The sequence below is a fragment of the Rhinatrema bivittatum genome, chromosome 11 (assembly GCF_901001135.1).
Source record: "Rhinatrema bivittatum chromosome 11, aRhiBiv1.1, whole genome shotgun sequence".
NCBI lineage: Eukaryota > Metazoa > Chordata > Amphibia > Gymnophiona > Rhinatrematidae > Rhinatrema > Rhinatrema bivittatum.
In genome coordinates, this window is record NC_042625.1 from 16,409,694 (window position 1) to 16,698,051 (window position 288,358).

Below are 288,358 nucleotides of genomic sequence, written 5' to 3' on the forward strand. Positions count from 1 at the left end.
CACTGTAACCGATTCCCCCTCTAACACTTAGATTTCTGCCCTCTAAGAAGAGCCATATAGAGAGGATCCTATTGTATAAAGAATGCAGGTCATAAACATGGTGCATTTCTAAGGATCAATATTCAAATGTTTTGATAAACCCCAGGCTTCAAGTTATGCAGCTAAGTAGTTAGCTGGGTAAAATGGATTAGGATATCTTGGAGGCAGTCTGGGGGCATTCCAGAATGAAGTTAGGTTATCCAGCTAACTCTGATCTTGAGCCTGGTTGTGCTGGAGTGCAGAGCTGAATATCCAGACAAGTTATTTGGCAAACTGTAGCTGGTTAGCTTTTTTTCTTCCTGTGCTGTCGAATATCAGGCTTCTTATTTTCAATCCTAATACATGCATACATGATATAGCGATATCTGAAAAAGGTACAAGACATTTTAGAGTTTGGGAGGATATTCCGGGGGTAAATTTGTAACAGCACGTAAGTTAGCTAGCAAACGTGCCTAAGTTCCACCAATTTTCAAGGCAGATTTCAACTCATAAGTCTGCTTTGAAAAATTTCCCCATCAGATTTGCCTGCGCAAGTTATACCTGCTAAAATGTCCAAATGTCAAAATGTATGTGCTTTTTTTAATTAAATCAGAAAGCATGCGCATACATGTTCAAACTCCTTCCCTGGGAACGCTTCCCATCAGTCTGGATAAACTTAAGTATGAACAGGACATATGTGCGTAAGTTTACTTGCAGATCAGGTTGGCGATTTTATAAAAGGCCATTTCTATGGAAAAACACCATTTTTTATCCATGGGAATGCCTTTGAAAATTGTCCTCCTGGGGAGGGGGTGTCATTTTTCCAAACATTTTACTTGCATAAAACCTGGTTTTCTGCATGTAAATGGCTGTTCTAAACTTGCTCAAGGCCCTGTGCGTACAGAGGTATGTGAGTAACATAGTTTTGCATGCACTTTTGCACCCACAGCAGAGGGATGTTCTGTGGAGTGCATGCACTTACCCTCCTAGTTTTTGATTTTTTTTTAAAAACTGCACATAAATGACTACGCACGAGTTATGCCATGCGACTGTGCGAAGGAGTGACTTTGTCCATGGCAACTTGTGTGCCTACTCCACCAGTTATCCAAGGGCTTCTCAAGGTGAATTTATGCACGCAAATTCACTTTGAAAATCTCTGTAATGCTTGTGTGGACAGATTGAAAATTACCCTCATAACGTTCAGAAATATTCAGTGCTAAGAGATTTAGCATTACCTTTCTAAAAATGGACAAACGCATGGAAATAAAACACTTGGTGCTTTTGGCACTAATTTTTTTTTCCTTTTACCTTACAAATTACAAATACACATTCATTTTTTGTTCCAAAAGGAAGGGAAAAAATTCAAACCTTCCGATCAAAATGGTTTTTGAGATGCACATTCTTTTGTCTAAAGTAAAAGAAAAGAAGTGTCCAATTGCCCTAGCGCAGTGGCAGAAGATAATGAGCGCCAGTTCTCCCTTGTATTTACACTGAAAGCAGACCCTAGGGCCCATCCAATCCAGCTGTCTTCCAGGGGGTAAATGAGCAGCCTTCGCCTTGCCACAGGCTTGGAAGGAAACACAGGCCCGTTCTTTTAGTTTCCTGTGCTAGGGTGCACCGTGAGCTTGCTTTTGGGGTTGAATGAATTCATCTTCAGGATCAAATCACTCTTTTGGGTGGTGGTGGTGCTGAAGCATCAACTGTCAGAAGGTTAGACTCTCCTTCCTTCCATATCAACTAGGAGTCTAGAGAAACCGAACACGTGTGTCCGTGCTCAGCTGCTCTGTGGTACATGGAGAGCACAGAAGATAATTTGAAAAAGAAAGCATTGTTAAAGTAAATTTCCAAACATTCCTCCTCCCTCTTTTTTATTTTTAGAAGTTTCATTCCTCTGCCTTCTGCCTACTATTTAACTTCCTTCTGGTTCAAATAACAAGGCCAAAGAACCTCCGAGGAACGCATAAGCCATCAACAAATTCTTATAACTAGATTCTCCTTCAAACTGTGTATAATGCTCCTTAATACTATTCTGTTCAAAGCACTTTAACACAACCACATTTTTTTCAACTAAATAGAGCTGCGACTTTCTTATTATTTATTTTTTGACCCAGTAGTTTCTTTCTGCTTTATTATACTTCCAGCTTCCATGAACTTTCATTTGCAACTACCTGGGAATTTTTCTCCTATTTTACAGCACCCTCCCTCTGAATACCTAGTGTGGTTATTGTAGGGACAGTTCTGGGGAAGCGGGGGTCATGCACCCATGACTCCCTCACCACAGGGGCCTCTACAGCAGCCACAGCCAATCTGGAGAGCGGAAAATTCAATTTGGGGATCAAGCCAGGGACCTTCCGCATGGTCGTACACAGCACTGCCACTGGACCGGCCTCTGAGCTGCATCTTAAAAGTGCTTTTAATTTTAATAGATTATCCAATTGGGTGCGCCTTAGCTTATCAGTATCAGTTCTGGCTCATTCTTTTTGTCTGTTCTTTTCATCATGTTTCTTTTATGAACATTAAAACTGGTCTCATCCCAATTATTATTCTTTTCCTGAAAGGTCTTCTCTCCTGATGTTACCCTATCTGATGCTAAATGGCTCAGTAGCAGCCTGGCTCAGTTAGATCTAGGAAACTGAAAAATCTTCCAACCGTTGATACACTTTTGCCTTGAAATAGATACAGAAAATCATGAAGGGGAGAGCTTAAACTGTGGCCTGCATTCAATCTCCTGCCTTAAGTTATAAATAAGAATATTCTGTATGAAGCAAGGCCACTCAGTAGTCCTGGGCACACGTAAGGATTCCACATGGAGACAACCATTGGCATTGAGGATTACAGACTCTGCCACATCAAAATTCCACTTCAGTAACACCAATGCAAGCAGCCTTTGTCCACGCACTTGCTTACGCTTCTATTGGCATGGTGTTTTTGAAGCAATACTACTGTTTTGAATGATTTGAGTTGTTGTACCACTGCTTTCGTGCCTGGTCTTTTGCTCAGCAGTGCCTTCCAGATACAGGATACTCCGAGCTGTCTCCCTACCTCTGACATGTTTCCCACAGCTATTTTAAATGTTATAATAAATGTACTAAATACAGTGAAGGAAAGGTAAATCTTCAACAGAGAGCCAAAAGGAAAAACAACAAAAAGTCTAAAGGGTTGAATTCAACTCCACTCAGTCTCTGGTTTAATTTCTGAGGGCGTCCCCATATGTTCTGAGCCCACATCTTGGTACAAGGAGCCTTTGGCTATTTTTAAATTGAGACTTCATATTCTCTTGTCTCCTGTAATAAGAAAGGAGAAAAAATGTCATGAATAAGTAAGCTTCATGTTCCTGATGTGCCTCCTCCCCAGCTGTTCCTTGCTAATTAGTCTCATGGCATCAGAGCCAGTGGAAGCACTAGGCCTGGGCCTAGGGTGCTGACCATTAGGGGCCCGAGCTACGTGGGGCCGCAAATGGCACCAGTGGAGATTCGACAATCTCCACCCCAATGGGAGGTGGCAGCATGACCATGGGGGGGGGGGGGGGGGCGCAAGGCAGAAGGTGCCTAGGGCACCTAATCCCCTTGCACCGGTCCTGCGATGGCATCATAGGGCCATTTCTCTGTAGACTCAATCAAGGAATGTGAAAACCATACAGGACGTAAATAAGAGAGTTGTTAAAAAAATGTCTTTCTGGTCACTGAATAGGGCCTGGTAGAGGGGGACATTTAATTGAGGGGTGTCCAACTCTGACCTCAAGGGCTGCAAACTTGTCTGAATGGTAGGATATCTGCAATGAATAATCAGTGTCTGCTTTGCAATTTTCCAGCAAAGGTCTGGAAAATCACCCACATGAGTGTAAAAGCCCTTGGATATTATGCGCTATATTAGAGGTTAGCAAGATTTTATGGCAGTGTGGTGAAAAAACATCATCTCCACCGAGTGCTGCAGGAAATCCTTCCTCCATCTGCCACACAGGTCCCTGACTGATGGAGATTCTGGCTCAGCAAGCTTTTGGAAAATTTGCCAGCTGACTGTACTTGAGCTTGTGCAGCCTGAGATTAGCACAGCCGGTTTGTTTCAAAGACTGTGCGAGTTATTGAATACGTATAAATCTGATTATTCTCATCCAAATACATAACATCAAGTCCAGCTGAGAATGACTCAGATTTTTTATCTGAAGCAGTTTGGATTTTGTCCTGGTTTGATTCTGATTATTCTATACTACTGCCTGACAGTCCCGGGCCCCATGTCTACCAGCCAGTAACAGCTATTTCATGCTGGCCAGTAACATCCAGGAGGTACAGCTGGTAAGTGGATGATCCCTTTGGTCACATTTTGATGTCTTGCCACTGCAACCTCTATCATTCCTTTCCAGGCCCCAATTCATGTTTGCATCCTCTCTGTTCTCAACTTGGCCAAGCCCTGCAAATGGTTTAGATAGTATGCAGCTTTTAACCAAACTAGTTCCTTCATCCCTGGTTGTGTTATACCATAGGGGTAGGGCTGAGGAAGGAGAGGTGAGCAGAAACTTACCCCTGTCTCATAAATTGGGTTGTCAAACTCTGTTTCTACAGTAATCTGGCTGTAGGGATGAGAGTACATCAGGGGCAGTCGTAAACTGGAATAGTACCTACATCTGGAGAAAAAGTGAGAGACAATAAGAAAATTACTTTAATTTAACTTGCCTGATTTGGCAAGTTGTATGTCAGTAATAGAGATCTTAACCTCACCCTCAAAATGCTATGCCTTGTGCCATAATATCCTGTGCATTTTTAACACCAACACCTCTCTTCTCCTTATAATCCATCATAAATAAATGAGTTCCTGGGCTCATCATGAGGTAAAATGATAACAGACATTTATGGCTGATGGATTCCAAGAGTAGAAGTCAGCAATGATAAAATTAGGTGTGGGGCAGCTGTCATAAGCATGGATCAGTCGCTCTGTGCTGACTTTGGGCCTGGGGAATTGACTATTCCCTAGCGATGAGAATAATGAAGTACCTTGTGATGTAGATGTATGCTCCTCCAAGCAGCAATGAGATAATAAGGACTGGGATGAATATGACCAATGCCATGTTCCCTCCTTCGAGGGTTGTCTCTGCTGCAGCTTCTGCTACTAGAGAGAAGATTGATAACGCTTATAATATTCTCATCATAGAAACATGTTCACAATTAATCTACATTAGGTTTTATTCACTAAGGGCTCTATTTTCAAGAAGGTTTTGCTATAGGCCGACTGGGAAAAATAACTCTGGAAAATAGAAGCCTAAGGAATTCCTTACTAAATAAAGACTTGTGATAATTATAGGTCTTATTCTGATGGATGATGCATATTTCTAATATGGGTGTGGGGGGTGGGGGAATAAGTGCTGGAAAATCAGATTCTCTAAGAACAAGCAGGAGAGCAGTCCTCACACATGGGTGACTTCATCCGATGGAGCCCTTCATTGAACTTTGATCTCGCGCATGTGTAAATGTAGTCATCTTCCTGCCCCCTAGACAGAGACCTTCAGTCTTTCTGTGTAGCCTTGTGGTCGCAGTATCAGCTTGCGTTCTCCCTCGTCTCAATTCTGGAGCTGCAGTAGCTGTTTTTCTAACATAGCCTTATGTTTTTTTTTTCTTTCCTTCCCTTATGGTATTTATTTTGTTTCTTTCTCTCTTTTCACTTTTTCAAGCCAATCTGCCGGCCGCATGGCAGGCCTAGTACTCTGTGCAGCCCGGCAGAATTTGTTTTCTTCTCCTTAATAAATGTTGCACCTGCAGCTTATTTATGTTGTGCTCTCCTTTAATTTGTCTGCTTTTGTGCCTTTGTCAGGTGCACAGCCCACCCACTTTGCACTCAGGCCCACCCAATCAGCGTTGCCCAGCACCGAGAAGAGGAGGCCCGTTGCAGGGCCATTGCAGAGCTCATCCCATATAGCCCAAGAAGAGGAGGCCTGTCACAGGGCCGTCATGGAGCTCATCCCACATGGCCCGAGAAAAGAAGGGCCGTTGTGGAGCTCAACCTGCGTGGCCCAAGAAGAGGGCCATCGCGGAGCTCATACCGCGCAGCCTGATAAGAAGAGGCCAGACGCAGAGCCATCGCAGAGGTCATACTACATGGCCTGAGAAGAAGATGCCGGACGCAGTGCCGTTGCAGACCTCATCCCGCTCAGCCTGAGAAGAGGAGGCCTGACACAAGGCCATCGTGGAGCTCATCTCTCCCAGCCCGAGGGGAGGAGGCCTGATGCAGGACCGTCGTGGAGCTCATCCCTCCGGCCCAAGAAGAGGAGGCCTGACGCAGGTTCATCACGGAATTCATCCTGCTTAGCCTGAGAAGAAGGCCTGTCACAGCAAGGAGGCCCAGGAGAGAGGGAGAACCCTGATAGAGAGATTGGGAGTGAGAAACCTGTGTGTATATGTGTGTATTTTTATGTATGCATGGGAGAGAGAATGGAGTGAGAAGCCTGTGTGTATGCGTATCTGAGAGAGAGCATGGTTGAGAGTGAGAAGCCTGTGTGTGTATGTGTGGGAGGCAGCATGGGAGTGAGAAGCCTGTGTGTGTATTGTAAGAGAGATTAGAAGCCTGTGTGTCATGTGTGTGTGTGAGAGTGAGCCTGTATGTGTTTTTGAGAGAGCATGTGGAGGGGAGAGCCTTGTTTGTGTGAAAGAGAAAAAGCAGGTGGGTGTGAGATCCTGTGGCTGTGAGAGTACAAGCATGTAGGAGTGGGAGCCTGCATGTGAGAGAGAGTATGTAAGAGTGAGAACCTGTGTGTGGGGGGGGGAGTGGGAACCTGCGTGTGTGAAAGAGTAAATGAGAGTGAGAGCCTGCATGTGAGAATGGGAGCCTGGGCAAGAGAGAGCGTGTGGGAGGGAGCTTCTATGAGTGAGAAAGGAAAGAAGACGAGAAAAGAGAAAAAGAGACCTTGAAAAAGGAATTAGGAAAAGACAGACAAGGGTAAAAAAGAGACTGTGACCAACTGATTAGAAAAATAAGATCAGACAACGAAAGTAAAAAAAAAATATTTTGACTTTAGTGATTGAAATATGCCATCTTTGGGAATGTGCATTTCTTATATATTTTTCTTTTTCTTCAGTTTTCCACTGTTCAGAGGGAGTCTTGTTTCTTGGGTTTTCCATTTCAATCATGTCTGCGTGTTTCTAATTTATAATTTCTTATTCTGTCTGTGTTACACATGTGTGACGGAGGTGCAGTATTTTGGCTAGCAAGTAGTTTCTGTGTAGGAATTTGAGGCAGTCTGGTTTGTTTGTCCAGTAGGTGGTGTATTAGTGTTCTAGGGCCTGGTGTAATGTTTGCCTTGCTTAAATAGATAAGGTTGCTGCCGTTTGAGTACTGACAGTTACTGCTGTTATGGTATGGTATGGCAAGGTTCTAGAAGGTTTTTAATTATATTTTTGTAGGGGTTTGTATTACTTCACAAAGTGCTTGGCAGTGGAGGGAGTTTGTTTTGCTGTTACTGAGGTGACACCAGAATTAATATATATTTTTTTCATGTTGGGTTATAATATGAACAGTCCTAGTTCTGCTCTGCACCCACTGCAAGTCTTAAGTTCTTATAGAAACATAGAAATAACGGCAGAAGAAGACCAAACTGCCTATCCAGTCTGCCCAGCAAGTTTTCACACTTGGCCCTTATTAGTAACTTTTTGGTTCTAGTTACCTTCCACCCCTGCCATTGATGTAGAGAGCAGTGCTGGAGCTGTATCTAAGTGAAGTGTCTAGCTTAATTGGTTAGGGGTAGTAACTGACGCAATAAGCAAGCTACTCCCACGCTTATTTGTTTACCCAGCCTGTGCCTTTCAGTCCTTGTTGGTTGTCTGAATATAAATCCTCTTTTCTTTATTCCCCCTGCCGTTGAAGCAGTGACTTTCACTTCCAAGTGAAGCCAGGGGAATAAAGTATCCGGCTTCACTTGGAAGTGAAGCCTGATACTTCACTTCCAAGTGAAGTATCAGGCTTAATTGATTCGGGGTAGCAACCGCCGTAACAAGCGTATTGCTGTTTTATTGTAGTTATGATATATTCTGCATTTTTGGAAAGAGTATTCATAAAAGAATACGTTGTTTCCTAGCGAGTAGCAGATGGACTCAGGACCAATGGGTATAGTGTGCTCCTGATAGCAGTTGGGAGACTGAGTCAGATTTCATATACCCGTGCAGGAAGCGCAGCTCTTCAGTATTTCTCTGTCTCCTTAGCAGTTCGGGATACCACACACTCTTGAACAGCATTAGAAAATCCAAACCAAAGAAGAAAGAAAATTTTACCTCTTCAAGACGAGCCTCGCTCTCCTGCGGTGATACCTAAGGGTCCCTCCCCCAGTCGAGAATTCCTGAGGTGATTTTCAAGATCCCTCAGAGGTAAGCCTCAGTCCGGTAGCCGGTTTCCGGCGTGGGCTGAGCCTCCAGAGTGGCTGAGAGGCAGCGGGTGCAATACCGAGCGCTGCATGAAGGTATTTTCCCTCTCCCCCCGCAGCCGGAGACCACCCAGCACGAGACCGGGAAGCGCCGAGACAAGGTAAGGTAGAAAACTTTCTTAAAGTCTCCAGTCTCCAAGGCTCGGCTAGCCGCACAGATTGTCCTTCCGGCGTCTGTTAAATCGGGTTGAGCAGCCCCGTCTGGGCTAGACCCCGATCTGGTACGAGGGTCCTCCCTCATGGAGACCCTCAGGGGGGTTGTCGGCGACATTTCCCCTCCTTGATCGCCATATTGTCCACACAACTGTGCCGTGTGCATAGCGACATGCACAATGGTGCCGGGCGCACGGATAGACCTGTGTGCGCACAGCGGCATGCACATCTCCGCTAAACACACAAATAGCGTGACCTGCATGTACATCTTCCGCATCCTGCACGCACATCGTCGGCGCACTCAGAGTGCACATCTAAGTCTCCCGGTGCGCGCACCTATGCACACAAATCATGGCACCACCTGCTAAGAAAGCCAAGGGCAAGCCCTCTGCCAGCCTGCCACCTGAGAGCTGCGCAAACCGAAGTGGCCTCTGCCCTGTGCCTGCTGTGCAAAGAGGCTCTGGGGGAACCAAGGCAAGACCCCCCTCAGCCAGTAGAGGAATCCGGCTCCACCAATGATAGTACCCCAGACCTCACTATCTCCGGCTCGGCCCCTCCTCAGATGGGCCCCTCTGGGAACGCCGCTGGATTCAATATAGATCCAGGGACCTTTTCCTGGGTGGAATTCTTCAAAGGGCTGCAAACATTCGTCCAGGCGCAATCAGTACCGCCTGTGACACAGCCACAGTCTCCACTGGAAGAGCAAAACCTTCCAGGCCCCTCTCGCCCCCCCCCCCCCCCCCCGAGACGTGCCTCCTCTGGGCAAAAGCCTCCCCTTAGGGGACACAGACACCTCGGGGGAAGGAGAAATTCCTCCAGGAATGGAACCATACCGAACCATGATGCGCTGCTTCTCCAAAGACGAGTTACTAGATCTTGTGTCTCTGAGCCTGAAGATGCTGGCTATTCCTGGCACAAGTACCACAGCGGAGCCAATGATGAACCTAATTTTGGTCGGTCTCCGTCAGGCCTCATGCTATTTCCCAATGCTACAGGCCATACAACAACTGATTGACCTGGAATGGAATGACCCAGAGGCCAGCTTCAAAGGAGCAACAAAGCAGGAGGGTAGGCTATCTTAAGAAAGCCGTGAGGGTAACAAAGTAGATTAGACGCCAAGAGATGTCCGATTAGAACTTTTTTATTGGAGAAGTATTCTTATTAAAAGGAGCCCAACTCAGGCCGAGTTTCGCTCCCACATTGGGGCTGCCTCAGGAGCTGTATATGGTAAACCTTTAATGTATATGAGTTCAATCTCATATCAATTACTTCCTGATATTTTTTGGTGCAGAGAAACAGCATGTGTCATCTCCCCTCTAATCGGCCATCTCTTGGCGTCCAATCTACTTTGTTGCCCTCACAGCTTCAAAGGAAGATGGGCTCTAGAAGCCCTATACCCCCTGGAACCCACGGCCAAAGAACTCCTATGGTTCCCGAAAGTGGACGCCATGGTCTGCGCTGTCTCAAAGCGCACTACCATCCCAGTTGAAGGAGGAGCTGCACTCAAGGATGCACAAGACAGACATCAGGAATCCATCCTTAAGCATTTGACGTCACAGCAATGTCCCTGCAGATCGCTTCCTGCTGCACCGTGGTGACATGTGCCTGCTTTCTTCTCTCCAGGGACACAAACACTTCAGCCGAAACATTAGAACTGGCGAAATCTTTCCTCACGGATGCGACCTCTGATCTGGTGTGCACCTTAGCCAGGGGCGTCTCATCCATAGTGGCAGCCAGAAGGCAACTATGGCTCCGAAATCGGTTAGCCGACGCCACCTCCAAGACGAAACACATGAGAATGCCCTGTAAAGGATCCCTCCTGTTTGGAAGCGAACTGGAGAAGTTAGCCAAAAAATGGGGCGAATCCCCAGTACCTCGATTACCGGAGGACAGGAACAAAAGAAACCAACGCCCCTCTCCCCGAAGAAACAAGGGCAGAGGAGTCCAGTGTTTTAGACCATAGAAAAACACATACCAGGCATCTCGCCCTGCTGACAGGGGCCAGTCCTTTCGTAACAAACACAACAAGAGGGGAACCAGCTCAGGTACAGGGCCCCGGCTGCACCCCACAATGAGAATCAACAGACCCATCCACAGGAAGTGTTCTAAATCTCCTCCAGGAGAGGGAGGAGTTAGCAATCTGTTATCAATCTGCTGCTAGGAGTTAGCAATCTGTATAAGTCCGCTAGGGAGTTGGCAACCAGATATGGATCACTCCGCCAAAGGAGAGGAGCTAACAATTGTAATACACCGTAGGCGGAGTTAATGATCTGTAGTGGGTTGGCTTCCCACAGAGTGGCAGTCTGTATAATACCGCTCTAGTAGTGTAAGAAATGAACACTTAATGTAAATTTATTTATTTATTATTTATTTATAATTTTTTATATACCGCCGCTCATCAGAGATATCACGTCGGTGTACAGTGAACAGGAACTTACGCCGGAGCGTTATACATTTAACAAGGGTTAGTATATAAGTATTTGAACATAAAACAAGTAGAAGCTATTAAAAAACAGAACAATCATTTAGGTGTAACTTAACTGAACTGAGTTAAACAGAACTGGAGAATATAGGGATTCTAAGAAATTAGGTATGAGGTTAGGGAAGGGTAAGGAGGAAATGAAATTCTAAATTAGAGGTGGTAAGAGGGGGGCCGATGGCAGATGACAGCGCCCCCAGGAGGATATCCTGAGAGGGACCACCGGCTAGGCTGGAGTATGGAGACAAACACAGATAGTTCTTTATTTAGACAGGAAGTAGAACCACCAGAGGTGGCAGTAATGAGCTGATGTGCCCGGCAGGGCTGAATTCCCTCAGATACTGGAATTGTGGTCTCTGGGTTGCTGAGCTGTAGAGAAGAGACTATAGGTAGTGAGTAGACAGGGTATGCTGGATACATAACCAGTAGTAGATGATACACTCACAATTGTAGATATCTGTAATGGCTTCTATGCAACAGAGAGTCTTCAGTATATTCAGGAACAGGAGCTGTAGGCGAGTATTGGTTCCTATATGCAGTCTGGAATGAGAACTCACAATATCTGTGTATGAGATGGCTTCTGGAATAGAAGAGAGTCTGTGAAGGGCTTTAGGAACATGGGCCCCTGTGGAGCGAGTACCAGTTCCTATCTGCAATCTGAAATAATAGTGCACCAGATATAGGTATGCGATAGCTTCTGAGATAGAAGAGAGTTGAGAAGGGTTTTAGAAACATGGGCCCTCATGGAGAGAGTACCGGTTCCTATCTGCAATCTGGAATAATGACTCACGATCTCCGTACCTGCAATAACGTCTTGGACAGAAGAGAGTCTTCGGAGATTAGAAACATAGGCCCTTGTGGAGCGAGTACCGATTCCTATCTGTAATAGAACTCACAGTGTTCACGTCTGCGATCGCTTCCAAGTAATAAGGAGTTTTCTGAGCATTCAGGGACATAGGCCCTTGAGGAGCAAGTACCAGATCCTGTCTTAGCAATCTGAAATCAAGAAGAGAGAGCGGGGCTCCCGAGGAGCGGGTACCCCTTGGTAAGTTTGTTGAGGCAGAGCAGCGGAGAAAGAATTCCCCTTGCTATCTCGATTCGTATTTGCAAGCAAAGACCTTTTAAGTTGGAAGCGGATTATGTCACTACGGGGGGACACCCCTGAGGTTCGCGCCCTTGCCGGAACAAACTCTGGAGTGCGTGTGCGCGCCTTTACATCATCAGGAACATGGCAGATCCGCAGCGCCAGGCCAGCCCGGGGATTCCAGGAAGAACGGCGAGGAGAAGCCGTGGCAGCATCTGTCCGTCAGACCCGAAGGGAGTCGCCACTAAGGTAGAGAGGGTGGAACGAGGGCGAGAACAGGCACGAACGCAACAGGAAAAAGCCTTAGGGGGCAGACTTACCCTCTTCTACCAAAGATGGGTCGAGATAACGTCGGACAAGTGGGTCCTAATCATCATTCGAGAGGGATACTATCTGGACTTCCACAGCATCCCTCCAGACAAATTTGTGAGATCATCGTGCCACTCCCCCCTCCAAGAGGATGGCAGTGGAAACCACACTGACAAAACTACTCAGCCTAAAGGTGATAACCTCGGTGCTCACGCACCAACAAAATATTGGTCACTATTCCATCTCTTTTATCGTGCCCAAGAATGAGGGAACGTTCTGGCCCATCCTGGACCTCAAGACCGTCAGTCACTACCTGAGGGTACCGCACTTCCGCATGGAAACCCTACGCTCAGTCATAAGGGCAATACAACCGGGAGAATTCCTGATTTTTCTGGATCTGTCAGAAGCCTATCTCTACATCCCGGTCCATCACGACCATCAGCGCTTCCTATGCTTTGCGATACTGAACCATCATTACCCGTTCCGGGCGCTACCCTTCGGACTAGCTGCTGTCCCTCGGACGTTCACCAAAATCATGGTTGCAGTGGCGGTGACACTGAGGAAAGAAGGAATTCTCATACATCCGTATTTATTTATTTATTTAAAATCTTTTCTATACCGTCGCTAAGTTATATACCATCGCAACGGTTTACATGTAGGCACATATTTAATGTAAGTAAAAGTGTACTATAGTACATTCTAACAGGTGCCATCAAAGGTTCGGTTACAATATATCAGACAAAATTATTCTGGATGATTGGCTGATCAAGGCAAAATCTCCAGAGGAAAGTTATCAGGCGACCAGCAGAGTCAAGAATCTATTACAGAATCTCGGGGGGGTCGTCAACACAGCCAAGAGCTGCCTGCTATGCATATGCTATACATATGAATGCATATGAAATAAATTAATACAGATCAATAAGCTATTTTTAATGTTGGTAAATGCTTGAAACAAAATATTTTAAAGCGTCACTCATGATGCATGATGGCTGCTGCAGATTATAACGAAATCCATCGTCAGGTGCATTCTAAGGTATTATTTATTGATAAGAGTACAACTAGTAGGGCTCAACCCTATATACTTATTGCCCAACCATGTTAACCTTGGGCCCCTCTCAAAAAAAATGTAGTTCTTGCTACGCCATTGGTCATGTGCCTTGTGAGACTGGCAGGATACAGTCTGTGTATGGTCCAAGCATGACTCTGGGCCTAGGGACTTGCCTGAATTCCCATTTAGGAAGGATTGGTGGTGGGTGCCCTCTTGTGTTTGGCAAAAGGGCTCCAAGGGCGATCCGGGAAACTACATACCGGTTAGCCTGACTTCAGTGCCAGGAAAAATAGTGGAAAGTGTTCTAAACATCAGAATCACAGAACATATAGAAAGACATGGTTTAATGGAACAAAGTCAGCATGGCTTTACCCAGGGCAAGTCTTGCCTCACAAATCTGCTTCACTTTTTTGAAGGAGTTAATAAACAAGTGGATAAAGGTGAACCGGTAGATGTAGTATACTTGGATTTTCAGAAGGTGTTTGACAAAGTTCCTCATGAGAGGCTTCTAGGAAAAGTAAAAAGGCATGGGATAGGTGGCGATGTCCTTTCGTGGATTGCAAACTGGCTAAAAGACAGGAAACAGAGAGTAGGATTAAATGGGCAATTTTCTCAGTGGAAGGGAGTGGACAGTGGAGTGCCTCAGGGATCTGTATTGGGACCCTTACTGTTCAATATATTTATAAATGATCTGGAAAGAAATACGATGAGTGAGATAATCAAATTTGCATATGACACAAAATTGTTCAGAGTAGTTAAATCACAAGCAGATTGTGATAAATTGCAGGAAGACCTTGTGAGACTGGAAAATTGGGCATCCAAATGGCAGATGAAATTTAATGTGGATAAGTGCAAGGTGATGCATATAGGGAAAAATAACCCATGCTATAATTACACAATGTTGGGTTCCATATTAGGTGCTACAACCCAAGAAAGAGATCTAGGTGTCATAGTGGATAACACATTGAAATCGTCGGTTCAGTGTGCTGCGGCAGACAAAAAAAGCAAATAGAATGTTGGGAATTATTAGAAAGGGAATGGTGAATAAAACGGAAAATGTCATAATGCCTCTGTATCGCTCCATGGTGAGACCGCACCTTGAATACTGTGTACAATTCTGGTCGCCGCATCTCAAAAAAGATACAATTGCGATGGAGAATGTTGTGAGTGAAGTGTTTAGTGGACCCTTAGGCCAACCTGTGAGAGACTGGGGAGATGTGTACTATAGTCTCTTAGTGAGTGACAGGTCGGGAGGTGGATACCAGGCAGGAGCAGAAGGTGAGGTTCACCCTGGAAGCCGGTACTCCCCCGGGAGGAGCCCGTAGGAGTCCAGCCGCTGGGACTTAGGTGATTCACCCTGGAAGCCGGTACTCCCCCGGGAGGACCCTGTAGGAGCCCGGCCGCTGGGACTTAGGCAATCACTGAAGCTGGAGCTGAAGCAGGCAGGCAGGGCTCTGGTGACAGGCAGGAACTGAAGCAGGCTAGGACTGAAGCAAGCAGGAACTGAAGCAGGACTGGCTACTGGAACCAGACGGGAGCTGAAGCAGGACTGGCTACTGGAACCAGACGGGAGCTGAAGCAGGACTGGCTACTGGAACCAGACGGGAACTGAAGCAGGACTGGCTACTGGAACCAGACGGGAACTGAAGCAGGACTGGCTACTGGAACCAGACAGGAACTGAAGCAGAACTGGCTACTGGAACCAGACGGGAGCTGAAGCAGAACTGGCTACTGGAACCAGACAGGAACTGAAGCAGGATTGGCTACTGGAACCAGACAGGAACTGAAGCAGGATTGGCTACTGGAACCAGACAGGAACTGAAGCAGAACTGGCTACTGGAACCAGACAGGAGCTGAAGCAGGACTGGCTACTGGAACCTGAAACCAAGCTGGAACTGAAGCAGAACAGGTTACTGCAAGCAAGCCAGACAAAAGCAAGACTTGAGCACAGAGAGAACACAAGTCTCAGGCAGGAACGGAGTCACTAACGCAATAGCGCACTCCGGGGCATAGAGCAACTGAGAACCGCAAGGAACCCCGTTGCAAGGCAAAGTCCTGGGCTCCGGCAGCCTTACATAGGCCGCGGCGTCTGACGTCATCGGTGGGGCGCACCGCCGGGAGGAGCCCGTAGGAGTCCAGCCGCTGGGACTTAGGTGATTCACCCTGGAAGCCGGTACTCCCCCGGGAGGAGCCTTCCAGTGGCGGGAAATGGCCTTCATAAGTGCGGACTGCGCGCATGCGCGCGCCTAGGGAAAAGACATCCAGGCAGGGCTTCTCGGTGGCATCCCCCCCGCGGGGATGCCGCGAAACAGGCCGCAGACTCTCGGAGACAGACCGGCGCCAAGGAGGTAAGGGCCCAGTCGCGGCTACTGCGACTGGGACCGCAACAGAGAAGATACAGAGAAGGGCTACCAAAATGATAAGGGGAATGGAACAGCTCCCCTATGAGGAAAGACTAAAGAGGTTAGGACTTTTCAGCTTGGAGAAGAGGCGACTGAGGGGGATATGATAGAGATGTTTAAAATTATGAGAGGTCTAGAATGGGTAGATGTGAATCGGTTATTTACTCTTTCGGATAGTAGAAAGACTAGGGGGCACTCCATGAAGTTAGCATGGGGCACATTTAAAACTAATCGGAGAAAGTTCTTTTTTACTCAACGCACAATTAAACTCTGGAATTTGTTGCCAGAGGATGTGGTTAGTGCAGTTAGTGTAGCTGTGTTTAAAAAAGGATTGGATAAGTTCTTGGAGGAGAAGTCCATTACCTGCTATTAAGTTCACTTAGAGAATAGCCACTGCCATTAGCAATGGTAACATGGAATAGACTTTGTTTTTGGGTACTTGCCAGGTTTTTATGGCCTGGATTGGCCACTGTTGGAAACAGGTCGCTGGGCTTGATGGACCCTTGGTCTGACCCAGTATGGCATTTTCTTATGTTATTACGTTCTTATGGCGCCATGAGGTGCTGTGTGGCACCAATGGGAAGGGTGCCTGTTATGGAGTCTCAATTTAGTGGACCCTTGGGCCGACCTGCAGGAGACTGGGAAAGGTGGTCAATGTCTCTAGTATGTGTCAGGCCGGGAGGCAGATGTTCAGGCAGGACGTAGATGCTCTTCACCCTGGAAGCTGGTACTGCCCCGGGAGGAGCCCGTAGGAGCCCAACCGCTGGGACTTAGGCGGCTTCACCCTTGGAAGCCGAAGCCCCCCTGGGAGGAGCCCGTAGGGGTCCGGCCGCTGGGACTTAGGCGGGTTGTTGATCAGGACTGAGAACTGGAACCAGACTAGAACAGTAGACAAGTACTGTAACAGGGCTCAGGTACTGGAACCAGGCAGGAACTGTAGCAGGACTCGGGTAATGGAATCAGGCAGGAACTGTAGCAGGCAAGCAGGAATGGAGCGAGTAGCAAAGCAGCTCACTCCGGGGCATGACGCAACAGGGAACCAGGAGGTAAACCCGTTGCAAGGCAAAGACTGAGTGTCCGCGGCCGGCTTATTAAGGCCGCGGTGTCTGACGTCAGAAACTGGGCGGAGTCACAACTGGCGGGAAACGGCCTAGAAAAGCGTCCAAGTGGCGCACGTGCGCGCCTAGAAGCAGGGCGTCCATGGGAAGCTTCCCAGCGGTGCGGCCCCCGCAGGGTCGCCGTCAAAAAGGGCACAAACCAGGCCTCCAGAAGCGGGAATAGGTCCAGGAGCACGGAGGTAAGGGTCTGGTCGCAGCGCTCGCGGCCAGAACCGCAACAGTACCTCCCCTTTTACACTCCCTCTTAGCCAGTCCGGGTTTACTTGGGTGGTCCAGATGGAACTGCTGTAATAAGTCCTTGTCGAGGATGTTACGGGCCGGTTCCCAAGAATTATCCTTGGGTCCGCAACCCTCCCAGGCAAGCAAGTACTCCCAGCGGCGTTGATGGAACCGGACATCCAAGATCTCACGTACTTGATACGTAACCTTGTCCGGTACTGAAGGGTCCGCTGGTTCAGGAGCCCGGGAGTGGTATCTGGATAAAACAAGAGGCTTCAGCAATGACACATGGAACTGTAGCAGGACTCGGGTACTGGAACCAGGCAGAAGTACTGGAACCAGGCAGGAACTGTAGCAGGACTCGGGTACTGGAACCAGGCAGGAACTGTAGCAGGCAAGCAGGAACGGAGCGAGTAGCAAAGCAGCTCACTCCGGGGCACAACGCAACAGGGAACCAGGAGGTAAACCCGTTGCAAGGCAAAGACTGAGTGTCTGCGGCCGGCTTATTAAGGCCGCGGCGTCTGACGTCAGGAACTGAGCGGAGTCACCACTGGCGGGAAACGGCCCAGAAAAGCGTCCAAGTGGTGCGTGCGCGCCTAGAAGCAGGGCGTCCATGAGAAGCTTCCCGGCGGCGCAGCCCCCGCAGGGACGCCACCAAACAGGGCGCAAACCAGGCCTCCAGAAGCGGGAATAGGTCCAGGAGCACGGAGGTAAGGGTCTGGTTGCGGCGCTCGCGGCCAGAACCGCAACAGATGCAATCATATTTTTTGATGGTTTGCAGCACGCAGCTGCCAGTGCCAGCAGTTTTGTGGCAAGTTCAGTCCATGCTGTGGAGCTTTGCCCATGTCCTCTGCCATGCCAAACCATGATTGGTGCAAGGGAATATTGCTGCATGGGTGCAAGGCACTGCAGTTGCAGGGCGCAAATTAGGCATAGGGGCGAAACTTACTTGGTGCCCCACTAGTGAGTGTTTCCTCTTGGAAGGCATCATATGTTTTTGCACTGCAGTCCCAGTGTGTTGGGATATTTTTGCAGAGAATGTGCTCCTATTCACTCTGCTTTTGGAGTGGATACTGGAGCAGTATCGTTGGGTTTCTTCCCTCCATGGGGAAGGGGTAGGCTTTTACAGGCCCCCCTTCTTTTTGGCTTAGGCTCTGGATCCCCTTCTTGGGGAAGCCTCCAGGGTACAGTTCCTGGCAGGTTAGTTGCTTGGACTGGAGCCCCAGTTCCTATGAATCAGTACAACTCCTTGCAGGTCCCCTTAAGGGAGCTGGGGGGTTGGAGGGGGAAAGACCGTTGGGTTCCAAATGGACTGTTTCACTGATGTCTCTATGCTTGGTTGCTGTGGTGGCCTTACTATCAAACTAAACTATTATATCACCAAAAGAATCTCATAGGTCGGCAACTGTGCCCCATTCTCATGGGGGGGGAGGGGTGTCAGGATCCAGACGACTGGGTTTGTGTTGAGCTCTCTCTCTCTCCTTCAAGGAAAGGTGATATGGCTATTGGCTTTCCATAGGCAACCTTAGTTTGTGCCCTCTCCGGTGCCCTGTTTTCTGCACTGGGAAGGAGTTGTTCTTACTCCCCATTCTCCAGGTGGGCTTTGCTTCTCACTGGTAACCGCTGTCTGTCCCTTGCTGGATCCAAAAAGCCATCAGGCAGGAGCGCTCTGCTGTGGTGCTATGCAGCAGAGCTGTTTCATGGTGGTCAGGGAGCTATTCCATACTCGGATTCCCTGCGGTACTGAGGGATCCTCTTTTGAGAATCTGCTGCCCAGCAACAGATATGGCTTTCTCCCGCATAGAGGGAGCCCTTTTCTGGGTTCAACATGCATGTTTTCACTTTGTGACTGCTCTTGCCACTCTGTGGCAATTTTGGGTGGTACTGTACCTATGGGAAGAGGGTTCTAGGCCCTCTGCATCCCGAATGGCTTATGTACCTTCACACAACTTGCCATATCCATGGCTGCACATATTAGGAGATGGAGGATCTCGCAAAAGAGGTCCGGCACCCTTGTTGCAGTCACTTGAGGGTTGTCATTTCCTCTTTCAAGTGCAATTCTGTCAGTGGAATTGTTCATAGGCTGACAAGGTGTCCTTGTTCCAATTTGTGTGCTGCGAGGTTAAGTGGAAGTGCAAGTTAATTTGGCAATAGGTTTCTGACATCGGTGCCAGGTTGGTGAGCAGTCTGTTCTGCTGATCAGAATTAACTTGATCTGGTACCCTCAGGGTTTCCAGGTTGGTGTAGAAGTCCTGTTTCTACAGGGATTGGCTCTTGCAGCATCCCTGGTTTTCTCTCTCAGTAGAGAGGTTTCGAACTTTTTTCTCAGGCGGTTTGCTTTCAGTTTGTTATGCCTGTCTTCTGAGAGATCAGCCTCGGTGGCAGCTCCCTGCTGGAATCAACAGAGGGTGGTATTGCCCAACATTGATTTCTACAATCTGTCGGCTTCTTCTTTTTCCTGCATCCCCAGAGTCTCCTTCCCTGTATTCTTTGCTTCTTTTGATTTCCAGTCGGAATGTCAAGGAAAAAGCTATGGTGTGAATTGAAATATCTTATTGTATACCTTCAAGAAAAGGTATACCTTCCTTTCCCTGATTTTGGCCAAATTCTAGTTAGTACTGCCTTTGGCTTTTCATGCTTTGCTTGATTGGCCAAGGTGCTTTCCTTTATGCCTGGGCTTATCCTACTGGATATGAGGATATGCCTGACAATGGAAATGCTGAGACTGGGTGAGCTTCAGTTGCAGCTCGTCATCCATGCTCAGGGTCTCTGAGTGGCGATCCCATTGGAAGGGTGGCCCATTCCTTGGCACTCTTGGTTCCATGCCATCTGACCTGAGAGGTCAGATCTTTTCTTGTAGTCGTTTGGCAGATAGGGTCTGCCGTAGACCCTGTTCCTATTTTGCTTCTTCTTCTTCCAAACATTTGCTTGCTTTCTATGCCCATTGGTCCTATCAGCCAATCAATCGGAGCAATTATGCAAATGCATTCTGATCTTCCTCTTTGGATGCTAGTGAACCAGATCTTTCTTTCTGGAGGGCTTTCTAGTCCCAATTTGGTTTTCGGTTATCTTGTGACACCATGTGGTCTTTGTCCAAGAGCTCTTTCTCTTGGTTGGTAATTTCTGCCCTTTCCTGTACTCAGGAGGATCTAGGCCTACTGGTGCCTGTCAGGGTTAGCTGTCAGAAAATCTGCCTGCATTACTTTTTGTGAGGTGAGGTGAAGAGCACTTCTCACCCTGAGTTCACATCACACCCATTCCTTAGGTACCTCTGGTGCACATCAGAAGTTTATCTCTATCTGTCTTATGGGTCTCTTTGAGATGTAGAACCCAACTTTTTTTCCCTCCTAGGGCCCGTTATGGGTCTGCTGCCTCACAAACAAAAGGGAGAAAAGTGCCTTCAGCACTGTGAGATTTCCCCGCTTTGTCTTGTTTCAAGCAACCTCTAGCTTGGGAATCACTCATGTGAGGACTACCATCCTGCTTGTCCTTGGATGTTTACCTGTAACAGGTGTTCTGCGAGGACAGCAGGATCAGTCCTCACGACTTCCTTTCTGCCTCCCCTGGGAGTTGCTTTTCCTATGTATTAGCTATATCACGGAGTGAAGGGCTCACACATGGGTGACTCCATCGGATGATGTCACCCATGTGTGAGGACTGGCACCCTGCTGTCCTTGGAGAATACTGTTACAGGTAAGCAACTCTGCTATCGGTTAGTCTGGCTGATATTGCTTTTCCCTTGCTGTAAGAGTTGTGTGAGCTGCCAGGGTTTGAGTTGAACTAGACCCATACCTGATGTATTTCTCAACTGGAAACATGCCATGTGCACACACATTGTGGAACACCCCTCAGTGGTACATAGCTGTAATGAACCTCCATGTATTATATCTCCCATCTTTTAGCACTCATAGTATTGTGATTGGCACGCTAGTCTACAAATTGTAGCTGATCCCTTTTTATTAGACTAACTCAATACATCTGTGACTAGCTTTCAAGGTCTGTGCTCCTTTCATCATGTGAATAAAGAAAGCCCACTGTTAAACTGGTCACACTGGCATGCCTGATTGACTCTGTACTATTTAACCCCATATAACTTTGCTGTTTGTTCATGATCCTGATGAAATGAGCAGAGCTTTCAAAACCTAGCTACAGATTTACATGTGCTGCCTCCACTGTATGCAAATATAGCTCATGCATATTCATTGTGGATATCTTAAAGCCCCAACTGGCTCAGTGTGGTAGAAAACCATTGAGGTAATCCAATAAAAAGGTATCAACTTGTTTGTTGACCTTTCGACATTTAGCACTCGAAAAAGACCCAAAAAAGGTTCTGTGAAAAAGGCCATTATTGTAGCACTGTCTGCCTGAGACACGTGTCTGTTGGGCAGGAAGATTCCTCTTACAAGTGCAAATGACAGTTTGGGACCTGCTGCTGTTTGCTCACTCCACTGCTTGGTCGGGAATTTGTAACAAGAAGAAGGCTATCTCATGGCATACATATAGTAAGTTTAGAAAGAAAAAGAACGGCAGATGTTTCCTAACTTGCTGACCATTGCTACACTAGATCTTTGAAGCGTGGCATACCTGGTACAGGTAATTTTATTTTTTTTAAGACATGGAAACCAATAGCAAATTTAAATGATACATAAGTGCTTCAGAAACAAAATAAGGTACAAAGTGTAGGCAGTGCGTTGTCACAACCGAAATTAGCATTGCGATGGGAGAGACTACCTCTGAGGACAGGATGGGCTCTGCAGAATTTTCATAGTGGGAACTCTGACCTGCCACTGCTCCAGGGAGGGGAGGGGGAGAGTTTAACGCAGGGGCTAATTTGGCAATTGAAATTTCTAGTCTGCAGAACATGTGGCATCATCATTTTGGATTCTACCAAAAATGGTAATCACTCACCTTCCAAAGCATGCTCAAAACTGTCATGATTAGCTACAAGAGAAATCAGGAACATGTTAATAAGGTTTATCAAGAAAGTTGCACTATTCCAGAATTAAAGAAATCATAGATATAAAAACATAGAATATAATGGCAGATAAGGTCTGCCCAATTGTATTCCTAATGTGGTACTGTGCAGTAGACTCTAGTTCAGTGTTCTTTGCAGTAAGGCCCAGGAGCCAGTGGTGGTTTCATTGAATCAATATGCAGCTCCTGACTCTTTTCTCAATACACACACACACTTCCTCCCTCCAGTTTTGCTGGAGGCTTGCTGATGGCAACAGATGTTCTAGTTTCTACCTGCATCATGTAGTTCTGGATGAGTTTAAGTCATGCGGTGCCTGAACTCCTGTGCTGTTCTCACTGTCGGGCCGATACAGTAAAGTCCGCGGGAGAGCGGGTGAACGCCTGCTCTCCTGGCACGCGCACAGGCCACTCTCCTGTGTGTGCGATTCTGTATTTAAATGAGGCCCGGTGGTAAAAACGGGCAAAAGGAGGCGCTAGGGATACTAGCGTGTCCCTAGCGCCTCTTTTTGGACAGAAGCGGCGGCTGTCAGCGGGTTTGACAGCCGACGCTCAATTTTGCCGGCGTCAGTTCTCGAGCCCACTGACAGCCACGGGCTCGGAAACCGGACGCCAGCACAATTGAGCGGCCGGTTTTCGACCCAACAGCCGCCGGCCGACTTCAAATTTTTTTTTCTTTTTTTTTTTTACTTTTGGAAAGTTTCGGGACTTCCAACTTAATATCGCCATGATATTAAGTCGGAGGTGCACAGAAAAGCAGTTTTTACTGTTTTCTGTGCACTTTTCCGGTGCCCGAAGAAATTAAGGTAGGCGCTAATTTCTGAAAGCAAAATGTGTGGCTTGGCTGCACATTTTGCTTTGTGAATCGCGCAGGAATAACTAATAGGGCCATCAACATGCATTTTCATGTTGCGGGCGCTATTAGGTTCGGCGGATTGGACGCACGTTTTCAGCCCCTTACTGAATAAGGGGTAAGGGAAAACGTACGTCCAGTGGCGGGTTAACAGTGCGCTCCATCGGAGCGCACTGTACTGTATCGGCCTGTTTATGAGGAGTGTGGGAAACCATGTGGCTCAGACTCACAGAGAGCCATGCAGTGCCAGAAGAAGACGGATTGTTCACTGTCAGAGACTAGATGCAGGGCTCGATGGACTTTGGTCTTACCCAGCATGGCAGCTCTTTTATTCTGGAGGCAGCATCAGCAGCAAGTCCCTGGTGGAGGGGGTGGAGTGTTAACAAAGCCAGCTTGGAAGAGACGGGGAGTGGGGACAGGAATGTGGGGTGTGAACTGGTAAGAAAGGTAGGTGGGGATTGACACTGGCTGGGATGGGGGTTGGGGAGAGTATTGAGGAAAGAGGGTATGGGGAAGCAGCTGGGGTGAAAGCTGGGGGAGGAAGAGTTTGTTGGGGGAGATGGACTTGGAGAGAAAATGTGGGGAAGCCGACTTTGTTTACGTTACATGAATTACTATGAGCGCACCTAAGCAGCAGGGCCAAATACATCATCATAGAAGAACCTTAACACCACACACATACACACTGGCCATATCAGTGAAGGGGGATTCTCCTCAGGGCACAGGTCAGACAAAGTGGCCTGAAAAGGGGCAACAGGTCCTTGGCTTTCACACTGGTTATTTTTACCAAAGTGTCCCCCGCTTGAAAAATAGTGAAGATCATTGCCCTGGTTGGTCTCTGATGATCCCTTTTGATACAGTGAAACCCTTGATGATGCCTGCTTTCTTAATTTTTAAAATCTTTATTCTCTGTTCTGTCCTTATTTGTAAATGTAAAGAGCAATTTAAAATTGGATCATAAATGTTACATGCAATTATAAATATGTTGGATCAAAGACCCGCCATGCTGTTTGCACATATTTTGGCCAGTGTAGTGGTTTTATGCACATTTTTGCCTCATGCCTAAAATAGCCATTGTGCTGGTTGGAAACCGTGCAACCTGAATGTGTGTTTGCAAACAGTTTAGAACAATGTCCGGCTGCACCATAGTATGGAGGGATTTATTTTCATGTGTCTTAAATGCAAAAGATTCAATATTTCATGGGATTTGATTTTCCCCTATGCTTGAATTCTTAAATCTGCCCCATTGTGTATGAACATGCATTCTACACTGATTTCTCAAACTGTCTTTCCTGTTAATGGACACCTCCTCCCTCACCCCCATATACTGATCATCTCAGTGGTAAACAGACACAGACAGACATTCAATATGGGAGGTGGTCTGGGCAGGGCGGGATAGCGCCATTAGACGCTGTTCCAAGGAAGTGTGCGCCGGCTGGCTGCTGGCGCGCAGAAGATACTTCTGCTCCAAAGGAGCAGTAAGTAGAAAAATTAAAAAATTGGGGATAGGTAGGGGTAGTTTAGGGAGAGGAAGAGGAAGGAAGGATAAGGGTTAGAGTTAGGGAAGTTCCCTCCCAGTCCGCTCCTTTATTAGATTTCTTTGCGTCCATGTGAGTGCGCACGTTTTTAAAAAATCTACCCCATGTCTGGTAAAAGGAAAGTTCCTAGTTCAGAGGAAGAAGCTTCAGATATAGCTCCGATTTTTCCTTATTTCTACAGGATTCTCAAGATTATATTTCTACTAGAGCTACCCTTACTGTTACATTTGCTTTAGAATCAGACAAGGATCTTGTTTTTCATCCATTCTTCAAGTATAGGGATATTATTATTATTATTATTATTTTATTTATATACAGACAATCGATCTGAGATATCACATCGGTTTACATTCAGGTACTGTAGGTATTTCCCTATCCCCAGAGGGCTTACAATCTAAGTTTTGTATCTGAGGCAATATGATCTTTTGTGGGCAAAAGATCCAGATCTTTCCTGATGTAGCCCAAGAAACATAGGCACATAGGAAATGTTTCCTTAATTTAAAGAAACATAGAAATGATGGCAGAAAAGGACCAAAAGGTCCATCCAGTCTGCCCAGCAGGCTTATGGAAGTAACTACTGGCCATACAAGCCACCTTTATAATTATCAGTTTCTCAGATTGTCAAAGTCAGGTCCCTTGTTGGTTGCTGTTTGAGTCCAAATCCCCATTACCTCTTGCCATTGAAGCAGAGAGCAATGTTGGAGCTGCATCAACCACTTGTCTATATCTCAAATGAGTGGAGGAGTAGCCTAGTGGTTAGCGCAGTGGGCTATGAACCAAGAGACCAGGGTCCCACTGTCGCTCCTTGTGACCTTGAGCAAGTCACTTTACCCTCCATTGCCTCAGGTACAAACTTAGATTGTAAGCCCTCAGTACCTGAATGTAATCCACTTTGAAGTGCTGAGAAAAGTGGAATATAAAAATTATATATGTGATACTCAAAAGATTTTTTTGAATGGATAGTGGTAGTTTCGAATATTATTGCACGACCACCATCCAGGTTGCCTCGCAATACTCCTTTTTATAATCATAACTGACCACCTCCACCCTATTTTTTGATTTTTTTATATATCTATATTGTGGTGCCAACTCTGACAATAAAATTCATTCTTTTATATTATGTCTGTATCATGTTGTTTATCTTGTGCCAAATTGCATCTTAAACGCTGCCAGAGTAAAAATACTTAGCTTGAAGATGTTTCTTTTGTATTGCTTGATGCGATAGATCTGAAATAGGGTGGAGGTAGTCAGTTTATGATTATAAAAAGTATTGCGAGGCAACCTGGATGGTGCCCATACAATAATATATGAAACTACCACTATCCATTCAAAAAATTCTGTAGAGTATCACATATATAATTTTTAGTAAACAAGGGTGCACACAGCAATATTATCTGAGATATAGACTAGACACACTGGGGAGTTTATTAGTGTGTGTGATTTTGTTTCAATCCAGTATAGTGATCTTTATTAGTAGATTTTGTCACGGAGTTGCATCAGCAGCATTAAGGTTTATTGGTTAAGTGTAGTAACCACTGTATCAGCAAGTCACCCCCATGCACTCTTTTCTTCATTCCCATCCTTTAGCCTTAAGGGATCCACAGTGTTTATCCATGCCCCTTTGAAATCTTTTACTGTTTTTGTCTTCATCACCTCTTCTGGGAGGGCATTCCAGGCATCCACCACCTTTTCTGTGAAGAAATATTTTCTGACATTGCTTCTGTGCCATCCTCCCTGTAGTTTCATTTCATGAACCGTAGTTCTACTGATTTTTTTCCAGCAGAAAACATTTGTCGATGATTGTGCATCATTCAGACCTTTCAGTATCTGAAGGTTTGTATCATATCTCCCCTGCACCTCCTCTCCTCTAGGGTAATCATATTTAGGCCCTTCAATTTCTTCTCATAAGTCATTTGTTGGAGACCCACCACCATTTTGGTTGCCCTTCTCTGGACTGCCTCCATCTTGTCTCTGTTCCTGTTGAGATACAGTCTCCAGAACGGAACATAGTATTCTAGGTGATGCCTCACCGAAGACCTGTACAAGGGGATTATCACCTCCTTTTTCTTACTGGTTATTCCTCTCTCAATGCAGCCCAGTATTCTTCTGGCTTTTCTGTTGCCTCGTCACATTGCTTCGCCATCTTCAGATCGCTAGACACTATCACCCCAAGTTCTCTCTCTTGTTCTTTGCACAACACCTCCCATCACAGACAGCTCTTTTGGATACCACACCCCAGATGCATGACTCTGCACTTCTGGGCATTGAATCCCAGCTGCCATTTCTTCATTCATCGTTCAAGCTTCTTTAAATCATGTCTCATTCTCTTTACTCCTTCCGGCGTGTCCACTCTGTTGCAGATCTTACTAGTATTATCCAAAATTGACAAACTACCTTCTATCCCTTCCGCAATGTCGCTCATGAAGATACACCGATCCCTGAGGTACTCCACTTAACACCATTTTCTCTTCAGAGCAGGTTCCATTTACCATCACACGCTGTCTTCTGTCAATCAGTTTGTAATCCACGCCACCACCTTGGCGCTCACTCCCAAGCTTCTCATTTTATATATGAGTCTTCTATGTGGGGTCATATCAAAAGCTTTACTTAAAATCCAAGTAAATCACATCAAGCGCTCTTCCCTGATTCAGTTCTCTAGTCACCCAAGCAAAAAATGAATCAGATTCATCTGACAGGACCTTCCCCTGGTGAATCCATGTTATCTCGATCGAGCAACCCACTATCCGTTCCTTCAGCAGAGTCTCCATTAATTTCCCCTCCATCGAGGTGAGGCTAACTGGCCTGTACTTTCCAGCCTTCTCTCTGCTCCCACTCTTGCAAAGTGGGACCACCATTGCTCTTCTCCAATCACTCGGCACCCTCCTGTTTCCAAGGATCTATTGAACAGGTCACACAGCGGACTCACCAGCATATCTCTGAGCTCCCTCAGTATCCTGGGATGAACCTCATCAGGCCCCATGACTTTGTCCAATTTCAGATTTCCTATCTCTTTCCATACATATCGTCTACTCCACCCTCTTCCACAGTCTTGTTAACTACTTTAGTGAACACCAACCTGAATTATTTGTTTAATATTTCCACCATTTCTTCGTGTCCACACATTGATCCTTTTCCCCTTTCAATTTCACTATACCACTTTGTACCTTTCTCCTTTCTCTGATGTATCTGAAGAATGTTTTATCACCTTGCTTTATCTCTTTGGTAGTCCTTTTTTCTGCCAGATGTTTTGCTTTCTTGATTACTTTTTTCATCCCCCTAAGTTTTACCAGATATTCTTCCCTGTGTTCTTTTTGGGATCCTTTATAATTCTTGAATGCTGTTTTTTTGCTTTTATTATGTCAGCCATCTCCTTTGAGAACCAGATCAGTTTCTTATTTCTCTTACTTTTGTTTACTTTTCTAACATATAGATTTGTTGCTTTTGTAATTGCTCTTTTTAGTTTGGCCCACTGTTGTTCCACCTCTCCCAGTCTTCTAGTTCTACCTCCAGGTACATCCCCATTTCGACAAATTCCGTATTTTTGAAATACAAGATCTGGGTCTTCGTGTGACTTCTCTGTGTCTTATTTGTGATGTCAACCATTCTGTTTGATGATCACTGGTGCTGAGGTGGGCACCCACCCGGACATTAGAGACAATCTCCTTGTTAGTGAGCACTTGGTCAAGTATAACACCCTCCCTCGTGGATTCCATTACCATTTGTTAGAAGAGCACCCCTTGCAGTGCAGCCACTATTCTCTACTTCTGGTAGGTTCCGCAGAAGGGATTCTCCAGTTTACGTCTGGCATATTAAAATCTCCAACAATCAGCACTTCTCTTTTTCTTTCCCACCTTTTAAATGTCTTCGACCAGATTTCTGTCTACTTCTTCCATTTGAGTCAGAGGCCTGTAAACCACACCATTAAAATGGATGAATCATCATTTTTTTTTTTTAGGTTGGCTCATAATACTTCTTCTCTACCCCACTTTCCTTACAGTTCAGTTGCTTGGATATTGCTCTTGACATAAGAGCTACTCCTCCTGATTTTCTGTCCTCTCTGTCTTTCCTTATAGCCTGGTATGGCCGTATCCCAATCATGAGAATCCGTGGACCATGTCTCCATGACAGCAACAATGTCCAAGACCACCTCCACCATTAGGACCAGCAGGTCTGGGATTGTATTGCCCAAATTACGAGCATTGGTTGTCATAGCTTTCCAATTATTTTCACTTGATTTGTTGTACTTCGTATGCACTTTTTTCTGATTTTTTTGTGCTGATTGAATGTGTTGTTTACTCCTCCCACGTCCTGTATTATTTGGGGGTGACATCCATTTCAATGGCCATCTCCTGCCACCCCCATTCTGTAGTTTAAATGTCTGATAATATATGCGCTGAATTTCTCACTTATATTATCAGACATTTAAACTAAAGAATGGGAGTGGCAGGAGTGTTCTTGCCTTGGGGGCCTCATTTTTCTTATAATTCCCCTGTAAATGTGATGTGATTCACCAGGGGAATAAATGTATTTTTGTAGATTCTCTCCATTTAGAAACTTTCCTTATAGCTAAGACAACAGTAGTATTTTGGGCGTTGTGACTTGTGTATGGCCAGGAACACTTGCATTTGTTTTGGATTTCATCTTTTTTTGATCTTTTCATGATGTCAGGCCTTCTAGAATTTTATGTGAATTTAATGTTATATTTTCTTTTTTATGTATACGTTGATATTCTTGCTTTTCCTTGGTTTTATCTTATGTATGTGATTTAAAATCCAATAAAAAGAAAGTTTAAAAAGAAAAGAACTGGCTCCTTCTGAGGCTATGGTACATAAGCTTTCCTGCATAGCTACCTTGGATCTTTTTTATTCTTTTTCAGTCGTCTCCCATCTGGCTCACTTCTGGCTAGAGTCCTGTAGCCAGAAGGCATTGACTGCTCTTAGCCTGCCTGTAGGTGTCACTGTAGCCTGAGACTTTTTCCTGCAGTCTCAGGCACTTTTTCCTGCAGTCTCAGGCACTGAAACTGGAATTAGGATCTTCTGAATGGCACTGCTGCTGAGCCCCTAGACCTGTTCTATAAAAGTGTGTTTTGTGTTTTTTTTAAATCAGGTTTTATATCTGTAGGCATGAAACAGAATGACATTGGCTAATTAATTCCAGAATCAGGCTTTTCCATAGAGGATACTTTTCTACCAAGAACAAACTAAAGCATTTGGTTTCTTTACTATTCCCAGTTTACAAGTTACTCCATACTTGATGTAGTTTTTCATTTTGGAGTTGCCCATAAAATAGCCATGCTTTTTACCTTTGCAGATTGGAAGGGATCCGCTCCAGTGAGAAGGCTGCCCTAGGATGCACTTAATTGTCACTTCTCCTATGATGTCAAATCCTTCATAGCACATAAAAGTCAGCGATTCACCAGGCAAGTACAGCCGCTTGTAAAGTATCTGATATCCGTTTTCTGGTAATCCTGGATTATCGCACGCCAGGGACTCCTCGGCTGCAACAAACCCACACTTTAAATGTTAATGTTTTGTATTTAATGTTGCTGCATTAGCTAACAAGTGTTACATTCCACATCGCTCGTAGGCATAAGGCTGGCCGAGTCTGCGTTCTCCCTATGCTGTTAGGTAATCGCTGATCACATTTACCTTCACTAATGCTGAATACTTCAAGTGTATTGCTGGGAATGCAATGTCTAATATTAGAACACCTTTCCTTGCTAATAACAAATCAGTCCGATTCAAACCAGGTTAAAGTCGCCTGCAGTTTATCCAGGTTAACTGGAATGAAATATTTACAGATCTGAAGCAGAATCTGATTGTGGTTAGCAGAAGTTTGCTGGGCGCTGCTGCTCATGTGTTTACCTCAACCAGGGCAGTCCTTGGGGTGGGTCAGGCAGTGACTGCCCTTGGCCCTGCGCTTCACATACAGTGATCCTCTCTCTCCTACCAGCGCTTCTTACTTGTGTGTGCCTTCTCTTCTGTGTATTCAGAATTCAGATTGAAGCTGGCAGAGAATCAGGCAGATGCAGGTAAGAAGTGCTGCTCTCCTCCTAGGGAAGGAAAGGAAGGACAGGGAGCTGATTGCACCCAACTGAAGGGGGGGGGAGAGCAAGGGTATGTGTTGGAGAGGATCATGATAGGAGGTGGGAGACGTGCTCATTTCTCTTGGGCTCTACACTCCCCCCTAGGGCCAGCCCTGTCCTCAGCACAGCTACTTAGTTGTTACATTTCTGCTTTGGTTTTCATGATAGTTGTGCATGTGGTAAGACACACAAGCTCTAGCATGTTTTAACTCAAAAAGAACAACCATTAAATAGAAGTAGATGAGATGTTCTGTCTCAGGCTTTTATGAACCCGAGTTACTCAGACAGGTCTTGGATAGGAGTTGGTTGCAGTAGAAATGGGAGTTTTCACAGATTGGAGCCCAATAGTCATGCTGGGTTCGGATTTAGGGCCTGATTCGTTAATGCTTTTTAACCTTTCTGTGTATATGGGAAAAGACTTTGCTGAATCAGGTCCTTAGTGAATGACCATACGATCGTTCTCACTGTGGCCCTTCTTGAACCCTTCGGTGCCTGCTTAATTCGTACACAAGCCTCAGCATTGTTTGCTCCTTATAGAAATGCATGTGTGAAACAAAACATGGGGATGGTAACTTTCAAACAGCCACGCAGGCATACATGTACACGCATATACGGGCTCGCGCCCAGAGACGCGATTATTTTATAACATATGCGTGTATGATATTAAATCGTCTATACATGCGCGTACATGTACGCACAATTTTATATGGACGCACACAAATGCAGACTCTACTGGGTAAGCGGGGAGGATTTTATTAGATACGTACGCCGATGCAATAGCCCTTTTTCCCAGTTCACTCCCATTTTGCCCAGTTAACAGATCGGATTTTCTAAACCCCCCCTTTTACCCTTTTAGCCCCAGCCCTTAAAACCCCACTGACTTGCCTAGTGGTTTTTATTTTAATTCTTACACGCCGTCCATAGCAGAAGTAGAGTTAGGCGGCAGGGGACCCCGGCGCGTGCTTGTGTAACTTCCCGTGTCTTGCCCATGCTCCACCCAGACCCCGGCCCCTTTTTAAAAAGTTTTTGATTTGTGCGCATACTGGGAGAGAGACGATGTCCTGAGACACGCGCTTATCTCCCAGCTTTGGCACACGTAGGGCTTTTAAAATCGACCTTAAAGAATGTATCTTTAAAGCATGCACTAGGCATGCGGGTTGCAGCCGAAGAAGCTGGAAGGCTGAGAAGCCCTTATTGCGAGAAACTGTGGTTCTGGATTGGGCAGGAAAGGGTGAGAAGCACCACAGGGCCACCAAACAATGGTTTAAAAAAATATGTTGAAACTTAAAAAACACAAACCCCATGGATTAAAGCATTTAGAAGGAGACGAAAAAACAAATACAGAGGAAAAACTTTTTTTAAGAGGAAGCAAATGGGCCTAAAAGAGAAACCCTCTTCACTGAGCCAAATATGTTCAGGGTTTCCCATTTTGTACCAATGTGGGGAAATACTTAGTACGTCTGGCCCAGAATACAATCCAGTAACCCGTTTTGGAAAAATAATGGCCAAGGAGAGTTTATTTCCAATTTGTGTTACTCACTTTATCACAAAAAATGTGTGTGCAAAGCAAGGTATAACGGGTCACTATAGTTGCATAACAAATTAAAAATAACATAAAGTCATAATAAAAAAATAGAAAAGGAAATATATACATTACTACTGAACTGCCACGGCTGATTTCTTAAATAACATAGTGCATATAGCTTAGTTGCTATAGCACTGTGCAGTGAGCCATGTGGAAAAAATCACCTCCAAAGAATACACAACTGGCTTAACACTGCACTGTGCGTACATGTCCCGCAAAGAAACCTGAGATCTGCTAATAATGCTCTACTAACTGTCCCCTCTGTCAAAACAGCACATCTCACGCAAGTAAGGGAAAGAGCACTATCACTGGCTGGCCCCGTGCTATGGAACACCATGCCACTCGAAATAAGGCTGCAGAGAAATTTGAAAATATTCAAAACCAATCTGAAAACCTGGCTCTTTAAACAAGCTTTTTATAAAGATAAATAGAAGGAGAAAAACAGTTGATTGATAAGGACGCACCAAACTAGAAGTTGTTACTTGTAACCTACAAATGCCATTAATGTTAAATTCAAACCGCCTAATATGTTCCCAACAGACAAGCTTAACTTACACACATAGTCTATCTTGTAATGAATTGTTACTGTACTATGATGGCACATGATTAATTTGTAATCTATATCACTCATATTTCCATTATCGTGCCTTGCTGTAAACCGTTGTGATGGTTATCTAACTTAACAACGGTATAGAAGAGTTTTAAAATAAAGTTTATTTACATTTTATTGATTTATTTAAGTGTATTTTCTAAACACGATAGTTTTGCTCATGTATGGCAAGCAATGTACATCATTGTTGTGGAAAGCATTGGCTGTTAGGGTACAGTTAGAACAAGGCCTGCCTCCATATATAAACAGTATTAGGAAGCTGTTCCAAAATTGAGACTGGGGCATCTCTATTATCACTCAATTGGAGGGGGAGGTGTCAGTGTAGATGAGAAACTGAAAATGTAGGAGCTAGCAGTCAGTCTGCAGTATAGAATATTGCTTTTTTTTTTTGTATTTTTTATTAATGACAGCTTGGAGCAGTTGGCCGACTGCAATACTGGAAGGCAGCCAACAAAGATGAGTTTAATTTTCAAGCAGGCTCCTAGATAATAAATTACCTCTACTTGATTAATAAAATTCTGAAGGAGATGGAAATTGGGGCCTCTGTGAGCACAACATACAATGTCTAGAAGGAAACAAACTTGCTGATGGTACAATTCATATACAGGATTTTTATCCTTGAGAGTGCATTCTGCTTCATTAAAATACACAAAAGCATAAAACCACTTGTATACCTACTGTATATAACATAAAATATTAAACTATGACCTTGGTTTTCTTAGTAATATTGTAAATCACAGCAGAAAAAGACCAAATCGGCCTATCCAGTCTGTCCATTTGTGATTCTTCCACTTTGGGTAGATGAGTGCATAAATAATTAACTGGCTTCCATTCTATCTAATATTCATCCACCAAAAATACAGAGGGACTTGCAAACCTTCAGTCTCTTCTCCACAGTGAATCATAATATCAGAATTTCTTTCCATGATGATCTCAAGAACTCTCCTAGACCAAGATTAAAAGCTATAAAGCCTCTTTGGACTTGAAGTAATATTTTGGAAGCATTCAATAGTGACAATCAGTGGTATGCAATTTGGAACAGTTCAACCATTCTAAATAAGCACCTCCTTACTGACCCTACTCAAGACCTGCTAGGCTTTGACATGCAATGGAAAGATTGGTGTGTATTCAGTTGCATAAGAACAGTGCATAGATATGTCCAGAAACAGAAAATGAGAAGCAGCCTAGGTTGTGATGCCAGACCAGTGCCTCAAAGCATGGATCATTTTATAAATGTCTTGCCCTAAGTTCTTGTTTAAGGAGAGTCTCACTGACATTCAACGACTCACTTCTGATTAAATGAACTGGATCTCTGACTTGGACATGGATCTATGAACTGTAGGGGTGTGCATTCATTTCCTACGTATTTGTAATCCGCAACGTAAAGGGCCATATTCATTGTATTCGTGGGGAAGCGAAATGTATCGCGATTCCCCACGAATACAACGAATCTTCGTCGAATTATTCATCCGTCTAAAGGAGCCAATTTAAACACCCCCCCCCACCCTCCTGACCCCCCCAAGACTTACCAAAACTCCCTGGTGGTCCAGCGGAGGGTTCGGGAGCCATCTCCTGCACTCACACTCTCGGCTGCCAGTATTCAAAATGGCACCGATAGCTTTGACCTACTATGTCACAGGGGCTACCGGTGCCATTGGTCAGCCCCTGTCACATGGTAGGAGCAATGGATGGCCGGCACCATCTTGTGTGGGAGTCAGGAGAGTCTCCCAAGACTTGCCAAAAGTCCCTGGTGGTCCAGCAGGGGACCAGGAGTGATCTCCTGCACTCGGGCTGTCGGCTGCCAGTAATCAAAATGGTGCTGATAACCTTTGCCCTTACTATGTCACAGGGGCTACCGGTGATATCCAAATATAAAGAAGGAGCAATACTGCACTCCACAATTCGTAAACAAAATCCACTAAGGAGTGCAAGAAGACTCAAGGTCCAATAATTTCATTTTCAACATTGTTTATTTATAGTTTTAAATGTTCTGAGGAGCCACTCCTATTTTAAAGTAATGCACAAATAAATGACTGCTTCAGGGTCCCCCGACACGGACCCCGTGTTTCGCCCGAAGGCTGCGTCGGGAGGGACAGTCTGTAATTTCAACAAAAGCTTAAAGTCAGCTGAGGAGTTCACACAGCTCAAAATGGCAAGGGCGAAACACGGGGTCCGTGTCGGGGGACCCTGAAGCAGTCATTTATTTGTGCATTACTTTAAAATAGGAGTGGCTCCTCGGAACATTTAAAACTATAAATAAACAATGTTGAAAATGAAATTATTGGACCTTGAGTCTTCTTGCACTCCTTACAGGGGCTACCGGTGCCATTGGTCAGCCCCTGTCACATGGTAGGAGCACAAGATGGGGCCGACCATCCATTGCTCCTACCATGTGACAGGGGATGACCAATGGCACCGGTAGCCCATGTGACATAGAAGGTCAAAGGCTATCGGCACCATTTTGAATACCGGCAGCCGAGGGTGTGAGTGCAGGAGATGGCTCCCGGACCCCCCGCTGGACCACCAGGGAGTTTTGGTAAGTCTTGGGGGGGTCAGGAGGGTGGGGGGTTGAACTTAATTCAATTTTAGCCGGGAAACAAATAAGAATTAACACATGTACATATTGGAGGGCCCCTTGCCGAATGCAACGTATCTACCCCCCGACGAATACGAATCCCGAATGCAACGTATGGCGTCCCTCTGCACATCCCTAATGAACTGATTGCTATAGATTAAACCAACGCTGTAGGAAGAAGGATATAATTTCCCATTCTCCATCCAACACCAGCTCCCCACTCCCTATACCTTCTACCTGTCCTTTTAACCCCTTTCCTATCACTGCTGTTTGTATCAATTCCCAGCATGCCTAGACTTGTTAAAATGCTAGCCTCTACTACCTCCACTGATAGGCCATTTCAGGCCTTGTCATCTTTGTCTAATATTATTACAAGACCAACCCTAAATCCAACACTTAGTCCCTCTTCATGATTGTGTAGGGAACCTTTGATTTCCCTAACTAAAAGGAGTGTATCCATTTACTGGGGAGGTTCTGTATAGAAATAAGTAAGAGAAGTTTGGGTTTGCTCTCCCATGTGGTGAGCTTCAACAAAAGCTGAACTAAAAATCCACATCTATTCTTGTGGATTTTTAGTTCAGCTTTTGTTGAAGCAGGAGCTCTTTGCCTCCTATCTTACCATTTTCTCCTAATTTATGGGAAAGGAGTAAAGGGGTCTTCCCTTTTAGGGGGTCAGCTCCATGTTGACTTGTCTGTCCAACCCTTAAGTTTGTTTTATTTATTTATTTTTGTATACCAATGTTCCTGGAAAATCATACCGGTTCACATGGAAATTAAATTCATAAAACATAGCAATAATAAAAGACTCTTTTAAGCCAATTCTGAGAATTCCCTATGTGAGAGCCTTGGTAGCCCTTCGCACTGGATTGGGGCATCCATGGTGTAAGGTTGGATCATGTGAAAGGGAAAATTCTGGCAAACTTTTCTCTCTCCTCCAGAGGATAAAGCTGTCTGATGAATACTACAGAGGAAGTATATTTTTGAATTATCTGTCTTTTTGCACTATCTCTTCTGTTTGGAGGCATGGAACTTTTATTCCACCCTTCCTGCTTCTGGATTTTTATTCCACCCTTCGCCTTTTTGGATTTAAATAATATTTTTGTTCCACTTGTAGCTGATGGCCCTGTACCCAGGACTCAGTAAACTAAACCAATTAGAAAGTGGAGTCTTCCATTCTGAAAGAAACAGAAGTTTGGAGAGATTCATCTAAAGGAGGGGATACCAGTGAAGTGCACTACAGGAAGGAAAGTAAAAGATACAAAGTAAAGATGGACATGTATGAAGTATTACATAAGGGGAGAGTGAGGTGCCCACTAGGTACTGCCTAAGGAGTTATAGTGAGGAAAGAGGATTAAATCAGGGGCAAAGTTCTAATAACATATTGGGACAATATACTAACCACTTCCAGTGGGAAGAGCTGAGAATTAAATTGGGGATTGAAGGACTGAACCAATTTTGGAGTTGCTGGAATTGGGAAAAAAGAAGGAATTCACTGTAAATATAGGGCTTCTAGTAGAAATAGAGATTTTGCCAAGAAGTGGAATCACAAATTTATTATATCTTCCTGATGTCTTATTTATTTACTTGAATTAAGAAGTGAATTGAATTGTAAATATCATTAAGTCATCAAATCAACTATCAGTAAGGAAATTGGAAACCACCATTCTTCACATTTGTTTAATGGATGTGGACACAGTTTAATTAAGCACTGCATATACAAAGGATGGAAAAGGGGTGTTATTGCAAAAAAGCAGGGTATAAGCACTATGTTCATCCCCACAATTGGAATCCTGGGACTCAATAGTGACGCTATCTAGTGGGGAGATACCCGTTCCGGAGAAAGTTTTCAAGGGTAATGATTCATATGGACTAAACCAAATCACGGTAAACTTAGAAGATGTGGTAGGCCAGATTGACAAACTGAAGAATAGTAAATCACCTGGACCAGATGGTATACACCCCAGGGTTCTGAAGGAACTAAAAAAATGAAATTTCAGATCTATTAGTAAAAATTTGTAACTTATCATTAAAATCATCCATTGTACCTGAAAACTGGAGGGTGGCTAATGTAACCCCAATATTTAAAAAGGGCTTCAGGGGCAATCCGGGAAATTACAGACCAGTTAGCCTGACTTCAGTATCAGGAAAATAGTGGAACATATAAAAAGGCATAGTTTAATGGAACAAAGTCAGCATGGCTTTACCCAAGGCAAGTCTTGCCTCACAAATCTGCTTCATGTTTTTGAAGGGGTTAATGAATATGTAGATAAAGGTGAACTGGCAGATGTAGTGTATTTGGATTTTCAGAAGGCATTTGACAAAGTTCCTCATGAGAGGCTTCTAGGAAAAGTAAAAAGTCATGGGATAGGTGGTGATATCCTTTCATGGATTACAAACTGGCTAAAAGACAGGAAACAGAGAGTAGGATTAAATGGACAATTTTCTCAGTGGAGGGGGAGTGGGCATTGGAGTGCCTCAGGGTATTGGGATCTGTACTTTTCTATATATTTATAAATGATCTGGAACAAAATATGACAAGTGAGGTAATCAAATTTGCAGATGATACAACATTATTCAGAGTACTTAAATCACAAGCGGATTGTGATAAATTACAGGAGACAGGAAAATTGGGCATCCAAATGGCAGATGAAATTTAATGTGGATAAGTGCAAGGTGATGCATATAGGGAAAACTAACCCATGCTATAGTTACACGATGTTAGGTTCCATATTAGGAGTTACCACCCAGGAAAGAGATATAGGCGTCATAGTGGATAACATAATGAAATCATCGTCTCAGTGTGCTGCAGCAGACAAAAAAAGCAGAATGTTAGGAATTATTAGGAAGGGAATGGTGAATAAAACGGAAAATGTCATAATGCCTCTGTATCGCTCCATGGTGAGACCGCACCTTGCATACTGTGTACAATTCTGATCGCTGCATCTCAAAAAAGATATAGTTGCGATGGAGAAGGTACAGAGAAGGGCTACCAAAATGATAAAGGGTATGGAACAGCTCCCCTATGAGGAAAGACTAAAGAGGTTAGGGCTGTTCAGCTTGGAGAAGAGACGACTGAGGGGGGATATGATAGAAGTGTTTAAATTCATGAGAGGTCTAGAAGGGGTAAATGTGAATCAGTTATTTACGCTTTTGAATAATAGAAGGTCTAGGGGGCACTGCATGAAGTTAGCATGGGGCACATTTAAAACTAATCGGAGAAAGTTCTTTTTCACTCAACGCACAATTAAACTCTGGAATTTATTACCAGGGGATGGTGTTAGTGCAGTTAGTGTAGCTGGGTTTAAAAAAGGTTTGGATAAGTTCTTGGAGGAAAAGTCCATTACCTGCTATTAATGAAGTTCAGTTAGAAAATAGTCACTGCAATTACTAGCATGAGTAGCTTGGGATAGACTTAGTTTTTGGGTACTTGCCAGGTTCTTATGGCCTGGATTGGCCACTGTTGGAGATAGGATGCTGGGCTTGATGGACCCTTCGTCTGACCCAGTATGGCATGTTCTTAGAGGCAGTGAAAGAGTGGTGTGCAGAAAGGGTCTCTCTCTTTTCTTTCTTCTGTGTGCCCCAGGGTGCAGGTTAAAGGATCTGTCCCTCCCATGGGGTTACAATTATTACCAAGGTTTCCAATAATGCATACACAAGTCGATGCAATACCGTGCACGGCTCAACCTCCAATGCAAAATATGGGTTTGTGTGTCCAGTCACTCACGTAGGTAATAGCGCTCATCACATGCCCCTTTAACGCGTGCCAACACTGCATCGGCCTGATTGTTGGCCTGATTGCTACCGAAAATAGTGAAGCCTTTGTCTAAAACAACCAGCCTTCCCCTGCTTATTGAAGTTTGTTTTTTTAATCATGGTCACTTCATGCAGGTACCTCAGTGCCTTCTGCTGCTATGTGCTGGGTGTGTCAAGTCGTAGTACATACCAAGTATTTCTGGAGCCCTATTAGTGCACTGCCCTTCTCAAAGTGTATAGTTGTAAGATGCTTATCAATTTAGTTATGAGCAGGGAGCTCAAGATATTTACTGTAACTCGTATTGTGAGTAGCCAGGACAGGATTTGCATTTGGTATTCCTAGTTCTGTAACCTAACCACTTTATTGCAGTATTAAACATGGATTAACCCTTTATTATTTTATGTATTTATTTATTTAGCTCAGCAGTTTCTTTCTGCTCGTTTTGGACTTCCTTCTCAATCGGACCTGGCCTCTTCTGGGCTATGGCACCTTCATTCATAACTAGCCAGGGATTTCTCCTTATGTTTTAAACCCCCCCCACCCCTAATCTCGTCCATCCATTGCATCAACGATGAATGGCCGGTAACCATAAGCCGCAGCTCCCTCTGGGACCCAGTAGTCTCTGGATGCAGCGAATACTCCCTGCCCCTTCAAAGGTCGTGAATGCTGCCTCTGTATTATCTCTGGCCTGGGCTGACTGAGGAGCAGAAACCAGTTTGGGAATTAAACCTGACGTGCACCACTGCCATTGAGCCACCAGGCCAGCCCACCTCATGAATATTTGAGTTAGCTAAGTAGGACGTGTTCGTGAGGAGGAGGGAAAAGAGGAAGGCATCAGCCTTTATGTGACACAAAGGAAGTGATTATGCTGCGCTCTGCTAAAATTCCTGATCTTTCTCTGGTATTCTTTTCCAGAATCCTTTTTTATTATCAACCAAGATCCAATCTGAGCTCCTTTAATAATCTGTGAATGTGCTACTATATTAATCGAATTGCTTTTGCTTATGAAGGCCATCCAGAAATGGGTTTTGCTGGATTGTTTTGCAGAAGCTCCGATCCCACCCTGGTGCTCTGCAGTAGTATATATGAGGGCTAAACTCCTTAGATTTTATTTTAACATTGAAAGAGAAATTGAACTAGGTGAATAGGGAACCTATATTTAGTACAGGAAGTAAAGTGACAGAGCACTGAATAATAGCTCATACCCTCTTGATTTTAAATATAAGAAATTGAGAGATTACCCATTATCCTGTGCATTCCAGACCATGAAAATGTGAGCATAAAATCCATTCTGCTTCATCTTCTGATGAAAAATATGCTCTATTTCCAGATCAAAATAGAGCAAATGTAGGCTGCTTGTCAGAGGCAGGGGCACCTGAACTGTAGTGTTAAAGATTCATGGATATAGAGGAGAATATAATAGTTTATTTTTGGTGGCCAGTAGAGGGTAAGAAGCATGCAAGCAGATAACATTTTGTAAGTATTCTTCTGTCCTTAAGTGGCAACTTCTGGATGTGAATAAGGACTCAAACTGAGTGTGAATATATTGCAACCTGCGATGCAGAGTAGTATAAGTATTGTGGAGTTTGTCTAACAGAATCTCTCCTCTCTCTGAGTGAATTTTTGGAAGAAAAATTTGATTAAACCTTGCAGTGCTTGAAATGAGCAGCAGGTGGAGGTAGTTATTCATAGTTGACCATGCTAATGAAACCCAATCTGCCAAAAGTCAGGCCAGCAACATTTGGAAAATGGGAAAGGAGTTGCTGAATGAAAGTTAGAAAGACCATATGATAAAGCTGGTGAGATTCTGACAAGATGATTGTAAGTAATCATCAACCTATTTCTCTAGAAAGATTTCTCTACTATCTTTGCAGTACAGCAAGGGCAGAGTGTCCGCTGTAATCAGTGCATCAGAAAAGACAGTGCTGTGACAGCGAGCCAGGATGAGTCACTTCTGAAGCATTGTCTTGTTGAAAGGGGCACCTCAGCCTAGCTGTTACAAAGTCTAGAATCTAAAATATCCATGAGGGTAACAAATACCATTTGAAGGGAAAAAAAACAACTGTCAATAAACAAGTTATTTGATCTGTCATGTTCTTCCAATTGGAAGAACAAAGTCTGGCAGAGTGTTGATGAGTCTCACATCAAGGGTTTGCTGACACAATCATAAATCAAAGCAAGCAAAAGTTCCCTGGTTCCAAACCAGTTCCTGTTTAATCAGTCGACTTTCTCCTGCCAGTGACACCGAGGCTGAAACTCTGCTTTTGCTGGAGGTGTCTGAAAGGGAAGGGGAAAGAAGCAGAGCAGCATCTCCATCATTGTGCCTTCCTTTTCTTCCCCATCCTCACTCACCCCATGTCTCCTCTTCCTAACTTCCTCCTTCTTAGTGCCTCTGCCAGGGGCTGGAGGGATGCACTCTTCTCGCTGTCTATATCTGTCTCTCTTTCATGCAGGAGAACAGGAGCGTAAAACTGGGGAGCCTCCCATGAGATGTGGGAGACTTTGCAGCCATGTCTTGCTTTATAATCCTGTGATTTGTCTAAGGCAGTGCTGTGCCTGCTGAAAGCACTATCTAGGTAATTAGTGTTAGAGTCGTTATCTGGTGCCAGGCTGATTTCTGATTATATGCATTAGTCAGGCCACAGGAGGGTGGAGGGAGAATGGGAGCTGCTTCCGGCAGTTGCCAGCAGCCATTGCTGCTCTTTAGTTGCCATCACGAGCCATCTGCTGCTTCCTCTGGGAAGAACGGCCTGGCTTGTGCCACATTGGCTGAACCCGAGTTTGACTGCACTGACTGGCTTAATATAAACAGCTGGAGAACTGAAAGCAAGTTCCAGTTAGAGACAGAAAAATATTGTGATCATATTTATTTTAATTTCTTATTTTATCAAGAGAGATTTTGGACTGCTGGCACTGAGAAACAAAGTCCTCCAGTTATCCACAGAACAAGTACAGGGCGGGCAGCAGAAGAGGAAACTTCCTTGCATTGCACTGCCAGTGTGCATTAACTTGCTTCTGAAGGGATAACCTCCTAAATATGAGAGGGCGGTTTAGTTTTCACGCCTGTTTAGAGTCACCACTGAGATGGCCAACGATAGTGCCAAATTGTAATGATAGATTTCCTCTCCCCTGGGAAATGGTCTGAGATCAGCAACTTATTTCACACAGGGCTGCCTTGTTAAGTCATTACTGCCCTAAGCTGGGTTTCCCTTGGTGACCTAGAGGTGACAGGTTCTGGAATCCCATCGCCCATTCCTCTGAGCCATCCAGGCCCCTTTGTCATGATCTTTCTTTATGGCATTCTGTGGTTATAACAAACCAAAGTGTATAGCCTTCATTACAAAAGTCAGCATTGGATAGAACAAATGGCCCATCTATAAAATACATTTTGTTAACTTCCAGCCAGATAATGCTGCTGTGTGCTTATCCTGTACTTCACAACTGGTAAGAATTAGGCAGAAAGAAACTAGAAAAAGAGGAGATTGTCTTACAGACACAGTGGGGAATCCTCGAGGTCCAGATTGGGGTTCCTGTCTCCCGGCTGTAACAGGTCAGAAGGGAGCTTCCTTCCAGTACAAACCCAGCACTGCATGTGTACTGAATAGTGGTTCCAACCAGCAGCACCGGGTCCGAAATTAAGCGGGTTGAGTGATCCACTTCACCAGGATCTGTGCAGTACATAACTAGAAAAGAAAAGGTGTTTTATCTTATACCGCCTTTTATGATCAGGCAATGTAATAAATACTCAATAATTAAACTTACTTGCTGTAAGGTTCTGTATACAATATTGTATAAATATTCTTCAGATTTAAAGATCACATTTCATTTGTTTTATGTGAAAACCAGCTTTTGGTCTTCAGCTGACCACCAAATAAGAATCAAAGCTTTCAGACAGATTAATTTCTAAATTTTTATTTAGTGACTTTGAAAATGAGATTTCTATTAGCTATTTTGGCTATGGAAAAACCTGGATTCTTTATAGGCTGTGATATCTTTTTATTGCACCAACATGAGAGTCATTGAAAGATGAACCATTGAGCTTCAGAGGTCATTGGAAGCAGAGTCTTCTGTGTTCTCAGAAGCTCATGTATATAATCAACACTGGGTAATTTTTATATTCATCCAATAAAAATGTTCACCAGCAGAGCCAGTTTGGTGCCTTTGTAGCAATGCTATGCACGGCCATATGGAATGATCTGGTTTCAGGTCCTGACTTGGGTTTTCTGCTCCCTGGGTTGTCTGGACCTTACAGTTCTGTGGAGATACTGTTCACAGCCCCTACAACAGAAGGTTTCCCAGTCATTGTGCAATGGTGACACCCAGTGGAGAGATTTAGGGCAGTGATTACAGGATCCTGGAAGGAGCCCAAGCCCCTGTCACTGTGATGACTTGACTAGATGAGTTGGGAGGGTATGTAAAATATGGGAAAATCCCCCTGGGTAGTTGTGAAAGAAGGCTCATAGCACAAGATCCCAGCCCTGATTCTGACTGATCTGGAAGACCAAAGAAGCAGGAGGAAATTGCTGTCCCACCCCCCCAAAAAACAAGATTAATAGCTGCAAAGAATCTAATTGAATTCTAAGACAACTTTAAGTTCTGTGCATAATATAGATAGCTCTACTTTACCTTACAGATTAATTCTATAGTACTTAAATCAAAATTTGCATAACAAGTCCAGGTAAAGCCAAAAACTCCAACAAACTTACTTTTCTCACAAAATGGTGGATCACTGCTCCAGCTGAGATCCCATTGGCAAGTTAGTGTATCACTTCCTACAATGTCATATCCTGGGTCACACTGATAGGTTAACTTTGCTCCTCTAACCAGCTCTGTATGAGAAGTTGTTTTCCAACCATTCTGAATCTCAGGCAGGTCTGAGCAGGAATCGTTCCTGGACACCTCTTAGAGGAAGAAAGATATGATATTTAGAGACATTAGGAGATCGACATTCAAAAGCCATTTAGATGGATAACTGAAAAGTTATCCGCCTAAATGACTAAACCAGCATATTTAAAGATTTATCTGACTAAATTTTAGCAGGATAATGAGTTATCTGGCATAAGTCGGGGTGTTCTGAGGGAGGAAAGTAAGTTAGTTAACTGGTCAGCAGCATGACCCAGAGTTAGTCGTATATGTTAACTGGCTAAGACAGCCAGTTAACATATACGACTAACTCTGGGTCATGCTGCTGACCTGTCCTAAAGTTAGCTGGATAAACATATCTGGTTAACTTTAAGATAGCCATGTATATTCAGTGGCATGCCACCACGCTGCTGAATAAACTACATTTAGCTGGATATGTTTACCTGGCTAATTAGCTGAGCCACTCAGCAGCTGAATATTTCCCCCAGTCAGGTTTACTGTCTCCTCTCTGGTTAAGAAAAACAGCTATCATTTGGGTGGTGAATGCTTGGAATACAATGAAGATGGTGCCAGATTTGACAAACCTGATATTGGCACTGGGCAAGCAGAAAAGTTCTTCCGTGGTAGGGAATCGAGGTTCAGCTTGAGCTAAAATAGCCACCTGTAGAGACTGATCCAGATCTGGTTTTGCTTTTTGCATCCATGGACTTGTAGTTGCATGTTTTCTAGGGCATGCAGGACTATAAGTCCATGGAGGCAATGGGGCAAAGCCAGAACTGGATCAGTCTCTTAGACTTGACAACCTTATCTAGAGCTTTAATAGGATCTGTAGCATTACTTGAGGTAAACGGGCCTGGTACATGAGAACAGAAGAAGTGCTATGCTGTGTCAGACCAAAGGTCCATCGAGCCCAGCATTCTGTCTTCAACAGTAGCCACTGCTCACTACCTGTGTCAAGTGGTGGGTTTCTTTAAGTCACCCATTTAATAATTATTTAATGGACTCTTCTTCCATTAACGTGTTCAAACCCTTTAAAACCCATCTGTGCTAACTGCCTTGACTACATCCTCTGACAATGAATTCCACAGCTTGATTGTTCATTGAGAAAAAACACTTTCTTCAGTTGGATTTAAATTTGCTCCTTGTTGGCTTAAAGAATTGTCCCCTAGTGTTATTTGAAAGGATAAATAACTTCCCGAAGTACCTATTGTACGTCGTTCATGTAGTAGACCTTAATCATATCCCCCTGTGATCATCCAGGAATGGCCATGGGTTGGGAAACAACCAGGAGTACAAAAGTGAGGCCAAACTCCAGCTGGATCCACATAAACAAAGACTTTATTTTCAGGCAAAACAAAACACAGCATATAGGCCGCTTAGCTCAGCAGTCTTTCAACAATCAAATATATGCAGTCCTTGCTTAGGCTGGTTTCCTGCCTTCTCTCTGGGGCCTCCCCAGCCCTCTGGGCCGTGCCTTCTTATCCAAGACTGCAGGGATCCTCCCTGGCCCAGAATCCCTTGCCGGGTTGGCTCTTAAGGATGACTGATCTAAATAGTTGTGGCGAGTTCTTTAAGGTGTTTTATATAAGAACATAAGATATATCATACTGGGTCAGACTAAGGGTCCATCAAGCCCAGCATCCTGTGTCCAGTAGTGGCCAATCCAAGTCACAAGTACTTAGCAAATACCCAAACATTAAACAGATCCCAAGCTACTATTCCTTATTGATTAATAGCAGTTTCAGATACATCAGTTTCAGATACATCAGTGAAAAGAGAAAAGTTCAAAGTGGTATAGTGAAATTGAAAGGTGGAAAGGATCAATGTGTGCAGAAAGACAAGGAAATGGCAGAAATATTAAACGATTACTCTTATCCAAGACTGCAGGGATCCTCCCTGGCCCAGAATCCCTTGCTGGGTTGGCTCTTAAGGATGACTGATCTAAATAGTTGTGGCGAGTTCTTTAAGGTGTTTTATATAAGAACATAAGATATATCATACTGGGTCAGACTAAGGGTCCATCAAGCCCAGCATCCTGTGTCCAGTAGTGGCCAATCCAAGTCACAAGTACCTAGCAAATACCCAAACATTAAACAGATCCCAAGCTACTATTCTTTATTGATTAATAGCAGTTTCAGATACATCAGTGAAAAGAGAAAAGTTCAAAGTGGTATAGTGAAATTGAAAGGTGGAAAGGATCAATGTGTGGAGAAAGACAAGGAAATGGCAGAAATATTAAACGATTACTTCAGTTCTGTGTTCACTAAAGAAGACCCTGGAGAAGGACCATCTCTACTTAACAAGAAACTGGAGGGGAGAGGAGTAAATGAAACTCCATTTACAGTAGAAAAGGTATGGGAAGAGCTGAAGAATCTGAAAGTGGACAAAGCCATGGGGCCTGATGAGGTTCATCCCAGGATACTGAGGGAACTCAGAGATGTGCTGGCGGGTCCGCTGTGTGACCTGTTCAATAGATCCCTAGAAACGGGAGTGGTGCCGAGTGATTGGAGAAGAGCAGTGGTGGTCCCGTTTCACAAGAGTGGGAACAGAGAAGAGGCTGGTAACTACAGACCGGTTAGCCTCACTTCGGTGGTGGGAAAAGTAATGGAGTCACTGTTGAAAGAGAGAATAGTGAACTATCTACAGTCGGGAGAATTGATGGACCAGAGGCAGCATGGATTCACCAGGGGAAGATCCTGTCAGACAAATCTGATTGGCTTTTTTGACTGGGTAACCAAGGAATTGGATCAAGGAAGAGAGCTTGATGTCATCTATTTGGATTTCAGCAAAGCTTTTGATACAGTTCCACACAGGAGATTGGTGAATAAAATGAGAAGCTTAGGAGTGAGTGCCGAGGTGGTGGCCTGGATTGCAAACTGGTTGACGGACAGAAGACAATGTGTGATGGTAAATGGAACTCTCTCTGAAGAGAGAGCGGTTTTAAGCGGTGTACCGCAAGGATCAGTGTTGGGACCGATCCTGTTCAATATCTTTGTGAGCGACATTGCGGATGAGATAGAAGGTAAAATTTGTCTTTTTGCGGACAACACTAAGATCTGCAATAGCGTGACACGCCGGAAGGAGTGGAGAGAATGAGATGGTATTTAAGGAAGCTGGAAGAGTGGTTGAAGATATGGCAGCTGAGATTCAATGCCAAGAAGTGCAAAGTCATGCATATGGGAAGAGGAAATCCAAATGAACTGTATTCGATTAGGGGGGGGGGGGGGGGGGGGGGGGGAGAAGGCTGATGTGCACGGAGCAGGAGAGAGACCTTGGGGTGATGGTGTCTAATGATCTGAAGTCAGTGAAACAATGTTACAAGGCGATAGCAAAAGCCAGAAGAATGCTGGGCTGCATTGAGAGAGGAATATCGAGTAAGAAAAGGGAAGTGATTATCCCCTTGTACAGGTCCTTGGTGAGGCCTCACCTGGAGTACTGTGTTCAGTTCTGGAGATCTTATCTCCAAAAAGACAGAGACAAGAAGGAAGCGGTCCAGAGAAGGGTGACCAGAAAGGTGGAGGGTCTTCATCGAATGACATGAGGAGAGATTGAAGAATCTAAATATGTACACCCTGGAAAAAAGGAGGAGCAGGGGTGATATGATTCAAACTTTCAGATACTTGAAAGGTTTTAACGATCCAAAGACAACGATAAATATTTTCTGTCGGAAAAAATCAGCAGAACCAGGGGTCACGAGTTGAAGCTCCAAGGAGGAAGACTCAGAACCAATGTCAGGAAGTATTTCTTCACGGAGAGGGTGGTGGATGCCTGGAATGCCCTTCCGGAGGAAGTGGTGAAGACCACAACTGTGAAGGACTTCAAAGGGGCATGGGATAAACACTGTGGATCCATCAAGTCTAGAGGATGTGAATGAAGAGTGGGTGGCTCACGGGAATGACGGCTACTGCCTAGAGATTATACCCTTATTCAATAAACATACATACAGTTAATGCGACTTCAACATTGCTCTAAGCTTCAACGGCAAGAGGAAGTGTGGAAAAAAAGGATTTGCATTCACAAAAAGCGGGGAGTAGCTTGCTTGTTACGGCGGTTACTACCCCAAACTAAATAAGCCAGATACTTTACTTTCAATGCATATCCAGCATAGCTCTCTGCTTCTAAGGCAGGGGAGAAAGTCTGATACTTCACTTTCAATGCATATCCAACACAGCTCTCTGCTTCTACGGCAGGGGAGGAAGTCTGATACTTCACGCATATCCAACATACAGCTCGATCCAGTATCGTCCGCTCGAGGATTGCCCGTCTGTAACGTGCTCGTAGCGCACAATTCGGGCGCGCAAGGCAGTTCAGCGATACAGTCTCCAGTTTCACGCGTCCGTATCGCTTCTGAAAACAGACGCATAACCCTTTCCGCACCCGGCATGTAAATGAACGAAAAAGCTGTATAATGAAGGAATTATCTATTCCCCTGCGATACTGTAACGGGCGCTGATATTATCTCCTCCCTAACCCGCTGTTCTGCCGCGGCCTTAACCTGCTTGTTTACCGCCTCCCCCTAGTAGGAGTTAGTGTAGTGTAGGGTAAAAACATTGCTTACCGGCCCTGGTCCCGTCCGGTCTCCTGCAGCCCCGTCCGGACCGGACGGGGCTGCAGGAGACCGGACGGGACCAGGGCAAAAAAAAACAAACGAAAAAGTAGCAAGGCTCGGGCCTGCTATGGTAAGTGTAAAAAGTGTAAAAAACAAAAAACCTGTGTGTTATATAAAAAAATAAAACAATTTTAAATACCTGTCGGAGGGCCGTGGGTCCAGGCGGCCGGTGGGCGGCGGGCAGCCATCAGCGGCATCCGGTAGTCCCTTCTCCCTTCCTCCCTCCCTCCCCTGCCTGGATGAGCGCCAAAATCGCACGGGCGGGTCGGCAGCGGGGGGGGGGGGGGGGGGGGGGGGGCGGCAGCAGGATCCGGGAGCGGCGGGTAGGCAGCAGCGGGGTCCGGGGGGGCAGCGGCAGCGGGGGGGGCGGCAGCAGGATCTGGGAGCGGCGGGTAGGCAGCAGCGGGGTCCGGGGGTGGCAGCGAGATCCGGGGAGCCAGCAGCGGCAGCATGATCGATCGCGCAGGCAGGTAGGTGGCAAAGTAAAGATGGCCGCCTGCACGGGAAAATCGTGCAATTGGCCGCTGAAGACGTGACGTCACGACGTTTGGCGTCACGGGGTGTGACGTCACGTCTTCAGCGGCCAATTGCACGATTTTCCCGTGCAGGCGGCCATCTTTACTTTGCCACCTACCTGCCTGCGCGATCGATCATGCTGCCGCTGCTGGCTCCCCGGATCTCGCTGCCACCCCCGGACCCCGCTGCCGCCTACCCTACCCAATTGCACGACTGTATCGCTGGAGACTGTATCGCTGAACGCTGAACAGGCGCACATTCATTCATTCACTGCCGGTGGGGGCTGCCGGAGAGGCAACCCCCACCGGCAGTGAATGAATTCATTCATCCAGGCGGAGGAGCCGGCTGCTTTCGCCACCGGCTCCTCCGCCTGGATGAATGAATGCGCGCCTGTGCGACCCCTGCGTTTCGGCGCCGAAACGCAGGGGTCGCACAGGCGCGCATTCATTCATCCAGGCGGAGGAGCCGGTGGCGAAAGCAGCCGGCTCCTCCGCCTGGATGAATGAATTCATTCACTGCCGGTGGGGGTTGCCTCTCCGGCAGCCCCCACCGGCAGTGAATGAATGAATGTGCGCCTGTGCGGACCCGGCCTAGATTTAACACGCGACCACCCGCCGCCCGCCGGCCGTCTCGAACTAACGCGTGTCCCCCCGCCGCCGCTGCCGCCGCGCCCACCCGCCCGCGGCCTAGATTTAACACGCGACCACCGGCCCCCCGGATCCCGCCGGCCGCCTGGACCCACGCGGCCCTCCGACAGGTATTTACAAATTTTGATTTTTACACTTCCTGGTACCTGTCATTTCAAATGTCATTTGAAATGACAGGTACCAGTGCACCCAGGTTACTGTATAGGCGCTGTATTAAGCGCCTATACAGTAAAATGGGTTACGCGGCCATAACCCTTCCCTACCGCTTTAAAGCCGCGGCATGCATTTGCATGCGATTAGAGGAGAGTATCGGGGAGTTAGTGAAGAGAACTGTGCGTGCGGGGAGGAAGGGTGCGCCTGACACTACCGCACTGTTTTTACCGCGGCCTTACTGGATCGAGCCAATAGCTCTCTGCTTCTACAGCAGGGGAGAAAGTCTGATACTTCACTTTCAACACACATTCAGCATAGCTCTCTGCTTTAACGGCAGGGGGAACGTAGAAAGGTGGATCTATATACAGACAATAACCAACAAGGACTGAGTTACATAGTCTGGGTAAACAAAGGCATGGGTGTAGCTTGCTTATTGCGGCAGTTACTACCCCTAACTATGGTAGATATTCATTTGGATGCAGTTCCAACACTGCTCTCTACATTAATGGTGTGGGTGGAAGGGAAATAGAATCAAAAGGCTACTAAGAGCCAAGAGTAACAGAAAATGAGAGAGAAAAAAAAAAAGTGCATAGCTTGCTGGGCAGACTGGATGGGCCGTTTGGTCTTCTTCTGCCGTCATTTCTATGTTTCTATGTTTCTAAGTTTACGGATTTTTCCTCTAGGAACTTATCCAAACTTTTTAAAACCTAGTTACACTAACTACTTTAACCACATCCTCTGGCAATGAATTCCAGAGCTTAACAATGCATTGAGTGAAAAAGAATTTCCTTCGATTTGTTTTAAATGAGCTACTTGCTGACTTCATGGAATGCCCTCTATTCCTTCTATTATCTGAGAGAGTAAATAACCGATGTAATAACCGAGAGTAAATAACCGAGTAAATAACCGAGTAAATAACCGATGTAATAACCGAGAGTAAATAACCTCATCCCATACTCAAGTCTTCTCACCCCCCTGAATCCCTCACTCCGCTACTTCCTCCCACCCCACCTTCCCCCCTCCCTTCCCTCATCCCCCCCACCTCTATTCCTAAATTACCTAACCAACAAGTCCCTAATCCTAAATTTATTTTATCAACTACACATTCATGTACATATGTTATTTTCTATAACCTTTTGTTATATCCTATAACCTTTTGTTCCATGTACCACTGTTATAATATGTTATAATTGTTTTTTTTTTTTTTGGTTACCATGTTATAATGTAAAATAGGGCGGACTACGCCCTATTCTCTTGGTTATCTGGAAACCGATGTGATATCTCGATTGAATGTCGGTATATAAAATAAATAAATAAATAAATAAATGTACATTAATCTGTTCAAGTCCTTTCATGATTTTGTAGACTTCTATCATATCCCCCCTCAGCTGTCTCATCTCCAAGCTGAACAGCCCTAACCTCTTTATCTTCTTCTCACAGGGGAGCTATTCCATGCCCTTTATCATTTTGGCCACCCTTCTCTGTACTTTCTCTAGTGCAACTATATCTTTTTTGAGATGCAGTGACCAGAATTGTGCACAGTATTCAAAGTGAAGTCTCACCATGGAGTAATACAGAGGCATTATGACATCCACCATTTTATTTGCCATTCCTTCCCTAATAATTCCTAACATTATTTGCATTTTTGACCACCACAGCACACTGAGCCAACGATTTCAATGTATTATCCACTATAACAGGGGTCAGGAACCTTTTTGGCTGAGAGAGCCATAAACGCCACATATTTTAAAATGTAATTCCATGAGAGCCATACAATATGTTTAAAACTAAATACAAGTAAATGTGTGCATTTTATGTAAGATCACACTTTTAAAGTACAATAAGTCTCTGAAAATATTACACCAGGCCTTAAGACACCAATACATCTCCTATTAGGAAAACGGACCAAGTCAGGCTGCTATAGAGTCCTACACAGAAACTACACGCCAGCAGAAAACCTCACCTGAATCACGTGCTGTCCCTCACCTAACATAGAATAAAGAGACCAAAACGCATAACAAGAAGCATGCAGACAAAAACTGAATTGGAAACTGCAACAAGCCAGAGTCTCTGTATGCAGTGTAACAAAGGAAAAAAGAAACATCACACATCCTTATAAAACAAATCAAGAAATATAAAATCATCAGCAGTAAAACTGTACTAACAAAAAGAACATATTTCGAAACAGCTGATGAGTGGAATATCCAATAATTAAAAACTCATATAAAACATTTCCAGATACCAACAAAATATTTCAAAATAGCAGACACAAAGATCCAGTAATGAAAAATAATAAGGATACAAAAATTTTTTTGCTCTGCATACCTGGGAACGTTTGATATCCAGGTGTCCTGAGATTGTTCTGAATTAGCAGGAGGTGGGGTGGTTTGCTTGGAACTTTCTCCTCTCTCAGTCACATACCAGCGCTCTCTCTCACACTGGCTCTCAATGACACACCTATACACACATGCTCTCAGTCACTCACATATACAAATGTTTTTTCTCTCTCACTTATATAGGCTCTTAATTACACATTTACACACATGCTGTCTATCTTTTCACGCTTACACACACACAGGCTTTCAATCACATAAATACATGCTGTCTTTTTCTCTCACACACAGACTCTCATTCACATGCTTACAAACATGTCCTCTCTTTCTCTCATTTACACACAGGCTCTCAATCACATACTCACATGCTCCCTCACCTAAATCAGCTCTCAATCACACACAGACACACATGCTCTCTCTCTCTCATTTAAACACAGGCTCTCAATCACATACTCACATGCTCCATCACCTAAACCAGCTGTCAATCAGACACAGACACACATGATCTCTCTCTTACTTATACACACAGGCTCTTAATCATACATACACATGATCTCTCTCACACACAAAGGATCTCAATCATACACACATACTCTTTCAAACAAACAGGTTTTCAATTACAAACTTACACATACAGGTTCCCAATGGTAAACTTACATTCATGCTCTCTCTCTCACAGGCAGGATCTCAATCACAGACATACTCTCTTTCACATATACAGGCTCTCAATCAATCATTCACATACATGCAATCTCTCACTCACACACACAGGATCTCAAACACACATGCTTGCTCGCTCATTCCCTCTCCCCCCCCCCCCCCCGGGAACTCGCGGCAGCAGCAGCCACCTCCCAACGCTAACCTCCTTCATTTTCAGCCCTCGCGGAGGCGAAGGCGGAGTCCCATCGGCCGCGGTTGAAGATTTTCATTTTCCTCCGAGCCGCGCTGCAGTCTTCTTCCCGCGCAGGCACCCGATGCTCTCCACTTCCTCTTCCGGGCCGCGGGAAGAAGAGAGCACCGGCGTGCTCTCCTCTTCCCGCGGCCCGGAAGAGGAAGTGGAGAGCATCGGGTGCCTGCGCGATGACTCCAGCGCTGGCACCCGGCTGACACCCGATGACTCCCGCGCAGGCACCCGGATGACTCCAGTCGGCGTGCTCTCTTCTCCTCCCCCCCCCCCCCCGCGGCCCGGAAGAGGAAGTGGTGAGCATCGGGTGCCTGCGCGGAAGAAGAGACCACGCTAGTGTGGTCTCTTCTTCCCGCGCAGGCACCCGATGCTCTCCACTTCCTCTTCCGGGCCGCGGGGGGGGGAGGAGAAGAGAGCACGCCGGTGCCGCTGACTCCAGCTGTCCTGCCGCGTTCCGCCCGGGCTGACAGCATTTTAAGCCCGGGCGGCGGAGGACCGGGGAGCAGCTGGGTCAGCGGGGAACCGCGAAGTATGGCGACACTTGTCTGCGAGCCAGATGCAGCCCTCAAAAGAGCCATATCTGGCTCGCGAGCCATGGGTTCCCGACCCCTGCACTATAAGAACATAAGAAGAGGACCGGAAGGCTCATCTGCAGACTGCTCCCAGCATCCCCCGGGAGAGGAGTCCAAAGGTCACCGCAAGCGATCCAGTGATTGAATTCCACAGCCGTAGCTTCCAGAGGCCCTACACCCTTTGCAGTAGAAGAGGACCGGAAGGCTCATCTGCATACTGCTCCCAGCATCCCCCGAGAGAGGTCACTGCAAGCGATCCAGGGATTGAATTCTACAGCCCCAGCTTCTAGAGGCCCCGCACCCTTTGCAGTAGAAGAGGACCGGAAGGATCATCTGCATACTGCTCCCAGCATCCCCTGGGAGAGGAGTCCAGAGGTCACCGCAAGCGATCCAGGGATTGAATTCCACAACCCGAGCTTCCAGAGGCCCCCACACCCTTTGCAGTAGAAGAGGACCGGAAGGCTCATCTGCATACTGCTCCCAGCATCTCCTGAGAGAGGAGTCCAGAGGTCACCGCAAGTGATCCAGGGATTGAATTCCACAGCCCCAGCTTCTAGAGGCCCCGCACCCTTTGCAGTAGAAGAGGACCGGAAGGCTCATCTGCATACTGCTCCCAGCATCCCCCGAGAGAGGTCACCTCAAGCGATCCAGGGATTGAATTCCACAACCCGAGCTTCCAGAGGCCCCGCATTTTTTGCAGTAGAAGAGAACTAGAAGGGCACGCTTAACGGTGCGCAAATCTCAAACCCTTCAATTCTTTGAGTGAAGATCAATTTAATGGTGGTTAAAGAGGATTGGTAAGTATAGCTTTGGGAAATCTTTGGACTTATAAAAGTTTGGAGAAAGGTGAAATAGTGGGATATATTCTTTAGAGTTTGTGTGTATCTGAGGTAGTAAGTAAGCCAGAGATAGTTAATTTTTTTTTTTAATTCTTTATTTTCATGATTTTCCAAAATTCTTAGCCAAAAACTTGACATAAATGAAATGTTGAACAAAATTATAGGAATACAATATCAATTTGTTAAACAACTTATAGGCAATTAGTTCTAATGAGACCTCAAAATGGGGACTATTAATATACAAGAAACATCAATAAGCAATGACAACATTTCAATTATATCCACTAATTTTTTTCGTTTATGAACACTTTCAGCAATAATTAAGAGGAAATAGTTAAGGGGCTCTATTTTGCAAAAACCCTTCCAGTTGGTCTGGATCAAAAAACAAATATTTAAGAGAACCTAATTTTACTAAACATTTACATGGATACGGCAAAAGAAATGTGGCTCCTATTTCTAACACACGCTGTTTCTTTTGTAAAAAAAAAACTTTCCGTCTCATCTGGGTGGCTTTTGCAAGATCTGGAAATATTGCAAGCTGTTGGCCATAAAATCTCTTTTCTAGGGCATGGAAAAACATTTTCAGTCCAAAATGTGTCTGGTTCCAGAGCAAACACCACCAATAGAGTGGCGCATCCCTCAATATCTACTTGGGAGTCCTGAAGTAAATCAGTTCAATTCTCTAATACATTAGATTGTACAGGAGGGTTACTCAGATGTTCACTAAATCTAGCGGCAATATAAAAAGCCTTAGTAATAGGCGGGTGGATTTTAAAAGCCCTGCTCGCGTAAATCCGAGCAGGGCCTTGCGCGCCGGCGCACCTATTTTCCATAGGCCGCCGGCACGCGCAGAGCCCCGGGACGCGCATAGGTCCCGGGGTTTGTCGAAAGGGGCGTGTCGGGGGCGTGGTGGGGGGCGGGACCTGATGACGCTGCGTTTCGGGGGCGGGATGCGGCATTTCGGGGGCAGGACCGGGGGTGTGGCGCCGGCCCAGGGGCGTGGTCCAGGCCTCCGGACCAGCCCCTGGGTCGGAGGACAGCGCGCCAGCAGTCTGCTGGCGCGCGTAGATTTACGCCTGCTTCTCGCAGGCGTAAATCTAGAAACAAAGGTAAGGGGGGGGGGGTTTAGATAGGGCCGGGGGGGGGTGGGTTAGGTAGGGGAAGGTGAGGGAAGGGCGAAAGGAAGTTCCCTCCCAGGCCGCTCCGATTTCGGAGCGGCCTGGGAGGAAACGGAGGCAGGCTGCGTGGCTTGGCGCGCGCTGGCTGCCCAAAATCGGCAGCCTTGCGCGCACCGATCCAGGATTTTAGAGGATACGCGCGGCTATGCGCGTATCTTATAAAATCCAGTGTACTTTTGTTTGCTCCTGCTGCGCAAACAAAAGTACGCGATCGCACTGTTTTTAAAAATCTACTCCAGGGGGAATAGCTTCCTGTGATACCTTAAGTACCTCCACATAGAATTTCATAGCATTTCAATAGGTGAAATATTTAATGATTTAGGAAAATTTAGAATTCTTAAATTCAGTCTTTTAAAATTATTTTCTAAAGATTCAAATCTACGCTGATTAAATTCATGCCCTTTAATCAAAGCCATGTCACTTTTTCCTAAAGTTTCACAGTTTTTCCACCTTACATATACGTTCTGTATAAGCAAGTTTGCTTACCGTAAACGGTGTTTCCATAGATAGCAGGATGAATTAGCCATGCAGTCATGGGAACTGTCCATCAGGCCTGGGAGGCGGAGCTTCACTAGTGATGTCAGAGCTTTGCTCTGAGGCTGCGTGTGGTTTCCCGCGCTGGAAAACGACTCTCCTCAGTCTGTAATAAAGCAAGTGAGGTCGTGAAGATGTAAGGTCGACTGGACAGGGAGGTGGGCGGGTCAGCATGGCTAATTCATCCTGCTATCTACGGAAACACCGTTTATGGTAAGCAAACTTGCTTTTTCCCGTCGATAGCAGGGTGAATTAGCCATGCTATCATGGGAATCCTAAGCTCCCCATCACGCTGGAGTAGTAAGTATGTCTCTGGAGTGAATGAAGCGTGATGACCTTAACTGCCAGTCGACTTAGAAGCATCTGTAGCGAATGCCTGTAAAAGGGAACGTCCCAATTTGGCATTGTTTGTTGTTTGCTGATCTAAGCAATAATGGGCTGTAAATGTATGAAGGGGAGGCCCAGGTGGCTGCTTTACAAATGTCCAATGGTGGAACCTGCCGGAGGTGAGCTAGAGAGGCAGCCACCACTCGTGTTTGATGCGCCGTGGGGCGTGTAGGCAACTTTTCTTGTTGCTTTTCGTAGCAAAATTGTATGCATTGAGTGATCCAACTAGATATAGTCCGTTTCGCCATTGGAAGACCCGGAGCATTCGGGTTGAAGGAAGCAAAGAGTTGAGATGGTCTTGTAGGCGACTGGGTTCGCTGCTTGTAATACGCTAATGCTCGTCTGCAGTCCAACATGTGAAGGAGTTTTTCTCTTTCCGTGGCATGAGGTTTTGGGCAGAACGTCGGTAATTCGATGGATTGATTCAGGTGGAATGGAGAGATCACCTTTGGAAGAAAGGAAGGATGTGTTCGCAACAGCACTTTGTGGTGGTAAAATTGGAGGTACGGGCTGTAGTGTACCAGCGCCTGTAGTTCACTGACTCGACGAGCTGACATGATGGCAGTCAGGAAGACTACCTTCCAAGTAAGGTACTTAGCGTGAGACAAATCTAGTGGTTCAAACGGTGACTTCATCAGTTGCTCCAAAACCAAATTTAGGTTCCAAGGAACCGGAGGTTTAGAAATCGGAGGGCGAAGATGCGAGAGGCCCCGGAAGAAACAGGAAACCATCGGGTGGAGGGAAATGGACTGTCCATCCTGTAGCCTGTGGAAGGCAGAAATAGCACTCAGATGGATGCGAACAGAAGCCGTGGCCAGCCCTGCCTGGTATAAGGTATGAAGATAATCAAGGGGATGTGTCGGGGGACACGACAATGGGTCAACACCTGCGGATGCACACTAGGACGTGTAGCGTTTCCATTTGAATTGATAGTTACGGCGTGTAGATGGTTTCCGTGAGGGAGAGTCCCTTCTCTGAGAGAAGGAGCCGTTCAACCTCCAAGCTGTTAGGTGTAGGGAGGAGTGCAGTGGATGAAGTAGGGTGCTGTGTTCTTGTGAGAGAAGATCTGCATGAGGCGGCAATCGAAACAGCGGTTCTGTGGACAACTGGAGGAGATATGTGTACCATGGTTGACGGGGCCATGCTGGTGCTATCAGTATAAGCTGCATTGCGTCCAGCATGCATTTTTGGAATGGGAGGGAAGGCGTACATTAACGGCTCCATCCATGGTATGAGGAACGCATCCTGGGCTTGGCGCAGTGGGCTGGGCCACACTGAGCAAAAATGAGTCACCTTCCTGTTGTATTCGGTGGCGAAAAAGTCGATTGTCGGTCGCTCCCATTTGAGGAATATGGTTTCCGCCACTTCTGGCTGAAGATCCCACTTGTGTGGATGAAACACACGACTCAACCTGTCTGCTCGAGTGTTGGCAATCCCTGGAATGTATGTGGCTTGCAAGTGAATGGAGTGACTGCATACCCACGTCCAGATAGTGAGGGCTTCTCGGCACAGGGCCCAGGATCCCGACCCCCCTTGTTTGTTGATGTAAAACATGGCCACTTGGTTGTCAGTGTAAACCATGACCCTGTGACCTTGAAGATGGGGTAGAAAGGTGCGTAGCATATAACGTATCGTCCGTAACTCTAGGAGATTGATTTGGAAGGATTGCTCTTGTTGAATCCATAGACCTTGGGTCTGAAAGTGATCAAGGTGAGCGCCCCATCCTTTGTGGGAGGCATCCATGGTGAGGACTGCATTGTGTGGTAGGAGTGTGAAAGGTGCCCCTCTTGTCAGGGTGCGTCCTCTTAACCACGTCGAGTTCTGAGGTCATGGCTTTTGTTAGCGAGACCTTCCAGGTGAGTGGTTGCGTATGTTGTTTCCACTGGCATTTCAGGTTCCACTGCAGGGTCCGCATGTGTAGGCACGTGTGTGAGACTGCATGGATGGAGGCCGCCATGTGACCCAGAGCCATCAAGACTTGGCAGGCGGAGGGAGCCCGGGCCGCCTGTAAGCAGTGGAATATTTGGCGCATGGTTTGTCTTCTGTCCTGTGGAAGGAAGATTCTGTGTTTTGTAGTGTCCAGTAAGGCCCCTATGAATTGAATTACTTGCGTGGGTTGCAGTTGGGATTTTTGGTAGTTGACTATCAGACCCAAGTGATTGAGACAATTGATTGTGTCATGGAGATGTTGTCGTAGGGTCGTGGGATTGGACGTTACCAGTAGCCAATCATCCAGGTAGGGAAATATGATGATCCCCTGTTGACGGAGGAATGCCACACCACCACTGCCATGCACTTGGTGAACACTCTGGGTGCTGTTGAGAGTCCAAAGGGAAGTACTTTGTATTGAAAGTGCCGGCCGTTGACTTGAAAAGAGAGGTATTGCCAGGAGGAAGGATGCATTGGAATGAGTGTATGCATCCTTGAGATCTATGGAACACATTCAGGCTTTGTGTTGGATTAGAGGCAATATGGATTTGAGGGATACCATCTTGAACTTTTCTTTGATTATAAATTTGTTGAGGTCCCGGAGGTCCAAGATTGGGCGGAGGGCCCCGGATTTCTTGGGAATTAGGAAATATGGGGAGTAAAAGCCTGTGTTCTGAGAGGACGAGGGGAGGTGGCAGACTGCTTGTTATTGTAATAAGGCAGTCACTTCCTCGTCCAGTCGGGCAGGGTTGGATCGGGTTCCCCTGATTGGTAAGAAAGTGAGGGAGGGGTGGGGGGCTCCGGAACGGAATTCGGTGGACCCCTGCGTACCACGTCCAGGACCCATTGGTCTGATGTGATGGACTCCCATTGTTGGAGGTGGGATGTGATCCCCCCCCGCAAATACCTGAGGCGATGGTGGCATAGGCATCCCTAAAAAGACTGACTCTTTTTGTTAGAGGATTGCAGTTGTTAGTTCTGAGGACGCTGTGGGCATGGCCGGCCACGCCTGTTTTGGTTTTGCATTGTTTTTGGCATGGTGGAGGTTGGTACGGTGGCGGATGGTAGGACACATAAGGATGGAATGACCTATGTTGGAAAGGTTGTCATTTATACGGAGCATAGAACCTACGCGAAGAAGCATAAGAGTGTCGTGTGGTGGGTGACTACACCGCCACCGATTGCTCCTTGAGCTGAGCCATCATTTCCTGTAACTTGGAGCTGAACAAATTGTCTCCCCGGCAGGGTAGGTTGGCCAATTTATCATGGACATCATCCCTTATGGAACTAGCTCTGAGCCATGCTAGTCTGCGTGCCGCAATTATGTTCACTGGAAGATGTTTCAAATCCTTCGTAGATGGTACGTAGTAAGTGTCTGATGGCCTCTTCGATGACTTGTAGTGGATGGGAGTTGTGAAGAGACTGTGGATTGTCCTTGAGGCGTTGCACGCACTCGAACATGTATTGCACCAAATAGAACTGATGGTGGTTAATCCGGGCGCCAAGCATGGACGCCTGATAGGCTCGCTTAGCAAACTCATCCAGAGCGCGAAGGTCTTTCCCCGGGGGTGAAGTGGAATGTAGTTTAGCTTTCTTCGCTTTCCCCATTGCGGACTCCACAACCAAGGATGCATGTGGCAGTTGAGGGGGTTGTGTAGTATGGAGATTTTTGCATTTTATATTTTAAATCAATATTCTGGGACACTGCTGGGAGTGTGAAGGGGGTGTACCAAGATTTTTCGAGGACCGAATCCAAGACGGCGTGCAATGGCAGAGCAGTGGGTTCGGCTGGGAGGTCGAAGATTTTTAAAAAATCTAGGATGTCGGATCTGGGGTCCGGAACCTTTTGAATGGGAAGGTTTAGGACTTTTCCAATCTTTTCCAAAAATTTTGGATATGTGAGGTCCTCTGGCGGGGAATAAGGCTCTGCTGGTTCCTCCGCCAGGTCGGATGGATACCCCGTGGAGGAGTCCGGAGAGATATCGTGAAACTCTGGAGAAACCAGTCGAGGCGGGGCCTCCTTTGGTTGCAACACCGGGATGGGGTCTGGCAGCAGAGCCGGAGGTGAAGGAGATCAGTGTCGTATCGGTGATGAGTGTACCAATGGCTGAGGGGATGCCGCCCCACTGGGAGGGTTGGAGGCGGGCAATTGGAAGGACGCCTGCATAACCTCAAAAAAGCCAGACAGCGCCAGGGAAAGGTTAACAAATGCATCCTTCGTCTGCGGAGGCATAGCGGGTTTCTGACCTGTGGGTGGAGATTTGACAGGAATCGCCACTAAGAGGATGTCTGCATCTGGGCTCCTACCGGGAGAACAAGGAGTTCAGGTGTAGTCTGGTAACCGCCGTTTTTTGGATAGCGGTTCCTGCAAGGGACTGGCTTCTGAGTGGCAATGAGAGGCCAAGGATAAGTCAGAATACACTCTGTCTGAAGAGGAAGAGGATGATGGAGAGTGGGAGGAGAGTGTTGGAATCCCTCTCCTTCCGAAGCTGAGAATGCAGGTGTAAACAGTGGCCCTAAAGCTCCAGAGGCGTGTCTCCGCTTCTGTGGACGGGATTGTGTTCGTTCAGCAGTCCGCTTCTCCGGTGGCTGAGGAGGCCGCGAGTGCGGCACTAGGAGGCCCGAGGTCGGCTCCATCGTTGATCAATGGGATGTATGCGTCGAAGACTTTTGGGAGGAAAGACCCTTATGTAGCCGGTCTTCTCCTTTGTTCGACTGTGTCGAGTGCGCCATCGACACTTGCGCCGCCGTCGACACATGCATCGAGTGATGCTTCCAGGCTGGCTCGCCCGGCGCTTTCTTCTTCTTCGGCGCCGAATCTTGCGTCGACCGTGAGTGCGTTGAGACTGGCACTGTCCGCATCGACTCGCCTTGTGGTGGCGCTTCACCTCGATGAAGTGGGGCACCGGGTGCCATGGCGACGCTGCCCTCCATTCCTCTCGGCACTTTCAGGCGCGGATGGGATCGGGACTCCAACGCTTCTGACGCAGTGTGGGCTCGATGCCTGAAATGGACTGGATTGCAGCCTTGAAGCAAGTCGGCCTTAATTTTCTTCTTCTTCTCCAGGCTCTACCTCGCAGTCGTGGGTTCGACCGACGACGCTCGACGCTTCAGTGGAGGTAGAGGAGTGGCAGGACCTGGGCAAGAGCGGACCTCAGAGGGGGGTGCGTACGAACCTCCTCGGGCTGCTTTTAGAGCCTCCATCTTCTCGGCGCGTTGCCTCCGGGCTCTCGGGGACATCTGTCCACAATGGTGACAGGACTGCATCGGGTGGTCTGGGCCCAGACACCGATAGCAGCAGTCGTGCCCGTCAGTAATCGACATCACCTTTCCATATTTGCAGGGCTTGAAGCCTGATGGTCGGGGACCTTCCTTCCTGCCGCGGTCCGACATTAGGGACGAAATCTCAGTTTTTTTCTTCTTTTTAAACTGTGATGCTGAGGAGGTCTGAAGCTCTGCGTGCAATCCCACGCACGGAAAAACAGACTGAAGAGAGTCGTTTTCCAGCGCGGGAAACCACGCGCAGCCTCAGAGCAAAGTTCTGACATCACTAGTGAAGCTCCGCCTCCTGGGCCTGATGGACAGTTTCCATGACAACATGGCTAATTCAGCCCTGCTATCATCAGGAAATATTCTTAATAACTGTATCATGCCTCAGAACCTGAGGTTGAATAGAGCCAACAGCCTTAGAAATATTTTCAATTTTAATTCCAAGAGAAACTTCTAGACCTTTAATATCTACCAAAGTGTTTCCATGGTAATCTGTGCTGGTATCTCAGGCACATTTGGAGAAACTCTCAAAGAAGATGTCATCAGATGATTAGAAACCTCAAACGTTGCCTGAGAACCTGATATAGCAGGTTCCCCTTCCATAGGAGAAACCTGTAAAGCTCCATTTGGCTGCAACTGATCCTCCTATGTGCACAGAGTCCCGTTTAGGCGGCAGGCGGATGTCAGGGCTAAGGGAGGTGGAATTCCCCGAAGTGGAAGGCAAGTTGGCCCCATTGCCCATTCCAAGCATCCCTGAAGGTGTACTGGTCCCTAACGGTTGCAGGAACCCGTCAATAGTCGGCTGGGACATTGGAGGGAGAGGAACTGTGGGGTTGGAAGGGAACACATTTATTTATTTAACATTTTTATATACCGACCTTCATGAAAGAAATTCATATCAGATCGGTTTACAAATAACATGAGGGGAATAACAAAGTCAATCATATAACAAGAAATGAAAGTTACATATAACAAGGGGTATTAACCTGGAGGGCTAGAATAGCCGGAGCGATAGAAGGCATAACTGAACAAATTAGATAATACAATAATATGATGAGAAGAGGCGTAAGTGTATAGGCTACACTTGTCATAGAGTTTAGCTAGGAGTCAGTGTCTGAATTAGTGAGGAATTGCTGGAACTGTTGGTTAAGTGCAATCCCACTTAAAACACATGAACAGTGCCTTTCCTCTTCTTCCCCTAACGAAATCTACTGGTTTCAGCTCAATGGAAAAACAAAGAGGAGAGAGAGGAGGACTTACTTGGAGGTGAACTTATAGTAACAGGAGAAGCAGTCAGAGAGTCAATGCAGGCTTGATAGATGTTCAAGTTGAAAGAAAGAAAGCCATGCGCCCCTTTGGTGCGCGGCTTTGGCGACACGCCGGTGGTGGCTACGCGCCGCTGCAGGGCCGTTTTAAGGCCCCTCCTATGTCCCGTTCTGATGATGTCAGGGCGCTGGGCTGTCCTCAGGCAAGCTCCGTTGGAGACCGAAGTAATGCTGCTCCCCGGAATGGCTGGCGGCACCTCCTCTTAGCTCTCCCTCCTCTCCCAGTCCCCCTTTTTTTTTTTTTTTTTTTAAATAATTTTTTATTTATAAGTTTAAAAAATATTACAAAGCAAAAAGATCTTTGTACAGCAATGTTGGGACAACAAATAAAGGAAAAAGAATTATTTTTGTAATCAAAAAGCAAGAAATTAATTTATCTCCATACTGGTTACACAAATCAGTTTCACTTTTAAGGGAGAACTAGAAATTTAGAGGATATTATTACACATTCTGCAACAGAATGAAAAAAAAAAAGCAGTTTTAAGAATTCCCCATTATTATTATTGCCTAGGAATTACTCTGAGTTACTGAACAGGGGCTCTTTACTGAACAGGGGCTCTTTCCAAAAAATTTCGCAGTTGGTCTGGACTAAAGAAAATAAATGTATTATTATTCATCTTAAGAACACACAAGGATATCGTAGAAGAAAATTTACACCAATATCCAAAACTTCTTGTCTCATACTCAAAAAAGCTTTACGTCGCTCTTGCGTTGATTTAGCAAAGTCAGGAAATATCCAGACCTGGCTTCCATAGAAGAAAACATTAAGATGCTGGAAATAGTGCTTCATAACTAAATTTAAATCCTGAGAGGAAAAAAAGGATATCAGAAGTGTAGCTCTTTCAAGCACCTCCTCTGTAGAATTTTCCAAAAACGCTGTCAAATTAGATATATCTATTGCTTTAGCAGAGACCAATGCTTCTTTTTTCTGTAGAAACGGAATAAACATGTATTTGGTTAAGGCTGGAACTTTTTCCGAAGGAATTTGTAATATATCTATAAAATATTTCCTCACTATGGCTATTACAGGTACACCAGGAACTTTAGGAAAATTAATGTCTTAAATTCAAACGTCGGGAATGATTTTCCAAGGATTCAATTCTTCTGATAGTAGCTAAATGCTCTCGTATCATACAGGCATTAACTGTTTGCAAATTCTTAATATCACTTCCCATTGCTTGCATAGTTGAGAAATGTTCCGACAATATCTTTTGATGATCTCTAGCAACAGAATCTAGTCTCATTGAAACATTCTCCAGTCGCTGGGACTGTTCTTTGAAGACCTGTAGGACACCTGCTGTCATGTCCCAGAGTGAGTCTAAAGTTATCACTGCTGGTCTGGTAATAGCAATAGAAGGGTCTGATGTACCTTGATTTCCACATAGTTCAAGTCCAGGGAATAATTCCCCTTTTCCAAGGGGAGCTGATGAAAAAGCTTCCCCAGCTGCTCCTCCACTCGCTGGGAGTAAATCCACAAGGGACTTTTATCAGAGCCTCCAGCCTGAGTTGATCTGATGCTTCCCTCAGCTGGGGGACTAACAGAAACGTCCAATTTCCCCCAAGCAGTGGTACCACTTCCAGGCGCGTTCAACAGTGGTGTCCTAGGATCTGGCGGTGTAAGAGATATTTCCTCAGGCGAGAACAGCACTCCTCCTTTGCTTGCTCTGGCAGTGGGGCTTACCTGCAATGTATCGGGGGTACATACAGCAAAGTCCATGATCACCCGTTGATCTGACAGAAGAGAGGACTCTGAGAGGAAGATCCTCACCTTGCCTTTCCTTTTATGTGGCATACTTTTTAGAAGAAAAAAATCAAAAAGAAATCCCAGGATAATAAGATCAACATAGGTTCAGCTGTATCCAAACTGCTTGTCTTGATTCCTCCCTTAAGGGGATGTGGGTTATTGAGAAGATGGGATAGTCCTCATGAAGAAAAAAGGAAACACTTTCCACAGAATTACAATTTTACAAAGGCGCGCACCGCTGCGGGCCTTTTTTTGAGGGCTCCTCCCAGCATCCACTGGAAGTGACATCAGGATGCCTCGGGTTTAGCTGGAACCAGAGCCCTGATGAAGTCAGATGGTAGGAAAAACTTCAGGGAAGCGCAGAGCCGATATCCCCCACAAATCAGGACCTCTTCACCTCCTCCAAGCTCCACAGACCCGATATGTGCGCTGCTGCGGGCCCATTTTTGAGGGCTCCTCCCAGCAACCACCAGAAGTGACATCAGGGCGCCTCGGTCTCAGCTGGAACCAGAGCCCCGATGAAGTCAGATGGTAGGAAAAACTTCAGGGAAGCGCAGGGCCGATATCCCTCACAAATCAGGACCTCCTCCAAGCTCCACAGTCCCGATATGTGCGCTGCTGCGGGCCCGTTTTTGAGGGCTCCTCCTGGCGTCCACCAGAAGTGATGTCAGGACACCTCGGGTTCAGCTGGAACCAGAGCCCCGATGAAGTCAGATGGTAGGAAAAACTTCCGGGAAACACAGTGCCAATATCCCCCACAAATCAGGACCTCCTCACCTCCTCCAAGCTCCACAGTACCCGAGAGATAGTTAATTCTAGTGTCTGTCTTTCCCACCTACTCAACCCTTGAATTTTAGGCAAGAGACACTTTCTCATTAAAAATCAATCAGGCTCTTATCTAAATCATACCATTGTACCAGCCCTTATTGAAAGTTTAATCATCCTCTTGTAGGACACTAGCTGATTAATTAGTAAATTCACCTGTAAATTTAAAGTACTCTAATTCCAACTCCCTTGGTATCCTAAACTTAACTAGCAGATTAAATTTACTGGTGTATTTACTAATTAGCTAGTTAAGTTTAGGATACCAAGGGAGTTGGAATTAGAGTACTTTAAATTTACAGGTGAATTTACTAATTCACCTGTAATTCCAACTCCCTTAGTATCCTAAACTTAACTAGGAACTCAATAGAATTAAGATGAAGGCAGCAGTCCAGCAGCAAGAGGGCTTTCCAGTCTTTTGCATTGAGTGTCACATGTATGATTTTTTACCCGCCGGTGAGAGATTGTATGTGTGCACTCGGTGCAAAGAGCTCCTGGCTCTCAGGGAATGAATCCAATCTCGTAGCAGACTTAGAGGAGCTGAGGCAGACAGAGAGGTACATTGATGAGACCTTCAGGGGCATAGTAACCAAGTCCCAAAACCAGTCTGGCAGCCCCAGTGCTGCCTTGGATCAGAAAGGTCTCCCAGTAGGAAAACACCCTGGTGTATTAGGAAGTGATCCTGTAGCAAGGACCTGCTCTCCAGGTGATGTAATGTCCTCTCGCACTGAGGACAAGTCTCCCAGGGCTACTGCACAGGAGGGAAGGGTTAGGCCAGCCATCATCGTTGTTGATTCAATTATTAGAAATGTAGATAGCAGAGTGGCTGGTGGACATGAGGACCGCCTGGTAACTTGTCTGCCTGGTGCGAAGGTGGCAGACCTCATGCATCACTTAGATAGGATTATAGACAGTGCTGGGGAGGAGCCGGCTATCATGGTGCATGTGGGCACCAACAACACTAGAAAATGTGGGAGAGAGGTTCTGGAAGCCAAATTTAGGATTTTAGGTAGAAAGCTGAAATCAAGAACCTCCAGGGTGGCATTCTCTGAAATGTTTCCTGTTCCACGTGCAGGTCCCCAGATGCAGGCAGAGCTCCGGAGTTTCAATGCATGGATGAGACGATGGTGCAGGGAAGAGGGATTCAGTTTTGTATGGAACTGGGGAAACATTTGGGGAAGGGGGAGACTTTTCTGAAAGGATGGACTCCATCCACCTTAACCAGAGTGGAACCAAGCTGCTGGCACTAACTTTTAAAAAGGAGATAGAGCAGCTTTTAAACTAGAACAAGGGGGAAAGCTGATAGTCACTCAGCAGTGCATGGTTTGGAGGAATGTATCCTTGAAGGATACTAATGAAACAGGAGAGTTAGGGCATCCCAACAGAGAGGTTCCAATAAAAGCAAATGTAGTCCATGTGCCTATATGTAAAAAATCACCTGAGCTAAAGATTTCCAAATTATCCCTAACAAATGAAAAGCAGGTTGTTAATACAAACAAAAAACACACTTTGAAATGTCTGTATGCCAATGCTAGAAGTCTAAGAAGTAAGATGGGAGAGTTAGAGTGTATAGCAGTAAATGATGAGATTGACATAATTGGCATCACAGAGACTTGGTGGAAGGAGGATAACCAATGGGACAGTGCTATATCAGGGTACAAATTATATCGTAATGATAGGAAGGATCAACTTGGTGGGGGTGTGGCACTTTATGTCCAAGAGGGTATAGAGTCCAACAGGATAAAGATCATACAAGAGACTAAATGCTCAGTAGAATCTATATGGGTAGAAATCCCATATGTGTTGGGTAAGAGTATAGTGATAGGTGTATACTACCGTCCACCTGGACAAAATGGTCAGACAGATGATGAAATCTTAAGAGAAATCAGGGAAGCTAATCAATTTGGCAGTGCAATAATAATGGGAGATTTCAATTACCCTAATATTGACTGGATAAATGTAATGTTACCATGTTCCGTACCGGCAAGGCTGTCCGAGGCCAGCGTGATTCCGCCTCTGCTACCCCTGCTCCCGCGACGCCAGCAGCGCGCCTTCGTCCTGCACGGGCTCGACGTTCCCCGAGGACGTCAGTAGTCAACACCGACGCCGGAGGCAATTCTCGCGAGAAATCGCGCCGTGGACACGCCCCCTGACGTCAGACGCCGACCAGCTTCGGTTTGAGCGGGAAAAGATTGTGATTTAAGGAGAGCTCCCTTCCGAGCTCGTCGCTTTGGCCACAGTGCGTTTGATGAGTGTTTTTGCTGCTATTCCTGCCTGTCGCTACAGCTTTTGACCAGGACTGTCTCTTTGGATTATTCTGTCTGCTGCCTGCCTACTGGATCTGTTTGCCTTGGTTCTTCTGTTTGCTGCCTGCCCTGATCTGGACTGCCTCATTGGATTATTCTGTTTGCTGCCTGCCCTGACCTGGACTGTCTCATTGGATTATTCTGTCTGCTGCCTGCCTACTGGATCTGTTTGCCTTGGTTCTTCTGTTTGCTGCCTGCCCTGATCTGGACTGCCTCATTGGATTATTCTGGTTGCTGCCTGCCCTGATCTGGACTGCCTCATTGGATTACTCCGTCTGCTGCCTGCCCTGACCTGGACTGTCTTATTGGATGCTCTACTGACCGCATTCTCAGGATTGCCTCTTCCTGATCCGGGAGAGGGTGACCTTCCGTTTCTGTGCTTCCCGGGCTCAAGGTAAGCGGTCTCGACCCAGGTTCCACTTAACCAGAGTAACATGTAACATCAGGACTTGCGAGAGACATAAAGTTCCTGGATGTAATAAATGACTGCCTCATGGAGCAAATGGTTCAGGAACCAACGAAAGAGGGAGCTATTTTAGATTTAATTCTTAGTGGAACGCAGTGTTTGGTGAGAGAGTTAATGGTGGTGGGGCCACTTGGCAACAGTGATCATAACATGATCAAATTTAAACTAATAACTGGAAGGGGGACAATAAATAAATCTACAGCTCTAACACTAAATTTTCAAAAGGGAAATTTTGATAAAATGAGGAAAATAGAAAAAACTGAAAGGTGCAGCTGCAAAGGTTAAAAGTGTTCAACAGGCATGAACATAATTTAAAAATACAATCCTACATGTGCAATCCAGATATATTCCACGCATTAAGAAAGGTGGAAGGAAGGCAAAACAATCACTGGCATGGTTAAAAGGTGAGGTGAAAGAGGTTATTTTAGCCCAAAAAAATCCTTCAAAAATGGAAGGATCCATCTAAAGAAAATAGGATAAAGCATAAAAATTGTAAAACATTGATAAGACAGGCGAAGCAAGAATTTGAAATGAAGTTGGCCGTAGAGGCAAAAACTCATAATAAAAACTTTTAAAAATATATCCGAAGCAAGAAACCTGTGAGGGAGTCGGTTGGACCGTTAGATGACCAAGGGGTTAAAGGGGCTCTTAGGAAAGATAAGGCCAACACACAATTAAGCTCTGGAATTTGTTGCCAAAGGATGTGGTTAGTGCAGTTAGTGTAGCTGGATTCAAAAAAGGTTTGGATAAGTTCTTGGAGGAGAAGTCCATTAACTGCTATTAATCAAATTGACTTAGGGAATGGCCTCTGCTATTACTGGCATCAGTAGCATGGAATCTTCTTGGTGTTTGGGTACTTGCCAGGTTCTTGTGGCCTGGTTTGGCCTCTGTTGGAAACAGGATGCTGGGCTTGATGGATCTTTGGTCTGACCCAGCATGGCAATTTATTATGTTCTTGTTATGCCTGTTTTCCCCGCTCCATCAAGTCTGGGAAGAATGGCAGTCTCTACCAGCCCTCGCCGACCTCTCCAGCATTCCTGGGACAGCGTGGGCGCTGCTGACCGCCATCTTGGACCTGGAGTTACCTAGACACTGACCATAAAAATCTTGAATACCTTCATGTGCAACGATTGAACCATAGGCAAGCGCGCTGGTCCCTATTTTTTAATCAAATTGATTTCTTACTGAAATATCGTCCAGCGGATAAGAATACAAGGGCAGATGCACTCTCCTGTTCCTTCTTCCAGAAGACATCCCGGACACACCACGACATATCATTGACCCTACCAAGGTACTTCTTGCAGCTACCCTCACGGTTCCTGCCGGGAAGACAGTGGTACCTCACTCCCTCAGGAAGAAGATCCTCAGATGGGCTCATGACTCTCACCCTGGACAGTCCAGAACACTCATCACCTTACAGAGGTATTATTGGTGGCCTTCTATGAAGGAAGATGTACGGTGCTACATAGAGTCGTGTCCTACATGTGCAAGACAGAAACCTCCAGCTGGCCATCCCTGGGGACTTCTCCAACCAACCGCTCCTAGTGAACCATGGACACACATTTCCACGGACTTTATCGTTGATTTGCCTTTGTCCAACGGAAATAATACTATCTGGATTACCATTGACTGCTTTTCTAAAATGGCACATTTTGTGGCACTGCCCGGCTTACTATCTGCCCTGGAGCTAGCTCCAGGGCTAGTAAGGTTGTTCATCCGGCATATCTTCTGTCTACATGGCATGCCTAAGCATATCCTCTTGGACAGAGGGGTTCAGTTTACCACTAAGTTCTGGCGATCGCTGTTCAAGAAATTTGACATCTCATTAGATCTTACGTCAGCTTACCACCCGCAAGCCAACGGACAGATGGAGAGAATGAACCGCACACTAAAACAATTCCTCTGTGCTTATATCAACTCCAGAGAAAGCGACTGGTCAAAATTGCTCCCCTGGGCCCAATTCGCTCTGAACTCACATCAGTCCGCTTCAACTGGGTCATCTCTTTTTCAACTAGTTTACGGACGTCAGCCGTTACCACCATTACCTATGCCATTATCTGTAGCCCCTGCTGCAGTCCAGGCATCGGCGCAAGAATTACATCAGTTGTGGGAACACACAAAAGAACTTCTCCAGAAGGCCAAGAAGTTCTATGATGCCCATCACAGAGCCGCACCGCAGTTACAACCCAGCGATAAGGTATGGCTTAGTACCCGCTTCATCCGCCTTAAACTGCCATCGGTCCGGTTTGCACCAAAGTACATAGGACCTTTTCCAGTTCTCCACCGCCTGGGTCCAGTCACGTACAGTTCGAAGCTACCACCAGCACTTCGAATACATAATGCATTCCATATCTCCCTTCTGAAGCCACTCATTCTGTCAAAGTTCTCCAGGAAAACACTGGAGCCATAGCCTCTCTCTGCTGAAGAAGACATCACATATCAAGTAGAAGTAAGAAAACACGACAGACGATGGGAATATCTTATTTCCTGGGAAGGTTTTGGTCCTGAGGAAAATAGTTGGGAGCCTGCATGTAACATCCTCAACAAAGACTTGATCCAACAGTTCCACAAGACACATCCCAGGAAGCCGAAACCCCCTGGGAGGGGCCCTAAGAAGGGGATACTGTTACGCCTGTCGGTTGCAGACGGCTGGGACCTCTCATGCTCACCTCTTTTTTTCCCCGCTCCATCAAGTCTGGGAAGAATGGCAGTCTCTACCAGCCCACGCCGACCTCTCCAGCGTTCCCGGGACAGTGTGGGTGCTGCCGACAGCCATCTTGGACCCGGAGTTACCTAGACATGCGCGCATGCGCAAGGGCCTCATTTGAACACGTCATGGCGGGAACCTCGGGGGCGTCCCCGCCCAATGCCGTCAACCCGCCAGTGTATTTAATCCGACTTGCCCTTGCCTTCCTTGAGTTAGTAAGGAGTTCCGTCTTGCTGAATTCTCCACTTCAGAGACTTACTGTTCCATACCTTATCGCCGGGTTGTAACTGCGGTGCGGCTCTGTGATGGGCATCATAGAACTTCTTGGCCTTCTGGAGAAGTTCTTTTGTGTGTTCCCACAACTGATGTCATTCTTGCGCCGATGCCTGGACTGCAGGAGAGGCTACAGATAATGGCATAGGTAGTAGAGGTAACGGCTGACGTCTGTAAACTAGTTGAAAAGGAGATGACCCAGTTGAAGCGGACTGATGTGAGTTCAGAGCGAATTGGGCCCAGGGGAGCAATTTTGACCAGTCACTTTCTCTGGAGTTGACATAAGCACAGAGGAATTGTTTTAGTGTGCTCCTCGGGGGCTTCCCTGCGTTCCCGGCTATCCACTCCTCGGAGGGCCTTCCTGCCTGACTGCTACTGAACCTGCTTATCTCGCTCCAGGAACCTCCTACTGTGAGTACCTCTACTGACTTCTACTATACAGACTGCAATGAAGATTCCACGTGGCGTACCCCGATCCTCGGGCCACTACTGCCTTCCTTCTGTGGGAGTCATTCACCTTCCTGCTCTACAGAATACCTACATACCATCTACAGGAGCCACTTCCAGGTTCCGGCATCGCTACCAGTTCTTCAACATCTAACTGTACAGACATCCTCAGCATACCTCGCTCTGCGGGCCACTACCGGATCTGTATTCCTGAAGTTGCCTACGCTCATCAGAGGGGATCCCCGGAGTACCCCATGCCGCGGGCCACTACTGGATCTTCTCAGCTGTGTCTCAATCTGGGTAATTCTTATTGCTCAGGACTGTACAAACATTTCCATTTCTGTGGAAACTAATCCTTCCTATTTAATAAAGTCTTCATTCCTAGCTGTGTCCCACGTCACTGAGACTGTGCCTGCTGACGGTGAGGCTCACAGGGCTCCTCCCTGTGGGCGGAGACATCGCTCATCTCAGCCCAGGGGTTTACATCCTTCCTTAAACATAACAGATCTTATGTAAGATATGCCATATTGGGTCAGACTAAGGATCCATCAAGCCCAGCATCCTTCCAACAGTGGCCAATCCAAGTCACAAGTACCTGGCAAGTACTCAAACAATAAATAGATCTCAAGCTACTATTACTTATTGATTGATAGCAGTTTATCAATTTTTCTTCTAGGAACTTATCGAAACCTTTTTTAAACACAATTATACTAACTGCCGAAACCACATCCTCTGGCAATGAATTCCAGAGCTTAACTGTGTGTTGAATGAAAACAAATTTTCTTCAATTTGTTTTAAATGAGTTACTTGCTAACTTCTTGGAGTGCCCCCTAGTTCTTCTATTATCTGAGAGAGTAAATAACTAATGTACATTAACCTGTTCAAGTCCTTTCATGATTTTGTAGACCTCTGTCATATCCCCCCTCAGTGATCTCCAAATTGAAGAACCCTAAACTCTGTAGCCTTTCCTCATAGGGGAGCTGTTCCATGCCACTTACGATTTTTTGGTCACCCTTCTCTGCAGATGCCTGGATTTCTTTCCTGGGTGGTAACTGCTATGATGGAACCTAACATCATGTAACTACAGCTATTTTTCCCTATATGCATCCTCTTACACTTGTTTACATTAAATTTCATCTGCCATTTGGAAACCCAATCTTCCAGTCTTGAAAGGTCCTCCTACAATTTATCACAATCCGCTTAAGATTTAACTACTCTGCATAATTTTGTGTCATTCGCAAATTTGATCACCTCTCTCGTTGAACCCATTACCAGATCATTTATAAATATATTAAAAAGCACCTGTCCAAGTACAGATCCCTGAGGCACTCCACTGTTTACCTATTAACCTCTGTGAAAACAGACCATTTAATCCTACTCTCTGTTTTCTGTCTTTTAACCAGTTTGAATCCACAAAAGAACATTGCCTCCTATCCCATGTCTTTTTTAGCTTTCTTAGAAGTCTCTCATGAGGGACTTTGTCGAACGCCTTCAGAAAATCCAAAAACACTACATCTACAGGTTCACCTTTGTCCACATGTTAATTATTTATTTTATTTAAATTTCTTATATACCGGCATTCGCGATGGGAGTCGCATCATGCCGGTTTACAAATAACAAGGTGTGACAACAGAATAAATACTTAATAACTTAAAAACATTAACATGTGATAGAAGAATAAGGTAGCAGTTACAATAAAACAGGGATAAAATGCAACTTGGAATGAAGAGAAGGCAAAAGAGAGATTAACACTGAGATAACAAAAGAATGACCAAGGTAAATAGAACCAAGGTAAATAAACCTGCCTCATTAAAAAAGAGAGAACATTATTGAGTTGTCAAAGGTTGTTGATTACTCTGACGGGAGTTCTTAATTCTCTGACGGGAGTTCTTAACTCTCTGACGGGAGTTCTTAATTCACCCCTTCACAAAAATGGAGATTATAGAAACATAGATAGAAACATAGAAATGACGGCAGAAGAAGACCAAATGGCCCATCCAGTCTGCCCAGCAAGCTTCCCTCATTTCTTCTCCCATACTTATCTGTTTCTCTTAGCTCTTGGTTCTAATTCCCTTCCACCCCTGCCATTAATGTAGAGAGCGGTGGAGGAGCTGCATCCAAGTGAAATATCTAGCTTGATTAGTTAGAGGTAGTAGGAGTAGTAACCGCCGCAATAAGCAAGCTACACCCATGCTTATTTGGTTTTACCCAGATTATGTTATACAGCCCTTATTGGTTGTTTATCTTCTCCCCTGCCGTTGAAGCAGGGAGCTATGCTGGATATGCGTGAGGTATCAGTTTTTTTCTTCTCCCCTGCCGTTGAAGCAGAGAGCTATGCTGGATATGCATCGAAAGTGAAGTATCAGGCACATTTGGTTTGGGGTAGTAACCGCCGTGACAAGCCAGCTACTCCCCGCTTTGTGAGTGTGAATCCTTTTTTCTTCTCCCCTGCCGTTGAAGTTATGCTGGATATGCGTGAAGTATCAGTTTTTCTTTTCCCCTGCCGTTGAAGCAGAGAGCTATGCTGGAAATTCGTGATGTATCAGTCTTTCTCCCATGCCGTTGAAGTAGAGAGCCATGCTGGATATGCGTCGAGAGTGAAGTATCAGGTACATTTGGTTTGGGGTAGTAACCGCCGTAACAAGCCAGCTACTCCCCGCTTTGTGAGTGCGAACCCTTTTTTCTTCTCCCCTGCCGTTTAAGCAGAGAGCTCTGCTGGATGTGTGAAGTAACAGTTTTTCTTTTCCCCTGCTGTTGAAGCAGAGAACTATGCTGGATATGCATTGAAAGTGAAGTATTTGTGAGGCAAGACTTGTGAGGCAAGACTTCCCTTGGGTAAATCCATGCTGGCTGTGTAATTTAACTATGTCTAGCTAAATGTTTTGTGATTTTTTCTTTATAACAATTTCCATAATTTTTCCTGGCACTGAAGTCAGGCTTTTACCGGTCTATTGTTCCCGGATCACCTTTTTGAATATCGGGGTTACATTGGCCACCTTCCAGTCTTAGGTAAGAACATAAGCAATTGTCATGCTGGGTCAGACCAAGGGTCCATCAAACCCAGCATCCTGTTTCCAATAGAGGCCAAACCAGGCCACAAGAACCTGGCAATTACCCAAACATTAAGAAGATCCCATGCTTCTGATGCAATAAATAGCAGTGGCTATTCCCTATGGGGTAGATTTTCAAAAAGCGCGCCTTAGTGTACTTTTGTTGGCGCATCAGGCGCAAACAAAAGTATGCTGGATTTTGGTAGATACGCACGTAGCCGCTAAAATCCTGGATCGGCGCGCGCAAGGCTGCCGATTTCGTGTAGCCGGCGCGCGCCGAGCCGCGCAGCCTGCCGCCGTTCCCTCCGAGGCCGCTCCGAAATCGGAGCGGCCTCAGAGGGAACTTGCTTTTGCCCTCCCCTCACCTTCCCCTCCCTTCCTCTATCTAACCCACCCCCCCCGGCCCTATCTAGACCCCCCCCCACCTTTGTCGGGGGATTTACGCCTCCCGGAGGGAGAAGTAAATCCCCGCGCGCCAGCGGGCCTCTAGCGCGCCGAGACGGGACCTGGGGGCAGTTCCGGAGGGCGCGGCCATGCCCCCGGGCCCGCCCCCGAAACGCCGCGTCCCGCCCCGAAAACGCCGCACCGATCGGCCCCGCCCCTGACACGCCCCTGACACGCCCCCTCGAAAAACCCCGGGACTTACGCGAGTCCTGGGGCTCTGCGCGCGTTGGTAGGCCTATGGAACATAGGCGCACCGGCGCGCAAGGCCCTGCTCGCGTAAATCCGCCAGGATTTACGCGAGCAGGGCTCTTAAAATCCGCCCTTAAGTAAACTTGATTAATAGCAGTTAATGGACTTCTCCTCCAAGAACTTATCCAAACCTTTTTTGAACCCAGCTACACTAACTGCACTAACCACATCCTCTGGCAACAAATTCCAGAGCTTAATTGTGCGTTAAGTGAAAAAGAATTTTCTCCAATTAGTCTTAAATGTGCTACTTGCTAACTTCATGGAATGCCCCCTAGTCCTTCTATTATTTGAAAGTGTAAATAACCGATTCACATCTACTCGATCAAGACCTCTCATGATCTTAAAGACCTCTATCATATCCCCCCCTCTATCATATTTACCCTTTTCCACTGAGAAAAATGACCATTTAATCCTTCTCTCTGTTTCCTATCTTTTAACCAGTTTGTAATTGACGAAAGGACATCGCCTCCTATCCCATGACTTTTTAGTTTTCTTAGAAGCCTCTCATGAGGGACTTTGTCAAATACCTTCTGATGATTTTGATAGATTAATGATAGATTACAAATTAATTGTAAGAGCTCTGAAATTTCATTTTTTAGATCTTTCAGAACCCTGGGTGTGTACCATCCAGTCCAGGAGATTTACTACTCTGCAGTTTGTCAATTATCCTACTACATTTTCCAGATTCACCATGATTTGCTTCAGTTCATCTGAATTGTCACTCTTGAAAACTGCTCCGAACGGGTATCTCCTTAACATTCTGAATGTGTTTAGTCTTTCCACAATGGCCTTATCTTCCCTAAGTGCCTCTAACTCCTCAATCATCTAATGGTCCAACTGACTCCCTCACATGCTTTCAGTTTCGGGTGTATTCTAGAAAGTTTTTATTATAAGTTTTTGCCTCTATTGCCAACTTCTTTTCAAATTCTCTCTTAGCCTGTCATCAATATCTTACATTTAACTTGTCAATGCTTATGCTTTATCCTATTTTCTTCTGATGGATCCTACTTCCAATTTTTGAATGATCTTTTGGCTAAAATGTTACGCGCTGCCTGCGGCAACCCCACAGCACAGCCCTCTCACCTTCTCAGACGGATTCCAGGGCCTGGCTCCTCTTCTCTGGCGGCAAGGGGCTGCCAGCCCTGTCCTCAGGTTCCCTCCAGTGCCTCTGGTCCTGCCTTGCTACCCGGTGTTGCCAGCCAAGATGTCCCTGCTCGGCGGGCCTAGTTCTTTTAAAGGGCCTGTGGCGGGAACCTGGTTGCAGACCTGGATGCTGACGTCAGACTCTTCAGCGTATAAAGGCTCAGGCCTCGCTCAGTAGCGTTGCCTTTGCAATAGGTCTCTTCGTATTCTGAGTACTTGTTGCTGATCCCCGAATTGTGTGTTTGTGGTCTTCCTGTTTCCTGTGATTCCTGGTTCCTGTTCTCCATGTTCCTGTTTGTCTATACGTTGGACTGATTCTTGGATTTGACCACCGCTGCGCCTGACTACTCTTCAGTTTCTCTCCAGCCCCGGACCTCCGCTACACCTGACTACTCTTCAGCTTCTCTCCAGCCCCGGATCTCTGCTACGCTTGACTATTCTTCAGTTTCTCTCCAACCCCGGACCTTTGCACGCCTGACTACGCCTGCCTTCTCCATGCCTAGACCATTGCCTTGATTGATTACGTCTGCCTTCTCCGTGCCCTGACTCTTGCTTTGAACGACTATGCTACAGACTCTCCTGTTTCCAGAATATACACCGCTTACCACAACTTCTAATTGCCACCGGCTCTGAACCTAGCCTGTCAGTGACGCCTCTCCTTGCCTACTCTCTGGACGTGGACTTAAGAGGCTCAGGCCTCTCTTTGCTTGGGCGCCACCAGCTACCTATTGTTCCATTGGCACCCAAGTTCCCGTACCGAATCCAGTCCAGGATAGGACTACGCCATCTACCAGCTGCTGTCTCTGGGCTGAACTACCTTCCATCCTTAACACTGAGGCTCATTTAAGTCCTGCTGGCCCCGGCACCCAAAGGCTCAACCTGAGGGGAACGAGGGCTGGTATAGGTGATGCTCCAGTTAATTGAGCGTCCCTTTTCCTAATCTGACCACTGGCACACTATATATTTTTTTAAAACATTCTCATGTATCTCATGCATCGCCACGATATTACGTCGGAGGATGTACAGAAAAGCAGTATTTTCTGCTTTTCTGTACACTTTTTTGGGCTGCTCAGAAATTAATGCTCTTGGACAGGTGCTAATTTCTGAGCGTAAAATGTGTGGATCTTGCGCTCATTTTAATTTACTATATCCCGAGCTAATAGCCTCATCAACATGCATTTGCATGTGATGAGCGCTATTAGATTCGGGGGGTTTGGACACACGTTCTGGACGCACTAAACCTCTTATTGTATAAGGGGTTGTGGACGCGCATCCAAAACGCGCGTCCAACCCAGGTTAAATTGTGTGCTCAGCTGAGCGCACTTTATTATATCGGCCTGTATGTATTTTCCTTAATGCTTTTAATGATATTCCTGAAATAGGTAGTCAAACCATATAGCATGCAGATCGTAGGTTACTGCAAATCTTTGACAATGGTAGAATTGCTTTTTTTTATTTTTTTATTAAGATGACCAATTGAAAAGAGCTTACCTATGTAGTTCACAATAAATCCATGGCCTTTTCCAAAGACGAACCCTGCTGGGTCAGAGTGGAACTGGATGGTAAGATCTGGGGTTGAGGAATAGAGTTTCTGAGGACCGCTGCTTCCAATGTACTGTCCCAGAATTCTAGATGTGATCTCATCGCCGTCATAAACAGTTAAAATGTCATTATTGCTCAGATTTAAACTGTGAAGGGAAAGCCAGTCATGAGTTAATCTTGTTTCAAGTAAAGCCAGAAAGGAAGATATTGCATAGTTGGTTCTTAATTTTTTTATCTTGTCCACAAGCAAAATTCCTTCCCATGGGCTTAGGGGAATTATTTTTAGTTTAATAAACAAGAGCGGAGTCTGCGTGCGCATAATGAGAAGACACTTGGATGGAGACTGCTAAAAGTCTGGGACAGGTGGCCTGTCTGAATTATCAATAAATACCGTAACTCTCTCAGTAATATGTTAATTTAAAAAGAAAGCATTACACAAACTGTATACCCTGTGATTTAGCTCTCTCATATATGTTTTGCAGTTTTTTTTGGTGCATGGGTTTCATGAAAAGAAAACCATTAGCATTTAAAGAGAAATGAGTTGGAGGTAGCATGCTGACCTCAGCTTCCAAGAATCTAAAACTCTTGTGAGGCAATCAGGGTCAGACTTCCCAATTTGTAGAGTAGGTGACTGCCTGGGATGACAGCCCCAGAGGTGTGGCTGCCCTGCTAGCAGAAGTCTTCCCTATCACTTTTATGCAGCCACACCAGCAGGCTGGGATTTAGGGATAGGCAACTGCCTATGGGCATCACATTTTGAAGGCACCAAATATCCAGGCCAAAGAGGAACCTGCTCCCACTTGCTTTAGGGCAGTGTGCCACACAGCTTTAAAGCGGGTGCCTGTGGGCACCAACGTGAAATTCGGTCCTGATGGCCAGCCAGTGTGTCACTGTGGATGGATTCCCACCCTCCTTCCCCACTGGGCCAGCTCCAACGCACGACTTTAGAGGAGGCCCCACAGGTACAAATTCAGAGGGGGGAGGGGGCAGCCAGAGGCTTAACTCTAGTGCTGGATGCAATGCAATTGGAGCTATCCCTGCAGGGAAGTGAAGGAGGTATGTTTGAATGTCCATCTCTGGCTGATCACTGGCAATAGTATTTCTTTTGGCACCATAACTGATATATGGAAGGTTGAAATCTTGGTCATGAATAGCTGTCGCTACCTAATCAAAGTATTTCTCAGCTTTGCAGATAATTTTCTTTTGATTTTTTTCCCAAGATTTCTCTATAGCAGTTGCTGGGAATAGGAATGCTTGATTCCGCCTGCCCTGAAACAATACAGTTTTTCAGTTTGCTCTGACTTCTTGTGCATGGTGACACCGGGTTGCCACTTCACCCCATGTCAACTGAACAAACTGATTGAGTCATGGCTTGTGTCCACTGCAGGCATGGATTTCTAGTTCTGATTTGCTTAGTGAAGTCAATGGGTAAATAACAATTATAAATGTCTGCATGCAGTGAAGTGCAGAACAAAAGACGGCATCAGCTTGTTCAGCAGACCTAGGATGATGAAGCCACTCTAGGTACCATCAGTGTCATGGGCAGCAGTAGAGGAGCATTCTCACAAACCGAGACAGGTGTAATCTGGGAAATGGACGAAAAAGACCAATACAAGGCTGCAAAATTGCCAGTCAGAATTGTATATAAAAGCTGAAATAAAGAAGAGAAACATCTCCAGGAATAACAAATAAGTCAAATTTTCAGAGTTATGCAACATATGTAAATAATACATAATATTTCTATGAAACCACCTTCTTAGAATGCAGCTTAAAGAAACGTCTTAATGCAGAAATAGTCACTAGCCAAAGCTGTCAATGGAGCTGCAGTCCACGTTTCGTATACATCCTACCATGCTGAAATTGTAAATAGGCATTGTTACAAGGAAGGAAGGAGGAACAGAAGGAGATGGCCCCTCCCCCAGCTTAATGACATCTTTCTAGCATGGGTAACGCCTGGTTGGGCTGGTAATGACCTTTTTTTTATCTGTCTTCTATCTAATCTTTTTTCTTTTTTTGATGGTTCCTTAGCCTTCGATTTTGCAGCTGCAGTGGATTATGTATAACTGGTCTGCAATTAGTCTATAATTAGCACAATAGCTCCAAACCTTCTCATTTTGTTTGGATCAGAGAAATTACTGGTAGCATTGGAAGTGGGGAAAATCTGCCTGCCTTGAAATGTAGACTTCATGTCAGATCTGCCAAATTACCCAGTTTCTGGTGGGAGAGGCCTGACTTTTTGATACCCCAGTGAGATGTATTTTGGTGCCTGTATTCTTGATTTGAAATAGAAGAGGCAGGATTACAAATGCCACAATAAATTGGAGCATACAGTAAGTTTCAATTTATCAGACCCACTTGTCAGCTCTGATAAGTATAGATTCTAAAATGGGAGATGCTTTCTTTTGACTGCTGTGGTTTGACAAAAGTTAATTTTGGCACATAGGGATTTTAGTTATTCTCCTTTCATTTGTCCTTATCAGGAACAAAACTGTGTTTTATTTCTTCAGCCCCCTGTACCATTTTACATATCAAGGAAGGGTGGGCACAGACCTTTTTTTCATTTTGTTGTTTCTTCTCATTTATTTAAAAAAAAAAAAAAAAAAGTAACACATTTTTTTAAAAAAGAAAGAAAAAACAAAAACCTTGATCACTGTCAGAGGGAAGAGCCCCTCCCCACACCCAAACCCTCTTACCATATTTTTCTTTTTCTTGGGCAGGAGCAATTCCCGGTCACGCCTGCCCCACCAGAGGCAGCTTAGAAATGGCGCAAACAGACCAAGGCGCCATTTTTTCTGTTCAAAATGGCAAAGGCCTGGTCTGGGCCTGGCCGGTACCATTTTATATGGAATAAATTAACAATATATTTCTTTCACAGTGTCATTTTAAAACAAACGGAATGGAAACCATTGAAATTGAATTTGCTTTTTGTTCTTTTTGAAATGAACCATGACAATTCAAACAAATGCTCAGTATCAAAGCCTGACAAGAATCTCTTACATAATATTATGGCTACAGAAATATCTCTAAATAGGATTGCTGCCTCACCCTCACTCAAAAGGCTGGGCCTTGCTCCATTGCATGACTGCAGATGTAGTTTTGATTTCCCTATGAAAAATAGGATTACATCTCCATGCATGCAATGAGACAAATCCTGGACTGGAATAGCCTCTCCAGTTTGATCTAGCTGAAATGCCAATTCTAGCCTGAAAACAGACAAGAAACTGTAAAGATATAAATATACGCAGATGACATTCAGTTTTTTATACCAGTACATTCATCTTGGAAATATACCCTGATGTTTGCAATAATCTGTTTGAATGCTAACAAGCAATAGTTGTTTCACAATAGATTATTGCTAGAATTATTAATCCTGAGCAGAACTCCTCTGGTAACCCCCCCCCGCCCCCCCAACTAGTTTAATGTTTGATGGTAACACCTTACCAATTGTTCAGTATGATCATGATCTTGGTGTTACCCTTGATGATGACTTGAACATGTGGTCTCACATAAGATTTGTATGAACATAAGATATGCCATTCTGGGTGAGACCAAGGGTCCATCAAGCCCAGTATCCTGTTTCCAACAGTGGCCAGTCCGAGTCACAAGTACTTGGCAAGTACCCAAACATTAGATAGATCAGAAGCTACCATTGCCTATTAATTACCGTCATAGCAGTTTATGGATTTAACCTTTAGAAAGTTATCCAAACCTTTTTTAAACCCAGTAGCACTAACTGCTGTAACCACATCCTCTGGCAATGAATTCCAGAGCTTAACTATGCACTGAGTGAAAAAGAATTTTCTTTGATTTTAAATGAGCAACTTGATAATTTCATGGAGTGCCCCCTGGTCCTTCTATTATCTGCGAGAATAAATAGCCGATTTACATTAACTTGTTCATAATTTTGTAGACTGTCATATTGCCCCTCAGTCGTCTCTTCTCCAAGCTGAACAGCCCCAACTTCTTTAGCCTTTCCTCATAGGGCAGCCGTTCCATGCCCCTTATCGTTTTGGTCGCCCTTCTCTGCTATATCTGAAACTACTGTTATCACCAAAGGATTTCCGGTTTGTTTCTCAGACATTGGTCAACACCAGTTTAGATTATTGCAATGCCTTATATCTTAGTTTACTTAATACAGTACTTTAACTGTTACAAGCAGTGCCGAATTCGGCTGCTCGTGTCATAACTGGCAGAGGTTTTAGATAGCACATCACCCTGGGGTTGCAAACCCTACACTGGCTCCCTATTCAATACAGAATTCTTTAAGATAACTATAATCCACAAGACAAATACTCACGACATACCCAGTCCAAACCCTTTATTACGTATCTATCACAAAGGCAGAACTTTACATTCGGCAAATAAGTTTATTGGAGGTGCCACCACTGCACGGTGTGCTTCTGGGAAAGACCAGGCTCTCTGTATTGCCAGGTCCATTTTTTGGAACTCTTTACCTGAACATTTATGCTTAACTACCTGTCCCGCCCAATGCCTGTTCAAGCAGGCCTTTTCTGAATGACCATCTGGACTTCTACCAAGGTAACACTTTAGAATGCTTGTCATGCTACTAATAATATCTATAATTTATGGAAATGTTATCATACGTATTTTGTCATTTAATAGTGAAAATGTTCTATGTTTTTGTTGTTTTAGACATTTATTGAACTTTTATAATAAATGTTATTTTTTTGATAACTACCTTAAGAGTATAGATATGTGCAGGATATAAGCTTTTTAAAATAAGCAAATAAATAAAGATGTAATTAAAACAAACATAAAATGAGAGAGAGCATTAGGAAGGTAATTTTTAAAGCCACTTTCATGGGTAAAACAGTGTTTTAAATGTGTAAATGAAGGCCTTTTATAAAATTGTATGCCCAATATGTGGATTAAAGTATCTGCATAATTAGTCTGTATGTACATACTTTTACCCAGAGGCATTCCCTGGGACAGGTGGGGAAGAATTCGCACTTACAGTCATACGTTGACTTTTTTAAAAGTGTGTGCGTATTTTCCCTAAAAAAAAAAATCTTTGCGTATACATCATCAGTTATAAACATGTGAGTAGTTTTGATGGGATCATTTTTAAAGGGGACGTAAACATGTACCTTTCCTTTGAAAACTATTGTAAAGTCTACAGATAAATTACTTTAAATTTATGCAGGAAGTTATTGCACAAAATTACGTATTCTTGCAGGATAAAAATATCTCTGCTTATGGGGGACAAAGGGGAATTTTGGGTCTGTTGGCACCATTTTGGATGATGGTGCTGGTGGGGCAGCAACGAATGGGTATTGCTGCTGCCCCATTTGAGACCTGGGAGGTCCTGATGTTAAGGGAGAAGGGACTTTGTGGATGGGGCTGGCAGCGAGGAATGAGGGAGCATGGTTTCTTTTTGCATGTTGGGTGGGGGTGGCATGAGCTTACAGTACCTGATTGTAATCCACTTTGAAGCGCTGAAAAAAGTGCAAAAAGCAGAATATAAATCAAATAAAATAAAATAAATAAAAAAATACAACTGTAGTCCTTCCCCTGTTTGTGCTGTTTACCTCATTCAGCGGTGCTATAGGTTCCAGAGTTTGTCTGGTGGTGAGGGAGGGGGAAAATTATCTTCCTGGGCCCCTGGCACAGTCATTAACTCTTGAATATCCAAAATCACACTTCAGCTGGAGAATGCCCACCAAATGTGCAAGGGTCCAGAAAGGAGCAAGGAAGTAAAAATCAGCAAAAGTGTTAAATAGCAATTGACCCAATGTCCATTCTTACATCAAAGGCCAAATAGAAAATAAAAATAACCGAACAGTGTCCTGGGTGGTGTTCAAAATAACCATTTACTTTAACTTGAAAATGAGTATCCAGGCCAGAATTGAAAAAATTTTGAATAGGATAACAAATATTCCCTGTACGTGCCTGGATCAGTCCAGACACCTGGGTTTATTCATCCATGCCAGCAGGTGGAGACAGAGAAAGTAAAATTGACACTGCTTTATATACACTGATGCCACCTGCAGTTCCTCAGTATTTCTCTGTCTCCAGCAGTTGGTGACTGATGCATAAACCTGCAGTTTGTTCCAGTATTTTTTGGTCCTATTTTTGTTTTTTGCTCTGAGCCTTCCTCCCAGGGGTCGGGGTTTCTTGTGAGTTACCCCTACCCTGTTTGGTCGAGGCGGACGGGCAGTGGTTGGTGACCCTTTTGTACACCCGCTCCACAAGTAACCGTGAAGTGCACATCTGGTGGTCCAGATCCCTCCCTTTCACATGTTGGCTCCTTATTGTTTCCTCACTTTCCTCTCCTATTTTACTTAACTTGCTGAATTGAGCTGGACAGCTCTTTTCAGTGTTTAGGAGCGGGAACTGTGAGGCTGCTTTAGAGCAGTAAAGCTTTCTTAGCCCCATGACGGTCACATGTTCAATGTGTCAGGCATGTGAGAACCATCTGTCACGTGTGCCCCGAACGAAAAGAGGTAGAGAACCACTGCCCTGGAGGATGGGGATGTTCTTCTGGGATTGGAGCCATATAGAACTATGTTGCAGTTCTTTCATAAAGATGAGTTACCAGCTTTGATTTCCTAGATATTGAAGATGCTGGGAGTACCTGGGGCCTAATCCATGTCTGAGCCAATGTCTGAGCCATGTCAAGATCCCATTTTGATTTCTTTGCGTAAAGCCTCATGTTTCTTTCCTATTATGGAGGCTATTCAAGAATTAATTGATCTTGAATGGAGCACCCCGGAAGCTAATTTCAAAGGGGGCTGAGTCTTGGGAGACCTGCACCCCCTGGATCCAGCTGTGCAAGAGCAATTACGTTTTCTGAAGGTGGATGGGTTTGTGTGTGCTGTCACCCAAGTGGAGAACTATTCCCATAGAAGGGGGAGAATTGAGGCTATCCTTAATCAGGCCTTTGAAGCAATGGCAGTGAATTTTCAGATAGCTTCCTGTTGTTCCCTGGTTGCTAACTCTTGTTTTCTGTTCTCTTAGGAGATCGATGTATCTGGTGTAAATTCCAGGGCAGTGTTGGAACCAGCAGCCAGCTTTTTGGCAGATGCAGGCTGCGATTTGGTCCACACTTTGGCCAGAGGGGTGGCTTCAGTAGTAGCGGCTAGGCATCAGCTCTGGCTGAGAAATTGGTCAGCTGATATAACCTCAAAGTTTAACCTTACAAAATTGCCTTTTAAAGGCTCGCTCTTATTTGGGAGTGAGCTGGAGAAGATGGCCAATAAGTAGGGTGAGTCCCTGGTTCCTCGATTGCCAGAGGATAAGAAACAGGCACCGTGATTCTTCAGTGTGAGAGGTCGTCCTAAGGGGTTCAGACATTGTTGACCCTAGAGAGGAGTGGCTTTTCAGAGGACTTGACCTTTGGGTAGATCTCAGTCCTTTTGTCCTAGGCAGCCCAGATGGGGCGTAGGCTCAGGAAGTGGAGCACCCTGAGCTTCCCAATGAAGGTGTGCCGACCCTCCTTCGGGATCAGGAGATAGAAAGTCGCCTCTCTCTTTTTTTTTTATGGGAGGTGGGTCAAGATCACGATAGACCAGTGGGTTCTGGAGGTGATATGGGATGGCTCTTTGCTGGAGTTTCACAGTGTTCCTCAGGACGTATTCATGGTGTCTCTCTGCAACTCTCCACAGAAGAGACAGGCAGTGGAGTGTACGTTGTCAGGACTTCTCAGCCTGTGGAATATGGTTCCAGTGCCCATGTCTCAAGAAAATATGGGCCATTATTCTATTGTTTTCATTGTACCAAAGAAGAAGGAATCCTTTCAGTCCATTCTGGATCTCAAAGGAGTCGCACATCATTTGTGTGTGACTCGTTTTCACATAGAAACCTTGTGCTCAGTGATAATGCAGTGCAGTCGGGGGAGTTCTTGATGTCTCTGTATCTGTCCGAGGCAAACCTGCATATTCCCATCTGACTAGAGCATTAACGATTTCTGCATTTCGCGGTTTTGGGATGTCATCAGTTTTGAATGCTACCTTTTGGGTTGGCCACAGCGCCCAGAAATTTTTCCAAGGTTATGGTGGCGTTGGTGGCGGAGTTGAGAAAAGATGTGATTTTTATTTATTTATTTAAGGTTTTTATATACCGGCATTCATGAAGCGATCACATCATGCTGGTTTACAATTAAACAGGGGTGCAATAAATACATCAAAACAGAAATAACGTGTCGAAGAAAGCAGTTACAATTAACAAGGACTATTGAACTGGGATCAGAGGAAATAAAGATAGTTTAGCAGAGACTAAATTATATACAAGGAGATGAGGTACAGCTGCTGTGTTGGATATGTTGATAGCGAGTTGCATTAATTTAAGTCCGGGAAAGCTTGCATAAACAGCCAAGTCTTGAGTCTTTTTCTAAAGGTTAGGAGGCAAGGCTCCTGTCTGAGATTGGGAGGGATGGAGTTCCATAACGGTGGGCCAGCTATGGAGAGGGCTCGATCTCTTAAGGTAATGTGACTAGTGGTTTTAGTAGGGGGTACATGGAGGGATCCTCTGTATGCGTCTCTGGTAGGTCTTGTGGAGTTGATCCTAGTACCCCTACTTGGATGACTGAACGATTCAGGCCAAGAGTCTGGAAGAGAGCCTCCGGGTTTTGCATAAGGTGATCTCCTTGTTGTAGGAGCTAGGTTGGGTAGTGAACCTGGCCAAGAGCAATCTTCATCCAGTGCAGTCGCTAGAGTATCTCAGTGTTCAGTTCGACACAAAACAGGGCAGAGTGTTCCTGCTGGAGGGCCATATTCAGGAGCTGATGGCACAGGTGCAGCTATTGATAAACACAATTCGCCTGACAGTGTGGTTCTATCTTCAGGTGCTCAGATTGATGGCAACGACCCTGGAGGTAGTGCCATGGGTCAGGGAGCATATGCATCCTCTTCAGCGCACTCTGCTGTCTCGTTGGAACCCATAGACTCAAGACTGATTCAACTCCGCCTGCCGATGGAAGTCTGCTCTAAACTATAGTGGTGGTAAAAGCAGATCATCTAAGGAAAAGAGTTTCTCCTAGGACAAGCAGGATGGTAGTCCTCACAGATGGGTGACATCATCAGATGGAGCCCAGCACGGAAAACCTTTGACAGTTTCTAGAAGCTTTGACTGGCACATTGAGCATGCCCAGCATGCCACTATTCACGTGTTCAAGCGAGGTCCCCCTCACGGTGTATGGAGCTCTCTAGTTTGTGCTCTCTTTACAAGCTTTTAAAGCATTTTTTTCTACATTTCTTCGGATGGTGTCCCCTTGGCGTGGCAGGTTAGTTGTACCATTTAACCTTTTTTGCGGTTGATTCCCGACGGCTTGCTTCTCTGTGACCACTGACTGCTTGCTGGCTCATTTTCATGGCATCGTCCAGGTTTCCTGATGCCCCCAGTGCCCGTGGACCATGTCCATCATGGACCCGCATGAGGCTTGCAGCCTCTGCCTGGGGGCATCGCATGTCATCTGAGGATGTCAGCTGTGTGATCAGTTGACCCCCCAAGGGTCATCGTGCTCATCTTGACAAAATGGAGAAACTCTTTGGCAAAAAGTCCACTCCATCTAAACCGACTTCGGTATCCCCGACGCCCAGGGGTAGGGGGGAACTGCTGGATATGCTGTCCCTCTCGACACTCCCGGCTGCTGCTTCCAAGGATTGGGGAGCCAATGATCAGCCCTCGGTACTGTCTGTGCTCTCTCGGACATCAGGATCCTCTGCTTCCTTTGGGCCAGGGAAAGACCAGAATGAGCACCATGGGAAATCTTGAAAGCATTGCCACCAGTTACCGTTGGTGCAGCACCGGAGGCTGTCGTGCCGCCACTGAAGAGGCCCCATGGCGAGGAGGCACCATCCTCTGGCAGACCCGGGAGTCCTAGGTGTTCCCCACCTACATCCCCACTGACATCTGTCAGGAGGAGGCTCGGTGCCTGGATTATACCTCCTCTGTCAGGAGGCGGTGCAGATCTGGGCTTGGGCTCAGCCCCCCCAGCCAGGTATGTCCCTACAAGTGACATACCTGGCTGGGGGGGTTCTACATACTGGTGGGCCACCTGAGCAGCCTGCCGATGCCACTTATTCCCTTGGTGCCATTGGTGCCCTCAGGTCCCTCGGTGCCCAGACCAAAAGTTTTGGACAGACCTCATCCACGCAGGCCCCTTGGGTACCTAAGAGAGGAGGAGGGCCTGTATGATCCATGGGGAAATGACTTTTCTGAGTCTTCTTCTGAAGACTCTGGTAACCTCCTCTTGGAACCTTCACCACCAGAGGAAAGGTGTCAGTCTCTCCCGGAGGACTTCTCCTTTGTGGAATTTGTCAAGTCCATGGCCGAAGCTATTCCCTTCCAACTCCTAACTGAGGAGGATGCACGACATAAGATGCTGGAAGTTCTCCAGTTTGTCGATGCACCTAAGGAGTCATGATATCTTTAAGGATCTTCTCCTCAGGACATGGGAATACCCAATAGTACAAAAGGGCCTAGAAGCTGGAAAACATGAGGTGTGATCCACCTATGATGCTTTTGAAACAGCCCAGGTGGCCGCCGTGGGCATCAGCGCCCGTAGGATGGCCTGGTTCTGTGCGTCTGACCTTCGTCCAGAAGTCCAAGAGAAGTTGGCTGACCTCCCTTGTACAGGGGAAAATCTCTTTGGGCATAAGGTCAGGGATGTGGTAGCCCAGATGAAGGATCAACATGAAACCCTTCAACAGCTATCTGCTAGTGCTTCTGATCCACCTTCCTCTGCCAGAAAAATCTTCCTAGTGCTTCAATTGCTGGGCCATATGACAGCTGTCCATATCACCCCCTTGGCCCACCTCTGCATGCGTAGGACACAATGGACTCTGCGTTCGCAGTGGCAGCAAGCAACCCAACCTCGGAACTCGTGTCCATCACGCAGCCCCTGAGGATTTCCCTGTTCTGATGGGAGAATCTCCCCAATCTGGAACAGGGGGTTCCTTTTCAACCTGCGCTACCTCAAGAAGTCCTTACCACCAATGCCTCCTCCCATGGCTGGGGGGGGGGGGGGGGGGGCGCATGTGGACGGCCTCCGCACATAGGGGAACTGGACAGCTCAGGAAGCTCTGTACCAGATAAACTTCCTGGAGCTTTGGGTGATCCGTTATGCTCTTTGGGCATTTCAGGATCGGCTGTTCCAGAAAGCAGTCCTGATTTGGACAGACAATCAGGTAGCAATGTAGTACAACAACAAGCAGGGAGGCACAGGATTATACCTCCTCTGTTAGGAGGCGGTGCAGATCTGGGCTTGGGCTCTGTCGCAGAGTATGTCCTTACAAGTGACGTACCTGGCTGGGGCGTTCTACATACTGGTGGGCCACCTGAGCAGCTCTTTCCAGCCTCATGAGTGGTCCTTAAATCCGGCAGTAGCAGCCCGGATTTTCCGCTAGTGGGGAACTGCGGATGTGGATCTCTTCACCTCCCCCTACAATTGCAAGGTGAGCAACTTCTGCTCCCTCTTCAGGATGGACGAATGCCCAGCCTCCAATGCCTTTGCCCTCCATTGGGGCACAGGTCTCCTCTACGTGTATCCTCCTATTCCGCTTCTCATGAGGACTCTCCTGAAGCTTCAGCAGGACCAGGGACCATGATTCTATTGGCGCTGTACTGATCCAGGCAAGTCTGGTTCCCTCTTCTCCAAGACCTGTTGATAAGGACTCCCATCAGCCTGGGGACTGTGCCCAACCTGATAACTCAGGACTGAGGCATGCTGAGTCATCCAAACCTCTGGGCGTTGGCCTTGAAGGCTTGGGTGTTGAGCGCCTAATCCTTTAGCCGTGAACCTGTCTGATAACGTGTCCCAGATGCTGGTGGCTTCCAGGAAGTCTTCCACCAGGAAGTCTTATAAGGAAGAGGTTCTCAGCTTGTTGTGGGGAACAGGACTTAGATCCATTCACTTGCCCAGTGCCGAGATTTCTGGATTACCTGTGGCTCCTTTTCGAGACTGGACTAAAAACTACCTCGGTTAGGGTCCATTTGAGTACGGTCAGTGCTTACCATAGTGGGGTAGCTGGCGCACCCATCTCAGTTCAGCCCATAATAGGTTGCTTTTTGCGGGACCTGCTTCAGCTAAAGCCCCTCTCCGGCCTCCTGTTATGTCCTGGATCTCAACATCGTGTTGGCGCGACTCATGCAACCTCCTTTTGAGCCTATGCGCTCCTGTGAGCTGAAATTCTTCACCTGGAAAGTCTTTTTCCTGGTGGCGGTTACTTCGGCTCTTAGGTAAACGAGCTTCAGGCCTTGGTTACTTACCCGCCTTACACAAAATTCTTTCATGATTGTGTGGTCCTGCGTACGCATCCCAAGTTCCTGCTGAAGGTCGTGACTGATTTTCACATCAGCCAGTCAATTGAGTTGCCCACCTTTTTTCTGAGGTCCCATTTCCACCAAGGGGAATGGGCTCTATTATACGTTGGATTGCAAAAGATCTCTGACCTATTTAGAATGCTCAGCGGGCCATAGGCAGTCCACCCAACTGTTCATATCTTTTGACAAGAACAGAATGGGAGTTGCGGGTGGGCAAACAGACATTATCCAACTGGCTAGCAGACTGCATCTCATTCTGCTATGGACAATCAGGTCTTCATCTAGACAGCAGAGTTAAGCTCACTCTGTTAGGGCTATGGCAGCGTCAGTGGCCCACTTGCAGGTGGTCCCTGTCGTCGAAATCTGCAGGGCTGCAATGTGGAGCTCCCTACACATGTTCACCACCCATTATTGCTTGGACAAGGATGGTCGACAAGATGGTAGATTTGGTCAATCTGTCCTGCACACCCTCTTCCAGATTTGAACCCAACTCTTCCTACCAAAAGCCCTGGAAGTTGAAACCATGCTGTTTCCCTAACGCCCAACAGTACCTCAGTTATTGTGCCCATTGGCACCTTATTTGGTACCTGTTGGTCTTAGTTGTTGCAGGGAACAGCCTGGAGTTTGGTATTCACTTATCTGTGAGGACTACTATCCTGCTTGTCCTAGGAGAAAGAGCAGTTGATTACCTGTAACAGGTGTTCTCCTAGGACAGCAGGATGTTAATTCTCAGGAAACCCGCCCGCCACCCTACGGAGCTGGTTTCTCCTTCGTTTTTGTTATTTTATTTTTTTTTTTTTGCTCGTATTTTTCTATGTTATGAAATTGAAGGGGGACCACATGTGGATGCGTGGATAGTGGCATGCTGGGCATGCTCAGTGTGCCAGTCAAAGCTTCTAGAAACTGACAAAAGTTTTCCATGACAGGCTCCATCTGATGATGCCACCCATTTGTGAGGACTAACATCCTGCTGTCCTAGGAGAACACCTGTTACAGATAAGCAACTGTGCTTTCCCTAAGATCACTGGATTGGCTAGTAGACAGATATGAACCTCCAGGGTTGAGGAGCTCACTTTCAGGAACTGACAGTGCAAGGGCACTGGAATGCAGAAGAGTCTCTCTGGAACATCAATCGGTTGGAAGCATGTGCGGTACGGTTGGCATACTTGTGATTCGGTGATGGATTGTAGGGTTGAGCAGTTCAGATAATATTGGACAATGCAACAACAGTGGCGTACATCAATTGGCAGGGAGGAACCAAGAGCCAGCAAGTATTGCAGAAAATAGACCAACTTATGGAATAGGCGGAAGTGCATCTTCACGAGATCTCAGCCTCTCACATTGCAGGAAAAGACAATGTAAGAGACGATTTTCTTAGCAGACAGAGTCGGGACCCAGGAGAATGGGAATTGTCAAACGAGGCATTTCAGCTAATAGTGGATTGCTGGGGGCCTTCCGTTTCTGGACCTGCTGTTGACTTCTTGCAATGCGAAAGTTCTTCAATTCTTCAGTCGCAGGAGAGAACCAAAGTCCTTGGGGATTGATGCTGTCATACAGGAGTGGCCGGAGGGCAAGCTGCTGGATGCTTTTCCCCCATGGCCCATGTTGGGTAGAATGATTCGGAGGATCGAGAGTCACAGGGGGATGGTGCTTCTGGTGGCACCAGACTAGCTCAGGAGACCATGGTATGCGGATCTGTGAAGGCTCCTGATGGAGTCTCTCCTCTGGTTTCCAGCACACAGGGATAGCAGGGGCCTGTTCTTCATGAAGATCCAAATCAGTTTTGTCTTATGGTATGGCCCTTGAGAGAGCTTGGTTGCTGAAGCATGGCTATTCTGCTGCGGTGATTGCCACCTTGCTACGAGCAAGAAAGTTCTCCACTTCCTTAGCCTATGTGCAGGTTTGGCGAGAGTTTGAGGCTTGGTGTGAAGATCGAGGGGTTCTTTCTCATTTGGTTAAGATCCCACTCATTTTGAAATTTTTGCAGAATGGATTGAGTAAAGGGTTGGCCCTTAATTCATTAAAGGTACAGGTGGCGGCTTTTGCCTGTTTCCAATGTCAGGTGAATGGTGGGCCCTTGTTGGCTCATTCAGATGTGGCCCGTTCCTTGAAAGGAGTGAAGCATCTTCAGCCTCCCTTGCAGTTACCAGTGCCCTTGAGGAGTCTTAATCTGGTTTTGGATTTTTTAGCAGGCCCACTTTTCAATTGATGCGTAACCTTTCCTTGAGGTTACTGACCTTAAAAACGGTGTTTCTTCTGGCAATTTATTCTGCTCATCAAGTATCTGAACTACAAGCCTTGTCTTGTCGGGAGCCATTTCTACGAATGACTCCAGGGGCGATACAGCTGCATATTGTTCTATCTTTTTTGCCAAAAGTTGTCTCAGATTTTCACTTGAATAAGTCTATTTCTCTGCCGTCTCTGGACAGAGAAAAAGATGTGGAGGAAAATTGCCTGTTATGGCCCTTGGATGTCAAGAGGCATATCTTGAGGTATTTAGAAGCTTTTGAGCCTCTTAGGAAGACAGACCAGATGTTTATACTCCATGGTGGGAGTAAGCAGGGTGATCCAGCATTGCAAGCTACAATAGCCTGCTGGCTTAAGGAGGTTGTCACGGCTGTGTATGTGGATGCTGAGGTTAGGTTAGGGCTCATTCCACTAGGGCTCAGGCAGTGACATGGACAGAGGTTTGATTGTTGTCTCCTGTTGACATTTGCTGAACTGCGATGTGGTCCTCTTTACACACCTTTTCCAGGCATTATTGCTTGGATGTGCAGGCCCAGGAGGACACAGCCTTCGCACTTAGGTTTTGTACCAAAGCTACTCCCACCCTGTTTGGGAGTAGCTTTGGTACAACCCACTGGTTTTGGATTCACCTGTCTGTATGCTAAGAAAGGAGAAATTGCCGCTTACCTGATAATTTCCTTTTCCTTAGTACAGACAGGTGACACCAACTTCCCACTCTTGGCTGCTGAACGGTTGTGCTATTGTCCTCCTGCATGGTTGCATGTTCCAGGAATTATGGTAAGTGTCAATCTAGTCCCTAGATTAGTGTTATTATACTCTTTGTCTGAGCTCAGTGTTTTCCTTTTGGCTGAGTGCTGGAAGTTATCTGTTAATAATCAAGTTTTGGTTAGTTTGTCCACAGCCCGCTTTTGAAGAGAATACTGTCGGGCTGATGTCACTGCAAGGGTGTATATACTGTGATGTCAGCTTTGCTCTGTCTCCATCTGCTGGTAGAGGTGCATAACTTACTGGTTTTGGATTCACCTGTCTGTACTAAGGAAAAGGAAATTATCAGATAAGTAGTAATTTCTCCTTAGTTGTGAATGAGGTTCATGGTACCGCAGTCCAGTATTGGGCAAATCCAGTTAATCTAGAAGTCCAAAGGAGCAGGAGAAAATTGCTGGAAGCCAAAAACAAACAAACCCATATACTCTCCATCACTAAAACATGAGCTAAAATGCATTGAAGGCATGGAACTTATTAAATTGCCCTTTTACAAACTTCATTTTTGGAAGACTTTTCACAAGTTATTACTGCACAACCGGGTATCCTGGCAACCGAAAATGTTTTAAAATGTCTAAACGTGCCATAGAGCTGAGTCAGCTGTGAATCAAAGCCATGCCTGTCCCAGGTAGAAGCATTATCTTCCTGGTTTCCTTTGGCTCTCTTCTATCTCAGTCTTCTTGTTTAGAGGTCAGCAAAATGAGCCTGTCTTAGAATGCACAGATGTGGATTTATAATGGTGTTATATTGCAAGCCTACTAGCTCTTTAGAGCTGGAAATATATTTGCATTAATGTAAATTTGTTGTATCTCTTGGAGGTTAGTATTATTTAGGTACTCGTTCTCTCTCTGCTGCTTTTTCCTGCGCTTCCCCGTATCCCATCTCAAGGAATATGAAAAGTCTGAAACTAGCTCGAGCTGGTTAACAAAGAGAACATTCTTTGAAAATATGAAGTACCTTTCTTTTTTTGTTAAATGAAAAGTTATTTTTCCATCTGAAGGGCATGTACAATGACAAGTCATATTATTTTGGCAAATCATCCTGAGCAATTATGTGAGCTTTCAAGCTAACCTACTGTGACTCCAATGACTTAAATAGAATCATGTCATAAGTTACTGTGGCAACCTGTGGGCTACCTCAGAGTGCCAAAACCACTGAGCCAGCATGTTAGCTAAGTGATAGTCCTCATAGTAGAGTGTCTGTCACCAGATCATTGCCTCCAACTGAAGTTAAATGCCCAGGGAATTATTCATTTTACAAAATGGAATACAAAAAAAGATAAATATTAATTTTTTCATCTTTCTCTCAAGTACAACTCCAGCTATGACATTCTAGTAGATTAGTTCTGCTTGTTGGGACTTGCTGCTTGTTGGCTAGCACAAACAACATGAAATAGTGTTATATACACTTGGCTAGGAGCAGTAAAGTTGATTGAACATGTTAAAGTAAATGGCTCTTGTCTGGCTATGTTTGACATGTTGCTTGCTGTAAGTTGGTAGAAGGCATTTGTGAATTTCAAATTTGTGGCGACTTTATTATTGATTTTTCTGGGGGGCCGGTAGCTCCTCCTTCTCCTCCAGCTCAATCAGAACTGGTGCTGGGTTTCAGATGCCATGAGCCTTCATTCTGAACTACCAGGAGGAGTTTTTTTTTCCCCTTATTTAATTAGACTTTCCCTTCCACTGTTCCTATTCTGTTTCATGGGCTCCAAATCCAGCCACTAGGCATCAGCCTTAACGATGACCATGACTCCCTCCCCTCCAGGAGCTGTGAATGCTACTTCTACAGCATCCCTATCCATGGAAGACCCGATCCGGGAATCAAACTGTGGATCCTCCGCATGGAAGAGCACAGCGCTTGTCACTGAGCCAGCCCTATCATTGATTTCTTAATGATTGTTTTTTAAATAGTCTTCATTTCTTGTTATCGATTTGCTGTTTCTGATGGCAGCACGCTGCAAAGTAAGAGGTAATGGAACCATAGGTCTGTCAAGTCACTCAGGGCCTGATTTACTAAGCTTGTTTCCCATAGACACAGAATGGGGAAAAACAGCTTAATAAATTAGGCCCTCAATTAGCTGAACATCCCACGGTGGTTTGGAATTACTTAAGCAAGGTCATAAGTAATGTTCTTTAAATTACTTCATAACCAAGTCTGAGCTATAAATTAGATTCAGAGTGAATTTATGTCTTTCAGCAGAACAACTTACATTAATTGCATTATCCCTGATTAACATTTCGTAATCTGATCCAGTGAACAGTCATTGAAATTTCAGTCTGAAAACCCAATAGGTGATTTAAAAAATAATAAAACAAAACAGTCACTAATTAATCCATGAACCTGTGAATTGGTGAGTTTAGCTATGTTATTTTCAAATTAGAAAATGGCTTACTGCTTGATGATAACTAGATCCAGACTATTATTGAAACCAGAGAATATGAGTGCTATTTTCAAGTGCTTTTCTTTTTTAAAGAAAGTTTTTACTTGCTTGGAAAATTGAGTCCAAAGTACATATCTATTAAGCCTTCTTATATTCTTCCCAACATTGAGGGTAATTTTCAAAAGCATTTCCACAGGTAAAACAGTTTTAAATTTGCTTTTTAAAAATTTCCTGCCCAATATGTGGGTAAACTAACATTTGTGAGCCCGATATTCGGCGCTAAGTAGCAACTTATCCAGCTAAGTGGCAGCCGCTGAATATCCGGCTATGTTCAGTGGTTATCACTTAGCTGAATAAGTACTTACCTGGCTAAGTAGATATCTAATGGATGTGCAGTGGGCGGATTGGAGAGGAGCTACTTATCTGTCTATTGATATTCGGACATCCGACTCTCATAGACAGATAAGTTAGACCTGCTCAATAGGAGGTCTAAACAGCCAGATATGAGTTATTCAACTAAGTGGTAATTTCTATTGGGATATTCAGCAGCGTTGCCATGCTGCTGAATATCCCTTGTAAGTTAGCTGGATAACTCTTATCCAGCTGTTCAGCTTTGAATATTGAGGTCCTTATGTCCTCTTCAGGTTTATGTTTACCTGGACTGAGCTGAGATGTTCCTGGAGATGGAGTTTGGGAGGAATTTTCACTTTAATGCACAGTTTTGGATTTTTATTAGTATGCATGTAAATTTTCCCCAAAAGTTTCTGTGTACATTTAAGCAGGTATAATTGTATGTGGGTAGATTTGGCAGGATAATTTTTAAAGTGGATGTATGTGCATATATCCACTAAAACTGGTGCAACGTATGACTGTATTTGTGGCTAACGTATATGTGTTGTTACAAATTACTTCTTGTGTTCCTCATTCATCATGGATGACTTGGGCTTGAAATCTTACTAAACTGTAAAACTACACAAAGTACAAAACTCTGATTATTCAAGCAAATGAGATAACAGAAAGAGTAGGTGCTGAAATAGCTTTGTCTGTCTGGCAGACTGCTTTGACAAAAATAATTTTAGAAGACCTAGTGGAAATCCAGGTGCTTATGCACCCAGGTCTGGCAGTCTAGCAGAATTGATTAGAAATGGTCACTCATAATGTTTGAGTCCTGCTGGAGGAGTAATTCCTGTATCTCTAACACATCATTGAGGTTCTTCAGCAGCTCATATCTCTCTGGGCCACACATCTGCAAGATGACAATCTCATCTGCAAGATAGGTGACTTGTTTCTTACAGTTCCCAAGAGCACCTGCAGTCTGAGACTCCTCTTGACTCACCTGCATGTATTCCAGGTCTTTGTACTACCAGGGTTGGCATCCTTCCTCATCCTTCCTGCATGGTGGCAACTTCTGGTTTTCTCTTGTCACTCTTGCTGATAACAGCTGCCACAGAGCATTGTTGGATAGTCCCTATGTCATCTGTGACTGGAAACTTTGTTTCCCTGCTTATTCTGCAATCTTTTCCTTATTGCTTGTTCCGCTAAAGCTTTCCGTCAACACAATGATATGGCAAAACTAGATAGGTGATGTAGGTGGGAGACATAACTCAGCTGCTGCTTTCCTGGAAGATTCTTTCTAGCCTTCTTCACCTCTCTGCACTCTTTCAGACAGCTATAGCATTTTAAGTGCCATGTGCTGGGTTGCAACAGTTCATCATTATTGTTTATTTATGACACGCTTTTCCAGCCAGAGAGATCAAAGTGGGTTATGGTAATATTATTCTATTCAGTATAATATAGTAGATTACACAGGCTAATGCAGTAAGGAGCACTGAGTGGTTATGAGTTCCATAAGAACAAAAGAAATTGCCATGCTGGGTCAGACCAAGGGTCCATCAAGCCCAGCATCCTGTTTCCAACAGAGGTCAAACCAGGCCAAAAGAACCTGGCAATTACCCAAACACTAAGAAGATCCCATCTACTGATGCAATTAATAGCAGTGGCTATTCCCTAAGTAAACTTGATTAATAGCCGTTAATGGACTTCTCCTCCAAGAACTTATCCAAACCTTTTTTGAACCCAGCTACACTAACTGCACTAACCACATCCTCTGGCAACAAAGCAGGCGATGTTGTGTGTGGTGGTCTTAAATGGACCAGATTTGCTGAAGTAAGGGTGATACAACGTGGTTGGCTGAGTACACTACAAAAGTCATTTCAAAAGTACCCTATGCCCCTACATTGGGCACCATTTTGTTACTGCCTTTTTTAACTGAGCAGCCATGTACCCTCTAGGCTATGGGCTTTTTAACAATCACAGGTTATTATAGAAATGAATCTAGGGTGCCTTCCTCTTTAGATGGTCCGCGCAATGACTGGACTAAAGTAAAGCTGGGATGGAATATGAAATAGGGGAAAAAAATCCCTAGGTGTTTGCAAATTAAGGTTCATGGTATCAGATCCATGAACCTCTGAATGAGCTCGAAGCCCAAAGGAACAAAAAGAGCCTGCTGGGTCAAAAACAGAAGCAGCAGCAACAGCTTCTATTATAATTTATGCAAGGACAAAATGGTCTATATAAAGTGATAATCTTGACCTTCTCCCCACCTCAGAGTATAACAATGTTCCGAAAGCATGACAAACACCATTGTCTCCCCTAAGGAGTATTTTGTAATAGATGCATTCCCAGCAGTGTGTATGCTGAGATTTTTCTGTGGTGGGCCATTTAGAGAAATCCATAATGTGCTACAGTTGATTATATATAGCTGATGCTCTAAATGGATGATTTCATTGATCTTTTTTTTCTTTTGAAAGACTTACAGATATCATTAACTAATATTCTTTCCCTGATAATATACGATCAATTGTCCTGTGGAGTTCTATCTCATTTTTGGGTTGATGACAGAGGGTAAAACTAATCCTATGTTCAAATATAGACAAAAATAATATATGAACATTTTTTGCTTCTAATAGTATTGTTGTAGAGAATACGATTTTACGAATCTTTTGATATGCCAAGATGTTCCAGCATCCGGTCACCGTCTGTTGCATGAAATTCACTTGGTCTGAGAGATGGGGATGAATTGGGATGATGGATGGGTACAAAAGTGACAGCACTTTTGTTATTAGCAAGTGCTTTTGGCCTATGTCCATTAACATCAAGTTAAGCCAAGATTTTCATTTGTATTCTGGAAATTTGAATCAAGCACTATTCACAACACCCTTATATTTCCTTGTCAAACATTTCACTCAGTCTGAAGTCTGCAGACAGCTTAAAAGCCAGACTGCTAAGTATAGCAGTGGCGCCTTTGCTTTCAGATTCATTTTATGTTGGTTTAGCCTTCTGCAGGTGTTTGGATGTCTATCAGAACCAATATAAGGCTCAAAGTAGGGGTTTCCCAGGCTTACTGAAATGTCTCAAATTGGAGTGAGCCTGGAATTAGGTGGGATGAATGTATTCATATGAAATTCCTCTTGTCCATATATAACGTTTGATTGGATAAACTAAAAAAAAAAAAAAAAAAAAGGTCAGAGATCTACTTAGGCTATTGGAGGGTTCTCGCTGGTTTTTTATTTTCTCCAATCAGAAATTAGTCAGAGGAGAAAGAGGAGAGAAAAACAATTCCATAAAAATATAGCAGATGTCAGTAGAAAAAAAGACCACTGTCCACGCAGTCTGCCTATTTGTGCCTGTGACTGTGCTATCTCAGCGTGGTCTTTTCCTTTCTTCCTTCCTCTGACTGCTAAAGTCCCTTTTCTGTCTATCCTGTGCATGCTTGTATTCTGCATTCTGCCACTGTTTTTGCTCGCCACCTCTGCTGGAAGTCCGTTCCAGATGCCCACCACCCTCTCAATGAGAAAATATTTTCTTACATTCCTTGGAGTTTTTCCTTCATCTTTATATGAACTTTTCATTCTATGGAAAATGCTATGTTCTTGTGCATTATTGAAGCCTGCTCGGTTTTTGAATGTGTGTATCATGTCCTCTTTCCTTCTTCAAGGGAGTACATCTTTAGCTCCTTCAGTCTTTCTGTATATGGTGGCCCTCCCTTGGTTTGCCTAATTTTTAGATGTGGGCTCTAGAACTGAACGCAGGTGGAATCTCATCAGAGACCTGCGGAGAGGTATTATCACTTTCCTCTTTCCTCTAATCATATCTCTTTATGCATCTGAATATGCTGTTGGCTTTCCAAACTGCTTGAATGACTGGGTGACTGGATTCATCAGAGAGTAAGGTCAATACAAGGTATGTTGCTTTATCTGTGCCTGATAGTCCAATGAGCTTCTGATTTTAGGCATAACCTAACATTGTGTAACTGCAGCAAGGGTTATTTTTCCCTGTATGAATCCCTTTGCACTTGTCCACATTAAATTTTATCTGCCATTTGGAAGCCCAATCTTCCAGGCTTACAAGGTCCTCCTGCAATTTATCACAGTCCACTTGAGATTTCAGTACTCTGTACAGTGCTGCGGACTGACACTATGCCCGAAGGACTGGGGGTGTACAGACTCTATGCTGCTTCTGTGTGACTGGATGGGAATTGCTTATGAAGTGAGTGCAGAGTGGCATCTTCTGTGACAGAGGATAACATTCCACCTGGGACCCTCACTGGTTCCGCAAGTAAAGGAAAAGAGACTGTGTGATGAGAGAAGTTGCCCTGAAATGCATTTAGGAATAAAGGGAGCTGAGACAGCAAGGGTGACTGCCCTGCAGTGCAGGAATAGAGGAGATGGAGGTGGAGCCTCAAAGGTTCTGGAGACAGTGGAGCATGGGGAGTTCTGTTGTCTGACCAAGATGACAAATAGGTTATACAAAGTTCTGAATTTTGACGTAAACGTGAAGATTGTTCTATTTCTATTGCTTTAGACTACAATAAATGTTTATTTAATTTGAGGACAAGCAAGGGGTGGACATTGGATTGTCTAGAACACTTCAAACACTGACCAATCTAGTTTGGCCTTACAGGTCATCCTGCCCCCAGCCCATGCCCAGAGACTGAGGTTACCCCACTCCAGGACTGCTACACCAAAGCTCCCCGGGGCTGGGAAGGTGTCCCCTTGGCACAGGAGTTACATATTGATTAGACAGTAGCTCAAAATACATTTCTTGGTTTGCTTTGTTCCCACTGGGCAGTTGTCCATATTGTAAAACACTGTAGATTGTCAGAACTGAGGAAAACCCATGTTACAAACATGTTACATCTCACACACATGAGAAAGGCTCACTGGGCCAGAAATAGTAAAGTAGTTTTCCTATAGACTCAGGTGTATGAAAAACCCCTTCATATATCTGGCACCTTGGACCTCTGCAGTACCAGTGGAAGCAGTAGGCGGCCACCTAGAGGGCAACTGTTCGGGGGTGGCAGTGGCTAGACTGGACTAACCCGGGCTGGCATCGATTGGGGCCCAAGCTTTGCTGCGGCGGCAGGGGCTTGCTCTGCCGGTGCTCTCCCACGCTGGTGGCTTTCAGCGTTGCTGCGACCTGGCTTCATTTCCGGGTTCCTGGTGGCACTGAAACGGCGACTACGCTCCCAGCGCCTCACCAGGAGCCGGTGCAAACCCCTCCTCACCTCTTTCTCAGCCCAGTCGGGGTCCTGGAGTGGTTGCAGGGGAGAGGAAGAAGAATGCTCCTGGAGTTGGTGGGGGAGGAGGGAGAGGGAGAGAAAGAGGAATGCTTTTGGGGCTGTGGGGAGAGGACTAAATATGAGGCAGAAGTTTTGCTTAGAGCTTCTAATTCCCTTGCACTAACCCTGGACTGCTGTGTTATAAGGCCGTTCATTTCCTATATTATCGCACTTGTATGCTGCAATAGGATCTCACTCAATGACCTCAGAATTATTCCAGTACAGTTTATCATTTTTTTTATCAAATATCAGTTATGAAGGGGAAATTTTCAAATTGCCTGCATTGCCGAAAAGTAAAAAGTATGCACAGTCTTTGTTCCAATTTTCAAATGAAAAATGAATGCGTGTGTTTACTTTGAAAATTGCCCCGGGGAAAGAAAGCTAAAGAGGTTTGCACCTGCGTTTTCTGTGGATACTTTTTCAACCAAAACTACGAGTACCGCTTTCTGCACCACCATAACCCCACCCTTGGAATACTTGCACTACATAGATGGGCAATTTTCAGACTGCCATCTTATGCAGGTAAGACAATTTTGGCCCACAGAACTCCTTTTGAAAGTTAACCTTTAATTTCCATGTTCAAAGTAATGGCTTTAATCCATAAATAAAGTGGTTGGGAAGTACATGTTTTTGTCTGGTGCTAATCATCTGCAACCAGGGCATCTTTAGCTTGCCTCCTTGTTTTTATGAGCTATTCATTTTACCAGATTACGGTAATTCCAATGTTTGTTGTAAGAAAGCAAAGAAATGAAAGCTTAGTAGTGAGCCCATCAGTACATTGTTTGGTTCTGGTTCCTGTACTCTACTGTACATTCTTTGCAAAATATATAATATGATCATGATGGCATGCACACAGTAGGATGACTGTGGTCAGGTGTTGAAAAGGAAAGGTCGGGCCAATCCTGCTGTTACTTATTGCTTGCATGGGGATGCAGTACTCTTAAAGCTACATCTCCGTGCATGCAGTGGGGAAAAACAAAGGATTCAACCTTTCCTTTTTGATATGGTCATCCTAGATATTGTTTCTAAATTGGTCTGATTGTAGACTTCCTCCCAGTGCAATCCTATTCTACACGAATTCTTTAAGCGGAAAGCGGGAACGGGCTCCCTTGAACTTTAACTGCTGCAAACCTGTAACGAGCAGCAGTGAAAGAGCAGGCTCAGAGGTAAAGAGATGTTCTGAAAAACCAGCAGTTTTCATCACTAAGTACTCACAGCTGAATGTCAAGGAAAATCCTCTTTTCATCCCCAACATGGATCCTCCAAGTGCAATCCTCTCCCACAGCATAAGGCTCTGGCCAGTTAGGAGACAGGATTAGTCCTACAGGTGCAGAAAGCTCTCCTCCACACATTGCTGAAATATCGAGCAAGGCACAGTGGGAGGCAGAGAAAAAGAACAGAGACAGATGAGATGATTAGAGTGCGAGGCACAACAAGGAAAGAAAGGATCGTGAAAGCATGCAAGAAAGAGTTTAAAGGGGAATTTGCCCCCATTTAAATTTTGCTCAGAATTGATATTGAGATACTGACGTATAAGCTTTCTTGGTCACAGAGAATTTATATGGTTTGTTATAATAAAAAGAAACGAGAATCCACTGATAACTTTTACTTTAAATATACGGGCAAATAACGGACGTGTGGCATTGGCAAAGTTTACCTCTGCACAGTGGCTCTGTGTCATTCCAGTAGGGACCCCGCATGTTGATGCACTCAATGATAGCAGGTCCTTGCTCCAAGGTGTGCCCAGGGTCACAGGTAAACTCCACGACGGTTCCCATGTTGTATGTTGGGTCAGATGTTGTGAAATTCCCATTCTGAATATATGGCTCATAACAATGGCCACGCTCAAAAGCTTGAATAAAAATGGCAAGGTTAATAGAAGATGCAGTACTAACAGAACACGCTATTTTTATGCACCAGCTGTTTTCTCCTGCTCCTTTTGGGCTTTTAGCTTAAACAAAACCAGGGCTGGGATCTGGTACCTGGGAATTCCCCTCCCCCCCCCATTTTATCTCTCCCTCCAACATATGTAGTCTAGCCGGGAATCATGCACCATGGCTCCTTCTGGGACCCTGCAATCAGAGACACTGAATGTGGCCAATAGGTGTCACCACTGAGCAATGCCCATGACCCTTCCCTGGGGATTGTGAATGTTGCCTGCACAGCACCCCTAGCCGTGGAAGACCTAACTCTGGGATCAAACTGCGATCCTTCTGCATGGCAGAGCACGTCACTGGTGATCCAGCGGGCTGGGGCCACTTGCAGAGTCTATTGTGGAGGCATTTTCCATTAACTGATTATAAACCATCTCATCCTATACTCTGCTTCCTACTTTACGATATAAAATATTAGTGTATTTATATGTATCTTTGTGTGTGTGTGTGTATATATATATATGTTTAGGAGTTGTTCACTTAAAGGTAGATTGTAGGAGGAGCGCACCAATTTTATAATATGCGTGCACATGTTATAAAATCCGATGGCCGCGCACATATGCGTGCCAGATTTTAAAATCCATGCGTGCATATGTGGGCAACCCGAAAGTCGCATGTGCGGGGGGGGGGGGGGAGGAATTTTATAACCTACGCACGGCAAAATGATCAGCCGGTCCCCAGTTCCCTCCCAGTCCACTCCAATTAAGGAGCAGACTCGGAGGGAACTTCCCAAACCCTATCCTTCCTCCCTTTTCCCCTCTGCTACTCCTTTGGAGCAGGCTGTCCTGGCCCGCCCCTCCCTGCCCAGACCGTGCCCCCTGGCCTGCCCCTTTCTTTGGGTTCGGCACTTTGGCACGTGACTGGGCCCTTTGTAAAATACGTGCATTGCACGCAAGGCCCGGCCTCATGCATAACCCCCAGTTTTACGCGCACGGGCCTTTTAAAATTTACTTGATAATTACTTTCCTTTATGATGGAAGTGGATTTTGATAGCATGAGTTTGAATATCATGCCAGAAACCTCCCTGTTTTTTAAATTATGCTGTCCATGTTCTGTGCAGTCAAGAGTTGCCATAATGATTCTGTGGCCGCATCGTTTCACCCTGTGTTTTCTTGATCTTTTCCTGGCCGAACAGGTAGGATTCTTTTCTATGCCACTGTGCTCACCCCAGAGCTTGAGACCCAGTTGGTCAATCTGTTGTTCTGGCTATGGATATCCACAATAAATAGGCATGAGATTTATTTGCATGCAGTGGCGGTAGCATGTGCAACTACTGCGTATCTCATGGTTATTCATTGTGGACTCCCTGAAAACCAGGTTGATCTGGCAGATCCCTAGGATTGGCTTGAGGGTTACTGTTCTACCCCACACCCGGCAGTGCTATTCTGTTAATTATTTTAAGTGATACTGAAGTACCATGGAGCTCCTTCCTGAGGATGTGATGTTCTTAAACTATTATCCTTGGAGAATTGAGAAGCCCAAATACAATTATTCCCATACCAAGGAATTCCTTCATATTACGAAGTCTTGCTAAAGCAGTGAGGCATCTGACCATTTTCACAGTGCATATTCTAGATGGAAATTCCTACAGTGTTAATAGCAATACAATGTTTCAGCTTTTGGAAAACTCTGAATGCTGTCATGTGTAAGGCCCCTTTGCCTAACTTAAGCAAATCTGCACCCTCACATCAAATGGTACAAGCCAGTGCACCCTCTAGTTACAAGACACGTGTCCTCTGCCAGCAGGAGGTGTACGAGGATCCCTGTGACACTTCTCCAGGAGAGTGGCAGAGAAATCTGCTGCCAACAACTCGTGGAGAGTCAGGATGCCAGAAGAATCTGCAGGCACTGTGGCGATTCAGTACAATCCCATAACTCCCTCTTCTGAGCAGGATCATCTTGCTATCTGCAACCCTACACAACAGGGTTGGCACTGGGAGAGGCTGCTTGTGATCCAGTGGACCAGTCTTACCAGTACCTTGGACCATATTACCATGGGATCTCTGAGGAGATTTCATCTGGGAATTGGCATCCCTGATTAGCCTTTCATCATGCTCCAACTGGAAACGAGTAAAAACCATGGGGGTAGATTTTAAAAAGGTGTGTGCGCTACCCGCTACCCGGCGCGCGCACATGTACACCCGATTTTATAACTTGCGCAGGCGCACGCATGTGTGTGCCGGGCCGCGCTGCCTTCCCCCGTTCCCTCCCCCCTAACCTGACCTTCCCACTCCTTCCCCTAACCTTTCCTCCCCCTAGCCTTACTCTAACCCCCCCCAAAAGTTTTATTTTACCTTTTGCACCTGCCAGCAACCTGCCGGCACGCGATCCTCCGACAAAGCGGCAATGGCCGTTACGCCCGTAAATCTTAAAAAATGGTGTTTTGGGGTGGTAGCCATTAAACTGTTGGACCTAATCACTTGGGCTGGACATTATTGGAATCTTTCCTGCTCTAAATAAAAAGATGTCATCTGTGTACTGGGATACCCAGACCAAAACTGGAACTAACCCCATGGGGAAATCTATGCCCTAGCACAGCAGAGCAGGAGGAGAGGAGAAAATAGCTGTTGCACTCTGATAGGCATACTGATTGTAAATAGACCTTTTCTAAAGCTGCATAAACATCTTTCTCAGCAAAACAAAAATTGCAAGTTCTTGGGAACATAAAACTTCTGTGTGGCATATCGTTTATTCAATGGGGCGGAAAGTTGTGTATCTCTACCCCTCCCCCTCCACTCCACTAAAGGCCCAATTGTACATATCCATGACCTGCTATTAAAAAAAACCCCCAAATCTTATGCCCCTCTTTATGCTAAATATTAAATACCAACTACAAATGTATCTGGGATTGCATTCACCTAGGAGCTACTGTTTTCATTGTCTCACAAAAAAAGGACATCACTAATTATAGTAGGATTTTTCAGACCCTGCAATCTTCAATTTTGCTTCTTATAAGACGATTAAACCAGCACCCAGGACCCTTTTTATGTCTTATTTACAAGATTTATAATAATCCTTCAGCCACCAAGGTTAATGAGACTGTTGTAAAAAAAATAAAAATAAAAATCTGGAAGTTTGATTTTTAACTATGGTTCCTCTATGTTGGTTACCCCAGTCTTCTTGGAAGCACAATGATGCTTTGTTTAGTTTCTATATCTCCACAGGTATTTAGTGAGACCACACTTTGATTTCTGTATCGTTCTGGAAAAAAAAAATCTAACAAAAGGTATTGACAAGGTAGAGCTAATTCAGAGGTGCATGGCTTGTGCTATAAATCTTACATGGAAAGATTTAAGAACTAAAGATGTATTCTCCATGGAAAAAGGGTGATATCTTAATTTTTTGCAATTTTATGTGCTTGTTTTATGTTTTTATGATTGTATTTTATGTTTTTACTCTGCAAGACACATTGTTCCTATGAAAATTATGAGATTAGTAAAAAATAAATAAGATACACAACCATTTAACTATTTAGTGCAGCTTCAGTAAGATACCACAAGGCAATATTTTACGTAAAAGAGAAGCTGAAGGACAAAGATTTTTCATATGATGCTGAACCAGGGAGGAAGGCTCAAAAGTAAAGTGAGAAAATAGTTTTTTTTAACTCAGAAGGTAGTGGACACCTGGAACAGAGGTAGTAGGAGCCAAAATGGTGCCTGAGATGGATATGAAGTGACCTTGGTGGCAGGGAAAAAATGGGAGGGAATCAGTGGTGAAGTAGGAGCTGTGGCAGTGCAATAGATATATACAAATGGACAGATTGGGTCAACCAGGTGGTCCTTTTTGTCAACATCTATACAACTTATGTAGAACAGTCAACAAGACATCAGCAAAGCTTAGACATTTTGCTAACCTTACACATGACAGCACTGGGCCAGTAACCATCCTGTAGAGAGGGATAGCTCCATCTTTTCCTTGTTTCTTCTACTGCAAGCAGTAGATAATGTTATTACTAAGAAAGATGGTAACTTTGTTACCGGTGCGCGGGCGCACATGTATGCGTGTATGCTGACTTGCGCCAGAGGATGTGGCCGTTTTATACCGTATGATAAGAAATAGGCTGAGCGCACATACATGAGCGCACAATTTTATGTGGACACGTGCAAATGCCGTCTCTACTACGTAAGTGGGGAATTTTTATAAGGGACACGCACCGTCGCCATTACTAGTTTTCCCAGTTCGCGCAGTTAAGGGATAGGATTTCCAATCCCCCCCCCCCCCCCAGGATATTAGCTTCCCTTCCCCCCTGCTAGCCCCAACCCTTAAAACCCTGTGTTTTTTGTTTTATTACTTACACGCTATCCATAGCAGTAATAAAGTTATGCAGCAGGGGGCCCCCGGCGCATGCACGTTTCATGTTAAAGTCCCGGAGCACCCATCTCCCACCCTTGCCCCGCCCAGACCACACCCTTGCCATACCCCTTTTTGGGCTCTCTCACTTGCGCGTGTACCGGGACATGCACGCATACACGGGCGGCTTTTAAGTCGGACATACTTGTATATCTCCCGGTTTTAAAAAATTCACCCTTAAATGATTAGTCATTTGTATTTGACTTAACACAGGAATTCAAGAGGTATTTACCTTCAAAACGAATGTTAAATCCTGCAGCTGTCTTTGCGTCATCAGAGGTGAATTCAATTTGAATAAGAGACCCATCGCTTATTACTCCTTCAAAGGGTACATTCTCAGTTTTGAAGGAATCATAAAGGATTGCTGACTTATTGCTCTCGCCAGCGTAGACTGCCACTCTGTTCATTCAATCATTTTTAAGAAAGAAAGAAAGAAAGAAGAAAAAGGAACTCTTCATTTGATGCATTCTACAATACGTTTTGTTAAGGGAAGCAAATGAAGTGGACGATTCACTTATAAAAGGGCCTATGCATTACAGCTTAGTGTGCATGCTAAACTTTAGCAGGTACATGCTAATTAAGCAACATTGTATGCAAGCTAGGCTTTTGTGGGAATATGTGGAGTTGTATGGTGTAATGTCCTCCACGTGCTATTTTACACATGCCCACTAAAGCCAGAAAGTTACCACCTACCTTGGACAAGTTGTTTTTGTTTGCATGCACGCTGTGGTCTCAGAACCCCCGCGCTAATCATCCTTTGCAGTTTGGGCTATTTAGTATGGAGGATTTCATCCCCAATCAAGATCCTCCCTGACCCATGACCCAACTCCATGATCCAGGCCCCAACACCCCACATCAACTTCCCCTTCCCCCCAGAGGTGAGCGTGTGTGTGGGAGGGGGGTGGTGTGCTGTTGGGTTCTGGGAAGGGGAGTCTTGATTTGAGGTATTAGGGCCCTGATGTTTGAGGGTGGGCGGGTCTTGATCATACATCAGGGGGTTGAGGCTGATCTTGGGAGGGATGAAATCCCCCCATGCTAACTTTGGGTCAATTAGCTCAGGTGATTTCACAGTCCATCGTGTGTAGACTAATGTTTTTCAGTTAGCATGAACCCTGTAATGTGTGATCATTCTGCAGACATATTTTTCTATAGGCACGACTAAAATTTAGTATATACACTGTTAAGTGGTGTTTAAATGTCCTTGCTAAATATATATAGCTCATGCATGCATAAAAAATGTTTAGCATGAGTTTTGGTTCATAGGCCTCATCGTTTATTAATGCATATGTTTGCAAATGGTTTACACGAGTTGTTATTTAAAGGACACCCTTGCAATAAAATATATAAAAAAAACAAACAAACAAAATAACTCCCTGAGCTGTACCAAATTTCCACCAAAACACCTTCTTCCCGTACATTTTTTTGGCACAGTATTCAACAGAAAAAAGTATGAATAAGAAAAGTTCACCTATTTCATTGCATTTACAAATTCCCATCTTAAAATAGCATAAGCAAAAACTACCATTTTCAGCTTTTTTGCCTTAAAACACTTTCATTTAAATTTATCATACATTTTTTTCACAAGCATAAAAATTTTAAAGAAAAAAATATTTGCATAATAAAAATGTATGGTCCGATGTGCTAACCCATGGTATTTTTTGTGGGTTAGCAGCTGTTTTATGATATTTTGCTATGGATGCAAATGAGCACCTTTGTATCTATAACAAGCTCCATGCAGAATGTTCTACTCATTGCCATGGCCAGGAACTTTGTGCATACTTGGCCCCCAAATGATGCAAAAATTGTGAATTTGTGGCCCTGATCTCCCCAAACTCTACAAAGCTTAGCCCATAGCAGGGGTGGTCTTCTAGGGGTGGGAGCGAACCCCATTGGCACTAATTTCCAGAATGGCACTGGCTGATTCCTAGTGCTCTTTTGCTCATGTGGCAAAGGATCTGTAAGGGTCAGTCGCTGCCATTTTGGAAATGGGGCTTGTGGGACAGGAGTGAGCAGGATTGGCTCCTGCCCCTATATGGGAAGCTGGGTGAGTGATGATTATTGAGAGCCTTGGTTTTGTCATTTATGCCCTGCAAAGGGGATCAAGGTGGAGAAGGCCAGCAGGGATATAGTAGTGGGTGGACGAGATGGGCCATGCGACCACGTTCAAGCCATGTGGCAATTCACATGAGCCACTACTTTCTTTATGCCAGGCTGAAAATAACTACACCTGCATTATTTATTTATTTATTTTACAGAAAAGGGGCTGCTAAAGCTTTTTTTTTTTTTTAAATTAACCAGCTGCTTTGCATGATTTTGTGAAAGTTTTGTAAACTTTTTCACGAAAGTGGCATTTCCACAGAAAATCACACAAAATGCCTACAGTTTAGTGTTTTTGCATGTTCCTGGGTGTTTCACGCTATTCTTCACGCAAAGCACTCTTTTGCAAATAAATTTTTCGGCTTTAGTATATCAACCTCTTCTGCGTATTCTCATTTCAGATTAATATAATTGTAGAAATACTTCTGCAGTAAGCACATTACAATAGTAATATTCTTCCCTGTTTATGGATATTATTATCTTTATTCTAGATCTCACGGTCTGATTATTTTATGCTGTAATAAAGCCTCTCGTTCTGCTTTTATTAGTATTGTAAGGGGCAGTAGAACATGTGTTGTATGTAATCACTACTAGCATTATGGACACTTATATAATGAAAAAAACTCTCAGCAGAGCAATTATTTTATTAGAAGGTTTGATTGAATATAATAGCATGCTATTCCCAAATTTGGTGCTAGACATTTTTAACAAAGTTTGATTTACAGAGTAAAAATATACCGTAAGCAAATGTAAATTTGTTCTTAGACTGTGCAAATACCTTTTTAAATATTCATTGAGGTCATTCTAGTTGAGATTTAAAAAAAAAAAAAATAATTTAGAAACTACTGTATTCATACGAACAATATAGCTCTAGTCTGGCATTATCAGCTAGATTTGGGTGACTGACTGAAAAGGCATTTCAACTTTGGAGACTCAAGAAGTCTAGAAAAGATGAAATGATTTTAGAGTGCATAGAGTAATACAGTATAGCACTGTATACTATCATATGGACAACATTTTAATAGCTATTTGTTCAGGCCTACGCGCGCCGAAGTCTGGCCGGCATGCGCTGCGCGGATTTTGAAAAGCGTGTGAGTACACGTGTATCTCCCGATACATGCACAAAATGTTTTTACAAAAAGGGGTGGGATGTGGGCAGGGTCTGGGCAGAGCATGGGCGGGACACAAGTGTTGCAGGTCTGTAACCTGAAGTATGCACTTAAGTATTTATGTGCACCAAGGTCCCCCTACCGCATAACTTTACTTCTGCTATGGATGGCGCGTAAGTTTTAAAATAAAAAAATCAGGGCTCGTCAGCACGACTTGAAGGGCCAGGGCTAATAGGGTAAAAGGGAGGAAAGTTAATTAGTGGGGTTAGGAACTCTTAGCCTTTACCTGGGCAAACTGGGAACAGACTGGGAAAACTGGTAATTGCGTCGGTGCGCATATCTAATGAAACCCCCCCACTTATGCGGCAGAGCTGGCATTTGCACGCACGCCCATACAAAATTACGCGCACATGAATGCACGTATAGCCGATTTTATATCATATGCACATAGACGCGTGTATGTTAAATGGCTGCGTCCATTTGCGTGAGCCGGCAAACGTGCATACATGTCTGCCCGCGCGGCTGTTTAAAAGTTACCGTCTAAACTGGGACTTGGCAAGCAATAAATGAAAGTTTCTTTCTACCCCTGCGCTTAGGACAGTCACTGGCCAAAATGGCACCCCGGGCAAGGGCTGCTTTTGTGCTCCCTTTTCCCTTTTGGGCTTGTGTACTCGTTGAGTCAAAGGAGTAAAGTGTCACCCTCCTGGCTTGGTGCTCTGGGCCTTTCCCCTGCCAGCAGAATTTGCCGACCCTGTGGAGCCTTCCCAAGAGCTGAGTGTGCTTACAGCAGTCCCTTATTGGTCCCCAGAGAGGGTTATTGATTAACCAATAGAGAAAAGGGTTTTATATCTTTTGGGAGCCTTTTCAGGCATAGCAGTTGATTGGAGTTACTGTTTATGGAAACCTTTTTGAACTGGCTCTATGTAGAAATTTGCAGATCTGCCATAAAGAAGGGTGCCAAGCTTTATGCCTAATATAATTTTCAATAGTTTTGGTAAGTTTAGTAAAAATTTCTTTATGTCTGTTTGCACACTGCAGCCAGACTGGGTGGATCAGTTAGACTTTGGGGTAGATTTTTAAACGTAAGCACACACGTCCATGTGCGCGTGGTTCCCAGCACGCGCATATGCACGCGCCAATTTTATTTCATGCGTGTGCCGGCGTGCGCATGTTATAAAATTGGGTGGCCGCATGCACATGTGCGCCGGATTTTACAATCCACGTGCGTGCGCATGGGGAGGGTGAACTTTTGCAAATTACGCACAGTGATGCAATCGGGTCTTCCTCAGTTCCCTCCCAGTCCGCTCCAATTAAGGAGCGGACTGGGAGGGAACTTCCCTACCCCCCTATCTAAATTCCCTCTTCCCCTTTCCTCACCACCCCCTAAACCCTACCGATCTATTGTTTTTGTTTTGCACAGAGCTGAAGTTGCATGGGCCGGCTAGGTGCCGGCGTGCGAGTCATCGAGACAGTATACGATGGCGCCGTCCCGGCCCGCCCCGCTCCACCTCTTTGAAGAAGCCCAGCACTTGTGCGTGTTCTGGGATTTACGTGCGTGGCCGGGTCCCTTTGAAAATTTGCGTGACATGCGCAAGGCCCGGCCACACGAGTAAACCGCGGGATTTATGCGCACAGGCCTTTTAAAATCTGCCCCTTTATATACTGTCCTGATGACATGGCACACAAAGCTGTTTTCTTATTGGGCAGTATTCAGCCAATCGGATGGTTATAGAGGAAAAGAACACTTGGGTTAGTGCAAGTTATTTGAATATGGCTTTTTATGATTGTGGCATTGATGAAAGTTTCATCATCATTTTTATTAATCAGACGCCTTACCATAGCTTATGCCCAAGGTGATTTACAGAAAATTACAATCACAATCCAGTTTCAGTATAGTTGAAATGTTAATTTGCTAAATATTTGTGGTACCATGATTTTAGAATAAATCTTTATTTTGAGTTTGCTTGGTTACTGCTTGGTACCATGTGATTTCTATCAGGAACATTGCACTCATACAGGGGTAGATTTTATAAAGCTGCGCCTGCGTCAATGTGCTCGTGCTACCCGGCGCATGCATATGGACGCGCAGTTTTATAACATGCGCGTGCAGGTGCACGCACATGTTATAAAATCAGGGGTCGGCGCGAGCAAGGGAGTGCACAATTGTGCAACTTGTGCGTGCCGATGCCATTGGCCTTCCCCCGTTCCCTACCCCCTGGCCTAACATTCCTACCCCTTCCCCTAGCCTTCCTGCCCCCTAACCCTAACCTAACCCCCCTACCCCACTGTGCTGAGGGCCTCTAGCCTCACCTTGCCCCACCCACTCCCCGCCCCCCTGCCCGCCCACTCCCCAGTGCTCTGGGACATACGCGTGTGACCAGGCCTTCTAAAATAGGCCCGGCATGCATAAGGTCAGTCACGCATGTAAATGCCTGGGATTTACGCATGTAACCTTTTTAAAATCTGGGCCACAGTGAGTGCCCTGCTATAAACAGGGTGGTTTGTAGATTATTTCTATAATTTAACAAGGGGTGCTAAGGATAGAAGGCATTTTTGCCTTATCTATATGGTTGTATTTGGCGTATTCTAGCGTACAAAACTGTTTCTAAAGCTTCTAAGAAAATAATGAAAACCATGTTAATACCTTTAGCTGAATTCTATAGGGTAGATTTTCAACCGTCCGCGCGCACAAATCCTGGTGTTTATGCGCGTGGCTGGGCCTTGTGTGCACCGGGTGAATTTTCAGAGAGGCCCAGCCACGCGTGTAAACGCCCGGTACGTGAATAAGTGCTGGGCCTCCTCAAAGGGGCGGGCCGGGCCGAGATAGCACCATTGTCAGCCATCCCGAAGACCCGGCTGCCGTTGCGCACAACTTACTTCCGCTCCCGAGCTGAATTAAGTTGTGTAACAAAGAAGAAAAAACGAAAAAGGTAGGGTTTAGGGGGTGGGGAAGAGAGGTTAGGTGGGAGGGAACTGGGGAAGGCCGGAATGTGTCGCTGTGCGGAAATTGCTGAAGCCCCCCCCTCCCCCCGCATGTGCTGCCCGCACATACACGCGTGGATTATAAAATCCAGCGTGCATGTGCGTGCGGCCCACGGATTTTCCACCGTGTGGCGCCAGCGCAAGCGCATGCATAGTGGGAAATCTACCCCTTTGTAGGCACATCAGACTACAGTATTAACAAAATAACTTTCTATTTTATTTAAATTGATTGCCCCTTTTAGTCAATTCCACTTTATAGAAGTTATAAATATGCTGCTGCTGCTGGAGTGCACTAAGAAGAAACATTTCATAAACTTTGTTTCATTACTATTCCGGTTCTAAGCTTTTTCTTATAAACAGATCTTTTTTTTTTTTTTTTTTTTGCTTTTATTACAAGTCATAAGCAGGCTTTTTACTTCCAGTTTTTAGGATATCATAAAAAGAAAGCTTTATGTTGTCCGTTACTAGACTTTTTGATGTTCTTCACTTAAAGACGGCAGCAGTATACTGCTTTGTCCTAAGCAGGCCACTACTGGCAATTCTTAAATGGCCGTGCGCGTAAAACTCGGCACTTATGTGCGTGGCTGGGCCCTGTGCGCGCTGCATGCACTTTCAAAAGAGCCCGGCCACGCGCATAAATGCTGAATCACGCACAAGTGCCGGGCCCTGATAAAGGGGCGGAGCCCGGCCGGGACAGCAGCCATTAGCCGCTGTTCCGGGGACGCGCGCGCTGGCAGCCGGCTGGCGCATGCAAGTTGCTTCTGCTCCGAGAGAGCAGTAAGTAAAAAAATTTTAAAAATTCTTTTAGTTAGGTAGGAGGTAGGGGTTGGGGTGGAGAGAGGGAAGGGAAGGAAGGTTAGGCAGGGGGGTAGGGATGTTCCCTCCCAGTACATTCCTTAATTGGAGCGGACTGGGAGGGAACTGAGGGAGGCCTGAATGTGTCATTGCAAGTAATTTGCTAAAATTCATGCCCCCCCTCCCCCGCGTGCTCCCGCCCGCACATGTGCGCGCGGCCTATGGGTTTTATAACATGCGTGCGACCATGTGCATGCACTGGGAACCGCGTGCACATGGACACGCGCACCTTTTAATATCAACCCCTTAGCGTACACATTTTCTACAAGTTGAGGGCAATTTTCAAACTGCCCACATTGCTGTAGAGCGTGTGGGTATGTTACCTGTGATATTTGCACAATTTTCAAATTAAAAGTACGCACGGGCTTTCACTTTGAAAATTGCACCTGCTTTTTCTGCGGAAACTTTTTGAATGGCAAGAAACGTGTGGATTTGAAAATGAAGTGCCTCATTATAATGAAAGCCGAACTTAAACATTTGCTTTGATGGGGGAGCGTGAGAGGGACAATCTGAAACAAGGACCGTATTGAGACTTGTTTACAATGTTTGAAAGCTAAGTTTGGCTTTATGTTGAAAGTGTGCACTTGGTTTACAGGCATTCACAAAAAATATGTAGATAAAAATTTGGGACCTATGATTATGCTTGGGCATGTCCAAGAATGTTATTTGTAACCTCTGTGAGTGCTGGAAAGACCTCTGTGATGACGGTCCCTTTAAATTCAAACTTGTGACTTCAAAGTACATTGTCAATGCATGACGTTTTTGATTAAAACTTTATTGGAGCAAAGCGGTATTGCTGTATATGGTAGATTTTAGTTTTTTTCTCTTAATTGATTTATCCTTACTGATGGATACATGCTATCCATCAGTAAGGAATCACTTGTGGACTCCAGAGTTTTTAGTAGTATGGCTGGGGAAGGAATACATCTCTCCTAAAACCAGAAATTATCCAAGAGCTGTTCATTCTGACAGGTGGAACCTGCTGGAATTTTACAGTTGGAGCAGCAGTTGAGCTGATGATGATGATGTTAAGAATAATAACAAAGGCATTAGTCTCCTAAAATAATTTTTAAGATATTATCTGTAAGACCCCTTTGGTTGCAGTCTCCGTTGCTCCTATTTACCCTTGATTTCTATCAGATGCCATTACCTTCTGCAAGGAACATCTGTTTTAGATCATGGGTGACAGCATCAGTGTATGCCAGGCAATCACTTAACCATTGCATGCTTAAAAACAAAACCTCCATATGACATCACATTTGTTCCAGAAACCTTATTTCACCATTTTGTGAATACAGGCACATCGTCAGTCCCATAGACAAGGTTATGATACCTTTAAGCCTTCATGATAAATCAAATTTAATTTGCATATTTATGGTTGGTGCCACACTGTCTATTGTATAAAGTTCCACAGAGATAAAATGCTTGAGGTTCTACCCATGTTTGCTCTTGAGGTTCATTGATGGTAGGAGAATCTCTCCATACAATTAGATTAGCCACTATGGCTGTCCCATCATCTGCTGTCTTCTGTGATATATATATATATATATATATATATCTGTCTAATTCAAGTGGAAGTTAATATGAGAGGCTTAGAAAGAGGTTGGATTTATTACTAATTTTTTAAAAATAACCCTTGGAAGAAGTGTTGGTTTTGTGAAATTGTTCATTTTTGAAGGAAAATCTGAAAATTCCAAAGCAGGATCTACTCTTGGATATTCTAAAAAACCCCCAAAATGAATCTGCTTTTGCCATTTTTTAAATTTCTTTCATATTCTCATTTTACTGTTGATCTAAATTAAAGTTTATATTGTCAGGTGTGGTTTTTAGTCCCCCAGGCTTTGATTATAAACACTGTATTTGCATTAACTTATATACAGTATATTCGTGCGCCTTGCATAAATGAGAATGAATTACCGATCACTTTGGTCAGCCTGTTGTATTAATTTACTCTGAGAAGCATCGTTGCCAAGTGCTTACCTGTCTTTTTCATTGAGTGAGAGTTTCTCAAAATGTAAATGCACCTTTTGGCCCTCTGGAGCAGCAATTGTCCAGATGCAATGCAGGTTATTACTGTAGTTCCCTGGGTAATTAGGTGACAAGACCCTTCCAACTGTGGCATTTTGCACCTTCTTTCCACAAGGTGCTGAAGTCATATAATGTGGTGGGGAAAAAAAGAAGAAACGTGAGATGCAACTTCTTTGTACTTCTTATAACTGACAAAATTAAGAAACCCATTTATTTTGCTATCTGTGCGGTGACGAAAAATCATTAGCACAGTGCATAAAACACAATGATATAATTACAACAAGAGACAGATTGGGATTAAGTAGAATGAAAATACAGAAATAAGATGCATGTTTGCTATTTAATTTCACATCGCATTTGCATGAATGCATTTTACTCTTTGTAGTCCTTAAATAATTGGTACAGTACCTGAACAGACAGGTTCTCTATTGCTCCAGTGGGGCTTGGATGCATTGATGCATGTAAGCATATTTGAACCCTGCAGTTCATATCCCAGATGACAGTGGAAATGGGCATGTCCGCCAGCATGAAGATCCATTACAGTGACATCTCCGTAATCAGGCCTCCGGGGAAAGCTGCAGCTCAGCTTAAAAACTGGAAGCAAACACACATTTATTTTTATGATGCCAGAGCACCAAATCTGTCTTCAAAGAGAGAAGGATGTGAGCAGAACAAGTTTTTTTTTTTAATGTATTCTATTAGCTTGCGTAGGCTGTTGCTAGAAACTTCAAAAATAATTTGGCATTAGGTTATAGGTCTTTGAGGCAATGGGGTTTAGATTCAGGAGCAAGCTTAGCACATATTTCTTCATGGAAAGGATGATGGATGAATGGAACGGCCGATCAGTGTAGGTGGTGGAGACCAAAGGTGGTAACATAATTCAAGAAAGCAGAGAGTAAGTGCGGAGGATCCTTAGTGGCACAGAAGTGGAAGAAAGTTGGGAATTTAATGGGGTATATATTGCATTGCACCAGGGTTGGAATTGGGCAGACTAGATGGGTCTTATAGTCATATTTTGTTTTTTATCTCTATGCTGCTCATAGACCTTTCACAAAATGAGAGGCATGAGCTTCAGCTATGTCTTTCAAGTCAGATCTGCTAGGTTTCCTGATTAAAATTAATTTTATATGGATGGCCTTAGCGATGTTGCTGATAACCACTCCCATCACACCATCTCCCCCTTTCATATTTCTTTAGTCACTTTTGTTACCTAAAGCTCACTCAATGCACTTTCTTGGAGATGTTTTCATTTTGTAAATGCTTAAAATCAAAACCAGGTGGAGGAGGAGGATTAAATGGTCAGTTTTTCAAATGGAGAAAGGTACCACAGGGCTCGGTACTAGGACCTGTGCTGTTTAACATATTCATAAATGATCTGGAAAAGGGAATGTCGAATGTCAATTTGTAGATGACACAAAATTATTCAAAGTTAGCAGAGGATTGTGAGGAACTGCAAATGAATCTTGTGAAACTAGATGACTGGGCAAATGAATGCCAGATAAAATTTAATGTGGAAAAGTGTAACATGATAACATACAGAAAAATAATCCCAACTACAGGTACATGAGTCACTAGCCAGGAAAAGGGCCTTGGAGTCCTTGTGGACATTATGTTGAAATCATTGGCTCTGTGGATACTAGCAGTCAAAAAGGTAAATGGAATATTAGTTAGGGATGTGCAGCAGGGATGGATTCATCCAATTCGGTATTTGTATTAGTCGGGAACCAAATCCGTTACATCCGTTTTTGGGGGACCCCGATTCGTCCATTAGTTACATATGGTATTCGTTTCCCATGAAAGTTGAAAACCCCCCCATCCCAATCCTTTAAATTTAATTAACTACAACCCCCCACACCCTCCTGACCCCCTCAAGACTTGCCAAAAGTCCCTGGTGATCCAGCGGGGGTCCTGGAGCGATCTCCCGCTCCCGGGCTGTTGGCTGCCAGTATTCAAAATGGCGCCGATAGCCTGCCCTTACTATGTCACGGGGCCGACTAATGGCACCAGTAACCCCTGTGACATAGTAAGGGCAAAGGCTATCGGCGCCATTTTGAATACTGACAGCCGACGGCCCGAGTGCAGGGGATCGCTCCAAGACCCCCGCTGGACCACCAGGGACTTTTGGCAAGTCTTGGGGGGGGGGGGTCAGGAGGGTGGGGGTTTTATTCGTTCATGATACGTTGCATTCGTGGGGGTTCGCCATACATTTCGGGACCCCCACGAATGCAATGAATAGGGACCTATACATTGCGGATTGCGCATTCATTCAAAATGAATGCGCATCCCTAATGTTAGTCATGATCCATAAAGGAATGGAGACTATACTGGAAAATATCATATTGCCTCTGTATCAAGCCATGGTGCAACTGTACCTTGAGTATTGTGTGCAGTTCTGGTTTCCCCATCTCACAAAAGATATAGTGGAACTAAGGTACAGAGGAGGGTGACAAAAATGATAAAGGGGATGGGACATTTCTCCTATGATGAGAAGCTACACAGGCTAGGATTCTTCAGCCTGGAAAAGAGACAGCTGAGAAGGGACATAATAGAAGTTTATAAAATCATGAGTGGGGTGGTGATAAATAAAGGACAATTATTTACCTTTTTAAATACTAAAACAAGGAGACGCTCCATGAACTAACACTGAGCAGATTCAAAACAGATCATAGAAAGTACTTTTTCACTTAGTGCACTATCAAGCTGTGCAATCTGTTGCCAGAGCATATGGTCAAGGTGACCTGCATAACAGGGTTTAAAAGAAGTTTGGACAAGTTCATTTTTAGCCAGGTAGCCTAAAGAAATGAGTAGCAGGAATCAGATCTACTCTGAGATCTGCCAGGTACTTGGGACCTGGATTGGATACAGGATACTAGGCTTGATGAACCTTGCTCTGACCTAACGGCAGTTCTTATGTTCATTTGTTGAATATGAGGATTTTCTAAGTTAGAAGTAAAGACATTTTTAAGAACTGATCTGATACTGAAATCTAGTGTTCAATGTTCCAGTTTTATTTTGAACAGCAAAACAAAAAAATACCCTGATAGTGAAGCTGAAATGTCCCCATGATATCATCTTGAAAAGTCTTGAAGTAAACCGAAATTGTATTTGTTGGGCTACGGATCACCTGACCCTCCACCAAAAGTGTCTCATTGGCTAGGACCACCAAGCCGTCTTCTCTGACTCCACGAATGGAGAGCTGCTCTCCCTCCGACAGGTTCACGCTCTTCACCTGTGTTGAACATAGGACAAGACATACATATTAACTTTCTGAAATTTAAAGTGCGTTGCAACCTCTTAAAAGTGCAGCCCTACAGCCCTGGAATGACATTAGGACCCATCATGGTTTCGTCATATATGGTAAATATACAATCACAAGTAAGAAGTCAACTGACATTCTAGAGGTTCTCATGAAGTAGGCCCATGGTTTGTTGGAGCAAATAATGGCTAAATTCTGCAGCAAATTTTTTTCAAGATTCTGTGGCCATTATGCAGCACATGTGCATTCTTTGGCAAGACGTTTTACGTCACTCAGTGTGCATACAAAAGCTGATATTTATTGAAAATCTTTCATGCCGTGCTTAGTTTAAATCATTTTATTAATAAGCAAGAACAATACAATCAAACACTAGCACACACTGGTTTCTGGCATGTGACAGGACAACAGCAAAGAAATGACACAACTTATATTTTTTCCCCTTTAGGCATTCCCCACCCCCTTTAATTCTGTAAAAGTGAACAGGCACTAAAAAATAGCAGCAATAACAAACAGTAAACACATCTGAGGGAGACCATCCCTAAAAAGGCATTGTGCCTGCCAAATTCATGCATACCAATTAAAGAAACCTTGGTCAGCAAACATCTCTGCCAAAAATTACAAATATGTATTGGTAAATTGCTGATGGTCACGGCACAGACTAACCCCCCCCCCCCCCCACACCCTCAATTCTTGTGGAATTCCCAATAGAGACCCTTGCAAGGGTGTACAAGTCATTTGAAATTAAGAGATGATCTTGCAAGAGGAAAACCACACACCTTCTAAGGATAATTGATCATCAGGCTCCTTGGCTTGGGAGAAAATGATTGCAGGTACTTGTCCCAAATTACCAAAAAGCACAATGCTTTAAAAGATCTTGTGGTGTCAACATTTTCCATTTGCATTTAGGGCATGTAAACTATTTCTCCACCCCCAGAATGCAGGTGCATCGTTATCACACTGCATGGACAGCATGGCCTTTTCCCCCAGCAGACAAGCTTTCTGGAGGAATAGGTGCTTCCTTCCCACACTCTAGAAAGCTTCTTTACAGTCAATAAGCACTCCCTCCGAAGTAAAGGATAGGGCACATTTCTGCAGATAGGCTTTTGGGTTATGTCGTGCTTAAACAATATTTTATCTATAGACAAATAATACAAAATGTACCAAATGCATAAGCATTAAAAAGTAAAGAGCATTAATAAGTTAGACTTCAACTTATTTTTTTGTAAAATGTGTTTTATTTAAAGGGGGGAATTTCCAGCAGGGCTTATAGCTGATTTTCCATGGCAAACTAAGTCGCTAGATTCCCTTTTGAAAATTCACTTCTGCGAGGACTTTGCCTCTGCTTTAATTGCTGGCAGGGTCTGTATGGGAAAGTATGCGTGGCGAGTTGAAAATCAAGCTCACCTTGCTCTTTGGAGAGGTGGGTGACAAATACTTTTAAATAAATAAATATCTCCAGGCATGCCCCTCTTTCCCCTCAGCTAATCTAGCCACCTTATCAAACTCTGCTCTGAGTGGCTGGGGGAGGGCAGTTCAGTCTCAGGGATTTACTCGGGGAAAGTTGGCATCTTCCATCTAAGCATATGTTTATGTATACTGAAGCATGCTCAGCAGCTGCAGAATATGTAACACAATACTGTAATAAACACTAAAATTAATACATGAAATGAATGTTATACATTAAATATATTTGAAAAAGAATAAATAAAAATAGCACACTGGCAGGAGAAATGTTTGTGCAAAAATACACACATCACTACAGAGAGACATCACATAAGGTGTTAAACCATGAAATAATTTCTACTTTTAATAAATATATAACCTACCATACCTATGCGAGTCAACTCTGTGGCAGAGAATCCTGCTGGCTATTGGAATTGTGGCCAACCTGCAGCACTGAGAGTGCATACAACATACAAAACACAAAAGTACCAAAATAATATGCAGCAAAAGTAGTGTAGTTGGCTTTCTGCTCCTGGTGAACCAGCAGCCATGTCAATGAAAACCTGCAGTTCTGCTATCTGGTCACTAGATGTCAGCATTAATACTACTGGTGAGCTCATAGTCGGCATCTCCTCTCTATTTACAATGCTGTTCCCTTTAAATGCCCTCGCCAGCTCTCCTGATTGGCTTTTTCCCACTAGATGGAATCTGATTGATTGTCTCTCTCCCATCCAATTGGATTACAGCACAGCACTACTGCAAGGAGCTATTTTTAGCCCAGCTGCAGGCAATTTAATGGAATTCAGTGGGAGGGAGCCCACTGGTAAGGATACTCTGTGGCAACCCCGCTAATCATGTGGCCTCAGAATCCTCACCCTGCAGCAGGGGGAGAAGGAGGACGTCAAGCTATTCCATCTGGCACAAGAAAGTACCCCAGGCTCCAGTTTTAATACGTTTTGTCATAAGTCCCAAGATGGGAGCAAATCTGCTAAAATAGCACATTTTCTCTGCCTTTTTTAAAGATGTCTTTGCAGTAAGCACTGTAGTAAGCCTGACAATTTGTCTGCCCATGTGTAGGAAGTTAACACATAAGTTTAACTCCCTCCCCTGCAGAAGGACCAACAGCAGGAGGAGTTGAGGGCAGAAGCAGTAAGACTGGTGGGGTATTTCAGGCCCTGCTTGCAGATGAGAAATAACTAGTGTCAGGAATAATGTGGCAGACACTGGCAGGGCTTCCCAGGCCCTGCCAGCAAGATCAACATGCTGCTGTGGGGGACCAAAGAAAGCCACTGTGTGAATCATCCCACCTCTCAATACGGCTGTGTGGGATGAAGACAGCCAGGAGCTAGCATGAAGAAATATCATCTTCGGGTTGCATCAGATTGAGATTACAGAGAACACTGCTGTAGGAAGTAGTATAAATAGGGGAAGAGACTGAGAAGGATGAGGAAGGAGAAGAAAGTAGTTGGGTGAAGGGGAGAGTAAGGGAGGAATGAGCGGCGGGGGGGTAGAAGGGAAGTGAGTCGGGGAGGTAAGGGGAGGGGAGAGAGAAACAGGGGTGAGTGGAGGGGGAAGGGAGACAGAAAGGTGTAAGGGAGGGGGAAATGGTTAGAGAGGAGAGTAGGGGGAAGGGTTGCTGGGAGAGGTGTAGGAAAAGAGGAGAGGAAGGTGGGAAAAGATGAGGGCTGTACCTGGCAAGGTGAGTATATGTTAAAAGAGAGAGGGCTTGCGTGGGTGTGATGTTTACATTTGAGAGGGGAAAATGCACTCCCATGCATAAAAATGCACACCCACCATAAAAAGAATTTATGGTGGGTGTGCGGGGTGACGTGGAGGCAGGAAGGAGTACATGGCAAGTGCAGTTTGTCCCTGGTGACTGTCCTGGAGGTATGGAATGCCTTTGAAGATTTGGTACACTCAGTGGAGTTCAACTTTCCAATCGCTTTCCCTCTAACTGTAATGCGCTCTTGTAGTACAAGTCATGTAGGCAGGTTTGCCATCTGACAGTAGACGTGCCCAGCAGGCTAAGAACTCCACCGCTGAAGTCACAGGCACCGGGAGCCACTGGGGCAGGGGAATCTGTTGCAGGGACTTTTTTTTTTCTCTCTGCAACATTGTGTGTTCATTTCATAGGTTCAATAATAGAAGTACAAATCTCTGGTGTGTGAGAGGACACCTGCGAAAGCTCTGAAATAATAAGGTGAGAAAAAGCATTTGGGTCAGTGCACAGCAGGGCTCAAATTGAGGGGGATGGAGCAATAGTAAGAAAAAAAAAAGTTCCTCGTGCTAAGGAGGATGAGCTGGATTCTTTGCTTCAGCAATAATCCTGAAGGTGAATCAGTTCCAGCAATGTTTAAGAGCCACAGAAGTAGGGCTACCATTTTTCCAAAAATAGGATGCTTCCAGAAACTCACTCAACGATTTGCATCCATCTTTTTTTTTTTTAATTTAACAAAATAAGCATAACCTATGCTTAAGGTCTCATCTACAAATAAGAGGGCATAAGTCAGCACATTCACGCAGAAGTGGTCATGAGGAAAGCTGTGCCTTTCTTTTTTTAAAAAGCTGTGTGGCAGGAGCTGCTTATCTCTGCCCTGAAAGTACTCACACAGTTTTATAATGCAGGGAGCCGCATAGCTGCTACCCTTGTTTTAGAAAAGTATACACACTTTTTTTATGCATGGAATAATTGTAATGGGTGCTTAGTTACTGGATATTATGCACGGAGGCAGGTGTTTTATTATTATTATATTATGCACGGAATCCACTTACGAAATACTTAAATGTGTGTGTGCATGGAAACACCAGTTTGTCGATACTGTCACCAGTTCTCCTAGACTAGTGTTCTTCAAGGCAAGCTCCAGATGCCAGTGGCGACTCCCATGGTCCCCTAGGACGGCTCCCAATTGATCCACTGCCACTGGGAAAAAAAATGCCCTGTGCCTGTTCCATCCATGATTGAAGGCCTCTGCACAGTTGGCAAAGAGCAGGAGAAGGCCTGGGACTGCGACATCAAGAAGAGCCCTGCCCCTGCTCCAGCTCCAGCCTGCTCCAGCTATTAGCTGTAATGGAGAAGAAGAGGCAAACCATGGCTGCAAAGAGCACCTGCAATGAGCTGCAGAGGAGCAGTAGAGACCAAGACTGTCTCTCTTCTGACCTGGCTCTGCCATGCACAAAGAACCACAGGATGGCCGTGGAAATTGGAAGGAGCAGGAAACATGGCATAGCCAGCAGCAGGAAGAGTAAGGTAGAGGGAGCCGTGGAGGCGCAGAGCTGCAGACGGAGTACATTTTTCCAGGATCTTAGATGCTGGCAAGGGGAGCCAGAGGCAGTGTAATATGAGGTGAGAAAGGTGGAGGGGTAATGAAACAGATAAAGCAAGGCAACAGCAATGGAATATGTACACACACACATAAATATACATCAGACAGAGGAGGTGGCAATGGCCACTGGGAACTTGTGAGGAGGACCCCCTTGGTCAGCCGTGACATTGGAGGGGGACTCCCACCATCCCCGCTTGGCTGCAGCATTGCAAGACGGCCCCCCTCCCCAGTCCGGCTCTACTCCAGTCCCATTGGATCCAAAGTGGCCCCCACTTACAAAATATTGAAGACCACTGCCCTAGACCCTGCCCAGCTTCCACCTGACCCTCCCACCACTTAATCCAGAGCTCCCATCCCAAAAGCTGCAGATAAGACAAGTGTGATTTCATTTCCATTGCTCAATTGGGTAGAAAAGCGTACAGAAAAATTTGGTAACGTATGCGCGTGCACCACTTACAAAATTCTGAACCCTGTCCTGGAATGTCGCATTTATTTCCATTACCATTTACATACGATACAGTTAGTATGCGCATACTGAAGGCTTTTACAAAATACTAATGCACATTCCTGCTATTCACACACGTAACTTCCAATTTTATGCATTGAAACTCTTAAGAATTGACCCCATAATGAGCAGCACATCTAATCCCCCCAATAGGTACAATAAACTGTACATAATTAAAACAAAATTCCTGCTTTTTATTAAATATTTCTAGCATCACATCAAGGGTATTATTCTTGAAAAGCAACAATAAATAGAACATTGTGCTAACAAAAGCAAAAAAATAAGCTAGCCTAACCTATCAATTATCTTCAAAATAACAAAGGGGAGAGGGGGGAGAGGAGAAGGAGGACCAGTACATAATTTAACAACAAGCAGCGCGCAGGGGTGGCTGAGTGGTGAAGACCTGGCCTTAAGGCTTCCCCTTAGGGATTGTCCCATCGCCCCCCATCCATATGTGAGTCTTCCTGATCCCTTTAACCCTGGCAGTTCATCCCAGTGTGTTACTTAAAAAAAAATATGCCAGTGAGTTGAGAAGCTACATGTATTCACTCAGTCTCATCCTGGATTGCTTCTTGTTGTGTCCATGCATATTCATCTCGAGTGCATTTTTTCGCAGCCATGTTTAATGAAGTGTCTGTGGAAGTCTTTGCGAGAAGCGTGTCTGAAGTCGCACTGCACAAGCAGGATCCCTTTGGCTGAGTCCGCACTTGGGCTGTTCCTTTCTTTTGGCCACTGGCTTTGCATTGGCGAAAAACTGCGCTCTGCATTTACACTGTGAGAGGAGACAGCAAAGAAGAAATGTGCAATCTTCAATAATTTTAAATTACACGTAATATGTTTTGGATTTTCAAACTACTTGATGGATTTTGGGCGCGCCAGCAGTTTTTGGAACTCTTCATCATCTCTGCAAGCTTCTGTACATTGCTGCACTGATGAAAGCACTCGGTGTCATCAGTTTTCATGCCTTCCTCTGCCAGCTTTTTGACACAGGCTTCCACGTCAGTCCAGTTTGGTGTTTCACTCAAGGCAGTCCATGGGAAGAGGCAGATGTCTTGAAGTCCCCTCCACCTCTCTAAACCCTCTCTGTAGATGCCGTACAGATTGGGCACGCTGCCTGCATCCATGGGCACAGAAAAGGAATCCCCTCCCATGAAAAAGAGAGAACATTTGCCTAAGGAAAACCTGGAGCACACACCTGAAGAAGCCCAAGAGGAGGACATGCCCTCTTAAATGAACACTTATGGTAGCCATTGACTGAAGAGCTTGCTGGAGAGCTGACCAGACAAAGAATGGGGCCAACGCAATACGGTGCGCTGAGCCGAGCGCACTGTTAACGTGCAGTCGGACGCGGGTAGAATAGGTGCTAATCAATCCCCTAATGCAATAAGGGGATTAGCGCATATTCAACGTGCGTCCAACGCGGAGCGAATATAATAGTGCTCATCGTGCAAATACATGTGAATGAGGCTATTAGGCATTCACTCCCGATGCCAAAAAAAAAAATGTGCATCTCGGATGCACATTTAACTGTCATCTATTAACGCCTGCCAGGAGCAGGCGTTAATAGCTGTGCGCATCAAAAAAACATGAAAAATAAAAGAAATAAAACAAAAAAACCCAAACAAATTGACAGTCAGACCCATCACGAAAACCAACTCCACATTTATCGGCGTCGGTTTACCTTACCGGCGAACAGCCACGAAAACCGACGCCGATAAACTCGGCAGCGGTTTCCCTTACTGCCGTACGCCGGTCACGAAAACCGACACAGGGTTTATCGGCATCGGTTTTCGTGACCGGCGTACGGCAGTCACGAAAACCGATTGGGTTCGCGTTAGCAAGGAGGCGCCAGGGTTGCGCTAGCCTCCTTGCTGACGCGACCCCCTAATTTTAATATTGCATGTTGCCCCCCTTAGGGGCGGCCTGTGCACGTTAAGAGAGCAGGCGCTGACTGTTCAGCGCCTGCTTTCTTCGCGATTTTATTGCATCGGCCCCAATGAGAGGAGAATCCATGATATACGTGTTATAGAGCCAGGCTTGGCGCTGCTTTCAAAAAGACAAGAGTGCAAGCTTTTTGGTCCTGTATAGAGAACAGGAAGCAGGAGGAGAGCCTGAGAGAGAGAGAGAGAGAGAAGGGGATAGAAGAGACAGGCTTGGAAAGACACAGGAAGAGAGAGGAGACAGAAAATCAGAGACACATTGGGAGATGGGTGGGACACACATGGATGGAGGGAAGGACGAGATAAGAGCAGAAACACAAAGGGAAGGAGGGTAGAGATATACAAAGGAGAGGGAGGGACACAGGAAGGGATGGGATAGAGAAGAAAAAAAAAGAGAAAGAGAAGAGCAAAATCTCAGGGAATGAGGGGTAAGAAGAGTAGAGATGCATAGGTGAGAGAATAACAAAGATATGCGCAGAAGAAGAGTAGCGAGAAGAGGGGAGAGAAGAGCAGAGACACAGGGAGTGAAGAGAAAGGTTAGACACAGAGGAAAGGTAAAAAGTCTAAAAAAACAGAAAATATGCCCTTTTCCTTTGATGAAATTGCTAGAAAGGTCTAGTAAAATGGGGTCCCTGAGCACAAGGCAGGAGGAAGCAGCATCTTGGGACAGGATGTCCTGGACAGGGCTGGAAAGAAAGAGTGCCCCGAAAAGGAGCCTGGTGGCCAGGAGGAGGTGGTGGCAGTGGTGGTTGGAGCCTGATGGGGATTATTGGCTGATCATGGTATCTTGTGCGAGAGATAGGGCAACTGTGGAAAGCAGGCCACGGGGATAGGGGGGAGCCCTGTGCACTACTGCAGTAGCAGTTGAAAAAACACATGGTTTTTAAGCTAACCTCGAGAGTTTTCAGCAGTAGATGACCCCCGGAAATCTGCAGCTTTTTATAATAGCAGCATATATCCCATGACAGCTTGCTCTCGCTCTGCTGAGAATCCAGAACGGTAGCAACAAGGCAACTGTAAAGTAATGACACCTCTGTGCTCGGGATATATTGTTTAAATAACACTCCGACAGGGGCAAGAGTAAAGCGAAGGAACTAATTAAACCGGGCGAAATGAAACAAGCTTTTGATGCAGCAAGGAATGGTTTTAAAGGCGACTTTCAGGAATTGTATGATGGAGTAGAAACATTTTTTTCAAAAGAAAGCTCTTGATAGCCTGTATTTTGGGCTGGTTCTTTCTAGCAGATTTGGTGCTCTGGTGTGTCATGCAGCAGTATTCTGCTTGCAGAATTAGTGTTGGTGTGGTGCTACAAGATTAGGCTCTCCTCAGTTTTTCTTCTCTCTCTCTAATTTGCATATTTCTACTTCTGCGCTATGGTGGGAGGCAGAAGTAGAAAAGCTTGCTGAATAGATCCAATCACTGCAAAAGCTTATGAAATACATATCAGATTATAATGTTGCACAAGTGATGTTTAAATATACTTCTGTGTGAATGTTCTGAGAGGAAATAAATGCTAACAGGTGAATTTTCAAAGCAGTTTCGCATATAAATGTAACATACTATCATAGCAATTTTCAAAAGCCATTTGCCCACCTTGACTGTAATTAATGCAGGTAAAACCTATTGACACTTCAGTGGGGTATATTGTTGCAATTTTCAGCTACCTACATATATAAGTAAAGTGCATTTACACATGTAAAACAGAATTTTAAGCATGTAAATGTTTTTGAAAATCAGGCCCTTAGTATTTTCTGCCCCTGCTGGAATTCTTCTGTTTTTCTCTACGATACAACACTAAGGGGGTTATTTTCTAAATTCTTATCACGGAAGAATGGTGAATCCAGGCCTAAGACGGTAACTTTCATACACATACGCACCGATGCGTGCTCAGGGACGCGGCAGTTTTATAACTTGCACGCACATATACGCACATGTTATAAAAATAGCCTGCATGCGCACACACACGCACGCCTAATTTTAAACAGGTGCACGTGTAGGCATGCAAATCACGCTTCTGCCACATAAATTGGGGGATTTCAAAAGGGGCGCGCACCCACTCCATTGCCATTTTCACCAGCTCATCCAGCAGTCCATCCAGTTAATAGCTGGATCCTCCAAACCTCCCTGGTTGAATAGCTTTATACTCCCCCCAGTTTCCCCAGACCCCAAATCCCTCAGGTATGGCTAGTTTTTTATTTTTTTAAACTTGCACCTCATCCCTTGAAGAAGTAAGCTTAAACGGTAGGTGACCTGGGTGCTCGCACAGGCGTGTAATTATTTACACGCACATCTCATGGCCACGCCCCCAAATTGCCCAGACCACAGCCATGCCCCACCGCTTTTTGACAGCTTTTGAGATGTGCGCTCAACGGGAGATAACGTGCGCATCTGAGCAGCTTTTAAAGTTTGATGGGCATGCGTGAGCCTGACTTGTGCGTGCATCTCCCCACTTTGGAGGGCCGGGATTTTAAAATTCACCTCTAAGATTATACAAATTAAAGCAGCAAGATTCTGTTGAGCCAGTTCCTGATAAGGCTACATGGTACTCTTGGTAGTTTCAATTTGCATATTCTTGCCCCTGCAGCACAGTTGTAAAGAAATTCAGTATCTTTTTTTCATGTTTTGGTTCCACTTTCTGTATTCTCTGATCTGTCTTTTGATTACCAAAACCTTTCTCTTTAAAGAAAATCACAGGAACAGAATTTCTGGTCTCTTGCTATAAGTAAAATAATCTTAGATAATCTGATTTGTTTAAATCAAATAAAATGTAAGTCAAGTTCAAGTGAAGAGGTCAGAAAATATTTTTGAGGTAGATAAGAATTTTATTAAAGCAGCATAAGATATATGATGGTTTTAGACTGTGCGGTTTAGAGGAGTAAATGACTCTTGTTAAAAATGAAAATATTGCGTGTCTGTCTCTATCCAACTTGCACTTTGAAAACATATTGGCATCTAATTACCCAGTTTAGAAATAGTAACTAGCCAATCTTACATTCATAGGCATCTGAACTGTTTCAGGCTTCTTCACTTTTAGTCTCCTCCTGGAGAATCAGCTCAGGGTCCCATCTGTACCCCTGGCTGAGAAGTGACAGGTTAACACCACAGTCCCAGGGCAGCAAAGCAGGAGCACTTACAGAGAGCTCTGTAAACCTTACACAGCTAGGAGGCAGGAACAAACGTGCATGCCAGGACGATTTATTTATTTATTTTATAGTGAACCTGTCATACTAGGTGGGTTACAAAACATTAATTTCACAATTAATAACAGTCACAAATATTCATTGAAAATAATAATAAAACATCAAATACATTCAAATAATACACCTAGCACTAAATAAATGTCAGAAATCCCCCAAAGTTTCTGTAAACAGGAAGCCTTTCAACTGTTTAGGAAAAGTTTTTAAATCATTAATTGCATGCAGTGCATTGGGAAGAGAATTCCAAATCGTGGGCCTTATGATAGAAAAAGCAGAACTTCTAATCTTCTTTAAATGAGCTACCCTGATAGTTGTGTGACGGACCCTCTGATCGCATCATCAGTAGGACCTGGTTGAGCCCTTTGTTCAGCTAGAGAGAGAGAGAGAAGAGGTTAGAGTGAAGAGAGGATCCATTCAAATACATCCCCTCCTTCTGCGGGATCTGGAATGGCCAGCCCGCTTATATAACCGAACCCTTGCTACAGCTTGGTTAGCACAGAGTTGTTGTTTTACAGGCCCAGTCAGTAAAGGCAGGCTAACCCAGGCTGTTGGCCCTGACCAGGGTTGAGAGGGATTTCCTATTCCAGTACACAACCTGTCTGTTGAGTTCCCTCTGGGTCTAAGTTTAGGGATTTTTATTTGGAGCCTTACTGGACACCCGGGCCTGTCTTGATGGCAGGGATTGAGGAACCCTGCATGTGAGTCACCCAGGGACAGGGAAAGGACACCCCTGATGTGGTGGTGATCTGCTGTGAGGAGGGGACTCCGCTGTTAGTTTCTGTTTCTTTTTGGGGAAGGACCCTTTTGTTAGAAGATCCAGGAGGGAGGCTTTTGGCTGCCCCTTCCTTCCTGCTAGAGACAAGAGAACTGCTTGTTTCAAAGAGGGTCCCATACATTAAGGATCCAGAGAGAGTACTAAAGAGACTGTTAGATCAAGGAGATCCTGAAGATCTGCTAACCGTGAGTAAAGGAAACTACATCACTGGGGACATCATCTGGTGTTCTCCATCCTGGGGAGAGAAAGAGAGGATTTTCTCTCTGTGCCATAGACTTTGCTATTTTTATCAGCCTGGAAGGGTTTTGACCATCCTAAAGACCCTGCCCAGCTGGGAGCTCCACTTTACCTTAATCCAAGAAGAATGTGTATCGCCAATGCCCTGATATAAGTGAGTCCTGCACAGATAGAGGGAAGAGGCTGTAAAGGAACTGCAGTGGTGCTGCAGTTTGAGTTTTGCAACATTCACCATCAGTGCTTAACAGTAAAGCCTTTTTATTTGGGACACTAACTGACTCCAGAGTATTTATTCTGCATTCACTGCACTCACGCCAGAGATCAGCATCCTCCCCAGGGGAAACACAAGGGAATGTATAAGAAAAACACGCCAGTCCAGCGAATCCACTCCTTGGGAAGTAAAGGAGGTACAAGAGCTAGTCAGGGTTCCTGCCCCGAAGAGTATAAATAAATTTATGGCCTCACCCATGATAGACCGGCACACTGTTACAGGTCTGAGGGGTTATAGGTGGAATTTCTAATAAACCCAAATCTTGGGATTGAAAAGATCTTTCAAGGTTGTAATGTTCCAGAAGGCTGGTTAAATAAGCAGGTTCCCCCAATTTAACTGCTTTAAAAATTAAAACTAGGATTTTAAAACAGAAACGCTGATGAGGAGGTAGCCAATGTAATTCCTGTAGAAGGGGCCTTATATGATCCTATGGTAACCCTCTCATGACTAACCGAGCAGCTGAATTTTGTAACATGCTCAAAGCATGTAAACTGGACAACGGAGGTCCTATGTATAATGAGTTACAATAACCTATTATAGATAATACAAACGACTGAACTAGAGTGCGTACGTTGTTACGATCTAAGATATAACACACATGCCAAAGAGTCTGCACCTTAAACAAACCAGATTTAAGAACAGCTTTTAATTGATGATAAATTTAAATGGGAATGAAAAAGAAACCCTAAATTTCTTGTCACTAATTTCACTGGAGTCATTGTTCCATTTACCATAGTTGGATTTGAAACCAGATCCAGGTGAAGGTCTGATCTTCTGATGGAAACATACAGCCTTTATTTTGTTTTATTTAAAGCCCATTTGTTTTCTTCCATCCAATTCCTGATCTTAGTAAGACACTTTGAAATATGAAGTAGTTCCAGAGAAAATAAAGCTGCAGGTCATTTGCATAAACTCTAAATTTGACCCCTAACTGATCAGTCAGTGAGCAGAAGGGGGTCAAGTAACTTTGAGAAGAGCTACAGATAAAATAGATCCCTGTGGGACTCTGCATTTTACCTCATACCATTTTGAACAGGTAGACTGAAATCTAACCTGATGCTTCCTATCAGAAAGGTATGATGTAAACCATGCATAAGCTTGACTCTCAACACCAATTTCTCTAAAACCCTGTAACAATATCTTATGGGAAAGCATAGGGAAATACCTATAGAACCTGAATGTAATCCGCTTTGAAGTGCTTTGTTACGTTCGGCGGCCCGTGGGCTATCCCAACGGACCACCGCACTCATCTCCGCCGGGAGGCTACCAGGCCCGGCTCTTCCCTGTTGCTGCTCGCCACAGCTGACGCCGACCACCGCTGTTGCGGCCTGCCCTCGCGGCTTGGCATGCCGCCGTTCAGGTCTCTGTGCCCGCCTCCCTAAGTGCGTGCATGTGCCGTTGCTCCCAATTTAAATGGCCTGTGGCAGGAAAGTTCCCCGTGGCCTGTGAAGATGACATCAGGCAGGGTGGGTATATATACCTGGCCCTGCCTCCAGCACTTGGCTTCAGCAATGGGTCCTGCTCTGCTTCAGAGTGCGAGTTCTGCATTGTCTCCTGATCCTGTGTTCCAGCCTTGACTCCTGATCCTGTGTTCCAGCCTTGACTCCTGATCCTGTGTTCCAGCCTTGATTCCTGATCCTGAGTTCCTGCCTTGCTCTTTGTCTCCTGTTCCGTGCCCTCCTGATCCTCGCCCTCCAGACTGACGGTCCTCCTGGTTTTGAACCCGCCTAGTAACCCGACTCTGCCTGACCTCTACCTACCTGACCTCTGCTTGGTAACCCAACTCTGCTTGACCTTTCCTACCCTGTCCTCTAGCCTGTTTCTTCGCTTGTTTGCTGCCTGTCCTGACCTCCGGCCTATTCCTGGTTCTGTCTGTCTGCCTCCTGTCTCGACTTCTGTCTGCCCAACGCCGCTTCAGCCTCCTCCTCTGCTTCCACGCTTTGAGAGACTCCCACCTAAGTCCTGCTGGCCCCGGCACCCAAGGGCTCAACCTGCGGGGAACGAGGGCTGGTAAAGGTGAATCTCCAGTTGGGTCTTCTCCGCCTGTACCACCTCCTGACGACGAGGACCAACAGGGGCCCTCTCCTGGTGGTAGCATCAATCTCGTCTCGGCTCAAGGGTCCACCTCCTTAACATGCTTAAAAAGTGCGAAAAGTGGAATATAAAAATCTAAATAAATAAATATTATAAGCTGCAGTTATATCTAAAAATACAACTTATAACTGCTCCATCAGAATCTAAATTACACAGAACATAATCATGTATGGAAACCAATAAAGTTTCTGTGCTATGGTTTTTCCTAAATCCACACTGGAAACAATTTTGGATATTATTGTTAGACTGTCTATATATTAACTTTTCTAAAGACTTCCCCATTATATTTAAGTTTGAGATGGGTCTGTAATTCAGCGGGTCATCAGTCAACACACTCCCTTTCTTAAATACTAGTCATACAATAGATTGTTTTAATACATATGGTACAAAGCCTTTGCTCAATGACTTGTTGAATAAGTTAGTCAAAAGACCACTGGAAATGGAACAAAGTCAGCATGGAATTACCCAAGGCAAGTCTTGCCTCACAAATCTGCTTCACTTTTTTGAAGGGGTTAATAAACATGTAGATAAAGGTGAACTGGTAGATGTAGTGTATTTGGATTTTCAGAAGGCATTTGACAAAGTTTCTTATGAGAGGCTTCTAGGAAAAGTAAAAAGTCATGGGGACTGGCGATGTCCTTTCGTGGATTACAAACTGGTTAAAAGATAGGAAACCGAGAGCAGGATTAAATGGCCAATTTTCTCAGTGGAGGGGGGTGGACATTGGAGTGCCTTGGGGATCTGTACTGGGACCCATGCTTTTCAATATATTTATAAATGATCTGGAGAGGAATATGACGAGTGAGATAATCAAATTTGCAGATGAATCAAAATTATTCAGAGTAGCTAAATCACAAGCAGATTGTGATAAATTGCAGGAGGACCTTGTGAGACTGGAAAATTGGGCATCCAAATGGCAGATGAAATTTAATGTGGATAAGTGCAAGGTGTTACATATAGGGAAAAATAACCCTTGCTGTAGTTACATGATGTTAGGTTCCATATTAGGATCTACCACCCAGGAAAAAGATCTAGGCATCATAGTGGATAATACTTTAAAATCGTCGGCTCAGTGTGCTGCAGCAGTCAAAAAAGCAAACAATGTTAGGAATTATTAGGAAGGGAATGGTTAATAAAACGGAAAATATCATAATGCCTCTGTATCGCTCCATGGTGAGACCGTACCTTGAATACTGTGTACAATTCTAGTCACCGCATCTCAAAAAAGATATAGTTGCGATGGAGAAGGTACAGAGAAGGGCAACCAAAATGATAAAGGGGATGGAACAGTTCCCCTATGAGGAAAGGCTGAAGAGGTTAGGGCTGTTCAGCTTGGAGAAGAGACGGCTGAGGGGGGATATGATAGAGGTCTTTAAGATCATGAGAGATCTTGAATGAGTAGATGTGACTCGGTTATTTACACTTTCTAATAATAGAAGGACTAGGGGGCATTCCATGAAGTTAGCAAGTAGCACATTTAAGACTAATCGGAGAGAATTCTTTTTCACTCAATGCACAATTAAGCTCTGGAATGTGTTGCCAGAGGATGTGCAGTTAGAGTAGCTGGGTTCAAAAAAGGTTTGGATAAGTTCTTGGAGGAGAAGTCCATTAACGGCTATTAATCAAGTTTACTTAGGGAATAGCCACTGCTATTAATTGCATTAGTAGCATGGGATCTTCTTGGTGTTTGGGTAATTGCCAGGTTCTTATGGCCTGGATTGGCCACTGTTGGAAACAGGATGCTGGGCTTGATGGACCCTTGGTCTGACTCAGTATGGCATGTTCTTATGTTATGTTCTAAGGTCTAATAATACAAAGATAGTGGAAAATGGGCATTGATCAAGTGAACATTTAGAATTCTTTAACATATTCATAACCCCTTCTACTTCATTCTGACCTAGCATTTCAAATCTGTTCCAAATAATCTTGGGAGACTCACCCAAAGGGACAAAATCCATATTAGGAATAGAAGTTGGAGCAGATTGATTCCAGTTATTCTTTAGCTGGTCAGAAAGACCCGAGATCTTTTTTACACAAGCATCAGCAAACTCTTGAGCAGTAAAACACCCACAAGGAGTTTTGAGGAATTGTTTCCTACAATCATCTTATGTGTGAATGAGAACAATTAACATGACCGATTTAAGGAGTCTGCAAGATGAGTTTTAAAATACTCTTTCCGTTAGTGAAGCAGGGCTGGGCTAAACAGACAGCTCAGGCTCAAAGTTTAAGTTGGGAACCAAAGCTAGAAACTCAGAAGTCTCTCTTTTTCATTCAGCCACTTTTAAGGCTTCTTCATCTAGATTTCATCGGGACTTCATACATATGCAGAGGGTCCAAGAGTTGCTGTTGTGATTGGATATTACCACAGCCTACTGGAACAGGATTGTTGGGTTTCTGATACTGCTTCTTCCTAGCTGGTACGTGCTCGCAGATTTCACATGAATGACAGTATTTGCTAGAAGACATCTGGTCAACTGAAATGGGCCATTCCACTGGTTACAAAGTTGTCAAGCCCACAAAGCTCAGCAAGTTTGTGATTGGCTTATACTAGCTAAATTGTAAGGTGAAGACAGATTATTCTATATGAAGAACAATAGCAGTATTCTTCTTAGTGCAGTCTCCTTGGCATCTGTTTTAAAACTGTAGGGCCCATCGCATGTTACTTTGCTTCCATTTTATGTTGCTCGGCCTGCACTCAGTTTGGTTCACAGTCCCATACATTCCTTTTTAAGGTTACTGGCTAGTCCCTACATGCCTGAGGAGCATGGCGGCTAGGCACTGGGTGCTTTAAGCATTGTTTCTAAACTCTCTCTGTTTAGATCCGATTCTAGTTTTGTAGGGAAGCAGAGAACTGGGGGTCCCATTGTGTCGAGTGACAACAGCACAAAGCAGGCGGGTCATCACGGTGCCTGCTCTCGTTATAGTGGGTTTGGAAACCTGAGCATGCTATGTAAACAAATGAACCCAATCCCTGGGTGCAATTGCTCAATTTTGGCAAAACTAAATGTAAATTGGGCCTTTTGGAGAGTAGTCCTTGGCTGCTATGTGGTACTGTTTTAAACAATCAAAGTCTTTTTTTATCACCAAAATGCAAGATGGAAATGACTTCCATTGATTTGTTAAAAGCTGTTTTACAATCTGACACTGCATGCAGTTTTTGCTCTGGGACTTGCTGCTGTAAATGAATATGTCATCCTCTTCTTGACTGACCTGTTCTGCAAATATATTTCGAATAGTTCCCAGAGGACAACACAGAGAGCAAGAAAGACGTAGCTATGGCATGGTGGTGACCATTGATCCTGCTCAACTAAATAACAACACAACCATTCTCAGACTTGCGCCATACCTTTCACAAGCTTTCTTCCTGAGGAGGTTAGCAGTTATTTTAAGCTCCACTTTGAAGCTGAAACAATTTACCTGATTCAACACTTTCTCTGGGCATAGAAATGCCATTTGTTTGGCAGAAGCAATTAAGACTTCAAGCTGGAAAGTGAAAATAAGCAGTGTACTCCACTGATTGTAAAGTGGATGTTCTAATTCGTTACTATAATGAAAGACATTTTTGACTAATTGGGGGCTGTTGTACAGTAGGCCTGTCATTATTTCTGGAAGACGGCAGCATATAAGGACTCCTTGGTCCACTCTGCTCATTAGTATCTGGGTGCTGTGCTGATATAGGCCCTGTTTGATTTCATGACTGCCCCTTCATTGCCCTGCCACATTTTCTGTTAATCCCAGGCACGCTTGTCACTATTTTGGTATCATCTCTGCTGGAAGTCTGTTCCAAGTATCCTTGATCATTTTAGTACCCTTTTCTGTGCTAGATAAATCCCATGGTTATGGTAGTGGCAGATTTAATGCTATGGCTGACTATAGGCATTGGGACAGCTGGCTGCCTCCCTTCCAGCTGGGCAGAGGGTTCCCCTTGAAAATCGCGAGTTGCAGCAGGCTTGCAGGAGCCATCTTGATGTTGCATGAGCTGATTGGCTTAAAATAAGGATGCAGCCTTGCAGGAATACCACTCCCAGAGTCTGGGATCTGGGATGGCTTCTGGTTGTAGGGTGACTGCCCCAGGAAGTAGTTTACTGTGCCTATTGGGAAGTCTGTCCCTGGGGGGGGGCAAATTTTCAAACCCGCCCACCCAACTCAAAGGCTATGGATACTTTGAACCTGCTGTCACATCAGCAAAGTAATGGCAACTCAAGAAGAGATTGTTCACAAAGGATCTGAGTCACTAAAGTTTTTATTTCATTCTTTGTCTCTGGGAATAAAGCTTAGTGAATTTGGGCTTAAGTTATGATACCTTGAAGAGCTTGTCTTGCTTGCGAGTGTTATTGTGCTACTGTGCAGGGAAGAACATATCCCAGGCATTTTATAACATAAATAAAATGGATTAAAGTAAGAAAGACAGACTAAGCCTAGGGGAAGGTTGTTTTAAAACAATTATGTCTTGACAATGGCAAGAGAAAAGGAAAATGTTTTTATTGCACAGTATTTATAGAAGCTAGCAGAGTTTCCAGATCATAAAATGCAGTTAATCAGAGTGGTATATTGCAACCTGATCAAACAAGCACAGTACCGTGGACATGTCTCTGCTGTCAGTTTTCATATTTCAGTATGTCTTGACACTTTGCCATTGTGATATGAGATGAAACTCATCTGAGGTGACGTTTATAAGGGATTAATCATCTTGTCTGTCTGGTCTCCAACTCCTAGAGTTTCTGAGGACAATGGAGCTATGAGGAAGACAAAGTCTGTGTATCTAATGTATGTTGTAAAGATTCAAGAGCCAGTGCTGTGATTAAAAAATGATTACAGAAGATGACCTTCACATTACACTGCCTACCACAGAGAACCTGATTTTAGCCCCTTGGAACCTGGAGTTTCTGCGCATTTTGTGAAAAGCATTGACCTTTAACCAGTATGGGAGTGGAGGAGTGGGCTAATGGTTAGAGCAGCAGGTGAGAAGCCCGGGTTCCAATCCTGCCACTGCTTTTTGTGACCTTGGGCAAGTCACTTCATCCTCCATTGCTTCAGATACAAACTTAGATTGTGAGCCCTCTGGGGACAGGAAAATACCTACAGGACCTGAATGTAATCCATTTTGAAGTTTCTGAAAGATAGAATATAAATCTAAACATATAAACCATTCATTTATTTCTTCATTTTCAAAAAGAAACAATACACAAAAATAAAAAGGTCAACAAACAAGTGGCATATGTTATCTTTATACCGGTACTAACTTAGGGCCTGATTTACTAAGATGTTTTTCCCATCGAGACAGAATGGGAGTGTGACAGAGTGGAAAACGCAGAAGAAGTCAACCCATCAAAAAAGGGAAAAGAGGATCCGGATAATGTAGTCCTAGAGGGATGGAGAGACATGCTGGTGGGTGAAGCCTGGGGGGGGGGGGGGGGGGCAGAGAGAAAAACTGGTAGGGACAGCTGGGGACAGAAAGAAAGATTGGTGTGTTAGACTTGGAGGAAAGAGAGACGCTGGGGATAGGCTGGTTAGGAGAAAGACTAGTATGGATAAGATAGGGTAGGAGAGAGAGACTAGTGGGGCAGGCTGGGGAGAGAGTGAGACTGGTGGGGGCAAGCTAACGGGGAGAGAAAGGGCCTGGGGAATGGGCAGGGTGGAGAAAGAGAAACACTGCTAGGTCAGATTGGGGAGGAAGAGAGATACTGGTGGGTAAAGAGAAAGAAGAGACACTGTCACTGATGGGGCTTGGCTAGGGAAGAGAGGGAGATTAGTGAGACTTGTTTGGGGGGATGGACTGGGGAGTTTCTGAATATTTTGGAGGTTGATAAAGGGTCCACATGGCCTAAATGATTAGGACCCCCTGCCTTAGAGGGAATATGCACTCGAGCTGAGATAGTAATTGAAAGCTTAAAAAATGAAGAACGATTCTGCAATAATGAATGAAGGACAGGAGGTGGGGAGGGGGGAGGAAGGAAGACATGTCATTGTGGAAAGTGTGGAAAATTTGGACTGCAAACGCCAGCCCTGCAAGAGGATCAGCAGAAAATTTAATTTTAAAAGATGTCTGAAGCGACTCAAGGTGACTGCAATAAATCAAATAGGTGTAATTTGGAAACCCACAGCACACAAGAACGAGTTCTGCTTTTCATTATTTGATCAGGACCATGAAGATTTATATTTTGTCCAGGGTTTTCTAGAGATATCCCTGTTATGTGTATTCATGAGAAGGTTTGGATCCGTAAGTGTTTGGAATTAAATTCAAATCATTTAAAAAAAATTAACTAATTGCCAGCACCTAAATGGGTTACTGTATTCCTCTGGTGCAATATCTGTATTTCAACATTTTAGCACCTGACTATGACAATCTTTGTAATTAATAACTTAATTGGTGCAGTAATTAGTGAAGCTGTGAGCATTTGGATAGGCAAAATAATTAGTGTGAGATTAAAAAGCCTGCGTGGTAGTCTGAAGACGAGGGAGAATAAAGCTATTGCTTCTGAAACGCAGAGAACCTGATGGCAGATAGAAGCCTCTAGCCACACATTTGCCCATTTAGGTTACCCACTGAAACACGTAACTTGAGCATGCTGTAGCTTCCTGGAATCCCACCCTCCACCCTGAACCTGCCCCATTGCCAGCAATGACGCAATACAATGTCCATAATGCCACAGCCATACAAGCATGAACGTAAACATAAACATGCAAAAATACTTAATGCAAACTTACCGCTAACCTTTTATATGACTGGCCTACACCCCCACTGGCAAAAACTGCACGCTGTTACCCCCCAGTGAGGCAGCAGCCCTCCAACCTGCCGTCCCATGAAGGAGGGACCCACTGGCATCTAATCAACCAGGGAGCCCTATTGGCTGCATGCTCCACACCCTTCCCCCGTCGACTGCCCAGCTATGAGGTGCCTGCCGCAATCGGCTGGGCCTCCTGAAACGTAGAATATGAAGGCAGATAATAGGAATGGGCTTTTGTTTTGAAGCATGAAAGGGCAGCATTGTCTCATTTTGTGTCGTTTTTTAAATCATAAGGTGCTATCTACCAAGAAGGAGTACTGTGGGCAGGTGGGCTTTGTCTCCCCTCCCTGGCTGTGAAGACCATGGATACTCCAGTTCACCTTCTGGAGGGGTTTTAGAGGGGCTTGGGGAGCTAAGGAAGCGAGGGATCCAGTGCTTCCATAGAAGGGGAGGGGGGGGGGGGGGCTGCTGACACAGCAGTGGGGATGTCCTTTGCTTTGGGAAAGTTTTGTCCAAAAAGATGCAAGTCAGTCCCCAGCCCTGATCACAAACTAGAGCCTACGTTCAAATCTCTCAGCTACGGGAAAGATCCTGTCAAACAGCTGGAGGAATTTCTTCAGGATAGTCAGATTTTGGATGATAGCCAATTTGGTTTTCGGGCTATTCATGGTACGGAAACCCTAGTATTCTTATTAGATTATTTGTGCAGAGAGCTAGATTCATGGAATTCGGGGATCTTTGTTCAACTTAACCTTACATCAGCATTTGATATTTTAGGTCACAGGATAGGGAACAATGAGTGCAAATGGGGGGCAATTGTTCTGGCTGGATACCCCTTACGTGTGGTGTCCCACAGACTTCTTCCCTATCCCCTGTAATATTTAATATTTATTTGCTGCCACTTTGTTCTGCCTTGCGAGAGTTAGGAGTGTTTTACTTCAGCTGTGCAGATGATATCCAGTTCTGTATTCCCGTGAATGGGACTAAATTGTCAATTTGTTCAGTACCTGCATGGAGGCAGGCTGAAAGAAAACGGGTTAATCCTTAATGTGGCCAAAACTTCAGTTTTATGGATAGGAAGGTGGTTCTCTGACCCTCTGCTAACCTTGAATTATAAAGGCTCTATTGTTAACATCGTCTCTTTAGGCTCTCAGCTAACCCTGAAAGGTCAAATTAAGCAAGTCTTCTTATTTTAAGCTTAAATTATTAAAGCTTTTTAAGCAGATTCTTTCTGTCGACCTGTTTAGAATGCTGCTCCAAGCTTTTTTTTAATGGGCATTTGGATTATTGCAACAGCTTATATATGGGCATCCCTGTAAAATATGTTAGAGCCTTGCGACTGATCCAACACTCTGCCGCTCGTTTACTTACAGGTACAACTCATAGCACAGAACACCAGTAATGTGGGCTCTCTATTGCTTACCGATCCAAAAGAAGCTACAGTTTAAGGTATTGATCCTAGTGCACAAGCTGTTGTTTGAGGAATTCCCTTGATCCTTAGCTGGGAAATTACAGAGATATAATCTGCAGCGTTTGCGCTGCTCTTCCTGAACAAATGTGTTAGTGTTACCCTCATTAGGAGATTGTAGATTACAAGTAATGTGTGCACCAGCCTTTTCTAGTGATGCTGCTGCCTTTGTCTCTGCATAATGAGAGGGATAACACAGTTTTTAGAAAACAAGGGAAGGCACTGTTTCATCTGGAAATTTATGGGGCCAGTTAATTGGGTTGTATTTGTTTATTATAAGATTGCCCATATTTTAATTGTTTTATGTGATTTAATTATGTCTGTTTTATTCTGTAATCTGCATTGAACATGCATAGGAAGTTGTGGAATATAAAATATTTTAAATAAATATAATAAAATAAGCATGGGGATGGGGATGACTCAGAGGTCTGTCCTTGTCATGGGTGGATGGACGAGGGATGCCGTGGTGGGGTCTGAATATTGCTGCAGGAGAGTAAGAAGGAGGAAAACCCTACTGCTAGCCAGTCTAGGACAGACAGCAGTGTGTGCATGGTAGGTAATTATCACCACGTTTTAGCAGATGTTAAGTAGCCGCCATTTATTGAGTGCTTGGTAAATAGTGTGGAGGGTGAGTATACCACATTATTTATCAAACACTCTGTATTTCTTACTTGCATGTGTGGGTTCCCAAATTTTTACTGCTCATGCTAACATCTTCTCAAACCACTTTAATGTGCATGGTGACTGTGAGGTCTTCCTGCTTAGTGTGCTAAGATGTCCTTAACATGCCCGCTATAGATTATTGAATAAGCCCTTATAACCTCTACTTGAATAGATGGTGTGTAGAAAAGTACATAAATAAATTTAGGCAATTAAATTCAAGTCTTGAATGCAGAATCCTATGCTTAAAATAAGTAGGTCAGACTACTCAAGGTCCGTCAATCAACCCAGTCCACTCAAGACCCTGATTCAGGTTCAACCAATTTCCCGTAAAACTTTAACAAATATTTTTCTTAAACGTAACATTTCTTTGTGCAGTAGAAACTGTGTTATTCTGCAAATGCATACAGCCGTACAATGGAAGCAATACATATACCATGAAAAAGGAATCCCAACAGACTTTCATATGATTACTTTACTCATTGGAAAATCCAACCTGGAATTAAATTAGCACTATATCTAGGAAAAATGTAATGAGAATAACTTTCAAATGCTGCCCTCTCACCCATATATATATGCATGTATATTGGTGCATGCAAAGTTGCAACAGTATTTTATAACCTGCATGTAAATGGTATGCACATGTTTTAAAATATAAGTACATATGCAGGCAAACATGTTCACATATGTAAAAACTATGGATACGTCTGAAAAGCACTACATATTTGGCTATATCATATAGCCAGATAACTAGTGCTTTAAAATTTATCCAGGTATCAGGCTTAGTCAGATATTCCAGATCACTTAAGGCAGATTACATCACACAATGAATTTAAAAATACTTAAAAATATATCTATACTCAGTGGCCTTTGGATTGCTCTCTATTGCTCTTTACCAGGCCTCTGACCATGATTATGTTCCTTTTTATTTCCCCTATTTTATTTTAATGATTTATGGTATGTGATTTTATGTTATTTTAACTATGTATATTGAAAGATGTAAAATGTTTTGAACAAAATTTGTTGTAAAAGCGGTATATAAACCTCCTTTAAAAACATAAATAAATAGGTAGTGTTTTAAGACTTATCAATCTAAGTTGCACTTGTTTTAGACTTATCCAGCTATCTTATATAGCACTTTTCAGACCTATCTGACTAAGTAGCACTTGGATCAGTGCCGCTACTTATCTGGATAAGTTTGAATATGTTCATCTAAGTAGCAGGAAAGGTGCTACTTAGCTGGATAAGTTAGATTTTAGCAGGATAAGTGTTCACAAAAAATATACCTGCATTTTGTAATGTAAAATTTTAAAGGGAAAGCCACAGAAGCAGCAGAGGTTAAATACATGCTCTATAATACATAAGCAAAAGAAGCAGAGCGTGAAAAAATTGAGTAGTCCTTACAAACTTTTAGCAAAATGTCTTAATCTTTATTGTTGCATAGAAACTCCACAATCTTCAGCAAAATAGCTTAGAAAAGGTTAGTGTCCCCCGACACGGTCACCATAGGCTGCATCGGGAGGGACGGTAGACCACGATTAAAAAGCTAAAAGAGAATAATTGTAGCAAAAGGTAAGGACTAGATGGAAAACAAACTAGGATACATACAGCAAAACAAAAGTAAGAACATACCTTTTTTAACAGCGCATTCTATTTTTCGGGAGTTCATTCAGAGATAATTCATATTAGAGCATTTAAAACGCTAAGAATTGGCACCAAAGAACGTAGCCAATTAGAGACTGCTCATAGAAGCAAGATTTAGCCAATCAGAGCTTAACTTGACGACCCCAATGTGATCTTGAATAGAAAACCTATTATCCTTCCGCCCACAGAGAACTCAAAACCAGCCATCATATACAGCAATTGTAATATAAGCAGAAGATTAAAGAAGACCAACACAGATATACTGTAAAAAAAAAAAAAATTTAAAACAGGCTAAGGAACAAAAACAAAAACAGAGTCCTCCGTTACCTTTACTGTAAGTGCAACTGGTTTCAGAATATAGGATACTATAGTCATGGACGACTCCAAAGTGTGCAACTCCTTGCCAATTCTGTATAAACAATTAGACATAAAAAATGTACCCATTCTATGAGTTCAAACCACCTGGAGCTAATGTCTTAAGAGTAAATATCCATTTTCGTTCCTTATGGTTCAACGCTTTAGAGAGATCACCACCTTACAAAGGTGCAGGTAAAGCATCAAGTACAAAGCATTTTAAGTCACAGGCAGAGTGGGGTGTAGATAACCAATGTAAAACAAGTGGTGCTTCTGCCGACGCAGAATGGATGCATGAGCGATGTTCAATTATGCGGGTTCTGACCATTTGTGTGGTTTTTCTAACATAGAGTTTTTGACAAGGGCATATGATAACATAAATAACTCCCATCGACATACAAGTTGTTGAATGATGAAGAGTATATTCCACCTTTGTGGATGGGTGCCGGAAGATCGATAAGGTGAGTGAATGTGCACAAAATGAACAGGAGTCGCAAGGACGATGACCTGATGGAGATGTAAGTGCAAAACATGTTCGTAAATCAGAGTGGACCAAAAGTCTCATAAATTTCTACCCCTGCAAAAAGTAAATCTCAAGGAGTTATTAAAAACCTTGAGAGGTGAAAGCATTCACCAATGATGTTTAATAATAGAACTAATCTCTTTGACTCGAGCAGAGAAAGGTAATATACAATTGATACTATCTGAGGGTGGATGTGATGGAGGACTGAGGAGGAAATCTCGATTGGCATAGAGTGCTCGCATAAATGCCAGTTTGAGTACCGATATGGATAACCCTGCTTCAAAAAGTGAATCATGTCTTTAGCTTGTATCGCAAACTCCTCCTTCGTAGTGTTATCATTGCCCTTGTCAAAAACTCTATGTTGGAAAAAACACACGAATGGTCAGAACCCGCATAATTGAACATCGCTCATGCATCCATTCTGCGTGGGCAAAAGCACCACTTGCTTTACATTGGTTATCTACACCCCACTCTGTGACTTAAAAGTTTTTGTACTTGATGCTTTACCTGCCCCTTTGTGTGGTGGTGATCTCTTTTGTTCCTTAGCCTGTTCTAATTAATTTTTTGTTTACAGTATATCTCTCTCAGTCTTCTTTAATCTGTTCATATTACAATTGCCATATATGATGGCTGGTTTTGAGTTCTCTTTGTGGGCGGAATGATAATAGGTTTTCTATTCAAGATCGCTTTGGAGTTGATGCCTTTACATTGTGATGTCAAGTTAAGCTCTGGCTAAATCTCGCTTCTGTGAGCTGTATAATTGGCTACATTTTTTGGCACCAATTCTTATCATTTTAAATGCTCTAATATGAGTTATCTCAGAACGAACTCCCAAAAAATAAAATGCATTGTTAAAAAGGTATGTTCTTACTTTTGTTTTGCAGTATGTATTCTAGTTTGTTATCCAACTAGTCCTTACCTTTTGCTACATTTATTCTCTTTTAGCTTTTTAAATCATGGTCTACTGTCCCTCCCAATGCAGCCTGTGGGGCGAAACAAGGTGACCGTGTCAGGGGACTAACCTTTTCTAAGCTGACTATTTTACTGAAGAATGTGGAGTTTCTATGCAACAATAAAGATTAAGACATTTTGTTAAAAATTTGTAAGGACTACTCAATTTTCTCACGCTCTGCTTCTTTTGCTGAAATTTTAAAGGGATACATGAGTAGATTTTACATGCATTATTTTGATGCATTTATCTCCCACCCTGTAAGTAGGCTTTTACATGCGGAAGTTGGGGGATTTTCTAACATGCACGTGGCAATGAACTAACCAGTTTTACCAGTTAGTCTACCAGTTCGCTCAGTCCATTTGCAGCTTCTGAAAACCAGCCTGAAGTCCTCCTGTTTCACCCAGACCCCCACCCAGTCACTTATACTGAGCAGGAGTAAATATTTAAGACAAGAACGGTAACTTTCAAACCGGCATGCGGGCACATTTTTGGCATGAGGATTGGAGCGCACCCATGTATACGATCATTTTATAGCTTGCACCTGTTAGAAAATAGCCTGGCTGCGTGCACATGTGCGCCCATGCGTGTAAATCCCGCTTCTACTTTGTAAGTTGGGGAATTTTAAAAGGGGCGTGCATCCATGCTATTGCCAGTTTCACCAGTTAACAGCTAGGTCCTCCAGGACCCCCCTGGTTGAATAGTTTACACTCCCCCCACTTACCCGACTCTTAAAACCCCTCAGGTATGGCTAGTTTTTATTTTTTTTAAACTTCCAGAGGATCTAGGTGAGTGCCCAGGCACATAATTACGCGCACATGTCTTGGCCATCCCCCAAAATGCCCAGACTATGCTACGCCCCTTTTTGAAAACTTTTGAGGTGTGTGCAGCGGGAGATATGTGTGCATCTGGGCGGCTTTTAAAAGTCTGTGGATGTGTGCAAGCTCAACTTTTGTGCATATCTCCCGATTTTGGCGCATGCCAGGCTTTTTAAATCTCCCTTTAAGGTACCAAATTTATATGCATAAATTGCTCATAAAATAGCAACTTACTGGCATAAATGTTGGCCCCTTCCTGGAATGCCCCTGGCCTGCCCCTTTTTTACACATGTAAATTTACTCACTGACCCAGATTTCCATGTGCATGTTGATGTTGCTAAAATAGAAAATACTAGTGTATATGCTTTTATAGAAATGCAAGTGCTATTTTTTATGCATGCAGTTTTTGAAAATGCACCTTTAAAATTGTAATATTTTGCCAAAATCCCAATTTAATGAGCATGCAATTTTCTGTAGTTTCCCATCATCACTAATAATAACAGTGCATCTTTCATGTATAGTCCACTTCCTCCCACCTGATTCCTCTTGTGATTTGTAACACTGCAGTCCTTTTCAGCCTAAGTAGCTATGATGCAACAGACTAGGAGGATCATAAGAATTGTATTCTTGGATCTTGTAAAAAGCCATATGCTACAATGCCAAAGTCATTATACTGCCTTCTCCCACCTATATAAATCAGTTGGTGGTCTTTCAAAACCTCTTTCCACCTGTTGCTCCTGTGGATCTTTCTGTTCCTATTATTGCTTATTTCCGAATTGATCTCTCCCTGCTTTTCCTGTTTCTTGTTAATTATGTATGTGTGTATGAATAGCACTCATCATGGAGCTCGGCAGGAAGACTTGTTCCTGATTGTTCACTGCATCTCAAAATCTCTGGATTCTTATCCTTGACCCATGGTTGTGACTTTACAACACATTGGGGTAGATTTTAAAAGGTTGCGTGCAGGCGTACATGTGCGTGCGCTACCCGGCACACGCACATGTACGCCTGATTTTATAACATGCGCAGGCGTGCGCATGTTATAAAATCCTGGGTCAGCGGGCGCAAGGGGGTGCACAATTGTGCACCTTGCATGCGCCGAGCCGCGCTGCCTACCCCGTTCCCTACCAGGCCGCTCTGAACTTCCCTTCCCCCTGGCCTGACCTTCCCACCCCTTCCTCTAACCATTCCCCCCCCCAGCCCTACTCTAATCCCCCCATACCTTTATTTTACCTTTTGCACCTGCTAGCCAACTGCCAGCGCGCGATCCCCGGCACAGTGGCAAATATGGCCGCTATGCCGGGAGCCTGCCCCCACCCTGGCCCCTGCCCCACCCCTTTAGTAAAGCCCTGGAACTTACATGTGTCCCGGGGCTTTATGCGTGTCACTGGGCCTTTTGAAAATAGGCCTGGTGCGCGTAACCTTTTTAAAATCCGGCCCTTAATATTGTTAAGGAGTGCATTTGAACCACCAAGAATGATGTATGTAAGGGGTGCAAATGCAGCCCATATCCACCTACCCAATAAGAAACCATAAACAGCTTCAAGTAAACCAGAAAACACTATTATCGTATTTCTTTGATTGTAAGACGCCTTTGATTGTAAGACACACACTATTTTCAGTACCACCAGCAATTAAAAAAGCTTTGCTTAGAGAAAAAAATAAATTTCTCAGAATATCTTTTAAAATTTCTTATTTATTTATAGGCTTTTTTTATACTGACATTAGTGGGTACATTATATCGGCTTACATCAAACAGTAGATGGAAAGTACAAAGAACAGGGAAGAGCGGGAGGGGAGGAAACTAAATAGGAGAACAGGAAAAAACTGGAGAGATAACATGTTAACATAAAAACTTAAAAAATTAATAACTTAGAGGCATAAGTTTGTAGTAATGAATTAATGAGCATGGACCTAGTCTGGGTAAGCCTGTTTGAAAAGCCAGGTCTTTAGCTTTTTCTTGAATTTAATGGTGCAAGGCTCAAGGCGGAGGTTCGTGGGTAGTGCATTCCAGCGGGTGGGGCCAGCAATTGAGAGGGCACGATCCCTTGTAAAGGTAAGGTGAGCGTTCTTGAGGGATGGGATGTGAAGAGTGGCTTTAAGAGTTGCTCTGGTAGGGCGGGAGCATGGTATGAATCGGAGGGGCTTGTCAAGCCAGCTCGAGTTATGTTTGTAAATGGATTTGTGAATAGTGGTAAGAGTCTTGTAGAGGTTGCGTGAGAGGATAGGGAGCCAGTGTAGGTCTTTAAGGATGGGGGTTATGTGGTCGTATTTGCGGGCATTCATGTTGGTTCTAGCAACGGCATTCTGCAACATTTGAAGCGGTTTGATTGTGGAGTAGGGGAGGCCTAGATATAGGGAATGGTAGTAGTCCAGTTTAGAAGAGAGGGTCGCATATATGACTGTACGGAGATCATGGGTGTGGAGAAAAGATTTGAGTTGATGTGTTTTTTTAAGTAAAGGACAGAGTTGATGTGTTTTTTTAAGTTAAGTGCTGATCAATTAGAACACCAAGATCACCTACGAAAGGCTGTGAGGTGATAGAGCTGAAAGCTGGGTCGCTTAAGAGAGAGGGCTTGAGAATATGGTGGTTGGAAATAAAGAGCAGTTCTGTCTTAGTGGTGTTGAGGGCAAGGTGGAGTTTAGTGAGTAGGGAGTTAATGGAAGTGAGGCATTTCTCCCAGAATTTTAGTGTTTTGGAGATAGTTTCTTGTATTGGTATGGTGATTTGAACATCATCTGCGTAGATGTAGAATTTGAGGCCGAGGTCAGATAGTAGCTGGCAGAGGTGCAGGAGGTATATATTAAAAAGGGTGGATGAAAGGGAGGAGCCTTGAGGAACTCCTTGGGTGAGGCAGAAATGTGTAGATTCTGAGTTGCCTAATTTTACAGAGAATTGTCTGTTGGCCAGGTAGGATTTGAACCAAAGGAGGGCTGCGCCTGAGATGCCAATGTCAGATAGGCAGGAGTGGAGGAGGTTGTGGCTTATCGTGTCAGACGCTGAGGATATGTCAAGGAGGGCAAGGATGTAGCAATGACTTTGATCTAGGCCAATGAGGAGGGCGTCAATGAGGGAGAGTAAGAGTGTTTCGGTACTCACGTTTTTACGAAAACCAAATTGAGAGGGATGAAGGATATTGTTGCTTTCTAGGTAGTCCATAAGCTGGGAGTTGACCACCTTTTCCTTGATTTTAGTGATGAAAGGAAGGTCTGAAATGGGGTGATAGTTAGCTGGGTCCTTGGGGTCCAGAGAGGGTTTTTTGAGAAGGGGTTTGAAAACTGCATGCTTTAAGGTGTCAGGAACTGAGCTGATGGAGAGGGAGCAATTGATGATGTCTGCCAGGGGTTTGGCAATAGTATTAGGAATGGTTAGGAGTGCTTTGGTGGGGATGGTGTCAGAGGGGTGGGAAGCGAGTTTAATCTTTTTAAGGATAGATTCAATTTCCTTGGAAGATGTAAGGTCAAGGGAGTCTAGGGTAGCATTAGTTGGGGGGGGGGGGGCATGGGAGGGGAGGTGACGGGGAATCAGAGGAGGATGTTCGCTATTTTTTTGTGGATGAAGAAGGCGAGTTCCTCACATTTAATACTGGCTTAGGAATTTCATAGAATTTTTTAGAATTATATTTCTAAGAATGATTATAAGAATAAAATAAAATATATATAACAAATATTTTTGCTATAATAAAATTCAATTTACTAGCAAAAACAATAGTGAAATGCACTAATCATAAACAATGTCACAAAAACAAAAATACAAAATTCTACCACATGCATTTTATTAATTTCATCCTTCCGAATCCATATACAAGACAGATTCATCAGTCATTTTCTTCTGAGACCTCTTTATCTTCATTATCCCATAATATATCATCTTCTGAGCCATTGAGAGCATTGGTGATGCAACATTTTAAAAATGAGTTCACTGTTCTTTCTGGGATTAGCTTCCAAACTGTTGATACTCATTCTGCCAATTTTGATGCCGGTGCTTTCTTAATTTTTCCGGAAGGTGTCAGCGGAAGGTTGTCAGTTATCAGCCAGGATTCATATTACTTTCTCAAGTAATCCTTAAATGGTTTGTTGACTGAAATGTTAAGTGGCTGTAGTTGGCTAGTCATGCCACCAGGACTCTCAACCAAGTCACCACGTTTTTGCATGATTTTATTTTTCACCTGGTCAGACAAATGTCCCATAAATGCATCAAGTACTAGCATGTTAGTGCTTTTTCTCCCTCTCCCCCTCCCTGTTCTCTGTATTTCTCTTAGTTCCTTGTAAACTGATATGATGTACCCATGAATATCAGTATAAAAAAGCTGTTAAATAAATAAATAAAAATAAATGTTAGGTGGGTTAAAAAGACTTCCAGGACGACTATTCCACACAACACTTAGCCAGTCTTCCTTCCATAAGCACTGCCATCATCCATCCATTTTTTTGTGCACGCACAATAACGTCTTTGGGGAAAATTTCATTCTTTGGTATGGTTTTTTTGATTTAAAATTAAATATGGTGGCAACATATGACCATCAGCGGTGAAGCAGGACATCACAGTGATATGCTGTTTTTTGTAGCCAGTACTTATAATCTCGACTTATTTAGCATCTTTAGCATCGACCGTGTAATTTCAAGGCATATCAAAGAAGACCCGTGTTTCATCAGCATTTCCAATTTGACTGAACTCATATTTTCTTTTTTCCCTTAATTTGATCAAGTGTCACTGAAAGTTAATCAAATTCTGTTCAAAGTCTGCAGGAATGTTTTGACAGATAGATGTTTGGCGTCTTAACAATAACCCACTACAACAATGAGTCTGTCATACCAGCCCCGACTGCTTTTAAAAATTGTTTCCTCTATTCTGGGGGACTTGGCGATTTCTACGGTTTTCAATTGCATGACTTGTTGAATGATGGGCAATCCTTTTACGCATATCTGCATTACAAGACATATCACAGCTTCATTGACGTGGAAATCTTCCTTTCTTAGGGCCTGTAAAGCATTTGGTTGTTGCTTTGCACGAAAATATGGAATTGCGATCATTTCTCCGACGACAAACATTTGCTTCACTAATGTCAAAATGTCGACTAGCAGCTCTATTTCCATGTTCCATACACAACTTTTCATTTCAATGTGGATTCGTAGTGCAATCTTTTTGACATTTGATGTGAAATGAGGGATCAAAATGAAAGAAATTCAATTACTCAGCTTTTTACGAGGTGGTTTCAAACTACCGAGACTTCCTAGTTGTTGCTGAGCGAGCTCCACTATAATGAAATAACGGTGGCTCCTTGCTTGGAAAGTGCAGAATGGAATAGTGAGAGCGAAGTAGAGCGATAATAGTCAAACTTGGAAGTGAGGTTTCCACGTAAAAACAAAACGTGTAGTGCTGTCTGCAAAGCATGGAAAAATCTGAAAAATCCCCCTGTAATTCTAAGATGCACCCACAATTCAAAAACATACCGGGGTAGATTTTAATAAAGTACGCACCAGGCGCGAACAAGAGTACGCAGGATTTTAATAGATACGCGTGTAGCCGCACGTATCCTTTAAAATCCGGGGTTGGCGCGCGCAAGGCTGTGCAAAATCGGCAGCCTGCATGCGCCGAGCCGTGCAGCCTGCCTCCGTTTCCTCCGAAGCTGCTCCGAAATCGGTGCGGCCTCTGAGGGAACTTTCCTTCCACCCCCCCGCACCTTCCCCTCCCTTCCCCTACCTAATCCATACCCCCAGCCCTATCTAAACCCCCCCTACCTTCGGGCAGGTGTAACTCGCGCACGCCGGCTGCGCGATTCCCCGGCCCGGGAGCAGTTTCGGAGGCCTCGGCCACGCCCACGGATGACGCGCCGCTGCGACACGCCCCCGACATGCCCCCAATACACCCCCCAGGAAAGCCCCCGGATCTACGCGCGTCCTGGGGCTTGCGCGCGCCGCCAAGCCTATTCAACATAGGCTTGGGGCGCGCAGGGGGAACTTGGGGCAGGTTTTCGGGGGGGGGGGGGTACATGCGTATCTTACGTGCCTACCCCTTTGAAAATCTGCCTCACCCTGTTTTTAGAGATGTTTGTGTGAGGGAAAAAAGTGCATCTTAGAATTGAAGATATATGGTAGTAAAAAGGTGATAAACATATCTAGGAACTTATAACTGTAAGATACTGTTTGTATCTTGTATTGTATTTTACAAGATACTGTATTGTATCTTATACAGTTATCTTACTGTAAGATACTGTTTGTATCTTGTATTGTATACAGCTTGTACACAGTTCCTATATACTCAGTTATATTATTGCCTCTCTCCTTTCCTATCATTTCCTTCTGCATTTCTGCATTTACCTTCTCCTTTCCCCCTCTCCCTTTTCCTGCCTGCCCACCCCCCTTCCCCTCATTTATTGTAATTTCCTCCTTTCAGTTCATTGTAAACCGGCATGATGTGCTTCTACAAATGTCGGTAAAGAAAAGTTCATAAATAAATAAATAAATAAATCTTTCAGAATAAGCGTATATTGTTAAAAAAGTGTTCTTTCCTGTTGGCCCTTAAACATATACGGGTGGATTTTAAATGCCCTGCTCGTGTAAATCCGCCTGGATTTACGTGAGCAGGGCCCTCGTGCGCTGGCGCGCCTATTTTGCATAGGCCGCCGGGGCGCGCAGAGCCCCGGGACGCCCGTAAGTCCCGGGATTTTTTTAAGGGGGCGTGTCGGGGGCTTGTCAGGGCGGGGCCAAATGACGCGGCGTTTCGGGGGCGGGACCAGGGGCGTGGTGCCGGCCCGGGGGGGCGTGTTCGAGGCCTCCGGACCAGTCCCCGGGTTGGATGACGGCGCGCCAGCAGTCTGCTGGCGCGCATAGATTTACATCTGCTTCTAGCAGGCGTAAATCGAGGGACAAAGGTAAGGGGGGGGGTTTAGATAGGGCCGGGGGGGTGGGTTGGGTAGGGGAAGAGAGGGGAAGGTGAGGGGAGGGCGAAAGAAAGTTCCCTCCAAGGCTGGTCCGATTTCAGAGCGGCCTCGGAGGGAACGGAGGCAGGCTGCGCGGCTTGGCGCGCGCAGGCTGCCCAAAATCGGCAGCTTTGTGCGTGCCGATCCAGGATTTTATAAGATACGCACGGCTATGCGCGTATCTTATAAAATCCAGCGTACTTTTGTTTACACCTGCTGCGCGAACAAAAGTACGCGATTGCGCTCTTTTTTAAAATCTACCCCATAATGTAGCAGTTATATGTATTGAACAGTCTATACTGTAGTGCCACACATTATTTTGGGATTTATTAAAAAACGACATAAAAATAAACATAGAAAAAAACATTTAGAACTGTTACAGCAGCACAGCTCAGCTCTTTTTTTTTTATTTCAGACCTTCACCACACAATTTCATTGTGTTTATGTGCGATGGACAGGCAAATCGATGCCACTTTTTCATTTTCTTTTTGTTTCATGTTTCTTTTCATATTTTGATTGTTTCAGTTTGTTTTTATTCTTTTTTGGTTGGTTTCAGTTCTTGCTATTTAAAAATAACCCATGTAAAGCAACAGAAAACAATTTAGAAGATGGCACAAAATATTGTTGACAATGTCTGTCATTTCAAATGACTGCACATCCCTAATCACAGGGACTCACCTAGCTTCTCCTTCTGCGGATACCTGTGTATCGGTGCTGTGCAATATTTAAGTTCACTAACCACAGAATGCTTTGCTCCTTGATGTGTTGGAATTGTTTGTTTTAATATTTTATGTTTAAGGATGCCTTTTAATGACTGAAGACACTGTAGTATAATGTCAGTATACAAAATGAAGAATAAAAACAGATATTTGAGACAGATACTTGTGTGTGTATAAATATAAACACATTTTCCTACAAAAATCAATTTGCACATCCTCCCCTGTACAAATTCTGTATTCATACTGCCTGCCTTATTTTACTTTTTTGATATTGATCTCCATTCAGCTGTCAGCTAAAGGCAAAACAGTCCTTGCAGTTCGGATCATTAATAGTGCTCTTTGGCTGCTCTCTTCCTCATGATTTTTTTCTTTTTTGTGCCCTCCTGGCCATCTCTTGGGGAACTTGCTTTGTTTCCTTTCTCATTTCCAAGAAGTTCTCATTATGTTGCACCTTCTGGCTGAGCCTGGCTTTCCCCTAAGCAATTCCTAGAAAGCTGGGGTTCTCATATCAATTTTATGTTCTGATAGCTGGAGAACAGTGGAAGTTTAAGGATTGTTATGGGTAGGATTTGGGTGTCACACACATACTTTGTGGTCCATATTGAGAAAGCTGGGAAGCAGGAAACTTATCTGGGGAAACTTCTTTTTCACTCAAATCACAATTAAGCTCTGAAATTCTTTGTTGGAGGATGTGGTTAAGGCAGTTAGCATAACTGAGTTTAAAAAAGATTGGGAGAAGTTTCTGGAGGAAAAGTCCATAAATTGTTATTAACCAAGTAGACTTTGGGTATAGCCAGTACTTATCACTGTGCGTCAGCAGCATGGGATCTATTTATTTATTGTTATCTTGCTTGGATTGGCCACTGTTGAAAACAGAATACTGGCCTTGATGAACCCTTGGTTTGACCCAATATGATAATTCTTTTGTTCTTATCTAGGGAAAGTTATCTGGGAAGTTACTTGGATATTCAGTGGAACATAACCAAGCAGTCCCCTGAATATTCCTGGCTAAAGTCATCTATATAACCGTAGGACTGCTCTCCGGTATGGCTGGGCTTACTTGGATAACTTTATCTGTTTAGCACCAAATATTGGCCCTATCCAGCTAAAGTTAAGGTGTGCCTCTGAAATTCTGCAACAACTCCTCTTTGTTAATCGGCTACATATTTTTGCGAGTGATGAGTTACCTGGACAAAATTTAAATGGAGAGTAGGGGAAATGTTTGAAACCAAAGATTTGTCTGGGTTACTCCCAAAGTAACCTGGGCAATCTTTTGAATATGGACTTTGAGTTTTCATTTCATTGAGATGGTTCATCCCTTCTGAGTCATATGCTTAACTTGCAGCGTCCATAAACAAGGATTCCTAGTAGCCAAAATGATTCTGGGAAACAAAAACACATCAGGATTCTTTCTGATAACTTGACTTCGACTATCATAAGAATTGTAGAAAAGATGATGATGTACATGAACTGGTCAGACCACATAGACCTCTTCTTCAATGTACTCATTGGTGCTATGCAAATTTCTTATCCAGAGCTTTTGACTACGTCTAACTCTAGATAAGGCTGCCAACAATTTAAATCAATAGACCAGGGAACTTTCAAACTAAAAGCCTGCACAACAAATGCAAGAATTACAGCAGATGACTGCTTGAAGGCAGGGCTGACCCTTTAGGGGTGCAGAGCCAAGGGTGAATCAGCTGGATTGGTTCCTGCCTGATCCAAAGTTAGTGGTATATCCACTTGGAGGTTCGGGGCCCTCCGTAACTGAGGTCTGTAGGCACTTCCTGAAGTGATTCGCAGTTAGTTGCACTGATTCACCCTCCCAACCTCATTCCCTAGCCCCATTCTCCTCCCCCCCCCAACTCTCATCCCCATCACAGACTTACTTCTCAGCCCCACATTCTTTCCCCAACCTCATCCCTCATTTTCCTCTCTGACACTTCCAGCTGCTGCTGCTTCAGCCACTGGCTCCATTCTCTCCCAGCCAATCAGAGTAGCTGTTGGACTGTTGCAGGAGGGAAAGGAGCCAGCGGCAATAGGAGTAGGTTAGAGACACTGGACCTGTTAGCTTGCTCTGTTGCTGACTGGGCCACAGAGGGGCACAGTGCTACATCTCACCTCCTTGGCTGTAGTGAGGTGGAGAAGAATGACCAGCATCCTCTGAATACCTTGACAGCATGGATACCGACTCTAACATGTGGACTATCTCTAGTCTGGACTACCTCTAGTCCGGAATTTGTTTCTCTCCCTTTAACTTAACTTTATATTTCTCTTCTAGCTTCCTAAGCTTCCAAGTTCACAGTCCTCGTTGTAATGTAACTTTGTTTTTTCTTCCTTTATCTAGTTATTTTACCCCTGTTTGATGTAAACCGTCCTGATATGGTATTTAACCATGAAGGTCGGTATAGAAAAATGTTAAATAAATAAATAAATAAATTTCTTCAGTCTCGCGCATTTCAGATCAGAAGAGTGCTGTGGTATCCTGACTTTTTATTTGGCCTCAGACTGCATGGCAAGGGAGGAATGACCTAGAAATCTCTCATCGTGGGCGAGGCTATCACAATGATACAAGGTCTTCAACAGTCCGGGGTATGGGGTTGATGCCCCGATTCCGCTCCCCCCCCCCCCTTCCAAGATGACATTATTTGAAGATATTCCATTGTATTTCATCTGAAATTGAGGGACTTGACAGCCGGTTTGTTCTGGTATTGAACTTAACATAGAAGTTTGCCCTTGATCAGAAATGATTATTGTCTTTCCCTTCTGAAAACCTTTTAAGGTAAATAATCGAGAAAAGAATCATAGCAAAATGTATTTTTAAAACATGAATCTGTAGAACGTGAGGCATGCCATATCTGTTTATATATCCCTGTTCTCTGGCTTTTGGTTGACACTGGTTGTTTGTCATTGTCTTTATACAATATGAAATAAAATTATATGTCTGCGTCTCTCTAGAATCTACAAAAAAGAATTCCAAGTGTTTCCAAAGCAGAAGCAGAAATGAGATAAGTGTGAACATGATTCATTCAGAAATCTTTGCTGTAGCAAACATCTTACATTCTTCTTATTCCTGTGGGAATTCTGCCCAGAAAAAATAAAAATTATATTGGTCAAAATAACAGATTATACATCAAAGTCTGAGTAATTAATTAAAAATATGCAGAAAAGTTATTACTCAAAAATTCAGAGTTTTAAGTACTTTGAGCAGAATTCCCTTAGTTCACTGTAAGAGTGTCCCTTCCATTCTCTATGCTCCCCTGGCCACTTTCACTCTCAGGCCCCTGCTCCCTTCCCTCTCCACTATCCTCTCCCCTCCCCCTCCAGGCTCAACCCCTTTCACTCTATCGCCATATCCCAGCCCTCCACTCCCAGAATTTGAGCCCTCTTTCATACAGCCCCTCATACAGGCTCCCTCTGTCCATCTCACAGATAATCCCCCTCACATAGGCTCCCTCTCTCTCTTGCACCTCCCCTCATATAAGCTCTCTTTCGCACATGCACACCTCCTCACCAAGCCTCCCTCTTTCTTCAAGGCCACTTCTCTGTGTATCTTTGGCTGCAAGCGGGTTGGGCTCTACTCACGGCCCACCTGACCTCTCTAATATTTGGTCCTTTTCTCATACCCCCCTGCCTCACAGGCTTCCTCTCTCTATCGCACACACATACCCTCTCACACAGGCTCCCTCTCTCTATCGCACACACATACCCTCTCACACAGGCCCCCTCTCTCTATCGCACACACATACCCTCTCACACAGGCTCCCTCTCTCTATCGCACACACATACCCTCTCACACAGGCTCCCTCTCTTTATCGCACGCACATACCCTCTCACACAGGCTCCCTCTCTCTTGTCGCACACACATACCTTCTCACACAGGCTCCCTCTCTGTCTCGCACACACATATCATCTCACACAGGCTCCCTCTCTCTATCGCACACACATACCCTCTCACACAGGCTCCCTCTCTCTTGTCGCACACACATACCCTCTCACACAGGCTCCCTCTCTCTGTCGCACACACATACCCTCTCACACAGGCTCCCTCTCTGTCTCGCAACCCTCACACATATATATTCAAGCTCCCCCTCTCGCTCAAGCTTCTTTCCTCTATGTCTTTGGCTGCAGGTAGGATGGACTCTGCACAAATAAGCAAATGTATTGCTTTTAAAGTAATGCAGAACTTTAAATTTTAATTTGTCTCTCTTCAAGCATCATGGATTTTCAAGGATTTAGGAGAGTTTCAGAATTTATTTAAATCACTGCACAGACATCTTATGAGCGGTGCCTGCAGGTAGTAGTGGGAAAGTAATAAGAGTAGTACGATGACTCCTTGCTCAATTTTGGTCAAATCTGAGAGGCAGCGATCTTTTCCCCCAACCTGCCCAGTAATCCAGATAATTATGTCATTCCCACATCCTTCAAAATTAATAGAACTGTATTTTTTAGTTTATTTCTTTCATTATTACAGTTTGTAGCCACACCACTCCTTTTACATGGTCTAAAAATCAAGGGTGGATAGAGATGTCTAGGGAGGATATGGCATGTGCATTGGGCACAAACGAAAAATGAAAGAAACATGACAGTTTTTTCGTTTTTTGTCTTTTATGATATTATGTATTACTTTTTAAACCAAACCATGGTATATAAACTTGTAAGTAAATAAATAAATAAATAAATAACTTGGGTGATAGCGGCTTGGGAAACAGCCAGGAGGAATAAAGAGGCAGACTCTGGCTGTTTCCTGTATGTGCAATTATTTTACAGTGAAAAACAAAATCAAAAGCAGCTCACCTTAAGTTTAGGTAGCACACAAACGTCAAACATAGCAGAATGAGCTCTCTGGGGCCCCTCTAACCCTTATATTCTGGTGAGGGGCTCCTTCCTTTATTTTGGATTCCTTGAGGGTCTGGATCTTAAGGAAGATTGGACGAGACAGCTGTGCCCAGTCCCTTAAGGTAGTCTGAGGGAGTTTCCTATAGACTCAGCAGGATGGACCAAGAAATGAAACCACAAAGAAAAATGAACAGAAAGCTAGGGGAGAGAAATAGAGAAATCTCTTTCCAGTGATAGAGATAGACCATTACAATCTCTTTCTGTAGAGCCACTGCTTATTACTGGCATTAGTAGCATGGGATCTATTTAATGTTTGGGCACTTGTATCCTGGATTGGCCACTGTTGGAAACAGGATGTTGGGCTTGATGGATCCTCGGTCTGACACAGTATGGCATATTCTTATGTTCTTATGAGCTATTTCTCCTAAAGTCCCTAAAGAAACTTCTCCCATTGGCAGTGTGATTAGCAAATGCGGTCGCTATTGCCTTTAGTCAGTAGGAACCAATTCTCTACACTGCATATCACCTTACATCTCTCTTGGCTTTCAAATGGAGTTTGAACAAAAATAGAAGAATAACAGAAAAATTATTAAATTTGTAACTTATCATTAAAATCATCCATTGTACCTGAAGACTGGAGGATAGCAAATGTAACCCCAATATTTAAAAAGGGCTCCAGGGGTGATCCGGGAAACTACAGACCGGTTAGCCTGACTTCAGTGCCAGTAAAAATAGTGGAAAGTGTTCTAAACATCAAAATCACAGAACATATAGAAAGACATGGTTTAATGGAACAAAGTCAGCATGACTTTACCCAGGGCAAGTCTTGCCTCACAAATCTGCTTCACTTTTTTGAAGGAGTTGATAAACATGTGGATAAAGGTGAACCGGTAGATATAGTATACTTGGATTTTCAGAAGGCGTTTGACAAAGTTCCTCATGAGAGGCTTCTAGGAAAAGTAAAAAGTCATGGGATAGGTGGCGATGTTCTTTCGTGGATTGCAAACTGGCTGAAAGACAGGAAACAGAGAGTAGGATTAAATGGACAATTTTCTCAGTGGAAGGGAGTGGACAGTGGAGTGCCTCAGGGATCTGTATTGGGACCCTTACTTTTCAATATATTTATAAATGATCTGGAAAGAAATACGACGAGTGAGATAATCAAATTTGCAGATGACACAAAATTGTTCAGAGTAGTTAAATCACAAGTGGATTGTGATAAATTGCAGGAAGACCTTGTGAGACTGGAAAATTGGGCATCCAAATGGCAGATGAAATTTAATGTGGATAAGTGCAAGGTGATGCATATAGGGAAAAATAACCCATGCTATAATTACACAATGTTGGGTTCCGTATTAGGTGCTACAACCCAAGAAAGAGATCTAGGTGTCATAGTGGATAACACATTGAAATCGTCGGTTCAGTGTGCTGCGGCAGTCAAAAAAGCAAACAATGTTGGGAATTATTAGAAAGGGAATGGTGAATAAAACGGAAAATGTCATAATGCCTCTGTATCGCTCCATGGTGAGACCGCACCTTGAATATTGTGTACAATTCTGGTTGCTGCATCTCAAAAAAGATATAATTGCGATGGAGAAGGTACAGAGAAGGGCTACCAAAATGATAAGGGGAATGGAACAACTCCCCTATGAGGAAAGACTAAAGAGGTTAGGACTTTTCAGCTTGGAGAAGAGACGACTGAGGGGGGATATGGATAGCGGTGTTTAAAATCATGAGAGGTCTAGAACGGGTAGATGTGAATCGGTTATTTACTCTTTCGGATAGTAGAAAGACTAGGGGGCACTCCATGAAGTTAGCATGGGGCACGTTTAAAACTAATCAGAGAAAGTTATTTCTCACTCAACGCACAATTAAATTCTGGAATTTGTTGCCAGAGGATGTGGTTAGTGCAGTTAGTGTAGCTGTGTTTAAAAAAGGATTGGATAAGTTCTTGGAGGAGAAGTCCATTACCTGCTATTAAGTTCACTTAAAGAATAGCCACTGCCATTAGCAATGTTAACATGGAATAGACTTAGTTTTTGGGTACTTGCCAGGTTCTTATGGCCTGGATTGGCCTCTGTTGGAAACAGGATGCTGGGCTTGATGGACCCTTGGTCTGACCCAGTATGGCATTTTCTTATGTTCTAATATGCTAATAAACAGTCATTCCTCAGTATTTGGGTAGGTCAGTCCCCACGAGTAGGTTATACACCTCTGCCAGCAGATGGAGATAGAGCAAAAGCTGATGTCACAGCCATATAATCCTGCCCCGACATCAGCTTGCCAGTATTCTTCATCTCCAGCAGATGGTGGACATGCATTTCCCTTCGGGGGAATACCTGTGAGTAAAAAAAAAGAAAAAGAAGAAAGAAGTTGTAAAGGAGATATCGGAAAGGCAAGATGTCTATGTAGCACTGCTTGCATCCTGAGGTGACACCATGTCGTCCTTCCCTTAGTAGAGTGCCTTCAGTCCGATAGCCTTCAGTGGCATGGATCTAAATTTAATTTAGCTGTTGCAGGCCAAGAGAGGCTCGTGGTAAAGGCTTTTGCCATCTCCCCCATAGCTAGGACCTGTTCCTGCTCTCAGCCAGGGAGGGCTGAGTTTAGGTAAAAGTTTTTTACTTAAAAAACCCCCCAAAAACAGAGAAAGGAGGAAGAAATGAGAAAGGGTCTGTTTCTTCAGCATTCAGCTGGCCCACTTACATCTCTAGGGAGTTCTGTGATGTTCAGCGGGTTGAGCAGCAATTTGGCTAGGCCCCGCTTCCAGGCTTCTCCTATTTTGGTGCATGGTAGGCTGCAAAGTAGTTTTGCACGTTTTTTCATGCGGGCCATTGGTGCATGCCAGCACATTCATTTGTGTGTCCATTCTCTCCTGTGCATCTAGTTTGGGTGTTCTTCCTTCTGGACGCACATCTTATGCATCCAGCTTAGGTGTCTTTCTTCGTGTCGATTCTGGGCATCCAGTTGGACGAGCAGCATAAGCACTTGTACTTGGACACACATTTTTTTGTGTGTTTATTTTGGGTGTGGCTTTATATGCATGGGTAATCTAGGCGTGAGCCTTTACCGGTCTGCATGCTTACAACCATGGCGCCCGCGGTGAAGAAGCCTAAGCACGTTTCTGTTTTTGTTGCATGCCACATCAGGGCCATTCAGCTGGAGCTATCTTTAAGCTTGTGATAGCACTGCCTGGATGCTCAGGGAGATTTAACTCCTTCTGATTTTGCCAGCGATGGTCCATCTCCTCGGTCTGAGGGGATTGGGACCAAGGGAGACATGACGGGGGTGTTCCCTCCCATGAGTGATCCATGGGCTGAGACGTAAGGGGACACTAATGCTCAGGAAATCAGGTTCGGGCCTATGGGACCTGGAATGGACCTGTTCTCCTTTTCCTAGGTAGAATGCTTCCAGAGATTGCAGACATTTCTACAGGACTGGTCTTCTGAATCAGCAGTACCTACTAAGGTAGTTCCATGTGCTCCAAGTGCTCCCCCACCTATCTCCAAAGTCAAATGCTGTGGTGCAGTGTGGTGTGACAGGTGAATCAAGATGATACCGATGATGATGGTGGTGGCTGTCTTGGTGAGGAAATTAACATTCCCCCAGATTTGGAGCTATATAGAACTCTTCTTCATTTCTTTCATAGAGATGAGTTGCTGGATTTGATCTCTTAGACTTTGAAGACCCTCGGAGTGGCAGCGCCTGTTGCCTTGGGGATGCAGAAGAAGGATCCTATTTTGTCACCATATGCAAGGCTTCTTGTTTCTTTCCCCTCCTGGATGCAATACAGGAGTTGATTGATCTGGAATGGAGTGTGCCAGAGGTGTCTTTTAAAGGAGGACACATCTTGGCGGGTTTATAACCCCTTAGATCCACAGGCCAGAGAGCAGTTACATTTCCCTAGGGTGGATGCCTTGGTGTGTTCTGTCATGAAACGTACCACCATCCCAGTAGAGGGAGGTGCGGCATTAAAGGATTCTCAGGATCCGAGGATTGAGGCTATCCTAAAGCAAGCCTTTGAGGCAGTGACAATAAGGGGCAGATTTTCAAAGGGTTACGCGCGTAACCCCCGAAAAGCTGCCCCAGCCTGCCCCTGGGCGTGCTGAGCAAGCCCTGGGAACGCATATGTCCCAGGGCTTCGAAAAAGGGGCGTTCCGGGGGTGGGGCGCCGGCCCGGGGGCGGGATGAGGCCTCCGGAACAGCCGCCGTGCTGAGGGACCACAGAGGCAGGCGTAAATTCTCAAATAAAGGTGGGGGGGGGGGGATTTAGGTAGGGCTGGGTTAGATAGGGGAAGGGAGGGAAAGGTGGGGGGAAGCAGTAGGAAAGTTCCCTTCGAGGCCGCTCCAATTTCGGAACGGCCTCAGAGGGAATGGAGGCAGGCTGCATGGATTGGTGCATGCAAGTTGCACAATTGTGCACACCCTTGCGCGCGCCGACCCTGGATTTTGTAACATGTGCGCGGCAGTGCACATATGTTATAAAATCAGGCGTAGATTGTAAAATCTGCCCCTATACTTGCAAATTGCTTCTTGTTGCGCCTTGGTAACTCAGGCTACCTTGCATCTTTGTCAAGAATCTGGTGGCGCTGGGTCTGATCTTGGACCTGTGGTAGAACTGGGGGCCGCCTTCTTAGCTGCCGCAGACTGTGACTTGGTTTGCACATCGCCAGAGGAGCTGCTTCGGTTATTGCGGCCAGGCAGCAGCTATAGCTGTGCAACTGGTTGGTGGATACTATTTCAAAGTCCAATCTTACCAAGCTGCCCTTTAAGGGCTTGCTTTTGTTTGGCAGTGAATTGGGAAAAATGGCAAGTAAATGGGGAGAGAACCAGGTCCCTTGATTGCCGGAGGACAAGAAACCTGTTGCTCGGTCTTTTCGAGTGAGTGGCTGCTCTCGAGACTACCGGTATTTTCGGTGTTATAGGGGAGGTTCTTCCCAGAGGCCCTGTCCATTCCACATGTCCCAGTCCTTTTGCCCTTGAGAACCTCGAAAGGATGCAGATGTGGAACCCCTCGGTCTTCCCAATGAAGGTTTGTGGGTTCACCTGTTGGTGCAGGAGATATGTGGTCGCCTATCCCGTTTTTTTTTTATCACAGGTGGGTCCAGATTATTTCATATCAGTGGATTCTCGAAGTGTTTCAGGACAGGTATGCTCTAGAATTCCTTCGCATTCCTCTGGATGCCTTCATGGTTTCTCCATGCAACTCCCCTCAGAAGATGGTAGAAGTGAAAGTAACATTACAACAGTTGTTGAACCTAAAAGCAATGATTCCTATTCCTGAATCGCAATGAAATATGTGCCGTTATTCCATTTATTTTGTCATACCTGAAAAGGAAGGGTCATTTCGGCCCATACTGGATCTCAGGGATGTCAACCGACATTTATAAGTTATGCATTTCAGGATGGAAACTGTGCGCTCTGTCATAATGGCATTTCAAGTAGGGGAGTACTTCACATCTCTGGATCTGACAAAGGCGTAACTACAGATTCCCATCCATCAGGAACATCAGCATTTCCTGTGATTTGCTATCCTGGATGATCATTACCTGTTTCAGGCTTTGCCTTTTGGGCTAGCCACAGCACCCAGAATCTTTTCCAAGCTCATGGTGGTGATAGTGGCAGCCCTCCGCAAGGAGGGCATTCTAGTTTTCCCCTATCTGAGCCAAGACAGTAGAAGAGAGTCTTCTGCTTCCCACCCAGTGATTTCCTTGCTACAAGAAATAGGCTGGGTGGTGAATCTGGCCAAGAGAAATTTGCAGCTGTCTCAGACCCTGGAGTATGTTCGGGTTTGATTTGATACAAGGCAGAGTATTTCTGCTGGAGTCTCAGATCCACACGTTGATGCTGCAAGTTTGAACTCTGTTTGTCTGACCATGTGGTCTTATCTTCAGTTTCTGGGGTTGATGGCTGCCGAATTAGAAATGGTTCCTTGGGTGAGGGCACATATACGCCCTCTTCAACACACATTGGTCTCCTGATGGAGTCTGCATTCTCAGGACTATGCGATGAGGCTGCTCCTCCCATTAGAGGTGAGATCCCACTTGGACTGGTGGTTACAGGTGGATCATCTCAGGAAGGAAATTTCTCTGACAATGCCGGCTTGGTTGGTACTCTTGACAGATGCAAGCCTCCAGGGATGGGGGGCTCACTGTCAGGAGTTGGTGGTACAAGGGCACTGGAATGCAGCAGAGCAGCAGTGGACATCAACAGACTGGAGGCACAAGTGGTTCGGTTGGCATGCCTGTGGTTCGCTGAGTGGCTAGAGGCTCTGGTGGTCTGGATAATGTTCAATAATGCGACAATGGTGGCTTAAATCAATCATCAGAGTGGAACCAAGTGTCATCAGGTGTCGAAGGACATACATGCACTCATGGTGTGAGTAGAGCGGCATCTCCTAAGCATATCTGCCTTTCAAATTGCTGGAAAGGACAATAACAGAGCCAATGTCCTCAGCAGGAGAAACTTGGACCCAGGAGAATGGGAGCTGGTGGATGAAACTTTTCAGCTCCTGGTGAACTGCTGGGGCCAACTGGATCTAGATCTTATATATAACGAATATATATAAGATCTTATATATAAAGAATATATATAAGATCTTATATATAACAAATGTTTCGCTGAACTTTGTACATAACATTTCCCTTTGTGTCATTGTTTTACTCCTTCTCCGCCCCCAATTTATGTCACTCCCTTTTGAATCCCTCCTTCTAATTTATCTAGTTTTTGCTTTGTTATTGCGTTCTATTGTTCTCTGTTCCTTGTAAAGGCAATGCCTATATATACATTGGTTTTAAGTTACCTGTAAACCGACACGATGTGCAAACGGTTGTCGGTATATAAAATTGTTTAAATAAATAAAATAAATAAATAAATCTTTTGGCGACCTTCAACAACGCAAAGGTTCCACGCTTTTTTAGTCGTAATTGGGACCCAAACATGATGGGCATCGGCACTTTTGTTCAAGACTGGCCATGCGGCACCCTTATGTATGCATTTCTGCCCTGGACACTGATAGGCAGGCTTGTCCAGAAGATTGCAAGTCAAACCAACATCATTTTTTTAGTGGCTTCGGATTAAGCTTGAAGGCCGTGGTATGCTGATCTCCAGAGACTTCTGGTGGGCAGTCCCCTCAGGCTGCCATCTTGGACAGATCTGTTACGTTAGGGGCCCATTCAGCATGAGGATCCAGTTCGATTCTGTCTTACGGTTTGGCCATTGAAAGGGCTTGGTTGTTGAAGCAGAGTTTTTCGCCTGCTGTAATTTCCACTCTTCTCCAGGCCCGGAAATTTTCTACTTCTCTAGCCTGTGTTAGAGTTTGAAAGGTCTTTGAGTCCTCATGTTCTGAGCAAGGTACTCAACTGCTCAAGGTAGATATTCCTTTGATTTTTGGAATTTTTATAGGATGGCTTGTTTAAGGGCCATCCTATAAAAGGATGGGCCTTAAACTATAACACCAACTTGAAGGTTCAAGTTGCAGCCCTAGCTTGTTATAGGTGGAGAGTTAATGGAGGGCCTTTGTCTTCCCATCTGGACGTGTTCCATGTCTTGTAGGGAGTTAAGCATCTTCGCCCCCCATTGCAGCTTCTGGTACCTCTGTGGGACCTTAACTTGGTCCTCGAGTTTTTGGCATGTCTGACTTTTTGACTGCTGTGCACTCTTTCCTTGTGGCTGCTTACATTGTAGACAGTTTTTCTGGTAGCAATCTGTTCAGCACGTCAGGTCTCTGAGCTGCAGGCTCTTTTCTGCCATGAGCCTTTTCTCCTCATGACTCCAGATACAGTTCAACTTCGGACTATCTTTTTTTCATAAAGTAGTTTTGGAGTTTCATTTGAATCAGTCCATTTCTCTGCCTGCCTTGGACAGGGACAGAGATGAAGCTGAATACTGTCTTTTGTATTCCTTGGACATCATCATTTACTGCGGTACTTGGAGATGACTAAAGCTGTTCAGAAGTCTGATCGCCTGTTTGAGCTCCATGGTGGAGATAAGCAGGGAGCACCAGCGATGAGGGCAACAATTGCCCACTGGGTTAAGGAAGTCATTACAACAGCCTATGTGGCTGTTGACGTGATCTTACTGAAACAGATTAGACCACATTCTAGGAGGGCAGTATCTTGGGTGGAGCTTCATTTGTTGTCACCTGCTGAAATTTGCCAAGTGGTAACACGGTCATCTTTGCACACCTTCTCCAAGTATTACTGCTTGGTTATTTGGGCTAGGGAGGATGCTGCATTTGCACGGGCGGTATTGTCTGGACCTCTGGCAGCCTCCTGCCTTTTCTGAGATTAGCTTTGGTACATCCCACTCATGGGGATTGACCTGCCCGAATGCCAAGGAAGGAAAAATTACTACTTACCTGATAATGTCCTTTCCTCTAGTAAGGGCAGATCAATCCCCAACCTGCCCTCGGCTTGCCAAAGTTTAGATCTGAGGTTAGCCTTTCTTTGGGTGAGCTATGCAGATATGATTCCTGCTCTTCGCTGAAAACTAGTAAGTGATTTCTCTAGCCCTTAGTTTACTTGATATGTTCCTACTTTTGGCAGAGCGCAGTGTTCCTGTTGGTTGTGAAAAATGAATTGTTGATTGTTAATAGTCAAGAATAATCAGTTTTTCCACAGTTTGGCTTTTCCAAAGAATATTGGATGGCTGAAATTGGGGTGGGACTATATGGCCGTGAAGTCAGCTTTTGCTCCGCCTCCATTTGCTGGCAGAGGTGCATAACCCACTCGTGGGGATTGACCTGCCCTTACTAGAGGAAAGGAAATTGTCAGGTAAGTAGTAATTTATCCCTGTTCAACTTCTATGTATAATTAAGAATGGGTGTCAGCAAACCAGGAAATTTTTAAGCTGCAATATGGCCACAAGCTACCCAGATCTCTTTCTGTCATGTACCCAAAAAGTCATTCAATAATGGCACTGTGTTTTTTTTTATATCCACATTTTTCAATTGCAGTTAAAATAATGGTTATATAGAACAGAACATTACCTTCACAATAGAAACAGTCCTAGCATTTACTTGAGGTAGTAAATCCCAAACCCTGATATCAACTAATGTTTTGGATAAACCCTGCGTCAGGGTATTTTTTAAAATCAACATGGCAGGCTCATCATCCTTTTGTACAAAATCTGATTGTATGGAAACAATACATTGATGAGGTTTTTCCTGTGGAAAGGTACTAGGATGCAGTTTGTGGTGGCTGAATATTCTTGATCCTAATCCGGTTTACTACAATTTACAAGACTCTCGGATCTCTTTTTTAGATCTAACCATTAGGAAAACCGATTGAGTTTTGAGAACTCTTTGCACCGTAAACTTACAGACAATAACAATTTTCTGCGATATGATGGTGCACATCCTAAACATCAAAATCGAGCCTGCAGGTCAGTTTTTTCTACTTCATTAGGTATCTTTTTCTTTAGTTTACTTGAAAATACAGGCTAGGTTGGTCACAAAATTGTTTTTTTTATCATGGGGATACCCATACATGTGTTCAGAAGGCTTATTTTAGAGCTATGTTTTATCATTGGGAATGTTCATTATTGGCAGCTCAAATTCAATTATCATCTTGTTTGACATGTATTTTGCCCTTTTTCCCGATATTGCAAGCAGTATGTGCCTCAGTTTGTTGACACTAGAATGTGTAGCGAAAATGCATCCTATTTTTCAATAATTTCCATGTTTTGCTTTCACATATGATTCAAAGCTAAGAGATAATTTGGTTCATGCAGACATTTCTGTCATTGCTATGAACCATGTGGCCTCTGTTCAGTTTGTTCGCTGTCCATGGATACAGATACCTTGACAGTTCCAGTGGTTTTGTCATCAAGATTCGGCACAGCAGCACTCTTAGGGAAGATAAGGCCATTGCAGAAAGACTAAGGGGCAGATTTTATAAATCTGCGCACACGCGTACTTTTATTCGCGCACCAGGTGCGAACAAGAGTACGCGGGATTTCAATAGATACGCGCGTAGCCATTAAAATCCGGGGTCGGCACGCGCAAGGCTGCCCAAAATCGGTAGCCTGCGCGCGCTGAGCCACGCAGCCTGCCTCCATTCCCTCCGAGGCCACTCTGAAATCGGAGTGGCCTCGGAGGGAACTTTCCTTCGCCTTCCCCTCACTTCCGCTACCTAACCCACCCCCCCAGCCCTATCTAAACCTCCCCCCTACCTCTATCATGAAAGTTATGCCTGCTCAAAGCAGGCGTAACTTTGCGCACGCCGAGGCCGGCTGCCGTGCTCCATGTTCCGGTCCGGGGGCTGGTCCAGGGGCCGCTGTCATGCCCACAGAACGCCCCCAGGCCGGAACCATGCCCCCGAAACGCCGCATCACTCCCAACATGCCCCCGAAACGCTGCGTCACTCCCGGCACGCCCCCAACACGCCCCTCCATGCAAGCCCCGGGACTTATGCGTGTCCTGGGGCTTATGTGCGCTGCCGAGCCTATGCAAAATAGGCTCGGCACGCGCGGGGGGGGGGTTTGGGGTAGGTTTTCGGGGGGGGGGGGTACGCGCGTATCCCTTTGAAAATCTACCCCTAAATGAATTCTTTGCCTCTGTGTTTACTAATGAGGATGTTGGTGAGATACCAGTTCCGGAGATGGTTTTCAGGGGTGATGAGTCAGATGTACTGAACGAAATCACTGTGAACCTGGAAGATGTAGTAGGCCAGATTGACAAACTAAAGAGTAGCAAATCACCTGGACCGGATGGTATGCATCCTAGGGTTCTGAAGGAACTCAAAAATGAAATTTCTGATCTATTAGTTAAAATTTGTAACCTATCATTAAAATCATCCATTGTACCTGAAGACTGGAGGGTGGCCAATGTAACCCCAATATTTAAAAAAGGCTCCAGGGGCGATCCGGGTTATAGACCAGTGAGCCTGACTTCAGTGCCGGGAAAAATAGTGGAAACTATTCTCAACACCAAAATCGTAGAGCATATAGAAAGACATGATTTAATGGGACACAGTCAACATGGATTTACCCAAGGGAAGTCTTGCCTAACAAATCTGCTTCATTTTTTTGAAGGGGTTAATAAACATGTGGATAAAGGTGAACCGGTGGATGGTAGTGTATTTGGATTTTCAGAAGGCATTTGACAAAGTCCCTCATGAGAGGCTTCTACGAAAACTAAAAAGTCATGGGATAGGAGGCGATGTCCTTTCGTGGATTACAAACTGGTTAAAAGAGAGGAAACAGAGAGTAGGATTAAATGGTCACTTTTCTCAGTGGAAAAGGGTAAACAGTGGAGTGCCTCAGAGATCTGTACTTGGACCGGTGCTTTTCAATCTACTAGATAAATGAAGCTTGACCGACGTGCTGCAAATGCGCAGTAGAGAGCAACTCTACCGCGCATGCGTGGGCAGCACGTCTGTCAGCGTTTGCCTGTAACAAAAATGGCGCAGCGAGGAGCAGTAGCGGTGGCGGCGGCGAGGAGCAGGAGCAGTAGCAGCGGCAGCGAGGAGCGCGCGAGGGAGGGACCTCCCCCGGAGATCTTCCGTCTGCGCCATCCGAAGGGGTTGTGAATAAGCTGGGAGGGGAGGGGATTGAGAGAGGGGGAGTGACTAAGGGGAGGGACTAGGGAGTGACTGAGGGGAGGGGGGAGGGCATCATAGTGGATAATACTTTAAAATCGTCTGCTCAGTGTGCTGCAGCAGTCAAAAAAGCAAACAGAATATTAAGAATTATTAGGAAGGGAATGGTTAATAGAACGGAAAATGGCATAATGCCTCTATATTGCTTCATGTTGAGACTGCACCTTGAATACTGTGTACAATTCTGGTCGCCGCATCTCAAAAAAGATATAGTTGTGATGGAGAAGGTACAGAGAAGGGCAACCAAAATGATAAAGGGGATGAAACAGTTCCCCTATGAGAAAAGGCTGAAGAGGTTAGGGCTGTTCAGCTTGGAGAAGAGACGGCTGAGGGGGGCTATGATAGAGGTCTTTAAGATCATGAGAGGTCTTGAATGAGTAGATGTGACTCGGTTATTTACACTTTCTAATAATAGAAGGACTAGGGGGCATTCCATGAAGTTAGCAAGTAGCACATTTAAGACTAATCAGAGAAAATTCTTTTTCACTCAACGCACAATAAAGCTCTGGAATTTGTTGCCAGAGGTTGTGATTAGTGCAGTTAATGTAGCTGGGTTCAAAAAAGATTTGGATAAGTTCTTGGAGGAGAAGTCCATTAACTGCTATTAATCAAGTTTACTTAGGGAATAGCCACTGCTATTAATTGTCTCAGTAGCATGGGATCTTCTTAGTGTTTGGGTACTTGCCAGGTTCTTGTGGCCTGGTTTTGGCCTCTGTTGGAAACAGGATGCTGGGCATGATGGTCCTTTGGTCTGACCCAGCATGGCAATTTCTTATGTTCTTATGTCAAATATCTGCTGTGATCTCTGACAGTAACTTTTAAATAGGTGTGGGCGCACATATGCGTTCATTGGTCCGCATTCAAGGATGTGGCCATTTTATAACATATTCTTGTTTTATGCACACATGGAATAAAATAGCTTGACCATGCACACATGTATGCACATTTTTAAATGGACATGCGCCTGTGCACACAAATGCCGCTTATACTAAGCAAGTGGGAGGATTTAAAAAGACATGCGTGCCATTACCAGTTTTACCAGTTTGTTCTCAGTTTACCCAGGTAAGAAATAGCACTTCCAAACCTCACTGATCTATTTATCTTTACTTTAGAACTTGCACATCATCCATAGCAGAAATAAAGTTATGTGGTAGAGGACACCAGCGTGCGCAAGTACCTATTCTGAAAAAGAAAACCATTGACTTGACTGAGGAGTGGATTTTAAAAAGATGCGTGCGCACGCACACGGAAGTGCTAGTTTTATAACATGTGTCCCGGATTTTACAATCTGCATGCTCATGGGGTGGGGGGTGAACTTTTACAAATTACACGTGGTGACGCAATTGGGTCTTCTCCAGTTCCCTACCCTCCTACCTAAACTCCCACCTCTTCCCCTCTCCTCCCCAGCCCCTAAACCCTACCTATCTATCCTTTTTTTTTGTTTTTCAACTTATTTCAGGGCCAGAGCTGAAGTAAGTAGTGCGTGCCGGGACAGCACCATTGTGCGCTGTCCCGACCTGCCCCTTTGAAGAGTCCCGGCACTTGTGCGCATGCCAGGGTTTACGCGCATGGCCGGGCCCCTTTGAAAATTTGCGCGGCACGTGCAAGGCCCGGCCACGCGCATAAACCCCAGGTTTTACTTGCGCAGGCCTTTTAAAATCCAGCCTTGATTTTTCTAACTTTTGCTCAGTTGCCTCTCTTACAACCTTAGCAGAAATTATAGAATCAGTTGTTCTATTCCAGCTGACAGATTAGATAAATGAGAATTCCGTTTTACATCCGAATCAACATGGTTTTGGGAAAGGTCATAGCATGGAAATGTTATTACTTTCATCTTTTGACACAATTATAAGAAGTTTTGACTCCAAAACTGACTACATCTTATTTCTATTAGATATAGAGACAGCCTTCAATATTTTGGATCATTCTGTTCTACTCACAAACTTAGAAGCCATTGGAATTTCACTTCTTATTTTTCAAAATGTCCTCAACAAATAAACATTGGTGCATAAATTCAAATTGGTACTTTATTCCCTCTGTGGTTCCATAAGGCTGCTCACTTTCCACTGTTGTTTTCTCTCTGTTCTGGGAGTGGATTTTAGAATTTATGCTGACGATGTACAATTCTTCATTCCTTACAATCGGGCCGATACAGTAAAAAACGCGCGATACAGTAAGTTAATTTATTTAAATTAGGCCCGGCGATAAAAAGAGGCGCTAGGGACACTAGCGCGTCCCTAGCGCCTCTTTTTGGACAGGAGCGGCGGCTGTCAGCGGGTTTGACAGCCAACGCTCAATTTTGCCAGCATCGGTTCTTGAGCCCGCTGACAGCCACGGGCTCGGAAACTGGATGCGCGATTAGTTTGGATTATTTTATTCTATTTTTTATACCCAGAAGATTGCTCCTTCTTTCCAGTTCAGTAGGAACCAGGACTGGGATTGGGCACCATGACCCTTCATTCGTAGCTACAGCCCTTGGCCAGCAACCATGCAGGAGGACTCTCAGGAACTCTCCCCCCTCCTCAGAAGCATCCCCAGCCTCAGCTGAACTGGGAAGCAGAAGACCCCATTCAGGAATCAAACTCAGGGGCACAGCACAGCCATTGGACTGGCTTATAACCTGTGGTGCAAATTTATTAATACAATTTCCAGCCAATCCTACATTTTTATTTTAATTAAGCTAAGTGATTCTGGAAAACCACTGCAGCCTCTTGGTACTGCTTTTTAAAACCATAAAGATATTAACAACTCTAAGAATGACTCACGTGCTACATTTGACATTGGTACAGATGAGCTGTGACAAGGAATTTTACAGGCAGCAGAGATGGAAACCCCAGAATGAAAAGCCACCGTTAATCCCACAGTTATTATGCAAACATAACCGCCGGTGCTAGTGTGATTAATGAGAAATATTAATCATACTAGTATCTGTACTAGCCACCTAGCTTATTATTTTTCATTTGTCAAACTATGGTCTCCAGTGGAGAGAATGAAACCAATGCTCATTGCTGATCTTGCTGGCTTATGTGAGTTGACCTGTAGAATAACAGACAGTCGCTATTTCGGCAGTGTTTGTTTTGCCGGCATCATCTTCCTGAGGGAATAGGGATTCAGTTTGCAAGGCACGTCAGTCTCAAGTTCTTGTCTAGCGTTCCAGTGTTTTAAAAAGTGGGTCAGTATGCTTATCCTTCTTGGTTCAGGTAATATCAATGATGCACGGTAATTTAAACATTTTGCAGCAGTGTGTGATAGGGTTAACATGAATTCCTGTAGGAAAAATACATCTAAATTATTATTCCCTTATTAAAATAAAAAAGGACTTCTGGATAATGCAAGTTGATGCAATCTCTCAGAAATACTATGTCATCTCAGTTTTTAAATCTGATGTGTGTCTCTTCTCACAAATGACAGATTTTTTTAAAGGTAGGCTTTACTTACAGCATGTGTTTCCCTGCATACAGGATGGACAGTAAACAAAGACCTCATTTCCTTGCCTAAGATTATTGCTCTCTAAAAGAACAAAATAAATTATATGGCAACACAAGACTTTGAGACCCCCCCAATAATTGGGTTACTGGTACCAACGGAGGGGGGGGGGGGGGGCATCTTATTTATTTATTTAATTTATTTTATTTATTTATTTAGCGTTTTTCTGTACCAGCATTCAAGATAAGAATCACATCATGCTGGTTTACATTTAACAGGAGGTGTAAAATGAAAAAACTGTAACAAGTGAAGAGAAACTCAAAAGTTACAATAAAACAAGGATATTCAAACTGGGTGGAGGAAAGTCTAAAGGAGTTTAACAGAAAGAGCAGTTATTTACAATGTTCTAGGAATGTCTGACTGTGGTTGTCGTTGCATTGAGATTCAGTTGGGGTCTGGAAAGGCTTGTTTAAACAACCACGTCTTAAGCCTTTTTCTGAATGTTAGAAGGCATGGTTCTTGATGAAGATCCGGTGGAATGGAGTTTCATAGTGATGGTCCTGCTGTAGAGAAAGCCCGGTCTCTAAATGTTATATGTTGAGAGGTTTTGGCATGGGGTACATGTAGTGATTCTCTGTAAGCTTCTCTAATGGGTCTGGAGGAGGTATGTTTTCTGAATGGGATTTGTAGGTTGAGTGGAGCATGGTGATGGATGGCTTTATAGATAGTGGTAATGGACTTATGAATGATTCTGTAATGGATTGGCAGCCAGTGTAGGTCTTTAAGGATGGGAGAAATGTGGTCTCTTCTCCTCGTGTTTGTCAGTATTCTGGCTGCCGCATTTTGGACCATCTGAAGAGGTTTGGTGTGAGATGAGGGGAGACCTAATAAGATAGTGTTGCAGTAGTCTATCTTAGAGAAGATTATAGCTTGCAGAACCGTTCTGTAATCTTGAAAATGAAAGAGTGGTTTTATTCTTTTCAGGATATGTAGTTTATGAAAACAGTCCTTAGTTGTTTGGTTGATAAATGATTTTAGGTTTAGCCGATTATCGATAATAACTCCTAAGTCTTTTGTTTGGGTGATGTGAAGGTTGGCTGGTGTGTTCATAGTGAAAGTACTGTTTTCTGGGGAGATGAGAAGGAGTTCGGTCTTAGAAGAGTTTAGAATTAAGTTTAAGCTAGTGAGGAGGCCGTTGATTTCTTGAAGGCAGTTTTCCCAAAATTCAAGTGTTTTAGTAATGGATTCTTTAAGGGGGATCACGATCTGGACATCGTCGGCATATATGAAGTGTTTTAGGTTATTTTGGTTAACAGCTTGCATAGTGGAAGAAGGTAAATGTTGAAGAGCGTGGGGGATAGGGAAGAACCCTGGGGAACTCCTAGGAAGGAATGATGACTGTGTGATTCTTTATTGTGGATTTTAACCTTGTAGCCTCAGTTATCAAGGAATGTTTTGAACCAGGCCAATGCAGTTCCTGTTATGCCGATGTTTGACAGCTGGTTTAGGAGGATGGAGTGGTTAACAGTGTCAAATGCAGCTGAGAGGCCCAGGAGAATCAGTAAGAAGGAGTGACCTTTATCGAGGCCCATGATGAGGTGGTCTGTCAGGGATATGAGTAGGGATTCTGTGCTTACTGCTTTTCGGAATCCATATTGGGTAGGGAACAGAATTTTGTGGTCTTCAATGTATTCAGATAGTTGTGTATTGACTAATTTTTCCATGACCTTGGCTATAAATGGAAGGTTGGAGATCGGGCGGAAGCTATTAGGATCTTTAAGATCCAGATTTGGTTTCTTTAGGAGTGGTTTGATGGAGGCCAGTTTAAGATTTTCTGGATAGATTCCCTGGGATAAAGAACAGTTAATGATGTCAGCCTTATCTTAGAAAAAATAAACTTTCCCACTTTTCACTTATGAGTCTGGATGAAAAAAGTCAGCTGGGTTCTGAAGAAAACAGAGCAGGCTCTTGGGTCTACATTACATCACCAGCCCTTGAACAAATTAACTCTTCGTGTGCTGGTTTTCTTCAGTCTTGGAGCAGACACATATTTCAGTCAAGCAGTCGCAGTACAGTCAAACATTTGGTCCCTGCATTTAGGTAAGCAGGTTACAAAAAGCATGTTGTATTGTCTTCCTTTCTTAGTGGAATGCAGGATTTGGTGAAAGAGGTAATGGTGGTGGAGCCACTTGGCAACAGTGATCATAACATGATCAAATTTAAACTAATAACAGGAAGGGGGACAATAAGTAAATCTGCAGCTCTAACACTAAATTTTCAAAAGGGAAACTTTGATAAAATGAGGAAAATAGTTAGAAAAAAACTGAAAGGTGCTGCTGCAAAGGTTAAAAGTGTTCAACAGGCTTGGACATTGTTTAAAAATACAATCCTAGAGGCGCAGTCCATATGTATTCCACGCATTAAGAAAGGTGGAAGGAAGACAAAACGATTACCGTCATGGTTAAAAGGTGAGGTGAAAGGGGCTATTTTATCCAAAAAAAATCCTTCAAAAATTGGAAGAACGATCCATCTGAAGAAAATAGGATAAAACATAAGCATTGTCAATTTAAGTGTAAAACATTGATAAGACAGGCGAAGAGAGAATTTGAAATGAAGTTGGCCATAGAGGCAAAAACTCATAATAAAAACTTTTAAAAATATATCCAAAGCAAGAAACCTGTGAGGGAGTCGGTTGGACCATTAGATGACAGAGGGATTAAAGGGGCTCTTAGGGAAGATAAGGCCATTGCAGAAAGACTAAATGAATTCTTTGCCTCCATGTTTACTAATGAGGATGTTGGGGAGATACCAGTTCCGGAGATGGTTTTCAGGGGTGATGAGTCAGATGGACTGAACAAAATCACTGTGAACCTGGAAGGTGTAGTAGGCCAGATTGACAAACTAAAGAGTAGAAAATTACCTGGACCAGAAGGTATGCATCCTAGGGTACTGAAGGAACTAAAAAATGAAATTTCTGATCTATTAGTTATAATTTGTAACCTATCATTAAAATCATCCATTGTACCTGAAGACTGGAGGGTGGCCAATGTAACCCCAATATTTAAAAAAGGCTCCAGAGGCGATCCGGATAACTATAGACCAGTGAGCCTGACTTCAGTGCCGGGAAAAATAGTGGAAACTATTCTCAACACCAAAATCGTAGAGCATATAGAAAGACATGATTTAATGGAACACAGTCAACATGGATTTACCCAAGGGAAGTCTTGCCTAACAAATCTGCTTCATTTTTTTGAAGGGGTTAATAAACATGTGGATAAAGGTGAACCGGTAGATGTAGTGTATTTGGATTTTCAGAAGGCATTTGACAAAGTCCCTCATGAGAGGCTTCTACGAAAACTAAAAAGTCATGGGATAGGAGGCGATGTCCTTTCGTGGATTACAAACTGGTTAAAAGACAGGAAACAGAGAGTAGGATTAAATGGTCACTTTTCTCAGTGGAAAAGGGTAAACAGTGGAGTGCCTCAGAGATCTGTACTTGGACCGGTGCTTTTCAATCTACTAGATAAATGAAGCTTGACGTGCTGCAAGTGCGCAGTAGAGAGCATGACGTGCTGCAAGTGCACAGTAGAGCTTGACGTGCTGCAAGTGCGCAGTAGAGAGCTTGACGTGCTGCAAGTGCGCAGTAGAGAGCAACTCTACTGCGCATGCGTGGGCAGCACGTCGGTCAGCGTTTGCCTGTAACAAAAATGGCGCGGCGAGGAGCAGGAGCAGTAGCGGCGGCGGCGAGGAGCGCACGAGGGAGGGACCTCCCCCGGAGATCTTCCGTCTGCGCCATCCGAAGGGGTTGTGAATAAGCTGAGAGGGGAGGGGAGGGGATTGAGAGAGGGGGAGTGACTAAGGGGAGGGAGTAGGGAGTGACTGAGGGGAGGGGGGAGGGCATCATAGTAGATACTACTTTAAAATCGTCTGCTCAGTGTGCTGCAGCAGTCAAAAAAGCAAACAGAATATTAGGAATTATTAGGAAGGGAATGGTTAATAGAACGGAAAATGGCATAATGCCTCTATATTGCTCCATGTTGAGACTGCACCTTGAATACTGTGTACAATTCTGGTCGCCGCATCTCAAAAAAGATATAGTTGCGATGGAGAAGGTACAGAGAAGGGCAACCAAAATGATAAAGGGGATGAAACAGTTCCCCTATCAGAAAAGGCTGAAGAGGTTAGGGCTGTTCAGCTTGGAGAAGAGACAGCTGAGGGGGGATATGATAGAGGTCTTTAAGATCATGAGAGGTCTTGAATGAGTAGATGTGACTCGGTTATTTACACTTAATAATAGAAGGACTAGGGGGCATTCCATGAAGTTAGCAAGTAGCACATTTAAGACTAATCAGAGAAAATTCTTTTTCACTCAATGCACAATAAAGCTCTGGAATTTGTTGCCAGAGGTTGTGATTAGTGCAGTTAATGTAGCTGGGTTCAAAAAAGATTTGGATAAGTTCTTGGAGGAGAAGTCCATTAACTGCTATTAATCAAGTTTACTTAGGGAATAGCCACTGATATTAATTGCCTCAGTAGCATGGGATCTTCTTAGTGTTTGGGTAATTGCCAGGTTCTTGTGGCCTGGTTTGGCCTCTGTTGGAAACAGGATGCTGGGCTGGATGGGACCCTTGGTCTGATCCAGCATGGCAATTTCTTATGTTCTTATGTTCTTATGCTTGCGCGCAGTTTTGAAAGTCTCCGTCTTAAGTGCAGATCAAAATTGTACACCCCCTCACACAAAGAATACTAAGGGGTAGATTTTCAGACCGCGCGAATAGGCGTACTTTTGCTGGCGCATCAGGCGCAAGCAAAAGTACGCGGGATTTTAGTAGATACGCGCGTAGCCGCTAAAATCCTGGATCGGCGCGCGCAAGGCTATCGATTCTGTATAGCTGGCGCGCGCCGAGCCGCGCAGCCTACCCCCATTCCCTCCGAGGCCGCTCCGAAATCGGAGCGGCCTCGGAGGGAACTTTCTTTTGCCCTCCCCTCACCTTCCCCTCCCTTCCCCTACCTAACCCACCCGCCTGGCCCTGTCTAAACCCCCCCCCTTACCTTTGTCGGGGGATTTACGCCTCCCGGAGGGAGACGTAAATCCCCACGCGCCAGCGGGCCGCTAGCGCGCCGGGAAGCAACCTGGGGGCGGGTCCGGAGGGCACGGCCACGCCCCCGGACCGCCCCGGGCTGTAACCACGCCCCCGGAACGCTCCCGACACGCCCCAAAAACGCAGCGCGGTTCGGGCCCGCCCCCGACACGCCCCCGACACGCCCCCCTCAGAAAACCCCAGGACTTACGCGAGTCCCGGGGCTCTGCGCACGCCGGTAGGCCTATGCAAAATAGGCTCACCGGCGTGCAGGGCCCTGCTCGCCTAAATCCGCCCGGATTTGGGCGGATTTAGGCGAGCAGGGCTCTTAAAATCCTCCCCTAAGTGTACACTTTTATATGTAAATCTATGCAAATATAAGTATATATGCCACAGAATCCACCTAAAGAGCTGCCACAGGAAACTAGGAGCTCTTCTTATCAGGCTCAATGACAGCAAGTGCCCTTCAGAGGCAGAAAAACCAAGCCCGATCACACATGCAGTCCTTGAATTTGTCGTTATTTCACAGCACCATTACAGCAGACAAACAGTACAAGATCAACAACTCTTTTGTTGCTAGCATCATGATGAGCTGATTTTAACATGTGCTTCTGAATTATTGCTAATTTAAATGCAAATTCTTAATTACACAGATTTGAAGTCAATATATTTTAATTAAAAACAAATCATGACATGTTGAGCAAAGGCGTGTGATTGTTAAAAAAAAAAAAATTAATTAAACAAAAAATAACCAAATGATATTTTGAGGATGATCAGGTTTTCGGCAGCTAATTTTTTGTTCTAAACATGTTTCAAGGGCAGTTAGAGACTTTTTATATACTGTTCTTATAGGAATCTTTCATTTAACAAGCTATCTGTGCTCATCTAATCGTTTCTAAGTAATTGCAATATTTGCATTACTTTCCCAGAAGAGATATTGCTTAGCGGCAGTGATTCTAATAATATCCCTCTGCATGCCTGCCTGCCTGCTCAGGAGCTGTACCCGGTTTGGTGACTGCTGATTTTTCTCCTCTTAAATGGGATTTGGACCTTTGATTTCTGCACTATAAATGCATGATTTTGCATCTTGTGTGTTTCTTTAGGGAGGGGAGTGAGAGGTATTAACATGAGACCCTTGACCATTCTTTCAGCGTGTTAAAATCTTCTTTTATCTTGTTGATTTCCCAGGCATATTATATTATATTATATTACATTGGTATTTATTTATGGCATCTCAAACATGCTTGTAGTGATGTTTAACAATGTACCCAACCAACCATATAAAATCCCCACGATGTATATCTTATACTGTCATTTAAAATCCCTAATAAGCCTCCCCCCCCAACACCATACCACCTCACATCTATTCTACTACAGATTTTCATAATCATCTTTTTATTTATTTATTTATTTAAAATACTTCTATACCGCACCCTCCAAAGTTCGAGGTGGTTTACAATGACTACATAGAGATAAATATAAATAAATAAACTAACAAATGAATAAAACTATTTTAAAATGAAATTTAAAATAAAAAATGAGTAGACATTAATATAAGATAAAAGTAAGATAATCACAAATAATAAAAGAACAAGACAAAGAGGAGATAAGGGAGAGTCAGTGTGGGGAAACTTGAGAAGGCGGTAATGTCAAATCAGTATAGTATGGGAGTGTGATGGTTAATTTGGAAAGGCGCAGGGTTGGATTTAACTCACAGGCACTGCTAGGTGCAAGGAAAAATTCCCTCTCCAGTGATGTGGGAGCTGGGGAGACTCCTGCTATGAAGATGTAGTGCAGTGAAAGGGACACCTCCTCCCTTGTCCTTGTGGCTCTGTCTCCAAGGACAGCTGAGCTTGAGTGGCAGTTTCCCTTCAAATGCACCCCTTTAAAGGTGCAGGGGAAACCTGGCAATGATTTTATTTTACAGGACTTCAAACACCACCAGCCTGCCCCTGCACTTTTAAAGGAGTGGGTCCGATAGGTCACTGCTGCTGAGGCTGAGCAATGCTTGCGCCATGGGGACAGAGTAAGAGGTTCCATTTTCAGGGTAATGCCCTTCTGCAGTTGCTTACTCCACCCATTTAAAAATACTGGCCTAAACCAGGCACACTTTCCCTTTTGGCATACATAAGAGTATCGAAGAAGATCTACCGGTCCACCTTTGTCCACATGTTTATTCACCCCTTCAAAAAAAACATAGATTTGTGAGGCAAGACTTCCCTTGAGTAAATCCATGTTGGCAGTGTCACATTAAACCATGTCTATCTAAATGTTTTGTGATTTTATTCTTTATAACAGTTTCCATGATTTTTCCTGGCACTGAAATAACAATTATAACAGAATGATCAACAAAACTAAAAAAAAAGCAAGGAAAACAACAATTATGTAATCTTTAAATCCACCTATCAGACAGTGCTTGTTATTGGCTAGCGAAATCTGGGATCTTAAAGCAACGATATACACAATGACCTTAAAGCAACGATATACACAATGATTTTAATGAAAAACCTTTGCATGTGTATTGAAAATGCATAAAACAGAATTCTACCAACTAACAATATGACATGAATATCAAAAACAGTTCCATATAAAAATATCAAAATCATTAAAAGGAGTGCGCGCGGCGTACATGTGCGAGCACTACCTGGCGCGCACACATGTACGCTGGATTTTATAAATTGCGCGCGCAGGCGCATGCTGGATTTTATAAATTGCGCGCGCAGGTGCATGCAAGTTATAAAATCAGGGGTTGGCGCGTGCAAGGGGGAGCACAATTGTGCACCTGTTACACTCTCTTCCTCCAGAGGGGAGGAGTTAGCAATCTGTTATCGCTCACCCTGCCAGGAGGGCGGAGTTAGCTGTTCTGCTGTTCTCCTGAAAGGGGGAGGAGATAGCGATCTGACATGACCTGCTTCTCCAGAAGGGAGGAGTTAGCTATCTGTAGATCTGTTAGCGAACTGCTGTTAGATGCTCCTGTAAGGAAGGAGGTAGCAAGCTGTTATGGAACAACTCTCTCAGGGAAGAGGAGTTGACAATCTTGTTCAATGATATTCTATTGAAGAGATGGGCTAATAATAGGTATATTGTACTTCGCTACTGAGATAGCAATATATCATGCCTCTGCTACGGAGTAGCAATCTGTTATATATAGGCTGCTGGCAAGTCCCATAGAAAGAGAGGTTAGCTATCTATATAATACTTCTGTAAGCGGTGGTAGTGGTCTGTAGTGGTTGGCTCCCACAGAGTGGCAATAGTGTAAGGAATGACCACTTGGAGGAAATGGTGAATCTCTGGGCCGATGGCAGATGACAGCGCCCCCAGGAGGAGATCCTGAGAGGAACCACCGGCTAGGCTAGAATATGAAATAACACAAATAGTTCTTTATTAGACTGGAAGCTGGACCACCAGTGGTGGCAGTAGTGAGTCGATGTGTTCGGCAAGGCTGAAGTCCTTCTGATACTGGAATATAATGTCTGGGTTGCTGAGCTGTAGAGAGAGACTAGAAGTAGTGAGTAGACAGGGTATACTGGATACAAGATGGTACACTTACAATAGTAGATGTCTGCAATGGTCTCTATGCCACAGAGAGTCTTCAGTACATTCAGGAACAGGAGCCGTAGATGAGCACTGGTTCCAAACAGTCTGTAATAAGAACTCACAATAGCTGTATATGAAATGGCTTCTAGAATAGAAGAGTGTCTGTAAAAGATTCTAGGAACATGGGCCCTCATGGAGCGAGTACCGGTTCCTATCTGTAATCTTACCAATGCAACTCTTGATCTCTGTACCTGCGATAACGTCTTGGACGGAAGGGAGTCTTCAGTTATAGGAATGTAGGCCCTCGTGGAGCGAGTACCGATTCCTATGTACAGTAGAACTCACTGTGTTCACGTCCGTGATTGCTTCCAGGCAATGGGGAGTCTTCAGGAATGTAGGCCCTCGAGGAGCGAATACCGGATCCCGTCTTGGCAATCTGAAATCAAGAAGAGAGAGCGGAGCCCCCGTGGAGCGGGTACTCCTGGTAAGTTTGAAAAGGCCGAGCAGTGGAGAAGGATTCCCCTGGCTGACTCGTTGTTGCAAGTAGTGTGGACTGCCGAAGCAAGTCCTGTTGGAGTTCCTTGCTAACTCGTTAGAGGTTAGCAAACAAAGACCTTTTAAAGTGGAAATGGATGATGACACTACGGGGGGATGCCCCTGAGGTTCGCGCCCTTGCTGGTACAAGTCTGGAGCGCGCGCCCTTACGTCATCAGGAACATGGCGGATCCGTAGCGTCAAGCCAGCCGGGGACACAGGGACCAAGAGGGAGGGAGAAGCCACGGCTGCATCTGTCCATCAGAGCCGAAGGGCGTTGCTTCCAAGGTAGAGAGGGTGGAACGAGGGGAGAGAAGAGGCACGAACGCAACAGCACCTTGTGTTCGCGCCAAGCCGCACTTGCCTTCCCCCGTTCCCTCTGAGGCCGCTCCAAAATCGGAGCAGCCTCGGAGAGAACTTTCTAACCCCCCCACCCCAACTTCCTTCCCCTACCTCCCCCGCCCTTTCCCCCCTACCTTTGATGATTTCTTTTTTTAATCACAAAACTTACTTTAGCCCTGGGGCTGAAGTAAGCTGCGTGCGCTGGCCAACTGCCGGCGCGTGATCCCTGGCACAGCGGCAAATATGGCTGCTATGCCGGGAGACTGACACCGCCCCGCCCCGGACCGCCCCACCTGTGCCCTGCCCCCTCCTCACCCCTTTTTGCAAGCCCCAGGACTTACATGCATACTGGGGCTTATGCTCGTCGCCGAGCCTTTTTAAAATAGGCCCGGCGCATGTAACCCTTTTAAAATCCGGCCCCAAACCTTTACAATATGTATCTATGTAGCAACCAAAAACCTAAACCTGATCCGCGGGGGTATATATAAAAATTGTCAACATGATTGCCATTACTATGACATCTGCAGGGAACTTAGTAATACTTATCTGCTTTAGGAACAGATCATAGAATCCTAACCCCTCTGATGTCTGGATGGTGAGTGGTCATCAGAAGCCATACCTTTTGCGTCATCGTATTGTGTTTACTATGAGTCTGCGCCACTATCGGATAGGTGAAGACCTCATCCCATCTTTTGAAGAGTGAATAACCCAACCTCACAGTGATTCTGCCTTTTTGACTCATGGTGGGGAAGGGTATGGCCTCATCCCAGTCACTGAAGCCGAAAAGTTGATAGACCCCATTCCACCACTAGGTACCTATATAAACAAAACAATTCTGTCCTGGGTGATAATGGACCAGAAGTAGCTTGCTAGGCTGACTTGAGTCCCAGCACCCTTACCACATGCTACATGTACTTCAACCAGATAAACCAAAACATCTCTAAGCTGTGACAGAAATATACAGTCATTCATCAAAATGCGTTAGGCCTTTATCGCGGGCATTAGGGCCCTAACGCCTGCGATAATGCCATAACGCATGCGTTATTTATTGCTTCGCATGATGCGAATGCAAATTTTCAAAATTTATTCAAAGGGGAGGAGTTTGGGCAGGGTTTATGAAAATGAGGGGCATTTTCGCACGTTTTTAACGACGGAAATAACTACACCTTTTTTCCTGGTGTTAAGCTGTGCGATATGACTGAAATGGAATTTGAACAGGGAAAAAGGAAGAGGGAGAGGAGAGTGCAGCATGTAGAGAGAGAGCCTCTGGAGTGGCACACATAATTGTCATCTATTTATACCACTATAAGAGGGTAATCTAATAACTCAATGTGAAGTTTTGGTGGTAGACTAGGGTTTTGCGACCAGTTTTACATGCACAGTCAGACGTACGAACAACGATACAGCTAGGGTGAGAGAACATAGTAGAAATCTCATCTTTGTGTATCTTTCCTCATTCCAAATCACATTCAATCTTCACTGATGTGTACTGTGTTGTTCGTACGTCTGACTGTGCATGTAAAACTGGCCCCAAGACCCTAGTCCATCACCAAAACCTCACCTCGAGTTATTAGATTACTCTCCTATAGTGGTATAAATAGTTGACTACTATGAGAGCCTTATAAAGAGTGTCTCTCTGTCTTTGTCTCTCTCTCTCTCTCTCTCTCTCTAGGAGCAGATTTTAGCGCACAGTGCCGTATTATAGCCATACCCCTTTCCTTATCACGGGCGTTATTCATGCAAAATGCATAGCATTTTGATGAATCTAGGCCTTAGGGAGCCCTTTAGATTCCCTACTTAAATGTGTTCCATTATAAAGGACATATTTTGGTGTAGTAAGAAAGTGGTATGATCCATTTGTATGCGCAACACTTTCAGAGGTTGCCAGAATGGATTGTGCTTGGGAATGTATATACAGACCTCAAGAGTTTTCAGAAGAGTTAAAATAAGCATAGAAGCACAAAGACAGCTAGGAACTGTTGTGTGCAGGGGAGTAGTTGCACAAAGGGAACAGTAGGCTCTCGTTCATGCCCAAAAGATTTGAGGAGGGGAAAGTAAGTCTAAATCTTTCCATTTGTAATTAGTGAGATTTTACCAGGTGGAGGAAGTTAGCTCTTACTCATAGGATTTCCTCAGGGAAAGATAGATTCCTGTCTCTGAGCTCAACAGTTTGGGTTGCTAAAAGGGATCTGGAATTCACACAGCAATCCGCTGTGATTCTTCACAAAGAAGGAGTTTTATGATGACTTTCCTAATCAGATATCCACAAATGGGGAGAAGTGGAGTCAATTCCAAACAAATGCAAGAAAGAAAAGAGAAGAGAGTTCTTCTAAAAAGCTGCAGAATCATTAGCTTCCAGGTACCAAGGGTGTCTTAAGAGTCATAGGAATTCCCAGTGTCTCCTCATTAGGAGATTTTGCAACAGAGGTAAGGGGATCCTGACTGTGTAACTTGTGAGTGTACAACTGGAAGAAACAGATTTATCACTAATGCACTGTCAGTCAGAATATCACAGTAGAAGAATTTTTGTTGCAATACAATTTTTAATTGGATCATTAATTTGTTTGGAGACTATTCTATTCAAGTCCAAGAGAATAAACCCCAAAGAGCCTAGAAGATAACCTTTCTCTCCCTGCTCAAAATTAACCTACAGCCATAGCCCTCCACCTTCATAGTGAGCACATGGGAGAGGGTTACTAATACTATTATTATTATTTTATTTATATTCAGGCACTTCAAAGTGGATTGCATTCAGGTACTATGAGTTAGAGAAATAAGAGGAGAACTTGGCTGACTTACCAGATGATGCTGCCTCTCTGGGAGGCAAATATTGAGAGATAGAGCATGGTGAGTGGGAAGCTCTTTCTACCTGGAGTCGAGAGAGAAGATGATGGGTCACGGCAGCAGCAAATGGCCTAACTAGGCATGCAGGCTGCCTGTCTGCCTCCAATAATTTTTCCCTCACCCAACTATGTGGGCTGCTGGCAGGGGGAAGGATTTCTGCTGCCATTAGCAGCCTGCTAGCCACCCTGTGTAGCCCAGCCCTGTAGCGGCCATCATCTTCTTGGGGTAGGCTCGGGTCAGGTTCCATGCTTTGCAGCTGAATTGTTTCCTGTTGGGTCAGTAATGAACCGGATTCTGGCTTCTTGACATGAGAAAGTAGAGAGTGAGTGCAATATACCACATATGCAATACCATGATCTTCTTTTTACATCACTAGCTAGCAGTATTGTAGGAGCCTTTGCTAAATTTATGTATGAGAAGAGTGTTCTCAACCCAATGGAGCAGAGGTGGAGAGAGCCCCTTGATAAGAAATTGGCAGTGGCACAAGCCCCTTGATAAGAAATTGGTAGCATATCCCTGATAAGCTGGGCAATTCAGACACAGAAAAAACAAGTGACTCCGAAAATATTACACTTCACGCTGATTGCATGATTCCATCAATAACTGATGAACAAAAACAGAAAAATGAGTTAATTAAGCAAGAGTGTGTCTTATTTTTCATCTGTCAGTTTCTCGTTTTAGAAGTAAATTAGATTTCAGTGTTTTCTTTTTGCGGCTAATTATATGGTAATTTAAAACTTTGATGACACACTGACCTGAAGAATCGGGCACAAAAGCTTAAGCTATCAACAGCCTACTTTTATTCCCCTGACATATTTATAAGCTAGACTAGCAGGTCCCTTGAATTCTCATTTTAGCAGCATCAGTAGAAATGATCCACTGTGCTAACAGAATTTATTTTATACTACACTGAACTGTTTTTTTTTTTTTTTTTTTTTAACTGCTATAATGGTGTGCTTACTGAATGGCAGTCAATCAAGGCAAATAATAATAATCCACACTGAGAACACCTGCAGCAAAGGATTAACACCCAAGGATATAGAAGTTAAATTTTTGTTACAATATTTTTTTAAAGATTTTTCAGGCAGATTTCTCTAATGTATGAATAAGTAGTGTGGTTGCTGTGTTAGCCCATTTTTAGATACTCAGAAACAAGGAGGTCAAAATTCAAAAGGCATTTAGACAGATAACTGAAACATTAACCATCTAAATGGCTACCCGGCAATATTCATCACTGTATGCAGCTAAATTCTAGCCACATAATGAATTTAACCGCATAAGTCAGGGGCGTTCTGGGGACAGGCAGGAGGTGTTTCTGGGTGGAGCAGTTAGCCACATAATTTATGCAATATTTGGAGCTAGCCGCTTAACTTTAAGATAGCCGTTGTGCCGCTGAATATATCCGGTTAACTAGCCGAGCCGCACAGCAGCTGAAAATGGGCCCCAAGGTCAAAAAACAAGGGAGCTGATGTTCTAAAGAATCACAAACACTAAAGTATGCAAGCTAATACTGATGGTATTGCAAAAACTTTACGACAACTTAATGAGATGTAGTTATGTTTTTAATGCATCTACATTAGATGTTGTGCTTTGTAACAGGCATACTTTTTTGCTGTGCTGTTATACTCAGGCTTGTGAACCCTTGGGCCGACGGGAGGATGGTATACCTTAGGAGGAAGATCCGTAGGTTCTCCCGTCGGGTGGCGAGGCAGGAACAGAAGATGTGACCAGCTGACCCTCGGCACTGGAGACAGAGGCGACTGTAGAGGCAGACGAAGAGTCGTGACGTCGAGGAAAGGACCTGTGTCTTTGCCACTGGAAGCCCGCGGTCCCCCCAGGAGGAGCCAGTAGGGACCCAGACCACTGGGACTTAAGTGGACCTTTGAGAGGTCAAGAAGTCGAGCGGTGCAAGGGCTGACTGGAGCTTCACCCCTGGAAGCCCATGGTCCCCCCGGGAGGAGCCCTTAGGCGGGCCCTTGGAGACGATGGTCAAGAAGAAGTCCAAGGTCAAGTGCCAGAGGGTCGTCGCTTACCAGTCCAAGGTCACACACCGAGGGATCACCACTTGCCAGTCCGAAGTCACACATCGCTTGCCAGTCCGAAGTCAAACACCAGGAATCACCGCTAGCCGATCCGAAGTCAGGAACACCAAGACAAGACAGGAACAAGGATCCGACGTAGAAGAACTCACCGAAGCAAGCAGACCTGACTAACCCAAAAGTTGCCAAGTCGAGGAATGAGCAGAGGAAGCCTCCTTTTATACTTCCTCTGCTTTGGCTCATTGAAGACAGCTGGAAGTAGTTAAAGGGATCAGGTCCCTTTAAGTCTAGTGAGGAGGCGCAGCCTCGCGCCTAAGATGGCGGTGGCCATCTTGGATTCCGGCCGCGGGGGAGAAGCTGCTGATGCCGCGCAGGAGGAGCAGGGTCACCTCAGGGGCCTGCGCCGACTCGCGGGAACAACGGCACTGGGCCACGGTTTTCTTCCTGATGCTTGCTGCGGCGGGTCCCCGCTGCGGTCAGGTAGGGGGGTGCGCCCGCGGACGACCGTGGGTGCGGAACACAACATGTGCTCATAGGTAAGGAGCTATTTTGCATACATTTACATCTTACCTCATTAGCATAGTTTTGCATTAATGCATGTTTGCTGCTTATGATAGTGTTAATAGCACAGTTAATACATGTTAACCACCTAATCATATTTAGACTGCTTTTGCCACTGGAACATTGTACATTTTTTCTAACTCAATACATAACATTTTTTAAATTGTTATATGTATTGTTGTTTGATTTTAGTTTGTAAGTATTTTTTTAAGTATGGTCTTTGCTGCATGATGATGATTGTGTTAAATCTGTACTTCGATTGCTTGGAATTATCCTACACATGAAGTGGACTGAATTAGCACAAGTTGGAAACATGTGAACAGTAACGCTATTCCTCAAGGTTTCAACCCTAGCTACTGTCCATTTGTGCATCTCTCATATGCATTCACTTGTAATGCAATTTAATTCCAAATGAATATGAGAGGTGCATATGGAGACAGTAGGCAGGCTTGAAGCCTTGATGGTTTAACGCTACTGCTCACAGATTTCAAATCAAACAGTGAGCGGGGGTGGGGTTGAGAGGATGGTACTTCTTAGGGTTAGGGAAAATAGCACTCATAGATCTGATGTTCAAATTTATGCACAGTGTTATGTATGAAAACTTTGCCTGCACAGCAGGTGGAAAGTCCATGGGGTACCTTTTACTCCTGCAACTTGTTGGAAATTTTCATAGGAAAACTACCCATACAGTACCCGTAGGCATTACAGCTATGGAGGCTGTTTGCAAATTGTCTCCTGTATGTACACTTTTATCTCACATATTCAGATGACATCCTTAGCTCATTTTTCACTGACTTGAAGGGAGCACAGCTCTCAAAAGCTAGTCACAAATGTAGTAAATTAATCCAATTAAAAGGTATTACCTACAACTTATTTGATCCTTATTCAAAAAGTATAACAGTCCCAAGAGCTTTTATAACATTAGCAAATATTAAAATAAGACAATCTCCTCAATATGTCATTTTAGCTATTATTTATGTCTCAAACACAATTCATTTTTTATGGGGAACAAAGAGATTCAGTTATCTAAGGTGTACAAAGTGGAATTCAAAGATACGTATCCAACTTATTCTGCCCAAAATTCTTCCATCTGCTGGCTTTATAGATCCCAAGGGCCCAATACTCAAAGAGAACCGGTTATCTAAGTTATCCCATTATACAGTGTATTCAGGAAGTATTCAACCCCTTCACTTTTTTCATATTTTGTTACATTACAGTTTTCTTCTAAAATGGATAATATGCATTTTTTACCTCCTCAAAATGGGGCAGATTTTCAAAGGGGTACATGCGTAAGATACGCACATAACCCCCGAAAAGCTGCCCCTTCCACCCCCTGCGCGCGCCGAGCCTATGTTGCATAGGCTCAGCGGCGCGCGCAAGCCCCGGGACGGCGTGTCAGGGCGTGTCGCGGCCAGCGCGTCCTTAGGGGCGTTCCGGGGGTGGGGCTGTGGGCGTGGTTTCGGCCCAGGGACGTACCCCTGCCTTGGGCAGGCGTAACTTTTGAAATAAAGGTAGGGGGGGAATTAGAGCCGGGGGGCGGGTTAGTTAAGGGAAGGAAAGGGAAGGTGGGGGGCGCCGGAAAGAAAGTTCCCTGTGAGGCCGATTTCGGAGTGGCCTCAGAGGGAACGGAGGCAGGCTGCGAGGCTTGGCGCACGCGGGCTGCCGATTTTACACAGCCTTGTGCACGCCAACCCCGGATTTTAAAAGATACGCGCGGCTACGCGCGTATCTTTTAAAATCTGGCGTACTTTTGTTTGCACCTGTTGCGCGAACAAAAGTACGCGCACACGTACATTTTTAAAAATCTGCCCCTATATGCAAAATACCCCATAATGGCAAAGTGAAATCAGGTTGGTAGAAAGTTGTGCAAAGTAATTAAAAAAATAAACAAACTGAAGTATCACATTTACAAAGTATTCACACACTTTGTTATGACACCTAGTTGAGCTCAGGTGCTTCCTGCTTCCTTTGATCATCCTTGAGATGTTTCTCCAGCTTGATTGGAGTCCACCTGTGGTAAATTCAATTGATTTGACAGGATTTGGAAAGGCCCACACCTGTCTGTTGTAAGGAGAGGCGGGTGTGCGAGCTCTCCGTGCTGCAGCATAGTTAACCTACGAGGCCTACACGGCAGCTTGGTGAACAGACTCGATAACGGGTCAGATTGGAGCTTCATCTATATTAGCCCCCTTCCCCTTGGGTTTAGCCCTTGGGTTCTGGTGGCTTGCAGAATTTAGGTGGGGCCCTGGGACAGAAACCAATTAGGCAGCAGGCTAATGAGCATGTCTAACTTATTCGGTTAACTTAACCGGATAAAGATGAATATAGGCCCTTATCCGGTTAAGAAAACCGGATGTTGCCTCGTCTCGATCTGCCCACTGCCTGCCCCACTTATCCACCTTGTGGTGGCTGCAGAACATAGCCGGATAAGTGGGGCGGGCAATGGGTGGATCGAGGCTGCTGAACTTATCCAGCTAAGTACCATTTGAATATTGGCGCCCAAAAGTTTATCCTGATTTGCATCATGCCAGTCTGTCTTTAATTTGTAACTTTAGTATATCCTGCTATGTTCAGCAGGCACTGTTTAGCTAGTTAAGTGGGGTGGGTAATGAGCAGATCAAAGCGAGGCAACTTTTCCAGTTTTCTTAACCGGATAAGTGCCTATATTCATCTTTATCCAGTTAAGTTAACCGAATAAGTTAGACATGCTCAATAACAGGTCTAAACTTATCCATATATAGCTTATCTGGTTATTTTCAGCAGCACGGTTATGCTCATGGATCCACTGCAGCAGGAGATGGACTACAGAAGTCAGAGGACTAGATATGCTTATGTGACCCCTTAAAGATAATATGGAGATAGTGTACTGCTATTTTTATGCCACAAACCCTATATTTAAATCAAGAGGGTTCACAAAGATCATGCCAAAAATTATAAGAGGAAACTATCAAAGGAAATGTTGTAAAAGCAGTGGATGTAAATTTAAGATCTCTAATTGTAATAACCAAAGAAGAATATATAAGTGAGGACTGATGTAGAAAGAGAAAAAGAAGATTCAGAAAGGAGCACCAGAAGAAAGATTCTGGAACAGACATGGAGTATTTGGAGGAGGTGATGGGTGAGACCCCGGTAAATGCTAATGTTACGCCCGTCGGTCGCAGACGGCTATGACCGCTCTTGCTCACCTCTTTCTTTACAACATTGACTTTGTTGGGTAGACTTGCGGCCTCCACCAGCTATTGCCAGTCTGCCTACCACTCCCAGGCCTCCCTGGACGGCACGGACGCTGACGACCGCCATCTTGCCCTTGGAATCCCGTAGGTGCACGCTCGTGCACGGGCCAGTCTTAAGCACGTCATGGCGGGAATCTCGGGGGCATCCCTTCCGGATGACGACATTCCACCAGGACACTTAAGCCGACTCGCCCTACCTACCGATGACATGGCAATGAGTTTCCTCATTGTTGAATCCGCTTCGCTCACTACGGACTTCCCGTTCCTGTTTCTGCCGTTTCGACGTGAGATGCTCTGGGTACCCACTCCTCAGGGGCCCTTTCCTTGTCTCTGGCTATCTGCTCCTCGGAGGGCCTAATGCCTTGCACTGCTACCTGCCCCGTTCCCCGGGGCTTCTCTTGGAACTTTCACTACTGTGAGTACCCTCTGCTCTGTGGACCACCACAGTACCATCTCTAGTGAGGAACCCTCATTGGTGTACCCCGCGCTGCGGACCACTACCGTACTATCTCTAGTGAGGACCCCTCATCGGAGTACCCCACGCTGCGGACCACTACCATACCATCTTTAGTGAGGAACCCTCATCGGTGTACCCCGTGCTGTGGACCATTACTGTGACATCGCTAAGTGAGGAACCCTCATCGGTGTACCCTGCGCTGCAGACCACTACCGTATCAGCTCTACTGAGGAACCCTCACTGGGGTACCCTGCTCCATAGGCCACTACCGTATCATCTCTACTGAGGAGCCTCCAGTGTATCCCGCTCTACGGACCATTGCCGTATCTTCACTACAGAGGTATATACCCTTTGGGTATACCCTACAAAACAGACTCTGTGACTTTCTCCTGCCTCCCCGCTCCACGGGCAGTGCCTCTCTATTTCTTAATAAAGACTCTAATCTATAGCTGTGTTTGACGTCACCTGAGAACTCGCCTCCTGAAGGTGAGGCTCCCTGTGGGGGAGGTACCATCTCTCACCTCGGCCCAGGGCCCACATACCTACATATCCTAAAAGCTAAGAGTGCAACGCAGAAGGACAATAGCAGTGTAAGACAAGCCAGGAAGCAGAGTGAAGAGAAAAGTCAGAAGAGAGATCACAAGATGCAGGATTTTTCGGTTGAGTTTCTGGCATATATGGAGATGGACAAGTTTGATGATGTCCAGGAGAAGGAAAGGCTACCTTAGTTAAACATGATGCCGAAAGTTAAAAGCATGATAAGTAAAATCTGCAACGCCTTAATCTGCATAAATAAACCATCTATTTATATCACAGAAATAAATCAGATACAATATTGTGCAGCAAAAATCCTTCCTGAGAGAATCCTATTAACAAGGACACAAGGCCAGAAGAAAAGGAGAAAGACAATTCCTCCTCCTTGTCAAAGAAATAGAGAGGAAAAAATAAAATCACTTTGTGCAGTTATTTATTTATTATTATTCTTTTTTTATTTATTATTTTTATATACCGACATTCGATCTCAATTGAGATATCACACCGGTTTACATTCAGGTACTGTAGGTATTTCTCTATCCCCAGAGGGCTTACAATCTAAGTTGGTTTTTTTTTGTACCTGTTGATGAGTATTTCAAAGAATCAAGAATATAAAAAATGAGAAAATTTCAAAACCTCAAGCTGCATCATGCTGCACTAATGGAAGAAGGCATTAAATTCATATACTCTGATAACACATTGAAAATGGAAAAAGCAAAGAAACTGTGGAGATAAATTGAAAACAGAAATGAGAGACAGGGATATGGGAAAGACCATTAATGCAGTTAAAACACTGCTAAATAAAACTGAAACAGAAAAGTTCTGGAGAAATTTATATGAGAAAGCCATAGGGGTAAATTTTAAAAGGTTCACATGTGCGTCCATGTGCGAATGGTTCCTGTCACGCACACATGGATGTGCGGATTTTATAATCCATGTACGCATGTGCAGGCGGTGTGCACAGGGGGGGGGGGGGGGCGGATTTTGCATGAATACCCACGGTGATACAGTTGGGTCTCCCCCAGTTCCCTCTTAGTCTGCTCCAATTAAGGAGCGGACTGGAAGGGAACTTCCCTATCTCCCTACTGAACCTTCCATCCGTTTTCCCTCTCCACCCCACCCCTAATGCATATCTAGCTACCCTGAATTTTTTTTATTGTTTTACTTACTGCTCCTCGGGAGCAGAATTATGTGCGTTGGCTGGCTGCCGGTGTGCGCTTCCCCAGGACAGCATACAATGGCGCTACCCTGGCCCCCGCCCCTTCGAAGAGGCCCTGCACTTGTGCACGTACCGGGGTTTACGTGCATGGCTGGGCCCGTTTGAAAATGCGCACAGCGCATGAAAGGCCCAGTCATGCACGTAAAATCCAGATTTTACGCACGTAGGCCTTTGAAAATTTGGCCGATAGTGTACAATAAGGAAGCAGAATGGCTATCAAGCATATAGAGGAACATAGAAAAGGCAAACATTAAAATTATGGAATAGTCTGAATAGCAGGAAAAATACTAAAGAGATCCCCAAATTGGAAGATACTTGGCCCTGATGGAGTGTGCAACTTTTGGCTCAAACATTTAACATCCCTCCATCCAGACCTTGCAAATTACAAAAATCAATTGATCGGACAGCCATAATTAAGACCATACTGACTAATCACAGGAAGAACATTCTTCCACAGGGAGATGCAAGTAACATCTCCAAAATTACTGATCAATAACATGCCTTCTTAACAAGTTGTTTATAGCAAAAGATGTAGACAGAAATATGATCGTATGAATTTAAAGCTTTGAATTTAGCTTTAATCCTAGAGACACTAGGATTAAAGCTCCTGCTATTTTTAGATAGCTTGAAGCCTTACTCCAGTCCCATGGTTGGAGCAAGTTCAGGTCGACACCATTTTGGAAAATGGCACTGACTGGGATGGGTGCGAGGATGCACCCATCCTTGACACGGGATCCAGGATAAGGTAAGGGGAGCAGGGTGGGGTGGGGGCTTGAGCCTCCAGGGGGGCTGGGGTGATTGGCTTGACACTTTGGGGGAGCTAGGGGGTGGGGTTAGACTTTGGGGGAAGATGTCGTTGGTGCCATGCACATATTTGCATTTATTTTTCATTTTTGGAGAGTCAGGGCTGCCTCAACTAGCGGCCCCAGGTTGAAATAGGGGTCAGCACTGACCCTTGCTCAACCTCCTCATTTGGTCACTTTTTTTTTTATTTGGGGCCAGCGGCCCTTTAAGAAGATGGCAATCCTGTGAGGTTGGGGCCACCATTGTGTTAAAAGGTTGCTCACAGCATTCTTTTGTGTTGGTATTTGGCAGTGATATAAAAGAACGCACCATACAGCCGTGATGCGTTTTGGGGGGATGGGTCCACTATTGTGGTGATACCCCCAAATGGTAATGGGACCCCTCCTGTGAAAAAACATCATGATTTGATGAATCTAGGCCTTAGATTGTAAGCCCTCTGGTGACAGGGAAAATAGCTATTGTACCTAGATTTAACTTGCTTTGAGCTATAATGAAAAGGCGTGAACTAAATTCACTAAATAAATACATTGTTAGATCTTGTGGGTTAGTGGACTCTTGGCCCGAGATGAGAGCTGGTACCACCCACGGGGCCTCATGTCGGGAGGCGAGGCCAGCAGCAATAGGAGACACAGCCCAGAAAGTACAGAGAAGGATGTGGATACAATTGCCAGGATAGTTCCCCCTAGTGGTGAGGAGCTGGGCAGACCCCTAAGGCACAGAGATGGAAGCTAAGGAGGGCAGAGAGAGAGCGTCCCCAGGGGCTGAGCCACAGAGAGTGTCAGCACGGGAGGTATGACATAGGTTTTCCTGGCGATGAGTGAGAGAGAGCTACCCCGAGGAGCGGGGAGCGAGGTGAAGTCCCGAAGGAACTCAAGGTGCTACCCCGAGGAGTGGGGAAGCGCGGCACAGTCACACGATAAACTACTCACTGCCCTGAGGAACGGGGGCGCAACACAGTCACAAAGAAAAGCAATGGCCCGCAGAGCAGGTTACATCTCCGTAGATCTCCACGAAGCGGAGTAGTGAGGCAATGGCCCACAGGATGGGGTACACCTCCAATGGTCCCACAAAGCAGAGTAGGAAGGCAATGGCCTGCAGAGCGGGATACACCTCCGTAGGTCTCCACGAATCAGGGTAGGATGGTAGTGGCCCCCAGGGCGGGGTACAATTACATAGAGTCTTCTCAGAGAGGAGAGGTTCCAGGAGTAATCCTGAGGAGCGGGAAAGCTAGTAGGCAAAGTCCAAGGCCCTGGGCCCTCCGAGGAGCGGATAGCCGGAGACAGGAGCAGGGCCCTCGAGGAGCGTGTTCCCAAGAAGTGACTCAACGCACAATAAAGCTCTGGAATTTGTTTCCAGAGGGAATTATTAGAAAGGGAATGGTGAATAAAACGGAAAATGTCATAATGCCTCTGTATCGCTCCATGGTGAGACCACACCTTGAATACTTTGTACAATTCTGGTCGCCGCATCTCAAAAAAGATATAATTGCGATGGAGAAGGTACAGAGAAGGGCTACCAAAATGATAAGGGGAATGGAACAGCTCCCCTATGAGGAAAGACTAAAGAGGTTAGGACTTTTCAGCTTGGAGAAGAGACGACTGAGGGGGGATATGATAGAGGTGTTTAAAATCATGAGAGGTCTAGAACGGGTAGATGTGAATCGGTTATTTACTCTTTCGGATAGTAGAAAGACTAGGGGGCACTCCATGAAGTTAGCATGGGGCACATTTAAAACTAATCGGAGAAAGTTCTTTTTTACTCAACGCACAATTAAACTCTGGAATTTGTTGCCAGAGGATGTGGTTAGTGCAGTTAGTATAGCTGTGTTTAATAAAGGATTGGATAAGTTTTTGGAGGAGAAGTCCATTACCTGCTATTAAGTTCACTTAGAAAATGTTACCACTGCCATTAGCAATGGTAACATGGAATAGACTTAATTTTTGGGTAATTGCCAGGTTCTTATGGCCTGGATTGGCCACTGTTGGAAACAGGATGCTGGGCTTGATGGACCCTTGGTCTGACCCAGTATGGCATTTTCTTATGTTCTTATGTTCGTATATGGTTAGTGCAGTTAGTGTAGCTGGGTTCAAAAAAAGGTTTGGATAAGTTCTTGGAGGAGAAGTCCATTAACTGCTATTAATCGAGTTTACTTAGGGAGTAGTCACTGCTAGTAATTGCATAAGTAGCATGGGATCTTCTTAGTGTTTGGGTAATTGCCAGGTTCTTGTGGCCTGGTTTGGCCCCTGTTGGAAACAGGATGCTGGACTTGATGGACCCTTGGTCTGACCCAGCATGGCAATTTCTTATGTTCTTATGAAGGATCAGGAACCGATATCCTTAGAGAGATCAGCAGGATTCAGCAAGGAAGGAACTCGTTGCCAAGTCGATTAGGGCCAGGCCCCCTGATGGAGCTTAAGAGTCCAGGGTTAGTGATGTAATCAAGGGGGGACGCCCCTGAGGTCCCTTCCCTAGCGTCCTTAAGAGGGGCCATGTAGCGCGCACGCGTGCCTAGGGAGGCCCGGAGGAGACATGGCGGTCGGCGGCATCCTCATTGCCCCGGGGAGTCCAGGAATGGAGCAATGAGCGACGGCAGACCACGGCCGTGAGTTTCCCAACAGGAGAGAGAGAGGCAGAACCCACTGTGAATAATAGCAGTCATCACATAAATGTAACTGAATCAACAGATTCAAATACTCAAAATGTACTGAAGTATGAAAGTGAACGACCAAAATTAGTCTCCATTCTAAAGCATGGACAAGCTTTCCGATGAGCAGAAGGAATGCGTGAGAATCTATTAACAAATATAGGGAAAGAGGCAACAGAATTTGCAAAACAAGAAAAAACTTTTTAAAGAATGGGACCAGGAAAAACAATTAACTAAAGCACAAATACAGCAGGAAATACAAAGAATTATTTCAGCCGTAGAGGCAAAACCTCACAGTAAAAACTTTAAAAAATATATCCGAAGTAGAAAGCCTGTGAGGGAGTCAGTTGGACCGTTAAATGATCGAGGGGTTAAAGGGGCACTTAGAGAAGATAAGGCCATTGCGGAAAGATTAAACTTCGATATTTACTGAAGAGGATGTTGGGGAAATACCTGTACTGGAGAAGAATTTCATGGGTAATGATTCAGATGGATTGAACCAAATAACGGTGAAACTGAGAGCGTGACGTCACCAGCTAAGATGGCCGCTTGAGATCCTAGCTCGCACCCCCTCCGGTAAGGATTCTCCTCCATCGTAGAGTCAGATGGCATAATATCAGCAGATTTGGGATCCCCAGAGCGCAGCGCTCTGGGGATCCCACAGCACCAGCACAGATGACAACACCAAGAAAAAACCCCAATCTAAATTGTTTCTCGTTCGCGTCGGCGGCAGTGGCAGCAATCCTCGGGGAAGGAGACAAAATGGCGCCTGCCCGCGAGAGCGAGGAGGACCCGGGAACTGCGGTGGATACAGGGGGAAATGGAGATTCCATCCCGGAATGAAGAGGAGGGGGGAGGGGGGACAGAGCACACATAGGTCGGTACTTAAGGGAACGGATGCAGGGAAGGGCGAGATGTGGTGATGGTTCAATGTGGATGACAATAGATCCTGATTATGGGGGATGGGAGGCGAAGCAGAGGGTACTGAGATGACATAATGGGGTCCTTAAAAATTATATCTCTCAATGTGAAAGGGTTGAATACCTACACCAAAAGACACGTGTTCTTGCAGGACATGAAAGCTATGCAGGCAGACATCATATTTAGCCAAGAAACCCATATCAGAAAGCGGTATGAGCGGTTACTGCCTTCTAAGGAGTACCCGCAAGTTTTTCATGCGGCGGCTACCGTTCATAATAAATATAGCAGGGTGGGGATACTGATGGCTAAGACGTTGGTAGCAGACGTTCTTTAAGTGGTGAGAGATGTGGAGGGAAGGTACATTCTTTTGAAAGCTAAGATCAATGATAAGATCTATACAGTTCTTAATCTTTAATACGAACATATATAATACGGCCGGCACCAGCGGGGGTCCTGGAGCGAATGCATATGTGGCTAGTGAATGAGTCGGGGTCCCCGAGAGCGGATGCAATGGATTTGGGTCCCGACCCCCGCTGGACCTCCAGGGACTTTTGGCAAGTCTTGGGGGGGGGGGGGGACACGACTCCAGACCTCCCCAAGACTTGCCAAGGGTACCTGGTGGTCCAGTGGGGGTCCTGGAGCGATCTCCTGCACTCGGGCCTTTGGCTGCCAGTATTCAAAATGGCGTGGATTACAAACTGGTTAAAAGACAGGAAACAGAGAGTAGGATTAAATGGTCAATTTTCTCAGTGGAAAAGGGTAAACAGTGGAGTGCCTCAGGGATCTGTACTTGGACCGGTACTTTTCAATATATTATATATATATATATAAATAATCTGGAAAGGAATACGACGAGTGAGGTTATCAAATTTGCGGATGATACAAAATTATTCAGAGTAGTTAAATCACAAGCAGACTGTGATACATTACAGGAGGACTTTGCAAGACTGGAAGATTGGGCATCCAAATGGCAGATGAAATTTAATGTGGACAAGTGCAAGGTGTTGCATATAGGGAAAAATAACTCTTGCTGTAGTTACATGATGTTAGGTTCCACATTAGGAGCTACCACCCATGAAAAAGATCTAGGCATCATAGTGGATAATACTTTCAGATCGTTGGCTCAGTGTGCTGCAGCAGTCAAAAAAGCAAATAGAATGTTAGGAATTATTAGAAAGGGAATGGTGAATAAAACGGAAAATGTCATAATGCCTCTGTATCGCTCCATGGTGAGACCGCATCTTGAATACTGTGTACAATTCTGGGTTGCCGCATCTCAGAAAAGATATAATTGCGATGGAGAAGGTACAGAGAAGGGCTACCAAAATGATAAGGGGAATGGAACAGCTCCCCTATGAGGAAAGACTAAAGAGGTTAGGACTTTTCAGCTTGGTGAAGAGGCGGCTGAGGGGGAGATATGATAGAGATGTTTAAAATTATGCTATTATGCTATTAAGTTCACTTAGAAAATAGCCACTGCCATTAGCAATGGTAACATGGAATAAACTTAGTTTTTGGGTACTTGCCAGGTTCTTATGGCCTGGATTGGCCACTGTTGGAAACAGGATGTTGGGCTTGATGGACCCTTGGTCTGACCCAGTATGGCATGTTCTTATGTTCTTAAAGTTCCTCATCAGAGGCTTCTAGGAAAAGTAAAAAGACATGGGATAGGTGGCGATGTTCTTTCGTGGATTGCAAACTGGCTAAAAGACAGGAAAAAGAGAGTAGGATTAAATGGACAATTTTCTCAGTGGAAGGGAGTGGGCAGTGGAATGCCTCAGGGATCTGTATTGGGACCCTTACTTTCAATATATTTATAAATGATCTGGAAAGAAATACAACAAGTGAAGTAATTAAATTTGCAGATGATACAAAATTATTCAGAGTAGTTAAATCACAATCAGATTGTGATAAATTGCAGGAAGACCTTGTAAGACTGGAAGATTGGGCATCCTAATGGCAGATGAAATTTAATGTGAATAAGTGCAAGGTGATGCATATAGGGGAAAATAACCCATGCTATAGTTACACAATGTTAGGTTCCATATTAGGAGCTACCACTCAAGAAAGAGATCTAGGCATCATAGTGGATCTCACATTGAAATCGTTGGTTCAGTGTGCTGCAGGAGTCAGAAAAGCAAACAGAATGTTGGGAATTATTAGAACGGGAATGCTGAATAAAATGGAAAATGTCATAATGCCTCTGTGTCGCTCCATGGTGAGACTGCACCTTGAATACTGTGTACAATTCTGGTCGCCGCATCTCAAAAAAGATATAGTTGCGATGGACAAGGTACAGAGAAGGGCGACCAAAATGATAAAGGGGTTGGAACAGTTCCCCTATGAGGAAAGACTAAAGTGATTAGGACTGTTCAGTTTGGAGAAGGGGGGATATGATAGAGGTGTTAAAATCATGAGAGGTCTAGAATGGGTAGATGTGAATCGGTTATTTACTCTTTCGGATAATAGAAGGACTAGTGGGCACTCCATGAAGTTAGCATGTGGCACATTTAAAACTAATCGGAGAAAGTTCTTTTTTACTCAACGCACAATTAAACTCTGGAATTTGTTGCTAGAGGATGTAGTTAGTGTAGCTGTGTTTAAAAAGGGATTGGATAAGTTCTTGGAGGAGAACTCCATTACCTGCTATTAATTAAGTTGACTTAGAAAATAGCCACTGCTATTACTAGCAACAGTATCATGGAATAGACAGTGTTTGAGTACTTGCCAGGTTCTTATGGCCTGGATTGGCCACTGTTGGAAACAGGATGCTGGGCTTGATGGACCCTTTGTCTGACCCAGGAAGGCATGTTCTTATTTATTTATTTATTTAAACTTTTTTTATACCGACCTTCATGAAAAATATCATATGAAATCGGTTTACAATGAACAGTGTGATAAGAAACTTTAACCTTAACATAAATAAGCATAAACAAGTTGTAGGAAAGTTACAATAAAACAGGGGTAATGGGTAGAGGAGAAGAATGCGCTAGAGGCGGAAAATATAACTCCATAACAATAGCTGTACAGTAACAGTGACTTTGCTAAGGATTGTCTAGTTACATGACGACCTTCAGCTCCAGGGATGTACAATCTTAGCATGCACTGGTTCCTATAAATTACCTGATGGGTGTGGAGGAGGTTTCTTGTTTTTTCATCCAATTCTTCAAGGTATTTATGAGGCCAGTCTCCTGTTCCAAAACTGTATGATAATGCAGGGATTGCAGGCTGGTTAATAGATTGTATCTTATTCCGTGCTGTTAAAGCACTCTACAGTATCAGAGTCACTCTTCTATAGTACTCTTTACTGATCTTCTCTCACAATGCTTTATGGATTTTCATAGCTCCTGTGAGATTGTGCTTCTAACTGAAGCTTTTATTACTTTCACCACATGAGAACGGTTTCTCATCAGCGAGTATATTCTGGTGTTTTCTTCTATCAGAAGGTTTTACCACATACGAATGGTCGCTCTGCTGTGTGGATCTTCTGGTGTGAGATTAGTGTACACTTATCAATGAAGCTTTTTCCTTCAATGTTCTTATGTTCAATGTTCTTATGTTCAATGTTCTTATGTTCTTATGTTCTTATGTTCAATGTTCTTATGTTCTTAATCAGATGTTGCGGTCCCGGTCGCAAGCCTTGCAACCGGGTCCTTACCTGGCTCTCTCCGGGGGCAGCGGCGGGAGGTTCGGGCCTGTCCGGGCTCCCCAGGTGTTCAGCAGCAAGATGCACAGCTTGCTGAGCTTCCTTGGGCCTTCTCGCGGCGGCGTTTCCACGAGGGAGACACCGCCGAGCCTCTGATTCCGGCTCCTCCCTCTCTAGGCAACGCGCGTGGGGAAGCCCAATTTAAAGGGCTTGTCCCGCCAGACCGCGTCCCGCCCACTGAAATGATGTCAGACGCCGGCTAGTATTTAAGCCAGCGTCTGCTCCTATTCAGTGCCTTGCAACTAGGTTTTCCTGGTGAGTGCTAGTTGCATTCGTGTTCCTGCTCTTCTTGCTCCAGTTCCTGATCTTCAGATTTCTGTTCCTGCTCCCGTCGTTTCTGCTTCAGCTCCTGGTATCCCAACTCCGCTCCTGCTCCTGGTTTTCCCGCTCCAGCCTTCATCTCCTGCTCCAGTTCCAGCTTCTCCGTCTCCGGCATCCTCCGTCCTTGATTCCTCTGGTTGGACTCTCTGGTTTTGACTCCGGCTTGTTCCTGGTTCCGTTCCTGCAGCCTGCCCCGACCTCGGATTGTCTCATCGTCTTCTATGCTCTTGATCTCCTAAGTCTCAGCGGGCTGGGTCCTCACGAGCTCCTCTCGGGGGATCCTCAGGCTTCCAGGAGGAAGTCATCGTCTTCTACACACTTGTTCTCCTAAGTCCCAGCGGTCTGGGACCTCACGAGATCCTCTCTGGGGGTCCTCAGGCTTCCAGGGTGAGGTCATCGTCTTCTACGCACTTGGTCTCCTAAGTCCCAGCGGCCAGAGACCTCACGAGCTCCTCTTGGGGGGTCCGCTGGCTTCCAGGGTGAAGACTCCAGGATCTCCGGGTGTCCTGACTCCGTCCACCGGTCTACCTTCTCGCCGCAGAGTGCCGACCACCGTGTGTCCTGATTCTGCCCACCGGCCTACTTTCTCGCCGCATAGTGCTGACCTCTCCTACCAGCTCACTCTGCCAGGCCAGCCCAAGGGTTCACTGCTATACCCGCAAGATCAGATGTGGATCAAAACATTATACAGGAATTGCAAGGGAGAGGCAAACTTAAACCTAAAGATGAGAGCTTGATAATTGCAGTTCAGAATAGTGGACTATGGTAAAACAGACAAGTGCAGTTTGTGTGAAACAGAACTGGAAACTCTTACACATAAGGTGTAAGGCACAATAAGGTGGCATGGTTCATTCACTGAAAACTGTAAATACTATGTCATCGCTGTACCAGAAAAACACTAGGATCACGACCTTGATAGAAGTGCAAAGAATGAAGAAGTTGTGATCAGGTAGGGTATTCTCATTCCTACTGGTAAAGGAGTGGAGGAGTAGCCTAGTGGTTCAAGTCCCACTCTTGCTCCTTGTTACCTTGGGCAAGTCACTTTACCCTCCACAAACAGATTATAAGCCCTCTGGGAATAGCAAAATACCTACAGTACCTGAATGTAATCTGCAAAATATAAATACATAAATAAATAAAATAAACAGCTTGACACAAGAAAATGATTCGTTGTGGAAAAGGAGAAAACCACAAGAATGGCATTGCTAATAGAACTCTCCACAATATATGGAGAAAGAGAAGATCCTCAGTTTCCAAGAGATGCAATCAGAGACCAAGAGCAGGTGGCAGAAAGATGCAGAAATTGCTCCAGTTCTATTGGATGCCACCAGCCTGATTAAAAAGAACTTCCAAGCACACCCTATGTTGCCTATACAATACATATTATGAGATCTGGAAGAAAGCTGCTCTTGGCAAGTTTTAAGAAGAGCACTAGCAGTAAATTTGAGAGATTGAGATCATTCCTGTCATGGTATGTGCAAAACATGGAGACACTATCTCATAAGTGGCCAATTAGGTAACTGCTTGCATTAGACTAGCTGCTTTGGCTGTCTTTTCAGACAGTTTGAAGGTTATCTTTAAATAATAATTTGTTTAAAAAATGTTAAAATTGAGAAAGTATTTCTTTTTTAATTCCAATTTTTATTGATTTTTATATTCAGCATTTATAGCACAATATTTATTTTTATACAGTTACATAGATGACAATTTCATTAGATTCTGACTGTCCATCTATCCTGAGTAATACTGCACCTCAGGGCCTTTCCAGTTCTATTATTAGGTGGAATATTGAAGGTTATAGGAGTAGAAGTACAATTTATATCTTGATATTTCATTTAAAATGCTACAATGTTATTGTTCTTGAGGCAGAAAGCAAATGTTTTCTGAATAGCAAGATCTCAGTTCTTCATATAAAAAAAACCCTAGATATGTCGAGTAGCTGATTAGCGAGGTACTATAGTATATAATTAATCCTGAAATGCTGTAGTTTAGCACTCTTTGAACTTTGTTTCTGGTTCAGTTTTTTTCTTTAATAAAATCTTGGTCTCCCTGTTTGGCATTCTAACACTTTCCTTGGAAATAGTACAACTGAAGTTACAGAGTTCTAATGTGCATACTGCAGCAGAGCTTAAATTGCTATTGCTCATTTGGTAACATAATTAGAAACAATATAGTGGAAAGCTAGATTACATCATGGGTTATTCCCAACTCTGATCTGCACTTGGCAGCTGGAGGTAACTCAGGCTGCATCCTGTTCCTAGTAGAAATAATATATTCATACTCTACACTATCACACCCATTGTTTACATTTTTTCAAGTCATCTACTGGTCCAGTGTTGAGGACTACCTTATTGAAACCAATAATTGATCATCTGCAATGATTTCTGCAACTATTAAATTGGCTAGTAGTTTTTATGCCCTTATACGCATATTCAAGTGCATGAAGGACAGGAGTACTGAAACGAGGGTTAGGAATATTCATTTATTTCCCTGAAAGGGCTCGCATTATATGATTATGACTGATGCCCTGGCCTGTGTTATGTTGCTCGGGATAACCCAGCTATGGATCAGATACGATGGTGCAAGCCTGGTCCATGCCTGGTTTAGCCAGAATCCATAACTGTTGAAGGTGGACCCCTCGCAAGGCATGGTGGCAGTCAGATGGCCCCTGGGGCAAGTTACACTTGGGACTTTGCAATCTTTGGTGGATCCTGGGCTTCACTTGGTCAGTGAATTGGTGATCCCAGATGGCCTCTCCCTTAGTGGGTGAGAGAGTCAGGTTGAAAGCTAAGCAATCTAGAAGCACCCAGTTAGATTCTCCTGTCAGATGATCTAATAAACTTGTGACCATCTTATTCAACTCTGAACAGTTGTGTACTGAGCTATTGATTGAGAAATATGATGGTGGTAGTGGTGGTGGGCGGGGGTGGGGCGATATGTGGTGAGAGGGAGGGGAACAGGAGTCAATGTTCATCAGTAATGATTTTTGCAACTATTTCATTGATTAGTGGTTTTTAATTTAACGATTAACCTATTCTGTTCAATCCATTATTCTGTAGTGAAACAATTGTCATAGATAATATGGATCCAAGGAAAATTGGACTACTTCAGATCTGGGATTGGTAGTTTCAAGATGAATCCATATTAATTGGACGGAATCTCAATTAGTATACAGATGTGTCTTGACTGCTTCTGGTGAATAAAAACATGTCCACTATGTTTTTACAAGAATTGGCAAAATTGTGAAAATTTCTGTGAACATTTACCCAGCCTTGCTTAGAGCCAGTAACCAGCTTATGAGCCAGTACTGCTTTGTGACTGTTTGACAGGAAAAAATGTTTTTGCTAGAGCAAATCTTAGGGTGCTCTGTGCTCCTTGCCTGTTGTTCCTATGGTAATAAATCATTATGAAAGACACAGCATTGATTTATTTTGGACAGCAGAGCTAGTAAAAACAAATACACATCAGAGGGGAAGTCCAGCCTTGGTAATATGTTTCAAACCATCTGAAGATTTAATTTGTGGTTCTTCTTTCAAACAGTAAGGACATACATTTTCCTCCTGTTGTCACTGTACTCAAATTAATGTGGATACTTTTGTCCCTCTTGACCATAAATAACCTGCAATGTCATCAAACAGAACAAAAAGAACAACAAGCGTAGTTCATCTTGAAGAGTCCTCAGTTTTGGAAGGGAAAAGCGAATTCTTAAAAGGATGCTGAAGGCTCTTTATAGATTATTAATGTGCCCACTAATAACTAGGCAAGGTAGTTTTCAACAGTGTGCGTAAGTCAGCGTTTAAAGTTACAGCAGCATTTGATAAGCTGGGTGGTGCACTTCTCTGTCCCCAAAGTTGCATCCATTTTGAAGTGCAGGGCATCACATACTTTCAATATCCATTTTATAGAAGTATTCACATATATTTTACATGTGAAACAGTTGTGCTGTGTGCACATAATAATCCTTAGTTGTGCGTGGAGGCAGGTATGTTATAAAGTGTTGCGACTGGTGTGGTGGACCCTTGGTCTGGCTGTGTGGAGAGATGGATGAATGGCACGTGAACTCCGCAGAGACGAGAAGGCTGGAGGGCGGCACGGAGCCAGGAGACCTGGCCGAGACTTCACCCTGGAAGCCTGAGGTCCCCCCGGGAGGAGCCCGTGAGAACCTGGACCGCTGGGACTTAGGAGGGTTCTCCCGGAGCGGCAGGACAGTAGCGGAAGCAGATCCAAGTTCTAGGCTGGCGGTGGTCAAGGAGTACCAGGAGACGGACCAGGGTCAGAAACCAGAAGACAATCCGAAGATGGGACTGGATCAGGAGAGGAGGCTGGATCAGGAGCAGAGACTGGAGCAGGAGTGGTAGCTGGATCTGGAACGGAAGCTGGAACAAAGCAGGAACAGAAAGAGCAGGAACGGCAACTTGTTACTCTCAAGGAGTCAACCTCGGTGCAAGGCAAGGTTCCCTAGTCAGACGCCGGGTTTAAATCCTTGACGGCGTCTGACGTCATCTCCGGGGCCTGGCTGCGATTTCTCGCCAAGGCCCCTTTAAATAGCTCCCCCTTGCGCACACATGCGCCTAAGAGGGGCAGAGCAAGATTTGCAGCTCGGTGGCATCTCCCTCGTGGAGACGCTGTCGCAGAGAGGCCAAGTAGGCCCAAGAAGACACCGGAGCCCGTCGCCGGTTCCCTGGGTGCCGCGGAGGTAAGGACCCGGTCGTAACCCCGTGACCAGGACCGCAACAGTACCCCCCTTCTTACGCCCCATCCTCAAGGGACCAGGTTTAAAAGGATGGTCCAAATGGAACTGGTGCAGGAGGGATTTGTCCAAGATGTTACGGGCGGGCTCCCAGGTGTTGTCCTCAGGACCGCATCCTTCCCAGGCGAGTAAGTACTCCCATCGACGATGATGAAAATGCACATCCAAGACCTCTCGAACCTGATATGTCAGCTCCCCATCGGCTGGAGTCTCGGAAGGATCTGGTGGCCTACGATGAAATCTGGAAAGAATTACTGGTTTAAGTAAAGAGACATGAAACACATTGTGAATGCGAGGGTTGTGGGAAGACGTAGGCAGTACGAGACCAGCCCTATTCTTTCAGCGATTCGGAAAGGACCACAGTACTTAGGTGCTAGTTTCCGGGACGGAACTTGAAGATGTATATTTTTGGTGCTTAGGCAGACCCCATCGCCTGGTAGGAACACTGGTGCAGGTCGTCGATGCCGATTGGCACACCTTTGCGTAGCCCTTGCTGACCTCGACAGCTTGTCTTGAATGGAGCTCCAGAGTCTTTGCAACTGTTGAGCAGATAATTGAGCTGCTGGCGGGGGAACAGTTACTGGCAAAGGTAGTGGTGGTTTGAGTTGCTTACCGTACACTACTTGAAAGGGCGACTTCCCGGTGACCGAATGATTATGATTATTATATGAGAATTCGGCCCAAGGTAGTAACATGACCCAGTTGTTTTGTCTCTCCATAGCAAAGATACGAAGGAATATCTTTAAAGAACGATTCATGCGTTCGGTTTGTCCATTACTTTGAGGATGGAAGGCCGTGGACAAATTGAGCTGAATTCCACATTTCTTACATAATGCCCTCCAGTACCGGGTTGTAAATTGAAGACCCCGGGTAGAGACAATATTTTGCGGCAGTCCATGAACTCGAAAGATGTGCTGTGTGAAGAGTTGAGCTAGCTCCGGTGCAGATGGTAACTTGGGAAGTGAAACGAAATGAGCCATCTTGGAGAAATGATCCACTATGACCCAAATGACTGTCTAGAGGGTAAATCCACCACAAAATCCGTGGCTATATGAGTCCAGGGTTCTATGGGTATAGGCAATGATTGCAGAAAACCCCACGGCTGACCTGTTTGGGGTTTTTGTTTAGCGCAGGTGGGGCAAGAACTAACATATGTACGCACATCGTGCCTCATGTTAGGCCACCAATAGTACCGATTGAGGAGCTCCAGTGTCCTCTCCCGCCCCGCATGGCTGCTAGTGAGGGAGTCATGACCCCATACCAAAACTCTCTTCCGAAGGCGTCGTGGGACCACCATCCTTCCCAGCGGGCCTACGACAAGTCTAGATAGGTTGATTCTTGCTGGATCCAAGATGTACTGAGGAAGTTCTCCCTCTCCCTCCAGATCCGTGGTATGAGACAAAGCATCTGCTCGGATGTTCTTGGAGGCGGGTCGGTAGCGAAGGGTGAAGTTAAAGTGATTGAAGAAAAGAGACCAACGAGCTTGTCTGTGGTTTAGACGTTGTGCTTGACACAAGAACTCCAGATTCTTATGATCCGTGTAAACTGTGATGGGATGGATTGCCCCTTCCAACCATTGTCTCCATTCCTCAAATGCCAACTTAATAGCTAAGAGTTCCTTGTTTCCCATACTGTAATTGTACTCAGCTGCGGAAAATTTCTTGGAGAAATAGGAGCATTTGAGTACTCTCCCAGAACTGGAGTGTTGACTGCCCCTATTGCTATGTTAGAGGTGTCCACTTCCACAATAAAGGGGCATTGCGGATCCTGGTGGTGTAGACACGTGTCTAGTAAGAAAGCCTTCTTTAGATCCTCAAAAGCTTGACAGGCTGCTTCTGGCCACATCTTAGCATCGGCCCCTTTCTTAGTAAGGGCAGTAAGTGGCACCACCCTAAGCGAATAATGAGGAATGAATTGTCTGTAGAAATTTGCGAATCCGAGGAAGCGCTGTAAGGCTTTTATTCCTATTGGACAAGGCCAGTCTTTAATGGCTGACATCTTTTTTGGATCCATATGAAATCCTGTAGATGAGACAATGTATCCCAGGAAAGGAAGGGACTCCCGTTCGAACATGCACTTTTCTAGTTTCGCATATAGATGGTTGACCTTTAGAACTTGTTTGACATGTCAATGGGACTCCAAATCCCAGGAGTAAATCAGGACATCGTCCAAGTACACTATGACCGAAGAATGCAACATCTTGCGAAGAACTTCGTTCATAAGATTTTGTAAGACTGCTGGGGCGTTACAGAGTCCAAATGGCATTACCAAGTACTCATAATGCCCGTCCCTAGTATTGAAGGCAATCTTCCATTCATCTCCAGGGCGAATCTGAACCAGACTGTAAGCACCCCGAAGGTCACGTTTGGTGAAAATCTTGGCTCATTGTAATCTGTCCAGGAGCTCAGGGATCAGCAGAAGAGGATAACGATCCCGCTTGGTAATGGCATTCAGCCCTCTGTAATTTATGCATGGGCTTAGGGTGCCATACTTTTTCCCTATAAAGAAAAATCCTGCCCCAGCAGGAGATTTGGAGGGTCTGATGAATCCCTTGGCGAGGTTTTCGGAAATATATTCAGACATAGCTCGTGTCTCTGGCAGAGATAAGATTTAGACCCTCCCACGGGGTGGCATGGTTCCTGGTAGTAGGTCAATCGCACAGTCGAATGGACGATGCTGTGGCAAGATCTCTGCTTTCTTCTTGGAGAAGACATCTGCAAACTCAGCATACAGCGTAGGAGGCAAGACGGCAGTGTTCAGCAGAGACACTCGAGAAGAGCACGGAACCTTGAGGCAGTTAATAAAGCAAAAGGAACTCCATTGAGCAATTTGTAGTGTGTCCCAATGGATAACTGGAGAATGTAGTTGTAACCATGTTAATCCCAATACTACCAGGTGTACTGCTTTTTCCAGGATCAAGAAGGCAGGAGCCAATGATATTGGTCGATGAGGCGGTCGTCCCTCCCTCGCCCTTTCCTGAAGGCGACGGTCAATACGCCCCGCCAAGTCTATTAGCACATTGAGATCATCTGGAATGTCCCTGGCAGCCAACTCGTCCTTGGTACGAGCAGAAAGACCCTCCAGGAAGACTCCCCACAGACTGTCGTCTCACCATCCCACCTCCAAGGTGGTGCGGAATTCGATTGCATAGACTGCCAAAGACCGAGATCCCTGCCGTAATTGCAGAAGTTCAGATGTAGCTGAACACAAACATGCAGGTTCATCGAATGCTTGCTTGAAATTAGTTACAAATTGTTGTAAATTATTTAGCAATGGATCACTGCGCTCCCACGTGGGCAAGGCCCAGCTCAGCGCCTTTCCATCCAGTAAAGACAGGATATAGCTATCTTTACGGAGTCTGAGGGGAACTGACTCGGTAGAAGAGAGAACCTTATGTAGCATTAATTCAAAAACCCCCGGCAGCTCTTGGCATCTCCCGAATAGCGAGAAGGTGCGGGCAGCTGAGTAGGTGCAGTCACACTCACCACAGGAGCGGAGGGTTGCACGAAGGGCGGCTCAGGAGGTGTTGAATCCAAACGATTCGCCAAGCGCTCAACGGTGGCAGCAAGGACGTCAAGGCAATGCTGTTGCTGCTGTAACCATTGGGCCATGCCTGGAATGGCTTGAAAGCCTGAGATGTCTGCTGGGTCCATGGCCTTGCAAACTGTTGCGACCGGTGTGGTGGACCCTTGGTCCGGCCGTGCGGAGAGATGGATGAATAGCACGTGAACTTCGCAGAGACGAGAAGGCTGGAGGGGTGGCACGGAGCTGGGAGACCTAGCCGAGACTTCACCCTGGAAGCCCGAGGTCCTCCCGGAAGGAGCCCGTGAGAACCCGGACCACAGGGACTTAGGAGGGGTCTCCCGGAGAGGCAGGACAGTAGTGGAAGCAGATCCAAGTTCTAGGCTGGTGGCGGTCAAGGAGTACCAGGAGACGGACCAGGGTCAGAAACCAGAAGACAATCTGAATATGGGATTGGATCAGGAGCGGAGGCTGGAGCAGGAGCAGAGACTGGAGCAGGAGTGGTAGCTGGATCTGGAACGGAAGCTGGAACAAAGCAGGAACAGAAAGAGCAGGAATGACAACTTGTTACTCTCAAGGAGTCAACCTCGGTGCAAGTCAGACGCCGGGTTTAAATCCTTGCCGGCGTCTGACGTCATCTCCGGGGCCTGACCGCGATTTCGCGCCAAGGCCCCTTTAAATTGCTCCCCCTCGCGCGCGCGCACCTAACAGGGGCCGAGCCAAGATTTGTAGTTCGGTGGCATCTCCCTCGTGGAGACGCTGTCGCGGAGAGGCCAAGTAGGCCCAAGAAGACGCCGGAGCCCGTCGCCGGTTCCCCAGGTGCCGCGGAGGTAAGGACCCGGTCACGAACCCCGCGACCAGGACCGCAACAATAAAGTACGCGCATACTCCGCTTATGAAAATACTCGCAGGCATACTTTTAATGGCCAGTCCGTTGACAGCTCCTCCAGTTCATCTAGACTCTTCAGCACTTCACTCTGAATGCCCCACCTCACACTACTTAATCCAGACTGCCCACCCAAAAACTCCAGCCAAAAGACCTGCAATTTTACTTTCACAATTTAATTAGCAGGTGTAAAAGCATGCAGTGTTTGGTAATGGATGCATGTATGCTGCGTACACGATGCCAACTTGTGTGCAAACTTCTGATTCCTCTCTGGAATGCCTATTTTTTTCCCATCGACATTTCCGCATGACATGCTGGTATGGGTATACTTCAGGTTTTTGCAAAATATTACTTAATGCATAGACATGCTACTTACATGCTGAAACCATTTCAAAATTCACCCCCTTAAATAGCAAGTACAAATAGATTTTTCAGACGTTTATATATTTGTTATGAATCTTTATTCAGATGGGGGCGGATTTTAAAAAGCATTTACATGCGTAAATCTGGGTTTTACGCATGTAAATGCACTTTACTCGAGTAAGTGGGCTTTTGAAAATTGCTACAATATATGCCATTGAATCATCCATAGGATTTATTCGCATAAGTGCACTTTATGTGAGTAAATGGCTTTTGAAAATTGCTACAATAGTAGTTACATTTATGCGCGTAACTCCTTTGAAAATTACCCCCTTGGTGAACATTCTCTGGCCACAACTACACAAAAACATATTTTGGTAGTTAAGTAGCAATGTACATTGTGGCTTCATTTTTTTTTCAAATTATTCATTGTAATTGCCTGGAAATGGATAAAGAGATGTTAAGAGATTGATAATGAAAGTGTCTGACTATTTTTTGAGGAAAGCTGGACAAAACATGGCATTTCAAATTCTGCCTAGCACTAAATTTTCATCAGATAAAAAGGGAGAGCATGAGGTGTGGGGCGCTGTGCAGTAATTACTAAAATTTATCCGGTTAGTGCTAGCCAGATAAAGCTATCTGGCTAACTCTGGCTGGAAAAAAAAATACTGTCCTAAAGTCGGATAACTAAAAAAACAAAACTAGTGACTGAGCATCGGTCAATCCCCCCACCACCCAATGTCTTGAAAAATTGTTGGACCAATTGGCATTGATCCCTCCCTGTCCCCTGTCACAGCATGGTGCTGGTATTCTGACCCTAGGGATAGTAGTGGGGCTGAACGCTGGAAAGGCTGGCAGAAACAGGACAGGAACACGGTTTCTTCTGCCTATACCAGCCATTTTCCCTTCGGGTTGAGCTCTTGGGTGCTGGTGGCCAGCAAGATATAAACAGAAGGTTCTCACACTCAGGACTGGAACATGAGCAGGACTGAGCTGTGAAATCAAATAAGGGTACAGAAAGGCACCCATTAAAATAGGCAACAGGGAAATAGAAGAGAAGACTAGGACCAAACAAAGAAGAACAGGAAAACAGATTAAGACTTGAAGTCTTTAGATCAGGGCCAGAAAGGCTAAGATTAGAACACACGCAAGAATACAACTATGTCCAGAACTTGGAGCAAGCTAAGGCAAGGCACTGACTATGAGGCTGGCTTATAACTATGACAGTGCCAGAACACATAAAGACTGGAGGCCTGTGCAGCAAGTATATGTGGCCCACTGAGGGCCCCTGCTGGCAGGAGATAAGAACTGCACACAGACCTTCACACCCCCCTCTTACCTTTAAGAAAAATGGTGACCAAAAACCTCCATCCTGCCACCCCCAAAGCCCTAAATGTATCCCCAAAGCAAAGCAGGTGGAAGAGAGACTTTCTTCCACTCCACTGATTACTAAATGTTAGTCGATCTGACAGCTAACAGCACTTAGTATTAACATATGCACTTCACTCCTGGGTGAAGCAACCAATCCTCCTTCGGAAAAGAGCCCAATCTCATTTAGTACTCACCGATAGGGAAGAGACGGATTCCTGTTCCTCCCTGTCATTGAAGAGACCAATCTCTGTTGAGCACTCACTGATAGGGAATTGGACAATACCCATTCAGTACGGATTTCTGAACAGGATTGGCTGCTTCACCCAGGAGCAAAATGAATAAGAATACTAAGTGCTGGTGGCTATCAGAGCTATGGCATTGAGGATTCAGCAGAGTGAGTGGGAATAAGACCGTCTCGCTCTGCTATGGGGATATTTTTGGGAGAATGGAGGTAGGATGGAGAGGTGGAAATTTTCGGCCACAATTTTTTAAAGGTAAGAGATTGGGGGTGGGGATGAGCAATCACTGATGCACAGCCTGACAATTTTTAAAGGAATTGTGGGGCAGGGGGTGGGGGAGAGAGAGAGAGAGAGGAAGGACTAGCTCTGCCCATGTTTCAGTTTTAAAAGATATGTTGGTCGGGGGAGCATCCGTTTGGCTTCTAGTTGTTGTTGGGTTTTTTATATTCAGAAAGCTGCTGAGTGGCAAAGTTATCCAGATAACTTTGGGTAATGTTATGGCTACATATATTCAGTGGAACACTTATCTGGTAAGTTCTGCTGAATATTCAGCTAAAGGTTATCCGGTTAGATTTATCTGGATAACTTTTCCTCTCCAGCTTAGTGAATATTGACCTCTTTGCTCCGAAGCAGGAAAGAGCATTTAGAGGTTGATATTCAGCACCATTTGTCTTTGTTTTGACTTTGAAAATCCCCTGATATTTAGAATTAGCTGGATAACTTATCCGGTTAACTCTGGTCGGGTCTTAGAGCATTTCTAAAGTTACCTTTGAGATAGTCAGACATAGTCAGTGGTGCTACCATGCTGCTGAATATCCTAACAAAGTTAGCCAGATAAACTTATCTAGCTACCTTTGCTGGCTGGTCAGTGGCTGAAAATGGACACCTAAGGTGCTATATTAACCTTTTGGCATTATATAATCGTATCTGACATTGTCTCAGTGTTGAATGTCTTAGTAGCGCAGATAGTAGGTTTGAACGTGACTTGCCTCCAAATAAGCAGAAAGCTTTTATGCATTCATGTTCAAACATAATAAGACTAGAGCCTAGAGTCTATGAAATATTGTAGTTTTTGTCTTGCTGATGCTTTTCTCCTGGGGGCACAGTGGCCTTTAATTCACTAACTTATCTTGCAAGTGCTGAACCAGCTTCTTCTTTTCCATGTGATGCAGTAACTTTATTGATCATCTTTGGTCATTAATTATACAGATTTCCAGAGCATGCACAACACTGGAAGTGCTCTGTGGACAAAATGCAATGCATACACTACTACACCTCATTGAGCATTGCTTTCTCAAGTGAAAATAGATAGTATTATAGGTTTCTTGATGCTTGTGAGGCAAAAGAACACAGGCCATTTCAGTAATGATAACTGCTCGTCTTGGATGTATTTTTAAATGTATAATCTTGTTACCATTCAAATTATAATAGCTGTTTCACTTTAAATGCTTGTGGGTGGCAGTTTTTTAAACTTGTGCTTCAAAGAATTTGTCATGGGGATAATTTTGCAAGCCCTGGCTGTTCTAAAATGGACCCCGGGCTCAGTGCATGTGGAAGGATGTAGGTGTGACCCGGCTTCACAGGGCACTTTTACACTCGCTGAGGGAGAGGCACTTCAGGGACAGAGTCAGCACAAAATGTTGCCTGTAAGTGTAGGGGCATAAGTTAACGCCCTCCGGCATGTATGCATGCGTACGCTTGGCCAAGTACGTGTGTTGGCTGTCTGCAAATGCCTCTTGCCCTGTGTGCTGGAAAAGGTGAAAATGCACATTTCTGGAGGTTGTTTTTTTCCTTTCAATGCTTTCATATATGCTATTAAATGGAATAAAAATTAAAGGTACGTGAATGGTGTAATAAGGCAGAAAAAATCTGTGTGCCTCCAGAAGTGGTGTCTATCTGGCACATGCTCACCCCCAGTAGCTGCCGAGGAGCACACACACATGGCTTAGAGCCTATGGGTTTATGTGCCGACCTATGCATGTAGCTTGGAATCTGTATTGGACGGTAGACGCTAAACCTCACATGTAAGTCAGAACATACAAATGGATGTTTTGCTGTGCTGCAGGGAAACTGGAGCCACAGTGATGGATAAGCCTTGGAAAAAGGGCTGCAGGACCAGAGGGAAGCAGGCAGATGGACAGGAGGGGGAAATAGCAAGATTGCTCGGATCAGGGCGGTTTGCGAGTGCCAGGGGTGGGGGCAGGGGGACAAAAGTGCTGCAGTAAAGGGGTGGGTGGAAGAAAGTGCTAGGCTCAGACTGGGGAGCGAGAAAGCTGAGCATATCCAATCCAACATAACCTCTGCTGAATTTTCAACAGGAGTCAGCTAGTTTATAACAGAGTTATGCATTAAGTAGTATATAACAGAGTTATACATTAAGCAGTTTATAACAGGGTTATGTATTAAGTAGTTTCTAACAGAGTTATGCATTAAGCAGTTTCCAGAACTGACGTATCCACAAAAGCTTCTTACCTGGAGCTCCACTCCATATCCAGTGTAGACGGTCACATTGTAAGTGCATTCCAGGAAGTTATGCAGTGGTAGTGGGGGGTAGTCTGTAGAATCAATATAACCCTCGGGATCGAAGAGATTCACACTGCACAGGACTGAAAGTGAGAGCATATTAATCTCTGCCAATACGACTTTTAAAACTTAATCACTACAATGGTACTTATGGATTCGAGCATGCAATATTGGTTGCAGTGTTGCCAAGTTTCACTTTGGCTTTAATATAAAAATCATTATTCATAACGAGGATTTTTGTTTTGCCATGGTAATGCATCGGTTTTCAAAGCTTCTCAAACATTGCTGCACTATTCCAGTCAGTGAAATCTGTGCCTGCTTTTATACCCACTATTGCTATTAATTCTAAGGCACTTTCTACAGATGCCAAAATATTAAAGAAACAGAATATTTCTGCAAATTTTAAAAGAACATTAAAATAGGTCAAGCTTAAAAAGTTTTAATTCACTCAAAGCAGACCTTATCTGCAGCCTGCCGTGGATGTGCCTCTGTGCTGCCATGTGAAAATGAGAGACTTACATGGCACCGTCATGCTTGCCCCATGATTTTCAAATCAGGCATACCTTGATTTCCATTTAAAAGCACTTTGTACTCAATTTTGGTTCATCAACAATTGCATACAAGGAAAATGCGACACGTAATTTGGATGCAAAGGCCACAGTCTTTTATTAGAATCCCTAAAATGGGAGTCTAATCAGGCACCAAGTCCGGTCCATAATGTTTACAGAAATTGCAGCTGGGCAGGTGCCGATACTTTAATCTCTACCCACATGGAGTCGTGGGGTCCTGGTCCAAAGCGGGCCCCCAGAACAGGCATTATGACCGCCAAGCACCGGATGGGTTCCCCAGCTCAGGCCACCACAAAGCAAGCCCCCTGCCAAAGCCCATCTGCCGAAGGGGATCTCGGCCCAGCTGCCATAAAACAAGCCTTGCCAGAGCCCCTCCCCACGGTACATATTGGTACTTCCCAGCTTACTTCTAATGCCTCTGCATTTACAAATGCTTTCCTGGACTTGGTTGCCACTGCCTTAGGGGCCTGGCACATGCAGGCATGGAAGTACCTTCTGCCTGCGCGTGATGGGCACTCCCGTCACTACTGCATCAGATGGGTGAATAGCCTTGGCATAGATTGAAGGAATAGATCGTTTCCCAAGTTCGACAAATGTACTCTGTCCGAAGCATGGGCATATAATTCTGCACCAATGTCCGTCCACCCATTCCTGTCACAAATGGTAGCGACCATGTCACCAGTGATAACCACCCTGGCGTTGTATGGCTTTGGCAGGGTACCTTCCCCACCCAGTGCATTTAATGCTCTGTTGAGGTATGGTTTCTGGCCAGCAGAATCTTGAGGGGTGGCCACAATGAGGCAAAGTGGCTCAGTCTTCCGTGATTGATGCCAACACCATTACCTGAATCGTTGCCATCAAAGCGTATGATGATAAGGTCAGGTGGTGTTGGGCTCACTCTTCCCAACTGCGGCATGGGCTAGAGCTGGTGCCAACACATGCCTCCTTGACCCAGCCTTTTGATTGCCCATTCTATTGTCCATTCTTCTCTGACAACCCAAGCATCGAGGAGTGGCCCCACTATGACCGCCTTCACCAGCGGGGTCCCAGGCAGTCGTCCACACAACATGACCATCCAGGGTTCCTTACAGACGTGTCCAGCTATTTATTCGTCAGGCCCAATCCCCGGGTTTGACCTCAGCACCCATTGGACAAGTGCAGAGGGGTCCTGGGCAGTCTGCCACAAAGCAGTATGCTCCAGGGCCCCTCACAGATGTCTCCAGCCATTTATCCATCAAGCCTGATCCCCAGGCCTGACAGAGCCCATGGTCCAAGCGCCAAGGGGTCCTGGGCAAAATCCACCACAAAGCAGGACCCTCCAGGGCCCCTCACAGATGTGTCCAGCCATTTATCCATCAGGCCTGATCCCTGATCCTTGATCCCCAGGCCTGACATTAGAGCCCATGGCCCAAGTGCTGAGGAGTGGCCATAAGGCTTCATGCCCCTCAAACAGTCTCACTCTCCACGAGTACTCCTTATGACCATCTCCACCAGAGGGGTCCTGGGCAGTCCGCCACATAGCAGGACCATCCACCCCCCTCAAAGACATGTCCAACCGCTGATATGTCAAGGCCCAATCCCCGGGCCTGCTGCGGCAGGATAATCCAGAGCCCTTGTGTATGACCACCTTCACTGGAGGGGGTACTGGGCAGTCTGCCCCCTAACCTGGTCAAATTGATAATGATGAGCCTACTGCATGCACCTCAATCCGTCCTGGACTGTTCATGACGCTGACGTCCTCCAACTGCAGCTATAACACATTCTGCCGATGCTTTGCAGTTCGCTGACACGCTAAGCTCCAAAGACTGTAAGTGCAAGGCCATCTGGACGAACATAGTCCAAAGAACTGGGCCACAAAGTAGTGAGAGCTCTGCGCGGCCCATTTCCAGCTTTGAGCAAGCAGCAAGGTGCGAATGTACCAAGTTCTTGGATATTTCCTGCTGTTTAGTGTGCCTATGCTGCTAATAAAGAAACCCTTTGGAACCTGATATTGCAATGAAAAACACCGCATCTCACACGTGGGTACCTCTCCAACACTCATCTCCGCTTGTGCTGTGAGAGAATCCGCATTCTCGCTACCGAGACATGCCTCGCTCGCAGCACAATATATATGCACGTGTATGCCGGCTCACACATATGGACATGGCAATTTTATAACATACGCACAATATGCGCATATGTTATAACATTGGCTGAATGCATGTACATATGCACTCAATTCTATATAGAGATGTGCATGTAAATGCTGTGTCTACTGCGTTGTGGGGGAATTTTATAAGGGGTGCGCGCCGAGGCTACTTACCCTTTTCTCAGTTCACCCAGTGTAGGTATAGGACTTCCTAACCTTCCTAGTTTTAAAGGCTTCCTTCTCCCCTGTTAGACCCGACCCCAAAACCCCGCTGACGAGCCCTGATTTTTTTCTTTCCGGACTTATATGCTAGCAATAGCAGAAGTAAAGTTACGAAGTGGGGACCCCTCGTATTTATGTGCACATCTCTGATTCTTCCCCTGACATGCCCACGCCCTGACCAGACATTGCCCCTATCCTTCCTCTTTTTTAAACGTTTGGATTTGTGTGTGTACTGGGAGATATGCGCATATACAGGTGCTTCTGAAAATTTGTGTTGCGTGCGCTGGCCTGAGACACCCTTGTATCTCCTGGCTTTGTCGCACATAGGTCTTTTAAAATCCACCAGTTAGGGTTTATTTAGGCAAATTTAAAAGTTACCCAGCCAAATCCTTTTCAATATTGACCTCTATAGAGTCCATAGTAGGCATGAAATATCATGTTTCACTAGTACATTTATTCTAAATCCTTGAGAAATGTAATGGTTTAAGTCTAGAAAATACTATAGATGTGGGAGCCGATGTTGATTAAATTGGGATTCCTTTCTGAAGCAGGAAGAGTTAATCAGAATGAATCAGGACCAGCCATGAACTGGTTTGGCTATTGGAGCTACTTGCAGCTCAAGAAGAATTAATCCAATCTATGTGCAGTTAGAGTTAAGTCTCTATATTCACCCTGTTTGGATCTTTCTTTCCTGGTTCACTTGTGAATATTTACAGAATCGCACTGATATTAAAAATATTGGGAGTGTCGCACTGGCTTTTAGTGCTTGGAATCTTTGAACATTTGTATAAATCCAAACCAATTTATGAATACATATGGCATCCATTTTCCAACATTGTCCAGCTAGTAAAGTTAGGGGAAGATTCATCAAGCTGTGTTAGGGCTATAACATATGTTAAACAGCTTATATTACATGATATAGCCCTATTGAGTCAATATCACACGATATTCACGATATCTAGCATAAATTTCACCAGATTCTCTTCCCATTATAATGAGCTGCTTAGCGTAGCATTTACATGCATGAATTTTGCAAATCCATGCAAAACAGCTCATGCATAAGTAATCCTATGTAAACAAAATAACACGGCTGACTTAGAAATTTGTCAGCCACATTATTTTAGCTACACCTTTCTGAAAAACAATAATCTACTGTGGGAGAACTGAGACTCTAATGTGGGTCCCAATGGTCCCGCAGTATATTTAAAGAGCTGTGCGGCCCTAGAAGTGAGCACCCTAAAAAGCCAAAAAAGTAACTGGGTGTCTTTTGAGAATCCCTCCACCATTCACCTCTGGGGCCGCCAATCAAATGTAAAATAAAATAAGTAAAAACAGCCGTGCAATGACACACCCTGCCTCCACCCAGCTCATTATGTCTTGCAAACCCCTCACCCAAATACCATAGATAGCTCCCCCTTGTCCTCCTGTTTCTAATATAAATGAAAGCTGGTAGGGGCCCACCATCAATCTCCCACCCCCCTTTTCAACAAAAGATTTGTCTTCCAATACCCCCCAATCCCCTCTTAAATGGCCAAAAACAATTATTGGTGGCCTCATCATGGACCCTAATTTTAACCCCCCTATCCCCCAAACTCCATTACCTCGCAAAGTGCCATTCCACCAAAGATGGGTCAGGGGCAGCCTTACCCCTGGACCCAGTCAGTGCCATAACCCTGACATGCAATATTTTCTTGGGGAAGGGGAACAATATCACGAGAATGCCCACCCACGATATTGGGCCCCTCCTGTGATAAAACATTGCAGCTTAGTGAATCTCCACCTTCACCAGATAAACTTATCTGACTTTGTCAGGATATACAGCAGTGTGGCAGCGCTGCTCAATATTTCCAACAATTTTAAAAATAAATGGATAAGTTTATCTAGCTAACTTTAGGATGGCACTATGGCGACCAGATTTAGCCGGATAAGTTATCTAGCTAATTCTGAATATAGTAGCTAGTGAAATAACTTATCCGGCTAAATTAACTCTGCCTAGAAATATCCCCAGGATGTCTCCAAGTTATACTGCTAAATTGTTTCCAGCTAACTACTTAGCTGGATAACATGAAGGTGATCAGCCAGCAGGGATTTTAAAATCCTGCCATTTGTCCAGCTGAGTCCAATTTTAAATGAGAAATGGTGCAGAATATTGGCCGTATATATATATCTTCCCCTGTGAAGGAGTGTATAGACTAGAACCTTAACACACACCTTAAAGGACTGGACCAGTTTTCTGGCCCAGTCTGCCTTAAGTATCTAGAGTGGGAATTCAGGCCACAGGGCTTGAGTAAACACTCAGACTCAGGAAGGAGCAAAGGGGCCAAGAAGGAGAGAAGGAAGCTCCAGGAATAATGTCAGAATCCTGTAAGTTTAAATGCATGACTTTTGTGTAACACTGCTGAGGCAAGAGGTTTTTTGCTGTCTTTCTGTTTATCTTAAGAATGAAAGGGCTTTTGTGTTGTAAGCTAGTTAGTTTTCTGTTCTTTATCACACCTCCCTAAAGGCAAAGACTTCCCCAAGCTATCATATCCCCCTATTTAAAAGATTAATAACATTGAGCTTTGTGAATACATTCAAAAGACGTTTTAATGCCAAGGAGAAGCTCCAAACCTTTGCACCATAGTGATTATATACTTGAAAATGTAATTTTAGGTGCTGCATAAATAAAATAACAAAATACACCATAAATTCTAGAACATTCTCATTTAAATGGAATGTCACAATTACAAATAAATATATCCAAAAGGACCCAATACATACTTTTCATGGAAAGGTTTTATACATTTTTAGAAAAATGAAAACATTTTTAATAGAAAAAAAAATCTCATAAAGACGACACACATTATTGCACAACAAATTACTGATTAACAATAACAGCATATTGCACAGCTACCTGTATATATACCATTACAACATATTGCACATCTACCCATACATATATTTCCCCTCAAAAAAATAAAAAAATATAAAAAACTCAACCTAAATTATAAAAAATAATAATCACAAAAACAAAAAGCTAACAAACTAAACATCTAAAAAAAAAAATGCTAGCATTCAATCCAACTTTCAATACATTTTTTTTTAAATGTCACTTAATTACACCTTGGAAAATTTCAACTGTACCAAAATGGCACATTTTTTACCACCTTCAAATCTGCACGCTAAGGAGTAGATTTTCCACTGTGCATGCGTGTGCACACATGGACGTGTCAATTTTCTAACATGTGCGTCCCTGCTCGCCGCTCCCCACCCCCCCGGTCTGCCCCTTTGAGGAGACCCGGCATTTATTTGCGTACTGGCATTAACTCGCGAGGGCGGGCCTCTTCGAAAATTCGCCTGGTGCTCAAAAGACCCAGCCACACGTGTAAATGCCAGATTTTACACACGTAGGGCTTTGAAAATCTGCCCTTAAATTAACATTCATATTGTAGATACTGTACTGGTTCGAGCATTGCATCTTTTAGATTTTATCAATCAATTTCAGTATGTTAACATAGATAGATGAAGTAACTTTACCTGGCGTTTGTTCGGTGGTGATCACTGTTGTTGTTATTATAGTGGAGGTGGTCATCTCTTGATTTCCTTCAGATGCATTCCAATCAGTCTCCACAGTATTAGTCGGATTCACCACAGGGGCGATGAAATGACCTCGCTGAGCTCCAGTGATATCAGGCATGGACTCCTGCTCTGTTGTGTCTGGGTTCTCCTGGATATCACGTGGGGAAAGGAGCAGACCCACGTAAGGAGAAACCTGAAAAGGTACGTGCGTTATTGTAGCACCCTGGCCTTTTTTAACCAACCAGAATGGTAACTCAGAGGCTGCTGGCTTTTCTTCGGTAGGTAGCGTGATCACACCTCCCAGAGCTTGTGGCCTTTCACCATAGGGTAGAGAAGTGGAGCTTGTCTGAGTTGACACAAGGGATGGCTTTTGAAGCACTGCTGGTGTCATTTTGGGTCTTAAATGTTTTCTTGCTGTATTCACTTGCTTTAATGAAGGAGGCTTCTTCCTTATTGATAATGTTGTTTTTTCTGTTATATCAGGAGTATATGTTGGCATTTGTGAAACACCTTTATCAGTTATGGATATTTTTTCTGTTTCAATGTTAAGCAAATCTTCTCTTGATCGGTCAACACTTTGAGCTGTGGTAACATTGCCTGCTGTGTTGTCCTTGCCAATCTTGCTTGCCAACTCAGCAGAAAACTGTTCACCCAACTTCACATCTAAAAAAAAAAAGAGGGATATATTTTTTCAATACATGAACCCATTAAATCTGTATTTGTCATCCAGCTCTCTTAAATTGATGCCTGCACTAAAGCCATTACAGTATAACTATTGTTTTACTTAGTATTGAAGTAGGCCTCCAGTTACAAAAGTAATTACAATTGAATGGAAAACAGGTGAGTCTTTCAGGGGTAGACGTTCTCAGTTGACTGCTTGGGCACTGTTTCGTGAGGTCAGCACCTGAAAGATTAAAATGAATTCCTAATGCTTTTGTACTGCGTAGTTATGAATGTGCAAATGAAAGTGATCTTTAGGAAGAAAGTAGAACAGATATAACTTTAGCAGTGACAGATCAGTCTTATTGTGGCCAACAGATAAACTCATTTGTAATGCGGGCATTACAAATGAGTAATCCAGGACATCACTCGCTCGCATCCGTCCTTTTACATTCCAAATTATTACAACAGACAGCAGGTTTTTGGGTTAACAGGGCCGCAGCTTTAATAACAATATGGAGGCCTGAGCTGCTCAATCAACATTACAATTTCAAACAACAAAACCTCCTTAACCGTCCGCTGCTCCTCCAGCAAGACGATCAGCACCAGCCACACGGCTCGTCCTTCAGACCCACACCGAGTTCAGACCCCACCACCTGCCAGCAAGGAACCAACCCGGTGGGCCACCGACGCCAACCAGCAAGGAGCCAGGCCTGCCAGGAGACCCCCGCCGCCTACCAGCAAGGAGCCCGCAACCGACAACTACCCAGTTGTCAACCATTCTCAAATTGCCACAGAAATCCATCTTGGCAGATAACCAATGTATAAGCTGTATTGGCTTGAGCCATCCGCACACGCCACTCCCCCACCGCTGCGACAAACAAATCCCCACAATATACAACCATAATAACAGAAAGGGCGGGTGGGAGGGAAAGCGGCTGGCCGGCTCCCGGGGCAGACGCGACGAAGTGCCGAGCCAACGCCGCGCTGCCCCGAGTCTCCGCCTATTGGCTGCAATCAAATGCTCGCCGACCAATCCTGGCCGGCCAGCACAGCAGCAGCTCCCTAACACCCCCAATCGTTGTCCGCCTCGCGGGTGGAATCTGCGTCCCTCCTGACTGTGCCCCCTCCCTTCCTCTTGACCCTCGCCTGACCCAGCTACTCTCTACTCCCCGCCTTCCCTCGAAGTGCCTCCACGGACCCGGGCCAGCTCTCTGAGCGTGCCTGGGCCCGCAATACCTTGGCCTACCGGACACTAGGTCCGGCCGGCCTCTCATTAAAGTTGCCTTTATCTCCAGATGTCCAGCTTTAAAGAAGGCTGATCAGCTTTACAGGTTTTGATAAAATCCACTGGCACTGTATTGTTTACATGGTGTGAGAAAGGGGCAGACACTGATGTGGAAAGTTAATTACTTATTCCTGTCACACTCATTATTACCTTATTTTTTGTGCTCACATGATTTGATGTTGGGGGGGGGAGGAATTATATGTAATTTATGAAACAAAAAAATTGAAGAAAATGAATTACTACTGCTGCTGTCACTTATGCACTATATGCCAATTAGGTTGACATTTTTTCAGCTTTAAGCTATTGTTAATAAAATTAAGAAACTTTTTCACTGCAAAATAGTGCAAAGGATAAAATGTGCAGCCAGGCAGTAATATAGTACATGATACACGTGTGGGTCTTGTGCTAGGTTGGGGGTCAGGATATGTTGGGGAAATATTGCAAGCACTTTGGATGTAATGGAAGGGGGAGTTATATACAGAAGGGAGGGATGGGGAGCTGCCCCTAGCCAATGGAAGGTGATAATTATCTCTCTCCAGTTGTTAGCGTTTAAAATCTTTCCTGTCTTCCAGCTCCCATGTTTTTCGCTCCTTGTTTAATGTAACTTTACCGTCTATACAGTTAATTGGTTTCCCCATGTTATATTGTAAACCGGTACGATAAGACCGCGTCTTGAGTATCGGTATAGCAAAAGAATTTAAATAAATAAAATAAAATAAATAAATAATTAGCCATGAATGAAACTTCGTATCCTATATGGACATCCAGAAGATTCTTTCTGTTGCTAGAGTAGGAGAGAATGAATCGCCCAGGAAGGCAAGAAAGTTAGGTGAAATAAGAAAATATAAATATAGACATATGTATGAACTGAGTCAAGTCTATGGATTTAACAGTTAAAAAGCTCAAATGCAGCTGATACTCTAGTTATTGATATCCAGTATCCTGTATCTGATTGTACTGCAGTGTTATGGCTTAAATGGGATAAAATAATAAATGCAGTAGTTGCTACAGGAAATAAATTCAAACGAGCCTCACCATAATATGGACAAAAATCTCATTTCCGTGATGACAATCGCAGCTGAAAAAATGCCACTCAACCCTCTTTTTCATCCAGAAAGTAAAAGCAGGAAGACCTGCATTAATTCTACCAGCCTACATTTCATACATCTCTTTGTGACGGAGCCTTGTTTTCTGTTTTCAACAATTGATCTTAATTGAACATGTCAGACTTCATTGTGACAACAATTATAGGAAGCAATAAAACCTGACAACAAGCATATAGCTAAGCTGCAAAGTTGATCTAAATTCGTGCAATGGCCATATCAATGAAGGACTGGCGTATATTTTGGTAATAGAAAATTGATTGCTATGAAAATCTGAATAACAGACTAGTGGTACAGCAGAGCAGTTGGACTCTGCAATCCAAGTCACCCTGGTTTGGTTTGCCCCCATCTGTATTATCCTCACCTGAGCCATATAGCAGGCACTGAGCAAGGCTCAAGAAGTTCAGAATGTGCGAGGTGGCTGCATCCTCCTGGGGGGTGGTGGGAGATAAGGACACAGTGGGCATGGAAGCAGACTGGAAGCAATAGGATGTGTCCTGTGGTATGCTAGCACCCTCCCTCCCACCTAGGACCTGTGCACATCCCTAGCCAGTCCCTGGCAGCTCCACTGCAAGTAAATGAAGAAAGGAGGAAGGGGTAAGAGGATATTTATCTTAAATTTTCAGCAGCCTGCTCTGCCTTTCTAAGAACTGTGATTGGTTAAAAATAATAATAATACCCCCCCCCATACTATATTTTTAAATAAACTACTAATGATGTTTTCTGAGAGAGGCAATTATAAAGACAATGCAGGATTCCCCACAGTGCTTTTAGTAATTTACAATATATCAACCTTCAAACAGCAGCAGATCCCTGTTAGAGCAGAAAGGTACTTCAATCATTTATTCCTGTGCGCTGTAGGTTTCTTATTATTAAATGCTGCCATTTGTGCTGATCACAGTGGAAACCGGTTAAATGTGCAACTTTGCTACAGGGAGTATTGCTCTGTTTAAAAGCTTATTTACTTTAAGAGCTAAGTAAATAGGCTTACTGTCTGGGCGGCATAAGAACAGACTGCCATACTGGGTAAGACTGAGGATCCATCAAGCCCAGGATCCTGTTTCCTACAGTGACCAAAGTACCTGGCAAGATCCCAAACAGTAGGTAGATTCCATGCTTCTAACTTTCAATGATAAGTGGCTTTCCCCAAATCTACCTGGTTAATAACAGTTTATGGGCTTCTCCAAGAACTTGTCCAAACCTTTTTTGAACCTAGCTACACTAACAGCTTTTTTTTTTTTATTTGATTTGTATTCCACTTTTCAGCATTTCAAAACATATTACATTCAGGTACTGTAGGTATTTCCCTATCCCAGGAGGGCTTTAAATCTAACTGGAAGATTAATGTATATTGTGTTACTCATGCCGTCTGTGGCAGACCCGCGGCACTGCCCTCTCACCTTCTTACACAGACTCCAGCTTCTGGTTCCTCCTCGCTAGTGGTGGTGGCCCACCAGCTCCGACCTCAGGCTGCCTCCGGCTCCACTATTGTCCCCAGCATTTCAGGTCAAGATGCCATTGCTCGTCAGACCTCTCCACGTGGCCCGCGGAGAGATGCCACTACCGGCGCCGTGCCCCTTTCTAGGCGTGTGCGCATCGCTGACCCTTATGAAGGGCCTGCGGCGTGAACCTGGCCACAGCCCCGGATGAATATAAACTCCTCAGTGTATTTAAGCTTAGGCCTTGCTCCATAGCATTGCCTTTGCAACAGGTCTCCTCGCTACTCAAGTACTCGTTGTTGTGAGAGATTCATCTCTACTCTCTTCTCCTGACCCTTGTTGTTCCTGGTTCCTGTTCTCTTCGTTCCTGCCTTGGATTGACTATACGGATATCGACTTCGCTTTGCTTGACTATGCTTCAGTCTATCTCCAGACTCAGACCTCTGCTACGTCTGACAATGCTACAGCCTATCTCCAGACCCAAACCTCTGCTGCGCCTGACTATGCTACAGCCTAACTCCAGACCCAGACTTCTGCTATGCCTGACTACGCTACAGCCTATCTCCAGACCTTGACCATTGCTTTGATTGACCAATGCTTTTGACTTCTCTGTGATCAGACCATTGCTTTGATTGACCAATGCTATTGACTTCTCCGTGATCAGATCTCAGCATTGCTTGCCTCAACTTCCACATTTCCGCCGGCCCTGATCCAAGCCTGTCATTGACGCCTCTTCTAGCCTACTCCCTGGATGTGGACTTATTAGGCTTCGGCCTATCTTTACTCGAGCACCCTCAGTCAGCCTTTGTTCCATTGGCACCCGAGTTCCAGTACCTTACCCAGTCTAGAGTAGGACTATGCCACCTATCGTCTGCAGTCTCTGGGCTGAACCAACCTCTGCTACTCATCCTCGAGATCCACCTACGTCCTGCCGGCCCCGGCACCCAAAGGCTCAACCCGCAGGGAATGAGGGCTGGTATAGGTGAAGCTCCAGTGGCATCTGCCTTCAGCCTACTCCACCTGCTGACGGTGGGGACCTGTTGGTCCTTGCCTATGGGTTGCGTCAAACCCACCTCGGCCCAAGGGTCCACCTCTGATGCAACATATTGTGTGATATACTCTGTTTATCACACAACATAGCCCTATCGTGGTGAAATTGTGCGATATATGTGCAGTCCAGATGTATTCCATGCATTAAGAAAGGTGGAAGGAAGGCCAAATGACTGCCAGTTTGATTAAAAGGTAACGTGAAAGAGGTTATTTTAGCCAAAAATGTAACCATCTGAAGAAAAGGAAGCATAAGCGTTGGCAAGTTAAGTGTAAAACATTGACAAGAGAGGCTAAGAGAGAACGTGAAAAGAAGATCATAAAGGCAAAAACTCATAATAAAAACTTGAAAAAATATATCCGAATCAGTAAGCCTGTGAGGGAGTCGATGGAACCCTTAGATGACTGAAGGGTTAAAGGGGCCATCATGGAGATTAAAAATAAATTCTTTGCTTTGGTGCTTACAAATGAAGATGTTGGGGAGATACTCGTTCCAGAGATGTTTTTCAATGGTGATGATTCAGATGAACTGAACAAAATCACAGTGAACCTGGAAGATGTAGTAGGCTATATTGAAAACTGAAGAGTAGCAAATCGCCTAGACCAGATGATATACGCCCCAAGGTTCTGAAAGAACTAAAAAATGAAATTTCAGATCTATTACTAGTAATTTGTAACCTAAAATTGTCCATTGTACCTGAAAACTAGAAAGTGTTCAATGTAACCCTGATATTTAAAAAGGGCTCCAGGGGTGATCCAGGAAACTATAGACCAGTGAGCCTGACCTGAGTACAGGGAAAAATTGTGGAAGCTTCTAAAGAATAAAATCACAAAATTTATAGATAGATATGGTTTAATGGGACACATCTAGCTTGGATGTTGTGCGCCCTTTCCGCGCTGACCCGAGCATGGACTTGCTCACCTCACTAGCTCCTCTGCAAGTCATGGGTTGGCCTCCCCAGTGGCAGCCGCGAGCTCCTCCAGGCCTCGGCGTCCTGCGATGGTGGTCTCCGGGCCTTCCACTGCGCACCAGGCCTCACGCCAGAGTTTGGCGTTCCCAGTGGCATTGGCCACGCCCCTATGTGCGCGCGGACTGCCCGGCCTCTTGTAGAGCCAGGGGCGGGTCCTAGCTCCGTGGCACGTCCTGATGGAACGTATGATATAAGGAAGTCCCTGCCTGAACTTCCTTGCCTTGGCAACTGGGTCGGCACTGTAAGTGTACTAGTTTGCCTCCGCGTTCACAGTCTTGTTCCAGCGTCCTACTGTTCCAGCCTTGTACAGCATACTTCTGTTCCATGGTCTGTCTGTCCTGTCTCCCCAGGTAGTACCCTCAGACTGTCTCTCTGGTACTGACCTCGGCCTGCCTCGACCACTCTGTTCGCTGCCTGGATCCTGACCTCTGCCTGCCTTGTGACCTCGTCTGACCTCTGGAACCTGACCCCTGCTTCGTTGACTACTCCTCAGACTGATCCTCGGATTCTGACCCCGGCTGCCATTGACCACGTCTCCTGATTCTGGCTCTGTCCCTTGCCTTGTCATCGCCTACGCAGTTCTGGCTTTCCTTGCTCCTCCAGACCTACAGCCTAGTGTCCGACCGCGCTCCCTTGCTGTTCGTGGGCACGCCTCTCTACTACCTCTCCAGGAGACCCTGCAAGGCCCACCTAAGTCCAAGCAGCCCAGGTCCCTACGGGCTCAACCCGGGGGGACTGTGGGCTTCCAGTGGTGAAGCTCATCCTAGCCTCTGTCTCCTCCTATGCTCCGCCCCCCTGGGGGCAAGTGCTTCCTGGTCCCTACCAGGGAGCCATTCTCCACTGCTTCAGGACAAGGGTCCACCTCCAAGCGCAACAATGGATTTACCCAAGGGAAGTCTTGCCTTACAAATCTGCTACATTTTTTTGAAGGGGTTATAAACATGTGGATAAAGATCCAGTAGATGTAATGCATTTGATTTTAAGAAGGCGTTTGATAAAGTCCCTTATGAAAGGCTTCTAAGAAAACTAAAATGTCATGGGATAGAAGGCAATGTACTTTTGTGGATTGCAAACTGATTAAAAGAAAGGAAACATAGAATACGATTAAATGGTCAGAGAATAGAGGTAAACAGTGGAGTGTCTCAGGGATCTGTTTTTGGACCGGTGCTTTTTAATATATTTATAAATGATCTGGAAAGGGGAATGATAAATGAGGTGATTAAATTAGCAGATGACTCAAAATTATTCAGTCACAAATAGATAATGATAAATTGCAGGAGGACCTTGCAAGACTGGAAGATTGGGCATCCAAGTAGCAGCTGAAATTTAATGGACAAGTTTAAGGTGTTGAATATAGGGAAAAATAACCCATGCTGTAGTTAAACAAAGTTAGGTTTTATGTTAAGAGTTAACATTCAGGAAAAGGATCTAGGCACCATAGTGGATAATACTTTGTAATCGTTGGTTCAATGTGCTGCAGTGGTCAAAAAAGCAAACAGACCATTAGGAATTATCAGGAAGGGAATGGTGAATAAAATGGAGAATATATCTCTCCATGATGAGACCACACCTTGAACATTGTGTTAAATTTTGGTTGCTGCATCTCAGAAAAGATATAGATGCATTGGAGAAGGTACAGAGAAGAGCAACTAAAATAATAAAGGGGATAGAACAGCTCCCATATGAGGAAAGGCTAAAGAGGTTAGGCCTGTTCAGGTTGGAGAAAAGACAGCTGAGGGAGGATATGATGGAGGTCTACAAATTCATGAGAGGACTAGTACAGGTAAACATGAATCGGTTGTTTACTCTTGCAGATAATAGAAGGACTAGTGGGCATTCCATAGAGTTAGCAAGTAACATTTAAAACAAATCGGACAAAATTCTTTTTCACTCAATGCACAATTAAGCTCTGGAATTTGTTGCCAGAGGATGTGGTTAGTGCAGTTAGTGTAGCTGGGTTTCAAAAAGATTTGGACAAGTTCCTGGAGGAGATGTCCATATACTGCATTAATAAAGTTGACTTAATCGTTGCTTATTACCGGCATTGGCTGCATGGGATCTATTTAATGTTTGGGTACTGTAGCCTGGATTGTCCACTGTTGGAAACAGGATGCTGGGCTTGATGGACCCTTGGTCTGAACCAGTATGGCAACTTCTATTTTCTTAATTTGCATGGCCCTGCCCAGATTCTCTCCCCTATTACAATGAACTGCTTTGCATGCAGTTTGCTTGCATGAATTTTGTAAATCCATGCAAAGCAGCTCGTACTAGGCATTTTGATGTTAATAACTTTGACCACTGCACCGGAGAATAGAAAATATACTGGAATACACAGAAGAGCACCGGCACACAGCACTATTCTCAAAAATGTGCATTACAATATTTTAACAAATTTGGGGCTGGATTTTAAAAGGGTTACGCGCATAAGTTATGCGCGTAACCCTTAAAAAAGCCCCTTGTGCGCGCCGATCCTATTTTGCATAGGTTCGGCGGCGCACGCAAGCCCCGGGACTCATGTAAGTCCCGGGGCATCGCAAAGGGGGCGTGTCAGGTGGGCGGCGTGAATTTCGGGGCAGGGCCTCCTGCCCTGGGGCCTGGGGGCAGGGGTCGAGGCCTCCAGACCAGCCCCCGGTTTTATAAGATGCGCGCGGTTTCGCGCGCATCTTATAAAATTCGGCGTACTTTTGTTCGCACCTAGTGCGCGAACAAAAGTGCGCACACGCATACGTTTATAAAATCTACCCCTTAGCACACAACGAACGTAATAATAAAACACAGGAAATGAGATTTTTTACCTGTAAAAGTACCTTCCAGGTACACCTGGCCAGAACCTACATCACTAAACATTTATGCGTATTTTGATGATTAAATGTAACCGAAACTTAATGGCAGCTGTTAGAATGTACTAATTTTTAAAGTGACATGTGAAATAATGCGCATAAACTCACCCACACAAAGTTACCCCTGCAAGGCATAACTTGGGGGCATGTGAATTTACACACATGGGATGAATTTTCAAAGAATTACATCTGTCAAAATTAGCATATATAGAGACATATATATATATATTTTAATGTTTATTGTTAACTAATGTAAATTGTTTTAGGAGATATAAGCAGTAAATATGATTAATAAATAATTTAAAATAAAATAAATCTGCCTAAGTGCATAATCATTATTTTATAAAAGTTGAAAGTATGCGCATACTGTACTTATACACATGGAAAAAGGGGTGGGGCCAACAGTTACGTGCACAAGTTGTATTTTAAAAGACATGCACATTCAGTCCATTTGACAACTTGCATAATTTTACACCTGTTAATTATCTGGGGTAATTGGTATTAGACTTGTTTATTGTGTAGTACTGGCTGGGTGGGAGTTCAGGCTGAAGAACCAGGAGGGTCTTGATGGAGTAATTGCTTATTTTCAATTACATGCACATGTTTTAAAATATGCTGACGTACAAGCATAAATCGCTTTGTTTCAGAGGCTGCTGGTCCATGTGGCAAAGGACACGCGCACAGTATTGAGTGCCGCCGCTCCTCCTGCTGGATGGAGCGGGGGAGGATTGGGAGGGGAGCCCAGTGCTGGGGTTTGTTTCTGCTACAGCGGAGCAGGTTGGAAGGGGGCTATGGTAACCACCTCCCCGCTTCCACATGCTTAGAAGGGGCTCTCCCTGCTTCTCCATCTAAAGGGCCCAACAGGAAATGAGAGGGCGGGGTCATGATTAGAAAGGCTATCTGGGGTTCTTAAATCTCAGTCAGGACTTTTGGAGAAAGGGGGCCATTGTGACTCTCTGGTGGGAATTTGTTCCAGTGCAATTGAGACAAGAGAGGGTGCCTAATGAGGTGGGGCACTAACTGAAGAGATACACAATCCTAGTTAAGCAAATATTTGAAAAGGGCAATTTTTGTTGTGCAAGAAGCTCAATCCAAGAGAGTGTGACCTCATCCCATCAGGGATTTATACTTCTTCTTAGGGTAATATTTTGGACTGAAAAGTATCAGTTCAATATTGTGGTGCAAAAGTACTCTGATCATGCCTCCTCCCCGCGATATTTATATCACAAAATCATTGTTATGAATTTGAGCTAGAACATGAGACCTAGTTGCAGGTGAATCATATGACTTTGTAAGGCAGTGCTTTCCAGTTCTTAGCAAATATATCATTAAGTTAACACTGGAGAACTTTCAAAACTAGGTTCCATTAGATGATGACTTATGCAGCTGGGCTGCTGTGCATGGGAATTGGCTTGTGAAAAAGCATAAATCAGAAAATAAATTAACTTGCTTTTGCTACATCATCAAGGCCCTCTTGTCTGTAGAACTGATGATGACTTCTTTCAGTGGGCCCCATGGACTATATTCCACAGGAAAAAGGTGTGCAGCAAAGAAAAAGACAGATTTGCTTCTCAACAGAATAAATTCAAATTGGTTTGCTGCTAAAACTTTTTAAAGACGTTTAGCAGGACTAGTTACAGGGCTGCCTGTATCCAGCATAAATCTTGGCAGTAAGTCTGTAACAAACTGGAACACCTCTGCTGGACTGTGGGAAGACCTAAGTGCATACAGGAAGGTATTTCCACGGGTAAAGCACTGTTTTATCCAAAGAAATGGCTTTGAAAATCCCCCCCCCCCCTTGGTGGTCTGAGCAATGGTTTTACAGGATTGGATTTTGTCTTTGTGGCATGTCCTAGACAAGGCAAATGCTTAGAATGCTGTAGAGTCCCCATCAAGCAATATTGTAGGGAATACCCACAAATGCAATACAATGTAATAATACTCATGTCTAATCAGATGGCACCATATATCAGGATTGTGCTACTTTTGCACAAATAGGGCCTGATTTAAAAAGCATTTACATGTGTAAAACTGAGTTTTACTCAAGCAAATGTGGCAGCCAAAAAAGCAACATAATGTTAGGAATTATTAGGAAGGGAATGGTGAATAAAACAGAAAATATCATAATAGCTCTGTATCGCTCCATGGTGAGACCGCACCTTGAATACTGTGTACATTTCTGGTCGCCGCATCTCAAAAAAGATATAGTTACACTGGAGAAGGTGTAGAGAAGGGCAACCAAAATAATAAAGGGGATGGATCAGCTTCCCTATGAGGAAAGACTAAAGAGGTTAGGGCTGTTCAGCTTGGAGAAGAGATGCTGAGGGAGGATATGATAGAGATCTATAAAATCATGAGAGGACTAGAACGGATAAATGTGAATTGATTATTTACTTTTTAAGATAATAGAAGGATTAGGGGATACTCCATGAAGTTAGCAAGTAGCACATTTAAAACAAATCGGAGAAAATTCTTTTTCACTCAACATACAGTTAATCTCTGGAATTTGTTTCTAGAGGATGTGGTTAAGGCAGTTAGTGTAGCTGGGTTTAAAAAAGGTTTGGATAAGTTCCTGGAGTAGTCCATTAACTGCTATTAATCAAGTAGACTTAAAGGTAGATTTTGAAAGGGCCGTGCGCGCGCCCATAAACGTACATATCCCGCCACACACAAAAATATGTGCTATGCATGTAGGTTATAAAATACTCTTCACATGTGCATGTCTGGAGCTGTATGCACATACATACGTGCACCACTTTGCTACTGCTCCTTGTTAGGCACAGGAGTTAAGAGAACACTTATAAGGTCAAAAATTATTTAATGAGGTCAATTTTATAATGGATACCTTTGAATGTGTCTGTAACAACACCCCCCTAACCCCAACCCTCCTTCCGAAACCCCAAATCAAAGTGCCCCCTTAACAAGGGTCCATATATAGAGTATCAGCCTGAGCCCTATAAAGAGTTTTTCTCTCTTTCTCTTTCATGCCCATGCCCTACCCCTTTTCTGCCCACTTTTTCTGGGCATGCACATCAATGTACACGCACCCTTCCTGGCTATTTAAGATTCGTGTAGCTCCTGCTTGGGCCACTTACACCTGTAAATGGCCATTTTTGCACATGCAAGGCTTTTAAAATCTTTCTTTTAGGGAATAGCCACTGCTATTTCTGGCATTAGTTATATGGGATCTGCGTTATGTTTGGGTACTTGCCAGGTACTTGCAACCTGGATTGGCTGCTGTTGGAAACAGGATGCTGGGCTTGATGACTCCTTGGTCTGACCCAGTATGGCCACTTCTTATGTTTTTACTTGAGTAAGTGGCTTTTGAAAATTGCTACGATAGTATGAATCATTTATGCGCGTAACTCCTTTGAAATTCACCGCATAGTATGTAGAACAGAGAATGCCTTTGAAAACCACTGATCCTATCAGTTGAGAGGTTGCTCGCATTCAAATCTATGCACTATATTCTTAGAAATTAGAGTTCAGTGTCAGACTAGTAATATATATATATATATATATATATATATAATAATATCTAGATGAAGCCAACAGCCAGTGCCATCTCTTGGGTATGGAATTCTTACTGGTGGGGAGGAGTAAAGTGGGCAGATGCTTCCAGTATATGATGAGACTTCCTGAAGGCACTAAATAGTTGCCTCTAATTACATCTATTTCCAAATCATGAATTCCTCTAAGCTGGGTAGTTTGCACTTTTTTTTTCTCCTCCCCCTGCCTCTCTAAACCCTGTATCTTTCAAAGTCCTATATCATCCTAAAATAAGAATAATAAAAAAAATGGAAATGAATTTCAATAGTTTTAAGAATTGTAAACTGATTGCTAGTGCATCTAGCAATTTCAGACTACATCGGATTACACAGAATCTTTCACTCTCCAAAAATTAAACATGTAACTGAACTCCAGGAGGCAGGTGAGGAGAAAAAGGGAAAAGGCAGATTAAAAAATCTTGGGCCAGAGGAGAAAAAGAAAAGAGCAGGTGATGGTGGAAAATGGAAATGTGACATTAAAAAGTATTATGAAATGGCAGGATTAAAGAACAATATGGCTATTTTCTATTAACATTTCTCAAAATGTTGCTTATTGTATTGGTTTAATAAACATTTGGCTTGATCTGTAAGTACATTAAGACCAATAAATCTCAATAGAAACTTGTTTCAGTTTGAGACACAAGATTCTTCTCATCCCTGTCCTGGTATTGAGCTTGCCAATGAATTCCTTATGGAAGAAGTAGATTATTTCTAAATTAGCTGGTAAATAAAGTGCAAATGAAAAATCCTTTGAAGATAATCCAGTTAAGTAGCAAGGCTGCATAACTTAAAAACCTAATCGCTTATATTCAACCATAGCTGGTTAGGTTTGTAAGTTATCTGGCTACAAGTAACTGAATAACTTTAGGAAAATAAATTCAGCTGTATGGACAAGTTAGCTGGCTAACTTTAGCTGGATAGGTTGTCTGCTCGTTGACTTACTGAATATGGACCTCATTGTGTCCAGTGCAAACATTTTTGGCAAGTAAATATCCTGCTGTTGGAAAGAATTTTCCTAGCAAGCAAAACGTTTGACATAAGCGCATTTTGATTTATGACTTTGCAAAGTTTTCATGTAATATCTCTTTCATTAAGTTAGTTGAGGGGATTGTTCAGATTGAAGCACTGAAGCGCAGAAAGTATGGATTATTAGATACTGATTGTTAGCAGTTCCAAAACAGGATAAAAAAACAGAAAAGCTCTTCATCTAACCGAAGGCTGGTTTTCTTGGGGTGAGGCTGATCCTAATCAATAGCAGCCAGATAGTCTTGTAAATAGCAGGGGCTAGTGCCGATATCTTTTCAGGTATTTCCTGTCCAGAAGGGCTCTCAAAGCTAAGTACAAATTACTGCCTTAAATCACTAAAATTTAACAAAAACGTTTTGTATATTGCATTGCTGGTGTGCCTTTAAGGGGATTACTCAGATTGAGGCACTGAAGGGCAGAAAGTGTGGATTATTAGATATTGATTGTTAGTAGTGCAAAAAGAGAGGATTAAAAAAACCCTCTTACATAAGTATACAGAGGATCTGACAAGATCCCTATAAGTCCACGTAAACTAAAATTATAGTAGCTAATAATATCAACTACCCCTCTACCCACCCTCCCCAGGGCTAATATAGTCTGGCTGGGATAAGAAACTGATAATTTAGTAATTCTTTATCAGATTATAGGAGTTCTCCTAGATTCATCAAAATGTGATAATAATGTATTGATAATGTTAAGAAAAAGAGGTATGTTTATGGAAATTTTAGAATTACCGCACCATGTGATAACATACCACTTTGCATCAGTAGTATTGTGTGATGCAGTAGAGAGAGATAGAGACTATCTTCAAGGCCTTTGTAGTAATTTATATGCCAGTAGGGCCTTTGTAATAGTCAAGTATTTATATGCTAATAGGAGGGTTATTAAATAGCTCAAGGTGAAGTATTGGTGGTGATTTAGGGGCCAGTTTATCATGCAGAGTGAGACGTACAAACAGCATAGTATACCTTGGTGAAGATTTAACTTCATTTGGAGTGAGGAAAGTCTCACAAAGATGAAATTTCTACTATGCTCTCTCACCCTAGCTTGATAGACTCTATAACAGGGTACCATCAAGCTAGGCCTCCCCAAAGGCTCCCCCGCCACTTAGCTGGTTAACTGATTTATCTGGCTAAGTAGCATTTCATTATTGGGCTTAAGGATCCTACTTGAAGGTGGCTTGATAGTAAGCAGGCTAATTAGCCTCAGGTTTCTGCATAAACCTTTTGCTTCTTAGAAACTCTTTTTGACTGAGCACCAAACAATCCATGAAGCCTAGTGATCTTGTGGGCTATCTGAAGCAGTCTTCTTCTCTGCTGCTTATGCTTGCTTCTGGTTCCTGGCTGATTGCAAGGTTAGGACTCCCATCGTGAACTCCAGGGCTGACCCCAGTTCAAGCCCTTGTCAGGGTCTTTCCCTGATAATTATCAGTGCCACCACTGATGAACAAAACAGATGACTTATTAGAGAGAATCTTGGAAAAGGCTAAAATGAATGTGACTGCATAGATATTTATTTTGATTTTTATATTCCGCTTTTCACACTTTTTTCAGCACTTCAAAGCAGATTACATTCAGATTAGGTATTTCCCTATCCCCAGAGGATTTACAATCTAAATTTGTACCTGAGGGTAAAGTGACTTGCCCAAGGTCATAAGGTGTGACAATGGGACTTGACCCCTGGTCATCTGGTTTGTAGCCTACTGCTCTAACCATTAGGCTACTCATCCACTTTATTGTTTTTTACAAGCCATATGATTACATCTTGATCTGATAGCAGATCTCCCTTAAAGCTATTGTGGCTTGCTGCATTTCATGAGAGTACTGTATAGATGGAACTACCAATGTGGATACCTGTTCAAGATCATAAGCCTATTAGAACCAATATAATTTCTTATAGCAGGGAAAACCGTATTCAGGTGAATTTTCAAACATTCTGCACATAAAATAGCACATACGTGAATACATGCTATTTTCAAAACTGCAACACACATAAATCGGGGTTAGTGAATAACTTTGCAATGTAACAGGTCAATCCAGTAACGAGTGGTAGGAAGAGCTGTGTTAGTCCCCGGCGCACCCGCGGTTGCTGCACGCACAGTCCAGCTCACCTACCTCTCGATCCTATATGTAAATAGCTTGCAAATGCAAGCTGCGTCTAAGAAGCGTCCGTGAAGCGTTAGGCCCGCGCAACCCATTTTTCTGTATAGAGCGCTATACAGCGCCTATACAGTAACCTGAGTGCGCGGGCCTAACGCTTCACGCACACGCTGGTCTGTCATTTCAAATGTCATTTCAAATGACATTTGAAATGACAGGTACCAGGAAGTGGACAGTTCTCCGACGCTCGGGATTGTCAGCCCTCTCTCCCCTCCTCCCGAAGCAAGCAACGAAAGCGGAAAAAATCGAAAAAAAAAAAGTAGCAAGAGAGAGGGGAGAGAGGACGGGCAATCCTACGCTCGGGATTGCCAGTCCCCTCTCCCCTCCTCCCGAAGCAAGGCGCGAAAAGCAGCCTTGCTTCGGGAGGAGGGGAGAGAGGACTGGCAGCGTAAAGCAACGAAGCGACTTACTTTTTTTGCAGCCCCCCTCCGGAGACGGACATCGGCGAGGACGACCGCGGCTCCCCTGCCTCCAGCTGCCCGCGAAGACGAACGCATTGCACGGGTGAAAGCGGCCCCTGTGCGTGCAATTGGGCCGCTCAAGACGTGACGTCACATGCCGTGACGCCAAACGTCGTGACGTCACATCTTGAGTGGCCCAATTGCACGAACAGGGGCCGCTTTCGCCCGTGCGATGCATCCATCTTCGCGGGCAGCTGGAAGCAGGGGAGCCGCGGTCGTCCTCGCTGATGTCCGTCTCCAGAGGAGGGCTGCGAAAAAAGTAAGTCGCTTCGTCGCTTTACACTGCCAGTCTTCTCTCCCCTCCTCCCGGAGCAAGACTGCTTTTCGCACCTTGCCTCAGGAGGAGGGGAGAGAGGACGGGCAATCCCGAGCGTAGGATTGCCCGTCCTCTCTCCCCTCTCTCTCTTGCAACTTTTTTTTTTCGCTTTTTTTCGCTTTTGTTGCTTCGGGAGGAGGGGGGAGAGGACTGGGACTGCCCCGGAGACCAGCACCCATGGCTGCGGCCAGGGCAGGTGAGCGGGGGCTGGGAGTAAGTTTGCCGCCTACCCTTACCCCTGCCTCTAATGCAGGGGTAAGGGTAGGCGGTAAGTTAGCAGGTTAAACGCGCAGCAAAACGGCAGGGTAAAAAAGCGATAGTCGGGGCGCACGTTACTGTATGGGAGGGAATAGCTAATTCGATCATTTACATGTAATATACATGCCGCGTGCGGAAGGGGTTACCCGGGGATTTAAAGACGCGGTAAGAGTAGGTTAAAGGGGATTGTGGATCGCAGGAAGCGCTAACACGGCCGAAAAGTGAGTAGAAAGCGGGTTAGGAGCGGGGTAACCGCGGCCGCACTTTACTGGATTGGGTCCTAAGAAAGGGGCTTGCCAGGGATCGGTGTTGGGACCGGTCCTGTTCAATATCTTTGTGAGCGACATTGCGGACAGGATAGAAGGTAAGGTTTGTCTTTTTGCGGATGACACTAAGATCTGCAACAGAGTGGACATGCCGGAAGGAGTGGAGAGAATGAGACGGGATCTAAGGAAACTGGAAGAGTGGTCGAAGATATGGCAGCTGAGATTCAATGCCAAGAAGTGCAAAGTCATGCATATGGGGAGCGGAAATCCGAATGAACTGTATTCGATGGGGGGGGGAAAGGCTGACGTGCACGGAGCAGGAGAGGGACCATGGGGTGATAGTGTCTAATGATATGAAGTCTGCGAAACAATGCGACAAGGCGATAGCAAAAGCCAGAAGAATGCTGGGCTGCATAGAGAGAGGAATATCGAGTAAGAAAAGGGAAGTGATTATTCCCTTGTACAGGTCCTTGGTGAGGCCTCACCTGGAGTACTGTGTTCAGTTCTGGAGACCGTATCTACAAAAAGACAAAGACAAGATGGAAGCGGTACAGAGAAGGGCGACCAGGAAGGTGGAGGATCTTCATCGCATGACGTACGAGGAGAGATTGAAGAATCTAAATATGTACACCCTGGAGGAAAGGAGGAGCAGAGGTGATATGATACAGACTTTCAGATACTTGAAAGGTTTTAATGATCCAAAGGCAACAACAAACCTTTACCATAAGAAAAAAATCAGCAGAACCAGGGGTCACGATTTGAAGCTCCAGGGAGGAAGATTCAGAACCAATGTCAGGAAGTATTTCTTCACGGAGAGGGTGGTGGATGCCTGGAATGCCCTTCCGGAGGAAGTGGTGAAGACCAGAACTGTGAAGGACTTCAAAGGGGCGTGGGATAAACACTGTGGATCCATAAAGTCAAGAGGCCGCCAATGAAGAGTGGGTGACTCGCCAGAATGATGGCTACTGCCTGGAGACAATACCCTTATTCAATAAACATACACATGGTTACTGTGACTCCAACATCACTCTAAGCTTCAACAGAAGAGGAATTGTGGAAAAAAGGATTTGCACTCACAAAGACGGGAGTAGCTGGCTTGTTACGGCGGTTACTACCCCAAACCAAATATCCAAATTACTACCTCCACCTTCCTCTATTCCTGATGCCTTTCAACTAGCTTGATCACTCCATTCTTATACTTCACTTTCAATGCATATCCAGCATAGTTCTCTGCTTCAACAGCAGGGGAAAAGAAAAACTGTTACTTCACACATCCAGCAGAGCTCTCTGCTTAAACGGCAGGGGAGAAGAAAAAAGGGTTCGCACTCACAAAGCGGGGAGTAGCTGGCTTGTTACGGCGGTTACTACCCCAAACCAAATGTACCTGATACTTCACTCTCGAAGCATATCCAGCATGGCTCTCTGCTTCAACGGCATGGGAGAAAGACTGATACATCACGAATTTCCAGCATAGCTCTCTGCTTCAACGGCAGGGGAAAAGAAAAACTGATACTTCACGCATATCCAGCATAACTTCAACGGCAGGGGAGAAGAAAAAAGGATTCACACTCACAAAGCGGGGAGTAGCTGGCTTGTTACGGCGGTTACTACCCCAAACCAAATGTGCCTGATACTTCACTTTCGAAGCATATCCAGCATAGCTCTCTGCTTCAACGGCAGGGGAGAAGAAAAAACTGATACCTCACGCATATCCAGCATAGCTCCCTGCTTCAACGGCAGGGGAGAAGATAAACAACCAATAAGGGCTGTATAACATAATCTGGGTAAAAACAAATAAGCATGGGTGTAGCTTGCTTATTGCAGCGGTTACTACCCCTACTACCTCTAACTAATCAAGCTAGATATTTCACTTGGATGCAGCTCCATCACCGCTCTCTACATTAATGGCGGGGGTGGAAGGGAATTAGAACCAAGAGCTAAGAGAAACAGATAAGTATGAGAGAAGAAATGAGGGAAGCTTGCTGGGCAGACTTGATGGGCCATTTGGTCTTCTTCTGCCGTCATTTCTATGTTTCTATGTTTCTATGTTCTGTTGTGGGACCAACAGTTACACAAAGAAATTTCTATTTTAAATCTGCCAAAGTGATGAGCATACGTCTTTTTCTTGTGTATATCTTCTTCTGCTCAATATCTTGTGTAAGTGATCATAAACATCGTTAGTGAAAAAAATGACTGGGTACAGGTTCTGGGTGCAATAGGGGGACTTCAGGCTGAAGAGTCAGGAAGGTCTTCATGAGCTGTAGATAGACTGGGCGAATTGGTAGACTAATTTGTTGCGGTCTCTACCGCTTCCCCCCTATCTGTTATGCTTGGGACTCACCTCCGATGGGGGGGTACGCCACGTCCGCGGCTTCACTGGGCCTCCAGGGCGCCCGCCATTGTTTGATCAGCTCACTGCTGCCACGCGCGCGCGCAAGGATGCGCATTTTGGACGCATGGCCGCCGGAAGTCTGGCCCCGCCTGGGTTAATGATGCCACGCCCCAAGCCCGATTTAACCAGCGTTCACCTGCCTTCTCATTGCCTTGCAACGAGGGTCGCTACTGTTAGTAGTTCTTAGTTGCGCTTCTGCTGTCCTGCATTCCGGTTGACATCAGCTTGTTCCTGACTTCGCTTCTGCCTGCCGCCTGCCTTGACCTCAGCTTGTGCCCGACTTCGCTTCTGCCTGCCGCCTGCCTTGACCTCCGCTTGTGCCCGACTTCGCTTCTGCCTGCCGCCAGCCTCTGACCTCCGCTACTCCAGAGACCGCTTCTTCTGCTACCAGCTCGACTTGGGTTCGTCTCCATTCCTGCTCTCCTCCTGTTCCAGTTCCGTTGCACACTACAGACTCAAGTCCTGCCTTCTACTGGTCAGCCCACTACACGCTACAGACTCCGATCCCGTCTCCTACCTGCTCCACTCCACGGTTTACTACAGACCCCGGGCCTGTGCTCAGACTGTTTCCTTTCAACAGGCCAGGGACTCTCTCTGACCGCTCTGCCTTCACCGGGCCTTCCAGGCCCCTGTTTACTGGACTCAGTGATTTACCATTGCCCAGGCATCCTTGCAATAGAGACTGTGCTGTGCTCCTAAGTCCCAAGGTTCTAGGACCCTACGGGCTCCTCCTGGGGGGTTCCTGGTTCCCGGGTGACGACCTTTGCCTGTGGCTCCGCCTCCCGACCTACTCTGCCTTCAGGGTAGTTCGGCTCAAGGGTTCACACCTGGACTGCAGCTTCCCAGACTGCAACATAATTGGTAAAACTGGTAATTTCATTGCTGCATGCATGTTATAAAATGCCCTGACTTATGCATGTAAAAGCCAATTTATAAGTGTCAAATTAACATGATTAAAATCTACATGTGTGTCCTTTTAAAACTGTAAGTATAAATATGTGGGATATGATTTGCACATAGTTATCTGGCTAATTCCAGTTTATTCAGCTAAGTAGTACCTTTCCTGCTACTTTGACTGACAAATTTAAACTTATTTGGATAAGTTGCTTTTACGCTCGCCATCCGCGGGAGCCCTGCAGTGTGGCCCTCTCACCTCTCCAAGCAATTGCCAGGCTCCAGCTCCCCCGTCGCTTGTGGCAGTGGGCTGCCGACTCCGACCTCGGGCTCCTGCCACTGCCTCCGGCTCTGCTCCACTTCCCGGGACTTCCAACCCGGGTGCTAGCAGTGCCGCGCCCCTCCCTAGGCATGCGCACATCAGGAACCTGGCTGCAGACCCGGATGCTGACGTCAGAACCTTCAGCATATAAAAGCTCAACCCTTACACAGATGCTTTGCCTTTGCAACAGGTCTCCTCGGTTCCCTGTTTGGTTCTGAGTGCTCGTTGCCTCCATGCCTTGACCATTGCTATGTTTGACCTTGCATGCCTTCTCCATGCCTTGACCATTGCTACATCTGACCACGCCTGCCTTCTCCGTGCCTTGACCCCTGCTACGTGTGACCACGCCTGCCTTCTCCGTGCCTTGACCCTTGCTACGTGTGACCACGCCTGCCTTCTCTGTGCCATTGCTACGTTTGATCACGCCTGCCTTCTCAGTGCCTTGACCCCTGCTATGTGTGACCACTCCTGCCTTCTCCGTGCCTTGACCCCTGCTATGTGTGACCACGCCTGCCTTCTCCGTGCCTTGACCCCTGCTATGTGTGACCACGCCTGCCTTCTCCGTGCCTTGACCACTACTTCGTCTGACCACGCCTGTCTTCTCCGTGCCTTGACCATTGCTATGTATGACTACACTATAGACTCTCTTGTGTCCAGAGTTTACCTCGCTTGCTACAACTCCCTATTGCCGCCAGTTCTCATCCGAGTTTGACAGTGATGCCTCTGTTCCTATCCTCTGGACTTGGTCTCCCAAGGCTTCAGCCTTTCTCTACTCAAGCACCCCTAGTCAAGCCTGTTCCTTGGTGCTTGGGTTCCTGTACTGGGACCAGGATAATACTACGCCACCTGCTGGCTGCTGTCTCTGAACTGAACTGTTCACCTTTGTTGCTCTATCTCGAGGCCCGCTTCCTGCCGGCTCTGGCACCCAAAGGCTCAATCCGAGGGGAACGTGGGCTGGTATATGTGAGCTCCAGTGGCCTCTAGCTTCAGCTCACTCCACCTGCTGGTGGTGGGGGACATTGCGGGTTGCATCAATCCCACTTCAGCCCAAGGATTCACCTCCAGAGCAACAGTTGCAGCACTTGTCCAGCTATATTCTGATTTAAAAAGGGCTCCAGGGGCAATCGGGAAACTGCAGACCAGTTAGCCTGACTTCAGTGCCAGGAAAAATAGTGGAAAGTGTTCTAAAGATCTAAATCCCAGAACAAATAGAAAGGCATGGTTTAATGGAACAAAGTCAGCATGGCTTTACCCAGGGCAAGTCTTGCCTCACAAATCTGCTTCACTTTTTTGAAGGGGTTAATAAACATGTAGATAAAGGTGAACCGGTAGATGTAGTATATTTGGATTTTCAGAAGGCGTTTGACAAAGGTATTTGAGAGGCTTCTAGGAAAAGTAAAAAGTCATGAGATAGGAGGCGATGTCCTTTCATGTATTACAAGCTGGTTAAAAGACAGGAAAAAGAGAGTAGGATTAAATGGTCAATTTTCTCAGTGGAAGGGAGTGGGCAGTGGAGTGCCTCAGGGATCTGTATTGGGACCCTTACTGTTCAATATATTTATAAATGATTTGGAAAGGAATCGACGAGTGAGGTAATCAGATTTGCAGATGATACAAAATTATTCAGAGTAGTTAAATCACAAGCAGATTGTGATACATTGCAGGAGACTAGAAAATTGGGCATCCAAATAGCAGATGAAATTTAATGTGGATAAGTGCAAGGTGATGCATATAGGGAAAAATAACCCATGCTATAGTTACACGATGTTAGGTTCCATATTAGGAACTGCCATCCAGGAAAGAGATCTAGGTGTCATAGTGGATAATACATTGAAATCGTCGGCTCAGTGTGCTGCGGCAGTCAAAAAAGCAAACAGAATGTTAGGAATTATTAGGAAGGGAATGGTGAATAAAACAGAAAATTTCATAATGCCTCTGTATCGCTCCATGGTGAGACCCCACCCTGAATACTGTGTACAATTTTGGTTGCCACATCTCAAAAAAGATATAGTTGCGATGGAGAAGGTACAGAGAAGGGCAACCAAAATGATAAAGGGGATGGAACAGCTCCCCTATGAGGAAAGACTAAAGAGGTTAGGACTGTTCAGTTTAGAGAAGAGACGGCTGAGGGCGGATATGATTTAAAATCATGAGAGGTCTAGAATGGGTAAATGTGAATTGGTTATTTACTCTTTCGGATAATAGAAGGACTAGGGGGCACTCCATGAAGTTAGCATGTAGCACATTTAAAATTAATCGAATAAAGTTCTTTTTCACTCAGCGCACAATTAAACTCTGAAATTTGTTGCCAGGGGATGTGGTTAGTGCATTTAGTGTAGCTGGATTTAAAAATGGTTTGGATAAATTCTTGGAGAAGTCCATTACCTGCTAGTAATCAAGTTGACTTAGAAAATAGCCACTACTATTACTAGCATCAATAGCATGGGATAGACTTAGTTTTTGGGTACTTGCCAGGTACTTTTAGCCTGGATTGGCCACTGCTGGAAACAGGATGCTGGGCTTGATGGACCCTTGGTCTGACCCAGTATGGCATGTTCTTATTCAGCTAAGTAGCAGCAGGCCTTCATAGCTAGATAAGTCTGAAATTTTGTCCACCTAGGTAGTGCTTTTTGGATTTGCTATGTGCCATTAATTAGATGGATAAATCGGCTTTTACCCATAAGTTAAACATGCACAGCTTGTGGTTTTTGCATACACAAGCATTTGTGCACGCATATGTATTTGTATTTTATAACCCTTTGCATATCCTTTCCACACAGGTTATAAAATACTTTAGTAACTCTGCATGCACCCATATACATGTGTTTATGGGCACACACAAGCAGTTTTGAAAGTTATCTTGAATATGTGTGTACCGATTTAAGGTTATGTTTAATGGGCATATCAATTAAAAGCAAATTTAGGTATGTTGCTGTATTTTTACAATCTCTTCAAAATTCTTGACTCATTATTTGATGAGCCTCTTCCCAATACAGTTTGTTCTCTTTCTGTTTCATTAGGATCTTGCTTTTGATAGCATGGTTTTTAAAATCCCATTTAATGTGTTGTCAATCCTGTGGACTGATCTTATATAAAGTATCAATGACGGAAACTTACATCACTATATACAACTTCTACAAACAGACTGTTAATGTCTGTTTGTAGAAGACATTTTCTTAATGTGCGAGCTATACTTCCAGAAGAGCGAAACATGTCGAGCGTTGTGGAACTTTAAAATGCTGATGCATGGAGAAATGAATCCATTGCTTGTCCATTATTTGATATTCATTTGAAAGGATCTTTTTGCAAAGATTGTCATGCCACATTCTTTGGGATTTGATTGACTGTCCCAATGGTTTTTGCCAGCCATTAATTGTTTATATAATAAGAAGACTGGCAGCTGATTGATGTCTTGTCTACCCAGCAGCTTGTGAAGAAAATAGATTGTTTTCAAATTAAGAACATTTGTAGAAAATTTTTTAGTTGTGTCTCGGGAGATTTATTTATATACTATGATATATTATTTAAGAGTGGTGTTTGTATGATTTATGGTTGATGATCTTTATAGTGCTGTTGGTGGGGTACGAGAGGTGGATTATATTATATTGCTGCACTGCACTGTAAAAATGGGAAGGCATATGGTTTTAGAATATGTGGGATGTTTTGTGTGTGTTTTTTGAGTCTTTGGTTTTTATAGTAGTTCTGAGTCCCAGTAGCGTCTTGTGGCTTTTTGTGCTTTGCTGTTTGAAAGGGTGTTTTATGATTGTATTTTTCATATATTTTGATAATTTATTATAGTGATTTTTGCATGTTAAGAGTATGAATAGTATAATTTAAAGTATGTTGGTTTATTATATACATTAGCCAAAAACATTCTTTTTGAAACTTAATCCAATGGTTACTTATATATTCCATCACACAAAAACTTAACCTCAGTAGAACATAATTTTTCTTTCAAACAGGTAAAGTTTGTAGGACCTTCATGACCTCAGTTTGCAATCATCACAAACTGTACAGACCTCTGGTCCACTTTATTCTTTAATATTTTCCAGACTCACTTCGGAGTAATACTTTTTATACAAGATCTTTTGATTTTTTCTAAAAAGTCATGAATGTCCTCAGGGCAAACTAGATCTTTTCCTATTTAATTCATAAGGGAAGAGAGCTTTTGCTATCAAACACTTAGCTTCAATGTCCAATCCGTACATCACCCCGACATGGCCATGTTTCGATTGTTCTCTGCCTCAGGGGGGTCTTCATATCCAAATTAGAGTTGCTCTCAGTCACTGCATCTGAATTTTTGACATCCGATAGATCTGGATAGATCTGGATATGAAGACCCCCTGAGGCAGAGAACAATCGAAACATGGCCATGTCGGGGTGATGTACGGATTGGACATTGAAGCTAAGTGTTTGATATCAAAAGTTCTCTTCCCTTATGAATTAAATAGGAAAAGATCTAGTTTGCCCCGAGGACATTCATGACTTTTTAGAAAAAATCAAAAAATCTTGTATAAAAATTATTATTCCGAAGTGAGTCTGGAAAATATTAAAGAATAAAGTGGACCAGAGGTCTGACAGTTTGTGATGATTGCAAACTGAGGTCATGAAGGTCCTACAAACTTTACCTGTTTAAAAGAAAAATTATGTTCTACTGAGGTTAAGTTTTTGTGTGATTGTTTAGATAATTTTCCTCAGATTTCGAAAAGATCTGGGCTTTGTTTGTTTACTTATATATTCCACCAGAAATGGTAAAATTCTTGATTTTTTAATTAATAATAATGATTTGTGATACTTCAAAGCAGATTATATTCAGGTACTGTACAACAAATGGACATTTTTCCAAGTGCTCTTCATAGTGCTAAAAATACCTTGCTAATGTTCAAATTATCCAACTACAAAGTTGTTTGACATATTTCCCATGTTAGATTGGAGAATGCTTTGACTGTTTTAGTATTAATTATAATGATTGAAGATGCTTTCACTAACAGTAATGGCATATTATCCAAGTCCTCTGTATAGTCCTAGAAATAACATGCTAATGTCTAATTTATCCAACTACTGTGTTACTCATAGTACCCACGTGACTTTGGGAAATGTTTAGACTTTAAAGCAACCACACATAGAGAATGCACTTTGCATCTACTCATCTTTCCCACACACAATTCTATAACTGAATTTGCTAGGTTCCTCATTATGGGAGTGTGAGGGAGTCTATAGGAAACCCCCTCAGACCACCTTAAGAGACGGGGCACAGCTGTCTTTCACTGATAGTGAAAGCACCTTCAATCATTATATTTAATACTAAAACAGTCAAAGCATTCTTAAGATCCTTAAGATCCAGACCCACAAGGAATCCTGGGTGAAGGGAGGAGCCCTCGACAGTGTACAAGAACTCAGAGCCTAGAAGGGTTAGTGAGGCGCTGGGGAGCAGATAGGAGCCCACTGTATGCCAAGACTTGCTATGCTTGATGTCTGTGTGTTACCTGAACTTAAGGTGAGCTGCATTTTTGTTTTGATTTGCTTTGCTCTGTAAATAAATTGCACATAATGGAAACAGCCAGAGTCTTCCTCCTTTTTCCTCCTGGCAGTTCCCAAGCCACTATCGCTCAGGTTACCACAGGGGGAAATTTTAAGTGTCCAGACAAGTGCAAAATCTGTGGATGATTTTTACCTGTAGAGTTTGCTCTAATTTTCAAGGTAAAAGTATGTGCATCCTTTCACTTTGAAATTGACCCCAGGAAAACTACCTACACACAGTCTTGCTTGCTAACTTGTGCGGATAGTTTTCTGGAGAAAAATTGCATGCATATTTTTGAAAAAGAAAGTATGTGTGTAGTTCCAACCCCACCCCTGGGATTACCTCTCGCCACTGTGCACACTTTTATCTCAATATAGAGCAGGCGATTTTCAAAAAGCCATTTTTATCTCCAAAAATGGCTTTCCTCTGGAAAAAGTCAGAATTTGGTTTTGGATTTTGAAGTCACTTGGACATTATCCAGGTAGTTCTAGCGTAACAGGGTGTCAAATTCTGCTCCTGTGGATAGTGTGCCCTTTAGTGGAATAGCAATTGTAGGCTCAGTAGGTCACCCTTCCAGCATTGTGGGTCAAAGGTCTCTGGCTAGATCCTGCCCCATATGTGTGAGGTCACTGTATAATAGGTATGTTAGGGTAGTGCATCACTCCCCATTGGGAGGGATCAAGGGGTTAACAAAACTGTTGTATCTATGTGAAATAGGGGAGTAGAGAATCAGCCATAGCTCAGGGCTGAGGGAGCAGGTGTATCTCCTCTTGGAGGACACTGGAGAAGACCCAATCCCTTAACAGGGATGGTTGGGATTTGAGTTGAGGAGAGGATTCTAAGCTCTGGAGTTCTGTTGGAGTGGCACTATCTCTTCATGGAGTAACACCAGGAGCCTTTCCCTTCAGAAGAGGCTAAAAGGAGAGGTGGAGGCAAGGGATTCTAGGAGAGAGGTTCCTGGAAGGGAAGAAGTTGAAGAAAGGGTCCTGAAAGCTGGAGACAACTGTACTGGTGGTGATGTCAGAGGAAGGACAGCCTGCCTGGGAAAGTTCACCTGAGTCAGAGACTGATTTAGTTACAATCAGCCCGAGACTCCAGAGCTGAGGGAGAGAGTGAGAGAAGAAGATTACAGATATCAAGCAGGTACCAGGAGGGCTCAGGGTGGAAGGGGTGCCTGTCCCAAATGGCTGTCCTGTTTGGGGGAGTGTGTAGAGTGGAAGAGACTGAGATTTGTCTTTTTGTACTTTTGGACTTTGTGTACACTGTGATGCACTATCCTCTAGTATACTGCTGGACTCTTTTTGTTTGCCTGCCACCAGTTTGCAGAAAAGACTTTATTTGGAGCAAGAGCCTGGGAGTGGCTTTTGATGTGACTGACTGGGGTGCAGATGAGAGCACAAAATCCTAAGGGCCTTGAAAACTTGTTATTCCTCCCTGTGGGGCCTTGCATGGGCCGTGGTCCTCCCCCTATGCTCCCGTGCCAAGACCGGAAGAGGACAAGGATTACACTAGGAAAATAGATTTGGAGATTATTGTGTTTGAAGATATTTTCCATTTTATAGTATCAACAGTGCGAGAGTGGGTATTCATGACTATGGAGGAGAGCCACAAAAATATCCACTACGCACAATAAAGCAAATAAAACAGACACCACAAAGTGCAAAACAAAAATACTTTTAGCAAATCAGAAAGCTAAATTATGTGGAATAATCAGTGTTGCAGATCTATAATGGTATGCATATCCAGATTATGTAACCGAAACCACACTAAGGGGTAGATTTTCAAAACTAGCGTGCACGCTACCCAGTGTGCACATGTTTATTTATTTATTTTATTTAAGGTTTTTATATACCGGCATTCATGATAAAAATCACATCATGCTGGTTTACATATGAACAGGAGTGAATAAATACATCAACTAGAACTATCGTGCAGGAAAAAGCAGTTACAATTAACAAGGAATGATGAACTGGGAGAAGATGGAGATAAAAGGAAAGAGAATAGTAATGGCTAAAAACTATGTACAAGGAGACAGAGATGAGCTGCTTGTTTTAAATATGTAGAAGGTGAAGTCATTAGTTTGAGTCAGGGAAGGCTTGTTTGTTATAAAATCGGGGATCCACGTGCGCAAGGGGGTGCACATTTGTGCAACTTGTGCGTGCCGACGCTTGCGACTTCCCCAGTTCCCTCCCAACCCCCTATTCTAACCTTCCTACCCCTTCCCCTAACCTTCCTGCCCCCTAGCCCTATCCTAACCTCCCCAAATCGTTGTCTTACTATTTGCTCCTGCCTTGGGGCTGGAGCAAGTTACTTGTGCTGGCACCCTGCCGGCACGTGACCCCCCCCAATACAGCGGCAAATGGCTGCTGTGCCGGGGGCCTCTAGCCCCACCCCACCCCAGACTGCCCCGCCCCCACCCCTTTCCAGAGGCCCCAGGACTTACATGCGTCTCGGGGCTTTACACGCGTATTCAGGCCTTTGAAAATAGGCCCAGCGCGCATGAGGCCACCTACGCGCATAAATCCCCGGGATTTATGCGCGTAAGATTTTTAAAAACTACCCCTAATTGTTTTTAACTAATTTTATGGTTTATTAATAACGTATTTTTGTGTTGTAGCTTGGGAATGATAAGGTATTTTTTTCCATTTATTTTTTATTAGAGATTTCATTAACAAAATGAAATAACAATAAGGAACAAATAAAATAGCTTAGGAAAAAAAATAGAAAACTCTTCAATACAACAAAAACATAATATACATGTTCCAGTCCACGTTAAGAGGGGGAATCAGAAACACATTAATACAAATAATATGAATCAGAGTAAACTACATCTTTTATCCCAAAAAAACATCTACCCAGCTGTCTTATCCCTAATAAAAGTCTGAAGATGTAAAGGATGAGTAAACACAAGTCTTGTCCCTTGAAAGGTAATCAAATGTACATAGGTACATAAGGAATAAAGTAGCACAGAAATAATTCTGCTTTTTAGCTATAGAAATTGCTTCTGACGGGCTTGTGTTACCCTAGAAACATCAGAAGATATTGATTCGCTGGCCACAAAACAGCCTATCTTTATAGATATAAAGTTTGCAAAAAATACGATTTTTATCCTGCTCCAATACAAAAGAAACAAAGAGGGTAGCCCTAGAGAAAATATCGTCAACTGAAGATTCAAGGAAATCTGAAAGGTTGGGACTCTCTACCACTAGAGAGTCCACAACACCTTCTTCTACTGTTGCTACTCCCTTACCTTTAGGAAGGTAATATATATTAGATAACTGAGGGCATTTATTTTCAGGAATAAGCATTATATCTACTAAATACTTTTTAAATAATTCAGTAGCTGAAAGTAATCTTGTCTGAGGAAAATTTAAAAATCTCAAATTTTCCCCCCTAAACTGGTTTTCAAAATTTTCTAGGTGAGCGTGTACTATTATACTATCTTTAATGTGTGCAATATTAGAAACTTGTAACATACTCTGTTGAGATTTCACATTAGAGTGAAATCTAGTGCTTTCAGCCATGAATCCTGCTCTTGTAGTTTGATTCTAGTACCTTTGGTGATTTTAGATAGCTGGGACATTGAAGCAAATAGAGATCAACATGATTAACCACCCGCCAGATGTCCAACAGGCTAATGCCCCTAACATCAGAAGGATCCATAGGTAACTGAAAAAGTCAAAACATCTGGTAAGAGAGCATCCTCTACCAAGGGAAGTGTCTCACTAACCCCAGAAACCTGTAGCAAATTCATGTTCTGAGGTAAATCAACAGTAGAAAGTACATTGCCTACTAACTGAGCATCGGAACCACTCAGCTCACACAAAGCGGGGTCAGCACCCGGCGAGCTGATGTGTGCAAAAGTGGCTATAGCTGCTACTGCTTATAGAGGTGGCAGGTTCAAGCCACAACGATGGTAGGTGGGCATGGGAGGGGAATTGCACCACCGGCTCCTGGCTCTCATCTCAATCATCCTCAGGATGCCTCTGCTCACCGGATGTTATAGGCTGGCCCCAGGAACTCTCTCCGATGTCAGCACCACAGCAATGGTAGATGGGTGGAGGAGGGGATTTGCACCATTGGCTCCCGGCTCTCCTCTCAATCTCCCCGCCAAGCTATTTTTCCTTTAAATTCTTATACCACCAACGGTAAATATTCTTAATTTCAAATTCTTTTTGGGGGGAGTGGGCGAGAGAACCCAGCTGGATTTAGGTTAACTTTATAGCAGGCACGTCTAACCTAGCCCTCTGAGAAGATTCAGCTTAAAGGGTTGAAGGCAGCATGCAGAACTTCTGAAATACTATGGTTTTGCTAAGCAGATGCTTTAAAAGGTGAATTTTAAAAACACATGCATCAATCGAGGAGGGGGGGGGGGTGGGCAAATAAGTCGGGCTCGCGTGTGCCGAGTAGATTTTTAAAGGCCGGCGAGAAATACGTGCATATCTCCCACGGCACGAACATCTCGAAAGTTTTCGAAAAGGGGTGGAGCATGGACATTTAGGGATTTGAACCTGAGATGTGTGCGTGCCGAGGCCCCCTGCCGCGTAATTTTACTTCTGCTATGGATGACGTGTAAGTTACAATGTAAAGAAAACTAGGCAGATCTGTGAGGTTTTAAGGGTCAGGGTTAAATGGGGGGTGGATCTAGAGGACCTGTCTCTTAACTGAGTGAACTGGTGATAAACTGGTAAAACTGGGAGCAGCGTTGGTGCACACCCCTTTTAAAATCCCCCGGTTTACGTGGTAGAAGCAGGATTTGCGAGCCCTTGCGCACGCCCACTTAAAATTTGGCGCAAATGCACGCACAGCCAGACTGTTTCATAACATGCGCGCATATACGCGTGCAAGTTATAAAAAAAAGCTGTGACCCTGGGCGTGGGCCGATGCACGCATGCGCATGTGTGCCCGCGCACCAGTTTCTGTCCCTATGAATAGAAAGAAAAACATTGTAATTATTAAGAATAACCTGATAATGATTTTTAGTAAATTATCACTGGCAATCCTTTGGCACAATTGAACAGAGAAAAGAAATTTGTGAAGAATGAAAACTAATTATGACTAATTATGCAAATACTGGAGTGTGGCCTCTCAAGTGTTGCTGTAGTGCAGCACTTTAATTAGCATTTTAACATTAATTGACACAACCGTGCCCAGCCATGTCTGCTCTGGCTTGTCATGTCGTAGTAAAGAGAAAGTAGGGTGCTGTCAGCATGGAAAAATGTGGAGTTTACAGCGTATAAAGAATCATTAATTCTAAATATAAACCAAAGTTTCTTTATCTGGACAGTCCATTTGAGGCATTTATTTTACCAGACCATCTTGGCATGTCTTCTACACAAATACAGCTTAGAAGTGCTTGGCACCACATCACAGAATACATTCAAGATTTAGAAAGTTATTAATTAGTCTATTCTTTAGTTTAGTCCAGTTTTGACTTGAGAAATTTGAATCCTCAGTAGCCACTGCAGTAGAATGTAAAGCTCAGGGGGAATCTCTTAATATCTAATATTTAAAAAAAAAAAAAAGGATAATCATAATGTCTGATAGTCTCGGCATAGGACAGACATTACCATCCTAATCCATTGTTACCTTGCAGTACCTGAGGTAAAAAAGTAATTTCAAGAAGCGTAGTAGCTACTGTAGTCAGTGGGTATCTGCATGTAAGTGCCAGTAGAGTTCTTTTATGTAGCGTTAACCTCCATAATGAATTCAGTATAATGGGAAAATTAGGAACTGTGACCTACTTCTTTCTTTGCATGGCATGGAAAAGGTTTAAGGCCAGCCCCATCATGCAGGAGGTTAATTTTCACATGGCTAAAATGAGCTAAGTAGATCATTGTTAAAAGCGTAACATGTTTCCCTGCACTATGGAAATGTCTGCTTTCCCCAGCTTACATTCATCTCATCAATCAAATTTGATTTTTTGCTTTCCAACTCTCCTCTCAGAACATTTGGGTTCTTGCAATTCTCCTTTTCCATGGAAAAGTTGACCTGAAAAACCTAATGTGAACAAAATGGAAATCCGTATAAATGAATGGAGAAGCCATAATTTGATACAGTAGCTACATGTTTATTCATTTGGACAGTAATTTTCATACTGGTGCATGGGCACACATTGCTGCGTGTGCGCTGGCGCATGCCCAGGGATGCGGCGATTTTAACATTTGCGCACACATATGTATATGTGCGCATGTTGTAAAATAGCCTGGATGCATGCAATGTGTGCCTAATTTTAAATAGGCACACGTCTAATTGCGCAAATCCTGCTTCTACCGCACAAGTTGGGGAATTTTAAAAGGGGCATGCGTCCATGCCATTGCCAGTTTCTCCAGTTTGTTCACCAGTTCGCTCAGTTAACAGGGCCTCCAACCCCTCCCCGTTGTTACCTCAGACCCTTAAATCTCTCAGGTATGGCTAGTTTTTTTATTTTTTTTAAAACTTTCACCTTGTTTCTAGCAGGAGTAAACTTATGCGGCAGAGGAACTGGGCGCGTGCCCAGGCGAGTATTATTTACACGCACATCTCATGGCCATGCCCTGAAATGCCCAGACCATGCCCACACCCCGCCCCTTTTTGAAAACTTTTGAGATGTGTACGCAGCAGGAGACACGCACGCATCTGGGTGGCTTTTAAAATTCTCTGGGAGCGCCCAAGCCTGAATTGTACTCATATCTCCCGATTTTGGTGCACATTGGGCTTTTAAAATTTACCTCTTAGTTTTCTTATCTGTGTTACCACAATGTGCTCAAGCTAGAGAGCAATTTAAAACATGGGCACATGACACACACACATACAATACAGGATGGCGAAAGACATCAGATTAGTTGACAACATGGCAGTTTATACTGTGGTGCACCTCTCAGTGACACTGTGCCCAGTGCAGGTTATAGACCTGGAAAATGAACATTTACCACCTAAAATAAACTATTGAGATATTTAAATAAAATAAATATGTTATACGCAAAATTCACATATCAAAAACGTTACTTTCTCTAGAATGAAGAAAAGTATTAATATTAAGGGAACTAGGTATCAGTTGGCTAGATTCCTCTATGCCCTGTGCATAGAGGCTAAATATAGTAGTTAGTTGACTGTCCACTCTAATGTGATTACTAGAATCCCGAGGATGTAGATTGGTCGGAATGGGGGAGTATATATATACGCGTGGTGTCCTCTACCCAACTCCATATGCAGATTAACTGGGATAAAATGGACAGGGCCTTATGTACCGACCTAAGTGTCTGCAAATTTTCCAGGAGTAACTTGCTGGGTAGTGTCTCCTTAAAGTTGTGCAGGTACAAAGGTACTTACGTACCATGCCACATACATGTAAGTAGATCTTTGTGAATGTTTTCTTGGGCTTGTTTCATATTTTTGCGTTATAACTGTGGTATGTTCCATTAAGGTTTATTAATCCCCTGCAGAAATACATTGAGGGCATTACCTCTTCAGTGTTCCATAACAATAAGGAAATATTTTAGCAGACACTCTACATTTTAGCTAGGTAATATAGAGTTAAAAAGACCCCAATCTGTAATTTCATGATCTGAGGGGCAGATTTTCATTTATGAGAGTCACATTTGCTGTCCAGTCATAAGAGAACAAAATCATTAAATCCCTTCCAGGCTAACTTGTTTCATTCCAATATATTTTTTATTGCAATTTAAAAATAGAAACACATTTGTAGCTGTTCTTCCTCTAACTTTTAAGATCCCTAAGGTTAACATGTATTTTAGTTGAGTAGTTATCTGGTATTTTTAAGCTGCTGTACTCTAAAGTGGTCATTATGTGTGAGTTTATTGAGCAGAATATTGCAGGTAAACCATTATTCGTGCGTTTAATGGAGAAATTAGTTTAAAAGCCTTTTCACTGTTGAGTTTTCCATTGACAGATTCAATTAACTGAGGCTGGAAGGCTAGCTTAAATATGTTTAATAAATTAATGCTGTTTTATAGCAGTGCAGACAGCATGAATAATGTAATGTGAAATTCTCGCTTATTCAACTTGTTTTGTTGATATAAGAAGGCTGTATGAATATGTATCCCAGAGTGTTTCAACTGTGTCATCATTGAGTATCATATAACTTTTGAGTAATCCTGCTAGTGCTTTGTGTTCTTATTTTCTATTAGATTCACTCTGGTCATCTAGATTTGTATGCTCAACCGTCATGCACAGTGCTCACTAGGACTTGAAGACTCCTTTAAAAAAAAAAAAAAGCATGGCTTGCAGAAAATGTAAACAGGCCCATTATCCTGCACAATAGAAAGCTATTAAGTGCAGAGGACATTTTATTGATACTTAGAGCCCCTCTTTGTAAGAGACCTATTTAATACATAAAAAAATTTGGTTCAGAATAAGATGTCCCACACAGAACTAATGAATCCTACTTTCCAGGATGTACATGTACATCCATTTTGTATTTGTGGATCCAAAATCCCCTGTCAGGATCTGCTTGGATCTCCTGACACGTACTGTGTGCTTATCAACTGACCTTATGTATTTTAGGTGATCATTTCATTTACTGCAGTTTGAGGTTCTGTTATGGTTATTGATGTTTGGGTGGATCCTTGGACACTGAGGCAGCTGACCACGCCCACGGGGGGGCAGTCCCGTGAGGGACCACAGTGTCAGGCTAGATTCTGGACACACAAACACAGATTTGAATCTTTTATTAAACAGTTTTGGAAACCACCACAGGTGGCAGTAGTGAGTAGTGGATGTTGAGCCTGGCTGGGCAGGTCTCCCACAGAATGCTGGAACAGCGAATCCTCTGCTGGCTGTGCTGTAGTGGAAACAGACTGAGAGTTATGAGTACACAATGAGAAGCATTCAGAGTCCCAGGTAGAATTAGGAGAAGTTCCGAGACAGGGAGAGCAGGCCCTCGAGAAGCGAGTACCTGATCCCTTAGAGCAGAGAGACTCAGTTGTATTGTACTCACATAGCTGTAACAGAGATTCCACTAGACGAGAGGTCTGGCACCAGAACAGAGGGCAGGCCCTCGAGGAGCGAGTACCTGGTTCCAGTGAAGCAGTTCTGTGGAACAGATGGTAGTTGTACTCACAGATGGAAACTGTTAGTGAAGTCTTCCAAGTAGAAAGGTTTGAAGATGCAGGCAGCAACTCAGGGAACATGGGCCCTCCAGGAGCAAGTACCTGAAAGAAGCAGAAGAGGCCCTGAGGAGCGGGTACCCCGATAGCAAAACCCAAAGGGTGTAAGAGTTCCAGATAGCGCTGGAGTGGCAGAGCAGCTTCGGTACGGAGAGCAAATCCCATCCGTAGAGTTACCGTTGCTAACACGATGAGCTAGCAAATACTGTAGGCTTAAATATCCGGGCAGCGTGATGTCATATCAGGGGGACGCCTCTGAGGTTCACGCCAATGTGGAAATAAAGATGAGGGCGGCGTGTGCACGCGCACGCCCTAAGGTACCTTGGAGGAGCATGGCGGGAGGCAGCACCAAAGCCGGTCTGGGGATGCCAGAGAGGATGGCAAACAGACACTGCGGCAGCCAGTAGTCCGAGGTGAGCGGGAGGAGCTGCAAGTAGTGAGAGGTCGGCGGGGCAACGCCGTCAAAGACTGACGGTCGCAACAGTACCCCTCTTCAAAGGGTGGACTCCAACTCTTGTACCAGGTTTTGGTTTTTGAGGATGCATCTGGTGAAACTGAAGAAGCATCTCTTTATCCAGGATATTAGCCATCGGCTCCCAAGAATTTTCTTCGGGGCCATAACCTTCCCAAGACAGAAGGTATTCCCAAGTTTTGCCACGTCTTCTTACATCTAGAATAGCTTCAACCTTATATTCAAGGTCTTCTTCTGTGTTGATAGAAGTTGGTTCAGGAGAACTTGGATGAGAACTCACTGAGAATGAGTGGTTTCAGAAGTGAAACATGGAATGCGTTGTGGATTTTCAATACAGGCGGTAGCTTCAGACTGTATGTAATGTTGCCAAGACATTGGATGATTGGAAACGGTCCAACGTAGCGAGGAGCAAATCGAGTGGAGGGTAACTTTAGTCTCAGATGTTTAGTTGATAGCCAGACTTTGTCACCAGGTTGAAACACAGGCGCTTTAGAATGGTGAGCGTCGTAGGACTTCTTTGCTCGATCACCCGCTTTGATTAGCATATCTTTAGTGAGTCCATAATTGATGGATATCATCAGCAGTGGATTGAGCTGCTGGGGACGACACTGAGAGCTACAGTGGAAGTGGCGGTGAAGGTAAACATCCATATACCACTTCAAATGGTGTTGATCCAGTGGATGATGCTGGATGTGAATTAATGGCGAATTCAGCCCATGGTAACAGCTCGGCCCAGTTTCTAGAATTATTATCACTATCCGCTACTCCTCTGGGAACTCTGACCTCTGCTTTCGCCATTCTGTGGCATTTCGAAAGGGCAGACTCCAAGGGAACTCACCCTTGGCCCTCTTGATGATTTGAACTGTGCTGTAACTTGGGGGATGGAGGATCCCCTTGCCCCAGGCTGCGGATTGCCTTGAGCTGCCCTGGCTACTGATGAAAGTAGTAACAACATATCTGTTGAAGATCTCCAGGCACATGTTGGAGTGTAAAGCTAAAAATGAAAGTTCTATTGTTCCCTGGAGCAGATTTTTGGCTGATATTTTGTAGCAATGAAATCTTCTTTGGCTTCCAGTATTTAAATCCATTTTACAGTCATAATACTTGAATTATACCTACATGTAAATTACATGGCATATGTGAAATGTATGCACAGATGCTTTTGGCATGGAAAGGCATGTGAGAGCATAGGAAAATGAAGAAGGAATATTATTACTTGTAGTAGTAGTAATAGCAGCAATAGCGTCGTTAGAAACATAGAAACATAGAAATGACGGCAGAAGAAGACCAAATGGCCCATCCAGTCTGCCCAGCAAGCTTCACACACTTTTTTCTCTCATACTTATCTGTTTTTCTTAGCTCTTGGTTCTATTTCCTTTCCACCCCCACCATTAATGTAGAAAGCAGTGATGGAGCTGCATCCAAGTGAATATCTAGCTGATAAGTTAGGGGTAGTAGGGGTAGTAACCGCCGCAATAAGCAAGCTACACCCATGCTTATTTGTTTTACTCAGACTATGTTATACAGCCCTTATTGGTTGTTTATCTTCTCCCCTGCCGTTGAAGCAGGGAGCTATGCTGGATATGCTTGAGGTATCAGTTTATTCTTCTCCCATGCTGTTGAAGCAGAGAGCCATGCTGGATATGCATCGAAAGTGAAGTATCAGGCACATTTGGTTTGGGGTAGTAACCGCAGTAACAAGCCAGCTACTCCCCGCTTTGTGAGTGTGAACCCTTTTTTCTTCTCCCCTGCCGTTGAAGCAGGGAGCTATGCTGGATATGCGTGAAGTATCAGTTTTTTCTTCTCCCTTAGTATAGTTGGATTGTATATGGCTGGTAGGCAGAAGAAAGCAAAATGATTTGTCTAAAGGTCTGATACTAGAAGCAGAATTGCCGGTGACTAATGCCATTTGGCTAACTGTTCCTCTTTATGGGTACTTGCAACAGAAATTACTTACAACAGCAGTTTATAGGCTAAGAAATGAAAATCAGCCGTCTTGTTACTTTTACATTTATTTCATTGCTTAAGGTTAATTATTATTATTATTATTTTTTTTTTTTAGAAAAGAACTTTCTGAGTTGTCAATTCAGAGTATTCCAAAGTTATTACTGAATGCATGTATCAACTCCATTTTAAATATACAGTGTGTTATTATGCTACTTTTTTATGCTTCTGGAAATTTGACTAAGTTACAATTAAACTATCAAGAAGGAGACATTTACATTATCTCTTCCTTGGCAAACCATGAAATGAAGGCCATATTATTAGGACTCCATGATGAGATATAAAAAGCCTTAATTCTGAGAGGGCAAATTGTTACCCCAGTAAGATGCATGCTGCATAGCCTGGGGAACTGAGATACCATATGACAGAGTTGTAACCTGATCCTGCGGTGCCAGAAATAGCAATGCTGCAGAAGTTAATTCACTAACCACTACTCTCATACCTCTCTACTTCCAGAGAAATGGCTTGTGCTGTCGTCTGAGTTTCCCCAATAGCTATATTATATTTATATGTACTATTTCTCCCCTACTTAGGTCAAATTTGCGATCAATATTCCATTAGCACAATGCCTCATTACAATAATGCTCTATTCATATATAGATTAAAACAGCTTGGAAACAGAATATGATGGTGAAGAATGTGGAGCCCAATTTAATTCCTGTTGCACTGCCATGGTCTCCAAATTAATCTTTGTCTTCTCTTACATCACTAAGGATTTTTTGTGCTTATCCCATGCCTTCTTGAATTTTGTTCTTTCCTCTCCTGGGAGGCCCATCCTTTCTGTGAAGAAATATTTTCTGATGCTACTCTTGAATCTGTCTCCTCTGAGCCTCGTATCCTGACCATTTGTTCCTATCCACTGATAAAGTAGTGTGATTGCGATGCTAACCCACCTGAATACGAGGAAATAAAAGTCAATAAACAAAAAATATAATGCGATGCCTTTTCATTGGACTAATGGTACTGTTTCTTGACAAGCTTTCTGGAGCTTCATCAGGTCAAAAGAAAATAAGCAGGTGAAAGCTTTGATCTGAAGAAGGGTGTGCTAGCCCCAAAAACTATTGAAGAAATGTATTAAATTAGTCCAATAAAAAGGTTTATTGATCTTTATCTGCACTCTTTCGACTGAAAAATGCCTGTTTTTTTGTGCATTATATCTTTGTGGTATTTGAATGGCTGTAACTTGGATGAAGTATACTTTGCTGATATTTTTAATAAGCAATGATGCCCACTGGAGTAGGCTTTTGCTGTTAATGACTCAGCTGGATGAGGTGAGGCAGCCAAAGCATAAATCCATGGTAAACATATACTACATAGAACGCTAATTTTATCACTAGGTTTAAGAAATAGTTGAATTGATTCAGGTGTTGCAGTGCGAAGGGAACTTCTTCTTCGAATGCAGTTGCATTCTATGGGGCGGATTTTAAGAGCCCTGCTCGCCTAAATCCGCCCAAAACCGGGCGGATTTAGGCGAGCAGGGCCCTGCGCGCTGGGAAGCCTATTTTACATAGGCTTACCGGCACGCGCAGAGCCCCGGGACTCGCGTAAGTCCCGGGGTTCTCCGAGGGGGGCGTGTCGGGGGCGTGTCGGGGGCGGGCCCGGTCGTCGCGGCATTTCGGGGGCGTGTCGGCAGCGTTTTGGGGGCGGGTATGGGGGCGTGGCTATGGCCCTGGGCGGTCCGGAGGCATGGCCGCGCCCTCCGTACCCGCCCCCAGGTCGCGGCCCGGCGCGCAAGAGGCCCGCTGGCGCGCGGGGATTTACGCCTCCCGGAGGGAGGCGTAAATCCCCCGACAAAGGTAAGGGGGGGGTTTAGACAGGGCCGGGCGGGTGGGTTAGGTAGGGGAAGGGAGGGGAAGGTGAGGGGAGGGCGTTAGAGGATTCCCTCCAAGGCCGCTCCGATTTCGGAGCGGCCTTGGAGGGAACGGGGGTAGGCTGTGCGGCTCGGCGCGCGCCGGCTATACAAAATCCATAGCCTTGCGCGCACCGATCCAGGTTTTTAGCAGATATGCGCGGCTCCGCGCGTATCTACTAAAATCCAGCGTACTTTTGTTTGCGCCTGGAGCGCAAACAAAAGTAGGCTATTCGCGCTCCTTTTAAAATCCGCCCCTATGTGTTTGGATTTATTTGTCATAAATCTGCCAAAATGGGATCTAATTCCATGTAGGGGTAAGTTTTCCCAAGCTTGATTGGGACCTACATACATAAAATAATGAATTACATGTCTGTGCTGGTTGAATGCTCTTAAGTGGATTTTCTGCGAAGTAAAACTATGTGCCTAAATTCATAGTGCACATAAATGTGGCTACATAAGAGGGAGGTGTTTCAGGGGCTTGTTATGAATCTGTGCACATAGCTTAAATTTTCCAAAAATATGCATGTCAGTGGTTGTCCCTGCTGAGTTTCAGACTCACAACTTGTGGTCCTTGTTAGGGATGAGCTGCCATTTTAAAATGACATAAAAACGTTAACAATATTTGTTATATTATTTTGTGGTGTTTCCCCATTCAAAACGACATAAAATCTGAATGAAATATCATTTATGTTGTTTATGTTGTTTTAGTGCATGCTATTCAAAAAATAGCACACATCGTAAAAATTAGTGCACACTGCAAAAAAAAAAAAAGGCATGCACCAAAACTGAAACAAAATGGTAAAATGGAACAAAAACCAAAATAATTTTGTTTCCATGCACATCCTGGTCCTTGCTTACACACCAAAGTACAAAGGAAGCTCAGTATGTCATGAATGACAGACAAACTCATACTCTCTTCCTAGTATCCTTGGGTGATACTTTTAGGACTTCTGCTTAGAAGCCACAAGAAATTCTGGTATGCCTTACCCTTTTTTTCCTGAATTCCTGATACATTCCTGATAAAACCTATTTATCAATTCCACTGATTTGGGGAAGTGGAAGCCCAAACAGACACCCCGTGTGCTCTGTGCCTGTCGTCTCCTTCATGGAGTGCTTGATTGCAAGTACAGTGGACCCTTGACTTACGAACTCAATTGGTTCCAGAGGGCTGGTTGTAACTCAAGTTGATTGTAAGTCAAGACTATTTTTTCCATAGAAAATAATGGAAATACCCATAGGGGCTGATTTTAAATTTTGCGCGCGGGGGTACATTTGTGAGCGCTACCCGGCGAGCACAAATGTACACCCGATTTTGTAACATGCGCGCGCTGCTGCACACGCATGTTACAAAATCCAGGGTCAGCACGCGCAAGGGGGTGCACACTTGTGCACCTTGCATGTACCGAGCCCTAGGGGAGGCCCGATGGCTTTCCCCATTCCCTTGGAGGGAACTTTTTTTTTGTCCCCCCCCCACCTTTTCCTCCCTTCCCCTATCTATCCCACCCCCCAGCCCTACCTAAATCCCCCCCTACCTTGTTTCGTAGAATTACTCCTGCCTCTGGCAGGCGTAACTTGCGTGCGCTGCCGGTGCGCCAGACCCCAACACAGGCCGCTGTGTAGGGGCACTCGGCCACGCCTCCGGACCACGGCCCCACCCCCCATTTTCCGTAGCCCCAGGACATACACACGTCCCGGGGCTTGCGCGCGCCACCGAGCCTATGCAAAATAGGCTCAGTGCGCGCAGGGATAGGTTTGCGGGGGTTACGCATGTAACCCTTTGAAAATCTACCCCATAATGCGTACCAAACCTTCCAAAAGCACCCCTTACCTAACCAGTTCTATAATAAAAAATGGTTGTATAATGTCTGTAATTACCAGAAACACCAATAATTTGCTAGTGTACTCACCATTTTATAAAAGTTATAAAATGTGCCTAGCCTGCCAGAAACAACAATTTTACCTCCTCCACCAGTTCCTTTATGATATCTGCATATGGGCTCTCTACCTGGGTAACATCAAGCTAGGTTGAGAGAACATTGCACAAATCTCATCTTTGGGTGAGTTTCCTCACTCTGAAGGTCATCAAATCTTCACAAGAGAGCACTGTTCTGTTTGTACGTCACATCCTGCATGTCAAAGTGGCCCCTAATCCCTACACTAATACCTACACCTCACCTCGAGTAGCTAGGTGGGCCTCATATAGAGGTATAAATACCTACCTAGTATGAGGGCATTATGCTAGTCTCTCTCTCTCTCTCTCTCTCTCTCTCCCCCTAACTTGAATATTGGTTGTAACTCAAGGGCCCACTTTGGTTTGGCTTGGCACAAAAAGAAAGAAAGCAGTTATTCCATGTAAAATAACAGCAACCATTGTATCCTGAGCAGATGATTGATTTGTTACTTTTTTTTAAATGAATAAAAAAAAAACTGGGCCAGGATACAAGTGGGATTTTCTTGGTGTCCATGTCAGTTCTGTATGCTAATGAGAGATTCTCATTGGGATTTTGGCACATTTAGAAACAAGAAGTAAAAGAAACCCTCTGAAGCTTTTACTTTTTTTTGAGAATGATAAAGTTCAACCATCACTCTTCACCTTTGGAGTTGTTTTTGTTTTTCAGTAAGAATGTCTGAAGATGGAAGTAGAGGACTTCTCAATGACAGAGCTGTCTGTCCAATAAAAAGATTAAAACATTTTTAAGAGCAAGCAGAATACTTTATAATTCTGTATTCAAGCAATAGGGCTCTAAATTACAGTCCACTAAGAACCAGTAGAGACAGTTAAGTGTCTGAGTTGTATGATCCACAACACTCATTTAGGCTTATAATAGCTTAAAATGTACAAGTTGGGTCCAGGATATATAGTATGGGGACCTGTGGCAGGGTATTATTAGAGATTCTGGGATATACATGTTTTAAAATCTTTTTGATTATAAGCATTTTGCATGCATACTATCAACAGACATCAGCAGGACTTTTTCTGACCTTTCTTGTCTTAAAACACAGGAAAGGTGAAGGGTTGTGGGGCAAAAGTGGCAACCTGGGACTGAGGCATGACAGGATCTCCATGAAGTGAGCGCTGCTCAGAGCATTGAGACCATGTATGGCTGGTGAGTCACAGAGAGAGAGAGAATGAGTAGGCTGGATGGATCCAAGTCATCTTTGTCCACTAACGTTGTCCTTATTTCTAAACACTTACATATATGAGGTTGGATTTGTGAGACTCAGGCAGCTTTTCCAGCATTGTGTAGAGTCTAAATCTGGCATTTATAAATACAAAATTCAAGTTCAGTTTCAATTTCCAGGAGGCATGGGGGCCAGCAGAGGCCTGCAACACCTACTGTCTAGGTCCATTTGTTACCAGAAATAAGTTAGATACTGGGGACTTACAGCTGCCAGCTAATACCTGTTATATTGGGTGATCTCCAAGAAATGTCTGTAGTTCCACAAACTAAGCTCATGGATAAAATTATTCTTCTAGCTTAGATATGGAAGAAGTCCCCAGCTTTGTACGTGCAAATTTGCTGTAAAAAAATCCATTTGAGATAAGAACATAAGAAATGCTATTCTGGGTGAGACCAAGGGTCCATCAAGCCCAGCATCCTGTTTCCAACAGTGGCCAATTCAGGCCACAAGAACCTGGCAAGTACCCAAGCATTAGATAGATCACAAGCTACTATTGCTTATTAATTACTGTAATAGCAGTTTATGGATTTAACCTCTAGGAAGTTATCCAAACCTTTTTAAACCCAGTAACACTAACTGCTGAAACCACATCCCCTAGTAATGAATTCCAGAGCTTAACTATGCACAGAGTGAAAAAGAATTTTCTTTGATTCGTTTTAAATGAGCTACTTGCTAACTTCATGGAGTGCCCCCTGGTTCTTCTATTACCTGAGAGAGTAAATAACCAATTTACATTAACTTGTTCAAGTCCTTTCATGATTTTGTAGACTTCTATCATATCCCCCCCTCAGTCGTCTCTTCTCCAAACTGAACAGCCCTAACTTCTTTAGCCTTTCCTCATAGAGCAGCCATTCCATCCCCTTTATCATTTTGGTCGCCCTTCTCTGTACTTTCTCCAGTGCAACTATATCCTTTTTGAGATGCGGTGACCGGAATTGCACACAGTATTCAAGGTGCGGCCTCACCATGGAGCGATACAGAGACATTATGACATCCTCATCCTCCATTTTAATTTCCATTCCCTTCCTAATAATTCCTAACATTTTGCTTTTTTGATCGCCACAACACACTGGGCAGTATTTTAGCTTCCTATTGATAGAAGAGAAGATAGTAAAACCAGTTGTTCTATAATGTCGTAAGTCATTATTTAATCATAAAGGGGTAGATTTTCAAAGGGGTACGCGCGTACCCCCTGAAAACCTACCCCAAATCCCCCCTGCGCGCGCCGAGCCTATTTTGCATAGGCTCGGCGGCGCGCAAGTCCCGGGGCTTGCTTGGAGGGGCGTGTCGGGGGCGTGCCATGAGCAACGCGGCGTTTCGGGGGCGGGCCGCGAGTGACGCGGCATTTCGGGGGTGGGCCCAGGGGCGTGGCGCCGGCCCGGGGGCGTGGTCGAGGCCTCCGGACCAGCCCCCGGGTCGGGTGATGGCGCACCAGCAGCCCGCTGGCGCGCGCAGATTTACACCTGCTTTCCGCAGGCGTAAATCTGCCAACAAAGGTAGGGGCCTCCCTCCGAGGCCGCTCCGATTTCGGAGCGGCCTCGGAGGGAACAGGCAGCGCGCGCTGGGCTCGGCGCGTGCAGGTTGCACAAATGTGCACCCCCTTGCGCGCGCCGACCCCAGATTTTATAAGATATGCGCGGCTACGCGCGTATCTTATAAAATCCAGCGTACTTTTGTTCGTGCCTGGTGCACGAACAAAAGTACGCCCGTGCGTACATTTATAAAATCTACCCCAAATTGTTCAGTTTTTGTGATTCATTCATTCCTTTAATGGATTTCAGGTTAGTATTGTGCCATATAATATACCACCCGCAATATCCTTTTCTGTTTAAGCTGAATACATTTGCTGTTGACTTTTAATCTGAGAAAAATCCTGTTATCATTCAGGGATTTGGCATCTTTATCTAGTTTGTAAATACTTGAACCTTCGTGATAAATGTAATGTACTGTTCCTGGCTTGTTTCTTCCCATGCACAAGGACAGGATGTCTGTTTATATCTGCTATCTTGAACTTTTAAGAAAGGGCTTCCTTTATTTTGTCCTTTTATTTTTGATTTGATGGCTTCAGTGAGTGTGGAAGGTGCCAATGTAGATCACCGAAATATTTCCGTTCACCTGCATTACAGGATATACAATGAATATGGGTAGAGCATTCATTTTATTTACAACCTAACCCAGGGTCCCAGTCCCTGTGCAGGTGTCACCAATATGGGGATACTTGTGTCCCAAAAACTTAGAGAAATTCAGCGTTGGATAATTATTATGTTGATATAATAAAAGTTATCACAACCTGCAAAGAATAGTTTTCCCCAGGACTGATATGGTTACTAGAACTCCAAACTCAATTATAAATTCATTTCAAACTCATTTGAAGGACAGTCAATTAAGAACATATACACATTTATTTTCAATAGTCTTATAATTATTAGGTCTTAGCAAATATATGTTTTATGTGCCAGTGTCTTTCAAGACACCTTTTTAGACTAGCAAATGATGAGAAGGATGGTTGCTCTTGAGCGTGAAATGTGGATTATTTTAAGCATCGTGTTTGATGCCTTTTGTGGGTTGGAGGTGGGATGGGAAGTGGAAGAGTAGTTCCCTACTCTTTTGCTGAAGAGGAATGGAAGATCATCATCAGCATATTAACATTGTTTTAAACTTGGGTAGGGGGATTGAACCAGAGAGGCTCCAAGATTTCTTTATATTTTTTTTTGGGGGAGGGGAGGTTAGGCCACTGCTGACTTGTGCTTTTTTTTTTTTTTTTTTTAACTTACTCGGCTGTATTCTGAATATAGCTGGGTAGCATTAAAGTTATCTGGGTAGGTGATTGTTTTTTGTCTAATCGATTGTTTTATTTACTGTTTTAAAGTTGTCATATTTATGTGTTTGTGTCTGTTTTTATGTTATCTGCATCAAACAATGTTTCTGGAGGTTGAGGAATATAAGCTTGTTTAAAGAAATAAAAATAAATAAAATGTACCAAAGTATATTTAGCCAAGTTGAGTAGGACACTTCTCCCATTGAGTATTCAGCTAATCAACTGGATAACTTCACCCAGATAACGTTGTCACTCGCTGGCCTATTGAATATGGACCTTTTTACCTTTCTTCTCTGAAGTAGGTTTATGAGTGTTTACCCCCTTAAAGAATTTTGGAGTCCTATTCAACATGTGAAATTGAGTCACCAGTTTCTCAAAAAATTAGCATAACACTTGCCTACAGAGGAAATCTTTGTTTTCTTTACACGCATGCAATGCAAATCAAAGTGTGATGCCATCAGTAGTGCTGTTACAATCAAGCAGTTCAGCTTTGCCACATGTTGGGAAAATCACTTTGCTGATATTTCTCTGGCATATTTTAGAGAATTCTGTTTAATTTTTCACATAACTTTCTGGTAAAATATTGGGAACTGATATTTAACAAACAAAGGGCTAGCTTTAAACAAGAGAGCCTCACACCACAGAATATTAAGCAAGGCAGCCTGGCTGGGTCCGAAGCTGCAGTGTGCAACATAGTGCTGGGCCCAACCTCCGACTGCCTCAGATTTCTGAATGATTGCTGGTGGTGGCAGTGTTAGTATTGGTGTGGGGGTAGGGGGCAGAGTGGGCAGTATAAAGGGAGTATAGGAAGGTTCCATGAGGCGTTATCAAGGGGAGGGCGTGGCCTTTCTGGGCTTGAATCAAGGGGAGGGCTTGGCCTTGCAGAGAATAAGAGGGAGGGAGCATGAGGCTTCTTCCTTTTGCTGCTCTGTGGTGTTCTGTATACTATATCTATCCGGGCTATGCAGCACTATCCAGGATTAGTTGAATGATACCAATGTCCTTGCATAACAAAAGGATGCAGTCTAATTTTCAGCACAGGAAATTAACAGAAGTGCTCAAGGTTGCACAGTGGGTGGTAGAAAGGAAAATGAATGGAAGTCTTCAGGTTTGCCCTGAGCCACTGTGCTGCGTTACATTATTCATGTGTAGGGTGCCTCATAGATCTCATTTATTAGCTTGCGGGGACGCAATCCTAGAGGTTCAGTTCATAGTACTGACTGAGTACACATCTTCTTGTTGGGGTATGACAGTTTGAAATCCATTATGCATTTGCACCATCTCCTTTATTCTAGAAATAATCTTCAAGGCTAATTAAACAGATAGATATCTATATGAAAAAGGGGAAAGTTATCAAGACGATGCATTCAGTAGCCTTTAGAGGTGGAAAAGAGATAGGAAAAATAAGAATAGTTTGACTACTTCAAAACATTTTCACTAATTTGATGGTTCTAGTTCTTTAGTTGATAAGTTTGGGGAGAAGTCATTCTCAAACACCCTGAATAGGCTGAAGACTGCAGGTGCTTTTTACCAGCAGACTTCAACCCAAATTTTCAAAGCAGTTGTATGTGCATAAATCCACTTTGAAAATTTGCCAGTGTGTGCCACTATATAGACACAAAGTTTACTTTGTGCATGCATATTTACGCACATACTTTCAACAATGTTCTGCCTCTACTCCAACTCCCCCCTCCCATTGCCTCTTTGTAGTGTGCACAAAATGGCTTTTATGTGCACTTTTACATGCTCAACCTCCTCAGGCAGATTTCAAAAGGCCATTTATGCACATAAAACCAGGGTTTATATGCATAAATTCTTTTAAAAATTACTGCTGTAATATATTTTTTATAACCTGGCACATACAGCCTAAATTTTTGTGACCAATGTTCTCCATGATCTCACAGTCTCCAGTTAATACTGCTGTAAGAAGATGCTCTATAGAGACAAAAATATGCAAGTCTGGTTTAGATGTGGAACAATTTTCAAACTGTGTGCAGAAGTGTAAAACAAGGTTTACTTATGCATGCAGACCTGCCCATGTTGTTTGTGTGGGTTATTTTTCCAGTGCATGTGTGCATATTTGTGTAACTGCGCATACCTGTATTAAGTGCTAACCCACCCCCAGGAATGCCTCTTCTCTGGGCACTACACTCCTGTTTTTATGTGCAGAGAGGGTAGGCAATTTTCAGAATCTACTACCATGCCGTGATAAGTGGTGTGGAAGTGAGCCTTTGGTGCTGTAGCATAGTTGATGCTGCCTCGTAGGCAACTCTACATGGCCTTCACTGGCGAGCGCGCCCTGAAGTGGGACAGGCTGGAGTTTCATCTATAACAGCTGCCTCCCCCATAGTTTAATCCCTTGGGATCTGGCAGCCAGCAGGACTTAGGTAGAGAGAACAAGAGTCCAAGAGCATGCTGGGGTCAGGAAATGCAGTAGACTAGAGATACTGGAGACAGGTGGCAGACAAGTGGAGACAGGTCCAATGCAAGAGATCAGGTCCAGGTGGCAGGCAAACAAAGTCAATATCAGGAGATCAGGTCAGGGGTGGATGAGAGTCACTGGATGAGACTGGGATGAGGAGATACGGCTGGGCAAGGCAAGGCTGGACGAGATAGGCTGGGCAAGCTGAGGCTGGACACAGGAATAGAGAAAACTACTAAGGCACAGGAAAAACAGCAAGAGCAACATACATTTCACTAGGCAGGAGGCCCGTTGCTGAGGCGTCATCAAAGGGCGCTGAGGGCCCTTTAAGTATTAGCGCGCAGACAGCTTTGGGAGGAGTTTAATTATGGCAACATCTAGGCCTCATTGGCACTGTCAGCAGTGTTCATCTGTGGGTGGTGTCCTCATCGCGGGAAGAGATTGTCAGCCTTTAGGGTGAGTGCAGTGGCTCATGGGGCCAACCCATGAGCCACCAAAAGTAACTCATGTAAAACAACTGTTTTACTTAGGGAAATACCTTTACAAATTGCCCAGTATGACAGAAAGTTGTTGTCATCTAATGGCTATTTGATCTTCACTGATCCCGATAAAATATGTTAATTGTCTTGGACCTGTTTGCAGTAGAATGGGGTCAGTGGTACTGAGATGTGTAACTGAGATTGGCTGACAGTGCACATTGACAGCCCCTGTAATTGACTTGAATGGAACATCTTTCCAGCAGAGATTTGGTAAGGAAGAGTGAGAGAAATCTGCCCTATCACTTCTGTACCTATCCTATAGATCAAAAACATATGATGCTGTCGATCTGGCACCTTTTATGAGCCCAACAAGTTTACTGTAAGAATAATTGAAAGAGTAAGTAAATGTGGTATTGAACAGGGATTTTATTTTGAAATCCCTGCAGGTATTTTGTCCCTTGTACTTTTGCCTCAGCAAAGTAAACGATTACACAAATACCCCTGTGCCCTGCTGGTCCCTGGATATTCTGTGGGGAACTGAAAAATTAGCCCCCTGTGGTGTTTGAGATTTCGTGTGGAACAAAGCAAGCATCTGAATTCCAGAAGGCTAAGAAATCAGGCTCCCGGCACAGCAGCCATATTAGCCGCTGTGACAGGGATTGCAGGGCTGATGTAAGTTTTGAAACAAAAAGAAAACACGTGCATGTTATAAAATTGGGCGTACATGTGTGCGCGCCACACGCGCTGCTTTTAAAATCTACCCCATTATCCTTTCTAAATCTGTTTGTAAGTTTGAACATTTCCAAAACTTTACCTGAAATTGTTGGTTTATTACTTCAGGAAATTTAAACCCCCAAAGAGCTCCAGTGTTTAATACTAGCTGTTGAAAATTATTTCAGTATTAGCGAAAAGTGCCAGGGGTTGCTTGGATAATCTGGTCTTTAACAGCCTATGCAGGTGTGTGGGGGGGCCTGTACCTGTGTGTGTGTCTCAGTGTGTATGCCTCTGCCTGTCTGTATGGTTGCCTACATGAGATAAGTGGCGTGAGTGTGAGCCCCCTAGTGCTGTGGTGTAGTTGACACAGCCTCGTAGGCGAACCTACAAGTCCTGTACCAACAGCTGGTAAATGCTGCAGCTTCACCCTTATATAGTCAGGGCCTGTTGATGGCATCAAAGGGTGCCTCAGGGCTTTTCCCTCCTCGGACCCTTTAAGAATCAAGGGATACATCTAGGGAGGCCCCCAGGGAGGGAAGGAGCATGGTGGCATTGAGTCGGTATTGGAATTGTATTGGGAGCTGGGACCGTTGGTGAGTGTGGCCGGTCAGGGGTTTACCCAGCGGCTGGCCAAACAGAATACCACATGTGGGAGGGAATGGGGAGTCTGTGTTTGTTCCTGTTTGTGCATATCTGCCTGTGCTTATCGGGGGGGGGGGGGGGGGGGGGTCCTTCTCCTCTCTGTGTGTGTGTGTGTGTGTATGCTTGCACAAGCCTGTGCATGTGGGAGCCTTTGTGTGCTTTTATGAGCTTGTATGTGCTGAGTACTTGAGTGCGCCTCTGCATGCTAATGTGAGCTTACATGTGCACATTTGTGCATGCTTGCTTGTGGGAGCCTATGTGTGCTTATCCCTGCCTGTCTGCATGTGTGGGAGCGTGAGAGTCTGGTCATCACAGACAATATGACCAACATGACTGACTCAACCCACTGACTGACTGACATAAGCCTTTTTATACATCTATATATAAATGGAGAGAGAGAGAGATTAATTTTAGAATGGGTATAAAATGCTCCTACCGTTTGCAGATTTTATATGAGTTGATGATACAATAGGATAACATTTTCTAGAAGATGGCAAACTATACATCTTGATGCAGAAGTACAAAAATATTAAATATTTATTTAATTTATTTAATAGCCTATGCTAAAAGTAATATCCCCTTTTGCCTTTGTTTTGTTTTGCCAAAATTTCTAACAACCTACTATAAAGAAGGCAATTATCAAAATGGCTACATCAGGGCAAAGTCCATGGACTTTGTCCCAAGTTTCAAAGGGAAATTACATCTGCACTTTCACTTTAAAGTCGTACTCAGTTTGGGATCATTTTCAAAAGAGGTGTCAGCAAGCCTGACGGCGTGTCATGCACTGCAGTGCTAGGACCGCCTGGACCTATCAGTCATCCACCTTTTCAAATATAAGTAACAAAGAATTTTTTAAAGCCTTTTTTTAAGCAATTAAAATAAAAAAGCACTGTATCTCTATCATTGGCAAACATAATAAGCAATATTTAGGTCAGAAGATCTTGATAAATCCTGATCTGAGAAAAGAAACGCAGATTCGAAGGAAAAAAAAATAAAAATTTTTTGAATATGAGTCAGGAGGTTAGAAATATGGGGGGGGGGGAGGGGGTTTCAAATGAATATTCATTATCCTTGTAAATCTAATTTGAAAGTAGATAATAATAAGTATATTTTTTTTGACCCGGCCCAATTAAGACAACTAATAGATAGCCGTACAGCAGAAACTAGCCTTACCTAACTGTCTAGTGATAAAGTAAGGGGATTATAGTCCTCCCTACTTTCTTGGAAGGAATTATTTTGCTTTATATAATTGTCCTAAATAAAGTATTGGATCTCCCTATTACTTTATGACTAATTTGCAACAAGGAATGTGTACAATCATTTTTCTTTTTATTCTCTTGAGTATGATATGAATATATAATTTACTAGAAGTTCTTTCCTGGTTAAAATGATGTGATTAATACTTGGTAATTGTTTTATATTCTTTTGTTTGTAATTTTTTGAAAATGAATAAATAAAGAATTGAAAAAAAAATAAATCAAAAAACAGTCCCAAGTGTTAACTGATCATATACCCAACACGGCCGGTGTTTCGCTATACAGCTTCTTCAGAGGTAAAATTAAATGGCTAAATTTTGTAGTGGACATCTCATCTCAGCTGGAATTCATAAAGAGAGTTAACACTTTAATTGTGGTTTATAATTTTCAAAAGCCCATTTGCGCGCTCGAAGTGCACTTACACACGTAAAGTGTATTGATAATTCAATAGCATGTATTGTAGCAATTTTCAAAAGTCTACTTAAGCGCCTAAAACCCAGTTTTAAACACGGAAATCCTTTCGAAAATTACCCCCACAGACTTTGCACCTGCTTTTTCTGCGGGTACTTTTCTTTGGAAACTAAAGTGTGTAGAGTTGAAAATTCAATCTAGGTGTTATAGTCCTCTCTGACCCCCAAACACTTCTGGGAATCTCAAAGCAGATAAAAGTAAACGCTTTGTCAAACGTGTACATGTAGCTATATTGAGGGAGATTAATTTTTATACAATCAATTTACAGGAAAATTGGCTTAATGAATTTTCAATGAGTCATACATAAATTATAGCAATTTTCAAAGTCCATTTATGCATGTAAAATCTTTTGAAAATTCAGCCCTATGGAGTGAATTTTTAAGAATTACACATGTAAAAGAAGCACTTTTCAAAAGCCCATTTATGCACATAAAACATTTTGGAAATTACCTCTTATGTTTCCCTAATTCACCTACATATTATATTAATGAAATTTTGTGGTTTTGCAATTCTTTGGCTAAATTTTGACCAGTCATAGAAACAGATTAAAGCCTATAGGGAAAATGTTCTCAAAAAAGGAAAGCAATTTAGAACTCTTATGAAATTATTTGTAGAGCGAGATATACATCTGTACTCATGAAAATCTATCAAATTCAGAGAGCTAGCTTGTCATGTCATGCTATGTTACGCTTTTAAACCGCTTTCCTTGAAACAAGTTCAACCCAAGACAGTTCACATCAAGCAAATACAGCAATCAAAATACAGCGTATAAATACAGTAAAAACAGACTGGCTGAATGTGACTATTAAGCTACGTGTACCTCAACGGGAGTTAAGATCAACTAATAAAGGATTATTAACGATACCTACTGTTAGATCAGCACATTTGAGTGAAGTACGAGAAAGGGCTATTTCTGTTGCAGGTCCGAAACTTTGGAATAGTTTGCCATTAGAACTAAGACTGCAGGTCAATCTAAAGAACTTTAAGAAAGACTTAAAAACATGGTGCTTTTTACAAGCTTATGGAAGTAACAGATTGATATTTAAGTCTGCAGTCTTTCAACTGATTTCTTTTATATTCTTAGCTATACTTTGTGACTGATTTCTTTTATATTCTTAGCTATACTAATGATAATTTATGTTTTTTAATAATTTTACTATTTTATTTTATCTTTTAAATGATTTTATTGTTTTATTCTGTTCTTAATTGATTGTAAACCGTAAAGATGGAACTTCGTGTTCCGGGTAACGGTATAGAAAAATTTGCATAAATAAATAAACAGTATATAATGCAGCATAAAAATACACAAGAACTGTAACCGCCTGTTAAGGCATAACTTGGATAACAAGGCCATATCTCACACATATTTCCTTGGACACTGCAGCTATTATATTAATTTATTTTCCAAGGTTTCCTGTGAGGGGGTAAGTTTCCTTTCAGGGCCCTCACATTGCTCTTTACTTATCCCATAATAGTCTCTTGTACACAGCACTGATAATCTTAACCTTTGAAAATAGCAAGGTCACTACTTATTAAGACAAATGAGAATAATTTGGTGGTTTCCAACTTTTTTTCTGAAGATGCAATGATGAATTAAATGTCTTTACAACTGTGTATTTAATTCTTAAGATAGTACAAGTTCCTTTTAATACGTTTGTGACTTTTCTAAAGTCTTTTCTTGAATTCAGATGTCCTTCCAAGTAAGGCCTGGATTTTCTAAGGTCACAGACCTTAGAGAATCTGGTGGTAACAGGGCAGGGGGGGGGGGGGGGGGGGGGCGGGCCTGCGAAAGCCGGCAGCGATTGCACCTATTTTTCGCCACCAGCAAAGTTTCTGCCACGTCTGCCCCAATGACGCCCCAACTCCTCCTCCTCTTCCGGGGGCCAACTCCACCCTGACTCCGCCCCGATCTAGCTATCACACGCGAAAAGGGACTTGACCCCCCCCCAAGTTCCTTTATGTATTTATTTATAAAATTTATAGCCTGAAAATCCACAGATCTCAGCAAATTACAATAAACACACACAGAATTAAAAGAAACATAACAATACAATATTAAGATGTTACAGTTAAATAAGACAGGATAAAAACATACATGCAAGGTACGATGGCTTATTCTCAACCACATGTATTACCGTGATCAAGCATGGAAGTGACCAAAAAGGTAAATTAGACTGGAAATGCAGAAGAAAACAGATGTGAGTTCAGAAGTTTTCTGAAGTGCAATCGGTCATTTTCTGCCTTAAGGACCTGGGAGTTCGTTTCATAGCTGATAGCCTGCAACACTAAACACGTGGTCATGACATTGGGCTAATTGGATCTTTTTAAAATCAGGGACAACCAGCAGATCTTTTGGTGTGGATCGAAAGGAACGGGTGGGGCAGTAGATGACAGATTTGAGAAAACCACTAGGTGCAAGGCTTTTAATAGATTTAAATATTGTCAGGATTTTAATTCTAATGCATCAGCATATGGACAATCAGTGAAGCTCTAATAGAATCGGAGAGATATGAACATGTAAAGGAGTCCTAGAGACCAAACTGGCTGCAGAGTTCTTGATGGCCTGTAAGGCCTGCAATGTAGACTGAGGTAATCCTTGGTAGAAAGAATTGCAGTAGTCTAGAAATGATATAATTAAAGCCTGTGTGACAAGAAAGATATCAGAGGTGTTTAAGAATTATTTAATAGTGTGAAACATTCAGAGTTTAAAGAAACAGCTATGAACCAGTGACTATTTGTGGGCACAGAGAGGACCAGTGGATGGGGATAGAATCAATCTCAGTCCATGAAAGAAAAAGTATCTCATTTTTACTAAGATTGAGTACAAGGCTGTTACATAACCAATCACTGATCTGTGAAAAACAGAGCAAACATTTGTGAAATGCAGCAGAAAATGAAGAAGTGATAGGGGAAAAAAAAATCATGGCATACAGTTTGAACACGGTTTGAGAAAGAAAGAAAGCCAGGAGTCAACATCAGAAAGGAAGGTGGAGGGGGGCCATCAGATGAACAATAGATGACAGCTCCTGCAGTATAGTGGAAAGTCAGATAAAGTAGACCTCTCACAAAGAAAAGGAATGGGCTTGAGATTGAAGAAGGGGTTGAAACCTGTAGGAGGAAGAGAGCATCTTCTCAACCCTGCCACCATGGCCTCCTGCGCTTGGTATTTGGGAGAAATGATAACCTCCATGACAGGAGTAGCAACAGAAGCAGAGTCCTCTGGAAAAAGCCAAGTCTTGGTCAAAGCAAGAAGATGGAGGGAATGAGGGATAAAGCGGTCATGAATGGAGGAAAACTTTCAAGAAATAGAACAGGTATTCCACAGGGAGCTTGAGAAAGGGAGAAGAGGCAGGAAGGAGGGAGATGGAGAAAAGGTTGGAGGTGTGATGGTAAGATAGTTTCCTTTGAGGGACAGGATTGTGATTAATGTCTCCAGCTGAAAGAAGGAGGAGAAGAGTAGGAAAAGATGCAGAGGTGCAACGACAGTGACAAGCATAAGATGCTCTCAGGGAAAGAGTTGAAGGCTGAAGGAAAATTAGAATATTTTGTAGCTCAAGATCATTAGACCGGGCAGAAGAGAGAATAGTTGGAGAAGTGGAGAATGTAGACTGTGGATTTGATGCTTGCAATACTTTCCAGTAGGAAATAAGATTGGGGAGGCTAAGCATCAGAAATAGGAGGAGTAGTGGAGCCATAGGAAGTAGGGAGAAGGAAACAATGCTGTTGGTCTGAAGTAATCCTATGGTATGCATTGAGAGCTGCTGCTTTTATGATCTACTTGTCGAAGGAGCCAGCGGATACCCAGTTCTCAATGGACTGTAGTATCCTGTGGGCCGATAAATTGTTTTGCTCCATGTTAAGGTATTGTAATGGTGTTTGGGTAAATAAAAGGAATGGCAAATGCACCTAAATCATTCTGTATACTTGACATACAACAACAACTATTTTATATGTTGACTCATAAAACTGTATGATAAAATGCTTTACAGTCACTGTGGGAAATACTGTAAATGTTGGGCAGAGGGTAAAAAGAAAGTGAGGAGACACAATGTGATAATCTAAACTTTGAATTATAGACTGTAAAGATTTTCATGCGGTTAATGGGAAATGTCAGAAAAGATGAGTTTTCAATTGTTAGAAAATGGGAAAGAATCAGTTACTTGGAGAGGAGGCGGCCAAGTCTTTATTAGGGTAGTAAATGAAAAATCTTGCATCAGCACTGCCAGGTTTCAAGAAGGAGGTGGGCTTTAGTGAATGATGAGGATGGAGGAGTATGCAGGAGCAGTCCTGGAATGTATCCTGAAGGAAAGGCATCAGGACATCACGTCCAGTGTCAGAAATCCAGTTATATGTTACCTACACTTAAAAGGTTTTGTCCGGGGCATGAAATTATCAAAACCCATTGTTCTTGCATTGCAAGATGATGACCTTAACAGAATTGGAAGGTCACTCACCCAGGAACTGAAAGGCTTGGAAGAATATTTCAGAGAATGGTGCCTTCATTCTAACCCGGAGAAGACCACCGTCATTGCTTTATATCTGTACCTGTGGTACCTGTGGTACTCCACTAATGACCTTTCTCCATTTGGAAAACTGACCATTTAGTCCTACCCCATTTCCTGTCTTTTAATGAGTCACCATTACACAAGAAGTGGGCCCAGCCAGTACCAAATACCCTAAATCGCTGCCTTAGATCATCATCTAGCTTTGCCAAGGGGGGTCCTATGTGGTGCTGGAACCCAAGACAATTGCCCTGATTCTCTCTACCCAAATTAGGCCCTGTGCAACAGTTGATTTAACGTATCCTTTACTGAATATTATGCGCTAGTGTGGAAAACCAGCAGTCATCCAAATAGCATAGATGTCATCCTGAACAATGTGATACATGTAGAAACTGGAAGCCTATACCACTGACTTAAATCTGTTGACTGTAGTACCCCCTTTCCCCAGATTTGTCATCCTGAAAAGTATTGAAGATGTACATCTGGATGACTGTGCTCTCATAAACCATTTTATTTTACAGTGCAAAAGCTTATTGCGACAGGCTTTGCTGTGTGGGACAGACAGAGGCAGGAACAGGCTAGTAACAACTTTCCCAAGAAATGCCTAATGATCAAATGAAGGACATTTTTGGTTTTGGTTTACTTAGAAAACAGTGATACAGATTTGCACGATTCAGGCCCGGGTGACCCAGAATAATGGAAGCTTGAAGTCAGCTTTGTTTGTGACTGCGGTCATACAGATCAAACTACTGACCCCATATTATACAAATTTTACAAAGGACTAAGGGTATTGCATTTAGCTTAATCAGAAGCTATTTCTTGGTGGACATTTAAGTTACTTTTATTGCACTATACTCAAGAAGAAGAATCAAAACCCATTAAAAGCAATCTGGTCCATAGTTATTTGCTTTTTCTCAACTGAGCAAAATCTGCTGCAGTACCTATCTCTGAGAGCCAACCTGAGCAATAACTTGTACAGACAGCATTAATGTGCTCAACCATTTACAAGTGCATACATTTTACTGCTGTTCATTACAGTTTGAGATAAAACATCAAGTGAAAGAGATTATCATTGAAAATCTCATAAACTAGCAATGTCACCTTGCTTGCATATTAACATTTTCTATGATCATCTTAATTGTGATGTTACTCTCTGCATTAAACATATTTCTATAACCCTGTGATGTGATGGAGATTATTTGGTGTAGACACCAAGGCGACACATTGATTTACAACACTGTCCTTTTAGAGAACAGTTTGGTACTTCAATGATGCTTGAATTTTTTTCCTTTGGAAATTAAAATATCTTTCTATAGGATAAAACAATTTATGGTTGATAGGACTTCAATGTTATTTATTTTGTAACCTCAGGATAATTGGGGTTATGCTTAAACAACTGCCTGGAGTATGTGGTTACTTTGGTAATGTGTACACTTATATTTTTTTAAGTGCACTATTAAATAAGTGTGCATGCTTATCTGAATGTAGAAATTGCTCACTTAGCAAAGCTTAAGTGGCAAATGGCTGAGATAAGTGCACAGCTGGATCAGTTGCTCAAGAATTTGTTTTGCCCACTTTTGAAAACAGATTTGAAAAGTTAACAGATTTAAAACTATCCTTGCAGGTCAGATTTACTGTCATTAGAAAGGCTTTCAACATATAGGGACCTATGTACTAAAGGGCATTAATTTTAACACCTTCATTAAATGCACATTAATAGGAGCATTAGCTAATGCTTATGCACTATATGTGTTAATGTTACCGTCAGATTCTCTTTGCATGCAAATTAAAATTATCTCCCCACCAAATTATTAAAATGTTATTATCTGAGTCTTGAAGGATTATCTCTGGTGTCAGTGCTGGCACGAAGATGGAGAGGATGTACGGCTAGAGTATAAATGGAGAGCCAGCAACTTTGCTAGAATAGTGTTGGGGTGAAAGGGGATTCTTACTATATGTGGTGGTGGCTTCTGAAGGCAGTGCTCTGTAGATGATTTATTTCATTGCAGATCCCATAATGCTGCATATTGGCAGGAGGTGCCTGAGAGAAGCCCTACAAGTCCTCAAACAAACTGGGAGTGACCTGTAGACCTTGACAACCCTGGCTGTCCTGATAGACTGCTTCATTGTCAGTGCTGTGTTACTAGACTCACCCTAGCCTAGTACCTCTCTTGTGGTTTCCCTTGCTTGTCAGCCTTTGGACTCTGTTCATAATAGTATTTGAAAATGCCTCCTGTTTTTATAAAGAGGCTCTAGCAAGTGCATTTTACTCTGGTAGCCTGTAGCATATGATAACATATAGGCATATAGTCTTTCTGCTATGGCTTTGTCATTACTTAGGGATGACAAAACCATAGCAGAGAGATTAAATGAATTATTTGCTTCGGCCTTCACTGAGGAAGATGTAAGAGAGATACCCATGCCAGAAATGTGTTGTACTTTGGACATTGAAGCGTTGGCCCTTGGTCGCTGTAAGAGATGACACCTCCCACAGGGCTCCGCCCTGTGGGGACTTGCAGCGATAGGCTAGCTCTAGGCAGATGGACACAGAGATATAGCTTTATTGTACTGCAACGTAGATGGTAACCCGAGGTTCGGCTGATGATTCCAGCTAGGAAAGAGGAAACCAGATGGTAATGTTCCGTCTGTAGGGTGGAAAAGGCAGTTCCACAGTCTCACCAGTCCTGCAGTGCAGGGTAGGTCGAGAATCTATGGAGAGATAAGACAAGCAAAGACAGAACTGGAGTGGCAGTACTCACTCTGATGCTGGTAGTTGTAGTAGGGGAGAGCCCCAAGGAGCAGAGGTCTCGGACGAACAAGGCCGCCGAGACGCGGGTACCTTAGGCGTCCTGGTAAAAGGTAGGCAACCCCGAAGGGTATATAGGAGCAAGGCAAGGGTCCTGAAGAGTGGGTACCTTAAGTGTCCTTGTTGGTAGCAGATAACCCCAGAGGGTAAAGAGGAGCAAGGCAAGGCCCCCATGGAGCGGGTATCTAAGTCGTCCTGTAGCGAGCGTACACAGATCGGGAGCGTCTGGTAACATGGAGAGATCAGCATGGAGGATTCTTTGCTAACTCATATTAGGAATCGTGAATGGAGTTTAAATACCAGAGCTAGTGACATCATGCAGTGGGGATGCCCCAGAGGTTCCCGCCATGACACACGTAAAGGACGGGGCTGCGCGCATGTGCCCTAGGTGACTCCTGGAGAAAGATGGCGAACGCAATTGCCCATGCCAGACAGGGAATGCCAGAGGGTTCGGTGTGGAGAAGCGGAGGCAGCCATCTTACCAAAATGGACTGAGTCAGGCAGAAAAAAGTTAAACAACAGAGGGCGCAGTCGTCTGCGACCGACGGGCGCAACAAAATGATATTCAAAGGTGATGATTCAGCAGAACTTAAACAAATCTCAGTGTACCTGAAAGATGTAGGGCAAATTGACAAACTAAAGTAGCAAATCACCTAGGCCAGATGGTATACATCCCAGAATGCTGAAAGAACTGAAAAAAATTGTGGAATTGCTATTAGTAATTTATAAACTATAATTAAAATAGTCTATGGTACCTGAAGACTGGAGGGTTGCCAATGTAACGCCAATTTTTAAAAAGGGACCTAGGAAACTACAGACTAGTGAGTCTGAAGTCTGTGCCATGCAAAATGGTAGAAACTATAAAAAAACAAAATTGCTGAACATGTAGATAAACATAGTTAATGGGACAAAGCCAACATGAAGTCTTGCTCACAAATTTGCTACATATATTGAGGGCTTAAATAAGCATGTGGTTAAAGGTGAACCAGTTGATATAGTATACCTGGATTTCCAGAAAGCATTTGACAAAGTCCCTCATGAGAGATTTCTTAGGAAATTAAAAAGTCATGGGATGGGGGCAATGTCCTATTGAGGATTGACAACTGGTTAAAAGATAAAGAACAGAGAATAGGGCTAAATGGTAAATTTTCCCAATGGAGAAAGGTGAATAGTGGAGTGCCCCAGGGCTCTGTCTAGGACCACTGCTTTTTAATATATTTATAAACAACCTGGAAATAGGAACAAGGAGTGAGGTGATAAAATATTCCAATGTCACAAAATTATTCAAAGTTGTTAAATCACAAGAGGATTGTTAAAAATTGTAAGAAGACATTGCAAAACTGTGAGACTGGGCATGCAAATGAAATTTAATGTGGACAAGTACATAGTGATGCACTTGTTTATTTACAAAAATTTATATTCCACCCCCTCAACAGATATACTGTTCAAGGCAGATTACAACATAATAAAAAACGATTCTACATTCACAATAAAACAATATTATTAATAAAATAATATAACATCAAATAAAAGCATAATCAATCACGAACACAATCTAATCAAAAGCCTCACTGAACAAATGTGGCTTTAACGCCTTCCTAAAACATTTATAATCTGATTGTAGCCACAAACTCCCTGGAAGACTATTCCAAAGGAAGAGGGGGCCACAAAAGAAAAAGCCGTTGGCTTGATGGACCTTTGGTCTGACCCAGTATGGAAAATATTATTTACTTATGTACTTATGTAACTTGTAATGTATGTTAAGGATGGGGGGCTGGGAAGGCAGGAACTCATTCAGACCAAGGCAGTCTACTTCCTGCTTCCCTCAACAATAGAAGATATCTGGCAATTTTGGGCTTCTGTGGCCAGGATGGCACCTACTCTAATGGGACTACATAAAGGAGAGGAGTCTGGCTATTCCCAGTTTTCATCAGATGAGGTGGAGCCTACATGAACCTACAGCCAGGACGGTGGAAGACAGTAAAAGAAGGTGACTTCTGATAGCCACCTTGGTCGAAGATTAGTTTCTAGGGCCAGCCCTAAAATAGTGTGCTTTTGGAGGTGTCACTGTGTGCCTTAATTGTTTGTTTGGATTAATCATGGTGAACAGTTGTAAATAAATTCTAGAGCTGACTGTATAGCAGTGCAAGGCTGGATGACAAGCTGGGAGGAGGTGCCATATCCACCTTCCGCTCAGCCTGGCGGGAGGAAGAGGGCTTGCAGGGCCATGTCAGTCCCTCCACCAACCTTTTACATTTGGGTGGAAGGAAGCGGTAGGTCACAAGGGCTGTTGGCCTTTTCATCCACTTTTACCTTTGTGTGGGAGAAGTAAAAGCTTTGGCCAGCCAGATTTATGCCTGTTATGGAAGCATCTAGATTTAGCCATTCAAGTTAGGTGGCTAGCACTGAAAATCGGGGCTAGCCACCTACAGTAACTTTCTTCCTCTAACCCTGACCCCTGGGCCTGACCAGAATTTGGCAGGGTGAAAATAGGTTCTTAAATTTTGGTGCTCAAGGGAAGGAACATTTATCAGTTAGGTAGATCTAGGCCCCTAACTCTGAGCATTTGCTGTGACTTTAAGCCATAGGTGAGAATGCTGTAAATGTTTTAAATAAAAACTTAATTTTTTTTTTCTCCTAAGATATATATTTAAAAAAAATGTTGTCAATACCTCTTGTGTGTTTGGAGTATAATATTTAGCTTGAACTAGCATTAGGATAGAAAAATAAAATGACTCGAGTTCCAGAATTACCAATTACTGCCAGAGCAATGAATGGATATGCACTGACTCTTTCATTTACTGTAATGGGAGAAGTCAGTTTATATGTGTATAGGGAGATATTTAAATTTCCACATATAAATAGTACTGATTTCTCAGAGCTTGCAGCCTTCCTATAGGTGCCTAAACTGACAGAGTTTCAGTTAGTACTTTCATGAAAACAGAAGAGTGGCCGACTTGTTAAAGCAATGGAACCAGTGAAACTAGCATTCGAATCCTACTTCTCTCACCAAGCCAATCACTGTATGTGCCAGTGAATAGTAAAAGCCCAGTGTGTGCCAAAATCGTGAGATATGTGAATATGTCAGGCCAGCGCACGCCGAATGGTTTTTAAAAGGCACCTGTGTACGCTTGTATCTCCCGCTACAAGCAAAAAAGGGGCGGAATGTGGTGTGGGCGGGGCATGGGAGTTCTTGCATCACCAAATTTGCGTGTAAATACATACGTGCACAGGCGCTCGCTGGGATCCCTGCTACATAACTTTACTTCTGCTCTGGAGGACATGTAAGTAATAAAATAAAGAAAAATAAATCGGTAGGGGTTTTAAAGGTCGGGGCTAACGGGGGACATGGGAGGCTATTAAACTAGGGAGGTTTGGAAGTCCTATCCCTTACCTGGGCGAACTGAAATGAACTGGAAAAACTGGCGTCGGTGCGTGTGTCTATTAAAATCCCTTCATTATGCAGTAGAAGTGGCATTTGTGTGCACTGATGTGCATTCATTTAAAATTGTGCACGCGGCCAGGCTATTTTATAAGATGTGCGCATGTATGCGTGATGTTATAAAATGGCCATGCCCCTGGATGTAGGCTGCCGAACGTGTGCACATGTGCACCCGCATGCCTGTTTAAAAGTAACTGTTTTAGATTATAACTTCTTTGAGGCAAGGAATTTTCATACCTGAATACTATCACCATTGTACATTTTTCATATATATATTTTGCTTACTCCTTTTCCTTAGTAGGTCAAGGTGAGTTACATTGCAGATACTATAGGTATTTCCCTATTCCCAGAGGGTTTATAATCTAAGGGCCTGATTTACTAAGCCTTTTCTCCCATTCTGCATCTTTGCAGAAAAATGCTTAGTAAATGTACTTGTGGCAATAGAGCAGAGATATGGCTAAGCAGCACTTTTATTTTTTCAGATTTATCCATCTATCTTACTTAACCGGATAAGTGTGAAAATCGCTACCTAGATGCTTTTCAGACTTTTCTAGCTAAATAACAGCAAAGTCACTATTTAGATAAATCGGAATTTATCCGAATAAGTGCCACTATTTATCTGGATAACTTGGAACTTATCCGGATAAGTAGAAGCAGATCTACAACTTATCTAGATAAGTCAGATTTTAGCCAGATAAGTATATGCAACTGGAATGCATGCATATTTGTAATTCCAGTTTTAAGGTGATATGCGAGTAGATTTTACACATGTAAATTAGACACATTTACTCCCTGTAAGTCAGCTTATATACGATGAGATTTACTAACATGCGCATGGCAATGAAATAATCAGTTTTACCAATTGGCCTACCAGTTCTTACAGTCCCTCTGCAGGTCATCGAGACCTTCCTGGCTGTTCAGCCTGTATCCCCCATTTCACCCAGACCCTTACCCAGTCATTGTTTAAATGTGGGTCTATATCTATATCAATATCTGGAGTAAGTGATTGCAAATATTTTTAAACCCAGTCATGGGTTTAAAAATATTTGCAATCACTTACTCCAGATATTGAGCAGGAGTAAATATATGTAAGTAAATTGCTCATAAAATACCTACTTACTTGAGAAAATGTTGGCTCTACCCTGGAAAGCTTCTGGCCTGCCCCTTTTTTACATGTACAAATTTACTCATGGACCCTGATTTATGCGTGTATATTGGTTTCTAACAGTATATTTGTGTATATTCTATTTTACACACGTAACTGTTAACTTTTACATGTGCAATTTTTTAAAATTCACATTTTATAGTGCACGTGCTTGTGCAAAGCCTATTGATAATTCAATAGCATATATTGTAGTATTTTGTAACGATAAGTTTAAAATAGCTGCACGCGCCCATATACATGTGCATATGGGTGCGCAGAAATCTCCTGAATTTCATAACCAGTACACATATGATATGCATGGGTTATAAAATACCTGCAAATGTACCCAGCAATCTGCGCACATATGTAAAAAAACAAATAAATTCATATTGCACGTATCCGATAAGTCTTAAAAGAGCTACTTATCTGGCTGAATAATGTAGCCGTATAAGTCTTAAATAGTGCTACTTATCCGGCTAAGTAACATAGATGAATGCATTTCAAATACAGTTACTTGGCCGGATAAGTAGCACTATTTAAGACTTATCTGACTATCTTGCATAGCCGGATAAGTAGCGTTTTTAAGATTTATGTGGCTATCTGAGTTATCCAGATAAGTAGCTCTATTTGAGACTTATATGTCTGTTACTTAGCTGAATAAGTAGCATTTTCCAGACTTATCTGGCTATCTGACTTATCTGGATAAGTAGCACTTTTAAGACATCTAGATAAGTAGGAATTTATCTGGATAAGTGGCACACAACTTCTATACTCATGTATTTTTATTTCTAATTTTAAAAATACATGCATGGATATTTTACCTTCATAATTTACATGTA

The 288,358-nt window shown here is 44.2% G+C and overlaps 1 protein-coding gene across 1 annotated transcript; it reads right to left on the reverse strand.

Moving 5' to 3' along the window:
• Positions 1–3,272: 3,272 nt before the first annotated feature.
• On the reverse strand, positions 3,273–224,193 carry SEZ6L (seizure related 6 homolog like). Its single transcript, XM_029571268.1, has 16 exons — positions 223,653–224,193; positions 217,167–217,300; positions 120,137–120,329; positions 117,509–117,694; positions 117,053–117,218; positions 108,262–108,428; positions 103,403–103,597; positions 102,961–103,099; positions 78,404–78,600; positions 43,909–44,103; positions 42,694–42,885; positions 29,896–30,090; positions 22,140–22,172; positions 5,007–5,121; positions 4,537–4,639; positions 3,273–3,302 (listed from the first exon to the last, which is right to left on the reverse strand). The coding sequence occupies exons 1-16, from the start codon at positions 224,191–224,193 to the stop codon at positions 3,273–3,275; spliced, it is 2,781 nt and encodes a 926-aa protein (XP_029427128.1).
• Between the last annotated feature and the right edge of the window lie 64,165 nt (positions 224,194–288,358).

Coding starts and splice junctions, on each gene's coding strand:
- SEZ6L (XM_029571268.1), bottom strand. CDS start 224,193: ATGCCAACATATACTCCTGATATAACAGAAAAAACAACATTATCAATA. Junction 117,219..117,508: donor TAGAGAACCTGTCTGTTCAG/GTACTGTACCAA, acceptor ATATGACTTCAG/CACCTTGTGGAAAGAAGGTG. Junction 30,091..42,693: donor GAGGATTCCCCACTGTGTCT/GTAAGACAATCT, acceptor GGTTTGTTGCAG/CCGAGGAGTCCCTGGCGTGC.